At 40.8% G+C, this 288,358-nt stretch overlaps 3 protein-coding genes across 4 annotated transcripts; all 3 read right to left on the bottom strand.

The window, feature by feature from the left end:
• Positions 1-1,610: 1,610 nt before the first annotated feature.
• LOC118888961 (40S ribosomal protein S3-like) lies at positions 1,611-2,742 on the bottom strand. The gene is given in 3 exon segments (XM_036840486.1): positions 1,611-1,794; positions 1,797-2,486; positions 2,652-2,742. Coding segments are annotated over 3 exon segments (957 nt in total). The 3' UTR covers positions 1,611-1,618.
• A 69,001-nt stretch (positions 2,743-71,743) lies between these two features.
• On the bottom strand, positions 71,744-73,184 carry CBLL2 (Cbl proto-oncogene like 2). Its single transcript, XM_036840485.1, is given in 5 exon segments — positions 71,744-72,405; positions 72,408-72,601; positions 72,603-72,859; positions 72,862-73,061; positions 73,064-73,184. Coding segments are annotated over 5 exon segments (1,434 nt in total).
• An 18,051-nt stretch (positions 73,185-91,235) lies between these two features.
• On the bottom strand, positions 91,236-285,947 carry PHEX (phosphate regulating endopeptidase homolog X-linked). 2 transcript variants are annotated; one of them, XM_036841159.1, is made up of 23 exons: positions 285,862-285,947; positions 284,555-284,779; positions 279,342-279,410; positions 272,936-273,097; positions 247,299-247,385; positions 244,404-244,630; positions 236,963-237,031; positions 234,311-234,427; positions 231,053-231,136; positions 229,573-229,718; positions 222,006-222,099; positions 219,707-219,835; positions 198,943-199,044; positions 158,346-158,423; positions 149,191-149,294; positions 139,853-139,911; positions 119,670-119,724; positions 112,240-112,307; positions 109,937-110,067; positions 102,597-102,662; positions 101,476-101,580; positions 97,338-97,414; positions 91,236-94,530 (listed from the first exon to the last, which is right to left on the bottom strand). In XM_036841159.1, exons 2-23 carry the CDS (start codon positions 284,670-284,672, stop codon positions 94,428-94,430), a joined length of 2,250 nt encoding a protein of 749 aa, XP_036697054.1. In that variant the 5' UTR covers positions 284,673-284,779; positions 285,862-285,947; the 3' UTR covers positions 91,236-94,427. The 2 variants fall into 2 exon arrangements, with proteins under 2 accessions (XP_036697054.1, XP_036697055.1); XM_036841160.1 differs by lacking the exon at positions 285,862-285,947 and having other exon boundaries at positions 284,555-284,792.
• Positions 285,948-288,358: the final 2,411 nt, after the last annotated feature.

Below are 288,358 nucleotides of genomic sequence, written 5' to 3'. Positions count from 1 at the left end.
GTTTGTGCCTTGCCCAATCTTCTTTGCAAAAGTCTGGAGTCTCCTGGTGAATACTGAGATTCAAATATTGATTCAGGGACTTCCCTGGTGGTCCAGTGGGTAAGACTGTGCACTCCCAATGCAGGGGGCCCGGGTTCGATCCCTGGTCAAGGAACTAGATCCCACATGCCGCAACTAAGAGTCTGTGTGCCGCAACTAAAGATCCCACATGCCGCAATGAAGATCCTGCATGCCATACTAAGACCCAGCGCAGCCAAAATAAATAAATAAAATAAATAATAAATAAATAAATTTAAAATAAAAAATATTGATTCAGTAGGCAGAAATAGAGAGTTTCTCCTGTACCTACTTGATACAAAGGTTTCCACTAATGAAAGTGAAAGGATTTTTATTAGTTTTTTTTTCTTTTTCAAACATTTCCTAAGGTTTCTGGGAACGGCAGTTGGTAGTAAAGAGAAACCATCACCACAGGTTTAGAGGTAGGTCAGAGGTCCATCTTTTTTCAGACCCCTATAACTCCATGACTTCTCTCCTTACATGCATGTCCACTCTGGAGAAAATTTATATAAAAATAAGATAGTATTCGGGGCCTCATTTCTACATCCATTCACTCATTCACACATCCAGTATTGCTTGAGAGTCTGCTATGCCAGGCACTGTTGTAGGTGCTGAGGCTACAGCAGTGAACAAAAAAACAAGACCCTACCCTCATGGAATTTCCCTTTTGCTGGGCAGATGCACACACAAAAACCAAACAGCTACTCTGTATAAAATTCATCAGGGGTAGATGGCTGGTGTGGGGGGAAGTGAAGCAGGGAAAGGAGAAGAGGGAGCATCAAGGGTGGAAGTGAGTGTCCATTTTATAGTGGATGGTCAGGGAAGGCCTCCATGAACAGGAGACATTTAGGCAGACAGCAGAAGGAAGCAAGGGAACCAGGCTAGCCAAGTGGTTATCCGGATGAAGAGCATACATGGCAGTGGGAACAGCAAGTGCAAAGGCCCTGGGGTATATAAGAAACAGAGAACAAGTGACTATCTTATGTGTATGACTGGTTTCAAAACTTTGACATTTGTTTTAGGGGCTGCTGGGGAGTTTGTAAAACTAACTTGGGTACTGTGACTCCTTTTCTCCCCACTTGAAAATAAAAAAGTGACCATCAGTTAAGGTCAGATAATCATGCAGATTTTTTTTGGCACAAAACAGAAGGATGTGTGCTCTTCATCTCTTTCTGAAGGAAAACATAATAGGGTCCATGCTCAGGGAACCGCTGTGCTTCTGGGACATCGGAGCAGCAAGACAGCACGGCAGCATCCCCTCCGCAAAGGACTGCGGGTTTTCGAAAGAGAGAAAGGAGAGCTGAGTCCAAAGCTTCGTCCTGCAAAATGCAAGAGAATAAACAGAGACACCAACCCAGGACTTTTGCTAGTTGCACAGACGGAGTGTCACCACCCCTGGAAAATCCTTCATGCTTGGGCAGGAGCCAAAAACCAGTGAGCATTACTGTGAAAATGAGGACTGTGGCCACGGCCTGTATACTCTTTTTTTTTTTTCTTTTAAAAAGATTTTATTAAATGTCTTTATAGAGCAACATCCAGACTGCAGATCAAGGAGACCCTATTATGCTGTGGGTACCGGCTGGGGCATGGCAGGCGGCTCTGGCTTCCCACCCTTCTGCTCGGAGATGGAGGTGGTGGGCAGTATTTCATCTTTGGGTCCCACGATGCTCACGTGATCGGGCAGGGGCTTCTTAGGGCCAGTCTTACCAGTTGGGTCCCAAGGCAGCATGATCTTTGCCGTCTGAGCAGCACATGGCGCACGGCAGCATCGACACAGTCGTTAACAGGGCCCCCACTGTGGATCATCAGGCCATCCACAAACTTCATGGATTTAGCCCTCTGTCCTGGGAGTTTCCCAGACACCACGACCTCGCAGCCTTCGGCCCCACTCTCCATGATGAACCGCAGCACACCACAGCAGGCCCTCCGCACAGCAAGGCCTCCTAGGAGTTTGTAACGCAGAGACTCTGCCTGGGCAATGGCGCACAGACCTCTTGTGGCCACCTTTTCAGCATAAAGCTCTACACTGCCATCAGGGAAGCCAAATCTCTTCTGAGCCACAGCAGTCAATTCCCGGATCCGCCGGCCCTTGTCACCAAGAACATTGTGTGTCCTGGTGGCCAAGATAATGATTTCTGTCCTGGTTGGTGCAACTCGGACCTCAACTCCAGAGTACCCATCTTCAGCCAGCTCCCAAGTGAGAAACTCGTTCAGTTCAGCTTTGAATATGCCGTCAGCGACAAACTTCCTCTTCTTGGAAATCTGCACCGCCTTCTTGCCACCATGTGCCGCCGAAAGGAAAAGCCTGTACACTCTCTTAATTAGAACATATTGGTGCCTGTTCAAGGTGGATCGATGAGCAGGCACCTTGAGCACCCTTGGGGAGCTGGGTAAAAAGCAGCTCTCAAAGAAAGGGCTCTTGAAGAGGCCTTAAGAGGGAACCCAAGAGGTGCCAGGAGAGCAGAAGAAGGCCAGTGCCAGCCCTTTCAAAACTCGCAACAGGAGCAAAGCCTGATCCCTCCCTGGTATGTTGTACACATTCCCAGATGTGGCCCTTACATCTTCAAAGCTCCACGCAAACTCAGTCACCTTACGGCCATGAGATGTCACCAGGAAGAGACATGGTTTTGTTTGTTTTTCTTTGTCTTTTTTTAGCAGCATATTTTCTCTCTGACATTCAGACATTGTCTACAAGCTTCTGACTTTCTGAGATTGTTTGGGGAAAAAAAAAAAGCCTAATTATTCAAATGTCTGGGTCAGTGGTCCTTAAACTTCTGACTACAGAAGGATACCCTGGGAACTTGTTAAAAATTTCAGTGTGAGGCCCCATACCCCGGAGATGAAAAATGTAGGTCTAGGAATATTCATTTTTACATTCCCCCAAAGCCATTCTGAGGCTTGTAGGTCCAAGAACCCTACTTGGAAAAACACTGGCCCATCCCCTCTCCCTCCCACCAAAAGGTCCTTTTCCTCACTGATAAAATGTGGTTGTTTGGGGAGAGGTGAGGGAGGGAAGGAAGACACGGAAGTTACCCAAATTGCCTTGTAATTGTCTCAAACTGTGTTTCCTGACTGCAGAAAGTCTGTGTCTACGCTATTCTGTTCCCAGATTCAGGCACTGCTTGACTCAGTACGTAGTTGGCTACATGGCGCAGCATGAAGACAGCCTGCCCAAAGCTGTCGTCCCTAATGCCCTGCCCAGCACGGCACTGGACGTCGAGGCGTCCCCCCTACGAGAACAGGAAGGTGCTGGCAGGGACCCTTGCCCGAGCACGGGAGCATGCAACCCAGAAAAGCAAAGTGGGAAGTGCATCAATGAGCCCCATCCATCTGATTCCTGTCCTAGCCCAGGCAGTCAGCTGGTATTTCTTCTATTTGACCCAAAGCAGTGAGTGAGTAGAAAGAGAAGGGCGCTGGAAGTGGGGACCCCTGCTGGAGCCCCCAGAGTAGACCCTGAGTAGCTCTGTGACCTTAGCAAAGTCACTTCTTTTCCTCTGAAGAATCAGAAGGTGGGTGAAAGAAAAACTTTGGAAGGCCCTTCCTGCTCCCACCAACCAGGATTCCAAGAGCAAAGGAGTGTTCATGGTGAGCTTGCACCGTGGAGATTCAAACCAAGCATGGCGTGCTCTCCAGGCAGTGGGTAAACCCAGCAACTGGGGACATGGGACACAAGTGACAAGCTTAGGTTGTGAGGACCCAGAATATCAGGAGACAGGGCAGAGGAGGGCCTGGGGAAGAAGGGAGAAGAATGTCTAAGCCAAGGTTTCTCCCACTCGGCACTGTGGGTATTTTGGCCCCAGTGATTCTCTGTTGCGGAGCATCCTGTGCACGGTAGGTTATTTAGCACCTCCCAGGCCTCTACCCACTAGATGCCAGGAACATCCCTCCTCCCCCACCTCCAGTTGTGACAACTAAAAATGTCTCCAGACATTGCCAAATGTCCCCTTGGCAGCAAAACTGCCTCTGGTTGAGAATCACTGGTTTAAATGAAACAACACAGTATGGCTTTATCCAGCTTTATCCTCTTAATAATTATCCCACATGCTCAAAAGGAATATATGTAATTTCTACTAGCGTACCCTAAAACTATCACTGCTCGGCTATTTCACTTGTTCACAGTGTCGGTCTGAAAGGTAAAGACCACCGCTTCCCAATTCCAACCTCCAGCAAATTAAGATATACGGGAGGTTAGATTAAATTAAGATTAAATAAAGGGGAGTGCCAGGGGGTGAAGGGGTGAAACCCACCAAAGGAGCAGAAATGGAGGGTAAGAAAAGTCGGAAGTCAGGGCAGAAGCTGGGATTACAGATGGTCAGTCTGGGCTGAAAGAATGAGGAGACCCTTGAGGGTGAAGGGAGAGATGTGAGGGTAAGAGAGAAGGAAACTGGAACCTACAAAAGACTGAGGAAATTTGGAGAGCGGGAGAGTAGGCCATAAGGGTGTGTGTCTATGTGTGTCTCTGTGTGTGTCTCTGTGTGTGTGTCTGTTGGTGTCTGTGTGTCTATGTGTCTGTTTTTGTCTGTGTGTCTGTGTGTATGTCTCTGTGTGTCTATGTGTGTCTGTATCTGTCTGTGCCTGTGTGTATCTGTGTGTGTGTCTGTGTCTGTCTCTGTCTGTGTGTTTGTCTGTCTGTGTCTGTGTGTCTGTGTCTGTGTGTGTCTGTGTCTGTGTGTCTATCTGTGCATCTGTCCATGTGTGTGTCTGTGTGCCTGTGTCTCTGTGTGTCTATGTGTGTCTGTGTGTCTGTGTGTCTGTGTGTCTGTGTCTTCGTGTGTCTTTGTGTCTGTGTGTCTGTGTGTCTGTGTCTTTGTGTGTGTCTGTGTGTGTGTCTGTGTCTGTCTTTGTGTGTGTGTCTGTGTGTATGTCTCTGTGTGTCTGTGTGTGTGTCTGTATGTCTGTGTGTGTGTCTGGGTGTGTCTGTGTGTGTGTCTCTGGGTGTGTGTGTGTGTGTCTGTGTGTCTTTGTGTGTGTCTGTGGGTGTGTGTGTGTCTTTGTGTGTTTCTGTGTGTATCTGTGTGTGTGTGTCTGTGTGTGTCTTGGTGTGTGTCTGGGTGTGTGTCTGTGTGTCTTTGTGTGTTTCTGAGCGTATCTGTGTGTATGTGTCTGTGTGTGTCTGTGTGTGTATCTGGGTGTGTGTGTGTTTTCAGCAAGTTCCTCACAGTGGAGGCGGAGAAGTCTCTAGAGATGGAGGATCACCATATTCTGAGGAGAAAGAGACTGGATGGAAAGGAGGACTAACAGCTGAACACAGGAGACGAGACCCGCAGGCCGGAGCCGGCAGGAATGGCCGCCCCCGCGGGGTAACTGACACCCGGAACCCCCGCGAGGGGATGGCGGCGACGACGGCTCGGGAAATGCAAGCGGGCGGCCACCGCCAGCCCCACCGCCACTCACTGAACACCCACCGAGTAGACGTCGAGGGGCCACTAAGTGCCAGGCGCCGCGTTAGCTCCTGAAGGTCTAAAGAGAAAAAGCCCGGGCCCTACCCTCAGGAGATCGAGGTCTACAGGCCAAGCTTGGGAAGAGTCACGCCTTGCGTGACTGCGTCTCCGGAGGAAGCGCTCTGAGGCTCTGGGTTCCTGCTGCTTAGAGGGTGAAACGGCATAATCAGGAGAGAAAAGCTGCTCCCAGCACGCTCCCTACCATCTTCAGTTGGCTTGAAAACAGCGATGGGGATAAAAGACTTATATAAGGTTCCAGAAAACCTCTGGCCACCCCTCCCCTTGAAGAACGAAGCTCTGATTTACAGCCCTGAATTTTCAGTGAGACCCTCGTACTGTCAAGTCAGCTGAATTTCTGTGAATTTTAGATGCCCCAGGGTTGGGTTGCTGTTTTGAATTAGTTCCTCTTGCCAAGGGATATAAGCAAAGGCTCCCGAAGGAAGCCTGCAAAAACAGCTCATTACTGTGCAATCCATTCCCCCACCACCTCGCCGAAGATTCGAGCGGAAAAGCTTTGTTGCCACCGTCTGATAACAGAGGTGATGGCCTGAATACTAACCAGAAAGCCGCAGAGAAAGAAATGTTTTCTGAGAAAATGTGTCTCTTCTGCAGGTAGGAAAACAACAAGACACACACACACACACACACACACACACGCCTCTGTTCACAAACCTCAAGTGGGGAAAGCTGCGTCTTGGGAAGGACTGGGAAGGTGAGGTCTGGGGGTCTGGCTTGTAAAAGCCGATTTCAGTGCCTCCCTTTTGCTGCTCACATACAGGGCATTCGGTTTGCTCAAGTGAATGCAAACAAAGGAATAAATTTGTTTGAAAGGGCAGGCTTCATTATACTCTAATTAATGTAAATCTCACCCACAGAGAGGAACCAAAATAAATAGCTATAGTAATTAAAGTTTAGGGGTTTGGTTTGGTTTGGTTTAGAGGGGGGTTAGTTCGGGGTGTGTCTGAAAAGGATTCGGATTTGATGGAGTTTTAGGAATGGATTCTTGTATAATAATCTTGCAGAAGAACGAGCTACCTAAATCAGTCGGGTGGTTGTCCCTATTCCAGATCAGTAGAATCCTTCCTCTCTCGGAAGGAAAACACTATGTTCCCACAAGGGGTTTTGGAAAACAAAGAGACCAACGTTAAGTACCAGAGTTCCTAAAATATTAGCGAAAAAAGGCCTAAAACAATGCAGGGGAAGAAAATTAAATCATTAAAGCACTGTCACATTGAAATAACCAGACCAGCAGAGCTGAATGATCAAAGCTGAGTTTATTACTCACCAGGCAAGGGGAAACAGTGTCATATCAAAGCGAGTTCAGTGAGTCTCTGCAAATTTCCCCAAGCAGAAGGGCTGAATAGGGTCAAAAGAGGAATTTTTCTCAAATAAGGCAGGATTCTGAAAGGCATTATTTGATTGGTTAAGACTGCAATTATAAATTCTCTTTGGGGATTGATCATTGCTTGATTTAGGTCACAAAAGCACAGGCAAAGTTCTCAAAGTGGTCCAAGATCTGATGCATTGGGGTTCTGGCAGGTTCAGGATCAGGTAGTAGCCCCTGAATAATAAAATCGCCCCCAAAATAAAAATAAAATCCCAAGCAATGACTAGCAATTTCCAAGTTGTATGTTTCAAGTTGCCCTAATGATCTAACACAGGATATCAGGATATCAGCAAGGCAAGTCTAATGAAACACCCACATTTCTTTGACTTGCATGGCAATTAATGCCATGCTCGCTTCCATCTGTGACATATCCACACTGCCTGGTGAGGGAACCAAACATACAAAGATCTCTGATGAGGAGGAATCAGCAAGTACAAAGCCCTAGGAGCTGAAATGAGCCTAGTGTTTTTGATAAACAGCAAGAAGGCCAGTGTGGCCAGATCAAAGTGAGGGAGGAGGAGAGTGATAAGAAATAAATTAGGTGGGGTCCAGATCTACCCAGGACATGGACTTTTATTCCAAATGTGATGGAAATCCACTGAAGAATTCTGAGCAGGGAAGTGTCATAATCTGATTTACAACTTTTCAAAGGTTACCTTGTCTGATGCGTGAAGGAGATTCTCCAGGCAAGTAAACGTAGAAGCAGAGGTAAGCCATTCAGAGGCTTGTCGCGCTAGTCCAGGAGCTGATGGTGGCTTAGGCGGGGAATAATGGGGAATAATGGATAGAGGTCAGATTTGTGATCTGTTTTGAAAGTAGAGCTGACAAGAATGCGTGAGGAAGGTGGGATGGGAGGAAAAGAAGGAAATGAACACGATTTCTGGATTTTCAGCCAGAGCACCTTTTAGGAAGGGTGAACACTGGAAAAGTAAAGGCTTTAGGGGATCACTGGAAGTTCATATTTGAACATGGGAAGTTGGAGATGCGGGTGAGACATCCAAGTAAATATGTATACCAGCAGCTGGATATATTAATTTGAAGCTCAAGTGAAAGGTAGAGATATAAATTGGAATCCTTAGCATATAGGTGTCACATAAAGTCATGGGACTGCTTGAGGCCATTTAGAGAGTAAATATTGGTAGAGAAGGCAAAGAGAGGAGAGGAGGGGAGAGGAGGACAGAGAAGGGGGAAGGAGAGGAGAGGAAATAGCAGACGACTGAGCCATGACAATATGGACAGGTCACGTTGTGGTCGTTTGTTTAGATGGCAAATATCACAGCATGTTCCTATGCTGGTGGTAGAGAGGGGAGAATTCATGGTGTACAAGAAAAGGGAAGTGAAGTGAACGCACAAAGTCCTCAGGTAGCTGAAAAGGGGTGGAGGGGATGCACAGGGGACAGGCTGACCCTAGAGAGGAGCAGTGACAGACCAGTTGCGGCAGGAGGGAAGGGAAAATACAAGCTTATAGATGCCTACGAGCAAGCGAGTCGACTTAGTCAGTAGGAGGAGGCAGTCCTTTTCCAAGCGCTTCCATTCGATCAGTGAATTAAGAAACAAGATCATTAAGAAGAGGGGGATTTGACAGCAGGCAGTAGAAGGAGTTTTTGAGGAGAGAGGAGAAGGTCTGAAATAGTTGCCTCTGAGGATAGGAGAGCAGACGGGGCAGGGGAATATTCCACAATGGTCAAGGAAGTTGAAATTTACAGTCATCGATTTGAAGTGAGGCCAGTAAGCAGGGTTGTGTGTTTTTCTCCAGTGACACTCATCTCCTCAGAAGTAAAATGGGCAGAGTTTTGGGTTTAACCTGGGTCTGGAGGATCAAGTAACTTAGAGGCCAGAGGTTTGAGTAGAAGATCTCCTTGGATGGCAAAGCTGCAGGAGAGTCATTCCCCAGACTCGTAGTGGAGAGGGAGGGGAGGAAAGAGCCACGGGCTAAAATCTCCATCAGAAGTGAGGAGGTGACCAGGACGTCAGCAGATGTAACACAAGGTCAGTACTAATACACAAGGCTAGTAATATGGTGGCGTGTATGTCAAAGGAGCTTAGTGTTTGAGGAGGAGGGATGCAGCAAGAGCCGGGGCAATGCCCTCCCGCCACCTCCGGGGACATCTGGCAATGTCCAGAGACATTTTTAGTTGTCACAACTGCGGGGCAGAGAGAGTACTCGTGGCTTTTAGGGGAAAAGGCAGGGAGGCTGCTAAACATCCCACAGGGCACAGGACAGCCCCCAACAGCAAAGAATGATCCTGCCCAAAGTGTCAATGGTGCCCAGGTTGAGAAACCCTGAGTTAGATCTGGAAGGTAAAGGGAAAGTTCCTGTCAGGGGTTTCCCAGCGGGCAGAGTGGAAGGGCTTGGAGAGGGAAGAGGCTGCGGGAAGCTGAGCTGGTGGAGGAGACGAACAAAGCCCTGTGGCGAAAAGGCGTGGGCAGTCACAGGGACTTGGAAGACCGGCTGCTGGTGGTGACTGGGGGATGTAAGACATCATGGGCTTGGTCCTGAGGAGAAGGTGGAAAAGCGGTTCTGGTCACAGCCTTCTTCTTTGCAAAGTTGCGGGTGGAAGTGAGGAAGGCAGGATGGGAGGTGGAGGACAGACCCCTGGTCCCGCCCGCAGCCCCTGGCCAGCCAGGGGAGAGGCGGTCTTAACCTGAGCTTAACCTAAGTTTCAAATCTAGTGCATGAAAAGAACAGTTATAGTGTAGAGTATCAAGACAGATGTCTATAAATGGGCAAAAAACTCAAAGTCATAAAATTCGTTTTAATTGTCACATTTTGAAAATGATGGAAACCGAATATCTGTGGTGTGATAAAAAAAAAAACTGTAAAGTGTTACTGTGCCAGATGAATGTACCTTAAATGTGTCATTTACATTTTGACAGTTTCAAATGTTCCCTTTTTATTCCCTCCTTTGTGCTAGAACACTGCAAATTCAGGGGAATTTGTGGCTCTTGGTGTTAAAAGACATTCTCCTCTGTTTTCATAGAGTTATCAAGTTGAAGAAAAAGCTACAGATTTCTTAGAAATATTTTTTGCCCAGAAACAGATAAATAATTTCACTGAGATTTTTTAAATGAATATAATGTTAATGAATACCCACTCTGTGTCACGAATTGTGACCCAAAGGAATATAGTAGTTTAATTATAGCATTTCTAGTTATTTCATTAAAACTGATTTTTAATTCTCTCAGGCCAAATCAAGAGGCTCAAAAAGTTTAAGATGATTATTCAAATTAAATGGTAATGTTTTAAACTTTACGAGGATTTTAAAATTTGCCCATGAAGTACATTTCACATTTTAAAAAGTGCTGCTTCAAATTAAAAATATATCTGTGGTTTAAACCACTGAATAAGATTTCAGTATCAGGTATATTAAAATTTAGTCAATAGTCAAAACACTCTTTACAACCATGGATTATCTTATTTCAAGTACCAATTTATTAAACCATGTATTGTAAATCCAGATTATTCACAGAGCTTTTCATCATGAGCAAATGACCAAATGCTATCAATATAGCTGTTTGAGTGACTGAGTTAAAACTCCACACTAATATGTATAAAATAGATAACTAATAAGAACCTGCTGTATAAAAAAAAATAAAATTAAAAAAGATAAAACAGTTTAGCAAGAAAAAAAAACCAAAAAACTCCACACTAGTGATTTTTAAGCTGTCCTCTTAGCTTACTTCTTTGCCACCTTGTCAGGATGTAACCTTGCTCTCAAGGGGACCTGAGTTGCACGGTGTGGAGAGATCAACACAAATTCAGCAATACTACTGGGAAAACATCCTAACATTGGTAATGAGTGTAAGGAAAACAGGTGACATCTTGCTTTAAAAGAGTGTTTAAATGTCAGTAAGGTGTTTTGCTCTGTGTGAATGATAGCGTATCTGTAAAAAACAACAACAACAACAAACAAAGAGTTTCTGAATAACTCTGTTAGTGAGGATGATCATAAATTCTGGTGTAGGGGACCTCTTGCTAGGACTACCAAGCAAAGCACTCTCTGTAAGTGAAGCTGTGTCCAGCTCCACTGCTTCTACCCCACAAGTAAATCAGGATGGAAAGGGACTGAGGTAGGCAAGTGAAAAGGAATAAAGTCATTTATTCCTTTAGAGAGGGGAAAAGAAAAGGGTGTGGGAGGGAATGAGAAAATGATTCCATCCAGCTAAAACACCTTGTGTAAGGCTTTCTGCCTCTTCTTTTTATTTTTCTGCCTAGTGGAAAAGTAAACAAGAAAGAAGAAAGAGAGGGGAAAGGGGGGAGGGAGGAAGGGGGTAGAAAGAGAGAGGAGGAGGGAAGGTGGGAGGGGAGAGAGAGGGAGGCAGGAGGAATAGATGCTGGGAAAGGAGAGGAGAAGAGAGAAGATGCTGTGTCATCCCACCCCCCCCACCCCCCCACGGGACTCGTCCTCTGGCAGCTGATGGAGACTGAAGCTGAGAGAAACGCTGCAGTTCTGTTGTGAATGAAGAAGCTATGAGGACTTTAAATCAAAGCCAAGTTGCAGAGCAATAAAGCCAGGAGGAGCTCAGGGAGTTCAGCACCACAGCAAGCAGATGAGAAAAAGGAGCCAAAGGTCTCCCTTTCTAAAGACGTACAAGTTAAGAGAGAGAGGAAGGCCAGGCATTATCTTAGTTATCAAATGGTGAACAAAGGAAGTGTTTTAACTTAGGCCGGCTAACTTTACAAGCTGCAATTAAATAGTCTTTTTCAATGTTATGTCTTTTATAGTACAAGTTGACTAAAGAGATAGATGCACGTTTGATAATTATACCGTAGAAAATGCACAGTTATTCATCTTTCAGAGGGAATTTAGGCAGAAAATACTATCCAAGCTTCAGGAAAACTGTCATCACAGCCACACTGAAACATGAGCGAGGCACTGGCACTCAGTCGGCGTTCAATAAATGTTTCTTGAAAGAATGGGTAAAAGAATTGTTAAAAGATAAATTGAGGCGTATTAAAAATTTTAAGAGTTTATCGGAGCAAAAGTCAATTCGAATCAGACAGCATCCAATCTAGTGAAACCAAGCAGAACCCTGTGGGGCCCTCCCTGGTACAAATCCTTTCCGAGTCCCCTTTTCTTGTTTGCAGGAAAAGGGCTGCAGCCCCCTAGACCTTCCCTGAGTTCCAAAGGGCAGATTCAAACAGTTGCTAATCAGGGAAGTGAGGGAATGCAGAAACAAAGGAGGAGGAATAAGGAGACAACAGTGCAGCAGGGTCCTGCTTCCTCCTCAAGGGATACACATAGCCGTACATCTCTGAGTCCTTCTGCAGGAACTAAGGCCCCCACCCAGGTGGAGGATGGTAACTTCAGGCTGAGCACAGGATTCCTGGAGCACCGCCCTGTTACCTCACCACCAACCAATCAGAAGAAAATCACACACCCTGGAGCCCTCACCCCCAAATTTTGCCTTTAAAACTCTTCCCCAAAAACCACTGTAAGCAGATAGGGTAGGGGGTCCCAGAGAAAGAGAAACCATCTTTGGCCTAAGCATTTTGTGATCTAAGCCTGGCCACAGTGCTTGCCCTTGAACAGGTCTCAGTAATTAATGATCATAAGGGAAGTAAGGGAATACAGGAACAAAGGAAAATCAGTCAAGAAACAATGGTTCAGCCATAAAACAGAGTCCTAGTTCCCCCTCAATGGATATACATAACAATCTGATACATATCTTTGAGTTCTTCGGGAACTAAGGCCCCCACCCAGGTGGAGGATGGAATGAGGATGTTGACCTTTTCTGACCCTCAAAACTTCAATCAACTAAAGCTTGGACTCTGTTGACCTTTGCCCCAATTCTATACTGAATTCTCCTTTGCCCAAACCCCTCCACGAATATACATGTGCCCTTAGCTTAAAACTTCCCCAATTTTGCTGTTCCAGGAGACTCTGCTTTGGGAAAGATCCCCAGTGCTCTCCTTACTTGCTGCAAGTAATAAATCCTTCCTTCTCCTGCTCTTTGGCTTGGTTGTGTCTTTTGGCTCAACACCCACCAAGAGGTCAACCCAGTTTTTCAGGTAACACCATCAGGGAGTTCAGGTTTTTTTAAGTATGAGCCACCCGTTCTCCTTGCTTGGTCCTGCAATAAACCTTTCTCTGCTCCAAACTCCAGCGTTTCAGTTTGGCCTCATTTTGCGTAGGGCATATGAACTTGTATTCAGCAACAATTTCATTTCTGGGAGAGCCGAACCTGTAATTAAGTTAACTCTCAGTTTGGGGACAGGGGGCTTAGCATAAGCCACTCCACTTTGTGCCTGTCGTCTTGTTTTTAAAAGAATGAACGGATGCATGAATAAATGAATGAACGAATATAAGCACGCTGGTCACAGAATCCTTAAAATTTCAGAAAACGTGTGTTAAGATTGAAAAAGCAGGGACTTCCTGGTGGTCCAGTGGTTAAGACTCCACATTCCCAGTGCAGGGGACCTGGGTTTCAATCCCTGGTCAGGGAACTAGATCCCACATGCCGCAACTAAGAGTCCACAGGCCGCAACTAAGATCCCACATGGCGCAATGAAGAGCCCGCATGTCGCAACTAAAGATCCTGCATGCTGCAACTAAGAGTCCACATGCCGCAACTAAAAGATCCTGCATGCTGCAACGAAGATCCTGTGTGCCACAACTAAAAAAAAAAAAAAAAAAAAAAAGACTGAAAAAGCAAACTCTGGAAAAGAGAAAACCAAAGTTACAAACTAACAGAAAATGCCTCCTCCTTCTGTTGAGAGCATCACTCAGCTTTTAATGACAGAGTATATGCATATTTACATTGAACTAAACCCATGGACTTGACAGCTTAATTTACAGTGTTTTCTCCTCACCACTGTGTTTCTTCGGAAATCTGCTAAACAAGAACTAAATGCCCAAATGTATGCACTGTGGCATTTCCGATGTTGAATGACAATGAACAACCTCTGTGGCATAGTATGATAGGCATTTCCTCGCAGGAAAGCTTTCCAGGATGTAAAACTTGCATCCCATTTGTGGTGCTTGAGACAGAGTGATTTGCCCTCCATTAAACATGCTTTGCAGTTAATCCTCTCAAAAGTGCATTCGTAAACCAACCGAAGAGCTCTGTGCATTAAGAGATTTGGTCAATGACCATGTTTTAATGACCATCAGCTCACCAAGTAGTGGAGTTCTTTTACCTGCAAATTTCCCCTGATAGACCTTGCTTTAAATATGCAGGCCCGGGGAGATGAGCTGGGGAGCCAAGCCAAGAAGAGAGAGTGTGAATTATCAGCACATCAGAGCCTTGGAAATTGGCAAGCCTGCTTCATAAGTAGAAATATCCCTTAGCAGAGGCCATCTGTCTCATATTTCATGTTGAGCCTTTTACCTGTTCTTTTTAAGTAACAAAATATGGCACAGCAGGAACCTACCACCCAAAGGACACGTCTTGAAGAATAAATTAATGGCTCCATCTAAAAGCACTCCAAGTACTGGGTATAAGTCAGGAACAAGCAAGGCCAGCCTTACCACACCCTTCCAACCTGACTTAGCATTTCCCTCACCACATGTGCCCCCACCACTACGAAATACCCAGGCTCAAGGTCTCCTCTGGCATTATTTCTGTAATCTCTATTTAGTGTTGGTCAAATAGTCAAGTAGTCAAGATAGGTGACTTCTGGATTTGAACCCAACACCTTCACTTTCTGGCAATGTAATCCTGGAAGAAATAACTTGAACCTCTCTCTGTTTCTTCACCTGCAAAATGGGAAAAGAGTAGTACATCTTTCATGGGGTTGTTGTGAGACATGTTATAATGCAAATAAAATGTTTAGCAGAGTGGCATATAATACACACTCAATTTCACCAATAATAATAACAGCTATCTATTATTATAATTATAGCTATCCTATGGAATTGTTAAACCTTAAAGGTATTAGAGGTTTTAAGAGCATTAAAAATAATGGCTCCAGGGACTTCCCTGGTGGCACAGTGGTTAAGAATCTACCTGCCAATGCAGGGGACATGTGTTTGAGCCCTGCTCCAGGGAGATCCCACGTGCCACGGAACAACTAAGCCCACACACCACAACTACTGAGCCTGCGCTCTAGAGCCCATGAGCCACAACTACTGAAGCCCGCGTGCCTAGAGCCCGTGCTCCGCAACAAGAGAAGCCACCACAATGAGAAGCCCTCGCACCACAACAAAGAGTAGCTCCTGCTCGCCACTAGAGAAAGCCCACGCACAGCAACAAAGACCCAACGCAGCCAAATAAATAAATAAATAAATAAATAAATAAATAATTATTTAAATAAATAATGGCTCCCCATTAAAACTCCACTGTTGTTATTGTTTTATTTTGTTTTTAGTACTGATCCTCCAGGTCCCACCCCCGGAGATTGTGACTGAATTCATCTGGGTGGGGTCTGGGCATTGGGATGTTTATTAATCTCTCCCAGTGATCCCAATATATAGCCAGAGTTGAAAACTACTGACACAGCACAATCCCCCTCGTTTTACAGATGACGAGACTGAATCCCGAAAAGCTGAACTGACCTCCTCAGGGTCACATGGCTATCTGGTATTGTCAAAGAAGAAACAAGCTGGAGAGTAGTTAAATCAGTAAAAACAGAGTTGTTCGGGACTATTGCAATAGGGGAAAAAGAGACCTCAGTATAGAACCAGGCTCGATTCTGAATACAGCATGGGCAAGGGGGAATTTATAGCCAAGGAACAGGGAGGGAGTCAGTGGATGGAAAATTACTAAGAAAAACATTGGGGTAAGGCGGGGGGAGGGTTCTAGCTAAACCCACCTAAAAGGATACTTGCTGAAGACAGGGCAGGGTGGTCGGACATCACCCGGGGGATGACCAAAGATGAGGAACCTCATCAGATACGGAGGGTGATCAGGTATTGAGGGTGGGAGGAGATGGTTCTGGTTAAAATGACTTGGCAGGGTTCTTCCCCAAACTGGATTTTATGAGTAAGTGCGAGCTGGGCCTATGAGGAGGTTCAGGAGCCTGACTAAAGTTTGGTCAAGCAAAGAATCTTCATGAGTATGCCCAAGCTTCAAGTCCAATATTGGTACCCTGTCCCCTGATTACAACCCTAACGTGTCCCCTCAGTAAGGTTCTATCTGACAACACATTACTTATCTTCAAAGTAGGTATTTTTCACCTACAAGAAGGCTTTGGAAAAGAAGAAAGATGGCCAGTCCTTGGGTGGTAGGTAGCCCCCGAAGGGCAGCACAGTCCTTGGTCTAGGGAACCTAAGAGGAGTCTAGGACCCAAAGATGATTTTTTGGTCCTGGCCAGTGAAGCACAAGTGGCTTGGATGTTATCACCAGAAGCAAGTGTGACTGAGGCTTGTCCTGGTGCAGGCTTCCCTGCCTGGCTGTGAACACAATGGCCGTTAGAAAATGGACAAGAAAGTCATGTTTACTAGAGCCTGTTCAGCATCCAGGTCATGTCTCTGCCAACTTCTATTTCTCTTCATTCTGGATTATGGATGTTGAAGTCTGAAAGCTGAAACCTTAAACAACATAAATTCGGTGATGCAGCCTCCAGGTCTCTGATTACACTGCTCTACTTTCCAATAGCTCCCTCCCACCTCCTCCTCCTTTCTCTCTATGCAAAATTCTACCCATTCATCAAGGTCCTCCTTTGTCTTAACTAGCTCTACCTCGAAAAATTTCTCTTGTCTGTGATCACACTGAGTCAATATCACACAGTTCAATATTTAATCCAATTTAGAAACTCAATTATGAGCTCCTAAGGGTAGGGAATTGCAGGAACATTTTTCTGTATCTAATACAACACTAGAATATGGCTGAGCACATATCAGATCCTTGAAAAAGAGCTCGGGTTTGGTTTATTTTGGGTCTATTACTTCTCAAGGGGGAGGTAAAGGGTGGGATAGTGAAGGACAAAATATTAGGGATAAGCTAGGAATAAAAAACAACAGGTAGACAAACATGATAAGAATAGACTGAGGGGGCTTCCCTGGTGGCGCAGTGGTTGAGAATCTGCCTGCCAATGCAGGGGACATGGGTTCGAGCCCTGGTCTGGGAAGATCCCACATGCCGCGGAGCGGCTGGGCCCGTGAGCCACAATTACTGAGCCTGTGCGTCTGCAGCCTGTGCTCTGCAACAGGAGAGCCTGCGATAGTGAGAGGCCCATGCACCGCGATGAAGAGTGACCCCCACTTGCCACAACTAGAGAAAGCCCTCGCACAGAAACGAAGACCCAACACAGCCATAAAAAAAGAAATAAATAAACCCAAAATTTAAAAAAAAAAAAAAAAAAAAAATAAAAATAAAAAAAAAAAAAAAAAAAATAGACCGAGGAGGAACTAATATAACAAGGAGGAAATAAGCATGTAAAGAAACAAAACCTCTACTCCAGGGAGCAAAAGTGGGCCTCCCGGAGATGAGCGTGAAATGGAAAATCAGTCCTTAAAACCCTTGTTCTCAATTCACACAGAAAATTTACAAGGAGAGCAGAGGAAGTGCTTTCTTCCCTTTGAAATCCAGAGGGGTATTTCATGTACCTTCTGTAATAGTTTGGATTATTGTTCAACAAATACTCCTTCCCCTCCTCCTACCCCAGCCCACTGTGGATACCCTATACTTCCTTGCCCCCTTGATGTTGGACTTCGTCATGTCACTTGCTTTGAATGACATGTCAAAAGACGTAATGCAAGCAAAGCCTTATGTATAGGGAAAATGTGCTTGTATAATTGGGCTTGGCTTTTTCATTCCAAAATTCATCAATGGGAAGACTGTGCCACAATAGCCACCACTCCTTTAGCCTGGGCCCCATAAAGACACACCTGAACCCAACCCTCAACTTGGAGCCAAGTCCAGCCAACCCACAGCTTGAAGAACAGCCACCGGCCCTAACCAGCCAAACCACAATCAGTTTACAGACCTATGAACAGGAGAATAGGTCCTTGTTGTTATAAGCCACTGAGTTTGGAGGTTGTTTGTTATACAGCATTATTGTGACAGCAGCTGGTTAATACACCTTACATAATCTGAAGGGGAACATTGGGTTGAATGTGTTGAAAAGGAATAATGCAGATAAATTCATTATCTGAGTCTCACACACCTGGTTTTATAGCTTACATGACTCATGGCCCTCTAAGTGAGAGCCAGCTACAAACAAAGGTCTAGGAGAGAGAAAATATCTTCCTGTTCACATGAGCATTTTCTTCAATATTAGTCCCAAAACTTCTACATAAAAGGACCTTTAGAGAGGTAATAAGCAGGGGTGGGGGGGGGGGGGGGCTGCAGAGAGCCTAAATCTCTATTTGCACAACATTTTAATTGAGAAACGCAGCTCTCCTCCACGTCAAACATGGGAGGTGGCCAACGACAGTGAGGAGGGAGGTCTGGAAAAGCCCTGATGCTACCCGTTGGTGTCATGTGTTTCTTCCTCCATCTGAACCCACGGAGGGAGGGAAGGTAAGCACCCGCAGGTTTCAACAAGACTCATCTGACCCTAGAACAAGGTACTAAGCTAATAATATTCTGTTTTGGGGTTTGAAGAAGCTAAAAGTCATAGGGAAAACAAGAGGGAAAGAAAAATTGAAGGTGAAAATAAAAAGCTAAAGTATTCAGGACCTTAACATTGCTGCTCAATAATATACCACAGTACCTTTAAATTTTATATATATACATACACACACACATTTACACATATGCATATATATTTACTTTTTCAAAATGTAATACATTCATGATTGAACATTTCTATATTCATATATGTATTTACATATGTTTATGTATTTACATGTATATACAAAAGGAAAACTCTCCCTCCCACCCTGTCCCACATTAGTTTAGTTCCCCACCCCCTAAACCCCACAACTATTCACTTTTATTAATTTCTCAAATATATTTTTCCAGAATTTCTTTAGGCAAATGGAAATATGGCACTATAATTTTCTCATTTTTAACACAGACAATAGCGTACTATACCCACTGTTCTGTACCTTTTTTTTTTTTTTACTTTGTAATGTATCCTGGAGATGTTTCCATTTCAGGACATAGAGAACTTCCTCATCATTTTTTAATAGCCACATAATATTCCATTCCTTGATTGTTATTGTGGCCTTTTGAACTTCCAGTAACACTGTGTTATTGCTTGACTGATTCCAAGTTTTATATTTCTTAGAGATAAATGGTTTATCACTACATTTATTATAAACGGGATAATAATGATTCAAACTGAAAATGTGGTAATTACAGGATGAGTTTTATGGTGCCTGAAAACAATCTCTGAGATGTTGGGAACCTCAGTACAAAAAATTTCAAGAATCCCAAAGACTACTTGGCAGAAAATGTGAATTTAGGAGTAAGAAACTCCTCTGGGGGGACCATCATTACAAAACAGAAGAAGAGTGGACCCATAGTAATGAAATGCCCACAAGATGTGAGCTAAGAGATCCTGTCCTTAGGTGTTCATGTTTTAAATCTTTTCCTAGGGAGCAAACTAAATTGGGCAAAGCAAAGTCCTGCCTTTTGTTTTCTATTAGAATTCTGTGGATTTGACTACTGTTTCCACAGGTCTTTGGGGGTCATGTTTTCTCTTGTTCTATCCTCTCTCAGGGCTGGGATCTGGGTCTGGATTTGTCTGTTCAAACTCTCACTTTTATGATACAAATGAACTTATTTACAAAACAGAAACAGACTCACAGACTTAGAGAAGGAACTTATGGTTACCAGAGGGGAAGGGTTGGGGGAGGGATAGATTGCGAGTTTCGGATTGACATGTACATGCTGCTATATTTAAAATCGATAACCAACCAACAAGGACCTACTGTATAGCACAGGGAACTCTGCTCAATATTATGTAACAACCTAAATGGGAAAAGAACTTGAAAAAGAATAGATACGTGTATATGTATAACTGGATCACTCTGCTGTACACCTGAAACTAACACAACATTGTTAATCAACTATAGTCCAATATAAAATTTAAAAATTTTTTAAAACTCTCACTTTTAAAATAAAATCAGATTCCTTGCTTTTCAGATACTGTGAGGTTTTTAAAATCTTACATAGATAAAGTTCTTTTTCCTTTTGGTGATTCAATCTTAAGCTTACTATGGTCTTAAATAACTTATAGCCATCATTGGTGTTTTAGTTATCAATTGCTGTATAACAAATTTCCCCAAAATGTAGTGGCTCAAAACAAAGGTCTTATTTTCCTCATGATTTTGGAGGAATTCAGGAAAGGAGGGCAGTTCATCTCTGATCCACGTGGTATCAACAGAGGAAGAGGGCTGGAGGCTCCCCTTCCGAGATAACTTCTTTAGTCAGATATCTGGGGCTTCATGGTTTCTCTCTCTCTCTCTCCACATATCATCCTCCAAGGCTTCCCCTGTGGCATGTGCTTCTCGCAGCATGGCAATCTAAGGATGACCAGACTTCTTCTTGCACAGCTCTGGGCTCTAAGGATGTTCTAAGGGACAGGATGAGGCACTTGCCAGTCTCTTCTGGCCTCAGTCCAGAAACTACCATAGTGTCACTTCCATGATATTCTCGTGCTCAAATCAGTCACAGAACTTGCCCATATTCAAGGAGAGAGGACACAGAGCTCACCTTTTGATAGAAAAAATATCAAATAATTTGTAACCATAGTTAACCTGTGATAAACGGGATATAATACATTCCACTCCCTAAAAATTTGCCACCTTGTAAAGTTTCACTCAGAAACTGAAAGTCTTCCAAATACTGTACGATCTCACTTATATGTGGAATCTAAAAATGTCTAACCACAGAAGCAGAGAGTAGAATGGACATTGCCAGGGGCTGGGGTGTGGGAGAAATGGGGAGATGTTGCTCAAAGGGTACAAACTTCCAGTTATAAGACTAGTAAGTTCTGGAGATCTAATGTACAGCATGATGACTATAATTAATAATACTGTATTAGATATTTAAAATTTGCCTAAGAGAGTAGATCTTAAGTGTTCTCAACACACACGCACATAAAAGTTAACTATGTAAGGTGATGGATGTGTTAATTAGCTTGATGTGGTAATCATTTCACAATGTATAGGTATGTCAAATCATCACATTGTAGACCTTATATATAATTTTTATCTGTCAATTATAAAAAAGAAATAAAATATTTCCCTATGACTTTTAGCTTCTTCAAACCCCAAAACAGAATACTCATGTTTTCATGTACGTACTATGAAAAGCACAAACCAGCATAGTCTTGTGGAGGATGCAGCAGATAAGTCTCTATCCCATAGCACTGTGCCCCCCCACCTTTGGTGTCTCAAAATAAAATCTTCACAGAATGTTCCAATATCCCAGAGAGGGGAAAATTATAACTGTTTTGGAATATGAAACAATATGACACGTGAACTCACTTTAAGATGTTACGAAACCTAAGTTAACAGTTGTACTTCTACTGGGACAGTATGAGCGTGTGCTTAGAAACACAGGTTCTGCAGATGGGCAACCCAGGTTTGAATCCAAGTTCTGCCGTTTACTTGCTGTGTGACATTAGGAAAGCTGACAAAGCTCTCTATGTCTCGTGTCTTATCTATAAATGTAGGCATAGATATTCATGAATATACATATGATAGGGATGTGATGAGAACGAAAACAGTGCCTGTGAAAACGTAGTGTAGCACATTTTAAGTGCTTCATTTAGTAGAAATAACACTAGCTGCTGTTACAGATAAGCCCCAAAGTTTCACTGGCTTTACACAGGAGAGGTTAATTTCTCATTAATGAGAAGTCCAGTCGGAGGTTGAAGGTAGGAAAGGATGACACCCTGCTCCTGGTAGTCATTCAAGGTTCAAGCAGAAGAGAGGTGCTTCTGCCTTCTTCAACAAGTGGCTTCCAAGATCACCTTGGGTGTTGCCATGCAGCTATTAGATGGGAGAAGAGACAGAGTGGAGGAATTCTTGAGAAGCTTCTAAGGATTAGGTCTGGATATGGGATAGATCAATTCCATTTATGTTCAATTAGCCAGAACTCAATCACATGGCCCCTCTAGATGCAAAGGGGTCTGGGAAATGTAGTCTCTGGCTGGGCAGCTGATTTCCAGCAACATTATGACACTATGGAAGGAAAAGCACAAATATTTGGTGGACAGCTAATAATGTATTTACCTTGGTGCTCAATAAGTGTTGGCGTTTTTTTTTTTTTTTGGAGTATAGCTGATTTACAACGTTGTGTTAGTTTCAGGTGTACGGCAAAGTGATTCAGTTATACGTATACATATATATATTCTTTTTTCAGATTCTTTTCCCATATAGGTTATTACAGAATACTGAGTAGAGTTCCCTGTGCTATACAGTAGGTCCTTGTTGGTTATCTATTTTATATATAGTAGTATGTGTATGTTAATTATATTCATAATGGCAAAGACTGGGATTTTTCTTCCTTGCACCAGAAACTGAAAAAAATTAAGGAGAGGTTAAAACTCCATCTCACGAAGCAACCTACCTCCACTATGTCAGATTATTGCCAGGTATCCCTCCTGCCACCCCTCTCCCATGCCCCACGCCGCCATACACTGTGATCTTTGAATTCCTCATTTCAAATAATGCACTTAATTCTCAATAGTCTGTTAAGTATTTAGTAATGAAAGTAAACTCTTCCAGGCCACTTCAGAATGAATCAGTCATCTTTTGGGAGAAGGCCCAAGCTAGAGAGGAAGGGCAGGAGAATGACTTGAGGCTGTACAGGGCTTCCATGGCAGGTGATCTAGGGCAGGCCAAGAGTTTTCTTTGGCGAGAAAGACGTTTTCCCACCTGATAATGAAAGTAAAACTGTTGGAGGAGATTAGCACCTCCTGCTTGAGTGGAACACTATCTAGGGATTCAAAATCGAGATGTATGTACTCATTTGAGCAAGTGGAACAGACTACTTCATGATCCAAATTTAGTATTCATTAAGTCTTCCTAGGAAAAAAAAAGACTCTCTCCACACATTATTATTAACCTGGGACTTGTGGACCCTAGGATGTCCACAGATCGTCTTCAGGGGGTCTATACATTCCCTGAGCTAGTATGCAAATGCGTGTATGTGTATATATGCATGTATATACATACACACCCCTTCATGGTCACCAACTTTCATACAAGCTGCTGAAACCACTTCCTGAACCACTGTCAGTCATGGACCAGAGTGCAGCATGAATTCCACAATGTCACATGCTGTGAGTTAAGGAATAGGCTTTACTGGGGGAATAAAGGGAAATTTACAAGCCAGGGTCAGGAAAACGGGAATCCACAAGTCCCCATCCTCCTGTTATTCCACTGAGAGACATGTTGAGACTTGGACAGTCTGCCAGACATGCAGCATGGGTTTGTGTTCCCCTAGAGCAGGGGTTCTCAACCAGGAATGAATTGCAGCTCGGGGTCATTTGGTAGTGTCTAGAGACAGTTTTGATTGTTACAACTGGAAGGGGTGCTTTTAGCACCTAGTGGCTAAATGCCAGAGATGCTGTTAATCATCCTACAACAGACAGGTCTGCCCCCGGGTCTGTGTCAGTAGTGCTGATGCTGATAAACCCCGCACAAAAGGGACTCTGCCAATATGCTGGTCTCCCCTCCAAGTAGATTCAGAATTCCAAAAAATCTGCTCTGCTAATCTTGCATCCTACAGTAAGATAGGCACACTCCTACCTTCTGATTTTAGTTCTCCTCAAAAGCAGAACCTGAGAAAAGGCTCTCATGACATGGCTTGCATATAAATAGTTTATTTTAGAAAGTGATCCCAAGGAATAGAAATGAGGATACTGGGAAGAGTGAAATGGGGAGGATGGAAAGCCAATCTAAGGGCACATTACTAAGCTGTCATCACCGTGAGCAACTGGAGCTCAGTCTTTCTGGAGATTCCCCGAGGGGCCATGTAGAATGCACCTCAGGATCGTCTGCCCTAGGGACTAATATTCATCTACTGACTGCCATTCCATGCAGCGGTCAAGGATTTTCCCAGGGGAGTTAACTCCCTTAAGGTCTGCGCATACCCTCAGAACACAGAGGCTGCAGGGAAGCCTTGGGTCGGCTCACTGAGGCAAGACGTTGTCAGGTTCCATCTGCAGAGAGCTGCTCGCCACCTCGGGAAGGTATGTGGGCCAAGAGGATACGAGGCTGGGCACAAGATACGTCCAATACACTGAGTGCGGCAATGTATTTTGCAGTGGGGGCCCTGCCTACTGCCCACCATTCAGCTTTACAGAGGGACACAAGCCATCAGGCCTCTGGCAATGTTTCTAGCCCAGAGCGAGGCGCTAGCCTGGAGGGAGCCGGATCTCCTTCCTGGTAACCTTCCATTCCTATCTGTACTGCGCTTTTTCCCAAACACCTCCTCAGTAGTATGCTTAGGATGCCCAGCGAGTGCCCTGGGTGAGGCTTTTTTCTCCATCCTCCGTCCCTAGGGCTCAGGGTGTTCAGACTCTTGAGGGAGCAGGGGAGGCTGCTTCAGCCACCTGATGCCACCCTTCAGCACCCAGGATTCCGCTCTCACAGTGAGTCCACCCCTCCAGGATTTCCAAGTGGCCAGCTTCTACAAGTCCCCATCAACTTCGGATGGACACTGAAGCTACTGAAGCCCTGGCCATTCCCGGGCTGAGCAGCCTGGCCTGCCCTCTCGGGGGCTGTGGTGACTCAAGATGACCCTGGTCATCCAGTGGCCTTCCCTCATCCCAAATGACCCTGCTCGCCAGCCCTCCAAATACCCTGTCTGCACCCTCAGGAGGAGTATCTCCTTCTTCCGGGGTGGCCCACTGGACCCTTTCCTGCTGGAAAACAGAAATTCTCTTCACCTGATGTGCCACGTGGGTCCATTTGTGGTAATCATCTGTTGTGTTAAAAGACTGAGAATAACATAGAGAGGAAGTGGAAACTTACAAGGCCAGGGTCATAAGAGAAGAGAGGGCATAAGTGGAGAGGTATCCCAGGGACAGGACATGGGTTTGCATTCCAGGAAAGCGCCTCTGGCCCATTCACCCTCAATCTGAGAGCAAATATGAGAGAGAGAACACGAGCACACTCCTGGGCACCAAGCTGTCTCGATCTGGGTCCAATTATTTGCAGGAGTTGCCTGGAACCATCAACAGGCAGGTATCTGGAGCTTCTGGGGGCCCATGGGAAGCTACAGCCACCTTTGTCCAGGTATGGGAACCACTAGTTTCATGGGAAGCTGAGCTTGGCAGCAGCCAATCCCACTGGGAGAGAGCACTGACTAGGCTGAATCGAGTATTACAGTTAGAAATGTAATACTGTCAGAACTCTCTCTCCCCATTTCTGAGAAACATAATGACTCATTTCATATATTATACAGCGTGTTTCCACATTTATGTAAATCCTATTAATAAGAAACAGATAAGTTGCTTTTCATTTGGTTGCCACTTAATTATCTTCTTTATTTAGGGACTGTTATAGCCCATTTGCTTTTTAACAAATGAGACATGATCAGATTTATCTTTGAGAAAATAATTTCATGAGCAAAGCTAGAAAAAGGATTGTCAGTAACTACTGGGTACCCAGACACTCCTGCTGGGAGAAAGAGGGGCCCCAGTCCAGCCAGCTCATTGCCCAGGCCACCCAGAGTGAGCCACCTGGGTCACTGTTGCACAATCCAGCTCCTTGCAAAATACTTTGCAGAACCACCGCAAAATACTCATGTCTTAGCAATGTCTCAGTGAACTCTTTCAGCTGGCAGTTCTAATTTTATTGCTAGAAACGCCCTCACATTCGTGTGCACCATTCACTTCTTTTTCTTACATTTTCCTTACTCTGCACATATACACCAGCTAAAGACCTCAGCTACGTACACTGATTACAGAAAAGAATGTGACTCTAAGTAGACAGATTTCCTAGGCAACTAGCCATATGACCATCCAATCCCTTCAAAAATAACAAACAATCAAAAAGATAAATAAATAAATAAATGAGATTATCGTTGCACTAAAATTCCAAACTACGTATACTGCACTACTAAAACACAACCTAGAAGAATCGGAAGGCGCTAATGCTGACTTTCAACATCGGCTGGGAAACAATGGGGATAAACTGACAAGCAAAACGCTGCCTCTGTCCAGAGTCTCTCTCTAGCCACTGCTGCATCCATTCATTTTCTGCCCAGATGACAGCATGCCTCCTAATGCTTGCTTTGCCACTTTTATTTTTCCCAATCAGCTGCAGCAACCCCCTTGCAAAAGAAAGTAAAAACAAGTGCCTGGTAAGGAAAACACAAAACTTCATCGGTCTAGACAGACATGCGCCGTCATCAGCTCTGACAGCAGCTTTAGAAAGGAAGGAGCCAGAATGACTTCTTTCCATTCTTAGAGACAGAGAGAGAGAGAGGAAGGAAAGATAAAATTATAATGATAATGCATACTGGGGAAGTTTCCTCAAATAAAGGGGGCAGTAAAACATACTGCCATTGCGTTGGAACACAATTGATTTCCAGTGTGTTTATAGCATAGGAATAAAAAACAGGAGGAACTGCAAGTAAACAAAACTGCAAATGTCATTTGGTCCTGAGGGGTGCAGCGCCCAAAGAGCATGTGGAGAGAATCAGTAACCACGGTTTCCCGCAGCCGGTGGTTAACAAATCAGATCGCAGCCCAGGGCTCTCTAGGTATCACGGTGTGCTAAAAATAACTGCCTCGCCTCCTTATGTAACCCCGAGGCAATCTCATTCCGTTTCTAAATTTAGAGTCCTCCGGCAAAGGCCAGTCTGGTGGGGAAGTGGTGGGTGCTGCCAGTAACCAGAATGACTCGGAGAGCTCAGCTAACAGGAATTAAATTTTTCTCTCTCTGGAATAATCTATGAAGTGATACAGGTATGGGAAGCATTTCTAAGAGCCCCAAATAAGATAAAGTAAGCTCTCTTATTGCAATCAGGGAGGGAGAGGACGGCTGGAATTATCTTGTAATAGAAACGAAAATCATATGTTTATCCAGTAATCTTATGAAGAGGAATTCTGAAAGCATCAACTTGCAGCCTGTGCTTGCAGACGGCTTATACATGTGGGTCAGCAACTGGGTTCGTGTGACAATTTCTGAAACAAAAACAAGACTTACGGACTTTGAAGTTTTCCATTAAACAAACACATGCTTCCCTTCTCTGACCCTCTCCCGCCGTTCATCTCCTGTATCAGTTCTAACAGCAAGTTTACAACAGAGCCACACACACGCACATTACAGAAGCATTTCTCCCTCATAATATACTAGGCTGGTTAAGTAATAAAATCAGCTTTGTTTCTAGTCTCTCAGCACAGATTATTATTTAGCCTGGTAAAGCTTCCATTTATTCAGCCTGCACATCACCAGTAAAATTCTAATGGCCAGAACTGTTTCGCAGTAATGTTCCACAATAACAAAAGCTCACAATGGTGGTTGAAGTATTAACGTATCCTGAAGTAGCCTCTGAATTATGGTAGAAGGACAGTTTTCTGGTTTGAAGGGAATATATTAAGATTCTTTGAAAATTGTCTATCTGTAGATGAATTTTCCATGGGCTTCAGGGACTGAAAACCTGAGTTCAAGACCAGACCCGCCGGCAGTTCACTTCGAGATAATTCATTTAAACCTTCTGAGCTTCAAAAATCCTCACCTGTAAAATGGAGCTAATAACACTATCGTAGCAAAGTCTCATAAATCAAATGAAATAATATATGCAAGAGTACTTTGGAAATTCTAAACTCCATAAAATTGTTCAGTTTTGTTTTTCATGCTCTAAAGGCTACGTAGAATATAAAATTTATCAGCATAACCCTTTCAGTAACCATTCTAGAGAAATATAAATTTATTGTGCTTAATTTATGCATTTGTTCATAGCAAAATTGGATACATCCAGAAGAGAAGAAAACATTTGTCAAATTCATAACTTGCACTTTTACACATCCATTCCCAAAGCTAATTATTGATTTAAATTTGAGCATCTTCCTTAAGTAAAGCCTATAGGGAAATAAGAAGCTGGAAGAGAAGGAAACATGATAGTAACAACTAATACTTAATACTCTCCTTACATTATTCCAAGCTCCTGTTCTGCACTGTTCTAAGTACTTGATAAACAGCAATGCATTTAATCCTCCTAACAACCCTCTGAGTAGGTACTATTACCGTCTTCATCTTATAGATGGGGAAACTGAGGTGCTGAGAGGTTAAAAATAACTTTCCTGAGATCTCTCAGCATCTGAGTGACAGCTAAGAGTCCCAAACTCAGAGTTCAGCCCTTGAGTGTGGGTGTTTAACCACTACGCACATTGCCTGGACCTGGAATCCTCTTTCCCCCACAGCGAGGATGCAGCCTGCTAACGCTGAGTTTGATTCAAGATTCAGGAGAGTCCCAGATACTCATCAGTACTTCCTGTTAACGGTATACAGACGCTACCTGTGGAAGTTCTTCCTGAACTCTCACGTTAGCCGATTATAAAATACGTAGTCATAGCACAAAATGAAGCTCTCCCAAGCCAGCAAGACCAAACCTTATCTTAAGATCAAAAGTATCAAAGGATGCTCTGCTGAGGTCTCCTTTCTACCCCTGAAGCCCTCTCTCTTCTGTGAAGTTTCCCATCCTTGACTAAATAAATTAGGAATTCACACTGTGGTGAATGTGAGGCTTCCCACCATTCCAGAGCTGATGAGGAACTCATCACAATAAAGCCGGCCTTCACTCTGCAAGTGTGTTTCTGCCTCTGCAATACCTAAAGTTCACAAGGAAGAGCCAGTGTGACTAAAGTACTAAAAACACTAGATAACAAAACTAATCTGGGGACCCAGTTCTGTCACATCTCCATCACTACTAACTAGGGGTTACAACTTCATTGGATCATTAATCTCAGAGCTCCTGTGTCACCATCTATATAATGCTCATTGGAAAAGAACTCTGAAGCCTTTTATATAAAATTCCACTGCTCTAAAGACACAGGCTTGACTTAAGCAAACAAAGAAACTGAAAAGTAGAAATGTACACATAAGAGCAAGTACGGACTCTCCAGTTGGGTTTTAGGGCCATGTTTGCCTCCAGGCCTCAACCTTTTTGTGGGGAGTTCCTTGCCCAAGAGAAACCCCCAAAATTGCTTGGACCCTGAAGACAAACAGGGCCTGAAAACTCAACCAGAAAGTCCATTACATTCATCTCCTACCCTCAGGTGAGTCTGCCAGTAAGACAACGAACATCTGCAAAATGTTAGCCTAACTATTTACAATAGGCAAGACATGGAAGCAACCTAAATGTCCATCGACAGATGAATGAATAAAGAAGATGTGGTATATATACACAATGGAATACTACTCAGCCATAAAAAAGAATGAAATAATGCCATTTGCAGCAACATGGATGGACCTAGAGATGATCACACTCAGTGAAATAAGTCAGAAAGAGAAAGACAAACATCATATGGTATCCCTTATATGTGGAATCTAAAATATGACACAAATGAACTTATTTACAAAACAGAAACAGAAACAGATTCACAGACATAGAAAACAAACTTATGGTTACCAAAAGAGAAAGGGGGGAGGGATAAATTAGGAGTTTGGGATAACTAGCTACAAACTACCATATATAAAATAGATAAACAACTAGGTCCTATTGTATAGCACAGGGAACTATATTCAATATCCTGTAATAAACCATAATGGAAAAGAATATGTGTGTGTGTATATATATATATATATATATATATATATATATATATATATATATATATATAAAATTGAATCACTGTGCTGTACACCAGAAACTAACACAACATTGTAAATCAACTATACTTCAATTTTTAAAAAATGTTAGCCTATCCTACTATACAATACCCTGTCAGCTACACTCTCTAACATTCCAGTCAGAAGCATAGAAGCTACCCACTTAGTGAGCTAGACATGGAGGGCTTAGTGAGCATTAATGCTTGAGAGAGAGGGAAATGTAATCGAGAGCCAACAACTGGAGCACCAGGAAGAAATGCTGCTGCAGTCGCTAAATTCAAAGTAAATAATGTGTGAGGGAGGTACAAACACACACACACAAAGAATATTCTCTTATCTCTTTTAATCACCTATCTAGCTAATTCAACTACACAGAAATAGGAAATTACAAGGAAAGAAAAACCCTGAGCAATCAAAATAGATGGTGTCAAGTTCATGCGTAAAGCTCATACACTTTACTCATAGAAAAGAGCCTCATTCAGGTCCTCATTCAGAATTTGTGTATTCTAACTTGACATTGCTGTTCCCACAAACTTAGTTATCTGGGTGCCATATTAAAAAAAAAAAGAAGGAGGAGAAGGAGAAGGAGAAGAAGAAGAAGAAGAAGAAGAAGAATGGCTGCAAGTTTGAAGGGGAGACTGGTAGAAAGAGACACACTGACTGGGAGAGAAAAGACACAATAACTTAAAAAGGGAAACCCAAGGTAGCATTCAAAAGATACAGTAATGGCAGGCCATTTAAGGGATCAAAGACCCTTAATGACATTAGTAGGGCCTGAAGACTCAGCACCACCACGGCTAGTCATGGTGACCCTAACTCATCCAAAACATTTGGACCATGTTCAGAATTCTCAAGTGAAGGAATCAAAAAGGAGAGAAATACTTTATTAAAAATTTCCATCAAACAATTAACACAAATAAAATGCTGACATGCATACAATTTTCCTCTAAATGGAAAGTTTCTTTAACTGGACCATATCATTTCCTTATAATGTCAGCACATTTATTGGTGATTATCCTGAAGAATCTTTGCAATGCACCACAGTAAGAACTTGCATGTAAGGCAACAGCATGAAAATTAAGACAGTCAGAAAAGATACAGAGATAGGTTTTACAGTTTTCTCTCTAGGCAAGGTTAATGGAGAGGCTGAATGTGATTAAGAAGGTCATAAACGATGACTTTAGATACAAAAGCCCTGAAGTGATGAGAACATTATCAAAGCTCTGAAGTCATAATCAAAACCCTTATTATATATAAAGAGATGCTATCTCTAAAACTTAAATCCCTGGACCTGTTTGCTTATGATTTCTTGAGATTGCAGAACCAACACCTAGGTTCTCAAGGGAGGCTTGAAAGTCTCTGGAAGACAGCAATCTTCCACAAAATCCAGTTCCATGCTGTTTCAGTGTGAAGGAATCCCACGTGGGGTGCTTGCTGTTATACCAGCACCTTTAAAGGTAGGTGAGCAAATGAAACAGCCAGAAGAGTTCTGGGGTGCGGACTTGGCTGAACGAATCTTCTTACTTCACACTTCAAGCTGGCTGAGAAGCAGGAAGCAATATGGTGCTTGTTTTGTGCCACCAGGGCCAGGAAACTCAACAAATTCTAATATGTATACACACTTAGCTGAGTCCACAGTGTAAACGCTCTTTATTTCCTCCTAGAGGCGCAGAATATTGATTTGACTGCTATCCCTGGGCAGAGAGACAGAATTAAGATTTCATCTATTTGCCTTTGTACAGAAATCCTTTCCATGCAATGGGGCATGAAGGAATGACCTACACAAGCAGGGCCTGGTTGTGTTTATCTTTCCGTCTCAGATATTTGTATTTTCCCTATACACATATGTGTTCCCTAAACGCATATCCTATATATGTGTATATATATATCATAGCTTCCCTCATGACTACATTGAACTGAAAGAAGTTGGAATGAGGTGATGGAAGATCCCCTTACAGAAATCCCTACTGTCAACAGCATCTCTTACTGAGTCATATACTCCTCTAACTGCCTAGAAAATGGCCTCTTCCAGTGAACAAAATGGCATCTCAAGTTGCTTGAGAAATCTAATGCACCTCCTTCTACCAGGCAATTTGTTCTATTTTCATATGTAGCATTAGGCCTTATTATCCTTAATTCCACACCCACATGGGTTGTTACCTAGGCAACAATATTCCTGGATCACAGATCGGTCAAGCCAAAATTTCCATCCATCTCTGTGAATCAAACGGGTGCTTAATATGATCAAATATACCGAAAGTGGTTTTCAAACAGTTATAAAAGGAAGTTTGTAAAAACAGCTAGAATCTCAGTGGTCAAAAGCAAGGTTGATGTGCGTGGGGAAGTGTTTAGGCAGTTGCAAGGCATAAGGAGAAGGTCTCTACAGGTCAGCTTAGTCTCCCCAATTCAAGTAGCAACTGAGAAGGTGCTGGAGGTTGTCTGGGGACTTTGTTCTGTTCCTTAGAGGAAAATGCATGATGTTCTATCCATTTGGGATCTCCCAGAAGCAGATCCTGAGTCAAGGATTTGGGTATGAGTAGATTTTTTGGGAGAGGATTCCAGGTAGGCAGAAAAGGGAAAGGAGCCAACAATAGATTAATGAACCAGTTATTGCTATGGGAAACTGGGGCACAATCCCACTGGAAACCCTTTAGAAAGAGTACGGAACACAATTCAGAATCCCCTGAATGACGGCAAGGAAGCTGAGGTATTTATCCCCCAACCCCTTGCCGTCTTAGTTGAGGGTCGCTCCCATGCACGAACTCCCAGGCATTTTCAGGAATTTTCCTAACTTCTCTGTGCTTCAGTCTCCTCATCTGTAAAATATGGTTAATACTAATTCCTACACTGGGATTGTTGTGAGAGTTAAATGAGATGGTCTTTATAATGTGCTTAATATAATGCCTAGCGCACCCTAAGCAGTCACTAAATGGGGAGTTGGAGGAAGAGGAGGGCTTGAGTGGGTTTGTAGACTAAGGGTATGGAGACTGTGGAAAGTGAGATGCTTAATGATAAACTTGGAAAATGACATCCTCAAGGGAGAGAAAGGGGATGGAATCAGGAATCAATAGCATTATATTCACTAGGGAATTCTGTTTAAAACTAGTAATAATTTATCCTATTGTATTATAATTAGTTGTTTATAGGACTTCCCTGGTGGTCCAGTGGTTGGGACTCCGCTTCCACTTCAGGCGGCGCGGGTTCCATCCCTGGCCAGGGAACTAAGATCCCGCATGCCATGTGGTGTGGCAAAAAAACCCAAAAAAAACCCAGGTGTTTATGGGTCTAAATTTCCCCATGAGACTCAACTCCTCCATGAACCTATACTTGTTGAGTTCAACCTACATGTCAGACACTGCTCTAGGCACTAAAGTCGTGAACCAAGTGCCCTCACAGAGCTTATGGCGGAGTTGGGGGGAGACAGGCATAAATAAAGACATACATAAGAGGAAAGGCAGACATGAGAGCAGGAAACAAGAGGATGAGGGCACCAGAGTGGAGGATGACGATGATCGGGGAAGGCTTTGCTGATAATCTGACACTTGAGGAGAGACCTGATGAAAGTGGAGGAAGGGGTCATATGGATATCCTGGAAGGAGCACTCCAGACAGAGGAGATAGCGAAAATAAAAGCCTTGAGGCAGTAGGAGCATCACTGAAGAGTGTGAGGAAGAGAGTGGAGGCCAGTGGGGTGGCCAGTGGGGCTGGACTGGAAAGAGCAAGTGGGGAGCTGTCTGAGTTAAGGTCCGACAGGTAGCAGGATGGTGAGGTCATGTAACGCAGGGGTGGAGGGCGTGGGGGAGTGGGGTGGGAGGGGATCTCAAAGTCCAATGCACAATACAATCGCATGGGATGCTTTGAAAAATCCTGAATGCCAGCCTGCATCACAAACAAGTTTAATCCAAATCTGGGGGTGGAACCCAGGCATCAGATCCCCAGGTAACTGATGTGTGGCAAAATATGAGAACCACTGACCTAGGTCTTTGAAGGCCATTTTACAAACTCTGGCTTTTACTCTGAGAAGGAAAGCCATTGGAGGGTTTTGAGCAGAGAAAGGACATGATTTATATTTTAAAAGGCTCACTCTGGCTGCCTTATGTAGGGTAGACTAGAGGAGAGAGGTGAATGACACAGCTAGACCAGTTAGGAGGCAAAACACTGTCTTAATGATTTTTTTGTATCCCCAGTGCCTGAGACATTACGGACATAAAATTAATATCCCGAAGACATTCCCTCTGCCTGAAACCTCTTCCTCCAGATACGTACATGGTTTATCACCATAGTTCCTTCATAGGGTTGCCAGATAAAATTCAGGACGTCCAGTTACACTTTAATTATGGATAAACAATAAGTTGCAGTACTGCATGAGACATACTCATACTAAAAAATTATTGTTTATCTGATATTCGAATTTAACTGGACACCCTGTAATTGTATTTGTTAAATCTGGCAACCCTACCTTTAGGACTTACTCAGAGAAGGCTCTCCCTGGTTATCAAATATAAAAATGAAGCACCCTCCCTCCACAATTCTCTAGCTCCTTTACTCCATTTCATTTATTTTCAAAGTGTTGATCATTATCTGACATGATATACATTGACTTGTTTCTCACTTGTCTCCCCCACTAGAATGTGGGCTACAAGAGAGCAGGAATTCTGTCATATTCTCTGTGGCATCCACAGAAACTAGAACAGTGCCTGGCATATAGTAGATATTTAACAGATATTCGTGGAAGGGAGGAAAGAAAGGAGGACTTCCCTGGTGGCGCAGTGGTTAAGAATCCGCCTGCCAATTCAGGGGACATGGGTTCCAGCCCTGGTCCGGGAAGATCCCACGTGTCACGAAGCCACTAAGCCCGTGTGCCACAACTACTCAGCCTGCGCTCTAGAGCCTGCGAGCCACAACTACTGAGCCCACATGTCACAACTACCGAAGCCCGCACGCCTAGAGCCCATGCTCCGCAACAAGAGAAGCCACCACAATGACAAGCCCGTGCACCGCAACGAAGAGTAGCCCCCGCTCGTCACAACTAGAGAAAGCCCGCACGCAGCAACGAAGACCCAACGTAGCCAAAATAAATAAATAAATAATTTTTTTTAAAAAAAGGAAGGGAGGGAGCAAGAAAATGAATAAATACAGGAGAGAAGAAGAAGAAGAAATGGATGACACTACAGATAAGTTTTCTGGAGGAGGAAAAGGAGTTTAGAAAGTTCAGTTCTGACTTTTTCCCTTCAGGGCATAGATGCTCAGGTTATCTGCTAAAATGGTAGGTGGCAGAGTTGGGCTGAAAATTCAATGAGAGGAACAAATGTTTAGAAAGTCACAGTGGGGAAATGGGAAAGTGAGTACACAGAGGAAAACATAAAGAATGGTTAGAGTAAGAAGGACCTACCTGGGGTTGACAAGCATCATTTGCAATGAGGCTCACCTAGGTACACTCGCAATTACCTCCAATGGGGCCCAGGGGCCCAGAGGCCCAGGATTACAAAAAAATACACATAAAGCAGTTTGGGCAAAGGGTTGGGCTTTGAGAGGGCTGATGATCAAGGAACCCAGAAAACTGATTCATAACATAAGATAACCTAAGATCCAGGCTGGGTTAGGAGGTGAGAGGACCTTGGGGAAAGTAACTAGACTTATACCAGATGAAGGGGCTGAAAACAAAATCTTGGTGCTTGGGGTGTAAAGTTAGGATACTGCAGTCAGACAGAAGAATTTGATAGTAGGAATCATTGGAAGAGGTAAAGTGGTATCAGCAAGATTAACTGCTCGGCCTCTGAAGCTAGACTGTTGAAGTCTGAATCCCAACCCTTCCACTTATTAGCTATGTAACTTTGGACAATTTGTGTAATACTTCCGTGCCCAAGTTCCCTCAGCTATAAAATAGGGATAATAATCGTACTTACCTCATAAATTATGTTGTGGTGATTAACTGAGTTAATGTATGTGAAGTACTTAGAATAATTAATGGCAGGTAGTTTGTGTTAGCTATTATAACTATGGGTGTAGGTTGTTACCATTTAGTAGGAATGAAAGTGATTATAATACAGGAAGTTCCCAATGAGATAAATAAATCAAATGTGTCACATCAGTTCCATCTTAAGAAAAAGGCAAAAATAACTCCATGAAAAACTAAAGGAAAGAAAAAAGTTGAAATAAAGGAAACATATAGAAAACAAACTTGAAAATGTCATTATCAGAACTGATCCATTCAAGACTTACTTCTTGAATAACAAGTGTTGGTGAGGATGTGGACAAAAGGGAACCCTTGTGCTCTGTTGGTGGGAATGTAAATTGGTACAGGCACTATGGAAAACAGTATGAAGGTTCCTCAAAAAATTAAAAATATAACTAACATATGATCTAGCAATCTCACTTCTGGGGTACATATATGAAGGAAATGGAATCACTGTCTCAAAGAGGTATCTGCACCCCATGTTCGTCACAGCATTATTCACAATAAATAGCCAAGATATGGAAACAAGCTAAGTGTCCATCAAAAGAAGAATGGATAAAAAAAAATGTGGTGTATATATACAAATCCAAAGAAGAAAATCAGCCTTTTGTGACAACAAGTATGAACTCTGAGGGCATTACGCTAAGTGAAATAAGTCAGACAGAGAAAGACAAATACTGCATGATCTTACATATATGTGGAACCTTAAAAAAACCAAACTTATAGAAACAGAGAGTAGAATAGTGGTTTTCCAGGAGTTGGGGGGTTGGGGAAAATGGGGAGATATTGGTCAAACAATACAAACTTTCAGTTATAAGATGAATAGGGATCTAATGTACAGCAAGGTGATTATCGTTAACAATACTGTATTATAGGACTTCCCTGGTGGTGCAGTGGTTAAGAATCTGCCTGCCAATGCAGGGGACACAGGTTCGAGCCCTGATCCGGGAAGATCCCACATGCCGCGGAGCAACTAAGCCTGTGCACCACAACTACCGAGCCTGTGCTCTAGAGCCCGCAAGCCACAACTACTGAGCCAGCGTGCCACAACTACTGAAGCCCATGTGCCTAGAGCCTGTGCTCCGCAACAAGAGAAGCCACCACAATGAGAAGTCCACGCACCACAACGAAGACCCAGCACACAACGAAGACCCGCTCGCTGCAACTAGAGAAAACCCGCGCTCAGCAACGAAGACCCAGCACAGCCAAAAATAAATAAATTACAAAATAAATAAATAAAGGAAGGGTGTTTAAAAAAAAAGTGTATTATATACTTGAAAGTTGCTGAGAATAGATCTTAAATGTTCTCAGTACAAAAAAAGTTAATTAGGTAAGGTGATGGAAGTGTTAACTAACCTTTTTGTGGTAATCATTTCATAATATATACATGTATCAAATCATCACAGTTGTACACCTTAAACTTACACAGTGTTATATGTCAATTATATCTCAAAGCTGGAAGAAAAAGACTCAGTCTTTGGAACATTAGCAAATCTATTTCTTAAAGATAAAACAAAATAAAAAATAATGCAGGGCATAAAGTACAAGATATTCATATTTCAATAATTATAATCACAGATGAGCTACTAAGAGCAGAGATTTTATCTTTTTCATCTTTGTGTCTGTTGTGTATTATACTAGTGTCTTATCAAATATTTGTTGAATAATTAATAAATAAATAAGTTTATTTGAAAGAGGAAGAAATGAAAGGAAGGAAAGAGGAATGGAGGGAGGAAGGAAGGAAGGTCTGTTTGAAAGCATCAGAGATGCTAAGGCAAGCAAAACTCTAAAAAAGGGAAAGCTGCAGAAAACTGAGCTGCTTTTCCTGAGGGCAATTAGCAATTCTAGCCATAGGACAATAGGCTGAGAATACAGGCTCTTCCCACAGAAACGACTTCTACTAAAAGGCAGAGAAACAATCAGAGTTTTGATGGTCTAGGATCCCAGTGAGAAGGAAGGAACAGAGATCTGAGTTGTACACTTGACCAATTTTCCCCTCAAAATATCTGCTGAATTCTGAAGCTGCACAAGACAGGAGGCAAGAAGCTAAGCAGAAAGCCTCTAAAAAGCAAAGGCTTGTACTTAACAGTTTTTCTATGTGGAGGAGACTAAGAGCTTGGGATCAACAACAGTAGAGGCACCTCACAGAATACCTCAGGTTCTCAGTGAGAACCCTTGGGGGCTATACCTGAGGAGCATGAAGGAAACACCTGGTAGACACTTGAGAAAAAGCAACACAATCTTGAAGCCTCTTCTCTGATTAAATTAGGATAATCAGTCACCGCCCCCACCCCCATCTGCATTGAAGAGAAAAAGATAAAACCTCTCTGGGGAAAAATGACAACATCCAGCCCCTCTAAAACTTTTCATACAGTATCTGACATTTAATCAAATACTATCAGAAGAGGCCCAAAATCAAGAGGAAAATGGATAATATTCATTGACACCCACAGATTATCCAGATTTAAGAATTATCAAGCAATGGTGTCAGTCTATTTATGTCTTGTAAAAATAAAATACAGTGTGTGTGTGTGTGAATAAAAAAAAAAAAAAAAAAAAAAAAAAAAAAAGAATTATCAAGCAAGAACTTTAAAATACCTAAGATTAATAACTTCTAGAAAAATAGCAGAAAAGAGAGAGAATGGATGAAAAGATGGAAAATATCATCAGAGAAATGGCATCTATAAAAAGGAATCAAATGAAAATCCTAAAACTTAAAAATACAGTATTTGAAACTAAGAACTAAACAATTACATTTAGCAAGAGAAAAGACATAGCAAAAAAGAGGATTCATAGATCAGAGGACAGGTCAATAGAAAATATACAGACCGAAGCACAGAGAGAAGAAAAGAATGGAAAATACTAAAAGGAATATAAGACACATATGGGAAAAGTAAAATACCTAACACACAGTTGCAGAGAAAAGGAAAGACAGGGCTTCCCTGGTGGTGCAGTGGTTGAGAGTCTGCCTGCCAATGCAGGGGACACGGGTTCGAGCCCTGGTCTGGGAGGATCCCACATGCCATGGAGCAACTAGGCCCGTGAGCCACAGCTGCTGAGCCTGCGCGTCTGGAGCTTGTGCTCCGCAACGGGAGAGGCCGCGATAGTGAGGGGCCCGCGCACCGCGATGAAGATTGGCCCCCACTTGCCACAACTGGAGAAAGCCCTCGCACAGAAACGAAGACCCAACACAGCCATAAATATAAAAATAAATAAATAAATAAAATTAAAAAAAAAAAAAAAAGGAAAGACAGAATGGGGCAGAAGCAATATTTGAAAAGGTAATGTCTGAGACTCTTCCCAATCGATGAAAAGCACCAACCCACAGATTCAAGAAGCTTCATACACCCTAGACAAGATAAACACAAAGAAAACCAAAGCTAGGCACATAATAGTAAAACTTGTAAAAATCAAAGATAAAGACAAAACTTTAAAATCAGAGGTTAAGGTAAAACATTAAGATCTATAGCTGGCTTCTCTAAAGAAGTGATGGAACCCAGAAGGCAATGGAAGTGACACTTTTAAAGTACTGAAAGAAAATAACTGCCAACCTAGAATTCTATATGCAGTAAAATATTCCTCAAAAAATGTAAGTGAAATAAAGATGTTCTTACAGCAAACACTGAGAGAATTCATCACCAGCAGGCCTGCAGTACAAGAAATACTAAAACCAGTTTTTCTGGAAGGAAGAAAATCATCTCAGAGAGAAACATGGAAATACAGAAAGGAGTGAAGAACAAAAACAAGGTAAACATGAAGGTAAATAAATGAGTACTAAATACGTAAAATAATCAAAAGATTTTCTTGTGGAGTTTAAAATATATGTATAATTATGTTGCATGACAATAATATCACAAAAGGCAGAAAGGGAAGAAATAAAGTTCAACTCATCTAAGATCTAGCATTGTCAGGGAAGTGGAAAAAGTAAAAAGGTACATTAAACTAATAAATCAAAGCATGCCACAGTCTCTACAGAAACCATTAAATGAATAGCCAAAAGATGTGTAACTAACAAGACAATCAAGGGGGGGAAATTGAGTAATAAAAAAATATTGATTACCCAAAGGAAGGTAAGAAAGGAGAGAAAAAGGATCACAAGAACAGGTAGATCAATTAGAAAACATATAGTAATATGGGAGAATATAAACTCAAATATATCAGTAATTGCATTAAATGTAATTGGTCTTAGTGGATTAAAAACTCAAATGCCAAGTATATGATGCCTATAAGAGAAACATCTTGAATATAAGGACACATAAAGTTTAAAATTAAAATTACTTTAAAAAGATATACCATGCAAACAATAACCAAAAGAAAGTCAGTATTGCTATACTAATATCAGAAAAATAGATTTTAAGGCAAAAAGCAATATTTGAGATTAAGAAAGATATTTTCTAACAATAAAGGGTTTAATGACCAGGAAGATATCAAAAGTCTATAGCCATATGAACCCAATAACATAGCTTCAAAATATGGAAACTAAAAATTGACAGAACTAAAAGCAGAAGTAGATGGATCCATAATCATATTAAGAGAATTAAATTTAATTGGCCATTTATGCAGTATAAAAATGAGACCTTCAAAAGTAATATTTTACTTAAAACATTTTCCCAGTCTGTTCTTTTTCTTTGACTCTATATATGTATTACTTATATTCTACCCTTTTTAATAGCTGTATGCCAAATACTACTGCTTTAAACTGAAAAATTAAATAACAGAAATACATTTAAGTGTCATGATAAACACTAAGAAGTATGATGCAGTCAACTCAAATCAAGTGGTAGAATGGGGTGAGAAGGAAGTGTTCTAATTTTATCAATTCTCAAAATAAAAGATTAATAGATATTTTCTGAAAAAAGGGAGGCTTAAAAGCATTATGTGAAGTTATAATTATAAAGCTAGCCACCAAAACAAATATATGAACATTTCATTTCCAATTATCAGAATAGACTCACACGAAAAAAACAAGAAATAAAACTGACCAAACAATAAAGGATATTTTAAAGATATAAAGACAAGCAATTATGACCAAAAATAAGATGGATGGACTTCTGCTTCTGCTAATAACAGATTAGGTAATTTTTGGACACACTCTCCCACTAAGAACCACTAGAAAATTATAACAAAATATTTTTTTAATCTGCCCAAAGGCCTCACAATGTTAACAAGGTAGAGAAGTATTACCTGGACAGGATGCAGGGGAGAATGGATGCCTGGAGAAATGAACCCTGTGTGTAGAGTCTCTACTCCTGGGAATGTTTGATGGTCCTGGAGGGACAAGTGAGGGGCTGAGAGGTTAAGCAATAATTCAGTCAACCTGGTGGAGCTAAAGGAACAGACACTGGTGTCTGGGAGCCACCAAAAAAGTCTGGGGCAGGGGGAGGCATTGGTCATTCTTCCTTACTTTGGGTTGGATCTCCAAAGGTCTGTACCCTAAAATCAGTGTGACCAGAAAGTACATGGACTGCAGCGGGAACTGCAGGTCATCTTCTAATCCCTGCAATCCCTGAAATTGGACAGAGGTGATCAAAACTGCTAGTGCCTCTGGGTATCTGGCAGAAACAAATGGGAATCCTCTCTGGAGGAAAATAGCATCATCTTGGGCCTCAAACTATTTCTACAAACAATTTTTCAAATACAATGTCTAAAATGCAAACAAAAGCAGACAGGCTGGAGACAAGACAATGTGAATTAAGAGCAGCAGGAAAAAATAAATAAAAATAGAATAACAAGGGAGGATGTTAGAGTTACCAGACAAACACTTTAAATAAACATGCTCACCAAATTCAAAGAGATAAAAAGCAACTGCAGCAGAGAAATAGAAACTATACAAAAGAATCAAGGTCCTTCTCCCAGCATGAAAAATCTACATGTTAAATCCAAAAACAAGTGGACATTCTTTGTAGCATTGGTATATAAAATTTTTGATTCACTTATTTAACAGGCGTATATTGAGCTAGTTTTCTGTATAAGCCACCGTTAGATGCTGAGGGAGATAGGAAGATAAATAAAACACTGGTACCCTGCTATCAAACGACTTTATAGCTTATGGCTGGATTTATTTATCATACATGTTATTCTATTCAAAATAGCACTGACTGGCAATGCCTTGAGGCTCTATTTTGTTTTTCTAAAGGTAAAGAGAAAGGAATACGTTTTGATGTTTAAATGGTCTGGTCCTAAATATATTCTGTGGGGAAGTTTCTAAAGATGGATGGATGGGAGGCCATCGTTACCGTGGTGTGTACGAGGGCTGATCACCTGAATCCGGAATGGCGAGAGATGTGCCACAATCATTCATTCCCCACAGCACAATGGCTTCCGTCTATGTATTATGATCACAAAGGACTTCATGTCAGCACCATCCTTCAGCCCATATAAGAAGCACAAGAAACTTGGTCCCATCTATATTTGAAACTGTATTGATTTTGGGGCTGCTGAAAGCAATATATTTCTTTTCAATTTCTTTAAAACAGGAACCTGCCCGGGCCTCCTGGAGAAAAAACCTATTCTCAATGCCCAGAGGACACTTGAATTAAAGTGTAAGTTACTTAACTTCCATGATAAATATCCCTCATAGCAAATATGGCCTTGAAAAGTTTCCATTTGGAGCCTGGGAGGGAACAACGTCATTTCTTAAAAGTGTGAACTTCTCTAAGGCCCAGTCATGAACAAAGGGGATGAAAGCTGGTCTCTAAAAAGACAACACATCCTACAAATTCCCTTTATTAAAGGACTAAGGAATGTTGACTATCAGTGTCCTCCTATACTGCTCTCCTGATCTATGTTCCTGAATAACCGGGCGTCCCAAGGGTATAATTCAAGGTAACACCTCTTAGGTGGCCAGGTAGTTGTTGGGTGCGTTACTACAGATGCATTCCACTTCCAGAGTGAATCCATAACCATGGCTCCTAAATGTCTGCAATTATAATGGTCTGGGTGATTGTGTGTGGTTCTAACGATACATGCGAAGCCAAGCCAAAAGGTTATCCAAGATCATAACAAAACAACATATTGTCCTAAAATAAAACACACATGAGCAAAAAATTGGTGGTTTTATACTTAGATTGCCCAGGTAATTTCTCACAACTTCTCTTTCATTGGCTAAAGAATCACAATCCTTGCTACCGCCACCATACTTAAACTGAGGGAAATTTTGTTCTGGACGATTTCAATGGCTCAAGGTGCTGTTTCCCAGGTCTTTCCATTTTCATGTAAGGCGGTGACTAGAAATGTCAGGTGGGTCCTACCTAGTACACATTGTTCTCATAACAATATTGGGGGGGGTGGCTTTCAATTCAGGATTTGTAAAGATTTTAAAAATTAAGTACTGAATTCACAATACAGGATAAACTCAGCTTGGTTAACAGTTAATCGTATCCTATAAACAAGCAACTACAGCTATTGGGTGTGAATAGTCACAGAGAGGTTCAGAGGGATTCTGGTTTAACTACCAATCCTTTCTCACAAGGAAATGGATGAAAACACTTCCCATCTGCTTCTGCAATTCACTTCCTCTATCACCATGTTACTGGTGCATTGTCCACAAATACATTTCTGTACTGCCCAATGCTGGTCCAAACTGGTCCATGTCAGACTGGTCCCGCCCTTATGTCAGAGGTGATACATATTGCATTTGAATAGTATTCTCACTTTCCAAATAGTAACTTATCAAAGTTCAATATTTAAAATTCACAGCCTTCATCAAATACATTTCTACTGCTCCGTTTCCATCGTTATTTGCTAGTGCACAGATCTGTCCAAGTGAAAGACATGAAGGTTATAACTATTCTGCAGTATAAATGAGTTCTATAATACCCTCTGCCAAGTGCCTGCAAGACAAAGCATCCTACAATTGTGTCTGCAGGGGTTCTGTAGACCTATCTTCAGGCAGGAAAAGAAAAAGACTTGAAAGTTTGATCTAAAACCAGGTCTTGAGAAAAATTTTAAAAAGCATTTGCCAAACTAGGGCGCCTGCTGGCCGCTGGTGGGGAACTGTGACCCCCAAGGAGAAGGGAGGAACCCCAGAGTGAACCAGTAGGACGTAGGGGGACCGAGGGGGGAGGAGAAGTGGAGGCCACACAAGATTGGGGCCCCTGAGGCCGGGGAGATCAGGAGAGGCAGGTGGGAGGGACGCTCCAGGAAGAGCGGGAGAAGAGCAGAGGGCTATCACCTGGCCCACTCGGGCTGGGGAGCTCACTGAGCTCCCAAGCCGGTTCCCGAACCTCCAAAGCCCCAGGCCGCATGAGTCCTGGGGGTATAGGAGGGAGGCCGGGGAGATCAGGAGTGGCAGGTGGGAGGGGCCCTGCAGGAGGAGCAGTAGAGGAGCAGAGGGCGACTGCCCCATCCACTCAGGCACCGGGAGCCTGCTGAGCTCCCAGGCTGGTCCCCTGCCCTCCAAGGCCCCCCCTTCCCCCCCCCACCACCCGCATTGGTCTTGGAGGCATAGGCTGGAGGCCCAGATCAGGAGAGGCAGGCGGGAGTGGCTCTCCCAGACCCCAGACCGAGGAGCAGGAGAGGACAGGAGGGCATTTGCCCCGCCCATTCAAGCCCAGGAAGCCTGCTGGGCTCCCAGGTGAGGTCCCCTGCCCCTGAAACCAGGGGTGGGGGGCACACCTGGGCCCCTTCTGTTCCTTGAGCCTAAGCCCCACCCACCCAAAGCCCCAGGGCCTTTTCCAGCCCTGTGGGTCCTGAGCACTGGCCCCGCCCACCACCCAAACCTCACCCTTGCTTAGGCCCCGCTCTCCACAGCCAAGGCCTCCCCTCCCCCACCGCCCTTTTTTTTTTTCTTTTCCCTCCTCTTTTTTACTATTGTGGTACTGATGTACCTTCCGGTTGTTGATTCATCTATATTTTTATTTTTACATTCTTTCTAACATATCTGTTAGTTTCCTAGTCTAATTTTATTTTTTACTTTGTTATTGTCCTTTTTTTTTTGCTGCCCCACGCAGTTTGTGGGATCTTGATTAGTGAGCCCGGGGTCGGGCAGAAGCTCCTGTGGTGGGAGCTCCGAGTCCAAACCACTGGACTAACAGAGAACCTCAGACCCCAGGGAATATTCATCGGAGTGAAGTCTCACAGAGTTCCTCATCTCAGCACCAAGACCCAGCTTTACCCAAGAGCCTACAACAAACTCCAGTGTTGGAATCCTCAGGCCACACAACCAGTAAAACAGGAACACAATGCCACTAAAAAAAAAAAAAAAAGAGACATAAAAGAATTATGTCACAGATGAAGGAGCAAGGTAAAAACCTACAAGACCAAATAAATGAAGAGGAAATAGGCAATCTACCTGAAAATAAATTCAGAGTAATGATAGTAAAGATGATCCAGACTCTCAGAATGGAACCATGGATTGAGAAAATACAAGGAATGTTTAACAAACATCTAGAAGAACTAAAGAACAAACAAACAGAGATGAACAACACAATAACTGAAATGAAAAATATACTAGAACGAATCAATAACAGAATAACGGAGGCAGAAGAACGAATAAGTGAGCTGGAAGACAAAATGGTGGAAATAACTGCCAAAGAGCAGAATAAAGAAAAAAGAATGAAAAGAATTGAAGATAATCTCAGAGACCTCTGGGACAACACTAAACGCACCAACATTCGAATTATAGGGGTCCCAGAAGAAGAAGAGAAAAAGAAAGGGTCTGAAAAAATATTTGAAAAGATTATAGTGGAAAACTTCCCTAACATGGGAAAGGAAATAGTCACCCAAGTCCAGGAAGCACAGAGAGTCCCATACAGGATAAACCGTAGGAAAAACACACCAAGACACATATTAATCAAACTAACAAAAATTAAATTCAAAGAAAAATATTAAAAGCAGCAAGGGAAAAACAACAAATAACATACAAAGGAATCCCCATAAGGTTATCAGCTGATTTTTGAGTGTAAACTCTGCAGGCCAGAAAGGAGTGGCAGCATATACTTAAAATGATAAAAGAGAAAAACCTACAACCAAGATTACTCTACCCAGCAAGGATCTCATTCAGATTCAACGGATAAATTAAAATCTTTACAGACAAGCAAAAGTTAAGAGAATTCAGCACCACCGAACCAGCTTTACAACAAATGCTAAAGGAGCTTCTCTAGGCAGGAAACACAAGAGAAGGAAAAGAACTACAAAAACAAACCCAAAACAATTAAGATAATGGTAAGAGGAACATACATTTCAATAATAACCTTGAATGTAAATGGATTAAATGCCCCAACCAAAAGACACAGACTGGCTGAATGGATACAAAAACAAGACTCATGTATATGCTGTCTACAAGAAACCCACTTCAGACCTAGCAACACATACAGACTGAAAGTGAAGGGATGGAAAAAGATATTCCATGCATATGGAAATCAAAAGAAAGCTGGAGTAGCAATACTCATATCAGATAAAATAGACTTTAAAATAAAGCCTTTTATAAGAGATAAGGAGGGACACTACATAATGAACAAGGGATCAACCCAAGAAGAAGATATAACAATTATAAATATTTATGCACCCAACATAGGAGCACCTCAATACATAAGGCAAATGCTAACAACCATGAAAAGAGAAATCGACAGTAACACGATAATAATAAGGGACTTTAACACCCCACTTACAACAATGGACAGATCATCCGAACAGAAAATAAATAAGGAAACACAAGCATTAAATGACACAATAGACCAGATAGATCTACTTGATATTTATAGAACATTCCACCCAAAAGTGGCAGAATACACTTTCTTCTCAAGTGCACATGGAACATTCTCCAGGATAGATCACATCTTGGTTCACAAATCAAGCCTGAGAAAATTTAAGAAAATTAAAATCATATCAAGCATCTTTTCTGACCACAACGCTATGAGACTGGAAATCAATTATAGGAAAAAAACTGTAAAAAACACAAATACATGGAGGCTAAACAGTGTGCTGCTAAATAACCAAGAGATCACTGAAGAAATCAAAGAAGAAATTAAAAAATACATGGAAACAAATGACAACGAAAACACGATGACCCAAAACCTATGGGATGCAGCAAAAGCAGTTCTAAGAGGGAAGTTTATAGCAATTCAATCTCACCTCAAGAAACAAGAAAAATCTCAAATAAACAATCTAACCCTACACTTAAAAAAACTAGAGAAAGAAGAACAAAGAAAACCCAAAGTCAGTAGAAGGAAAGAAATCATAAAGATCAGAGCAGAATTAAATGAAATAAAACAAAGAAAACAATAGCAAAGATCAATGAAACTAAAAGCTGGTTCTTTGAGAAGATAAACAAAATTGACAAACCCTTAGCTAGACTCATCAAGAAAAATGGGAGAGGATGCAAATCAATAAAATTAGAAAGGAGAAATCACAACTGACACTGCAGAAATACAAAGGATTATAAGAGACTACTACAAACAACTATATGCCACTAAAATGGACAACCCCGAAAAAATGGACAAATTCTTGGAAAGGTACAATTTTCCAAGACTGAACCAGGAAGAATTAGAAAATATAAACAGACATATCATTAGTAATAAAATTGAAACCATAATTTAAAATCTTCCAACAAAGAAAACTCCAGGACCAGATGGCTTCACAAGCGAACTCTATCAAACACTTAGAGAAGAGCGAACGCCAATCCTTCTCAAACTCTTCCAAAAAATTGCAGAGGGAGAAACACTCCCAAATTCATTGTACGAAGCCATCATCACCCTGACACCAAAACCAGAAAAAGATATCACAGAAAAAGAAAATTATAAACCAATATCACTGATGAACATAGATGCAAAAATCCTGAATAAAATACTAGCAAACAGAATCCAACAGCACATTAAAAGGATCAAACACCATGATCAAGTGGGATTTATCCCAGGGATGCAATGATTCTTCAATATACGCAAATCAATCAATGTGATACACCACATTAACAAATTAAGGAATAAGAACCATATGATCATCTCAATAGATGCAGAAAAAGCTACTGACAAAACTCAACACCCATTTATGACAAAAACTCTCCAGAAAATGGGCACAGATGGAACCTACCTCAACATAATAAAGGCCATATATGACAAACCCACAGCAAGCATCATACTCAATGGTGAAAAACTGAAACCATTTCCACTAGGATCAGGAACAAGACAAGGATGTCCACTCTCGCCACTCTTATTCAACATAGCTTTGGAAGTCCTAGCCATGGCAATCAGAGAAGAAAAAGAAATAAAAGGAATCCAAAGCAGAGAAGAAGTAAAACTGTCATTATTTGCTGATGACATGATACTATACAGAGAAAATCCTAAAGATGCCACCAGAAAACTACTAGAACTAATCAATGAACTTGGTAAGGTTGCAGGATACAAAATTAATGCACAGAAATCTCTGGCATTCCTATACACCAACAACAAAAAATCAGAAGGAGAAATTAAGGAAACACTCCCATTTACCACTGCAACAAAAAGAATAAAATACCTAGGAATAAACCTGCCTAAGGAGGCAAAAGACTTGTACTCAGAAAACTATAAAACACTGATGAAGGAAATCAAAGATGACATAAACAGATGGAGAAATATACCATGTTCTTAGATAGGAAGAATCAATATTGTGAAAATGACTATACTACTTAAAGCAATCTACAGATTCAATGCAATCCTTATCAAACTACCAACGGCATTTTTCACAGAACTAGAACAAAAAAATCTTAAAATTTGTATGGAAACACAAAAGACCCTGAACAGCCAAAGCAATCCTGAGAAAGAAAAATGGAGCTGGAGGAATCAGGCTCCCCAACTTCAAACTATACCACAAAGCTACAGTAATCAAGACAGTATGGTACTGGCACAAAAACAGAAATATAGATCAATGGTACAGGACAGAATGCCTAGAGATAAACCCACACACATATGGGCACCTAATTTACGACAAAGGAGGCAAGAACATGCAATGGAGAAAAGACAGCCTCCTAAATAAGTGGTGCTGGGAAAACTGGATAGCTACATGTAAAAGAATGAAATTAGAACACTCCCTAACACCATACACAAAAATAAACTCCAAATGGATTAAAGACCTAAATGTAAGACCAGACACTATAAAACTTTTAGAGGAAAACATAGGAAAAACACTCTTTGAGATAAACCACAGCAAGATCTTTTTTGACGCAACTCCTAGAGTAACGGAAATAAAAACAAAAATAAACAAATGGGACTTAATTAAACTTAAAAGCTTTTGCACAGCAAAGGAAACTATAGACAAGACAAAAGACAACACTCAGAATGGGAGAAAATATTTGCAAATGAAACAACAGGCAAAGGATTAATCTCCAAAATATACAAAAAGCTCATGCAGCTCAATATCAAGAAAACAAACAACCCAATCCAAAAATGGGCAGAAGACCAAAATAGACATTTCTCCAAAGAAGATATACAGATGGCCAACAGACACATGAAAGGATGCTCAACATCACTAGTCATTAGAGAAATGCAAATCAAAACTACAAGGAGATATCACCTCACACCAGTCAGAATGGCCATCATCAAAAAATCTACAAACAATAAATGCTGGAGAGGGTGTGGAGAAAAGGGCCCTCTTGCACTGTTGGTGGGAATGTAAATTGATACAGCCGCTATGGAGAACAGTATGGAGGTTCCTTAAAAAACTAAAAATAGAACTACCATATGACCCAGCAATCCCACTACTGGGCATATACCCTGAGAAAACCATAATTCAAAAAGAGACATGCACCACAATGTTCAATGCAGCACTATTTACAGTAGCCAGGACATGGAAGCAACCTAGTGTCCATCAAAAGATGAATGGATAAAGAAGATGTGGCACATATACACAATGGAATATTACTCAGCCGTAAAAAGAAACGAAATTGAGTTATTTGTAGTGAAGTGGATGGACCTAGAGTCTGTCATACAGAGTGAAGTCAGAAAGAGAAAAACAAATACAGTATGCTAACACATATATATGGAATCTAAAAAAGAAAAAAAATGGTACTGATGAACCTAGTTGCAGGGCAGGAATAAAGAGGTAGACATAGAGAATGGACTTGATGACATGGGGTGGGAGGGCAAAGCTGGGGTGAAGTGAGAGTAGCATCGACGTATATACACTACCGAACGTAAAATAGTTAGCTAGTGGGAAGCAGCAGCATAGCACAGGGAGATCACCTCGGTGCTTTGCGATGACCTAGAGGGGTGGGATAGGGAGCGTGGGAGGGAGGCTCAAGAGGGAAGGGATATGGGGACATGTGTATGCCTATGGCTGATTTGCTTTGTTGTGCAACAGAAACTAACATCATATTGTGAAGCAATTATACTCCAATAAAGATGTATTTAAAAAAAAAAAGCATTTGCCTGCCCCTTCTCCAAAGATATATTATTTTATAACACATTATTCCTCTTTTTAAAATATTTGAATCTGATTTATTTTTAACATATTGACACACTTATTTTCATAGATCTCACAGTCTCTAATTGCCACCTGGGACATGTTTTCCTGGTTAACCTTGAGTTAAGTTCATAGTTTACGTTTACAACTATAAATCATGGGGAGAGGGGTCTCTTTTCAATAAAATGTTCTAAATCATCAAAGAATGTTCAAACCACTTTCTTCACAAGAAATGACAATGAAAAAAGGAAATCCTAGATTTCTCCAAAGAGCCCGTGCATTAAGGTAAAAGGCAATATTAATCTTATTTAAATCTCCAGAAGCCAAGAACAAATGTCATGGTAGGCAGAATAACGCCTCCACCCCCAAAATGTCCAGGTCCTAATCCCTAGAATCTCTGAATATGTTATGTTACTTAGCAAGATGGAATTAAGGTGGCTAATCAGCTGACCTTAAAATAAGATCAGCTTGGATTATCCAGGTGAACCCAATATAATCACACAGGTCCTTAAGTGGGAAAGAGGAAGGCAGAAGATCAGAAGCAGAGAGATGGCATCATGAGAAAGATTCAATCAGCCATTGCTAGCTTTGAAGATGGAGGAAGAGGTCGCAAGCCAAGGAATGCAGGTAGCTTCAAAATCTAGAAAATATGAGGAAATGGATTCTCCCCTAGAGCCTCCAGAAGGAACTCAGCCCTGCCAATACCCTGATTTTAGCCAAGTGAGACCCATTTCAGACTTCTGGCCTTCCAAACTGTAAGATAATAAGTCTTTGTTGTTGTTGTTTAATTAATTTATTTTATTTATTTATTTTTGGCTGCATTGGGTCTTCGTTGCTGCACGGGCTTTCTCTAGTCGCAGCGAGGGGGGGCTACTCTTCATTGCGGTGCACGGGCTTCTCATTGCGGTGGCTTCTCTTGTTGCAGAGCACAGGCTCTAGTCGCGCGGGCTTCAGTAGTTGTAGCACACAGGCTCAGTAGTTGTGGCTCCCGGGCTCTAGAGCACAGGCTCAGTAGTTGTGGCACACAGGCTTAGTTGCTCTGCGGCATGTGGGATCTTCCCGGACCAGGACTCAAACCTGTGTCCCCTGCATTGGCAGGCGGATTCTTAACCACTGCATCACCAGGAAAGCCCAGCCTTTGTTGTTTTAAGCTGCTAAATTTGTGGTAATCTGTTACAGCAGCAAATTAATATAAGTGTTGAGATGCTTTGGGGCATGCTGGACTTCCTTGATGTTGCCACTTTTAAGAAAAGCTGGCATGGAGGACAGTATTTGTCAGTATTCATGCATCTTCTCAATAATTGCCATGTTTCTTAGCATGCTGCTATGGCCAGCCAGTCTTCCCCTATCATAAGACAGTAAATGATTTGCCCCCAACACAAGTTGCTGGGCTCCACCCCCAGAGTTTCTGATCTGGAGTGAGGCCTGAAAATTTGCATTTCTAACAAACTCCCAGGCAAAGCTGATGCTGTTGGTCAGGGGACCACACTTTGAGACCCACTAGTCTAGTGGAATAGAAAGGCATGTAAACAAACAATTAAAATACAGTGTGCTAACTGACATGATGTAATCATACAAATGGTACAGTAATCACAGTGCAGAAGCATCAAAATCATGGACTTGGTTGGAGAAAGGTTTTAGAAAGAAGTGATAGTTTTGCTGAGGCTTGAAGAATGTAATTTTAAAAAAACAGAAAAGACAAGGACAAGTGGATGGGGGAAAAACAAGGAATGAAATATCTGGCAGAGGGAAATGTATATGGGAAGACATGGGGGGAAACTACTTTTTTTTTAGGAAGACACTGAAAATATACAACTGGACAAAAGGATGTCCACAGGCAAGTGGTGGGAAATAAGGCCAGAGAGGGAGACAGGCCAGATATGAAGGCCTTTCTGTGCTAAGCAAAGGAATCTGACTTTATCCCAAATTCTAGAGCTGTATGTTAGTGTCCATAAACAGACTTACATGTTAGAGGTCTTCCTTAGCAGCTGTTGGGTGAGTGAGGCTGATGGTGAGACCAGAAGGAGGAGAAGCGATAAGAAGGCACTTCCAGCAGTTCCCAGAGAAGCGACACATGCGTGCGCTACGGTAAAGGCGATGGCTCTGACGGCATAGCTGTGAGAGAAGCACAAAAGTAGAATCTACAGACCTTGGTTACCAATGAAATATGAGGAAGTGAGGGAGGAGTGTGGAGGACTAAAGGATGAGCGCTAGCATTCTGGACTGTACGTTTAGTTGGCTAAGGGAACCATTCATCCAGAGAGGAAACACTCCACGAGGAGTCTGCTGGCCGGAGGTGATGATGTATTCGTGGGGATTGAGGTGCCTGGATTATATCCAAGGGAAGTTGGCCAGATAATAGTTGTGAACAGCTATGAGTTGCTAGTATATCAAAGCACAAAATGAAACAATGTTCAAATTAAATAAAGCTGTTTACTTTTAGACTTTTTAAAAATAACAAAAGTAGTTTTAGTTTCATCAGCTACTTTTCGTAGAACAGTGCATGGCATCCTCCCACTCCTCCCTGGCCTAACGATGTGTGGCCAGCCCCTTTCAGAGTCAACGGCAACGGAAAAGAAAAAGGAGAATAGGAAGGGACACTAAGTTAACATTATTTGTGATAGGGACTTCCCTGGAGGTCCAGTAGTTAAGAATCCACCTTCCAATGCAGGGGACGCAGGTTCGATCCCTGGTGGGGGACCTAAGATCCCACGTGCCGTGGGCTACAGAGCCCGCTCGCCACAATTAGAGAGCCCGCAGGCTGCAACTACTGAGCCCGTGTGCCACAACTAGAGAGAAGCCCGCGCACCACAACTAAGACCCAATGCAGCCAAATAAATAAATAAATAAATAAATAAATAAATAAAATTATTTGTGATAAAATACACCTAATGATAATTATACTGACTGAGGTAGGTGCTCTTTCTCAAAGCACCTGTTTTAGAGTTGGCTACTACTTTGCTCCTTCTCCTCTACAAATATACATGGACTTGTGGATATGTTCTATCTTTACCCTCAAGAGAGAACCAGGTTTGTGACTGCAGTGAAACATAGGCAAAGTGTGGAGTAAACCAGAGTTAATGTTTTCAATTTTAAGCAACCACACAGGTATATTACATTAAGAACCTAAGTAATTTATCTATATTGAGCACTAACTAAAACATATCAAATGCTATTATATGTTAAAGTGCAAATAAGTCATGTGGGTTTTAAAAGATAAAAACAAAGTTGACTCTAGCAAATTTAATTTAAATGATTAAGTAATAAAAGAGAGAGATTATAGAAAAGGTAGAAACTTGAAAACTATTTTTTTACAGAGTACCATATAAATGCACATGAAATATACCAAAAAAATCAGCTATAGAATTACAGATTTTTACTTTTATTTATCCTTTCCTATATTGTATAACTATTAAATAATGAGCATGTATTGCTTTTTTAAACTAAAGCGTTAAAAATGTTAAGGCTACTTTCCCGAATAAAAAATAAAAGCATTTTAAAGTACATTTTTAAGTATATTCTGAACTGAAAACCTAAGATTGTGCAGACATCTGTCCCCAAAACAGATGTTTGCCCAACTGCCTCCTCGCTGTCTAAAATGCAGCCAAGTGGCATCCAAAGTGATGTCGGTCTTGGTGACAAACATTGGACTTATGCAGAGCTGGGGGGCTAACAGCTTGCTCATATGTGACTGCAATATAACAGAGAGAGATGGGAAATCTGGCCTAAACAGGGAGAAGAAAGTTTTAGGACATCAATTTTAAAAAGCCATTTCAGATTGTTCGGAACCATGAAAGGATGGGGTTAAAAGGAGGAGTTTTCTCCAAGGTAGCCCATGCTAACTTCAGCCTCCTGAGATGCAAAGATAAAGAATATGCACCAGGGTGACTATGGCTCTATATACTCCCTGAATACAGATCTGTCGGCCATAGAGCAGAGAGAAATCATCAAGATAAGAGCAGGCCACCATAGCTCAGCTATTGCACAAATGGCTCCCACGACTTAGGAGAGCCCAAGATACCAATTCAGAAGAGAAAATCTGGAATAAGGATTTATGCCAATAAGCACAAGACTTCACATATAGTCCTCAGTAATTTGATCACCAAGACTCTAGGAAACACCAGCTGCATATGTAATATCTGCTTAAGCTAAATCCTCCACAATGTGTCCAATGTTACTACACAGTTTACTGAAGGCTAATCATCCTTATAACTTGGATATTAATGAGAAAACTAGAAATGAATATGTGAAGATGATAAAACCTGAAATATTTAGTATATTAAACCCTTTCAAAGGTGAACTCTCCCCATGTCTTAACATCAGATATTTGTAATTCATGTTTTTAAAAATACCTTACATTAGAGCAAATTTTACTTGTAAAACTGGACAGTGTGGAATTCTCTGACCACAGAGGGAAAGTGAGGGCAAAAATGGCCAGTGTGAGTTAGCAATCACCGTGCAACAAAGCATCCCAAAACTCAGTGACTTAAAACAATAAGCATTTCTATTATCGCTCACAAAACTACAGGTAATCTGGGTGGTTCCTCTGGCCTCAGATGAGCTCCTGCGTGGTTCTGCAGTCAGGTGTGGGTTGGGGTGGTAGCTCTGCTGGTTTTGGCTACACACTCCCACATGTTTTGAGGTTGGCTGACTTTAGGCTGGTCTAGTATGGCTTTGAATGGGAAAAATGAGCTCTCCTCAGTGTGTTCTCTCATCTTCTAGCAAGGTTGGCCAAGTTTGTTCTCATGGTGACAGAGCTCTGAGAGAGAATAGAAAGGACATAAGGTCTCTAGGCTCAGAACTGGCACATCGACACTTGTACCATATTCTATTGGCCAAAGTAAACACAAGCCCAGCCCATATTCAAGGGGGTGAGAAAATAGACTCCATCCCTTGGTAAGAAGAACTGTGAAGACTACAGGAAGGGGTGAAGAATTGATGCCAATTTTGCAATCAGTCTATGACACGCATAAACCAAAAAGATAATCCAAGTCAAATATTAGGGAAAAAGTTAAAACACAGCAAGTGATGGTCAATGAAGTAAGCAATCCATCTCTTTCCTAATGCATGATGACCTGATAAAAAAAAAAAAACACCACCAGTTTCATTCATCAGAGGAAAAAGGGTTCTGTATCTCCACTTTATCCCAGCCAAATAGGAACTCCATTTATATCACATTTTTACTAGGTCTGACCTTGAAAGATGCTTAAAATATAATTGAGTTCTTCCTATTGGAAATGAAATATATCTATTGACTATTTTTTTAAAGAAAAAATGTATTATTTTATTCAACATAACGTTGTTGGAATATGAGATGTGCCAAATACTGACACTTTGCAGAATGACTCAGATAAAACTTTGCCAGGAAAATTCCAATACCTGAGGCATTTTTCCCTAAATTATCCAATTAATTACCTACTTCTTCCCCTTCCGTAGTTTTAGAGACACAATCCAAGCAGGCTGCATTTTCCCATCTGTGGTTCCTGAGCCATTTGAAAATCAAGAATAGCTGGATCCAGAGTAATAATTTAAAAAAAAAATTAACAAACAGTATAGCCTGGGCACTGACCAATCAGAACATAGGCTGGCACAGGCTTTTGCTCTGCTGTGAGTCCCACCCCCTCCTCTCTGCTTGCAAGAAGGGATGAAAGATGCCTCCTACTTCACCTCCCAGGAGAGAGACACTTTAATGAGACCCTTGCAATGGCGACATATGTGTTCTCTGGAGCATTAGGGACACTCTAGACTGTTGTCTGGGAAATCTAAGTTGCAGGAGACAAGCTGACTAACTTCTCTGACAGCTGAGGAAGAGGGAGCTGACAAGTTTGGGACTGGCCAGCACTGCCAGAGTTTATTAGGGAAAAGAATGTACTTCTCATGGGCCAGACACTGCCCCTCGCTAGAGGGAGCTACTGCGGAGGTCCTCTTATGCCCTGTTCCAGAGGAGCACCTGGAGGGATGAATACAACTCAGTGGAGGGAAGCTGTAGGAACTGCCAGATTCTCAGGGGCTGAAGAAGAAATAAGAAACTAACTGGAAAAGAGATGCATTCATCTTCATCAAAGGAACTACAGGGAGAGATCCAGAGCAATGAGAGCAATTCTTATCAACTACAAAAGTGCCTGTGAAAGAAAGAATCAATTCTTAAAACCTGTAGTCAGGCCCAGAAAGCACTAACCCAGTTTCATATAGTACCAATCAAGTAAGACCCTTCCTACTTCCCTCACCTCCCCTCCCCCAATCCCTTGCACTCCAACTCTGGAGGACCAAGACCTCTACTTAGTGAACTAGGGGAAAAGAAGTAAAAGCAAATGTGAGTAAAAAGTTGACCACAACGTTCTCCCCCAACTGCTAGTTTTCCACCAGCCACAGCTGGGGAAGTGGGGAAAGGCCTCGTTCATAAGTCAGTTCCAAAGTTTGACCATCACATTGGACTGGACATTTTAATTACTGACCACAGAGCTTTCTACCATTTAGGAGTATAGACAAAAGTCATGAGAGGGCCCCAATTTTCACCTGGGACAAAATAAAATGCAAAAAGCAGGAGGGAATTCCCTGGTGGTCCAGTAGTGAAGACTCCACGCTTTCATTGCCAAGGGCATGAGTTCGATCCCTAGTGGGGGAACTAAGATCCCATGAGCCATGCTGTGCGGCCAAAAAATAAGAAAATTAAAAATTAAAATGAAAAAATAAGCAGGAAACAAAAATTAAATTGTTTTATAATTATGCATCACTCTTTGTCTTTCTCTGATGGACCAGTACAAAGAGCTACCTCTTTTTTTTTTATTATTAATCAGTCATCAGTTTTATACACGTCAGTGTATACATGTCAATCCCAATCGCCCAATTCAGCACACCACCATCCCCACCCCACCCCAGTTTTCCCCCCTTGGTGTCCATACGTTTGTTCTCTTCATCTGTGTCTCAACTTCTGCCCTGCAAACTGGTTCATCTGTACCATTTTTCTAGGTTCCATATACATGCGTTAATATACGATATTTGTTTTTCTCTTTCTGACTTACTTCACTCTGTATGACAGTCTCTAGATCCATCCACGTCTCAACAAATGACTCAATTTCGTTCCTTTTTATGGCTGAGTAATATTCCATTGTATATATGTACCACATCTTCTTTATCCATTCGTCTGTTGATGGGCATTTAGGTTGCTTCCATGACCTGGCTATTGTAAATAGAGCTGCAGTGAACATTCGGGTGCATGTGTCTTTTTGAATTATGGTTTTCTCAGGGTATATGCCCAGTAGTGGGATTGCTGGGTCATATGGTAATTCTATTTTTAGTTTTTTAAGGAACCTCCATATTGTTCTCCATAGTGGCTGTATCAATTTACATTCCCACCAACAGTGCAAGAGGGTTCCCTTTTCTCCACACCCTCTCCAGCATTTATTGTTTCTAGATTTTTTGATGATGGCCATTCTGACCAGTGTGAGATGATATCTCATTGTAGTTTTGATTTGCATTTCTCCAATAATTAGTGATGTTGAGCATCTTTTCATGTGCTTCTTGGCCATCTGTATGTCTTCTTTGGAGAAATGTCTATTTAGGTCTTCTGCCCATTTTTGGATTGGGTTGTTTCTTTAATATGGAGCTGAATGAGCTGTTTATATATTTTGGAGACTAATCCTTTGTCTGTTGATTCGTTTGCAAATATTTTCTCCCATTCTGAGGGTTGTCTTTTCGTCTTGTTTATGGTTTCCTTTGCTGTGCAAAAGCTGTCAAGTTTCATTAGGTCCCATTTGTTTAGTTTTGTTTTTATTTCCATTACTCTAGGAGGTGGATCAAAAAAGATCTTGCTGTGATTTATGTCAAAGAGTGTTCTTCCTGTGTTTTCCTCTAAGAGTTTGATAGTGTCCAGTCTTACATTTAGGTCTCGATCCATTTTGAGTTTATTTTTGTGTATGGTGTTAGGGAGTATTCTAATTTCATTCTTTTACATGTAGCTGTCCAGTTTTCCCAGCACCACTTACTGAAGAGGCTGTCTTTTCTCCACTGTATATCTTTGCCTCCTTTGTCATAGATTAGTTGACCATAGGTGCGTGGGTTTATCTCTGGGCTTTCTATCTTGTTCCATTGATCTATGTTTCTGTTTTTGTGCCAGTACCATATTGTCTTGATTACTGTAGCTTTGTAGTATAGTCTGAAGTCAGGGAGTCTGATTCCTCCAGCTCCGTTTTTTTCCCTCAAGACTGCTTTGGCTATTCGGGGTCTTTTGTGTCTCCATACAAATTTTGATATGATTTGTTCTAGTTCCGTAAAACATGCCATTGGTAATTTGATAGGGATTGCATTGAATCTGTAGATTGCTTTGGGTAGTATAGTCATTTTCACAATATTGATTCTTCCAATCCAAGAACATGGTATATCTCTCCATCTGCTGGTATCACCTTTAATTTCTTTCATCAGTGTCTTATAGTTTTCTGTATACAGGTCTTTTGTCTCCCTAGGTAGGTTTATTCCTAGGTATTTTATTCTCTTTGTTGCAGTGGTAAATGGGAGTGTTCCCTTAAATTCTCTTTCTGATTTTTCATCATAAGTGTATAGGAATGCAAGAGATTTCTGTGCATTAATTTTGTATCCTGCAACTTTACCAAATTCATTGATTAGCTCTAGTAGTTTTCTGGTGGCATCTTTAGGATTCTCTATGTATAGTATCATGTCATCTGCAAACAGTGACAGCTTTACTTCTTCTTTTCCAATTTGTATTCCTTTTATTTCTTTTTCTTCCCTGATTGCCGTGGCTAGGACTTCCAAAACTATATTGAATAATAGTGATGAGAGTGGACATCCTTGTCTCATTCCTGATCTTAGAGGAAATGCTTTCAGTTTTTCACCATTGAGAATGATGTTTGCTGTGGGTTTGTCGTATATGGCCTTTATTATGTTGAGGTAGGTTCCCTCTATGCCCACTTTCTGGAGAATTTTTATCATAAATGGGTGTTGAATTTTGTCAAAAGCTTTTTCTGCACCTATTAAGATGATCATATGGTTTTTATTCTTCAATTTGTTAATATGGTGTATCATATTGATTGATTTGCGTATATTGAAGAATCCTTGCATCCCTGGGATAAATCCCACTTGATCGTGGTGTATGATCCTTTTAATGTGTTGTTGGATTCTGTTTGCTAGTATTTTGTTGAGGATTTTTGCATCTATATTCATCAATATTGGTCTGTAATTTTCTTTTTTTGTAGTATCTTTGTCTGGTTTTGGTATCAGGGTGATGGTGGCCTCATAGAATGAGTTTGGGAGTGTTCCTTCCTCTGCAATTTTTTGGAAGAGTTTCAGAAAGATGGGTGTTAGCTCTTCTCTAAATGTTTGATAGACTTCACCTGTGAAGCCATCTGGTCCTGGACTTTTGTTTGTTGGAAGATTTTTAATCACAGTTTCAATTTCATTACTTGTGATTGGTCTGTTCATATTTTCTGTTTCTTCCTGGTTCAGTCTTGGAAGGTTATACCTTTCTAAGAATTTGTCCATTTCTTCCAGGTTGTCCACTTTATTGGCATAGAGTTGCTTGTAGTAGTCTCTTAGGATGCTTTGTATTTCTGCGGTGTCTGTTGTAACTTCTCCTTTTTCGTTTCTAATTTTATTGATTTGAGTCCTCTCCCTCTTTTTCTTGATGAGTCTGGCTAATGGCTTATCAATTTTATCTTCTCAAAGCACCAGCTTTCAGTTTTATTGATCTTTGCTATTGTTTTCTTTGTTTCTATTTTATTTATTTCTGCTCTGATCTTTATGATTTCTTTCCTTCTGCTAACTTTGGGTTTTGTTTGTTCTTCTTTCTCTAGTTCCTTTAGGTGTAAGGTTAGGTTGTTTATTTGAAATGTTTGTTGTTTCTTGAGGTAGGATTGTGTTGCTATAAACTTCCGTCTTAGAACTGCTTTTGCTGTATCCCATAGGTTTTGGATCATCGTGTTTTCATTGTCATTTGTCTCTAGGTATTTTTTGATTTCCTCTTTGATTTCTTCAGTGATCTCTTGCTTATTTAGTAACGTATTGTTTAGCCTCCATGTGTTTGTGTTTTTTACGTTTTTTTCCCCTGTAATTCATTTCTAATCTCATAGCGTTGTGGTCAGAAAAGATGCTTGATATGATTTCAATTTTCTTAAATTTACTGAGGCTTGATTTGTGACCCAAGGTGTGATCTATCCTGGAGAATGTTCCGTGCGCACTTGAGAAGAAAGTGTAATCTGCTGTTTTTGGATGGAATGTCCTATAAATATCAATTAAATCTATCTGGTCTATTGTGTCATTTAAAGCTTCTGTTTCCTTATCTATTTTCATTTTGGATGATCTGTCCATTGGTGTAAGTGATGTGTTAAAGTCCCCCACTATTATTGTGTTACCGTCGATTTCCTCTTTTATAGCTGTTAGCAGTTGCCTTATGTATTGAGGTGCTCCTATGTTGGGTGCATATATATTTATAATTGTTATATCTTCTTCTTGCATTGATCCCTTGATCATTATGTAGTGTCCTTCCTTGTCTCTTGTAACATTCTTTATTTTAAAGTCTATTTTATCTGATATGAGTATTGCTACTCCAGCTTTCTTTTGATTTCCATTTGCATGGAATATCTTTTTCCATCCCCTCACTTTCAGTCTGTATGTGTCCCTAGGTCTGAAGTGGGTCTCTTGTAGACAGCATATATATGGGTCTTGTTTTTGTATCCATTCAGCAAGCCTGTGTCTTTTGGCTGGAGCATTTAATCCATTCATGTTTAAGGTAATGATCGATATGTATGTTCCTGGGCCCCTTTTCTTAATTGTTTTGGGTTTGTTTTTGTAGGTCCTTTTCTCCTCTTGTGTTTCCCACTTAGAGAAGTTCCTTTAGCATTTGTTGTAGAGCTGGTTTGGTGGTGCTGAATTCTCTTAGCTTTTGCTTGTCTGTAAAGCTTTTGATTTCTCCATCAAATCTGAATGACATCCTTGCCGGGTAGAGTAATCTTGGTTGTAGGTTCTTCCCTTTCTTCACTTTAAGTATATCATGCCACTCCCTTCTGAAGAGCCACCTCTCTTAAGTGACATCCTCATGGAGGGAACAAAAATAAGAAAGCAGTTAGTTAAATAATTATTAGTGACAGTGCCATGAAGAAAAATAGAGCAGGGTGAGGAGATACGAAGAGATATTTGGGAGGCGGGGTGCTGTTTTCCACAGAGTAGCAAGGAAGGCATCTGAACAGAACATGAGTGAGAAAGCCAGCCATATGAAGATCTGTGGGAAGATGGCCCTGGCAGAAAAAACAGTAAGTGCAAACTGCGGAAGCAGGAATGAGCTTGGTGGTCTGAGGATCAAAGAAAAGCCTGTGTGGCTAGAATAGAGGGAATGAGGCAAGAATGGTAGGTCATGAGTTTGGGAAATCCACCAGCAGTCTAATTGTATGCTGTCATGAAGAAGGAATTGGCCCTGAAGTGCAATGCGAAACCATCTGAGGGCCGAGTTCCATCCTCCAATGGTTACCCTTGTTGCTGTGTGCAGAAAGGATGGTAGGATGCCGAGAGAATGGAGACTAGTTGAGAGAATGGAGACTAGTGACCAGTGACTAAATTTGTCACGCAGCAACTTCCAAATCATCTAGCATATTTACTGAAAGGACATATTACTAAGCCCCATCCATTCCCCGAACATACTGAACCAGAATCTTGTGGGAATAAGGTAAAGGCTGCTATTTTTAGTGGATCCTCCAAGAGATTCTCTCCTGCTGTCAGAATCAGGAATCACTACCCTACATTATGCAGTGGCCATTTTATGAAAACCCACAAAAGAACTTTTGCTCGGTGTCTGGCTTAGGCTCTCTGAAATGTACATGTTTTGATCTTGCCTCTTTGCTTTAAACACATTTCATCCATCATTAACAACTGTGCAGCATTTTCTGGTTCAGTTTTTTTTGGTTCCAACTTTAACTTGGGCTTGATTTTACTATTTATTCTACCTTCATTTCCCCTTTCCCTGATACTTACTTTTATTTTTTATAAATACTGATTTTTAGTATTTATGTATCCATTTTATTGTTTTTAAGAATTAAACTGCCATTTCAGCAATCTTCAGAGTACTATAATGAATTGTGCATACAGGTAATTTAGACTTGTGCCTATTCCAGCTTCAAAGCCTTCTCTGATACAAAGTGCAATTCACATCATTTTTTTCCTTAGAGAAGGAAACATTAATTTTGTTATCTTTCTACCCACCACAGTCTCTCAAACAATAACTGGATGAGTTCACACCTGATGCCATTTAAAATTTTTGTCTGCTACAACACATTCATCTGATCTGCTTTGCTGCATAACATATATTTCCTAAACCTAACTAAAAATAAATCATTTTTAAGTCTATCTCTTTTAACATGCGGGCATTTTATCATGATACTCTTTTTTTTTTGTCCAATATATTATTCAAGTGGTTTCATACTACATTCAACCGTAGTGAATTTCAATAAAAGCAGGAGAGCTCATCATAGATAGTTGAGAAGACTTTAGTGAATTTGACTATTTTCTTATTACAGGAAACAAAGAATGGTATTGTATCTTAAGAGAAATATTTTAACAGCTCCTAAAGTCGGGCAAAAAAGGGAATCAAGATTGGACCAGTCCAAGTACCTACAATAATATGATAGAAGCATTCACCACCACCATCTCACACTACCTCAGTCTGTACTTCTAATAGCAAAGCTTTCTCACTAGAAGTATTAGCACTGGACTCTCAAATTGCCAGGTGTGAAAATCACTTACTTTTGTGTTTTTTTAAGTGCTAATTATTTTAGGCTGGTCAAGGTTAAAATGGCCTCTTATATTATTTCTAATTTCAGCTCTAAGCTCAGAGATGTGTTTGCAGCTGATCAGCCAAAAAGAATTTGTTCTCCTTGTATCCAACAGAATAAAGTGATAAATTAGCAATAAGTTTGTCCTTTACCAAAAAGAAATATGTTCTAAATTTATATATTATAAACTATATAATAAATCATATCCACATAATACACATTTCATATTTACATTATGCACCATTTACTGGAAGAAAAACTTCATGAGGGTTTATTCAAATGACATATTGTAATACACCAAGAATGTCAATTTATATGTATGAATTCTGTATAAAGTGTAAGTGGTCACCATAGCAGAAACATAACAAGTCCCTATAATGCAAAAATTAATTCTAAACACATTTTATAAAGTGATGAAATTCATAAAACTTAGTCATATTCATTCATATAATTTACTTTTCTCTTCTCTAATACAAAGTCATCTGGTAGTCTTCATTTAACTTCATGCTAAAACGTTCCAAGTTTAGAACCTTTACCAATAAAATAAACTGGCAAGAAATAATAGTTTTTTTAAAATTTCAGGTTAGAGGGAAAACACTTATCACACAATAATAAAACCCAAACAAATGGCGAGTTGGTGACTATACGAATGCCTATCATTAAGATATTATTCAAATTCCTCCATGGCACTTAAACTGTAGTTTAAAACCCAATAAACAAGAAACCATAAGAATAGGACCAAACTCTACTATGAAATGAGGAATTATAATAAACTAAATATTTAGGGCTGAACAGACTTTAAGACAATGAACAGAGTAGCACACACTTCATCTAAATGACACCATTTAAACAGTGCTATAATATAATGTCACTTAAGACTAACCAGTGTGGTGCATTATGTGATTCCAAGCATTCTGAAAAAAACGTAGTAACAAGTAACAGCATCCCCACCAGCTTGGAGCCTACAGAATCAATTACTTTGGCCATATCTTTCCAAATGATTTAGTAATGCCTTTTAACATTACAAACATAAATCTATCACAGTACTGGAATTCTGATGTATTTTGGTGCTTCTAGGGCTGCCTAAAAATGAGAAGGTATCCAAGCGAAATTCATTATACAGTTATTATACAATACCACAAAATCTCAGTGCCTAAAAATGTGAAATAATTCTCTACCATTTAGCTGTCTGCCTTACACTATATTCTAGATTTTTACTTCCAGGATTTTTATTGCACTTTGGGAAATCAGAGGTAAAACATGGTTTTAAAAAAACAGTATGTCGTTTTTTCTAGGCAAGATGGCGGAAGAGTAAGACGTGGAGATCACTTTCCTTCCCACAGATACATTAGAAATACATCTACACGTGGAACTGCTCCTACAGAACACCCACTGAACGCTGGCAGAAGACGTCAGACCTCCTAAAAGGAGAGGGGATTCAGAGCGCCGCCTAAATGAGCTCCAGAGATGGGCGCGAGCCGCGGCTATCAGTCCGGACCCCTGAGACAGGCATGAGACGCTAAGGCTGCTGCTGCCGCCACCAAGAAGCCTGTGTGCGAGCACAGGTCACTATCCACACCACCCCTACCGGGAGCCCGTGCAGCCCGCCACTGCCAGGGTCCCGTGATCCAGGGACAACTTCCCCGGGAGAACACACGGCGCGCCTCAGGCTGCTGCAACGTCACGACGCCTCTGACGCCGCAGGCTCGCCCCGCATCCGTACCCCTCCCTCCCCCCAGCCTGAGTGAGCCAGAGCCCCCAAAGCAGCTGCTCCTTTAACCCCGTCCAGTGTGAGCGAAGAACAGACGCCCTCAGTTGACCTACACGCAGAGGCGGGTCCAAATCCAAAGCTGAACCCCGGGAGCTGTACGAACAAAGAAGAGAAAGGGAAATCTCTCCCAGCAGCCTCAGAAGCAGCGGATTAAAGCTCGACGAACAACTTGATGTACCTGCATCTGTTGAATACCTGAATAGACAACAAATCATCCCAAATTCAGGAGGTGGACTTTGGGAGCAGGATATATTAATTTTTCCCCTTTTCCTTTTTTTGTGAGTGTATATTTGTATGCTTTTGGGTGACATTTTGTCTGTATAGCTTTGCTTTCAACATTTGTCCTAGGGTTTGGTCCGTCTGTTTTTTTTGTTTGTTTGTTTGTTTTGTTTGTTTTCTGGGTTTTTTTTACTTAAAAAAATTTTTTTTCTTAATAAATTTTTTCTTAATAATTTTTTTCTTATTTTTTATTATAAAAAATTAATAAATTTATTTTAAAAAAATAAAAAAATTTTTTTCTTAATAAATTTTTTCTTAATAATTTTTTTTCTTATTTTTTATTATAATAGCTTTATTTCATTTTATTTTATTTTATCCTCTTTCTTTCTCTCTTTCTATTTTTTCTCCCTTTTATTCTGAGCTGTGTGGATGAAAGGCTCTTGGTGCTCCAGCCAGGCATCAGGGCTGTGCCTCTGAGGTGGGAGAGCCAACTTCAGGACACTGGTCCACAAGAGACCTCCCAGCTCCACGTAATACCAAACAGCGAAAATCTCTCAGAGATGTCCATCTCAACATCAAGGCCCAGCTTCACTCAATGAACAGCAAGCTACAGTGCTGGACACCCTATGCCAAACAACTAGCAAGACAGGAACACAGCCCCATCCATTAGCAGAGAGGCTGCCTAAAATCATAATAAGGCCACAGACACCCCAAAACACACCACCAGACGTGGATGTGCCCACCAGAAAGACAAGATCCAGCCTCATCCACCAGAACACAGGCACTAGTCCCCTCCACCAGGAAGCCTACACAACCCACTGAACCAACCTTAGCCACTGGGGACAGATACCAAAAACAACGGGAACTACGAACCTGCAGCCTGTGAAAAGGAGACCCCAAACACAGTAAGATAAGCAAAATGAGAAGACAGAAAAACACACAGCAGATGAAGGAGCAGGGTCAAAACACACCAGACCTAACAAATGAAGAGGAAATAGGCAGTCTACCTGAAAAAGAATTCAGAATAATGATAGTAAAGATGATCCAAAATCTTGGAAATAGAATAGACAAAATGCAAGAAACATTTAACAAGGACGTAGAAGAACTAAAGAGGAACAAAGCAATGATGAAAAACACAATAAATGAAATTAAAAATACTCTAGAAGGGATCAATAGCAGAATACCTGAGGCAGAAGAAAGGGTAAGTGACCTGGAAGATAAAATAGTGGAAATAACTACTGCAGAGCAGAATAAAGAAAAAAGAATGAAAAGAACCGAGGACAGTCTCAGAGACTTCTGGGACAACATTAAATGCACCAACATTCGAATTATAGGGGTCCCAGAAGAAGAAGAGAAAAAGAAAGGGACTGAGAAAATATTTTCAGAGATTACAGTTGAAAACTTCCCTAATATGGGAAAGGAAATAGTTAATCAAGTCCTGGAAGCGCAGAGAGTCCCAAACAGGATAAATCCAAGGAGAAACACGCCAAGACACATATTAATCAAACTATCAAAAATTAAATATAAAGAAAACATATTAAAAGCAGCAAGGGAAAAACAACAAATAACACACAAGGGAATCCCCATAAGGTTAACAGCTGATCTTTCAGCAGAAACTCTGCAAGCCAGAAGGGAGTGGCAGGATATACTTAAAGTGATGAAGGAGAAAAACCTATAACCAAGATTACTCTACCCAGCAAGGATCTCATTCAGATTTGATGGAGAAATTAAAACCTTTACAGACAAGCAAAAGCTGAGAGAGTTCAGTACCACCAAACCAGCTTTACAGCAAAGGCTAAAGGAACTTCTCTAGACAAGAAACACAAGAGAAGGAAAACACCTGCAATAACAAACCCAAAACATTTAAGAAAATGGGAATAGGAACATACATATCGATAATTACCTTAAATGTAAATGGATTAAATGCTCCCACCAAAAGACACAGACTGGCTGAATGGATACATAAACAAGACCCATATATATGCTGTCTACAAGAGAACCACTTCAGACCTAGAGACACATACAGACTGAAAGTGAGGGGATGGAAAAAGATATTCCATGCAAATGGAAATCAAAAGAAAGCTGGAGTAGCAATTCTCATATCAGACAAAATAGACTTTAAAATAAAGACTGTTACAAGAGACAAAGAAGGACACTACATAATGATCAAGGGATCGATCCATGAGGAAGGTATAACAATTGTAAATATTTATGCACCCAACACAGGAGCACCTCAATACATAAGGTAAATACTAACAGCCATAAAAGGGGAAATCGACAGTAACACAATCATAGTAGGGGACTTTAACACCCCACTTTCACCAATGGACAAATCATCCAAAATGAAAATAAATAAGGAAACACAAGCTTTAAATGTTACATTAAACAAGATGGACTTAATTGATATTTATAGGACATTCCACCCAAAAACAACAGAATACACATTTTTCTCAAGTGTTCATGGAACATTCTCCAAGATAGATCATATCTTGGGTCACAAATCAAGCCTTGGTAAATTTAAGAAAATTGAAATCGTATCAAGTATCTTTTCTGACCACAACGCTATGAGACTAGATATCAATTACAGGAAAAGATCTGTAAAAAATACAAACACATGGAGGCTACACAATACACTACTTAATAACGAAGTGATCACTGAAGAAATCAAAGGGGAAATCAAAAAATACCTAGAAACAAATGACAATGGAGACACGACGACCCAAAACCTATGGGATGCAGCAAAAGCAGCTCTAAGAGGGAAGTTTATAGCAATACAAGTCTACATCAAGAAACAGGAAACATCTCGAATAAACAACCTAACCTTGCACCTAAAGCAATTAGAGAAAGAAGAACAAAAAAACCTCAAAGCTAGCAGAAGGAAAGAAATCATAAAGATCAGATCAGAAATAAATGAAAAAGAAATGAAGGAGACAATAGCAAAGATCAATAAAACTAAAAGCTGGTTCTTTGAGAAGATAAACAAAATTGATAAACCATTGGCCAGACTCATCAAGAGAAAAAGGGAGAAGACTCAAATCAATAGAATTAGAAATGAAAAAGCAGAAGTAACCACTGACACTGCAGAAATACAAAGGATCATGAGAGATTACTACAAGCAACTCTATGCCAATAAAATGGACAACCTGGAAGAAATGGACAGATTCTTAGAAATGCACAACCTGCCGAGACTGAACCAGGAAGAAATAGAAAATATGAACAGACGAATCACAAGCACTGAAATTGAAACTGTGATTAAAAATCTTCCAACAAACAAAAGCCCAGGACCAGATGGCTTCACAGGCGAATTCTATCAAACATTTAGAGAAGAGCTAACACCTATCCTTCTCAAACTCTTCCAAAATATTGCAGAGGGAGGAACACTCCCAAACTCATTCTATGAGGCCACCATCACCCTGATACCAAAACCAGACAAAGATGTCACAAAGAAAGAAAACTACAGGCCAATATCACTGATGAACATAGATGCAAAAATCCTCAACAAAATACTAGCAAACAGAATCCAACAGCACATTAAAAGGATCATACACCATGATCAAGTGGGGTTTATTCCAGGAATGCAAGGATTCTTCAATATACGCAAATCAATCAATGTGATACATCATATTAACAAATTGAAGGAGAAAAACCATATGATCATCTCAATAGATGCAGAGAAAGCTTTCGACAAAATTCAACACCCATTTATGATAAAAGCCCTGCAGAAAGTAGGCATAGAGGGAACTTTCCTCAACATAATAAAGGCCATATATGACAAACCCACAGCCAACACTGTCCTCAATGGTGAAAAACTGAAACCATTTCCACTAAGATCAGGAACAAGACAAGGTTGCCCACTCTCACCACTATTATTCAACATAGTTTTGGAAGTGTTAGCCATAGCAATCAGAGAAGAAAAAGAAATAAAAGGAATCCAAATCGGAAAAGAAGAAGTAAAGCTGTCACTGTTTGCAGATGACATGATACTATACATAGAGAATCCTAAAGATGCTACCAGAAAACTACTAGAACTAATCAATGAATTTGGTAAAGTAGCAGGATACAAAATTAATGCACAGAAATCTCTTGCATTCCTATACACTAGTGATGAAAAATCTGAAAGTGAAATTAAGAAAACACTCCCATTTACCATTGCAACAAAAAGAATAAAATATCTAGGAATAAACCTACCTAAGGAGACAAAAGACCTGTATGCAGAAAATTATAAGACACTGATGAAAGAAATTAAAGATGATACAAATAGATGGAGAGATATACCATGTTCTTGGATTGGGAGGATCAACATTGTGAAAATGACTCTACTACCCAAAGCAATCTACAGATTCAATGCAATCCCTATCAAACTACCGATAGCATTTTTCACAGAACTACAACAAAAAATTTCACAATTTGTATGGAAACACAAAAGACCCCGAATAGCCAAAGCAATCTTGAGAACGAAAAATGGAGCTGGAGGAATCAGGCTCCCTGACTTCAGACTACATTACAAAGCTACAGTAATCAAGACAGTTTGGTACTGGCACAAAAACAGAAATATAGATCAATGGGACAGGACAGAAAGCCCAGAGATAAACCCACGCACATATGGTTACCTTATCTTTGATAAAGGAGGCAAGCATATACAGTGGAGAAAAGACGGCCTCTTCAATAAGTGGTGCTGGGAAAACTGGACAGGTACATGTAAAAGTATGAAGTTAGAACACTCCCTAACACCATACACAAAAATAAACTCAAAATGGATTAAAGACCTAAATGTAAGGCCAGACACTATCAAACTCTTAGAGGAAAACATAGGCAGAACACTCTATGACATAAATCACAGCAAGATCCTTTTTGACCCAACTCCTAGAGAAATGGAAATAAAAACACAAATAAACAAATGGGACGTAATGGAACTTCAAAGCTTTTGCACAGCAAAGGAAACCATAAACAAGACCAAAAGACAATCCTCAGAATGGGAGAAAATACTTGTAAATGAAGAAACTGACAAAGGATTAATCTCCAAGATTTACAAGCAGCTCATGCAGCTCAATAACAAAACAACAAACAACCCAATCCAAAAATGGGCAGAAGACCTAAATAGACATTTCTCCAAAGAAGACATACAGATGGCCAAGAAGCACATGAAAAGATGCTCAGCATCACTAATTATTGGAGAAATGCAAATCAAAACTACAATGAGATATCATCTCACACCGGTCAGAATGGCCATCATCAAAAAATCTAGAAACAATAAATGCTGGAGAGGGTGTGGAGAAAAGGGAACCCTCTTGCACTGTTGGTGGGAATGTAAATTGATACAGCCACTATGGAGAACAATATGGAGGTTCCTTAAAAAACTAAAAATAGAATTACCATATGACCCAGCAATCCCACTACTGGGCATATATCCAGAGAAAACCGTAATTCAAAAAGACACATGCACCCGAATGTTCATTGCAGCACTATTTACAATAGCCAGGTCATGGAAGCAACCTAAATGCCCATCAACAGACGAATGGATAAAGAAGATGTGGTACATATATACAATGGAATATTACTCAGCCATAAAAAGGAACGAAATTGAGTCATTTGTTGAGACGTGGATGGATCTAGAGACTGTCATACAGAGTGAAGTAAGTCAGAAAGGGAAAAACAAATATCATATATTAAGGCATGTATGTGGAACCTAGAAAAATGGTACAGATGAACCGGGTTGCAGGGCAGAATTTGAGACACAGATGTAGAGAACAAACGTATGGACACCAAGGGGGGAAAACTGCGGTGGGGCGGGGATGGTGGTGTGCTGAATTGGGCGATTGGGATTGACATGTATAAAGTGATGTGTATAAAATTGATGACTGATAAAAATAAATAAATAAATAAATAAATAAATAACAACCAAAAAAAAACTAAAAATAGAACTACCATACGACCCAGCAATCCCACTACTGGGCATATACCCTGAGAAAACCATAATTCAAAAAGAGTCATGTACCAAAATGTTCATTGCAGCTCTATTTACAATAGCCAGGACATGGAAGCAAGCTAAGTGTCCATCATCGGATGAATGGATAAAGAAGATGTGGCACATATATACAATGGAATATTACTCAGCCATAAAAAGAAATGAAATGGAGGTATTTGTAATGAGGTGGATGGAGTTAGAGTCTGTCATACAGAGTGAAGTAAGTCAGAAAGAGAAAAACAAATACAGTATGCTAACACATATATATGGAATCTAAGGAAAAAAAAAAAGGTCATGAAGAACCTAGTGGCAAGACGAGAATAAAGACACAGACCTACTAGAGAATGGACTTGAGGATATGGGGAGGGGGAGGGGTAAGATGTGACAGGGTGAGAGAGTGACATGGACATATATACACTACGAAATGTAAAATAGATAGCTAGTGGGAAGCAGCCGCATAGCACAGGGAGATCAGCTCGGTGCTTTGTGACCACCTAGAGGGGTGGGATAGGGAGGGTGGGAGGGAGGGAGACGTAAGAGGGAAGAGATATGGGGACATATGTATATGTATAACTGATTCACTTTGTTATAAAGCAGAAACTAACACACCATTGTAAAGCAATTATACTCCAATAAAGATGTTAAAAAAAAAACAGTATGTCAAATCATTACACTGTACACCTTAAATTTATACAGTGCTATATGTCAATTATATCTCAATAAAACTGGAAGGAAAAAAACTGTGTGACTGTGCTTAAATTCAAATAAAAATAGCATTTTTACAACCATACTGAAATTTAATCCTTTTACACAGGTTAAAGAAACATGTCACAGAAAAAACCTAAACAAAAACAAAACTTTTGCAAGGGGAACAATGCAAATTTATTTCAGGAACTCAAATTATAAAAGGTCACCTCTGAGTCAATTTACCACACTAAAGGAACAAAGTTGCTAAAATACAGATATGCTCCACTGAGCCATTTATCCACTCTGTAGCATAAAACTTGAAATAAATCCTAAAGCCAAGGTTTAAAATCATTTTAAGAGTCAAGATCCTAAGTGTTTTACTATCTCTGTAAGAGGTGCTTTTCCTTCCCAAAACACAGTTTAATTGAAAAGTTGGCTACATTTAAGGTTTTTTTTCTCATCAGCTCTTCAGTTCAAAACACTACTGTCAATGTGAATATGGTCTATATCTTGTCTGATCTGAGCAATGAGATCCAGAAAGTGGGGTTGGGGAAGGTGGACCTTGCGCTGGTGAAAGAGGTGAAAGTCCTTTCGACAGAGGTCACATACCAGGATTTGTTCCATACCGTTGTATAAACGGAGGGCTCAGAGTTTCTTGTTCTTCAGTGAACTGGGGTAAAGAGTTAGGATTCTGATGGTCAGAAGGGAATTCACTTACAGGTGGACCACCATTATGAGATAGAGGAGATCCTGGCGGAGAAGGATTCATATAAGGTGGCACCAGGGCAATAATACATCCAGGGGAAGAAGTTACTGGTGATGGACCAGAAGTCATGAGTGGAGGTGGCACTTGACTACAGACCAGCTGAGGAGCACCTGAATCCGGGAGAGAATATGACACTGGATGGCTTACTGGTGGTGGAGTAGATGGGGGTAGTGCATGTTCCTCTGGAGGCATAATATAAGGGGGCAATACCACTGGTTGACTTTGATATTCAGGATGATGGTGAGCCGGTGCTGGGGCAGGAGGTGATAGTTCTTTGGCATCAGAAGTTGAGTCAGCCTGAATAGGGGTGATTATTAAATTGCTGTATTCTCTTGTTGAAATACTAACGATTTCCTGATGGAGCAAAGGAGGTGGGGTGGCAATAATTCTGCTGGAGGAGCATAAAGATCCTCGCGTGGCTGGATACTGCGCTTGTGTGATACACGCTGCACAGGAGATGGGGGCATAATGCTGGGCAACTCTGGGGGAATATGGCTCATATGGTCCTGGTCTAGCAGCATTTCAGGGATTTCAGTTGTTGGTGAAGCAATACGAGGGTGAACTTTTTTAAGTGGAGCACACAAGTTTTTTAGCTGTCTTATGGCGGTAGCTGATATGAGCTTCTAACTCTCTCTGAGACAAATAAGTTTTCCTGCACTCTTGGCCAGCGCTACACATGAAGACAGAACCTCGTGTATGCTCCTCAATTCGCAGCACAGGAATACTACAGCCTGGTCATATCTTATCTCCTTTTCTTTCATATAAATTAGCACAGTCATAGCAAAAAGCATACTTGAACAGAATTATACGCCCATAGATTTTAATAGGCAAATCACACATTTGTCACAGAAATGAACTGGTAAATCAAACTTTGCACCTATGATGTTTATCTTAAAGTCCTCCCAAATGCATTCAGGAAATGTTTTCTTTCTTCCCAATAGCTCACCCCCTTTACAATCATACCACCCTCCTCCATTACGTTCAAATTCTTTCTCACCAGCAGGCGACCCACTCATAGTCCTAGGAATATGAGACACAGACTGCTTTTATTCACCTGCTTAGAAATGAGCTTTAAAGGAATTCGTCTTCGACCCTCAAGGCCACCGGACAATCCAGAACTCTGAGCGCGTGGTGGCCCACAGTCAGCGTCAGCGGGATTCATGTTCGGCTATTCGGCTAGGAAGGCACCTGGGCGCGGAAATCAGAGTCCGCATGCGCAGCACGAGCTTCCCCGAGCTTCCCCGAGCTTCCCCGAGCTTCCCCGAGCTTCGCCGAGCCCAGGAGGCGAGAGTTAGATCAGATTAGATCAGATCCCAACCCCCTCTCTGTAGCTTTGACTTCCGAGGGGTTTCTTCTCCTTTTCCCTACCCGATCTCACTACTTGGGTGAGGGAGTCAGATATAGTTTGGACAAGGGGGAAAGAGCTTCACTGTTGAGGTTGCTAAGGCTGCTCTTCATGTGCCATGAAAGTGGCCTTTAACTGTGGAAAAAGAGACTGATGGGAATGGGGAAGGGGAGCGCAGCAGCAGCCAAAAGAATACGTTCCCAGCTTATTAGAGCGCTGCCTTCTGGGGCAGCTTTATTTTTATCCCACTGCATTTTTGTAACCTGCCTTAAATTGCTCATGGTGTGTGTGTGTGTGTGTGTGTGTGTGTGTGTGTGTGTGTACATATATGTATGTAGTCAGGCATACACACACCTCTAAGATTTTGTCATGATATAATGAATGTAAAATCACCTTTGGAGGAAGGCAGCACTGTATGTATCTTATCAAGGAAAAATCATGTAAAAAGTAGTGAACATGGTAATTTGACAGTGCTAGACATTTGCTGTTCATGCTTAAAGAATGATTATGGGTATTTAAGCCAAATTTCCCCAGGTCTCACCTTCCCGCAAGTAGAAACTGGACCACAAAAATAGCAACAAACGGTATTTACTTGGCTCCACCCCACCCATAATTGTGGCTCCTCTGCACCTTGGGGGGGGGGGGGTCTCTCCTGAATGTGTAGACCTTCACCCTTTTGGCTATGTTGACTGTCAAGTCTCCCCAAAAAACACTAAACAAAAAACATTGATCAATCGAAGTTTTTTAGACTTAGTGCAACATAGGAGAATATTACCTTAACAGAGTCTAAATGGTGTCTCAGAAGAGGGATGGCAGGATAGGATATTAGGGGCTGGGCTGGGTGACTTTAGGGCAGGTCTTGCAAAGAGAATTGCGCAGATTTTATAACATGACACCTAAAGATTGGCAGGCACAGGGAATTGAGAATATTGACATGAGTATTAATGGGCAATATGTTATTCTTGTTAAGTGAACTCTTTTGGCTGGCTCACAATTTTATCTTTCAGGAAAAAGTACTTCCTGGAACAAGTAGGTAAGTTTGCTTATTCCCAGAAGTTCTTAACATAACAGAAAACTATCCCCAGTCCAATTATCATTTTACATGGTGACAGGGAATTATGTTGGTTTCCTTTTCCCTGGCTTGTTGGGGTGTTGCTTCTTGGCTACACCAATGGTGAAAACACAACAATGCCCAGATACCCACCAAAGGTACCAGTGCTCACTAATGCCCAAAGTCACTGCTGCGCCAGCAAGGGAACAAGGAAACATTGAAGGTGCTGTGTAGTCTAAGAAGATAAATGGGCTTCCTTGCCCTCCTTTCTTTCACTCTATTACATGGGCTACAAAGCACTTCAGATTAACACTTGCCAATGTGTTAAAGAGATTTTCCTGAAATTGCTCTGTTAGTTTTTACTTGCTCTTAATTATTACTCCCCTAGGGCTTCCCTGGTGGCGCAGTGGTTGAGAATCTGCCTGCCAATGCAGGGGACACGGGTTCGAGCCCTGGTCTGGGAAGATCCCATATGCCGCGGAGCGACTGGGCCCGTGAGCCACAATTACTGGGCCTGCGCGTCTGGAGCCTGTGCTCCGTAACAAGAGAGGCTGCGATAGTGAGAGGCCCGCGCACCGCGATGAAGAGTGACCCCCGCTCGCCGCAACTAGAGAAAGCCCTCGCACAGAAACGAAGACCCAACACAGCCATAAATAATAAATAAATAAATAAATAAAATTTAATTATTACTCCCCTAGTAAGGACTGAGGCAGTGCTAGCTCATGGTAGCTGGTTTAAATTTGAATATACAATGCCACTCACCTCTGACACTCTCCCCTAGTTCTGGAAACGTTTCAGTATTCCAGCAATGCTATCTTCTCTTAGGATTCATTCACTCCCAGGAGGCAACTTCATTCCTCATGCAAATAAATTTCTTATGGGCCCATCTCCTGGAGTCTCCTAACCTGCCTAAACTCTAAAGACAACACGCTTTATTCTCTCAAACCAAGCCTCCTATTACATGTTGATTTAAATTTTAGGTAATTTGAAATTTTGTTGGCTTTTAAAAAAAGCAGTACATTTTAATAAGTCAAAGTGGTTCTTATTTACTAAGCCATGGATGTTCTGCCCCTATTGTAAGCAATAAACCAAAATTCTAAGTAAAACCTAAAATTTAGAGCATGAAGGCATATGCAAATGTTCCTGTTTTACAATTACAATGACTTGTTTGCAGGCTCTTTAAGAAGGTTGTATGGCGAGGTGTGGGTTAGTGGTATGCATATAATTCAAAAACAATGAATATAAAGGGGAAAAAGCCTGTCAAATAAAATATCCCAAACTTATTTTCTCTTCTTCCCTGGAACTAGTGTTCTTCTGTCTGAACTGTGACATTCTCATATGACAGAATGCTGTCCTTACACATAACCCTGGGTGAAAAAAAGCCAGCTCTCTTTCCTAGTTGGCTAAGTTTACTTTTGTTGCTCATTAGGTCAACTTCAAAGTGGTGAACCAAAGCAGCTCCTGGGTGCAGGCTGTCTAGAAGTTAACAGGACTCAAAAGCGGAGCTCAGAATTTATCTCTAAAATAATTTGAAGTTGACCTAATGAGCAACAACCCTCAGAAGTGGGTTCCGACAGCTCTGCTAGGAGTATTTGCTTGTTTATAGCTGAGAAGCCTGACCTGAAAGCCCTTAATAAATATTTTTTGGTGAAATTGTTGATAAGATAAAGGGTATTGACCCTCCATTTATCCACATCAGATTTGAGAAGCTAACTTTGCCACACTAGAAAAGCTGCCTTTAAAAACTGATCCTTAGTTTAGTGCCTTTAAACAAAAAGTTAAATGGGCTTCCATTCAGCCACCTCCTTCAGGGCATAGAGACTCTGTCCTTCAATCTCACTGCTCTTAAAAGTTGCTAGACTTAAATTCGATGGCAAAAGAGAGATTCGGTGTCTGTCTGCCTGTAACAATGATTGGATATAAAAAGGTTTGAGTTTGGAGATTTAAGAGAAATTGGACCTGTTGAAATTGCTTGGATTCATGGAGGCCTGTTAGAATTCGGCTGCCTCAAAAAAAATCTAAGTGAGGGTGACGATGAAGAATTATGGACTGCACAATGAAGAAGTATCAACGTGGACAATTAATGCTAGTAAACAGGTTGAGACATCTCCGCTTAAGCCACATGCCATCTGGCCCAGAAGCAGTCATTCTACCAGAATGATACCAAAGGTCGGCAGGAGCAGGAGCCTTAAGTCCCGCTGCCAGGCTCCTGGATTTTATTTCTCATTTAAGGGAATCTGATCTGTCATTCCCCTGGCTCCTGCGGGCTTTAAATTCACATAATCAACATATCACTGCCAGAGACTTAGTAAGAGCTGAGGCAGTTTAAAGGTGAGTGGAGGATAATCATGTTCCCAAGCCAGATGCCTTCAGTTCTGCAAACAAATAAAAAGTCCATCTCAGGTTCCAAAAAGTAAGGCAAACTGCCCTGTGTGAAAAAGACTTCAGCTCTCCTCCCACGTGTGCCGGTAGCTATATTTTACATCCTGGGAGGGCCAGCCATTTGCAAAAGTTTAGAGCAGTGTTTCTCAAAATGTGGTCCACAAACCCCTAGGGATTCCCAAGGCCCTTTCTGAGGGTCCTGGAGGTCAAAACTATTTCCATAATAATACTAAGATGTTATTTGCTTTTCCACCATTTGACATTTGTCATGAAAAGCAATGGGGGATAAAACTGCTGGCTTCTTAGCACAAAGCAAGGCAGTGGTATCAAACTATCCTAGTAGTCACTGTATTTTTTACTGCCACACAGTAAAGAGAAAATGCTAGTTTCATTTAAGAATGTACGTGATGAAGCTCTAAAAAATATTAATTTTATTAAATCTCAACCCTTGAGTACACATCTTTTTCATATTTTGTGTGACAAAACGGAAAGAAAGTACACCGAAGTACTTTGGGGGCATACCAAAGTATAGTGGCTATCTCAAGGAAAAGCATTTATGTCATCATCTGACTTGGAAGGTAAACTATCTGCTTTTTTGTGTGGAACATTATTTTCATTTGAAAGAACAACTGACAAACTATGACTATTCAAACTTGGGTATGTGGCAGACATCTTCTCAAAACTGAACAGAGTTAGCCTGTCACTTCAAGAAAAACAACTGACAGTATTTGTTGCCAATTATAAAATTCAAGCTTTTGAATGAAAATTAAAATTTTGAAAATCTTGTATCTGCCACGATCCTGGCAGCTTCCCAGTACTAAAGACTTATCTGATGAGATCAGTGGTAATTAATAATGAATGTAATTTTTTGAAACTGTATAATGAAATGTGTCAACACTTGGGAGTTCTGCATAACTCAGTGAACCAATATTTTCCAAATGACCAATGGTTGATGTTACAAAATCATACATAATTAAAAGACGCATTTAAAATCAAGACAGAAGTAGATGTTAGTGTTAACAGTGTATGAAAACTTCATTGCTGTTTCAGATTCCATATTGCAACTAACCTTTAAGAAACTACCATTTGTAGGGACTTCCCTGGTGGCACAGTAGTTAAGAATCTGCCTGCCAATGCAGGGGACACGGGTTCGAGCCCTGGTCCGGGAAGATCCCACATGCTGTGGAGCAACTAAGCTCGTGCGCCACAACTACTGAGCCTGCGCTCTAGAGCCCGCGAACCACAACTACTGAAGCCCGCACACCTAGAGCCCGTGCTCCACAACGAGAGAAGCCACTGCAATGAGAAGCCCGCGCACCACAATGAAGAGTAGCCCCCGCTCGCCGCAACTAGAGAAAGCCCGCACAGCAACTAAGACCCAATGCAACCAAGATAAATAAATAAATAAATTTATTAAAAAAAAAAAAAAGAAACTACCATTTGTTGAGTTTGGTTTCATTTCAAAGAATATTCACAATTATCTGAAAGGCTATTCTAATACTCCTCCCTTTTCCAACAATACATCTGTATGAACCTAGATTTTCTTCCTTAATTTCACCAAAACCAATATCACACAAATTGAACTCAGAAGCAGGTGTAAGAATACAGCTGCCTTCTATTAACCTAGATCTTAAAGAGATTTGTAAAAATTTAAAACAATGCCACTCTTCTCACTGACTTCTTTTTCTTTTGGAAAATATATTTTTCATAAGAATGTGTAATTTATATTAGTGTGTAATGGCTTATTATTTTTAAATGAAATAATAAATATTTTAAGTTTCTCGATATTCCACATAAACAAAGGCTCTTTGCGGTCCTCAATAATATTTAAGAGGGGAAGGGAGTCCTGAGAGTAAAATGTTTAAGAACTGCTCCTCTAGGTGATCTTTAATGCTCTTTCACCTTTCCTCTGAGAGACACTGCCTTCCCCACATTCACTCCCCCAAACTCAGTCCCATCCAAATCAAATTTCCCAGAAGGTCCCAGAACTTCCTCACCTTCAAAATTAGCTGATGGTGACAAGGAGAAGGGAAAGAAAGGTCGGGATCACTTAAACATGAAGCATCGTGCCATGCACCTGATACATGGTATCTCGTCTAATCCTCACAGCAGCCCTGCGAGATAATGATAGTGATGACGTGACCAAATAACGGGACAGCAGGACACAAGGGGAGCCGCTCTTATTGCTAGGGTCAGCAAAACCACGTGCTCACTAAGAATTATCTATAGACCAAATAAATAAAAACATCTTACAAATACCACACTACTTATTTTCAAATACATGTGGGTGTTGCTATACCCAAAATTCCATTGTAAAGCATCATCAAATGCACAAAAGCTTTGATCATTATTTTTTTAAAAATTTCAATCAATGAATCAGGACGTAAATGTGGGAGATAAAAATTTTTTGGACAATGAGAAGGGAACAAAGTGACCCTCGCCTTTGAAAAATATTGAGAATCACTGCATTGTAGCACTGTAACTACACTGAATCCACAGCAAAAGCACAACCTTCAGGACAACGCTAAGCTGTTTAGAGTGATATCCTTACCACCAAAAGCCCACTTTTGCCATCAAAGTATTTAAAACTCTAGACAGGGAAGTCAATACACACATGTGAAAGGCCAGCTAACAGCCTGGTACCGTACAGGGTTGGATGAGGGAAACGGACATGAAGTGCTATACGAATTCTGGGGACGTAGAGAACTTCTGGCCAAGATGCTCTTGGATGAACTAAGACTAGATCTGCATCCTTAAAGATAGAATTTAAATGGGCATAGGAGACAGGGACTAGGGAACCACATGGACAAAGACAGATGCGGAAAGCAGATTGTTCAAGGGCAATATGCTTGACTCAATCGAGGGCTCACATACGGAAGAGATGGGAGATACAGTTGGGAAAGGGAGTTTAGGACTAAATGTTGAAGGGTCTGGATGGAATAATGAGGAGTATAAACTTATCCCTCTAGGCAATTCAAAATCATCAAATAAAGATTTAGAAGAAAGGGAACAGAGCATAGTGTAGATTGGCAAACTGGGACAGGAATCAGACAGTCCTATGAGGAAGCAATTCACAGTTCAGGACTGAGGTTGTTCAGGTCTGAGTGGGAAATAGAGACCAAAGGAAACGAACATGTGGGAGACGCCGAAAGGCCAGAGTTCGGCGACTAACTTAATGGGACTAACTGGCAATGGAGAGGAGGGAGAGGGAAATGACTCCAACTTTTCAAGCCCAAAAGACTATCACATGATCCAATTAGGAAGGAACCATTTGGCATGGACCACATCTGCTTCGTCAACATCCTCATAAGTTTGGCCCTGGTCCACCAGAGGGTCTGAGGCCTATGTTTAGTGACGTGGAGGAATTCTGTCTTGGTCTGAAAAGGTAATCAGAACAGTATCCTGACCTCACTACTGATCAATTCTTCAACCGTTTGGGAGATACCCGCCCCTCCCCACCCCATGACAGTTAAGACTTGAATTTTAAGGCTGCCGCTACCCACTCACTACCCCAGCCCACGTCCAGGCTGCTCCCCTCACTGAGCAATTCTGCTGGATTTTCCCTGGGTTTTTGGATCAGCAATACCTTTGGACTTGGCTTTGTTTTTTGAGGATGCTACCTCGGATTGGGGGCCTTGATTTTGTACTGACATCTGGGCTTTCTGATCCATGTCTCAATTGTACTCCACAGCTGCGGGCAAGAGGCACCTGCCTTGACTTTCTCTGTTGCTCCCCCAGACCCTGTTTAACTCTATCTTTTCCCCACCGATTGGAGAGCAAGGTCAACTGGGCTTTTTGCATAGCAGGAGGTCCAGTTCTGAAAAGTGCTTGGCAATAGTGAAAAGGAAAGGGATCGTAGAAATACCAAGAAGGAGAAAGACAAGAAAAAGCTAAAGATGAACACTTTCAGTCTGGAGAAGGGGAAGGAGAGTGGCCTGATGATGAGCTAATTGTCTTCGGGTACAGGAAGGGCTCTGTTGGAGAAAGGAAGCCTGGCTGCCCTCCCACCCAGCCAAGGGCAGACCAAGGGCTTAGTTACAGCACCGGGGATTTACAGAAGACACAAACATTTCTTGGACAAATACGGAAATGGGTTTCAGAGGGGTTTTGTGTAATTACCTTCGCAGGAGATGGCTAAGAATAGCATAGCTCCTCTGGCAGCCGGAAGGTGAAGAGGTGTTATGTGGCCAAGCAGAAGGTGAACTTGGGGCTTTTCTTGCCACATAACTCTCCCTCTTCTTTTACTGCAGGAATAGAAATTTCTGCACTCTGTCAGGCACCCTTGGAAGAGCTCTGAACCTTTCTCCAGAGCAAAAGCACTTGGCCAATGCCTGATATTTTTAGAATAAAATCAGCAAGTAAAGCTGTTGCCCCAGTGGTCACCAGAGCACTGTAGTGGTGATAATTCCAAAAGCCATACAGGCAATTTCTGACTAAATGATATCAAAGGCAGACTAAAAATTGTTTCTTTAACTGAAGGGTTGCATGACTGGCTTTTAATTAGAATGGATTAATATAGTGTTCCCATTTATAAAAACCAAAATTGAAAGGAAGGAATTGCAATGAGGTAATTAAAGTAAGGAAAATATCCTCCAGATCCTCTCCCACCCAAATATTATGCTTAAAAAGACAGAGGGCTTCCCTGGTGGCGCAGTGGTTGAGAATCTGCCTGCCAATGCAGGGGACACGGGTTCGAGCCCTGGTCTGGGAAGATCCCACATGCCGCGGAGCAGCTGGGCCTGTGAGCCACGACAACTGAGCCTGAGCGTCTGGAGCCTGTGCTCCGCAACAAGAGAGGCTGCGATAGTGAGAGGCCCGCGCACCGCGATGAAGAGTGGCCCCCACTCGCCGCAACTGGAGAAAGCCCTCACAGAAACAAAGACCCAACACAGCCAAAAATAAAAATAATAAATAAATAATAAATTAAAAAATTAAAAAAATAAAAAAAGAGAAAATTAAATAAAACTTTGTTATTCTTTATATACCTAGATAATCTCTGTATCTAATATCTCAAGAGTATTACATAGTTGTATAAATTCCTAGTGTGCATATGTTTGTGTGTATATATATACATATGGGTATGTTTATTCATATGTGTATACATATTTTTGTACCTATATAGTCATATAAATACATGCACAAATTGTTTTTTGTTTACAATAGTATATGACAATGTATATAGGTACCACTTTTTTTCTATTTCCAGAAGGGCATTAACGCAGGGCTCCTCAGATAAATTACCATTTCCCTCTTGACTGGCTTATTTGGCAAAATCAAGAAGTTTGTGTGCTAGTGCACAAGATGACCTACCTGATTCTCCACTGAAAAAATATGAAATGTTTCATTGAATCTTCATTCTAAGAAGCAATGGTAAGTAGCTGGTAAGCTTTCTCTTCCTTGTCACGGCAACATCCTTTGACCTATGTAACTGTAGGAAGGTGTTAAAGGGGGAAAAAAAGACAGGAAGAAGGCTGTATGTGTTTCACCATTTATTGAATGAAAGGTTTTACCTTTTTATGTATGTAGCACCATGCCTACATATCAACTCCAAACCCATCAATTTACCAAGTCCCGTCAGAACAATTCTGTCTCCTCAAGAGCTCTCATATCTATCCCTACGTCTCCATCCCATGCCACCAGCATGTCATATCTCCCTTCGATTACTGCAGTGGCCTCTTAACTGGTCCCCCAGGCTTCAGTCTTACCCCTCTCCGAGTGTTCTCCACACCATCACCAGCTTACTCTTCATTAATCAGAAATCTATTTGTGCCAATGATTTGATTTAAATTGTTCAGTGGCTCCCAGATGCCTACAGGATCAAGTCCAGACTCAGCAGCCTAGTCCTTCAAGGCCTTTCTCCATCTGGTCTCTGCCAAACTATCTTGCCTAACGCTAACCCCTCCTCAGCCACTCTTCAAGCTCCAGCTCTAATAAGCCATTTCCAGTCCCTCCCAACAGGTTTTTTCTCCCTCATCTTGTTTTCCAGCAGCCTGGCCTTTCTGCCTGGAACTCTCTGCTCTCTGCTTGCTCCCCTGGCTGTCTCCAATGGATGCTACAAAACTCAGGTCCAGCTTCATCTCTTCCAAGAGACCCCACACCCAGTCTCGTCTCTTACGTACATTCCTATGACAACTGCAGGATTGCCCAAGAGTGCCAGCAAAGCAAGAGTTCAAAAAACAAGCAGAGAAAAGATTTTTGAAAACATCTGATATTCATTATTTCCCTCAAAAAGCATCAAAGTAGTTATCATGGGGAAAAAAATCAGAACTTACATGGACTTCCTTGTATTTATTTTACTGTTATTTTAAAAACTTTATAGTGAAATATACATATATAAAAGTGTACAAATTGTTAATGTAAATAGCTTCCAGATCAAGAAACCTAATATTACCAGTAGCTCAAAAGCCCCCTTGTGGGACCTTCCAGTCACTAACACTCAAAGGGCAACCATTCCCCCTGACTTCTAATAGCATAGATTAGTTTTGCATACTTTTGTTTCATATAAATAGAATCATAAAATTCAGCTTCTTTCATTCAATATCATGCTTGTGATAAACATATGTATGTAGCTGTAGTTTCTTCATTGTTATTGTAGACTAATATTCAAGTATTTACTTACTCTACTGTTGATGGGCATCTGGGTAGTTTCCAGTTTTGAACTATTACAAATATTAGTGCTTCTGTGAACATCTTCTACAATGTCTTCTGGTTAACATATGCGTGCATTTCTGTTGGGTAAACATTAGGTTGAACAATATGAAATTGCCAATATTCAACCATTTTCGACCTACTAAGATGGCAACTTATTACTACCTAGAAGTGGAATTGCTGGGTCATCGGTTACACGCATATTTACATTTAGAAAATACTGGCCTAATAGTTTTCTACAGTGGCCATACCAATTTATAATCTCATCAGTATTATATGAGAGTTCTGTTTGTCTAAATCCATTTTTATTTTAGCCATTCTGCAGGGAGGGGTATACAAATGAGTCACATTATGGTTTCAATGATTAGTGAAGTTTAAGCACTTTTTCATATATTTGTTGGTAATTCAGATATCCTCTTTTGTGTACAAGTTCAAGTCATATGCCCAATTTCCTATTGAGTTGTCTGCCTTATTAATTTATTATTATTTAGATTTCACAGCTGAGGACATTGTAATTCTTTCATTGCTTAGCTCTAGAAATGTTTTTATCCAGTCCTATGCCCAAAGAACCCTGCGTTCAACTCTGTTCTATGATATACTACACTGCTGAAATTGTTATTTACATATCTACTTTTCCTTATGAATTGTTAAGTAATTTTTAAATCACTAAATAATTAGGAGTTAGAGCTCTTATTCATCATTGTATTCCCAGCCCTAGAATAATATCTAGCAAGTGGTTCAATAAATATTTGTTCAGTTAACTGATATGCATTTAACATAGTATTCTTCCTAAATTTGTATTAAGTATCTTTATACTCCTTTGTCTAAAGCTTATCCCAACAAGGCAAACCGTGTGAAGCAGAGCACTCTGCCCTTTCTCCACTACTTGACAAAAGAACACTATTGCTGTATGCCTGAAACACAACACTGTAAATCAACTATACTCCAATAAAAATTTTTTTAAATAAAATTTTTAAAAAGTTTCTAGCACTGAAAAAAAGAATACTAGTTGCAAAAGTACAAAACAATGATCAGAGCATAGCAATAGAACTTTTCTGTTTCAATTAATGACTAAAAATAATAAGCAATAAAAATCTCATATAATTGAAAAGAAAAAAACAAGATCTTAATAGCTTAAAGGGCAAAAGGCATTGATGTGCAGGTAATTTACATCAAGAGAAGTAAAAACCAAAAAGCTAATTACTAAAATTAAACAACCAGTCACACTTTTATATATTTAATAGATGCAAAGTATTAGTAAAGTTGAAATTAATAACACCTAGAACTTACCAGGTTTTACTAAATGTGGCACCTTCTTATACTGTTCTTCATTATGCTTGTTATTACAGTTTTTGGCTTACACATCTACTTCCTCCAGTATACCATAACTTTCTTATGGATAGGACCCTTTCCTGCTCCAGTTCTGTTGTAAAATGAAGTATGTACCCTCATATATACAACCGTGCTAAAAAGCAATTTGTCACTATATTTCAAAAGCTTAAACATGCTCCCTTTGGTCAAGTAAATTCACTCTCAAGTATTTATTCTAAAGGAAACAATCAAGAGGAAAGGAAAAAACTCTACACATTAAGATATTTATCTCTGTATTATTTACAATAGTTACAAATGAAATCAATAATAAACTTCTAACAATAAAGAAATGGTTGAATAAAATGTCACTGAAACTCTAAAGAATATTATTATGCTGCCATTAAAATGGAAGATTATTAAATACCATGGATGCATGCCAATACTATTAAATGAAAAAAAATCATGCAAAATCATATAATGCTCTAAGATTATACCATAAAATCGTGCATGGATCCAGGGAGCAACATGGAAAATGACAAATGAAAAAGAAATACTTGGAAAGTTTAAGGTTCCGGACTATAAAAGAGTTTCTTTTTTAAATGTTGTTACTGTGCATTCGTTCATTACCTCCCCAGCTACTCTCCTAGACACAGCCACTATGATCTCTCACCCGGATGAGTGCCACAGCCTCTAACTGGTCTTCCTACCTCTTCCCTTGTTCACCCACAGTCTAGTCTCAACACAGCCAGAACCATCCTGGAAATCAGCAGGCAGATCTTGTCACTTTCCCGCTCAAAAGTCTCCAGCGGCTTCCCATCTCACACAGAGTGAAAACAAGAATCCTTACAATGGTCTACATGACCATCAACTATCGGAATGCCACTTTGCATTCGGACATGACCTTGTCCCGCACTCTTCCTTGCCTCACTAGCCTCCTTGCTCTTCCTCAACATCCTAGGGACACTCCTACCTGAATACTGGAAAGTTTTATTTTATGCAGAAGCCAATCCTAGTTTTTTTTTCGTTATCTTAATAAAACAAGCATGCATGAGCATTTGGTATTTTCCATTTCTCCTAAAGCCATATAACTTAGTCTTGGACAATTCAGTTGAAAGGAATGTATCTCTGTGTCCCTTCCAGAGCTGCCTGTGAATGCGTCTAGGAGAATGCTAGGGTGGATTTGTCATGAATGCTCCGGAAGAAATTTTTACTTATCAACAGGGGCCAAAAAAGATGAGGAGGGGAGGGAAAAGAACACTGGTAACTGTGGTTAGATCTAGGGAGGTGTAAGCTAGGTGAGCGGACGGACTCTAAAGTAAAGGGCCCTAACTTCAACAGGCTTATATGAAAGACGCGCAAAACTATTTCAGGCAAAGCTGTAAAGTCTCTGAGACTAAGAAGAGAGGAAAAAGCTTAGTAAATTGGAGAAACAAAAAGAAGACCAGTGTAACTAGGAAAAAATGCAATGGAGACATGGCAATGGAAAAGTGGAGAGCCAGGTTATGCAGGGCCTTTAGGTCAGGGTAAGTTGTTGGGATTTATTGTAACTGCAATGGAAAGATCACTGAAGGGTTTTAAAACACTGGAATGACAATTCTGTTATTATAATATTGCTTGTGAACTCTGGGGTTAAAGTCACCAAAGTCCTGGATTAATCAAAATCCAGTATGACAGCTAGCACTCTGCCTCATGTATTGTAGGCAGATCTTAAATGACAGTCGAATTTTCTTCTTATTCTATAACAAATATTACTTCGTACATATCACCAACATACCTAGGTGAGGGAGTACCTTCATTATTACTCGTGTTTGTAGTTTTAACATGCTGAATGCTTTAAGATGGTTTTTATTCAATGCTTACAATAAAATTGAGGCACTCAGCTGTCAGTTCCTAAAGAACCATTTATGCTTAAAAAGGCTTTTGATTGATTTCCTCCCAACAAGCTATGTGCACTAACTCAAACTCAATCTGCGCCGGAGCCTGTTGTGTGTGTGCAAATGAGAGTTGAAATGTGAATCTCCAAGGACTGTGCTTGGCCCTTGTTGATAAGTAAAAATTTCCTCTGGAGCTTTCGTAACAAATCCACCCTAGCATTCTCCTAGACACATTCCCAGGCAACTCTGGAAGGTGGACAGAGATACATTCCTTTCACCTCAAACGAATTCTCCAAAGACTGAGTTATATGGCTTTAGGAGAAATGGAAAATACCAAATGCTCATGCATGCTTGTTTTATTAAAATAACTAAGAAAAAATAGGATTGGCTTCTGCGTAAAATGAAACCTCCAAATATTCAGCAGTTTAAAGGAAGCTTTAGACTCTTTAGTTACAGATATTGCTGGGTGAAGGCAATAATTCAGCAGAACTGTATCTATAGCAGCATTTCTTTCAAAATAAATTTTTGGTGCATTTTCCCTTTAGAAAACAAAACATAGACTTCCAGTTACTCAGATATGGATCTACTTTCCCTCTCACAAAAAGGATACTAAAAATATAAAAAAGGCCACATGGGCAAAAATAATAGACCCTCTATTAGAAGCAAGCTGAAGTGCCCTGCAGACTACCAGAAGGCCTCAGGCCTTGGAAGCTGTAGGTAACAGTGAATGTCAGTATGCATGATGGGGTTATGAACAAGGTGATTGCTTGGAAGTCTTTAACTTTCACAGGCTCTCAGCTACCCACAGGCAGAGTCACAAAGGTTTTCTCTGGAGAAAGTGACCTGGAGACAATCTGGTTTCAGAAGACCGAACACAGAGGGCACAGGCAATCACAGGGCTGAACACAGGTAAACTGAGGGGGAGTCTACCAACTAAACTGGGACATCCCGGCCCAGAAATCTAGGACTTGGGGTCCCCACAGCTATATGTTTGCCTAAGGGACCACATGGATAAAAATGGATTCAAATCTGGCCCTGTTGCTTGCTAGCTAAATAATCATGGGCAAGTTATTCATCTCTCCAAGCCTTTGTTCCCTTACCTATAAGTGGGGATAACAATAGGTGTCTGAGTTATCCTAATGATTAAATTAGATAATATACATAAAACATCTAGTGGATGTCGGGCAGATGGTCCATGCTCACTAAATGGTAGCTAGCATTATCAGTGAAGAGCAGCTTCTGGAGAGCTTTCTGAAGGACTCAAGATGGAACTATCATCAGGTACAAACACCTGTAAACTGACTCCTTCACGTTTTTCTAACAGATGACTACAGAACACAGCCTGAAATCTTCAGTAACTCACAGGTCAAAAGCAGGTTTGGAACGTTGTTCCAATTGCCCAGTAGAGCATTAGAGAATGGGCTTTGAAATCAGACAAAAATGACTTTATTCCTGGCTCCTCCAATTACTAATGTGGTCTTGGCAAGTCACACAAGTATTGCACAGCTGTGAAGTGGAAACAGTAACAAGTATCTGCAAGGTTGTTGTGAGGACTGGCTATAAGGCATGCAAGACCCTAGTTGAGTGCCTACGACATGGTAGGTGTCAAGAAATGTTCGCTGTTTTCATCATGATCATTTTTTAGGCAAAAAAACAATCATTTATAAATGCCCGAACAATCTTGGAATAAATTTTCTCTGGGTTATTTTCTTCATTCGTCAAATGTCACTGGGGTTGGAGAGTCATGTGACCGTTACCAGCGTACAGATTCCACTGACTTCTCTTCTAAATCAGTTTGGAAATTGATGGAGTTCAGTTCTAAATGGTAAACTATACTGCTCTTTTTGCTCAGGACATATGCAGACATTTCAGCCTAACTGGCAGCATAAGTGATACCTAATATTTTAGGTAGCTTTTACATTGGGGATTTTAACTTAATCACTTAGTGCTTCTTCCTCTGTAAAGTGGCATCTCAAGCCAGAATTAATTCGAACAGTACTTTTGTGGCTTGCACATGGACACTCATCTTTGTTTCTTGGACTCTGAGCCTCGATTTTTCTTTTAAGTGGAGAAAGCATAAAACATGAATATAGGGCTTCCCTGGTGGCGCAGTGGTTAAGAATCCGCCTGCCAAGGCAGGGGACACGGGTTCAAGCCCTGGTCCGGGAAGATCCCACATGCCGCGGAGCAACTAAGCCCGTGCGCCACAACTACTGAGCCTGTGCTCTAGAGCCCACGTGCCACAACTACTGAAGCCTGTGCGCCTAGAGCCCGTGCTCCACAACAAGAGAAGCCACCGCAATAAGAAGCCCGCGCACCGCAACGAAGAGTAGCCCCCACTCACCACAACTAGAGAAAGCCCGCACACAGCAACAAAGACCCAACGCAGCCTAAAATAAATAAATTTAAAAAATTTTTTTAAATTAAAAAAAACATGAATATAAAGAATAGCATTTCTCAGCTCTAATCAATGGAGAAGTAAAAATAATTTTCTTCTTTTTTAAAGGTCTTTTTTTTTTTTTTTTGGCTGCCCCGCATGGCTTGTGGGATCTTAGTTCCCCGACCAGGGATTGAACCCAGGCCCTCAGCAGTGAGAGTGCAGAGTCCTAACCACTGGACTGCCAGGGAATTCCCATAATTTTCATATAAATCCTCTAAAAATCCTAGAAGACATAGCACATGTTATTTCATAAAAAATATTTTATTTCCCCTCTCAGTGGGATATATTTTAAAAGCTTAGAACATATTGTAAATCCATGGCATAGCCACATAATCTTATATTCAGTTACCTTCCTAATTGAGACAAGTAACAAAACAAAATATACATTCAAATGAAACATGTAGCTAAACCATTTATAAATAATTAAAATTATAGATCAGGTTTTCTTTCACTGATCACAAATTACGGTAATGCTTTTGTGGTGCTCATTTCCGGGCTCACTTTGGTGTGTTTATTAAAGCACAGTATTGTCAGATCACAGGGACTATCTCATTTTCATTTTCATATTTCCAATTCTAAAGGGGATTAAATTATCCAATTAAACTGTTAATTAAAAAGACTCCTACAGAATAAACTCCAGGCTACCAGTGGCATTTAAAATTTTCATTGTGCTGTGCTCAAAAACAATTTCCTAAATTCAGACGAGCTCCAAGATACTGGCCGGTATTTTACTTTAGAAGGTGTGGCTGGTATCGCTAGGTAATAGCCAAACCCATTTCCTCTTCTTTCTGGGCACACAGCTAGACTACATGTCACAGCCTCCCCTGCAGTTAGGTTTGGCCATATGACTGAGCTCTAGCCAATGGAATATGAGCAAAAGTGACGTAGATAACTCCTTGGACTAGACCAAACCTTCCACTCAATACCTTCCATAGCCTCTTCCCCTCCACCAGCTGCTTATTTCAAGGATCAGCTCAGAAACTAGAGTAGACTCTCTTAGAGGGGCACTAACAGGCCATACTCAGACACTTACTGCCTACCAGCTCCACAGTCTGTCTGATGTCTGTCACCTGTACATGGACACTATGGCACACCTACTACAAACGAGTACTTTTCCACATCTCAGAACATATCAGTGTCAGAAAGATGTTTAAAATAATCAACAGGGGACTCTACTTGCGCTGCCAAACTAATCCCAAAATGCCCCCCAGAGAACTCAGTATGAATTCTATGATATGCCTCTGGATTTGTCTAGACCCAGGCAAAGCAGTCAGGCTTTCATTGTCCTGCACCACTCACTCGTTGTCCGAAGGTCGCCAGGAAATATAAACTCCAGGCACGTCCAGTTCTCTGGAAGTACATGGGGCACAGAGGCTCCAGTAGTATGAGGGCAGCCATCCTAGAGATCTACAGCCAATGAGGAAGCAAAGCACACAGAAGGTGAGGTTAGGTGCCTGGTAAAAGGACTGGGATCTCGGCAGAGAGAACTCCGACAGCATCCACCAGAGGAGAATTGAATAATTCCTTCTCTGTGCACCAAACCACAACCTGATGTCCTTGCATTTCATCACACTTGTCATGAAATAGGGTGACTGTAGCAGTTTACATATCTGTTTCCCATGTTAGACCAGACTGTTCACTGAGGCCCTGAAACTGCATATGGTCTGCCTAAATACAGCTAGTTCAGTGATTTAAATATAATGGTGGTCAGTTACTATGTACTGAATAAGTGACCATAAATCGACTCGATTGTTAAAGAAAGGGGATAGCACATAGAGATTCTTTGGTTCGACAGTAACTGTAATGTTCATTGTCACTTTTGCAAGACCAGCTGTACTGTGGTTGATAATTTCCTCAGAAACCTCTCTTTTCCTCAATAGGAATATTATTACATAAGCAATAAACCACATCTGCTTATATTCTGGAAGAAAATACAATGACCACCTCGCAAATCTCTCATTGTCTACAGAGAAAGTTACTGCATTCAAATCCCACTTTCCTAAACCAAGAAACCTAGTCCTCTACAGTGCTTTGTGTACTTTTTAGGCAAATATGGTCTAAAACAGAACTGAATATGTTAATCAATGTAACAGATTTTAATATTATTTTTAAAAAGAGAGGAAACAATATCTTCAACTTTTTATTGTCCTTAAAATGATTGCTCACGTTGTTTCACAAGTAGGGGAAGAAAGTACAATGACCATTTAGATAAGAAATGCATAATCCAAGAACACCTTTCTTCAAACCAGTGGGGCACTGCCACTGGCAATGAGAATGTTGTTGCTTGAAATAATCATATATTCTTCCATAATTTAACATGCAACTGAGACATTATGTTAAAAATATCAAGGAAGAAGCCTATCAAATGCTAAGTGATTACAGAAATACTGATGGAATAAATGTATTCAGAAATAGGGTAATCTACGGGATGAAGATTAATGCAAAGGTCAGCAGCCCAAAGAACAAAGGCCCTGCCTTTCCTGACTCTGGGATACTTGAGAAGCAATTTCAAACCTCTCCACTGCTCTGGCACAAGCATAACCTGTGCGGCAAGCCATAGTTCCTAGTTGCTTCTTAGTGATGCTCCAAGGCTAAATGAGATAAAATTTATGTGCTGTGCTTTCAGCTCCATTGAGGAAAGGCACTGAATAAACTCAAGGATAATTTATGAATCCTGAGCTTGCAGTAGTCACTTCCAAGTCCATCTCATAAAAGGAAAAAAAATGGAAATAGGAGGCCAATGCTGTGTGGTTGGTTAAAAAACTCAGGAAACTTTGGGCAACGATGATAAGCCCAAACAAGATCATTTTATATACATAAGACCCTTGACTAATCCAGGAGAATCTCCAAAAAAAAACCTAATTCCTTCCATTGCCCAGACAATAGTTCACTGGCAGAACATCTGGTATATGAATCAGAGAAGTTTGTTCTGGCAGTCCTAGTCTGAGATCCAATATCTAATTTCCTTTTAATTTAGCATAATTATTTTTGTAAAACTTTATGGCTCTACTCCAGTGGATGTGCTTGGCAAGGACTGCCAAAATCCTGTGCTCTCTTCAGAGTCACATTCTTAGGCCAGCTTCTCCCTACTTTTTCTCCCTCCCTTCCAGTTGCATTTTACCTTCCTCCCTCTACCACTTAATCAGTGTCTGATTCTTTTATACTAATCTGTCTTGAAGAGAAGGGACAATAAGAATGTACTCTGAAAATTTAAATATGAGCATGTATTTGGAAATTCAATCTACTAGAATATTGTTCCAGCTAGTAGTGATGATTTGGGCTGCTCTGAGTTTGTTTTAATAACAGCCATCCTATCTACAGCTTTCAGTGTAGTTGAGTTACATCAGGTAAAGTTAGTCAGGACAAAGTAGCCACATCATTCAGAAACTGTGAGGGCCCCAACTGTTCCCCAACCAGTTTTCCTAAACCATTAAGTGACTGAACGAGTCCCATTTCCAAACTCATAATTCTATGCTTTTATCAAACACTTTCTCTGACCTGCAGGAATGTGTTTATTTGGAATTTAAAAAGAGAAATCTAGAAGGAAAATGCTATTCATATAGGCCTTAAAAATCTCAGCTGATTTTAAATGTCCAGATACAGGAAAAAAACAAGGAGAATCTTCTAAGTCTAAACCAAATCAGAATGATTCCTCTGGAGAAAAGACACAGTAACTGCTTGTTTTCAAAATACAAACTAAGGTCACATTAAGCCATGGTTAAGGAGGAAAAGGTAGCTGCTCTTCAGGAGTCTATCTATTCAGAGAGGAGGAAGTCAAGGGGAAAATCACTCTCCTCTGACTGACGCAGTGTAATTGTTTTCCTCATGACGGTGCCCCTGCAGTTTTCTCCCTTCTTAAGTTCCCATGGTTACAAAAGGACATGGCACACACTTTTATATATATACATATATATATATATTTTTTTTTAAATGACAAATCCCAGGGATGTAAAATGGCTTCCTGTGGTTAGCCTGAATTTGTCATTTTGCTTCCGAGATTTTCCTATTGGCCTACTTAACCTAGAACCACATGTACAAGGAATAATGTGAAGGGGGGATGGCTATTTTAAGAAACCGAAAATGCCAGGTAACCACTTGAAGGCCGTTACAATTTTATCCTCCACACACGCTCTCTAATGAGAGACGGAGCAGTTCACTCGAAAGGACAGAGCTCTGACGATCACAAACGTAACGCTGCTCTTTCTTACAGACTCTTCAGAAGAAGACTTGAAGAGTAAAAATTATGTTTCTTTGGACTATGAAGGGAGTTTTCAATTCAATCAACAGATTCTAAAATGTCTTTAATCAAGAAATTTTTCAAAAAGGTTTTTTAAAAGAGAGGTAACTTGAACTGAGCCACTTCGCGCACTCCTCAATGTGGGGTTTGTCCCTTTGCACTAAAGGGGAAGGAAAGCCATACATTCCTAATGGGGAATTAGAAAATCATTTTCTCGATGCCTACTCATTTCAGAAACAGGAGAATGCACATATATGAGGATAACAAGACCACCAGGAATTGGACTGAAGAGAAGTATCCAGCAGACGACATAATCGCCAAGGTGTGGGCAGACTAGATCAAATTTTGGAGATGTCATTTCTTAGTGTCCCCGCTGTTGCGTGACTAGGCGTTTTGGCTTCTTCTGGGACTTACAGATACAACCTTGTCTTTCTATTTGATGAACTCAAACCTTTACCAAGCAGCCTTTCTGCCAGCTTTGCTCATGCTGACTTGAACAGGGCAATAAGCTACACCAGATACAAGCCGTGAGGCATGTTTCCATGCCAAGAGACTCCAAAGCTGAAGGCAAGAACTTCATCAAATATTGTAAAATGAGGATTCAACATATTTCTAATCTACCTTAGAGTTAATCAATGCTACGTAATGACGATGTGTGAAATCTCACAGTGCGCTCCACAGTGCAGAAAGACCTCCCGGGTATCCTCGCACATGTCCACATCACTGAGGGTTGCAAGTGTAATAGGCTGAATTTTCTTCTGGATACGTTCTACTTAGGGCCCCTGCAAAGCTGTAGATTAAAATGATATGTACCACTTAGCTGTGGCTTACACACTAAAATGGACAACAGCAACAATTCAGCAGACAGCATTTTAACAAAAGCAGCCTAGGGACTTATTTTTGTTGGTTTGGTTTTCTAAAGAAACATACTTGATTCGATTTTTTATATTCCATTTTTTTAAGCCTTACAACTCTGAATAGATACTGTTTAGATCTAAGCAATACCCAAGTAATGAAGATGCGTCAAAAGTAAACATCCTCAGGGGAACACAGGCCTAAAGCAGTAGGTGATGAGCACGGCACAACTCTCTCAGGATGGCATAAACCAACAGTCCAGCTACCAGAGTCGGCAGGAGTCCGTGCCTCTGTTCATCGTGGAATTGGATGGACAGTTAAAAGCCTTCTGGAATTCTTCAAAGTTGCTAACTGCACCATTGACCCTGAAAAAGATATGTCAAAGTCCATGTCATTTAATTCTTACAAATCAACAGGTTCTGGATAAAACTGTATCAATATATTGCTTGATATGATGTTGCATTCATTTAATCTGTTTACAGGGAGATAACTGAAGCCCAAAACGGTTAAGTAAATTTCCAAAGAAATTAACAGAGCCGAGACTAGAACCAGACAAATGCTATTAATCTTCAAAATATCTTCAAATTTCTATAAACTGTAGGATCTACAATTCCTATAAATTGTATATAGGGTCGTATATTCCTATAAATTTACAAATTCCTACAAACTATAAGATTTACCAATACTTAGCTTTTCAAACTATTTTTTAATTTAACTTTTTAAGGAAGATATAACTGATAGAGAGTATACGCATTTAAAATGTAAAGCTCATTGAGTTCACATGTATACACCCATGTTACTACCACCCAGATCAAGACATGGGATATTTCCAGCACCTAGAAGGCTCCCTTGTGTGCCCTAACAGTAGCACCTCCAAGCATAACTACTAGTCTGACCACAGATTAGTTCTGCCTGTTTTTTAACTTCACATGAGTGGATCACATAGTATGCACTCTTTTGCCTCTGACTTCTTTCATTCAGTATTATGTCTGCTAAGATTCATCCATGTTGTTGCTATCTTTAAATTACCTTTTTTTAAAAAAAACATTTTTTTAATTTATTTATTTGGCTGCTCAGGGTCTTAGTTACAGCACACGGGATCTTCACTGCCGCGTGCAGGATCTTCAGTTGCGGCATGCGGGATCTTTAGTTGTCGCATGCGAACTCTTAGCTGCGGCATGTGGGAGCTAGTTCCCTGACCAGGGATCAAACCCGGGCCCCCTGCATTGGGAGCACGGAGTCTTAGCCACTGGACCACCAGGGAAGTCCCTAAATTATCTTTAAAGAACTCTTTCAATCTACAAAAACACTTTCTATAAACTCCTATTATGTTTGAAGGCTCATATTTACCTAGAATTTGGTTTATGCAACTGTAAACTAATGAATGGTGTCTAGCTGTTATTGATGAGTAATGCTTTACTGGAGTTAGCTCCAAAATCTGGTGTTCTTGCAAGTTCCCTGACTGCAGTAAAGACTGCGGATTCCTACTCAGCACTTTGATTCTAACTGCCTTTTGGAAGTGGTATTTCCATTGTGTGATTTCTGCTGCACTCAAAATCTACAGTTACCGCAGAGATCACTAACAAGCCAGGAAAAAACCTCCCCCCTCATCTATTTCTTACCCGACTGCATGTTCAAAAGGCTGACTAAGAGACAGCATTCTCGGCCACTGACTGTTTCTTCCCTAATGACTTTGTTCCCTATGGGCATTTGAATGAATATAATGGCCTGTATCCCCAAATTCCCATAACCTCTTGTGTTTTAGCTGGGATGTATGGGGGAGGGATGCAGGTTTCATAGTATGATTCACCCTGGGCAAGTGTTAAGGATAGAACTTAGCTGACAATCAGTAAGTATACCCTGCAAATTATCAGCTAAAATCCAACATTACAGGCAACTAGTTAGTAAAAGGAAATTAGTTTTTAAAAACTTATCTGTTGAGTAATTAATCCACTGTGTGGTTTCATCTGCACCATTTGTCAGTGGAATCAAATTTTAGTCCATTAGAGACTGTCAGCATTCTTGACAGTTTAGCCCAGTGGGGGAGAATTTCTAACACAATGATTAGATTTTTATGCTATTGGGTAATTTATAGTCAATTTCTGAAGCATTTCTAAGGCAAGGCTTTGGGAATAAGACTTTAAAACATAGGAGAAATTTTAGAAGACTTTCCTGCAATATGCTAATGGATTCATTTAAACATTAAATATAAAGATATCCAGATGTAATATTTTCTAAGCAAAGAACAAATAAATACAAATTATTACAGTTTCTTGCATTTACTATTATAACTCTGTCCCCTACTATAGAAAATTTCCCTCAAACTATGCTAGAAACCTAGCATGGGTTAAGTAATATTAACCTTAATTTTATTTTTACTTAATATTTTATACATTCTGACAATTAAATAAGATTGTAATTCATAATTCTTTTCCCTTCATATATAAACAATTGTTTCAAAATATGACTCAAACTAAAAGCCAAAATGTAGAGCTTTTGCCTCTAGATATGAATTACAATAGCTAAATATCACCATATATCCTCCTTTGTGTTCAGAGCTATTCAGAAAGTGGGCACTCATTCATGTCTGTTGGTTGGCTGCATGAAAGAACGAGAGGCATTAAATAGGATATTCTACAACACAGATTAAACCAGAGCTCTAGGTGTTTTAAGCCACAGTGCATAAGATCTCATCCTTATCTAAGAAAAGAGACTTTTTTGGCTCATGTTTCTAAAAAGTAGGCAGTTGGATAAATCAAACATGCCAGTTTACTGAGCACCTGTGGTGTGCTCATGGCACCCATGGATTGCTGCCTTTCAAAAATTGGAAGATAATAAATGGGAATTAATACTAAAGCTATGATTTGGATTCTAAATTACCTTTGGAGTCTTGTACAATCTCATAGATCTCTTGATACTAGAGGTGTGTACAAAAGCCTACTACAGAAATTTAGGTGAGAGAATGCTGACTAAACCAGCTTCCTACTAATTAAAGAAAAGATGCTTAGTTTCTGTTTGGCCAGATTTTTGTTTTGGTCTGTGAAATGGAGCTATCACTGTTCACAATGCAGGCTTTGGTCAGATCACCTATTTTAGAGCCCTGGGATGGCTGGGTAGGGGAGGAGATGGAGATGCACAGTTAAAAACTAGTGTCACCCATGTGCCTGTTTACCTAAACTGAGGGGGGCTGTGAGCACCAACTTGGATTTGTTCTCGGGCAGCTTCTGGTCTGTAGGAATTGCACCTCACCTAGAAGAGAAAACATCCCGATAATTATGTTTCCATTTCAATTACACATTTTCTACTGCCTTAACTGCTCCAAAGTATACTGAAGAGTAATTTTAGACTCAACGGATGACGAGCAGTTTTAGTAGATCAGATAAAACCTTCATCAGTAGTAACATCTATTATTCCAATCCCCAGAGTAGAAAGTTTTATCACTGTGAATACTTCCAGAATTTGAGTAAATTAAGAGAGGTTTGCAAACAAATGCTTTAAATCAAGAGAATAGCATATGTGTCCAGGAATCAACCAATGTGCTCATTCAGTTAACATAATGCTTGGAATAGCCCTTATCAAATTTAACCACATTCGTTTGAATCAATAAAATGAATCAATCATCCATTACTGAATATGGTCATGAGAAGTAAGTATTTTGCACCCTGGGTGCTTTGTCTGTTTCATCCTGGTTCAGGCCTCGGATAGGAGGACACTGCTGCATCTCCTTTGAAGTTAGGCATGGCTATATGACTTGCTCTGACCAATGAAACGTGAGCAGAAGTGATATATGTCACTTCCTGGCAGAAGCTTTAAAAATCTGGCAGAAGTTTTAAGAGTATTAAGAATAATTTAAGATGCTACAATTAAGGGCCAGTGCACATTTCCTCATATTTCTTCCCTATTCCTGTTGTGACCACGGAAGCACATGTGGAGATAAAGACCCCCAAACTCAGGTCCTTGAGTAGTAACTATGAGCAGAGCCCCACTGCTGACCCATGTTGGACATGGAGCATGAACAAGAAAAAAAACTTTTCCTTGCACTGTCTGTTCGTGTACCCTAACCTACTTAGTCCTGATTTGAACTGTCTTGAAATATGATATAGCTTGAAGTATGAATAGAATTAGGAAACATGAATATGATGGGGGGAATTCCAAGTGGAGGAGAAAATGGAAACAAAGACATATCTGAGAGAAGAAAAAGCAAGACAGTCAGCTTGGCTGGACCGTGTGGTGCCTGTGGGCAGCAAGGGGAGACCAGGGGAGGGTGAGGATAGGGCCAGATATCCGAAGTCCTGAGCAAGAGGCTACAGTGTTTAGACTATATTTAAACATTGGTTTTGAGCACAAAGGTGATAAAAAAATATATTTTTAAAAGATTTATCTGGCAGGGGTATAGTAGTAGGAGGAAATGAGAGAGTAGTTTGAAGATTATTTATGGGCCCCAGGAAGGTTCCCCATGAATGTCTACTAAATAAGTAGCAATGAGAAGAGAGAGAAGAAGGATAAGAAGAATATCTGAGGAAAAACTGACAGGTCACAGAAACTACAGGGATACAGGAAGCAGCAAAGGTGATACAATGCTATTGCTTTATTGCTTTTGATGAAGATAAACCATCCGTCACTGTGGTTCTGAATTTGACTTTGAAGATGTTTTTATAATGGGAGCACTTAACTTCCTCAGAAGCTAGCTAAGGTGAAGTTGTTTCTCACAATTTTACCTCACTTTTTCGTATGTTATTTCCTCTTACATTCTTACATTATTATATAGTATTGCCTTTGCTTCATATATCATTTATGAGATTTCTAAAAACACATTTTTGTTCTTACTGTTTTCCTAGTATCTTCTCAGGAGAGAAAATAATTTTACTCCTTATAAGCAGACTTATTTCAATGTACAAAAGGTTGAAAATCTCCTCAATCCGCCAGTAGGAAAAGCTCCAAGATAAGTTTCTCATTAGTAATATAAAATATCTTGTCATTTTTTTCTTAATCTCTTTAAAGTAAGTCATATATAGTTTGAAATTTTATTTGGAGATATTTCAAAACTATGACTGTAACGTTGATATCAGTTAATTTACTTCATCTACTAAGATGGACCTTAAGTTAGTAAGTAAGAACCTAAATAAGAACTGACAGACCTTGTACTTTGTCCTCTAGAGTAGAGGACAGCAAACATTTTCTGTAAGGGACAGATAATAAATATTTTAGGCTTTGCAGATCATAAGTCTCTGTTTTAACTACTCAACTCTGCCACTGTAGCACAAAAACAGCCATAGACAATGTGTAAAGTATAGAGCATGGCTGTTTTCCAATAAAACATTATTTACAAAAATAGACAGCAGGCAACATATGGCTCACGGGTTCTAGTTTGCGAATCCCTGCTCTAGAAAGTTCTAACTATATCTGTGTGCTTATTTTAGATATCTGACCCAGTACTGACCCAAAAGAAAGTCTCCTTAATTGAACTGTGTTAATCTCAGCCTTTTCAAGCAATTTATCTAAAAATGTCAAGTGTCTTCAATATACCCAGCCTCTTTGCTGGATGCTACGGAGATAAGTAAGAAGTGTATGAAGATACACTAGCTATGAAGATAAAAGTCTTTTACATTTTGATAACAATTAAGTATTCAACTGCATGGTAATGAAAATAAGTGCAAAGGAGTTGGAGATTTCTTTTTAACGAGAACTGGAGTCCTTGGGGAAGTTTGTGGAAGATGTGGAGGAGGTGGAACTTGACATGGATCCTGAAAGGTAAAGATGGAATTGAATAATCTGAGAGGGAGGAGTACGAAGGGGGTCGTCACTCTGTAGAAGGAAAATCAAAAGCAAAACCACAGGGACAATAATGAGCATGACATTGCGCGGTGGAAATGAGGACACCTGCCGGCTAAGTGTGAGTCTGGTGGAGCTATGGGAATTTAGAGCTGGTTGGGTAGAGTTGGATAAGACCGAGGAGAACTTTGAAAGGTGTTCGGTCTCAATGTGGTGGGCACTTGGGAGCCACTGCAGTTCCTTCGGCAGGTCAGTAATGAAATAAAAATGCTATTTCAGTGGCATGTAAGACAGACAGTGGTAGAAAGATGCCGAAGTCAGGAAAACATGCCATAAGGCTGTTGGGATAATCCAGAGTAGACGAGATCGAGGCCGACAGTCTATAGATGACGAAATAGGGTAATGGGGAGAAAGGGAGGCTGAATCTGAAGAGCAGTTAAAAGGATGAAACATCAGCTTTTGGGACACATGTCACAAAAATGAGGATAGGTAAATCAAATAAGACCTAAGAATCCAGGTTTCCTAACCAGGAAGACCCAAAGACTGAGGGTGAGGGTGTGCTGATAGAAGTGAGAAAACTAAAAAGGAAAGTCACTTTGTTGTTGACTCCACTTTTGCTGATGTCAGGTTGATAAATGATCATTTATTTAGTGTTGTCATGTCAGCTTTAAGAAATAAAGACCCCAGACAGATGAGAATTCTTTAGCCAGAGTCAACCGAAGAAGACATGGAAATGAATGAGCTTACTGAGGAGTGAACGAAAAGAGGAACAGGAAGTTGTACTGATGAAAACTTTTGCCTAGTTTTGAGCATACAGATACAGATTTGCCCACTGTGAGGCCACGCATCAGAACCGTCATCAACCCATCCCAGACTTGTTTGAAAATGAGGCCTACATATTGTGACATAAACCAGTGCAATAACCGAATAACAAAGAACAACTGGCACTTGCCTCATTGGCCAGATACTCAAACTCAGAATTGTGCCTTATTTAGGGCACATCTTTCAATTTCTGCTCAGAGAGCCCATTAAACTCACAAAAGGGTGACATGACTCTCCTTGCCTTTGTTGTTGTTGTTTTCAGCTCTAGTAGTCTTCACATGTTCATTTGGCAGTTGGGAACATAGCCTTGAGGGTCCCCCACAGGTTGAGAGTGGTGGGGTAAAGTCAGCAAATGAGGTAAAGGAGGAGAAATGCAGGAAACCACAGGGCCAAGAAAGCCAAAGAATGAGTCACTAGAAATGGTTACAAATAGTATCAAATACATTAAGAAGTCAGGGTATACTAAAAATCAAGTGAGTTACCACAAGGCTGGTAACCCACTTGATAAAAAATACCAATAAATCTTGATTCAATCAGTTAATTAATTATGTCTCACAGAACATGAAGGTGAAATTTGTCCAGAAAATAAGCAGCAAGATAAGATTTCAGCTGAAATCAAAGTTATGCCGTTAAACTTTTGTTCCAAACCTTTGATCTAGGGAGCAAGCCAAAGTCCCACATTTCATCTTTGATGCCCCTTCCTTGGTCTTACTCACTTGAGCATAACTCAGGAAGAAAAGCTGGTTGTTCGTGAATTCAATGCCGGGTAGGAGAGGCTCCTCAACCCCCTGCCTCTGGTCATTTATCCATTTCCTGTAAGCCTGGGGAGAGAAGTAGAAGAGATGATCTGCTGCAATAATGGCTTTTCTCTTTTCTCAGCCAGTGCAGAGATATTAAATATATCCTCCACCATGTGCAAAATGTATCCTATCAAGTTTTCCTTTAAGAAAACAAACACCTGGAAATGCAAGTCAACCTTGTATTGCTTAACAGTGAAGCAGGTTCACCTGCAAAAAGACCTTTCACTCAATAGATACCAAAGCAGGCACATGTTAAATAACGCCCCCTTCCCCCAAAAAGCTTTTCTTTCTATTCCTACCAGGGAACAAACAAATCTAACACAATGGCAAGCCGTATGGAAATAAATTTTGGGGCCAATCTATGGGCAATCTTTTTTAATTTTGCCAGGTAAGAGGGAAAACTATAATCTTCAGTCATCATCATTTTATAAAATAAAGTATATTTTCACTAGAATAGAGGAAAGATATAACCTCAAAATAACAGTTTGGTCTTTACACTGAATGCATTTAGCTTTATGAATGTCTTTCTACATCATCCTCATGTGTCTTGTTTAACCATGGACCAGTGGATGATAAAAACATTATTATGGACTCTTACCTGGCCCACTATATGAGAACCCCTAGCCTCTGACCGTAATTTAGAAGTTTGGTATTTTAAGAGAAAATTATAAGGAGGGCTACAGAGACTGTACTCAAGAAAACACCTACGAACCTAGCCCTGAGATTTCTGTAGCATGTTTTAATATTACACTGAATGTACCTTCTGAAAACTATCCTTTAAATACATGATTCTTAATAACAAATATTACTTTTAGGGTGACTTTACTCCCCAAAAAGGAAAAAGAAAGAAATGCAGCTCTATTCATATAATAGAATATAATAGAGTCAATGGGGAAATATAATTCAATTTACAGAAATTCGCAGAATTTACAGAACTCTAACTCCTCAAGAAAATGTCTGTGGTGTAAATTGAGGTGCACCCGTATGGTATTTTATAGTTTAATTTTTAAAATCACAGCAAATGTTGCAGTGCGTACCCTAAAAGCTTGTCGCAGACCTCCATTATCAGCAATATTTTCTCCCAGGGTCCTCTTCCCCTTCACCTAACAAAAAGAAAAAGAAAAGGAAAAAAAGAGTGTTTGACAGCCAACTGTCATTCAGCAAGAGGCATAAATATGATAGCAAGAGAAAGTGCCATATTTTAAAGAGAAAATTGCATTCAATAAATCAGAGGTAGTCATAACATATTGTGAGATGGCAAACTAACCCCAGCAAGGTGCTCCTGAACATAATTTCTGTTTTATTATGCTACACATTTCTTTCTCACCCACCTCTCTATTCTCACCAATTTAGCCAGCTCTAATAAAATGTTAACATGTTCTGAGTGACTCTGGTTAAATGGGGAAAAAATAGAAATATCAACATACAGATTACTTTCTCTGATTAACTCACCTAATTTGAGTATTCTTTTCAGTGGGCTTTATGTTTCCAAAAATCTACCATCCACACAGGAGCAAGGTTTTAAGACCAACCATTACCATTTTACCTTCAGCAAATTCCATGAAAAATTAAAAAGAGGATAGTTCTCATGGGGAACAAAAATCCAATAGAAGTAGTGCAGACCACAAGGTCAAGGCTTGCAATATGTATGACAACCAGCCAAGCACAGCGAAGAAATTCTTCCAAACATTTGAAGATTGTTTCTAAAACCCTTAAATAGGCTAGGACAAAAAAATATTCTAAACCAAGATGGCCCACAAGCCAAAATCCAACCTCCTGCTTGTTTTTCTACAGGCTGCAAGGTAAGCCTGGATTTAACATTTTTCAACAACTGGGGAGAAAATAGAAAGAAGGATAATATCTTGTGGCATGTGAAAATTATACAAAGTTCAAATTTCAGTGTCCATAATTCAAGTTTTATTGGAACACAGGCACATTCATTCAAGTATGTATTGTCTGTGGCTGTTTCCTTCCTACAGTGGCAGAGTTGAGTAGTTGCAACAGAGACCTTACAAGTCACAAAGCCTAAATTATTTACTACCTGGCCCTTTACAGAAAAAGTTTGCCAATCCCTGCATCAGAGACAAAATAATGCCCTATAATAATAAAGATGTCTATGTCATAAAAAAAAATTACTGTGAAAATATTACTTTATGTGGCAAAAGGGACATTTAAAATATGATTAAATTAAGGATCCTGAGCTGGAGACATTAGCCTACATTATCCAGGTGAGTTCAATGTAATTACAAGGGTCTGTACAAGTAGAGGAAAAGGAAGTTAGGAGAGTTAGTGTGTCAGAGTGATGCAACGTGAGGAGACTTGACCAATCATTGCTGGCTTTGAAAAAGAAAGGGGCCAGGAGTCAAGGAATGTGGGCAGCCTCTAAAAGCTAGAAAAGGCAAGGAAAGAGATTCTCTCCTACAGCAGCTAGAAAGGAAAGCGGCCCTGGTGACACCTTGACTCTAGCTCACTGAGACCTGAGTCAGAAATACAGAACTGTAAAATAATAAATTTGTGTTGTTTCAAGTCACTAAGTTTGTGGTGATTTGTTATAGCAGCAACAGGAAACTAATACACATTGTTCTAAACTTTCAAGCCACAGATGCTACCAACTCTTTATTTTTAAGCCAGCCCAATCCCCCAGGTATCAAGCAATACCAATGAATAAAAACAAATCTTGAGAAAATATTAATCTCTGTAATCACCCAGGATCCTCCTAGCTTCAGTCTCCAAAAGTTACCACTCCTGCTTTACATACCTTCTTTCTTTTATTACAGTCCTACGAGGTAAGTGCTATTATCACCATCCTTGCTTAACAAATGAGGAATCTAAAGCTGAGAGTGTGTCGCAGATGTCATTGGTGCTGCACCAGATCCCCTTTTCTACCGGGACTGTGAACCCAGTCCTGCAACTGCTAGTGGCTCAGGAAGATTAAGCTTAGCTTAGGGGAATCCCCTCACCTGGAGCTTGCTGGGAGGTGATACCCCCACCTCTCAGTAACTGACTGATGTGCAGTTAGAATAGCCCAGCCCCCTATCCCAGGCTGAACAATTTCTGTGATGCAATTCATGCTCCAGAATCCTCTATGGGATCAGACTGAGGCTAAACTTCTGAAACCAACAGGTCTTCCTCGCCACCTTACAGGTTTCTCCTGAAACTACTTCTGCAATGAACCTTTTTATCTAAGAAACCCCTATCTTGGGCTCTGCTTCTAATGGACCCGACCTAAGAGTGATTAACTGAACTGCCCATATTTCACAAGGATTCGAACCCAAGCAGTCTCTGTCCAGAGCCTTTGCTCCATAATATGTTACCTTCTCAAGTCTTAACTCCTCTTGACTCTAGTGCTTCCATTTATAACCACTCATGTTCAAATTTAATCTCCTTCCTTGTTCCCCTAAGCTTTTCTTTTAGAGGTGTGAGGACTAGCTTCACCCCTCAGGCCCCTCCCACTCTGGACCACCTCAGTAGACCATATGGCCCTAGATCTTTTTATTTCAGTATTTTTCCTTTATCATCAGTATTTTTTTTTAAAGTTGAGAATTATGTTTCTGTTTTTTTTAATTTATTTATTTAATTTATTTTATTTTTGGCTGCGTTGGGTCTTCATTGCTGTGCGCAGGCTCTTTCTCTGGTTGCAGCGAGCGGGGGCTACTCTTCGTTGCGGTGCGTGGGCTTCTTATTGCAGTGGCTTCTCTTGTTGCGGAGCACGGGCTCTAGGCGCGCGGGCTTCAATAGTTGTGGCACACAGGCTCAGTAGTTGTGGCTCGCGGGCTCTAGAGCACAGGCTCAGTAGTTGTGGCGCACGGGCTTAGTTGCTCTGCGGCATGTGGGATCTTCCCGGACCAGGGCTGGAACCCGTGTCCCCTGCATTGGCAGGCAGATTCTTAACCACTGTGCCACCAGGGAAGCCCCATGGCCCTAGGTTTGCCTCTCAGGACTCAACAGCTGCTAACAGCCCGTTTCTCTGATGTTCCATTGGAGCTCCCCCCAGTCCAACGCAAAGAATGATTCAGGTACAGAGGACTGGCCTCCACAAATGGAGCCAGAAAAATAAAGCATGGCCTTTTATATCCACAAAGGAAGCCACCCCTTCTCCTTGGGGAATAAGACTGAAGCTGTTTTCTGATGGTTGAATGGATTTATGCTGAGACAGGCATGCCCTTTCTATCGTCCTTGTTGCAAAGGTACACATTTGTCAGAATTCAGTTTCAGTATCTGACACTTTGGACAAAATGGATGTTGTAGAATAGTCTCCACCCAATACATCACCCAGGTTTAAAATGAACTTAAAATAAGAGAACACGAGCATGATATGGAGGGAAGAGTAGTGATGTTGGAGTCATACCAATCTAAGCTCTAATGTAGATTCTACCATGGGTTTTAATCTCTCTGAGCCTCAGTTTCCTCATATGTAAAACAGGCTAGTAATATGCACACCTCTCAGAACCAGTATGAGGATTAAATATGTTTCAATTAAGTGTAACGTCTAACTCCCATGCCTGCATATAATAATCACCAGGAAATATGCATTCCCCTTCCTCCAAGAAAACTGCTCTTCTATTGTTTTTTGGTTTTTTAGCCCCTATTGTATTGTTCTCTCCTGGGATGGCATACTTATGAGTATGTCACAAAGTATTAGGGATATTAACTACAATTTATTGAGCACTTATTGCATAGCAGGCATCATGCCGGTGCTTTACATTATCTCAGTCATTTAATTCTTAAGACAAACTAACGAGTTCAAAAATAGCTGCCCATTTCACAGATGAAGACTCTGAGACACAGGAATGTTAAATAACTCGCCCAAGTTCAAAAAAAACTTACAACCTGCAACTGGTTGAACCAAAATTTGGAGCTGTGTCTGACTCTAGAATCCCTCCCCTATGTTTTTTTTTTTTTATTTAGAGATACTTTGCTAGTTTCTGTAATCAAACCCATGCAGATAAGACCTTACAAACTTAATACAGTGTGCTACCCCTGTCCAAATGGAAAAATTATGTTTAATGCTTCTAGACCAATATGGCTGCTAATTTCTATACAATGCCAACCCAACACGGTACAACTGGGATACTTTCTCCAAAGTTGACAGCACAGCTAAAGTTTCCAAATATTCAAATTATATATATGTGTGTATATATAGAGAGAGGTATACAGACAGATAGATAGATTTATAGAAAAGACCAATAGTAGTATGTTATGCATCAGTAGCAGCAACAGCTTATCCAGGTTCTGCAGTCATCTGAACAAAATTATAGAGACATCTAGCACATGCTATTAAAAAAAAAAAAAAAAAAAGGTAAAAAACAAAACCCCAGAAAACAGCAATGTTCTGTTACTGTTGTGGTACCTGGCACCATTTTTTTTATTAGCTTCTCAATCATCATCTGGGAAGAACCCTATGCTTTTCTTGAAGCAACATATATTCTAGATGGATTTTCACAATGTGATAACCCCTGAATTGAAAACAGATACACAGAAGCGCCCTTTTTAGGTCTTCCCATGACACAGTTGTAGATATTTTAAAAATATATGGGCAGAGAAATGGCTTTCCAGGACACTGACCAAGGAGCTAGAGATACTATTCAAGGATACAGAGTCTGGTTTCTCCTCCTGGATAAGGGATGGTCTCCCTGTGCTGCATACGCTTTAAGAACCAGGAGAACCAACTCAGTGTTCATAAATGTTCCCTTTAAAAGTGCACGGACTTTTACCTAAATTCTTCTGGAATGGTGAAATAAACCCCAGTATAACAGACTTGAGGCATAGTGAGGTTTCAGGTGCTTTTCCAGCCCAAGTTGTCAGGATGGAGCACATGCCTGACTAACAGACCAAGAGACTCTGGGGAAACTACGTGTAAATACACTGACCTACTCCAGTTCTGTGTGGTCCCCTGCTTCTCTTAGGTGTTGTGCCCTTGACTAGATGAATTAGGAGGACACAGTTTGCATGTGTGTTTTAGAGGAAGATCTTCATGCAGATCCATACCTACCAACAATTCTTCATTATTGGTCTCATTGTCAAATACAGTGAGAGAAATCTGTGTCTTGTAACTATGAAAGCAGGGACAGAAAATACAATGGAAAACTACAAGAAAAAACTAACAGTGGGGGAAGGGAATGAAAGCTAACCTGATCAAACCAGCAAAATAAGAAAAGAAAAAAGAAGTAAAAACAATGTACAGGAGATAAACTATACAGAGAAAACTATAAAGTCGTATTTGAAAACCTAAAACAAATACCAAACAGATGGGAAGGCATACCACGTTCTTGAACAAGAAGACTATGACAAAAATGTCAATTCCATACATTTAATGTGATTTAACTTAGAATCTCAATGGGATTCTCTTGGGGAGTGGGTGGAGAATGGGTAAAATGATCTTGGAGTGTATACAGAAGTATATTTGCCTGAGAATGGCCAAGTATATAAAAGAAGAACAGTGAGGGAGAGCTTGTATTGGCAGATACCAGAAAAATCCACATAGCCATAGTAATAACGCATTGGTATATAAATCAACAAATAGATCAGTGGAATAGAATATATAATCCAGAAATTTATCTCAGTATATATGAGATTCTAATATTTGACAAACATTCAATTAAGTAAGAAAAAAATGTCTTTTAGTCACTGATGCTGGATCAATTGACTATCCTCTTGGAAGAAGATAAAAGTGAACTCTCGTATTAAACTCCACAGCAAAATAAGTTTCACACGCTTCAATATTTAAATGTAAAATAACAAAACAATAAAAACCTTCCCAGAAAAGCTGGGAGACTACACATATGATATAGAATGGAAATGCAGAAACAATTTTTTAAGAGAGATAGGTATCTTTGACTATATGGAAATATTTAAATTTTGTTTGTCAAAAGATACCATATACAAAGTACAATGGATGAGAAATATATTGAGGAGAAAGTAGTATAAGATGAATGACAAATAAAATTTTTAACATCTATAATATTTTTTAAGGTCTCATAAATTGACAAGTAAATAACTCAATACATAAATTCTCCTCCATCCATCACTGGTGGGAATATGAAATATTATAACTTCTTAGTAACAGTAGGAATCTATCCTCTATGGAAAAAAAGAATATATACCTAATAAGAGTATTTAGTGCAGCAGCATTTACTGTGGAGAAATAATTGGAGACACAGTGTAACCCTCAACAAGACATTAGTCAGCTGTGTTAGAGTACATTCACACCGTGGACTTCCAGGCAGCCACTGAAAACAGTGAAGTAAAAGCACGTGTGTGCATACACACGTGCGTGTGTATGTATGTGTGTAACTCTACGTGAGCATGGGAAAAAGTATATCAGGGTTATTGAGATGGATTACAGGTGGAGAAGATAAAAGTGATGAGAGGGAAAGGGGAAGGAGGTAGAGGTGAAGACAAAACAGGAAAGGAACAACATTCCACACAGAAAAAGCATGTATAAAATTACATTCGTGGGGCTTCCCTGGTGGCACAGTGGTTGAGAGTCTGCTTGCTAGTGCAGGGGATACGGGTTCGAGCCCTGGTCTGGGAAGATCCCACATGCCGCAGAGCAGCTGGGCCCGTGGGCCACAATTACTGAGCCTGCGCGTCTGGAGCCTGTGCTCCGCAACAAGAGAGGCCGCGATAGTGAGAGGCCCGCGCACCGCGATGAAGAGTGGCCCCCGCTTGCCGCAACTAGAGAAAGCCCTCGCAGAGAAACGAAGACCCAACACAGCCATAAATAAATAAATAAATAAATAAATAAAAATTAAAAAACAAAAAACAAACAAACAAAAACTACTAAAATTACATTCGTGCCTTTATAGGAATGTATATATGTATATATAATAGAGAATCAGCATTTTAAAAGTCATTTCTTTTGTTCAAAATTCTTTATCTAAGAACTCTTAACCAATTCAGAGTCATTAATTCAAATGAGTGACGTTTTATTTCAATGAATTAAACCTAACCAGTAGTTTGGAAGGAAATCTTTTTAATGATATAGAGTGTAGATTTGTGAGAATTTTATTGTTTATCTTTGCTACAGAGTTTTCTGTACTAATCTGAATCTAGGAGAACAGACTAATGTTTAGGCCTGTGATTTTCAAACTTTAGCTTATATCAGAATCACCTGAGGGCTGATGAAAAGACAGACTGCCAGACTGCCAGACCCCACGCTCCCACCCACCGCCGCTCCCCACTCCCCACCCCCGAGATTCTCAGTCAGTAGGTCTGGATTAAGACTAAAGAATTTACATCCCTGACAAGTTCCCCAGGGAGGCTGATGCTGTTGGCCTGGGAACCGCACTTTGAGAACCGATGGTCTAAAGCAAGCTAGTGTCTACGTGAGGAAGAAGGACTCACAAGATGCCCCCTTCGCCGCAGCTGTACTCACATTTAAGCCAGCTTTCTTCCAATAATAGTTGCTATACTGGCTAATCATGCACTTTGTTTTTTCCTTAAACTTTTCTTCTGAGTCAACAGACCACCAAGGATCCAGGTTTCCATTTTTATCATATTTTCTACCTGGCAAAAAGGAAAGTTAAAAGATACTCGTATTATTTATGGAAACAAATTCATTTCTTCATCTTCCCTTTCCCTCACTTCAACAAGCCTTGAAAAGACAGTTCCAGCAGCAGGGACCACTCCTGGAAGCAGTTCCTGCCTTCTCTCCAGTGTCACAGGTTAATTGTAAAAAGCAAGGAAAGGAGAAAGAGGTCTGAGGAAGTTCTTTCCTTCTAAGCAACAAAGAATACTTTAAGATTTATCAACTTATGGCATGTACCGTTCTGGACCAATCTTAGATTCTTTGTTTTCACCTGCTCTGACCCAAAATATTCTCTAAATTTTGAAATGAAATGGCTTTCAGAAAGCCCATGGAAGGAGTCAAAGCGCCACTACCAGTGAAATTCCAAGCAATCCATAGGAACAGCCTCGGTGAGTCACTCACACCCTGCGACCACAGCCCCTGACTCAGCGCTAAAGGATCGTGTTTCCTCCAAGTTGCCAGGAGCCAAGAGACACATAAAACCTCTGTTATGAATCATTCCACAGCCATCAGTGTAGATGGAAGGCCCATCTGTCCTGCTTTGACAGGGAAGGTTGCTCTAAAAAGAGAACTTGGAACAAGAATGGAAATCTCCAAAACATAACAGAAAAAAAGATTAGTTATACATGCTTTTTTGCTACAGGCTCACTCTTCATTTTCTCTACATCCCTCAAAAAAAAGTCTGGGTGTATCTGGACTATCTTTTACACTCAAGGTTACTATTGGTTTAAATTTAATTATGCAGAGAACTCTTCACTGGGCTTACGAGAAAGTCCCCTAAGCAAAGCTGTTAACTGAAACAATCCAAAGCTCTTCAGCAAGGCTGGGTGCCACTGCCACCAACCCCTGGCAGAGCAGAGAGGCACTGTCCCCACCCACGAGCCAAGCGATCATGAAACAGTTACTGTGCAATGCACTGTTCTAAGTATTGGTTACAGAGTGAAATGCCATCTTTAGATTCTGTCCTTTGAGAGAGAATCCAAAAGGCTTCCAGAAGATTCTGAGGGAGAACTACACTTAAGTTTCCCATGAAGAAAGGCCCAGAACCAAGAGACCACTACTGGCTTTTGTTTCTTAGCTAAGACTCTCCTCTCAGATAACCCAAACATGCAATTCAGAAAGTGTAGCTCTGGGGATTCAGATGACTACAAGGCAGCTACATTTGAACAGGGAGGGGAGGCCAGGGGGGCAAAAAACTTAGGTGATTAAGGAAAGGCTGGTGGGAGTACAAGAAGAATTATCCAGAAGGAGAGGAATCAAAAGGGTCTCTGGCCCTGGGGTAGGCATCCAGGAAAGGATGTTGGAGACATCACAGACATGGAAGAAAGAGGTCCCTCTATACAGTGTGGCCTTGGGCCAGGCAGTTCTTGAGTCTGCCCTGTAAATCACTGTGTGGATGTGGATGTGATCGCGATTTGCTGCTAATTCCTAAGTTTCGGAGATTTCATGTGTCTTTCCAATAAAACTCCAAAGTTAAAGGAGAAAGGAGTTCTCATTAAAAATGATGACTCTCAAAGGGCAATCATTTCTTTAGTTTATGCCATATTCTGCTCTTTCCTTTTGCTTAAATGTCATCAGGATACATAGCATACTCTATATTATTCATTATTAGGAAAGCATAGCCTTTCTAAAAAAATTCTGAATATATGACAGCATAGAGAAAAACAGACATTAAGCATTGCATAATCCTTGAAATAGTATAAAGGAACTAGTCAGCCAAGCTTCAGAGTCCTAACTCGCTGAGTCCTAACTTGGCAGCATGTATAATCATCTTCAGAGCAGAGCTCACACCTCCAGGGAGAGCATCTCAAAACGGTGAATAAAGAAATGAAAGGAAGAGAAGCTATAACGTAATTCCTGTAACTACTGCGGCAGCTACAGCAATCCAGATCTAAATGCAAAGCTAATTTCCTTGAAATTACAAGGTCTTTTTTTTTTCATTCTACCCCATCTCCAATGGGAACAATTATTTATTTATTGCAAGCTATCACAGCAAGACACGGGGGAAAGTTTTCAATCAGCAATCATACTGCTTTGGATAATCTTCAATCTATGATGATACCACTATGCAAAGATAATAGCAACAATTAACATCCATATGGTCAACATGACCATAAAAGCATCAGCTTATACACTGAACCAGTACTTACCATTATTATCAAATCCATGTGTAAATTCATGTCCAACAATTACTCCTATAGCGCCATAACTCAGAGATCTACAGCATAAATGTATAATTGGGAGAAAATTATAAGCATGAACGTCAGAGCATAATCCTTCAATATTTTCTCAACAAAAAGCCAAGATAATCTGTTTACTAACCACACTCACAAAATTGTTAAAAAAAAAAAAAAAAGTAAACACATCCTTCTCATTGAAATAGACAAAGAAAATATAATTTCTAACATTGTCATTATGAGCATTTATGGGCCTTAGTTCCTACCCTGTGAAATTAGGGATGTGACAGAGATGGTTTTTGAAGTCCCTTCCAGCCCTAAGGCTTCTATGGTTCTATATCCGCTCTAGCTGTAGTTTATATTTATAAACACCCAAAGCAGCAGCAGGGTTTGTAAAGATCCTGTCAGTAAACATACTGTTTATTTTTTATCTGAGAACCTGTTGAAAAATCACTATAGACTTAGAAGTTAAATTGTTTTCCAAACGGAGTCATGAAACAGGAATAGAGCAGAGATTAAAAGGGATCACTCTGCTTTCAAAGGTAGTCACGTTCCTCTGCTTCTGTGACAGACAAATTCACAACTGAACAGCAAAGATTGTGAAGCCGGAACCAGATCTGGAAAAGGCGTTATATTATTTCTCTTCACCTCTAAAGAACCATGTGGTAGATCACCTACAAAGGTGACCACCGACAATGCCACCCACCCTGAATGCATGTGCTCCTCCTCCCACCAAGAGGAAAGCTATTTCCTCCCCCCTTGAATCTGGATGAGCCTTGGGACTTGTTGTGGCCAACAGAATGCAGCGGAAGGGGCCGGGTGTGACTTCTGGGCTGAGGCCTTATAACTTCCATTTTTGTGCCCCCTTGGAAGTCAGCTGCAGTGTAAAGAAGTTGGGGTAATGAGCTGGAGAAAGAGAAGCCAAGTGAAGCAAGTGAGAGATGCCAAACGTCGAGAGACCTCTAAAGAAAGAGAGAGGCCCAGCCAGGCCCCAGCCATTAGAGCCAGCCCAACTGAGGCACCAGACATGTGAGCAAAATCATCTTAGATCCTATGGCCCCCGTCGAGCTGTCCCAGCCAATATTACACAGAGCAGAAACAAGCTGTCTCGGCTGAGTCCCGCCCAAATTGCAGAATCATGAGCCAACAGTGGTGGCGCTTTGTTACGGAGCAATAGGTAACTGAAAGAGAACATATAAATCATATATCAGGAAATCAATAGGGGGGCTTCCCTATATGTGTGTCTGGGATCTTCTCTCTCAACTAAAAGTTCCCTGAAAGCCAAACCCTTATCTACTTGATTGCTGCTAAATTCTCCGTACCTAGTACACAGTAAGAAAGTAATAATGATTTAACTAATTGATTAATTAACTTTACCATTTCTTGCAAGTGACAGATCAATATGTAACTTATTTTAGTCATTTAACATGTGCATGAGGATTACAGACAACTTAAAATCCTTGTTATAAGGATTCTTCCTAAGATTTGTAATTATACTAAAAATATTTCACAGTTGGTTCCTGATGCAACATCAAAGTCACCCAGCAAATAGATAGGACCTATGAGTGGAAGGAACAAAAATTTTTGAAGCAACATGTTATTACAGGACATAATGATCCTTAACATGTTAATTGTTTGTCTCAACTATACCCAAGGAAGTGCTGTAAGATTTAATTTTTCCCTTTGGTGGCAGTTCCTTCCTTTGTTATTTCTTTCCTGCAAGGTAATTTGCATTTGAAAAAATGCTTTCCTACTGTTTTTCCATCATTGCAAACCTTCATTAAAGAAGTAAGAGTAAAATTATGCATTTCAATCATAGACCTATCAGAGCAGTGTGGGACAAACTTGTAATTTTACATAGTGCTAATTTTTGCAGCAGTAGCTATCACTATGCAGGCTGTAACATTTCATTTTTTCCAGGACTCTCAGCTGAGAATAGTACTTGGTCCTCTACAAGCCTCGGTCAATGCTGTTGACTGGATGAATTTAAGGGATGAACAATGGAAGCTTATAGCAACCGCTGTGCAATAAATGTCCCTTAAGAGGGACTGCTCCAACGAGCTTCCTATTTGCAAAGGGTAATAGAGAATTCAGAAAATGATTGAATCATTGCAAGTTCCAATTCTCAGTTACATAATCACAATCTTTTGGACAAGAGCCAAAGAAAAAGTAATTTTAGATGACTAAGCCTGACAATGATAATGTTTCTTAATACTAAATTCACATCTTCGTTTTATCAATGGACGTTATTTAAATTAGCATGTCATAAAAATAAATAAATAAACTTGTATGCCTTTTAAAGTGTGACTTGCTGGCCAGAAACAAGAAGACTCCTGCAGAGAAAATCTAGCCTTCCAAAAATAAAATGGGGAAGATGACACTTTTTCCACCTACTCAGTTTCTCTTTTGTTCTTTCTACCCGAGGGGTTTAACATAAGCACAGGATTTGCTGTCAACAACAAAACCACCATACTGCTGTCTGGAGCAACCATGAGCCCATGCTGTCATCAGGTAGAGGCTATTCTATGCCTGAAGTGGAAATGCATAAAAATCTCAGAGTTACAGGCAGCTTTAAGGTCACTTAGTTCAATTCCTTAGCAGAGGTCTACAAAAACCCATTCAAATGGTCCTAAGACTTCTCCCCTTAGGCATGTTCAATAACCAGGAGCTCATCCCCTTCTGAGGTGGCCCATTCCCTCTTTGAGTAGTTCTAAACAAAACGGTGCTCCTAATGTTGATCTAGAATCTCTCTTCTCTCTATTGGTCTAGTGTAGTGGTCTAAGGTATTCTAAACACCCCTCTGACCTCCCCAAATTTAGTAAATGATTCTGCTACCTTAACTTTCCTTCAAAAATGTGAAAACAGTTACGAGTTTATCCCTCAAGTGTTCTCTTCTCAAGTTCTTTCAACTCTTTTCTCTTCAGTCATAAATTCTAGACCAGCAGTTCCCAAAACACAGGAAGAAGGGGAGTTTAGGGACTTCTGGCAGGACTTCTTGGGAATTTTTATGCTGCTAAGTACTGTGAGTCTCCAAAACAAAGGGGAGGGGAGGACAACTCACCTCTATTACTACTTCACGGAACACACACTTTGGGATATTTTGTCTTAGGCCATTTAAATCCTGATTCTTTCCTCTGGAAATAATTCAGCTTGTTGATGTCGCCACAATTAGACCCAACACTCATGGGAGGGCTAAGGTGACCAGTGTGAGCAGAAAGAATACCCACTCGTTGGTTCTGGAGGAAATCCATCTAGAACAGATGGATGTACGGGAACCCATCTCACCAGACTGTGATTTCCATCTCTCCAGCATCTCCACATTTCCAATGTTGAGTGCCCAAACGATGCTTAATAATTATTCATTGAATGGGTATGTTAATAGAGGATGAATGGCTTCAATGCAAACATAGAACACGTAGGAAAAAAATAAAAATCTCTCTCCCACTCAGCATAAGGTTGAACACTAACATTTCCTAAGTTTCTATGATTTTGACTTCTATATCAGAAAATCATCTCGTGGACCCAATAAACAAATACATTGATCAATAAATTCAAAACCCAACCAGACTATGTCCAAGCGTCCAGGTATATAACCACAGAAGATCAGTTAAATCGCTGATGATAAGCAGGATCAAAGGCTTCTAGGACTTTTTTAGTTGGAAGCAAGCTTAGCAAATATTTAGCCTAAACCTTTAATTTTATGGAAATATATATAAATTTCTAAACTTAACAATAGAGAAAATTGATTCCAAATACCTGAACACTGATGAAACTATGCAGCTGAGACCTGGGATGATATTAATGGATTTGGTCAATACACACGGATAATTTTCATTTATGCTAATGATAGTGCTTCCCTATAGCAGGCTTTACCGACGCCTGCTGCTGTCCCTGGGCACTCACCATTTTCAAGCACACCAATCTGACAGCTTCCAACTGCCAGCACCTGAAACTAGTCGCCCCAGGGCTTTCTCTGGCCACCAGAGCCCTCTAGGCCTATGCTGGGCAACGCCGGGGAGTTAACACACCTGGTGGCAGTCCTCAATCAATGATGGAAAGTGAGTTGGATGACAAATACCCCAGCTCTTTTGCTCCTGAGATGGAATCATGCTGAAGCATATTCTACAGTTCCCCAGCAAAACGAGCCCCAGTTGCCCACAGTAATAACTGGCTTTAAAAAAAAAAAAAAAAGTGGAGGAGAAGGCAGAAGAGGAGAGTCAGAAGGAGATGTGACTCAAGTAATGAAATTGAAACTGTGATTAAAAATCTTCCAACAAACAAAAGTCCACGACCAGATGGCTTCACAGGTGAACTCTATCAAACATTTAGAGAAGAGCTAACACCCATCCTTCTCAAACTCTTCCAAAATATAGCAGAGGGAGGAACACTCCCAAACTCATTCTATGAGGCTACCATCACCCTGATACCAAAACCAGACAAAGATACTACAAAAAAAGAAAATTACAGACCAATATCACTGATGAATATAGATGCAAAAATCCTCAACAAACTACTAGCAAACAGAATCCAACAACACATTAAAAGGATCATACACCATGATCAAGTGGGATTTATCCCAGGAATGCAAGGATTCTTCAATATACGCAAATCAATGTGATACACCATATTAACAAATTGAAGAATAAAAACCATGTGATCATCTCAATAGATGCAGAAAAAGCTTTTGACAAAATTCAACACCCATTTCTGATAAAAATTCTCCAGAAAGTGGGCATAGAGGGAACCTACCTCAACATAATAAAGGCCATATACGACAAACCCACAGCAAACATCATTCTCAATGGTGAAAAACTGAAAGCATTTCCTCTAAGATCAGGAACAAGACAAGGATGTCCACTCTCACCACTATTATTCAACATAGTATTGGAAGTTTTAGCCACAGCACTCAGAGAAGAAAAAGAAATAAAAGGAATACAAATTGGAAAAGAAGAAGTAAAACTGTCACTGTTTGCGGATGACATGATACTATACATAGAGAATCCTAAAGATGCCACCAGAAAACTACTAGAGCTAATCAATGAATTTGGTAAAGCTGCAGGATACAAAATTAATGCACAGAAATCTCTTGCATTCCTATACACTAATGATGAAAAACCTGGAAGAGAAATTAAGGAAACACTCCCATTTACCACTGCAACAAAAAGAATAAAATACCTAGGAATAAACCTACCTAGGGAGACAAAAGATCTGTATGCTGAAAACTATGACACTGAAGAAGGAAATTGAAGATGATACAAACAGATGGAGAGAAATACCATGTTCTTGGATTGGAAGAATCAATGTTGTGAAAATGACTATACTACTCGAAGCAATCTACATATTCAATGCAATCCCTCTCAAATTACCAATGGCATTTTTTCCAGAACTAGAACAAAAAAATCTTAAAATTTGTATGGAGACACAAAAAACCTGGAAGAGCCGAAGCAGTTTGAGGGAAAAAAACAGAGCTGGAGGAACCAGACTGCCCGACTTCAGACTGTACTACAAAGCTACAGTAATCAACACAGGATGGGACTGGCACAAAAACAGAAATATAGATCAATGCAACAGGATAGAAATCCCAGAGATAAAGCCACGCACCCATGGTCAACTAATCTATGACAAAGGAAGCAAAGATATACAATGGAGAAAAGACAGTCTCTTCAATAAGTGGTGCTGGGAAAACTGGACAGCTACATGTAAAAGAATGAAATTAGAACACTCCCTAACACCATATACAAAAATAAACTCAAAATGGATTAGAGACCTAAATCTAAAACCGGACACTATAAATCTTTTAGAGGAAAACATAGGAAGAACACTCTTTTGACATAAATCACAGCAAGACCTTTTTTGATCCACCTCCTAGAGGAATGGGAATAAAAACAAAAAATAAACAAATGGGACCTAATGAAACTTCCAAGCTTTTGCACAGCAAAGGAAACCATAAACAAGACGAAAAGACAACCCTCAGAATGGGAGAAAATATTTGCAAATGCATCAACGGACAAAGGATTAATCTCCAAAATATATAAACAGCTCATGCAGCTGAATATTAAAAAAACAAACAACCCAATCCAAAAATGGGCAGAAGACCTAAATAGACATTTCTCCAAAGAAGACATACAGATGGCCAAGAAGCACATGAAAAGCTGCTCAACATCACTAATTATTAGAGAAATGCAAATCAAAACTACAATGAGGTATCACCTCACACCAGTTAGAATGGGCAGCATCAGAAAATCTACAAACAACAAATGCTGGAGAGGGTGTGGAGAAAAGGGAACCCTCTTCCACTGCTGGTGGGAATGTAAATTGATACAGCCACTATGGAGAACAGTATGGAGGTTCCTTAAAAAACTAAAAATAGAATTACCATATGACCCAGCAATCCCACTACTGGGCACATACCCAGAGAAAACCATAATTCAAAAAGACACATGCACCCCAATGTTCATTGCAGCACTATTTACAATAGCCAGGTCATGGAAGCAACCTAAATGCCCATCGACAGACGAATGGATAAAGAAGATGTGGTACATATATACAATGGAATATTACTCAGCCATAAAAAGGAACGAAACTGGGTCATTTGTAGAGACATGGATGGATCTAGAGACTGTTATACAGAGTGAAGTCAGAAAGAGAAAAACAAATATCGTATATTAACGCATATATGTGGAACCTAGAAAAATGGTACAGATGAACCGGTTTGCAGGGCAGAAATAGAGACACAGATGTAGAGAACAAACGTATGGACACCAAGGGGGGAAAGTGGCCAGGGGGTGGTGGTGGTGTGATGAACTGGGAGATTGGGATTGACATATATACACTAATATGTATAAAATGGATAACTAATAAGAACCTGCTGTATAAAAAAATAAATAAAATAAAATTCAAAAAAAAAAAAAAAAGGAGGAGATGTGACTATGGATGAATGGTCAAAAAAATGCGACTTTGCTCGTTTGGAAGATGGAGGAATCACACTTGGACCAGCCAAACCAGACTCTTTGCTATTTGAAAAGCAATTTTCTTTCCTTTTCTCACATTGTTTCTTCCATCTGGAATTGTATTGGACCCATGACCATCAATTCGAATCCTAACAATCCTTCAAGGTCCACATTTTTCTAGTATGAGTCAATGCATAAGTGAACAAATGCATAAAAAATGAAAGCTACCTGTGTATAGGTTGGCTTTCCTACCCAGTCATACACTCTGGAAACAAGAATCAGTAAACAAATACCTAACATGGCGAGAGTAGGGCCGACCCATGCCAGGTTCCATGCCTTCCTTTTGCTGAACAACCACTGGCTTTGTTTCTTTGACTTTATATTCTATGCTCTGCCAAAACATCACGTTCTTCGTTACTTGTCAGTAACTGGTTTCTTTATTAGTTTACTTACCGAGGATATTCTGTTCCCCAAAAGAAAGGCTTCTGGAGCTCTCCTGCTGGAAATCCTGGGAGAAAGACAAACAAACAAAATTGTAAGGGATGTAGGGATTGATTTAATGATGAGTATCTGGTTCTAGCTTTGGCACTGAAGTTCCAAAGGCCCATCTTAAAGGTACTCCTCATGGAGCTGGGACCCCTCTAAGAGATCCAACTATCTCTAAGATGATATTAATTCAACTGAGTTTGCAATCAGTGCATTCCATCAGTTTCAAGGAAACTTATTTTGCATGGATACACTATTGGCAGTGTCCAAGCTGCTGTGAACTGGGTTCCTTCATAAACAGCACATGCAAGAGGCTTCCAGCTTTCTTGTGGCTTCCCCTGATACAGAAAGGGCCAGCTTCATGGGCACACAACCAATGCAGTCACACAGGGCCGCCGTGCAGAAGGACCCTGCAATGGAATTAATGCTCTGCTGTCACTGTATGAAATGCTTAATAAATTTATGTTTGAATGTGATTTTGGAAGTGGAGACCAAGGGGACAAGAAAGCATGCATGTGAGCAAAGCAGCCATGCAAAATATTCCTGTCCACGGTTCCTTTTATGCTCCATTTGCACGCAGCATCCAAGATGCTCCCTGGGAGCGCAGAACTCCAGTAGACCCACAATATGTGCGAATTCAGCAAGACTCAAAACGAGTACAAGGTAAGCATGTTACATCTAGGGCTGAGTATGTGGGAGCTCTGACAGCCCTCTTGGGGCTCTTTCTGTTGGAAGCAGAATTTGCTTTGATCACCAAAGGGCAGCAGTGGCATTCTAAGAAACATGAATGGCCAAGGAACTCTGTCATACTCTTTCTTACTCCTGTATCGGTCAACCACATATACCGAAATGATGACGTAGAAGGAAAGGGAAAGACAGGACGACCCATAGTTTCTTTTCCTTTCAGTCCTTTCTTACTCATCAGTAAGCCAAAGGTAGAGAGTGTTGGTAGAATGTACATGTATATAAGAAATGAAGTAAAACCAACTGAGTTAGTTTTATGCAGTGTTTCCACTGTTCTGGCAAGAAGAAAATACATACCCATGTACAAGCTAGAAAATACAAACTACAATTTCGTCAATTCCACATCTCAGTTAAAAGTTCTTATATCTGGGGACTCCCCTGGTGGCACAGTGGATAAGACTCCACGCTCCCAATGCAGGGGGCCTGGGTTCGATCCCTGGTCAGGGAACTAGATCCCACATGCATGCTGCAACTAAGAGTTCGCATGCCTCAACTAAGGAGGCTGCGTGCCACAACTAAGGAGCCCACATGCTGCAACTAACGAGGTGGCGAGCCACAATTAAGGAGCCCTCGAGCTGCAACTAAGAAGCCTGCGAGCCGCAACTAAGGAGCCCGCCTGCCACAACTAAGGCACCCACGTGCTGCAACTAAGGAGCTGGCGAGCCACAACTAAGGAGCCCTCGAGCCACAACTAAGGAGCCCACCTGACGCAACTAAGACCCAGAGCAACCAAATAAATAAATATTGTTTTAAAAAAAGTTCTTATATCTGTATTTGTTTTGGCATTGCACAATATAAAGATGAATGGTAAAATTACGCTGATGATTTAAATTTTTAATTTTTCTTACAACTTACAATGGTATTAAATAGCAAATAAAAACTACTGTGACAAGTCTAGAGAAAGAGAGGCTGTAGAAGACAGGACAAGGCTATATATTTTAGCCCCTTTACAGCACTTTTTCCTGCTTTCTGAAAAAGAGGTCCCCATATTTTCATTTTGTACTAAGCCCCACAAACTATGTAGCTGGCCCTGGGTACAGATGAGTGGGAGAAATGCCTTGCTTTGCTTTGCCTTTCCAACTCGCCACTAAATTTTGTACCCTGGGGTTGATCCTAGGAGCTGCACTTACAAGCCATCACAACTGGGAATGCAAAGAATAGTAACAAAAAAAATGAGAGAGAGAGAGAGATACCTTCTGCAACATCCTTGCCTGCTCCAGAGCCACTGCTCAAAGCCCCTGGAGACTAAAAGCTCTTTTATGAGTTCAAATGTTTTCTCTTCCCTCTCTCCCTCTCAACAATCTGTCTACCTCTCCTCCAAGACAGGACACTACGAGAAGTGACGGTAGGAAAGCACATTCTTAATTTAGAAGTGAAATATTAATTCTATGTAATTCATATACATATACTATTTATATTTTTTAAATAATATCATAGTTTGAGATTTCAGGGTGCAAAAACCTAATTGTAAAACAGAGCTGGATCCAGCTAGTAGTCCTCTCTCTTCCTGCTGCTTTCACATAAAGGAAAATGCATCTGACTCTGGAGGAGCAATGTCATATTAATCTTCATAATTTCCACATTTTCTTAAATATCTCTGGCATCTTTACATCCATATTCCATCATCTTTTTGGTGATTACTTTCAGTAAGTCATTCTGACTTGAATATATATATGCAAATATATATTACATATATATGCAAATCACAGTGTTTATATGAAAATTCTGTCTCACATAATATATCATCAAAAAGCAATGATATTTCCTAATAAGAACAATGATCATAGACCAATGTGACTTAATTATTAAATCATTATGGCTTTCCTGCTTGGTAATGTGCCCAGCTGGAAGCATTTATGCCCATTGCCAACCCCTTTACAGGAAAACATCTGACACCTGCATGAGCCTCCTTTCTGCCGCTGTTGCTGTTAGAGGCCCCAGACTCGCAGACCGCAGCCATCACACTCCCCTGATCAGCTGTATCTTCGCAGCTTGTCAGGGCCATGGAACCCAACACTGATCAACAGAAGAATCTGATGCCCTTAGGACCATTTTGCTGAAGTGAATGGATTAACTGTTTAAGCTGCATTTTTGGAGATGTCAACTGGCGAGAGTGACAGATCAAATCCCAACAGGGCCAACTCAATATCTTATCTCATAAAGCGAATGAGTTCTATTTAGCAAAGGTAGAAGCGAAAAATAATTAAATAAATGGAAACTGAATTCTCTTTCTTTTCCTCTCCCTTTTTAATAGGCTTTCCTTATCTTTTCTTGCATATCCATTTTATCTCCTCTTCTTCCCATTTCAGCACTGCCTCACCACCTATTTCACACTTTTCAAGCTCCTTTTTCTATCAGTATATTATGGGAGACATTCCTCACAATGTAAGTGTGTGTGTGTATATATGTACGCATACATATGAACATGAGAGATAGGAGAGAGGGAAGGAGAGGGAGGAAAGAGAAATTTAACTATCGGACTGGCAAAAATTCATAAATTTAATAATACGTCATACTGGCCAGGGTGTAGGAAGCATGTTGGTGGGAATATAAATTCTTGCAAGCATTTTGGAAAGCAATTTAGTCATCTCTTAATGCTTTAAATGCCATTTTAAAAAACGAGTAACTGCATGCTGATAAGGAAAAGGCTCTAAGAGATGTTATTAAGCAAAAAAAAATTAAGTGTAAATACAGCATTCTGTCATGTATGAGTCCTTTTATGTGTACTACATGTGTAAATGTATGCACAGGTATATAGAGTCAGGTCTGCTATAACGCTTGTATTGAAAAGGTAAATTTGTTCCAACATGATTGAAATATCAGGGAAAAGACTGGAACATAACTCCAATTTCACATTTTCTTATGCGCAATTTTGTCCATGAGAAATGCTAGATGAAAGCAGAAAATTGCACCCAAATGAACTGAGCTGCTTAAGAGTACACAAAATGCACACATCCCAACATGGACCAGCTACCTCTGTCCCCCATGTGTTAGAAGCCCTACCCATCCACATCTGGTGTTAAAACTTTTCAGATAAACCTCCTTCCACCACTACACAGTAACTCACAAGCTGTAAGCCCTCCAATGCCAACTTCCCCAAGCAAACTTCAGGTCTTTTTTTTAAGGGAAAGCACCATATTTACTGTAGCATTTATGTATTTACCCATTTAACATGTGTAAAACTGTGCTGTCGTTTTTATTAGGCTCCTAGCTTTTGTTTTCACATGTCACTGATAGTTTTTGATTGTTGTGCCCCAACGCCATTTGTCCCATAAGCCTCGTGGCTTTTATTGCACAGTTTTGCATAGTGCAGTGATATTTAGGACCACATGTCGCATTATAGCAGAACTGACTACGTATGTACACATCTATGTGTATATGTACACATATATATTCCCACCAGCGGTTCTCAAATTTTGTCATGCATCAGAATCACCTGGAGGACTTACTGAAATACAGATTGCTGGGCCTCACCCTCAGAGTTTCTGAGTCAGTAGGTCCAGAGAGGTGGCTAGGAATTTGCATCCCTAACAAGTTCCCCTGTGATGTGATGCTGATGGTTTGGGAACCACACTTCAAGAACCACTGCCCAATCACTGGCTCGCATGCACTGTGGTGTCATGGCTAAATATCTTTATTGCTGCATTGCTGTAACTGAGAAAAGTGTGCAACAACCTAGATGTTCAACAGGAGGGGAATGAGTTAATGATGGTATAACCATATTATGGACTGCTGTGCAGCAAATGAAAAGAAAGAGGCAGGTCTCCATATTCTAGCATGGGAAACTCTCTAAGAAATGCTGTTGGAATAAAGCAAGGCATAGATATAGATATATAAATGCCATTTATATATTTAAAATAACTATCCTATCAGTTTGAGTATATGTATGAAAATTCACAGAAAAGGTCTGTAAAATACACATCAAAGTGGTCATAGTGGTTACTTACCTCTTGGAGATAAATGGGATTTGGGGTGGTGGGTGGTTAAAGGGGCTTTGGACATAAATGTAGTGTTTTAAATATTAATTAATCAAAGGTAATCAACTTGTATAATTAAAATGAACTCTTTTAGGGACTTCCCTGGTGGTCCAGTGGTTAAGAATCCACCTTCCAATGCAGGGGACGCGGGTCTGATCCCTGGTCGGGAAACTAAGATCCCACATGCCGCGGGGCAACTAAGCCCGCGCGCCACAACTACTGAGCCTGTGCGCTCTGGAGGCTGTGCACCACAAGTAGAGAGAAGCCCGTGCACCGCAACAAAGAAAGATCCCACATGCCGCAAATAAGACCCCAACACAGCCAAAAATAAATAAATAAATAAATAAATATTTTTAAAAATAAAATGAACTCTTTTAGAGATAAACAGGTGTGTGTATTACAGAAATTTCTCCTAAAGGTTATCCCAAAACAGTTTATAGTTAACTAAGCTTACATAGTAGTTTTTTGCTCATACATTTGTCAACACAAGCAAATTCCTATTTCAAGCAAAAATACAGACTGTGGTTAAATAATTCCAAACACTAAAATTCTGACAAAAGAAAATATTGGTATCTATATGTTGTAACAACCTCACTATTTGGTAGCAAAAAATTCTCTTTCTCAAATCTGCATGTAGGAAAATCACAAGGCCTGCTTTAGGCTTTCTACTTGGGTCAGCCTTTTGTTTTTACTGGCGTTTCTCATAACTCTATCAATGAATATTGACTAACCTAGTTGGAATCTTCGCAAAATGGTGACCATAGAGTGCTTTTGTTTAGGACACAACTACGAAACAACTGATCACATTCAGTGGGCCAGGTTCAACTAGTTGGCCTTTAAAGTCATAAAGTTATATCCTAACTGTAGGTGTATCTTTCCAGGAAAAGTTAAATGCTTCAGTGTGTCTGGGTTTCAGTGTCCATTTTACTAGTGTAAAATCACATTAATTAGGGTTTTTAGCAAAGGCAAATATAGAGAAAAAAAAACAAAATTAGCCCATTGTCCCACAGCTCAGACCTAAGAAAACAAACGTATATCCTCAGGGATAGAGTTCAAACTGTATGGAGAGATGGGAAAAAAATTAATAATTTCCCTTTTTTCCCACCCCTCTCCCCCCAGCCCAGAACTTCCCACTACTATGTACAAAACTAGCTTCAGATATTTACTCAAATGTCACCTCCTTCTCATTAAGGCCTTCCCTAGTGCTTTTTAAAGGAGGAAAGTATTATTCTACCCCCCTTTCTTGCTTTATATCTCATCATAATACCACCATCTATGATACTCTAAATTTTACTTATCCTTTATAAAGTATCGTCTGTCTTTCCCCAACTGGAATGCAAGCTCCCTAACAAAAGGGCTTTCATTTTTACGTTCTCTCACTGCAATATCTCCAGAACAATGCCTGGCACGTGGTAAGCACTCAATAAATATTTGCTGAGTGAATGGAATCTGCACTTTGTGAAACTCTAAACGGTGACTGGGGTTAAACATTACCTATAACTATGAGTGCGTGTTAGCCAGAGTCTAAAACATTACACGACACTATTAGTACTACCAATGCGCTACTTCTTGAAGTTTCCATATTCAATACCAGAATAGGGCTATGTTCCATTATTCAAGTTCCGGTTTTCCTTTACCTTCTAGATTAGGTACTCTGTTGGTGTCATTCCCTTACAATCATGGCCGAGCTAGTGCGGTTTTGAAGTTTGCACATTTTTTTCAATAAACTCTTAATCAGAATGCAAATATTAACAAGATGAAAAGCTCTGCCCAGCTCCATGCAAATTCCATCACCCTATGTCCTCTTAGCCCTCCATACCACCAAGGAATAAAAGTAGGATATTTTCCCTTTTATGGTTTTATGGCATATGCTACAAAGAGAAAATCACACAAAATACTGATTTAGATCAGAGTCCTTTGGTCCTAACAATACTGAATGCAGATAATCTCTTTTCCCTACATTCTTTGTATGCTTTCACATAATTGCCACATTAATTTTTTTTTAATTATTTATTTATGGCTGTGTTGGGTCTTCGTTTCTGTGCGAGGGCTTTCTCTAGTTGTGGCAAGCGGGGGCCACTCTTCATCGCGGTGCACGGGCCTCTCACTGTCGCGGCCTCTCTTGTTGCGGAGCACAGGCTCCAGACGCGCAGGCTCAGTAATTGTGGCGCACGGGCCTAGTTGCTCCGCGGCATGTGGGATCTTCCCAGACCAGGGCTCGAACCCGTGTGCCCTGCATTGGCAGGCAGATTCTCAACCACTGCGCCACCAGGGAAGCCCTGCCACATCAATTTTAAGTTCCATATCCATAAGTGTATGGTTCAAGAAAGTTATCATGTGGCAAGTATTTTGAAAGCATTTTCTTCCAACGTTTTGTCATTTGTAAGTTTTGGGTTTTGTTTTTTATATATTGACACTTACAAATGGTGATTATCTTAAGACAACTGTAGTCAGACTGGAAACATGTTGTTTCTGTGTTTGGTCAGATTTAACAAGATGGGAGGCCTCCAACTTTCAATACCAGTCTTCAAAACCCAGAGCACCTGCTTCTTCCCTTTCTCTCCATCAAACTTTTGAAAACTTACTAACACCCTCCATATCCAAGGGTGGAATTCAATCCTCGGTTGGTTGAACCTTAGGATGAAACCTGTAGATATGGAGGGCCAACTGTATGGTGCAAGGCAACTCGAACTCCATCTAAATTTGGGAGCAGTTCACTCTTAAATTCAGTCTTTCTTTTGACTCCTTTGAAGGAAGTGGCATTATTTGAATTTGTTCAGTTAGGATCTCTCCAGCGGCCTCGGGGGCAGAATTGGCACAGCCAGGGGCCAATGACAAAGTAAGTTCAGTCCAAAAGAAGTTGACAGGGGTGAGGTTCTAAAGGAGAATCCAATGGGCTTGAGAATGTGTAGGCCAATGTGCACACTCAACTGTTTAATTAAATCTGTTTCCATATTTGCTGTAGGTGCTTTCCCCAGAGAGGTACTTGGGTTTTCCATTAAGTGTGTATCACTATGGGTGTTTGTGATACTTTTATTGAGGGGCTGACTGTATCAATACATTGTATTATATTATTAGTCTTGTCAAATAACAGAATGCTTGGTCTTTTTGCATGGATTTATTGGTGTATTAATGTGACTTTATTCTAGTACATGTCATGACAGTTATTTTCAAAAGCCTTAAGTATATGCTTATATTACTGAACTAATCCATGTATCAATCTACATTCCAAGGCTTACTGCTGATGTACCATCTTAGCAACATTATTATACTTCTTGGTGAGATTCACTTGTAGTTAATTCTGCTGACTTGTTTATTTTACTTATCCTGCCTAATAGCTCCAAGTTCTATAGTTCACTACGTGAATATAGTTTATGACCCTAATTTTGGAGATGTTAATATATTTAAATACCATCATAAAAACTACTGGGAGAAGTTTGGCTTGGTTATGATGATGCAACTTCCATAAATAACCAGTGACCACTAACATTTACTGAGCACCTATGATGTTCCAAGCCACACAGGTAAGTTTTGAACATACAAATGTCCTCAAAGAACCTACAATCCAGTGAGGGGGAAAGGACGTAACTAGAAAAAAATTTCATTTTGCAAAATCTAAACAGGAAGGTGAACTGATACCAAAGCTCTCTAAAAGTGTATTTTTAATTGAAATGTCTTTTAAAGTCAGTAAAGAAAGACTGGATACATGGGAGTAGATGCATAGGCGTGTTTTGGGAAAGGGGTTAGCTGTACACATGTGTACGCTAATGGGTAAAAAAATCGTAAGATCAGTAGGGTCCAGAGTTTTCAACAGGCCCCCAGTTACTTTGGTGCATCCTAGTTGAGACCCACTGGCTTAGATCAGAATAAGGATTCTCAACCCCAACTGTACATTAGAATCCCTTGGGGAGGTTTTTAAAAATATACCCATGTCCAAGCCCCTGTCCCAGACCTATCAAGTCACAATGTCTGGGATGGAGCCCCGAGCAGCAGTATGTTTTAAAAGTTCCCCAGATGATTCTAATATGCAAACAAGTTCAGAAATCTTGGTTTAGGAAAAATAACTGATGTATATACATCAGCCCTCCTGTCTCATTCTCCTCTCTTCACTGCTCCTCAACACTGTGCTTGTAACGTATGATATTTTTATTATAATTTTGCAGACTATTCTTTCAAAACTGAAATTTTACACGGCTTATAAATTATGATTGTACAAAAGGACAAAAATAGTTTTAATTGCAACTGCTTTGGAAAATCCAGGATGAATCCTCACTCTAAGAGAGAACGAGTGTTACATCTTATTCAGGATTAGTTCTTATAATCAGATAAGCCGGATACCATTCTTCTAGAATCTAGGGGGCCATCAGTAGGGACATGGAAATTGCTGCAATTACAAAGCACTTTTGGTTATGTTTTTTGCTGTAAAGGGATTTCATTGTCATCTCGCTGCTAAGATTAATAGTGGCTTTTTTTTCAATTTGGCATCTTGCAGTAATTTGGTGAATGCCAACCCTCCCCTTTCCAGAAAATATCAAGTTCTAACAGCTGTGACTCATGTCAAGGGATCCAGCAAGATGCCCTAGCCATCTGCCGGCTTCCTGCAGGTAACCTCCTGCCACCATATCTATCAGCCTAGAACTGACAAGCTGAAAGCAGCTTCTAAAATCTGCCCTCCATCTTGAAATCTTCTCTTCTGGCTCTTCTATTCTTTTCCTGTCAGAATTACCTCCAGGCTGCAACAAAGAGAACCTCTTCTTTACCAGCGTAACCAACCATCCCTGTCTGCCCAGGCCTGAAGGGCTCCTGGGATGTGGAGCTTTCAGTGCTAAAATTGGGACAGTCCCAGGCAAACCAGGACAAGTTAGCCTCCTTACCTTTACCCAACCAAGTTTGACCTCTTTTGCATTTGAACTGCAATTTTATAGCTCAGCAGTTCTCGAATTTCAGCATCTAGTGGAGGTTTGATGGTTAAAATCTTCTTAAAACATCAATTGCTGGGCGCACCCCCGGAGTTTCTGATTTGGTAGGCCAGGGGTGGGACCAGGTAAAGCCCATTTATCACAGGGGATGCTGCTGATCCGGGGGCCACACTCTGGGAACCACTGTGCAGCTCAGTATCTCATATTCTACTCGCGTACCAGCAAGTCCTTTCATGCACACAATTGCTGTCCCAGGTGTTCAAAACTGACACTAGAGGAAGTGATGTTCAGTCCAGGCCTGGGAAAACAGCAGATGCTCAACAAATGCCTGTGTGGGGTCACTGAGCCATATCTGGGGTGAGATAATGGTGGTCTCAAGAATGAAAATGTGACTAACATTTTCCCCTTATCAATTAGACCAAAAAACAAAAAGAAAAAAAAACTGAGTCTCTTTATTCATCTCCTCCAACAGTATCTTTACGATGCCCAACAGAATCTTTTACGATGGTAAAAGAAAACCATCTCATCTGTTGTTAGTGAAAATATAAATTGGTACCACTTTTCTCAAGAGAAGTGGCATAATATGTATTTTTAAATCTCTTAAATTGAGCATACCATTTGACTCAGCAATCCCCTCCACATCTAGGAATCTACCCTAAAGGATAGTCTCAGATTTGCACAAAGACTTAGCCGCAAAACTCATCACAGAGTTTTGGGGGTTTTTTAACAATAGTGGAACAGCCTTAATGTCTTTCGGTAGGAAATTAAAGAAATTAAGGTGCTTTTATTTGGTGGAATACTCTGCATGGTAACTTAGAAGAATATGTAACAAATGAAAAAAATACTTGTTACAACTTTCAGTGGGAAAAAACAGTTTAACTGGACGAGTCCATAGTTAATTTCAATTTTAAGTATGTAGATAAACATAAGTTTGAGAGAGATTCAACAAAATTATTAACTGTAGCTATTTTTATAAATTATGATTAACTTTAAAAATATTTTTAGCTTATCTAAAATTTTCTAGATTTTCCACAATAAATATGAACTACTTTTGTAATAAGGGTTAAAGACAATTGATTTTTTTCAAGGGAGGACAAGTGAGACTGTGACCTTCAAGACAAATCAGTGAGATTGTTCCCTGACTCCCTGGCCGCGGCTCTTTTCCAGCTTCCTGATGCTCTCCTCACTCGGGCTCACATCCAGGTCGCTCCCAGTGTGTGTCCCACTCACACCCCACCTCTTGAATCAAACTGACCCTGAAAACCATTCTGTGCTTTCTGCTACCAGCCCTGCAGCGAACCTGCCCAGTCCTCTGTCTGGAAACAGCAGGCGTCCTGCCCCACGAGAGTGTTTTCACAAGCGCACAGCAGGTGGTAAATGCGTCCCTCCAGGCATCGGTCCTGGGACTCACCAGTTACAGGAATGCCATGAGATTGCAGGGCTTCCCACTTAAAGGCAGCTTGTCTCTCGGTGGCACTACCCAGAATGTCATTCTCAGCCGCCTCCTTGCTCAGGCCTCAGAGACATGGGGCTGTATTAGGACGTCCAGAGTCCTTGACTAGACCAGGACAAGAACATCTGAAAATAGTTGTAGCAGGTGTCCCACAACCTTGCTAAGTGCATCATGTGGCAATTCTGCAAACTATGTGAACTTTGCTCATGACTTAACTTCAACTCACTTAACAAAATTTTTTTAAATTTCAGAGTAAATTTTGTGAAGGAAAACGTTTTGGGAGAGTAGCTCAAAATATTCTTGTTAAGGTAGCTTATGAAATCTCTCAAATAACATCCCCACCCCATCGGAATCCAAGGATGGAAGAAGATCATGGGCCTAGCCAAAGGGCTTGCAGAGAACAGCACTCTTAGAGACGGCAATAATCAACTGCTGCTTGATGCGACAGCCCTCTAAGACGTGAAATCAGCACAACCTGGAGACCACCTGACCTTCTGATCCTCATCCCCGGCTGTCCCCACATCCTATAATATCTTGTTTCCACACCAAACAAACAATCCCCCACCACATGGGTGAGGGCAGAATATAATGATTACTCTAACATACAATTATACCATGCTTTCAACTTTTTCACAGTGTGTTCACATGTGTCATTTCATGTAATTCTCGCATTTCTTATCTGGCATTGAACAGTGTAGGCTGAAGACTAAGAGCACGTCATCAGAGAAGCTGGGTTACACTCCCATCTCCGCAACTTACTAGTTGTGTGCTCTTTCGCACGTTACTTGGCCTCCCTGAGCTTCAGTTTCCTCTTCTGTAAAATGGCCCACAATACCAAGCTTAGAGACCTACTGTGAAGATTAGAGATAATATATGTTAAAGTATCCAGCACAATGCTTGGCACATTAATGGTTCTCAGTGAAGAAGAGCTGCACAGAACAATTATACTCTCCATTTTATGGGAGTCCTTCAAAGCATCAGCGGAAAAGTTGGGAAACTACCTGTATCGTCACTACACAATTATTTGAGAACAATCTTTTGGGATTTAACTTACCCACTCCCTATTTCCCCTCACCACTGCCATTGCCTAGGTTTAGACCCTCCCCATCCTTCTCTTGAACCACCTGCCAAACTCCTAGCTGGCGTAGGGGGCCTCAATCTTTCCCCTCTCCAAGCCATGATCTGTAAGACTAAGACCAAGGAACCAAAAATGAAGTTTCTTGCCTCTCAAAGAAAACTATACCAGTTCCCTATGGCCTGTTCCTCAATATGGCTTACAAGGTCCTCGTCTACTTCTTCTACATTTCATCTCCCATCATGCCTTCTCGCCCCATCCCCCGTCTACCACATGCAGTCTGTGCCCCAGCAATTGTGACCATCTCACCGCCCGTTCCTGCTCCACGCTCCGCGTGTGTTGCCTTTGCACCAGCCAGTACTTCTGCATGTCCCAACCTACCTACTTTGCCTACAGAATTTTCCTCCTTTCAAAGCCCACTCAAATGCCATTTTCACTGTGAAGCCAACCTTCATTCCCCTAGATAATTAACACTGCTCTGTGGCTCCCAGGGTGAACTGCACAGCCTTCTGTTGCACACTCACCATGATGTCTTATAAATGACTGGTAACAAGTCTGTCTCTCCCCACTTCTCAAAAGCAAGGAATCCTAACAGCTAAGATTTATTGACTACCTACTATAAACCAGTTTCTCTTCCAAGCATTTTGTATATATTATCACCTTTAATCTTCACGACAACCCTATAGGATAGTCACTACTATTATCTCCATTTTATAGATAATTAAACTGAGGCTTAAAGAAGTTAACTAACGTGCCCAAGGTTGCAAGTTATCAGTGGCCAAGCCAGGATTCAAAATCAAAGCCCACACTCTTAACCACTACACCATACCATATTAAAAACCTAGCACTGAACTCAGTACCTGGGAAGTTGTAACGTCTGTATTACTTATTTCTTGCTATATAACAAAGTATCCCAAAACATAGTGGCTCAAAACAATAAACATTTACTATCTCACAGTTCCTCTGGGTCAAGAATTCGGAAACAGCTTATTTGTGTGGTCTGTCTCAGGGTCTCTCAAGCGGTTGCTGTCAAGATGTCAGCGTGGGCTGCAATCATCTGAAGGCTTGGCCGGACTGGAGGATACGCTTCCAAGATGGCATGCGCACACGGTGCTGGGCATGGGCAGGAGGCCTCGGGTCCTTCACACGTGGCCCTCTCCACCAGCTTCCTGAGGGCCCTCATGACATGGTTGCTGGCTTCCCCCAGAGCGATCAATCCAAGAGAGCAAGGCAGAAGCCAGATGTCTTTTATGACCTAGCCTCAGAAGTCACACCCTGTCATTTCCACAGTATCCTATTAGTTACAGACGTCAGCCCTATTCAGTGTTGGAGAGACTACACAGGGGTGTGAATACACAGGAAGTGAGAATCACTGGGGGCTCTATAAATATTAAGTGAACAAGGCGAAAAAATTACTAAGAATTGCTCTGTCAGGACCTCTTCTAGATAATGAGAAGTCTGAATTAGGTGGCCACTTAAGTTTCCTTCCTTGTAGCTCCAAAACTACGGGAGATTATTTTCCAATTCTCCCCAAATAGATTGTCAAGTGGATTCCGGGATTTAATTTCATTAAAGTCCAGTAGAGGCCACAGGTTGAGTATTTGCTAACTTGGCTTCTACTTTATGGTTTTAGGCAGAGTCAGCAAAGTATGAGAAATTCTACCAGTCTGAAACACAGTTATTTCCTTAACAGCAAAACAAATCTATGTTTGATTTCAGGATTAATTCTATAGTTTGATGCCAGCGTTAGCCCAGCCTCTGCACAAAGGCTTATCTTCTTTCGCAGAGTATCTGTGATTAAACTGAGGCAACTAAATCCCTTGTGTATAAGAGCAAAGATAATAAAAAATCATTGGTTTTAGCCCTTAGGCCTTGCTTGTTTTCAAGCCAAGGTTTTGTTTGCTTAAAATAATTCCTTAATATGATTTGAGACCTACGAAGATAAAAAACTAATATTGAAATAAGGCACTATGCAGATACACATTGATACTGAATACATGAAATGAATTTTATTCTAAAGACCAGTCTATATTAGCGGAAATGAGAACCAAATGTAAGCGGCTGCCCCCTCAGGCTCACCCTCCCGCCTCCCGTATGACCACCTGATTAGATCCAAAGTACTTTGGAAGCTGGGTCAGCAACACGCCACGAGGCTCCCTAGATCCCATCCTCTCACAGTGCTCTACACCACGGATTGGCAAACTACAGCCATGTAAACAGTTTCACTGGAGCACAGCCGCGCTCATTTGTTTATGAATTATCTATGGCTGCAGTGGCAAAGGTGAGAATCTGCAACAGAGACCATATGGCTTGCAAAGCCAAAAATATTTACTATCTGGCCTTTTATAGAAAACATTTGCCGATCCCTCGTCTACACCTCTGGCAGCTTGGCCTGAGGTGAACTGTCATAAGCCCAAATGTCTATGCATGCTACACGCTATTCTAAAAATTTTTAAGGGAGAATGGGGGTATTACTGTTTACGTTGAGGTGTTACATACACACAGTAGAGGAAGAAATTTTCATGGTAGGACACAGTGAGTTTTTTACACAAGTATCGCCTGTGCAACCACCTCCCAGATCAAGGTAATGTCTCCTATGCCCCCTCTCAGTCAATACCCCCCGAAACAAAGGTAGCCATTAGTTTAACTTTTATCACTGAGACCACAGATTTGTTTGCCTGTTCCTGAGCTTCATACGAACGGGACCGTGCAGTGTCTCACTCACCATTAAGTCAGCAGCATTCTTACACACTGCAGCATGGAGCACTTTGTTCTTTTCCCGTGCTGTGCAATATTCAATGGTATGAATACAGCACAATTTTATTTACCTACTCTTCTGCTGATGGAAATTAGGTTCTTTCCAGATTTTTGCTATTATGAATAAAGCTGCTATGAACATTTGTGTACATGTCTCTCGGTGGGCATCAGGATCCATTCATCTTATCAAGAGTGGAATTTCTGGGTGATAGGAGACATCAACAAATACTTTTCCAAATGAGTTGCAATTGTTTAATGTACAAAAATATTGTTTTAATGTATAAAACCTTCTGAGAACAAGAGTTCAAAACACGCCCCTCCCACAATCTTCATATTACGCTGTGTATCCTGTGACGGACTGGCTATCCCAGGCATTAGTGGCGGGCGTGCCAGTTTCTGATACACAAAACCCTGACCTTGACAATATGCTGGCACTTTTCAAATTGATCTTGTTAAACCCTACCAAAAACTCTGTGGACTAGGTAACCTCAACATGTGACAGATGAGGACAAGAGGGGTCAGGAAGGAGAAACACCTTGACCAAGGTCGTGCAACTAAATCAGCGGCACTCAAGGTCTCCCATCGAGCTTCTGTCTTCCTACTAAAAGCAGGAAGACCTGGGACTTCCCTGGAGGTCCAGCAGTTACGACTCCGCGCTTCCACTGCAAGGGGCACGGGCTCGATCCCTGGTCGGGGAACTAAGATCCTGCATGCCACGCAGCAAGGCCAAAAAAAAATAAAATAAAATAAAATAAAAGCAGGAGGACCAGCTTTGCATTTATCACAGAGTTAGGGAAGCACAAGCTTAGGCACCAATAACCTCAGCTCCTTGTTTTCCTGTTTAACTACCTTATCAGCTCAAATATAATTAAATTCTGCAACAGCTCCTGAGTATAACTCCCCGTACAGCAGACTTAAATCATCATTATTTCACACTACACTCTGTGCCTTAAGACGTTGCTATCCAGCTTGACAAGGGTAGAAAAATAAGAAGCTATAACCACCCTGCAAAAATCTAACATTGAAAGATCACCACGAATCATAGGGTTTCACATATAGGCATGGATTTGCAAAAACAAACAAATAAACAAACAAATAAACAAACAAAAACCCTACAGGTTTTTCTATTTTCTACTCAAGTCTCTACTGCATGCTGAAGCTGACTTAAATGGCATAAATCAGAAAATGATAATGCGAACTGAATGAAATTCTCATAAATCACGTTACTAAGTATAGTTACATCTTAGATGTGAAACCCAATTAAACAGATGGCCACATGCTGTCAGAATCAGCCCCTAATCAATAAAGATGTTCATTTTAGAAAATCACCTCCATTTTTCACTTCTTCAGTGAAGCAAAAAGGTGGTACTTGGGGGCTGGGGGGAGTCCCAGGAAACCCAGTGGGGAAATGTATAAGGAACTCCACCTGTCTTAATTTATAGTCCGGAAAATCAGAAAGGAGGGAGAAAAAAAAGTCACCCACAGGATTCCTTGTCATCTTGCCTGGGAATGTAATTTACAATGAGAGCAAGCACTGGTCATTAGGAAAACAGAAACAGCTTGAATCTCTTAATTAAAATACTGCTTCAAATTGTTCATTCCAAACCCCCTCTGCTCATGAGCTTTCGAGAAACCACTGGGTTACCCTGAAATGGTTGCTTCCTCAGTAAACCTCTGATAAGATCACCTCTTCCCAGAAAGAAACAGGCTGAGCAGGGGTGAATCCTGGAGGCAGGATTTAAACCCCCCAAGAGCAGTGAGTATTCACTGACATTGGAAAGCCAGTGTGGAAGCACTGCTGAAGAGTCTACATCAGTGCCTTGCCTAGCATAAGAACTGATCTATTACATTCACCACATTGGTGAAAATTTTGTCTACCAATGCCAAGAAGCGATGAAAATGAGAGCTGGTGAAAACACTTCTGTACTTCGGAACACTCACTCTGGAAAACATTTGGTGTCATCTGAAAGTTGAATATTTGCATACTCTACAAGCCAGTAATTCCACTCCTAGTATATACCCCAAACACTTGTTTCAGGGGACATGTATGAGAATATTCAGAGCAACATAGTTCATAATAGCAAAAACCGGGGGAAAGGGGAACACTTAGGTCTGTAGAACAGATAAGTAATCTGGGGTACAGTCACACATGGAATGTTACACAGCAGTGAAAATGAAAAACCTACTGCAACATGCTACCTGGATGAATCTTAAAAACACGTTGAATGAAAGCACAATTGCTTAAGATTGCATGCAATATAATACCATTTTTATTATGCTAAAAATAAGTAAAAATAAACAATATATTGCTTAGGGATACATATGGTTTAAAATTTATTTTTTAAAAAAACAAGAAAATAATAAACACAAAAATCAGAATAGTTGGGCTTCCTTGGTGGCGCAGTGGTTGAGAGTCTGCCTGCCAATGCAGGGGACACGGGTTCGAGCCCTGGTCTGGGAGGATCCCACATGCCGCGGAGCGACTAGGCCCGTGAGCCACAACTACTGAGCCTGCGCATCTGGAGCCTGTGCTCCGCAACAAGAGAGGCCGCGATAGTGAGAGGCCCACGCACCGCAATGAAGAGTGGCCCCCACTTGCCGCAACTGGAGAAAGCCCTCGCACAGAAATGAAGACCCAGCACAGCCATAAATAAATAAATAAATTAAATAAATAAATAAATAAATAAATAAATAAATAAACCCAAAGTTAAAAAAAAAAAATCAGAATAGTGGTTACCTCAATGGTGAGGAAGAGGAAAAGGATGAGGAGGAGCACAGACAGATGCAATGACATCAGGAATGTTCCAGTTCTTGGATGGGTGGTGGGTTCATGAACGTATATTTATTTTATCATATGTTTTCTTATATACTTTGTAACTTTATGTGTTCTAGCATGTTATATATAATCTTTCGCATGTACAAAGTAAACCATTTTCTTTTAAAATAGATAATTTAAAGAATTTTCTATCACCCAGCAAGTTATTGCAATTGATATCAGTATAATTCGTGTTATATAAATATAACCTATATTATTATAAATAGTATTTATAAGTAATATCTAAAATATCATAATTTCCCATGTAACACATGCAGCTTACTTCTGAACTCAGAGCTATAGCAAAGCATCATGTTGTATATTTTAAATATATAAAATTTTTATTTGCCAATTATACCTCAATAAAGCTGGGGGTGGGTGGAGAAAGCAATGGTATTTTTATGACAATAATGCACTGCCAGCTAACTGCTTTCCTGTTCACTACTCTCCCAGACCAGTCTGGCAGAGACTGCCATTCTCCAAGGTGGCCACACGAGGGCGACTCTAAGAAGGTGTGCCTGCTGGGAGTGGGCTGTCCCCTCTGGCCAGGGAGTCCTGTCAGGATGAGGGCCAGCACAGAGGACCTACCACAAGTGGGTAGACAGGAAGCCTCACTGAGAAGGTGGCATTCAGGCAAAGATTTGAAGGAAGTGGGAGCGCGAACCACGCAGATCACTTGGAGAAGTTTTCCAAGGCAAAGAGAACCCTGAGTACAAACGCCTGGAAGGAAGAGTGTCTCGTGCTCTAGGAACAGGAAGGAGGCGAGCATGGCTGGAAGAGAGGGGAGATAAAGGCAGCATCATAAGAGGCCTCGGGGCCATTTCAAGTAATTTGGCTTTTATTCTGTGTGAGATGGGACGCTGATAACGGGTTCTGAGCAAAGGAGGGACATGAGATGACTGTAAGACATCTTAAAATGGCTGCAATATTATATTTAGAATAGACCAAAGGGGGATAAGTTCAGAAGCAGGGAGGCAAGTGAGGAGGCTATAACAGGGATTCGGCGGGAGATGGTGAGGGCACAATCAAGGGTAGCAACTCCTTATAAATTCCATCCCCCGCGCTCAACAAACAGCTTAGAGACATGCTTAAGACCATGAGATCAGAGGTGCTCACCATGCGAGGGGGTGGGGGTGGGGACCAGAAGACGTGCAGCCCGCCCTTCCACAACAGGTCACTGCCAGCCTGCACTCGGGGTCTGTCATTCTCGTCAACGTCTTCAGGCTTTTACTACATATGGATGTACCTCTAGACAATATATAGAACTGTTCTGCATGCTTTTGAACTCTATTTATATGATATCATACTCCACATATTTTTCCAAGTTGTTTTTTTTCACACACACAACCTATTATTTGTGAACTTCATCCACGTTAATACATGTCACTCTGGTCACTCATTGTTCGCCACTGTCTGGCATGCCCTTGTGTGAACATGACACATTTTGACTCATCCTCCTTTGGAGGGCCACATAGGTTATTCCCCTTTTGCTGCTATTATAAACAACACTGCTATAAGCATTCTCACGCGGGCCTCCTCATGTGCGACTTCTCTAGGGCACTGCTTCCCCAACTGTGTTAGACTCGCCTGGAGGGCTTAATAAAACAGATTTCTGAGCCCCAAGTCCAGGGTTTGTGAACAACAGGTCTAAGGCGAGGCCCAAGATTTTGCATTTCTAACAAGTTCCCCTGGGACTCTGTTGCTAATAATCACGGGACCACACATTGAGTAACAGCACTAGTGCACATGTCGAGCGCTCAAGTGACATTCACAGACACGCATGCCCATCTTTGGCTTTTCTAGGTGTTGCCCAATTGTGCAGCAAAGTGGGTGAACCGATGTACATTTCCACCAGCAGTATGTGTCCCTGTCGCCAACATCTGGTGCTGTTAGATTTTTAATTTGTGCCAATCTGACCTTTAATAATTTTTTAACTTATCATGGTAGTTATAATTATGTACCTAATACATGTAAATAAAAGAAACTCAAGACTTTACATCCCAGGATTAATTAGAGCATTTCAAAGCTTTTCTAACAGCTTCTAAATTCTCCCCAGCTACCTGCTCGTTTTTCCCATCAATCCTAGTAATAAATAAAACAAAAATCAGTAAGACCGTTATGAAAGAAAAGTGGAAGCTTGTTCCTTTTCATGGCCAACATCACTGCAGTTTTATTTACTGTAGTTGTTTTTTTTTAACTTAATGGTTATATGAAGCTTTTTTTAAAAAACTTATAAGGTAAAGAGAATGAGGAAAATTGGACATATGGGTAGGGAAACAAACTTCCTTCACCAACATACCTGGTCACTTCTGGGAGGAAATAAAGAATGCCCTACTCTTAAGTCAGAGTCATGGAAAAGTTCCCTCCATTTTGTAGCACATTAACAAGGAGACAAGGAGCCGCTACTCACGGATCTGGTTGGTGGATGCACTGTAAAAGGCATTGACAGTCGTTGGATTCGTAAACCACCTGTAGAAAGAGAAACAACCACCACCAAGTGATTATCATTATCCAGGCAGGAGGGCAGTGAAACACATACAATGTGGCGGGATTTATTAGCAAATAACCAGGGAACAATGGGGAAGCGCCACACGCAGGGAAATTATCACCTCAGTTTAGGGTTATTGCTCTGCTCAATGAACAATCTCATCCTAAACTGAACATGCCTGGTTATTCACTGTTACTAACGTAATGTAAAAAAGCACCAGGGCTTCTGAAACAGCTTTAATGAAAAATTCTAGAATCTAAAGGGATCTCCCCACAGATGGAAACACAGCAACAAGCTGATGTTTGCCAGGCCCTGTTCAGTGGGTCCATGGGACAGCTGAGTTTTCTATGCTGCATCACCTCTGACCTGTCCATTAAAGGTTTTAGATTGGTGGCAACATAGAAGTCCATGTAAAGAGAGATAATAAAGCACAACCACGGTACCTAGAGGGTCTGCCTGCTCCAGTAGAAAGTTTACTGATTTAAGCCCCAAAAGACCTAATGGCTCATCCTGCCTCTATCACTAACTAGCCGGGTTGTGGTGGGAAAGTGGCCTATCTTCAGTTTCAGCTATAAAACTAAGGTATTGCATTAAGATATCTTGGGAGTACCTTCCAGCTATGAAGAGTCTACACTGCATTTTAAATGCACAGGAAGTTACTTAGATCAGACTCAGCAAATTTTTTCTGTAAACAGATGGTAAACATTTAGTCATTTCATGGGCCAAGAGGAAAAATCAAGGACATTATATAGGTACTTCTATAGTGAGAGAAGCTTTTCTATAAAATTTTATTGATGAAAGTCAAAATATAATAATCTAGTACAGGGCTTCCCTGGTGGCGCAGTGGTTAAGAATCCGCCTGACAATGCAGGGGACACGGGTTCGAGCCCTGGTCCGGGAAGATCCCACATGCCGCGGAGCAACTAAACCCATGTGCCACAACTACTGAGCCTGTGCTCTAGAGCCTGCGAACCACAACTACTGAGCCCGCGCGCCTAGAGCCCGTGCTCCGCAACAAGAGAAGCCACAGCAATGAGAAGCCCGCACACCACAGCGAAGAGTAGCCCCCGCTCGCTGCAACTTGAGAAAGCCCGTGCGCAACAACAAAGACCCAACGCAGCCAAAAATAAATAAATAAATAAAAATAAAGTTCCCTTTAAAAAAAAAATAATCGAGTACAATTTTTGGTAATACAGGCCTATTAATGAGAAGAATGAAATTCCTTAGGGGCAGGAGAACATTATGCTTTGAGGTTCAAAGTTAGTGCTTCCTACCATCAAATCAACCACAGACATTTATCTCTAAAGATCACTCTTAGCTCATGGGCTGTACAAAACCAGGCAGCAGGCAAGATTTAGCCCTCAAGTCATAGTTTGCTGACCCCTGACTGAGATGCCTGTTGAGTTTCAGGCACTGCCCTTTATGATTAAAACCAAACATTTGTCTTAAGCTAAACTGCTCAAAATAAACTTCTATAAATCCCTTTTCAGAACAATCATTTTACCAATTTATGTCTAATAGAATAATTATGTCAGACTAATAATTTATGTCAGACTAACATGAAACTGGTAGGAAATCCAAGTGTGGATTCTAGTTGGTCCACCCATACCTTCTCCCCTTATAAAGAAGTCCATGACTGTCACCCTATTATTATTATCACTAGTAGTAGTAGCAGCAGCAGCTGACATTCACGGAGCACTTACCACGTCCTACGCACTTTCTAGTCATAGGTTTTCCTCATAGAAACTACAGGAATTATTAGCCTATCTCACAGGAAAGGACAATGAGACTTACAAGCATTATATACTCACACAAGGTCTAGTCTGTCTGACTTCAAACCAGTTCTCTTAAGCATTATATTATACTAGAGACATCACTGGAAATCAAAAAAGAGTGCCTCCTCTTGTCAAAGCTGAAACCTGTACTCACTTCCATAAAATGTATATTCTTTTCCTTCAAATTTAGGATGAGTATTTCAATAAACCCTAATGTTTGACACACATTTACTGGCTGGCTTACTTTTCTGAGGAGAAAAGTACACGGAAAGCACTTCTATTGCCCTAATGTCACTACGTGTAGTAGGTAATATTATGCCCCCCCCCCAAAAAAATGTCCATGACCTAATCCCTGGATCCTGTGAATATGTTACATTACATGGCAAAAAGGACTTTGCAGATGTAATTAAGGTCAAGGAGCTTAAAATAGAGCGATTATTCTAGATTATCCCAGGTTGGCCCAATCTAATCACATGAGTCCTTAAAAGTGGGGATCCTTCTCTGGCTGGAATCCTAGGGATGCAACAGGGGAGAAAGTCAGAAGAGATGCTGCAGAACGGGAAGTCAGAGAGATTCCAAGGGTGACAAGGATTTGACACGCTGTGGCATGCAGCAGCCACGTGCAAGGAGTGGGGACAGAGTCCTCTAGGAGCTGAGAGTGGCTCCCAGCTGACAGCCAGCAGAGAAGTAGGAACCTCAGTTCTACAGTGAGAATCGAAGAGGATTCTTCCCAGAGGCTCCTGCTAAGAGCCCAGCCAAGCCATCCCACATTTCTGACCTACAGAACCGTGAGGGAATACATTCGTGCTGCTCTGAGCTGCCGATAAGGCTGTGGTGATTCATTACAGCAGTAACAGAAAACTAACACACAAAGAACCCAGCATTTGTTATGTCTGCTCTCTGGGTCAAGAGGGGAGAATCCAGGTGCCTCTCAACATGGCTTCTAAATGACATTGGACTGAACCACAATATGTACCAAGGATGATGTGTATTCCTAGAGCTCATCTCTTCTCTTCCCATCCCTCCCAACTCCCCTCCGTTTAGCAAAGAATAAACTTGCAAAACATTAGGTAAGAGCCATGTAGGAACAATGTTTCTAACTTCTGATGGACAAAGGCAGACAAAACAAAGAAATCAAACAACCAGATGGAGCCTGATGGGGCCTCTGAAGCTTCAGCAAGAATTCCTAAAACATCTTATACAAGATGCATGATCTCACCTTTCCTGACTTCCCAGAGCTCCTGCTGGCTCTAGGACATGTTTGGAGCCCTGATTATGCCCAGAGCTGATACTAAGTAGCTGCACTAACAGAGCCTACCAGTTGTGGATGCTATTATTTCTTCTGATTGGCCAGTTCCCACACCAAGCCAGCCGTTAAATATTTTGTACATCTCCCTGATTATATCTGAGTTTATTATATATTTAGTTTTACTATTCTCTAACGTAAGCCCACCTGTGCTGGTTCTAATACGTGCTTATAATTTTTTTTACACTCCTCCCATTAAGAAGTGGACTCTAAATTCCTCTCCCCTTGATTATGGGCTAGTCTTGGTGACTCACTTCTAAAGCATAAAATGCAGTGGAAATGACACCACATGACTTCCAATGCTAGGCAATTAAAGGCAATACAAGCTCCCCCTGGTGAACACATGTACGCCCTCCCTGCTTCTTTTTCAGGAGACTTGCTCTTCAAAGTTTCTGGCTCAACCAGCACGCCACAAGGAAGCCCAGGACACACGGAGAGGCCACAGCACGCCTTCCGGGCGGCAGCCAGCACCCACCACTAGACCAGGCGAGGAGGCCTCCCGTGTGACTCCAGGCGCAGCCACTACCTGACTGCAACCACATGCAACACCATGAGCAAGAACCACCCAGCTGGGCCTAGTGACCACCAGAACCACGAGAGAAAAATGAATAATTATTGTTGCTTTAATCCTCTAACTTTGGGGGTGGTTCATTTTACAGCAAGAGATAACTGAAAAGCTGGCTGTCCACAGATTAAGTCCTACCCAATGGGTTGAATTTTCCCAGGAAAATGTTTTATCTGCCCAACACAATGGCTTTTAAAAGTACCGAATTGGAATTCCTTTAAATGAGGCGTGCAATCACTAGTTCTCCATGGTCTCCACCACTCCCTATCATTTACACTCGTCTAGGTCAACATCTGTTACCTGATTGGGCCGTGAAGGCATGAGTTTGCACAACTTACCTCCCAACAAGATTTTAAGTTCCTTATGGGCTAAGACTATTGCCCAAGTGCTATATGCTGAGCAAAAATTCATTAAATCTGTTTAAATGAATGTATTGCTATGTATACATCTACTTAGATAAACAAAGAGTATCATTCAAGTGCTTTAAATTCTTTTTATTATGTCTTTAGGGTGTTCCTGCAGTCTGTGTTCGGGGAAGGATTTAGTAGATAAGGTAGGAAGAGGTCTCGTATAAATTTCAAAAATATATGGAGATGAAATTATACTGGACAATGGATACGTAAAAAGAGTGTGATGATGAAATGCAATAATCTAAAGCAAAAGACACTGATACCCTGATTTCTTTGGACCATATAAAATAGATATACATCAGGCTAAAGTTTTACATTTTACCTATTAACTCTTAAAGATAGTCTAGGGAATATGGAATGGAAAAACCATAGAGTATTTATTGCTTTATTTCACATATCCTGTAGATTGTATCCATCCCATTCCATGCTGTAGATAATTCTGGGCAGGACCATAATTTGTATAGACATTTGATGTATTTTTACATATTTTTCAGAAGATAGAGAAAAAAATCCAGACATGTTTGGTCACAGTAGAATGAGAGTGAGTTAGTAGGGAGGCTGGCTTAAAATCATTTCTGTCAAAGAAAGAGGATCCTGAGGGAAAGAAATTACTTTTGACTCAAGCTGAGCAGTGAAGTAAATCCTCTATTTTTAAGCAAGCTGATGAAGTGACAATTCTGAGAACCAACCCCTAAATATGTACCTTCAGGGATGACCACCCAATTAATTTCATTCTTGCTGACATTTCCCATCGTGTTAGAAACTTCTTAATGCACATTTGTGCAGCTAAAATGGATTCCATGAGAATGAAACATAAAGGGTGTTTATCTCCTATACCCACAAAGAAGCAAAATGTTATTTCAGGGCTTTATGGAAATATAACCAGGATGTGCGGTTCAAAGTGAACTAGTGTAGTGGAGCTGCTCCAGAATCATCCTCATTCGATTAACTCATGAATTTTCAGACCTAAAAGATGTCAATTAAAGTCGATGGGTAACATAAAGCTAAAATTCCCCACAGTGCCTGAAAAAGGACCCACCTGAAATTTCTTCTAAAAAAATGACTTATCACATCACTTTACCATGCAAAGAGAATCTTAAATTCCCTAACATTGCTTTCCCTGATATAGACATATGGTCTGAGGAATTACTAGCACTGCACTGATTCTCATTCCAGGAGAACTTTTCCAGAAATATTAACCAATTTAATGTCCTTGTGAAAGAGGTATTTGTTTTCATTGACAGAGAAGAAAAAGACACAAGTCACACAGTTTGCTTAAGCCCACAGTCAGCCAGCACTTTTCCAAGGCATAAATATTAGAAGTAGTCAAGGTCATTAGAATCTTACAGCCCATCAGTATTTTAGGATGATGTTAAAAATGACACATTTAGGAGTTTTTCAATTAGCAACCCAGGCCTTGCTATACACCCAAATGAATAATGACATTCTGAAATTAAAGAATTAACTTGGCAGCGTCTCCAATATAGAAGAATCCCTGAGAGCACCCTGAAAGTTCACAAAAATACTGGTGCAAAGTTTGAATTTTTCACAAGTTGCAAAGACAAGAGTTTGAACTTACCTGAAGTAGACCTGAAAGGGTAGGATGATTTACACATTACATGTAGATGCTCACTGAAATACTGGAAACTATTTGAAGTCGTGAGATTTGAGAAGCTAGTTTTAGAACCCTAAATCTAAAATTTCTATTGAGTAATTTAGGCTGGGAATGAAACAGGCGAGATGGACTGAGAGATACTGTGACGAGAGGAGAAAATCAAGGACAATGGAGCAGATGACTTCACATCAGCTCTCTGTCATTTCCAAAGAAGTTCTAAAGCCTTCTGCTTTCTTCCTTTGTGCTTTTGAGGGGAGTCACGGATAGGTAAGGGGAATGGTTCAGCTTTAGGCCTACTCCTTAAAGTCAAACACTTTTAACTTACTCTGTAGGCGCATACTGTAAGAAGATTTGAAGGGCAGAGGGCAGGATGGCTAGATGGGACCCATGGCTAAGAGGGAGAGGCGGTAATCACAGCTTAAGCCAAGGGAGGGTAAAGGGCCTAGAGTTTTTCTAGAGGCCAGAACAGAGGAGGGAGTTGGAAGAGGGAGTAACGAGAGACCCATAGAGCATAAAAAGAGCCAGCCAAAGATCTGGAGACCAGAATATCAGACAAGGTTAAAACGTGGACCGTGAAAAAAAAAAAATGGGCCATGGAAGTCAGGCTTCCAGCTATGACACTATGAAAAGGTCAACAAATCCTTTCCACAAAAGCCAAGTATACCTTTCCCCTGGCTGGCAGCTTGGAGGCCGCACGATGCCTGGAGTTACGGTAAAAGACGTGAACCAGCGGGAGTTCGTCAGAGCTCTGGCAGCCTTCCTCAAAAAGTCTGGGAAGCTGCAAGTCCCTGCATGGGTGGACACTGTCAAGCCGCCCAAGCACAAAGAGCTCGCTCCCTATGATGAGAACTGGTTCTACACACGAGCTGCCTGCCCAGCACGGCACCTGTACCTCCGGGGCGGCGCTGGGGTTGGTTCCATGACCAAGATCTATGGGGGGCGTCAGAGATATGGTGTCACGCCCAGCCACTTCAGCAGAGGCTCCAAGAGCGTGGCCCGTCGGGTCCTCCAAGCCCTGGAGGGGCTGAAAATGGTGGAAAAGGACCAAGATGGGGGCCAGAAACTAACACCTCAGGGACAGAGAGATGTGGACAGAATCGCTGGACAGGTGGCAGCTGCCAACAAGAAGCATTATAACAAAAGATGCTGGGTTAATAAACTGCCTCATTCGTTAAAAAAAAAAGTATAAAAATGGACAAAACTGTCAACAAACAATCATCTTAGGGCCCTGGGAATTGATCAAAGGCAAACAACACATTGAAAAATGTTTAATTTTGAAAAACTGCTACAACTTAAGAGGAAGTAGAACAGGAGTCTGTGGCCTTCTTGCCTGGGACTACCAGCATCCCTCCCAGCTCAATCAGCAAGAACTTATTTTATTAGGATAGGGCTGGCTGGAAAACCAGCAGCTTTGCTGCCACAGGGGGTGAACTCACTTGGGGTGGGGGTAAAAACCTGCAACTATGCCAGCTGAAAGTGATAAACCTGGTAGAAAACAAACGAGGAAAACCCACAGCTTTGTGAGCCTGAAGTTACAGTTCCCATTGGGGAAAGTGACAGATCAGCCAGAAATTTAAAAGGGAGACAGTGGAACTGGAAGAGTCATAGAAGGGTGAGATCAGCTCTCCACACATCCCTGGCTGACTGGGAAACTAGGCATGTGTACAGGGGAGACCCAAGAGAGCCCAGTAGAAAGTAAACTCCAAGGGTGACTGGGAAGGGCTGGTGACTTTGAATGCACACCCAAGCCCCACGCAGATCAACTGGCAGAGGGCAGAAGCCCTACAGGTTCAAAGTGTCTGAGCACAAGCTCTGCCCTGATCCCTGGCTGACGACTAAGCTATGCAGACTCAGGGACAACCTCCATGAAGTGAGGCTAAAAAATAAAAATGAGAATTTAAAAAATGAGTAGAGACATCCATGGCCACATACTGTAGCAGAGACAGATTCTACAGTGTTAGTCCAGGAAAGTTACTTTTAAAAAAGCCTCAGAAAAATAAACCAGAATCCACAGTTGCTACAATACATTATCCTAAATGTCATTTTCAACAACGACAAAAAATGATGCTGGAAGAAAAAGTGTAAAGAAAAGCAATCAATAAAAACTGACTCTGAGTGAGCCCATATGTGGGATTTAACAGACAAAGACTTGAAAGCAGCAACTGTAAATTAGTTCAAAGAATTAAAATAAACTGTATTCAAACAATTAATGGAGAATATGATGACAACAAAGAGTCGTAACAAAGAAATAGAAACTATTACAAAAAAACAAATGGAACTTCAGGAGTTGAAAAGGGCAATAATCAAAATGAAAATTGTATTGATGAGTCACCAGCAAATCTGAGAATACAGAAGAAAGAACTGGTGAATTTGAAGATGGATCAATAGAAATAATCCAATCCGGAGAAGAGAGAGAAAACAACCCTGGAGAATTGGGTCATAGCAGAACAGAGTAATACCAGCAGGCAGAACACAAAGTAATCTAAACCTGAGCTGAAGAATTTCTCAGTTGTAAGCCTCTTGTTCATTTTGTAAAACGGGGATAATAAATAGTACCTATACCTCACAGAACTGACTAGAGGATAAAATGAATTAAAATATGTAAGTCACTTCCTGGAACATTATAAACACATAATAATTTTTAGTTGCTATCATCATCATCATTCACACTTTGCTAGGGAAGAAAATCATGAGTGGCCCTGACCCCAATAGTTCCTAGTGAAACTTCCCTACCTGTAGGAAAAGTTCTTACTGCTTGCTGAGAAGAGGGATATAAATCATAACTGCTACTGAAGGAAAATAATAGAGCTATCAGTTCTTTGACACGCATTACCTCAACAAAGATCCTATAGTTACTTCATAATCACAGGCATACCTCGGAGATTGTAGGTTCAGTTCCAGACCACCATAATAAAGCAAATATCACAAATTTTTTGGTTTCCCAGGCATATAAAAGTTATGTTTATACTATATGGTAGTCTGTTAAGTGTGCAATGGCATTATAGCTAAAAAAATGTATATACCTTAATTTTAAAATACTTTATCTCTAAAAAATGCTAACCATCATCTGACAACACAGTGTTGCCACAAACCTTCAATTTGTAAAAAACGCACTGTCTGCAAAGTTCAATACAGCCAAGTGCAATAAAATGAGGTATGCCTGTATACAATTACTTCTACATTTGTAATCATATTTTACTTTTTAAATATTTGGTTTTTAAGATATTCAAAAGTTTCTGCCTGAGTGTGAAATTCTAGAGAAATTTGCTTATATATATATACATTCATAACAAGATCTAGAAATGATTTGAGCATTTGCATCTTAATAAGCCTTCTTTTTATATGTGTTGATGCTAGGAGTAGGGTAGTCATAATTAGATTGAACAACTGATTCATATAATATCAGAAATAAGAGTTGCCAAAACATAACACAAATTTTGCCAAACAAAAATAACTGGCGAGCCAGCTACTCTGACTTGAGGGGAATTACAAAGTTTGCTCTAAAGAAACTCCACTTCCCACCAACATATTTATCTATTTCACTTTTTTTTTTCTTTCTTTCTTTCTTTTTTTTATTTTTCTTACTCACTCTGTTTTTGGAACAGCTTTTCTCAGCCAGAAGAAATCAGTCTGTGCTAAATACTTGCGGGTTTGCAGGACGTTGCCGAAGTAGTCAGATTCTGAAAACTTGATCTGAATAAAACAAACCACAACCATCACTGTTCTAAGTGCAGATAAAAGATGGCTCTGAAAAAAAAGACTTCAGCGCACAAATGAGCGAGCAGCAGAGACGCTGCACTCCTCACATCATCTCTCAGCCATCACCGGTTAACCCAGTCTTCACAAAGCCATGAAATTTAATCTCAGTGATTTTCTTGTAAAATAAAAAGCTCAAAAATCAATATGGTCATTTCTGGATGACAGTAAAAAACGAGAAGTTGCAGTAATTTACAATGCATTTCATTTGCTTTATAACTGAAAAATCTACTTTAGCCTTTACAGAACATATTATCTTAGGTTTGAAATTTCTTCGCCCACATGAGTCCTTGATTTTTTTCTAAAAATGTGTACTTTATTTATTTGTCACATAGGTTCTTCTAATAGTTCAGAATAGTTCTTTCAGAATAGAAAGAACTAGTTCTTTCTAGAACTGAACAGAACTAGTTCTATTCAGAATAGTTCTTCTAATAGTTCTAATAGTTCAGAAAGTTCAGAATATAAACTTTCAGTTTATTCAGCTGAAACCTCGTTTAGTTCACAGATGATGATTTAGTCAAATGTTAAAATCTAATTTACTGTAATCAGTATTTGTTCATGAAGGGAAAAAAAATGAAAGTGATTCAGACTTATTTTCTACCCTAAGCACAATGGAGTCACTAGAATAGTTTGATTATTAATTGAAATTATCTATCAACCCTCAAAAAAATGCTCTGGTCACTAAAGATTCATGAAATTACAGAGGCAAATCATAGATTATAGCTCGCATGGAAAAAAAGGAAGTTGATGGCTCACAACAATGTTGTCTATTAAAATAGGGAGAAAGACATAATTGATTCTTGAGTTCCTTTTCTTTTTTTTGGAAGGAGAATGGCAGACAGTTTTAATTCTACAGGCACTCTATCTACAAAAGTAGCAGTACTTAACCTAAATATTGTAAATAATATCCATGTAACAGTAAAAGCAGTGGTTTGTAGTGATCCCTAATGCTTTGGTTTTAAAATATATTACTGTGGCAAATAAAATAAGAAAAATACACATTTGAATAAGCAAGTAACCAAGAGTAATCATATTCTTATTAGCTGTAATATTTTTGTAAATTTAAGCCATGATACTCTTTTAAAAGCAAAAATTAAAATACGGCAAATGAAGGTTTATGAGACCCACAGGCATCACATTACAGATATGAATGAATATACACAACTTGACAGTTACAGACTTGACAGCAGCCTATTTGTTGGCCAGTGTCTGGCTCAGGTTTATCTCTTCCCTAACATATCATGGGTACTCATTTTGTCTGCAGAGTAACTTCTGTTAATGACTCATCTTAGCAATCTTTCCAGGGGACCAGGCCAAAATATAAAGAAAAGAATAAAATAATTAATGGCACAGAGAGAAAGGCAGGAATGAAAGTATCAATTCCTGGCATGTTTGGTGTTCTACTTGGCCAACAAGTTACAGAGATAAGACTTCAAACTGTCCCTCCCTCAATCCTCTTAGGGGAGGTGGCTGATGAATAAATCGTGGTATAATCACATAATGGAAAACCACACAGAAGTCTAAACAAATGGTCTGTATGTGTGAACATGAAATAATCTCAAAAGCAATGCTGAGTAAATAAGACAAGTTGTATGTATTAGAGAATTTAAAATTTTAAAACTTATAAAACAATACTACATGCTGTTTATGGGCACATACCTATGTAGCAGAAGCATAAAGAAATGCATGGGAATGAGAAACACTGAATTCAAGAGAGCGTATCTAGGGAAAGAGATAGGCAGGGAAGAAGGACATTAGGTCAAGGAGGACTACACAAAGAATTTCCAATGTATCTGCTTTATTCATTTAAAATGTGTGTGTACATGTATACAGCTAATATGGCAATATGTTTAATATTTGTTAAAGCTAGAGGTGTTCAAAATAGGATTTTACATACTTTTCCGATGTCTGAGACGCTTCATAATGAAAAGAAATCTTACAATCGATTGTATTTTAGATAGATGTTTATACTCAGCCTCAGAAGAAACAGAGTAAGCTCCTTGTTTTAAGAAGCAACCCTAACTAGCAATTCTAATGCGTTCCCGGATCACACAGTTTAAAGATGTGTCCAGTGTTCAACCTTTTTTCAGCTTTTGTTCCGAAGACAGCTCTGCCAGAACTTTCAGAATATGATTGTAACTGACAGAAAATTCAGATACGTTCTTGGGTTCAGAGCGTGCTCCGGAAAATTCTCCCAAAGGAATTTCCTTCAAAAATATTAACTTTTTTTAGACGCAGACGTAGAGAATGGACTTGACACGGGGAGGGGGAAGGGTAAGCTGGGACGAAATGAGAGAGTGGCATGGACATATATACACTACCAAATGTAAAATAGATAGCTAGTGGGAAGCAGCTGCATAGCACAGGGAGATCAGCTCGGTGCTTTGTGACCACCTAGAGGGGTGGGATAGGGAGGGTGGGAGGGAGATGCAAGAGGGAGGGGATATGGGGATATATGTATATGTATAGCTGATTCGCTTTGTTATACAGCAGAAACTAACACACCATTGTAAAGCAATTATACTCCAATAAAGATGTTAAAAAAAATATTAACTTTTTTTGTACTATCAATGGGGTCAGTTGTTACTTTTAGAAGAGTCTGCTAATAGTGTTACTTTCCTGTTCCATTCGAAAACAAAAACTTGACATTCAGGTTGTTCTACAGACATTACATGGAAAACTACCCAAAAATTTCCTAAAGAAGAAGAGTTCCAAGTCTAAAAATACTTTACATAAATATGGTCCTACCATAGCCATGAAAATGACTGTGGGCAGCAAAACTCAGAGGCAAGTGATTACAAATTTGCCAACATCTTACCTATATTTAGAAGGATAAATTTTAAATTGTTTTAATTATTAAACTGAGCATATTTTCTATTTCTTAGCCTGGTTCAGTTAATCTATTCCACTTATTTAATGGACATCACAGGTAATAGGGGACAACTTTTACTTTTTCCTGTAAGACAGGTTAAGTGTTTGGGAGTAAGGAACGGCCAGCCGCTGTTACTCCCATATGACAGATGGGAAACAACGATGGAGAGATTACGGAACCTGGCCAAGTCACACAGTCCAAATCATTAGGCTCCCACTTCAGTGTTATATACATTGGTCCTAATAAGAAAACTGGTGATTCAACAGAGAGAGTACAAGGAAGGAGGAGGAGAAGGTAAGAATTACAAGTGGGAGGAGAAGCAGTGATTAAATAAATCAGGGCACAGTTTACTTAATATCAGACAGCTGTTAAAATAATGGTAATGAAGGCTATGGAAGACAAGGACAAAACAATATGTTAACTGTAAAGGTCAGTATACAAAATTATATATAAGCATCAATTACAGCTATACAAAAATAGAAAGATAAAATAATACACTAAAACAAAAGTACATACTATTATGTTCAAGTACCAATATTCAGGGACTTTTTCATTCCTTTTCTCTATTTTTCAAATTTTCCACCATGTGATAATACTTTGATAATTTCAAATATTTCAATAGGGCCTTGAGTGAGAAAAAACTATGAAACCTAGCAACCACTGGGAAAGTTCTGCTTGTTGTAGAGATAGCAACAAGAATGAATGTGCATGAATATTTTAGAACCACTTGTAATCTTCAAAAAAAAAAAATGTTTAAACTCTGAAAGCGACAATAATTGGCTCAAAAGTCTCTTGTCCTTTCAGTTACTGGTGAAAATCTAGGTCAAGTTGATAATGACTTTCAATCAATTCCACCTCCTGACTTTTCAATTGAGTGACCTTTGGGGAATTAATTGGGGCTCCCGTGTCATTTCCTAAGAATAGCTGTCCAGATCATAAAATTTAGGGGAATCTGACTTTCTCTTTGCGGAAATCCTATCCTAGATGCCTAGCACAAATGCAACAGACTAAATGGAAGAATAAAGCTATTACCCTCCCCAAAGGTGAGGAACACATAATAAGGGCAGAACAAGGAAATGTGTTCAGCTTCTCTGTAGGACCAGTAAATACAAGCTGATAAGATACTACATAAGCCAATAGGAAGTATAGATTCTAGAACACTTTTTAAGTTAAATCCATTTAAACATACTCAGCAATATATCCAAATACCTCTAAGAAAGATTTTATTTTAGGCACCCAAAGAACTCTGAATACTCAATGTAATCCAGATTTTAGAATTATGTTTTCCCTTATTTAAATAGCAAAGTCGGACTTCCCTGGTGGCTCAGTGGCTGGGAGTCTGCCTGCCAGTGCGGTGGGGTGGGGGGGGGGCGGGGCGCGGGGGGGGGGGGGGGGGTTAGGGCCTGGTCCAGGAGGATCTCACGTGCCACGGAGGGGCTGAGCCCGTGCGCCACAACTACTGAGCCTGCGCTCTAGTGCCCATGAGCCACAGCTACTGAGGGCCACTCGCCTGGAGCTCGTGCTCCGCAACAAGTGACGCTGCCACGGCGAGAGGCCCGCGCACCTCAACGAACAGTGCTGGCTGCAACTGGAGGGGGCCCGTGCGCAGCGGCGAAGACCCAACGCAGCCAAAAATTAAAAAAAAAAAAAAAAGTATTTAAATAAAATAAATATATAAATAGCAAAGTAATACGCAAGATTGCTGTGTTTAGATGGCTTCGCTGTAAGCAGTATGTATGTATACATATATACACACCTACACACGGGGTGGTGCTCAAAATGTTTAACAACCTAAGTATACAGAACACTGTGGAAAATACAGTTCCCACAGGCATTCACATAAGGGTGACTCTGAGGGAGCACCAACTAGCACACCAACCAGGAACCAGATGCCCCGCTGCCACCACGGGGGGTAAGGGGAGGTCTTGGTCTGCTGCGGCCAGGGGAACACGAAGATGGGACTCCCCGTGTGCAGGAGTTACGGAGGACCGGCTAGAAGGCCGGTGGGCATCAGTGCACCTCGCTCCAGTGCCCACTCTTGCCTCTCCATGGTCATGGGGGGGTCAGAGATCACTTAAGAGAGCTGGCGGCATTGTTTCATTTTGGTTTTTTACCAAGTAGTACAGAATTATTTCAATATTTTAACAACCTGTTTTTCTGGAGCATTCCACCTAAATATCACCTCACTCTTGCATAGTGGCAGCAGCACTCTCTGTCATTATGCACACAAAAATCATATACACACATAAACACACAAGTGTTCCACTAGCAAGAGCAGACCAAGACCCACCCCAAAGAATATTATGTGGGTTCACATATTATCTACGTATCTCCACGTGCATATTTATGTTGATGTATGTATCACTCACCAGAAACATTGATCTTCTCTGAAAAATTACCCACATCCAGTTCTCCTAAGTAAATGGAGGCCAGCTGTGATTCTGACTTTAGCTCCTACTGCAATTTTCCATTGGTTTTCACAATGAGTGACGTGCTGAATGGGGTCAAGTATTTACCTACTGTCTCTCAGATACGTGCCCACCCTTTTACTCCGTTCTCTAATATAATGCTAGGCTGTGAATCTGAAAACCACGTTTCCCAGGCTCCACTGCAGTCGGCTTCCTGCCAATAGGAGGCACTGGTGGAAATCAGCAGGTGGCAGGAGGGGAAAGGATGCTGTGTTTTTTCTCTTTCATTCCCTCTCTCTCCTCTTTCTTCTTCCGACAATGACTCTGGAAGAATCTTCAGTCCCTCTTCCACAGCCCCAGCTCTGCTCTGGAGTGGCAGTTCCTCATCTGCTCTCGAAAGCAATGGTACCACCACCTCCTCCCTTTTGTGTCCCTAGACACAGGGGTGGTAACTGCTTCCTAAAAAAGTTATTAATCTCTGGTTTACCTCGCCTTCCTGATTTTTGCATTCCAACCTATTTCCTCTATTATATCTCCTCTCTTTGAAATACCTGATGTGGTTTGGCTTTCCTGGCTGATACAGAAATCTTCCCAAAATTGGTATCAACTCACTCTTGCATCTGTCTCCATCAAAGAGCAGTACAGGTACACCTTATAAGGTTTATCTGAACGTGGACTGATGCCTATCTTTTTAGGCTAACTAGTAGGCTTTCCTGCATGCTACTGGGGGCTCACATAAAGGGCACATCCTTTTTCTTGTCCTTTTCAAAGACTACAGAAAGACTGTTGTTCAGCAATATTTTGCTGCGTATCTCAGTTTACCCTGTCATTCTCAGAAGAGAAAAAAACATTTTTTTTCTAATTCTTTATATCTGCCTCTAAGTTCTTTTCCATTTGCTCTTATCTCCATATGAGCCCAACTTGAGTTTTCAGCCTTTCCCTTGACCTTCATCTAATCCATTCCCCAATCTCTATCCTCTTTCCTTTTGTGTTTGTACCTGATGAATCACCTTCACTTGCATCAAATAAAGTAAGCTGTTTTTCATTTGCAACAGCCTGTCATGTTCAGAGCTTGTATTACCAGAAATTTCTCATAAGCCCAACAGTAGTCCTTATCTACATATTCCTCAAAACTGAAAACACAGTCCCACTGTGTATCAGCAATACTTTAGTCCTTTTGCTATTAACCTCGGTGACACTATTACTATCACATCAAGCATCCTTTACCTATTTTCCAGTTGGGTTTTATTCGTTTCCTCTATCAGTTTCTGATCATGAATGTATTTTTACTTCATGTATTTGGATTTTTTCACCGTCTTTTTTAAACTGTTAGAAACTCTTGGGTGTAATTGTGTCTGCTTCGGCAATGAGTTGGGTGAAAGCCATTTCTTCACAAAAGTACTTAAAAATTTTGGTATATAATGGCTTCAGTTCAGGCCCTGGAGACATGAGGAAATACACCTAACACTGCATCCTGTTTGGCGTCTGGTTTCTTTTCACAAAAGATACTACATTTATTGAATCCTTAAATTTGGGGCATTCACTTTAAACAGCAGCAGACTGCCAACAAAACCTGATCAACTAAACACCGTGAGTGAGCCCTGAATGCTATCTTATTTGATTAAGGCCTGAGACTGTTCCATCTGTAGAGCCTCTTAAATCAATTTCAGGCACATGGATACTGCATGTGTTAATTCGTAATGACCTTTCCAAACCAAAATAATTTACTATCATAAGTGAAAAACTGAAGAAGCCATAACTAACACTTAACAGTGTGCTTACTCTGTGCCAGGGTCAATTCTACATACTTTAAATATGTTAACTTATCTGATCCTCATAGCAGCCCTATAAGGGAGGGATTATTACTATCTCCATTTTGATATGAAGAAACTGAGGCACAGAGAGGTGGCATAACCCACCCTAGGTTGCACAGCTAGGAAATGGCAGAATGGGGATTTAATTCCAGACACTTTGATTCCAGGCTCCATGTTCATAACCACTACACCAAACTGCCTCTCAAATTCTCGCCTGCATTCTTCAAGTATCTGCCAATCACATGTAATTATCCAGGTTCTACTGCTGAGGTACTTTGTGCCCTGGTGATGCCCTTCTTAGCAGCAATAGTTCTCATACTGATAAACAAAGTTATAGCTATCATTTATGGGGAGACGACTTATGTGCCACACATTATGCTAGGTGCTTTTACATTTACATAATCTCATTTAATCTTCTCAAAAATACTAAGACTTGGTTATTATTATCTCCAGTATCCAGATAATCAAAGGCATGCTAACTGAAGTAAAATAACCTGCACAAGATCAAACAACTAGCAAGTGGAAGAGGAAGAATCACTTCTTCGTCACTTAACAGTATGACCTCCCTTCTCTTCACTCATCCCATCCCAACCAGCTCTGGGAAAGCAGTTCCCACCCACTCTTCGACTCACTCCTCTGTTCCTCCAGCAGAGCTGCCTGACAAGAACCCTGCAAAACCCCTTCTCTGATTACAAGTAGAGCTTCCTGGGCCCAGATTTCAGTCCTGGCTCTGACGCTTGGCATGGCACTGAGGAAATCACCTAACTTCTTTGAGTCTCTATGTCCTTTTCTGCGAGATGGGGATAAACACCATCTATTTCACAGGATCAGTGTGGGGCTTAAAAGATAATGTACGTGAACGTGGCAAATGTGTCAGTATCTTTAATTATCATGCTAATAGTGAGACTTTTCAGGATCAAAACAATGTATAATAAGATGGGCTGTCTGAGCTTTGGGATACTGTGAAGCACAATTATTTTCCTCCACAGCAACTGGATCAATACTTTGGAAGGCTATATCTTGGAGCCCAACTGAGAAACTTTCTAATTAATGCTTTCACTCACTTTTGAATAATCTTATAAAATTCCAGTGTTCATCTATAAAGCTAGGATTGCTTACAGATATGCAACTTATTAAATCACAGTTTCAGGAAAGAGCTATACCTCAGAACCACTGTTATTTAATGAATTCCAAAAAACTACTTTTTCAAGAAAATCTAGTGAATGATAAAAACAGGGGTTTTTGTGAGGAAGAAAAGTTCTTTACCAGAACTATCTGTAGGAAGGAAAATAACAGTGGTTATGATTAGAAAGGCCTGGAATGAATGTATCTACTGGAAAATATATGTCCCAAAATACTGGAATAAAAAAGAATTACTATTCCTCCATCAGTAACTTACTGCAAATATACAATCCAACTCACAATACATTATAGAGTCATATGTATATGCACTTAGTTTGCCAAAACACTCATAAAGTTTAATGAAGTTAACTTCCAACAGGGAAGATTTATTACTAGTCATTTAATATGAATGAAGCACATAAAGACTGTTTAACAACAAACATCATACATTCACCGTTAGAACATGCTCACTAATTGTAAAATACTCAATTTGCTTAATTCTTTCCTTTATGATCAAAGTAGACCAAATCCAAGTCCATTTGCTTTATGGTACCCACTCAGCTACACATTCTTTCTGACACTTCCTTTATTTTGAATCTGCTCTAAATCTTGTGATATGCCTGGCATAACGAGGCTGATATCTAGCCAAGGAATGAATCAAAAGTTGGTGCTTTTTGGCACCACCAGATTTAACTGCCTGGACTTGGGTTAGCTGAAAGGCCGAGGCCAGTAAAACTTGCCCGAAAAAAAATACAGTAAATTTAGCACTTACTGCCTTGAGGTCTTCATTAACATGAGTATCATTCATTATAAATTCAGGATAGCCAACTTTTGCCAAAACAGCTCTTGCCTATAAAAAAGAAAAAGAAAAATGATGTCAGAGTTTCAGCACTTAAGTCATTAATAATCAAAGGACACAGGAATGCAGCCTTCATCTGAAAACTCTGTTTACTGAATATCTACTATATGTAACTGACTGTGAAGGGCAAAAAAGAAAAAAAAAAATCTAAGTTAGTCCCTGCCCTCAGCACACTAAAAGCATAGTGAATGTAGCAAATAACTATATAATACAAGATAAATAAAGGTTTAGATATAGACAATATTGTCTATAAATAATTTTATTTATAGACAATATTGTTATCAAAGTCCATAGCAGAGATTATTTCCTCATGGGGAAAATGCTTAATGGAGAAGGTGACCAAACTGAGTCTTAGAGAATGGATGGGATTTCAAAATGCAGAGCTGAGAGGAAGGACATTCCAGGAGAGCAAACAGCAGGGGCAAAGTCAGGGAGACGAAAAACAAAGAGCACGTCAGAGAGATGGTGAGTAGTTTCCTGTAGCTGGAGAAGAAAGCACGAGGGGTGGACACAGAAAACCATGCAAGAAAGCCAGCTTTGGCCAGATCACAGGGATTCCTGAATGCCATGCTAAGAGTCTATATTTTGTTTTACAGACAAGAGAGAACTAAATATTTTTAGCAGGAATAAAATGAGATGAGTCACCCTCCAGCGAAATTATCTGTGCAACTCCGTGAATGATGGCCAGGATGCCAGAAAAATTGGAGGCCGAGAGTCCAGACTAATTTAAGATGCATCACAACCATCCTTTTGATAGACATACTACTTATTCCCTGTTTTACAGTTTATAGGGAATGGATAAAGGAAAAATAGGCACATACAAGGAGCCTCCACAGCAGTGACTGGCAAACTATGGCCTATGGGCCAAAGCTACTCTCTGCCCCGGCTCCCCACCCCAAATCTGTTTCTATAAATAAAGTTTCATTGGAACACACCCACGCCCACTCATTTACATGTAATCTATGGCTGCTTTTGCACTGCAACGGCAGAGTTAAATAGTTGGGACAGAAACCCTTTGGCTCACAAAACCTCAAATATTTACTCTTTAGCATTTTAAAGAAAAGGTTTGCCAACCCTTGCTCTCAAGAAATTTTGTCTCTCTCCTCTCCCCAGATTCAGGGTTTCACAAAAACAAAAGAACAGCTTACTCAAAGAGTAAGTACCCTGTCAAGCCTCTGCCCAGATCCCCTGGGATCCCTTTTATCACCTCAGCATATCCCTCCCCAGCTTCTATGTTCTTTTTCCTTTCTAACGGCCAGCACCTGAGACTGAAGGCCTGCCCTAGGGCTACTAGGACACCTTGCCTGCACTCAAAACAGTTTCCTCCTGGGAGTTTATCTACCTTGGGCCCCCATCTCCACTGCCATCCCAGCAGCCCTTAGCCAATGACAGCCTGTAGCAGGAATATGAAAGTCCAGCTCCTTTGCTTCAATTCAGGACACAGGGTGAGGTATAATTTGCCCTCTGGAGTTCCCCACAGGATCAGGCTATCTGAGACTTCCCCTGAAACGGCACCCTGGTCCATCTCTCACCCTTCCCAGTCTGGCTTCCCTCATTCCCTTGCTGGTTTCTCCTGGGAGCACTTGCTGAATAAATCATAAATCACTTGCACACGAATCCTCATCTCCAGCTCTGCCTCAAGAAGACCCAACATAAGACACCAGGCAACCCCCAACACATCGGTTTTATTCCAGCAAAGCCAAAACCAGTGACCTTTGCACACTGCTCTTAGTAATGAGTTTTTTCCTTCAGTCCCTTTCAATTTTCTTCACTCAAGAAATAAATAGAATAAGATAGTATGTTTTCCTTATCTGCCTTGAGATAATTCAAATATTAAATATCAGCAGAAACTTGAAACTCAAGACTCAGAGAGGATTTTACAAGTGCCGCAGGACACAGTCATAATGGGTTTTGCTGTTCCAGAGACTCAAATATAGCACAGATCAAATTTTGCCTTCAAAACCCTGTGAGTTACACTGAAAGCCTGATATGACCCAGAGAGCAGATAACCAGAGGTTACAACTCGCCCCCAACATGAAACAATACATCATATGTCTACAGGTTACCTTGTTCCGAGATTGTTCTGGTACTTCCCTCGTATTTAATTCCTCACTACACTTTATCAGCTCACCACAAGTCATATACATAACCATAACAAATAAAGAGCTCCAGATAGTCTCAAAAAAAATAAAGAAATATACAAGCTGAGTCATCCACAATTGTTTTCTGAACACTGGTCTTTCCAGAGCATGCTGGTGAATTATGGATTGTTTTTCAAACCTCACGCTCTGGGACCCCCCACTGCACTATAGAGCTGCACAGAGTGTATTACCTTCTGCACTGTATATGCAGGTCACTGAATCCTTTATTATTTATTTAGCAACACCATGACTTGAAGAGAGCCAGAATGGTGATACAAAGAATCTCTATTCATCTAAGAACACAAAGATAAATAATACTAGTAGCAACACTGCCAACATCTGGAAAGAATACTCTTCTTCCCCAAAATGTGCTGTGTTGTTATGCCTCTATTCAAACCCAAATGCTCCTTCTGCCAGACAGTCTGTTGTCACTTCCACATCATCCCACCCAACCCCGTTCTACATTCTTCCCTGAGAAGCCTCAGAACTACATCTCCCAAAACCCCATGGGACATGACTGCAGGTTAGACTCTGTGAATGAGAAGCACTCACAGGAGACTGGAAAAGTAGAGGAGGAGACACTATTTATTCACTCGCTGCTGGTAGCTATGGGCAGGCACACGGGCATCTGCAGACAGCAGATAAAGCGCTTTGCCAGCAGCTTCCAAGCATTCTCCTGAGAAGAGCCCTTTCGTGTGCAGGCAGCAGAGACCATTGGCAGGCTCTGCCCTTCACTCCCCAGCCCTCCTGATGATTGCATAAGCCTCCAAATCCCCATATTAAACATCTTTCCGCTTGACACGCTTAGAAGGGCACCCATTTTCCTGAATAAACTCTGATATACCCTTTAAAGCAAATAATGATCACATCACTTTTTAATTTTTTCAGAATGGAAGAAATGAAGCACCAATAGCTTGATGGCTTGTGAAGGGAAAAGCATTAGTGAAGCAGGTCTGAAATCAATTACTCCATGGGTTATAAGGACAAGAAGGAAAGGCAAGTTCCACTGCAAACACTGAGAGAACAGTGGGATAAATAAAAAACAGACTGCATGCTATATCCTGCAAGAAATATTTCCCAGTCTGCTTATGGCTGATCAAAAACTCCAGAGCTTTCCATAACCAGTACATGCATTTCTTTCCCTTATTCACAAAGACCTCCAGAAAGGGCTGCACATGACAGCTGGACCTTCTTCCTCAATAAAGGAGGCTCAAATGATCTTCACTACCTGTGTGACCCTGAGCAAAGTACTTAACTTTTCTGAAGCAAATACTGCCTATATTATATATCCAATATCCACATTCCTTTCCCTTCCTTACTATCAGACCCCAGTTCTTCTCAGGATGACACTGGACCCAACAAAAAATAGCTGCATCACCCAACTTCGTTTGCAGTTACAGTTGGCTACGGGATGAGATTTTGGCCAATGACATATAACCAAAAGTCCTTGTTGCACTCCCAGGAATCTGTTTTAGAAGACGAAGACTCCGCTGGCATGTGCCCTCTGCCTGCAGTCCACGGTTTCTCAACCTTAGCAATATTGACATTTGGGGCCAGGTAATTCCTACTGTGGGAGCTGTCCTGTAGCCTGTAGGATGTTTAGAAGCATCTTTGGTTTCTACATACTAGATGCCACTAGCAACACCACCTCACAACTCGTGACAACCAAAAATGTCTTCAGACATTGCCAAATGTCCCCTAGGGGCAAAATTGCCTGCTGGGTAAGAACCACTACTTTAGTCTTTCCTCTTCCTCCTTCCTGCAATGCTGATGCAATGGCAGAGATAGGGCAGCCATCTTGTAATCACAGGGTAACAAACAAGAGGAAGAAATCGACATGCTAAAGAGGGTGGAATGAAGAGTTGGTGCCATCTGGAGCCCACCATATCAGGCATGAACTGCCTCCCTTCCCCCTCTATGACATGAGGAAAATAAATCCCTATTTGTCTGAGGCATTATATATAATGTTTTCTACTAGCTGTAGCTGAATGTAATCCTAACATGATCTCCTTTTCATCAGATATAGCCTGAGGGGAAAAAAAAATAGTACCTATACTTCACTGGGTTGTCTGCAAGGATTCACGATGACATTGCACACAAAGCACTTTTTTATGCCTTGGTCCAGAGTACATGATGAATAAATGTTGGCTGTAGATTATACAGAGAAAGTAGAAATATGACTTCTTCCAAGGATCTGGAGTAACACTGTTCTGTACCTATTTGGAGGGTCTCTTAGGGGAACCCAGGCCAGATTACATCCTTAACCAAATAACTGAACTCCCCTGGGGAATAATGTCACTCTTTTTAGTCACAGGTCAAGTTTCAGGGGGCCACACAACGTAGTGAGAGAGGAAGGCTGTTGAAGCAACCCTGTGATCAGTGGGGAGACAGATGTGCCCATGAGATGCTTGGAGCACGGTGGAAGATTTCCTGAGCAAAGCCAGACTCAAAGCATGAGCCAAGAGAACCCAGGCTATTCATTTCCCCCCAAAAGTCTGAGGACTCTTCTGAGGGCCGCTGTTTGCACACCTCAGAAAATGGACACAAGAAACACTATGAAAGCTGATTTTAGCAAAGATCAAAGAAAAGGTTGCCTTTAGCATTCACCATCTTGGTTTCTGCTTTCCCTTCCTTTCTCTTGCCTGTATCCGTTCCTCCCAGTACCTAGCAGGCCCTGTGTGTTCATACCACTTGCTCTCTGATCATACCCAAAATTGGCCTTTCCTTGGCAATACACTGTGCCCCAAAGTCATCTCCCCCTTCCCTCCTCATCCATCAAAACTGCTATCCCCTCACGGCAGCTAACCTATTAGCTGGCATTGGGGCCTCAAACTAATTTATAAGATGTGAGTGACTAATAGCGATCTAATGTATTAACTCTGGAGAAATATCTGTATTTAAAAGAGTAGTTCATTAACCAAAGGGATAAATCAAATTATAAGGGAGGTTTCTGTAGCTGTCAGAACCTTCTTTCTGATACTACTCAAATCAAGCTAATGGCCTATTCCACTTAATCCCCATTGTGTTCCCCACATGGAATACAGTGCCGGGCACATAGCAAGTGATCAATGCTCAATAAATATTGATTCATGTAATGAGTAATTTACTTGATAGACCCATTCTGATCAATGTCAAGAATAGTATCAGAAAATATAAAAGGTTATAGTCTAACACATGACCAAGAACATCATTCAATGCTGCTCCCGTCAAGGCACATTTCCATACAAACTGATCTTACCAAAAGAGATAACATGAGGGAAAAAAGAGAGAGACTTTCTGAGAACCTAGGGAACTTTCTGGAGAATGGAGCAATGTTTAAAATCCAGTGGGACTGGGACTTCCCTGGCGGTCCAGTGGTTAAGAATCCACGTTCCAATGCAGGGGACACAGGTTGGATCCCTGGTCAGGGAACTAAGATCCCACATGCTACGAGGCAACTAAGCCTGACAGCCACAACTACCGAGCCCGCACACTAGAGAGCAACTAGAGAGCCCACGGGCCTCAACTACAGAGGCAAAGCACTCTGGAGCCCGCAGGCCACAACTAGAGAGAAGCCCACGCACCGCAACAAAAAGATCCCACAGGCCACAACTAAGATTCGACACAGCCAAAAATAATAAATAAATAAATAAATAAATAAAATCTGTTTAAAAAATCCATTGGGACTGACTTTTTTTTTTCTTTGTTGTGTTGAGTCTTCATTGCTGCGCACGGGCTTTCTCTAGTTGCTGCGAGCGGGGGCTACTCTTCGTTGTGGTGCGCGGGCTTCTCATTGCAGTGGCTTCTCTTGCTGTAGAGCACAGGCCCTAGGCGCCCGGGCTTCAGTAGTTGCAGCACGTGGGCTCAGTAGTTGTGGCACATGGGCCCTAGAGCACATGGGTTTCAGCAGTTGTGGCGCGCAGGCTCAGTAGTCGTGGCTCGCAGGCTCTAGAGTGCAGGCTCAGTAGTTGTGACACACAGGCTTCATTGCTCCACAGCATGTGGGATCTTCCCAGACCAGGTAGCAAACCCATGTCCCCTGCATTGGCAGGCAGATTCTTAACCACTGCACCGCCAGGGAAGTCCCGGGACTGACTCTTGACAGCAACCAAAACTGTATTTTTTAATATAAGCTATTTCAATCAAACAACAAATACTTATTGAGAATGACCTTGAGGCTCAGGACTCTCCTCAGTGCTAAAGAAATATAAAAATATATAAGACGATCCATGGCCTCACTGTATTTATATTAAAAGACTGAAGAAAAACATTCTAGGACAACTTGCCATAATCGCTACTACAAAGTATGAGCAGTATCCTAATTATCTGAACCTCTCTGTTCCTCAGTTTCCTCATCTGTAAAATGTGGATAAAATTACTTCTAATACCAATGCAGTGAAATAGAGAGCTGAAAGAAGTATTTGGATAACAAAGGAATTGGGAAAGGATAACTTGGATTACCTAGATCAGGGGTTAATAACCTTTTTCTGTAAAGGGCCAGATGGTAAATATTTTCAGCTCTGCAGGCCATATGGTCTCTGTCACAACTATTCAACTCTGCATTGTACCTGGGAGAGCAGCCGTGGACACCACGTAAATGAATGGCTGTGGCTGTATGCCAATAAAACTTTATTTACAGACACTACTGAGATTTGAATCTCATATCACTTTTATGTAACATGATATATTCCTCTTCTTTTGACTTTTTAAAACAATTTTAAGATGTAAAATCCTTGCTTAGCTTGGAGGCCATACAAAAACAGGCAGCATGCTAAATATGGCTCAAGAGCCACAGTTTCCTGGGCTGACACATAATTCACTGAGGGTAGGTTGTTCATTGAGTTGCCTCAATTAATGGCACAGGGTCTAGCACACAGTAAGTGCTCAACAGCGCTTGCTAAAGTGATCCACGCTGAACAGGCTGGGGTGTGTGCGTGTGTGTGCATGGCTTAGCTATTAAGTTTTATATTTGTTTTTATTTCGCTCTTTGCTATTACTAACATGTACATGCAACAAATCTTAGTCACTTGGGGGTTTATTCCTTGCCCTAAAGTCTTAGGGCTAGAATTTTAAAAATCACAATTTCTGTGGAGACAACAGACAGTTCATGAAGTAAAGATTATTACTTTGAGAGAGAGAGAAAAACTATCACAAATGAACTAGAAAAACAAGGAACACTGAAAACTTAAAACACAACATGATTTAAACTCTCAAGTCACCCCTCCTTCCCAGAATTTTCCACAAGGTACACTACAACTTGATAGTGCTGGTGGGAAGAACAGAACCAAACATAATTCTGCTTTATTTGGCTGTGAGCGCTGAAACAACATGTAATTTTTACACAGATGACCAAACTGATTTAAAGATTGGTTAGCTTGACTGCTTTATCCTAAATTTTCAAAGCCACTTAATATTAAGCTGATCGGCAGAAATCAAGACAGAAAGCTCATTTGTTTTAATCCCCACTGACCTGGCTATTTAGGAGAGTCAGGAAAATTCTCAAATGTCTTACATGTACTACATCAAAGGCATCACTTTAAACACTTAATTAAACAGCTTTGTGTTTCCTCTACATAGTTAAGTCACTTAGCATATTTTTTCTCTTTTATTAATTTAACTAACTTAAGAAAAAAATGGAACAATTGATGATCAACTGCCCTTTTACAAACAATTTATAGCACAACTTTCTTAACGCTTGCAACAGCTGTGAAAGCGTCAGTCAGGCTTAACCACGCCAAGGTCTCGTTTTCTCTCATGAGTTCTACAATAACTATTAAACATCAATCAAAATTCTGAGCTTTAAGCATTGGAAGTTCAGGAGACTGTACATGAATTACACTATCCTTCAAAACAGTAGCAATTTCCATAATGCCAAACAAATGATTGACTAGTGTAGATGTCCTGGCTGAAGATATTATCCTAAGCAGAACTAATGGTATTAATGAAAATTAGGCTGGAGAACAGGCTTTAATATCCTTTGGGGCTTTCTGAATTCCACAAATAATAACAATGCAGTTATCTGACAAATCAAATTTCACCTTCTTGATAAGAATGGCAATGATTTATCATGAGTCTTCAAAAACTTTAATTCTGCAAATTGCTTTCGGGTGTGGTTCACAGGCTCATGCATCATGCTGGGGGGAGAATAGATAAGCGCCCCCCATGAATCACAGGGCTTTTTAAGTGCAAGTCATAGTTCTGATTTTGCGAAAGCTGGAAGACAGGAATGCTCAGATTTCAGGTCTTCCACCCTTAACCCTGCCTGAATAATGTCCCAGTGTAGCAGACAATCCCCATTTCTCTCCGATATGGATAACATTCTAAGAAGGTATGTTCCAAATTATAAAGCAGCTCCATCCATCCATCGCCTCCCTTGAAAATACCTACGCCAGGACTTCCCCGGTGGCGCAGTGGTTGGGAATCCGCCTGCCAATGCAGGGAACACGGGTTCGAGCCCTGGTCCGGGAGGATCCCACATGCTGTGGAGCAACTAAGCCCGTGTGCCACAACTACTGAGCCTGCGCGTCTGGAGCCCACGAGCCACAACTACTGAAGCCCGCGTGCCTAGAGCCCGTGCGCTGCAACAAGAGAAGCCACCACAATGAGAAGCCCGCGCACCGCAATGAAGAGGAGCCCCTGCTCGCCACAACTAGAGAAAGCCCGCACACAGCAACGAAGACCCAATGCAGTCAAAAAATTAATTAATTAATTTTTTTAAAAAAAGAAAATACCTACTCCATGTATCTTGAAGGTGGGCAGTTTTTCCAGTCCAAAAAAGGAAAGTACTCTGGTACAGGTAAATCATAATTTGGCCACACCGGCACTAAACAGTTTCCTGGTATCGTTGTGATAGTCCTCTCACTTGGGTGAGCCCTGCACCCAACAGAGTTTTTAAAAAAAGAACATTTGGGTTTTCTTTGAACATAGATGGAGCAGGGAGTAACAACAGAGTTAAGAACCCAAAACCATCCTATGATTAATCCATAAAACAACACATCTCCCTGATGGTAGGGGCAACTTTACCTTAAAAACAGTGGCAACTCTCACATATCCCCTTTGAAGCTGAATAGGAGAGTGTCAACGTCTTTTTATTACCTTCAATTACATGTGGTAAACTGCTCACAAAGTTTTCTCAAATAGAACAGCTGCTAGACCTGATTAAATGAATATCCTAAGCTTCAATTAACCAAATCCATTTGTCCAGACATAGCCAAGATGATAAAAGCCCGAGAGCCAGAACAATCCTATATTATAGTCAGGCTTTTAGATGAGCCAAAGTAAGTGGTATTTTTCTCTGCCCCACACGCAGGGCTCTACGTCACGGGTCAGCAAACAAAAGCCAACAGGCCAAAACAAGCCTACCACCTATTTTTGTAAAAAACACTGTGTTTTGGAACATGGTGAAGGGGTCCAAAATATGTCACTGCAGCATAAGAATTATTTTGAGCTGAAGGCATTTGAGAATCAACAGATACAGGAAGAGGCCTTCTCTGCACTCCCCTTATCTGCCTAAAAGCAGGCCTCCCAAAAGAATTCTACTGTCATAAATCCCTGTTAAGGGAGGCTTCTCATACCAGGGGGAAAGAGTGACTCCTACCACCAGAAATGAGGAGTCAGCGCCAGGATGAGAAATTGCATACACAGACCTTACTAAATCAAACCTTACCTTCCATTAGTTTCCCCCACGTATTTCTCAGTCATATCCCACCATTTATTGTTCCTTGAAATCTGTGTATAAAATAAATAACTTACAAGGATATACTGCACAGCACAAGGAATATAGCTAATATTTTATAATAACTATAAATGGAGTATACTCTTTAAAATTTGTGAACCACTATGTTGTACACCTGAAACTTATATAATACTGTGAATCAACTGTACCTCAATAAAAAAATAATAAAGTGTTTTTTTAAAAAAAGATGGCATATGAGGCCCAAATTCTCACTGCTTCTTTGAGCTACATTTTCTGTGAGCTCCCACCTACCTAAGGGAATAAACTTTGTCTTTTCTCCTGCTAATCCACCTTCTGTCAGTTTAATTTGCAGACCCCCAAACACTGAACCTCAAAGGGTAGTAGAAGTTTTTCCTCTCCAACAATAGCCATGTTCATTTGTTTATGGATTGTCTATGGCCACTTTCACACTACAGCTGCAGAGTTGAGTAGTTGCAAGAGAGACCATAGGGCCCCCAAAGCCTAAAATATTTACGATCTGTTTACTATCTGGCTCTTTGCATAAAAATTATGCCAACACCTCTTCTACATAAGAAGGTCCCAAATTTTTCAAAACTAATAGTAAAGATGGCAAGGGAAAAATAGGGACAAAGGTTAATCTTTTTGGACAGGTTCATCAGATATGAACATGTGATTAAACTTATAATAATGCTTCATGTTTTGTTGAGGTAAATACCTGAATTTTAAAACAGAGCCAGCATACAAATATTAACCAGAAATGGGAATACCATGGAAAAATCAATGCACTTTTTGAGGAAAAGAAAAAATGTATACAAATTACTAAAAACCATTTTCAAATGTCAAGATTCAAATGGCTTAGAAATGCACATTGAACACCTAGTCCTTAACACCTAACATTTTCTCAGATAAATTTTATCAGCCACTTAATCCTCCTCCCAGTTGTTAAATTACTTACTTAAACAGGAGGCAAGCTGGAGATTAACTTCAATAACATATCCTGTTCTCTCATCAACAGTCCACCTAAACCGGAATTGTCCTCATTTATTCCATTGAGGTTTACCTCTGACGTGAACGATTCTTTACCAGCCTGAAAAAACTTCAAACTACCTCCCTCATAACACAGGGGAGAGACCAAATAAGATAGCTGCTGAATTATTAAATTAGGTAAATGTAAACTGTCACACGGTTTTCCTAAAAGAAGGATGCCATGGGGCCAATGCCCATATATAATGCTTGTTCCTTTGACACTGGACTCTTCTAGTTCAGGGCTTCTCAAACCTCTATCCTTGAACCAACAGCATCAGCGTCACTTGGGAGCTCGTTAAAATGCAAATTTGTGGATCCATCTTGGACCTACTAAGTCAAATGTCTCCGGGTTGCAACCTAGGAATCTGCATTGTAACAAACCTTACCTTAAGGCAGAGTTTCTCAACCTTGGTACTACTGACATTTAGGCCAAATTATTCTCATTTGTGGGGGTCTGTCCTGTGCATTGTGGGATGTTTAGCAGCATCCTTGACCTCTACCCACTAGATGCCAGTCAACTCTCCCCCGTTCCCAGTTGTGACCAAAAATGTCTCCAGACCTTGCCAAATGTCCCCTGGGGGTACAATATCACCCTGGGTTAAGAACCACTGCTGTAGGGGATTCTCATGCATGCTCAGGTGTGAGACACAATCTGACCTAGACTGTGGTACTTGTCAAGGCATCTGGACCCACTTGGGAGAACCCCTGACATTGTATCAATATTACCCATTCCTAAGAAGGGGGCTCGGCCAGACCTTCAATATTCCTTAGGCATTTCATTAATGGTCACCACTACTATGCCATTAGCAGTGTTTTATGGAGAAAACACCATGATCTTCTCTCCCATCAATTTTTTAATGTGCCTCAGGCAATTGCAGTTCAATTTAATTTCTGGTCAATGCCACCTAAATCCCAGGATGATAGAGGCAAAGAATTAACAACTGGAAAGTGCTTTGCAACTATAAGTCATGATAGAAATATACCCCAAGATCTCAGAGATATTTACATTAAAAGTTCTAATAACTTTTCTCTGAGTAGCTTGGTAAAATCTATTTTTAAGTACTTTGAGGCATCTAAAAAGCCACGTTAATACAATTACAGTTCACTGAAAAATTAGCAATTTCAAAGTGCAATCCACTTTGAAAGCTAAAATCAGTCATAGCAGGGTAATATTCTATTTAATTATAAAGATTAATTCAACCTTCATTTATTTGTGCATGTGTTTGGTCTTTTCATTTTTCACACAACACCCGAGATTCAAATACCATCTGGTAGAATTGCCAAACAAGTTTCAGTAGCATCTATTAGAGTTGCAGATTTCATTTCAAAGTGGAATTGATAAAAGTATAAGGGGAGAGGGGGAAAAACGGAGGTAGAAGCAGTAGAGACTCAATTTAATCTCCAAAATATACAGGCAGCTCATGCAGCTCAATATCAAAAAAACAAACAACCCAATCCAAAAATGGGCAGAAGACCTAAATAGACATTTCTCCAAAGAAGATATACAGATTGCCAACAAACACATGAAAGGATGCTCAACATCACTAATCATTAGAGAAGTGCAAATCAATCTACAATGAGGTATCACCTCACACCAGTTAGAATGGGCATCATCAGAAAATCTACAAACAACAAATGCTGGAGAGGGTGTGGAGAAAAGGGAACCCTCTTGCACTGTTGGTGGGAATGTAAATGGATACGGCCACTATGGAGAACAGTATGGAGGTTCCTTAAAAAACTAAAAATAGAAGTACCATATGACCCAGCAATCCCACTACAGGGCATATACCCTGAGAAAACCATAATTCCAAAAGACACATGCACCCCAGTGTTCACTGCAGCACTATTTACAATAGCCAGGACATGGAAGCAACCTAAGTGTCCATCGACAGATGAATGGATAAAGAAGATGTGGCACATTTATACAATGGAATATTACTCAGCCATAAAAAGAAACAAAATTGAGTCATTTGTAGTGAGGTGGATGGACCTAGAGACTATCATACAGAGTGAAGTAAGTCAGAAAGAGAAAAACAAATATAGTATGCTAACACATATATATGGAATCTAAGGAAAAAATAAAAAATAAAAAAAGGTCATGAAGAACCTAGTGGCAAGACGGGAATAAAGACACAGACCTACTAGAGAATGGACTTGAGGATATGGGGAGGGGGAGGGGGGAGATGTGACAGGGTGAGAGAGTGTCATGGACATATATACACTACCAAATGTAAAATAGATAGCTAGTGGGAAGCAGCCGCATAGCACAGGGAGATCAGCTCGGTGCTTCGTGACCACCTAGAGGGGTGGGATAAGGAGGGTGGGAGGGAGACGCAAGAGGGAGGAGATATGGGGATATATGTTTATGTATAGCTGATTCACTTTGTCATACAGCAGAAACTAACACACCATTGTAAAGCAATTACACTCCAATAAAGACTTAAAAAAAATAAAATAAAATGAAAAAAAAATAAAACAAAAATGAGGTTTTCCACCAATCTGATGGAACTGTATCCCTCTCTCTACGTCGTTCCCTACCATGCCACCTGCACAAACAGTCCTAAATAACAAGTCCTGTCATCCCCATTTACAGTATTTTCTGAAACAGCCAGGTGAAGATTTAAGCAGTGTTGTGTATAATAGTGTAAACTCTGATTATGAACTATGTCCACCATGTTTTTCAAATGTATCTTACATCTTCCTTAAAATGTGGCTTTAGTCACGTGGTGATTAAGTTGACCACTTTCTTCATCACAATATCTGTTCAATATTCAATCTTTTACTGAATGATTACTAACTGCCAAACAAGCACCACAGACTTCAACATATCTTCTTAAATTTCTTTGAGTTGTAACATACACAAAGTACACAAATAATAAGTGTACAAATCAAAGATTTGTTTTTAAACACACACACACACATACACACAAACCTGTGCTAGCAACTCTGAGACAAGATTTAAAATATTTCTAGTACACAGAAGGCTCCCTTGGGTGCCTTTCCAGTTAATAAGCCGTCCACCCTCAAGATAACCACTATTCTGACCTCTATCTCCATAGCTTAGTTTTGCCTGCTCTTGAACTTCAAAAAAAAGTGTGTACTGTTTTGTGTCTGGCTTCTTTCATCTCAACATTACATGTGAGAAATTCATCTGTGTTTTGTGTGTAGCAAGAGTTGAGATACATAGTTTAATACACTGCACTCCTGTCCTCAAGGAGTTCACAGTCAGACACGTGGAGAATGGGAGGCAAAAACAAGACGTAGAGAACAAACGTGTGGACACCAAGGGGGAAAGCGGGGGGAGGGGGGGGATGAACTAGGAGATTGGGATTGACATATATACGCTAATATGTATAAAATAGATAACTAATAAAAACCTGCTGTACAAAAAATAAATAAGTAAAATAAAATTTAAAAAAACAAAACAGGGGCTTCCCTGGTGGCGCAGTGGTTGAGAATCTGCCTGCCAATGCAGGGGACACAGGTTCGAGCCCTGGTCTGGGAAGATCCCACATGCCGCGGAGCAACTAAGCCCGTGAGCCACAACTGCTGAGCCTGCGCGTCTGGAGCCTGTGTTCCGCAACAAGAGAGGCCACGATAGTGAGAGGCCCGCGCACCGCAATGAAGAGTGGCCCCCGCTTGCCGCAGCTGGAGGAAGCCCTCGCACAGAAACGAAGACCCAACACAGCCAAATAAATAAATAAATAAATAAATAAATAAATAAACGTGCTAATAATTAAAAAAAAAAAAGGCAATATTTATTTAAAAAAAAACAAAAAAAACAAACAAAAAAAAACAAAACAAAACAAACAAAAAAAACCCAGAAGAATGTAGAGGATAGGTTGGGATGGGATGGGATGGGTTCAGATGGGATGGAAAAAAAGGGAAGGACCCTGTGAAAAGGTCATCTTCAAAGAGGAGATCTCAGTGCTAAACACAATCATCAGCAACAATAGAAATAACATTTTTAATAATAACAAATGTAATGTTCTTTGTTGAACTTTAACTATGGATCAGGTACTGGGCTAAGTGCTTCACTTCCTCATCAGATCCAAATTTATTTTACCTCAACGCTATCAGGTGAGTACAGATTATCCCCATTTCACAGCTGATGGATCTGAGCCTCAGAAAGGGGAAATAACTCTCCCCAAGTCCTACAGGCAATAAGGGCCAAAACCAGCTTTTTAACCCGGATTAATTTAGCCCTAATCTGACTTCAAAACGCCCATGTTTTTCCAACATACACCATCTTTTGAGAGATGAAAAGTAATATCCTATTATATAAATTATAAATCCAAATGAACCGATTAATGTGTAAAGACCACCTCTGCATCAGTAACCATATTCAACATGCTAAAAAAAATAATATTTTTAGCTGTAAGAACACTTTTAAGAAGTTCTCCATCCTTCCCTAAAAATCATACCATCGAGCTTTTAGTTCTGGACACCAGTGGGACTAAACTTTGAGAGCCCATAGCAGACCAAGGCTTAGCCAAGAGAGGAGATCAAAATGGAAAAGGAGAGACAAGAAAGTATTTCTATTCTGGAAATATCAGAACATCTATTTTTCAGAGCAGTCAAGGTAATGAAGTAAATGAGACTTCACCAATAGGAGGAAAGTTCCAGGGAATGGGGCTCCATGAAGAGAAGGTTATCAACCTCATGGAGAAGATCCACTGGCAACTATCCTGAGAAATGTGTCTAGCCTGAGCATCCCTGGTCCAAGGATTTCTGGCCCTCACCCGCCCACTTTGAAAGAGGAATAAGGTCTCTCCCTCAGGGATCTTAGCACAGTCATAAAGACAAATGAGAGCCAGTTTGAATCAATTAAGCTTAATCTGACTGGTTTTGAGGTTGGAAACGCAGGAACATAGCAAAAGCAGCAGACCGGGAACCTTGTACCTTACCCCAGAAGCCCATGAGATGGAATATGGGCCTTATGAACGATGAGTTTTTGGTTCCAACTTTGGGTTCCCCAAAACTCTGGCAACTTGGTCGTGCATTATCTGCTTGTAAGAATATATCACCAGTAACATGTAACTTTCTGCTACCATAACAGCCATACATATGGTATGGCATATGTCAACGTTCATGGGTCCAGGTACCTTGCTGCTCTCTACCTCTCTGCCAGAGTACCAGCCTCCACCCGTTCAGACTAAACTCCAGAGGGTGAGTGGTGAGAGACAGATAAAGGAAATGCAACCCAAAGCCACCTTCTGCCCTCACAGTTCAGACCTGGTTATTTATTCTGGGATGCCCATGGGCTACATTTTGGAACAAATCTTAGCTTTTTTTTTTTGCTGTACTTCTGAAAAGGCAATCTAGGGAAGGAAATCAGAAAGGCCACCTATACTCAAGACAAAGCAATGAGCCATAGCCAAGGGACAATGTGCGCTGTTGGTAAACAGCAGCCTAAATGTCATCATCAATTATTCATCATTCAACAAAGCCAATGAGTAACCTCTATATAAAACCACTTAATTCTTACTCAAACTTTAGCCCAACAAGAGAGAAAAGCAGCAAGGTGTTGGTCAAAAACTTGAGACTAGGAAAGTGCTATACCATGTTGGCAAGCCATGGCCTGCAAGCCAAATTCCAGCTGCTGCCTGATTTTGTAAATAAAGTTTTACTGACACACAGTCATGCACATCTGTTCACATAATGTCTATGGCTGCATTCATGGGACAACAGTAGGTTTGAATAGCTGCGGCAGAGACCACATGGCCTGCAAAGCGCAAAATACTTACTATCTTGTCCTCTGAGTGAGAAATGTGCCAACTCCTGCTCCACACTCTCACTACTCAATGTGTGGTCCATGGTCCAGGTGCATCCATCTCACCTGGGGGCTTGCTAGAAATGCAGAATCTCAGGCTCTACTTCAAACTTAATAAGAATCTGCATTTTAACAAGGTCCCTGGGAGAGTGGTGTGCACATTCAAGTCTGAGCAGCCGTGCTCTAATAGGGCTCTGCTTCTCAAACTTGGCTGCTGACTGGAATTGCCGGAGGAGTTTTATTTCGTTTTGTTTTGTTTTGAATACTGACAGCCTGGGTCTGAGGTAACTCCAGTCTGAAAAGTTTGCAAGAGCTTCCAGCTCCTCCTCACATAGCTCTCATTCTCATTAGATGTTGACAGAGGACACTCAAACAAGCATCCAACAATTAGGGAGGGTTTGGGAAGTGGGAAGAGCAGAGCAGAAGGAAAGGATTTGCTCCTCTTCTACTCTGTCAAGTTTTCTCATTTTAAAATTGCTCTCGGGCTTCCCTGGTGGCACAGTGGTTGAGAATCTGCCTAATTCAGGGGACACGGGTTCGAGCCCTGGTCTGGGAAGATCCCACATGCCGCGGAGCAACTAGGCCCGTGAGCCACAACTACTGAGCCTGCGTGTCTGGAGCCTGTGCTCCGCAACAAGAGAGGCCGTGATAGTGAGAGGCCCGCGCACCGCGGTGAAGAGTGGCTCCCGCTTGCTGCAACTAGAGAAGGCCCTAGCACAGAAACGAAGGCCCAACATAGCAATCAGTCAATCAATCAATCAATCTTTAAAAAAAAAAAAAGGGGTACCGCATCTTTAAAATAATGAGTCATGGGGATTAACTTTAAAAAAAAAAAAATTGCTCTCTCCAACAAGCTCCTTTTTTGTGAATAATTGTTAATGGAAATCAGAAATTACTTAGGACAATTCATAGGGCCTCTTTAGAACACGACTTCATACAGATCTATACAAATCACTTTGCCAAACCTTAACTTTCATTTTCAAAAGCCTGGAAGAACAAGGCAAATTATTCCATACACCTGTAAATTCATTTTATAACTTAATATGAGAATTAAACAAAGGCTCTCTTCTGCAGCCCTAAAGGACACAACCTCAGTGCTGTCCTTGACTCTGCTCCGCTTTGGGACAGGTCCATTCAGCTCATTAGTTTAATGCTTACAAACCCCTGCAAGGAGGCTCTTGTTAGCCTGCACAGTGACTTCAGCACTGGCAACACCAGCATATACCAAAGGCAGCAGATTTGTCCCCTTTACCTTAGGTCAGCAAGCATGGCCCTTTCCAATGCCAAGAGTCTTTGGCTATAAAGTACAGGAAATCAGAACCTCATGTACATCAATGAAGTTAAAACACTCCCTCACACCTTATATAAAAATAAACTCAAAATGGTTTAAAGACCTAAATACATGACATGACACCATAAAACTCGTAGAAGAGAACATAGGCAAAACATTCTCTAATATAAATCACGGAAGTGTTTTCCTAGGTCAGTCTCCCAAGGCAAAAGAAATAAAAGCAAAAATACACAATTGGGACCTAATCAAACTTAAAAGCTTTTGCACAGGAAACTATCAACAAAACAAAAAGACAATCTACGAATGGGGGAAAATATCTGCAAACAATGCAACTGACAAGGGGCTAATATCCAAAATATACAAACAATTCATACAACTCAATATCAAAAAAAACAAGCGACCGAATCAAAAAATGGGCAGAAGACCTAAATAGACATTTCTCCAAAGAAGACATAAAGATGGCCAACAGGCACATGAAAAGATGCTCAACATCGCTAATTATCAGAGAAATGCAAATCGAAACTACAATGAGGTATCACCTATCACGAGTCAAAATGGCTATCATCAAAAAGTCTACAAATGATAAATCCTGGAGAGGGTGTGGAGAAAAGGGAACCCTCCTACACTGTTGGGAATGTAAACTGGTACAGCCACTATGGAGAACAGTGTGGTGGTTCCTTCAAAAACTAAAAAATAGAACTACCATATGATCCAGCAATCCCACTCCTGGGCATATATCCAAAGAAAACTATAATTCAAAAAGATACATGCACCCCAATGTTCATAGCAGCACTATTTACAATAGCCAGGTCATGGAAGCAACCTAAATGTCCATCGACAGATGAATGGATAAAGAAGATGTGGTCTATATATACAATGGAATATTACTCAGCCATAAAAAAGAATGAAATAATGCCATCTGCAGCAACATGGATAAACTTAGAGATTATCATACTAAGTGAAGTAAGTCAGAGAAAGACAAATACCATATGATATCACTTATATGTGGAATCTAAAAAAATGATACAAATGAACTTACTTACAAAACAGAAATAAACTCATAGACATAGCAAAAAAACTTATGATTATAAAGGGGGAAAGGGAAGGGGAATAAATTAGGAGTTTGGGGTTAACAGATACACACTATTATATATAAAATAGATAAACAACAAGGATCTACTGTATAGCACAGGGAACTATATTCAATACCTTGTAATAACCTATAATGGAAAAGAATCTGAAAAGGAATATATATATATGTGTATATATATATACTGTATACTATATATATATCTGAATCACTTCGCTGTATATCAGAAACATAACACTGTAAATCAACTATACTTCAATTAAAAAAACCCACAATGATATATGTATATGTATAGCTGATACATTTTGCTGTACAGTAGAAACTAACACAACGTTGTAAAGCAACTATACTCTAATAAAAATTAAAATAAATAAATTTAAAAAACAAAATAAATTTACTTACATAATAAAAAAAATGAGATATTACTACACACCTATCAGAACGGCTGAAATAAAAAACAGTGATAATACCAAATACTGGTGAGGATGCAGAAAAAGTGCTTCATCAGACATTGCTGGTGGGAATGTAAAATGGTACAGCCACCCTGGTAAGCAGTTTGGTAGTTTTTTTATAAAACAAAACATGCAAGTACCATCCGACCCAGCAATTACACTCTTGGGCATTTACTCTAAAGAAATGAAAATTTATATTCATACAAAAACCTCTACCTACATGAATGTTCTAACAGCTTTACTGTAACAGTCCCAAACTGGAAACTGCTCAGATGTCCTTCAACAGCTGAATGGTTTAAACAAACTGGCATGCATCCATTTCATGGGATACCACGCAACAATAAAAAGGAACAAATTACTAATACACACCACAACCTGGGGATGCATCTCCTGAAAACTCTACCGAGAAAAAAAAGCTAATCCCAAAAGGATAAAGACAGTGTGATTCCTTTATGTAATATTTTGAAATAATAAACTTTAGAAATGGAGAACAGCTTAGTGATTCAGGGGTGGGGATGGGAGGTGGGTATAAAAGGGTAGCATAAGGTGCCGGAACTGTTTAGTGTCTTGACTATGGTGGTGGGTACATAAACCTACACGTGATAAAACTGTAAAATGTACACAGAGTAAAACTGGGGAAATGTGAAGATCTGTGGATTATATTAATGTCAATTTCCCAGTTATGACTTACATGGTAGTTTTTCAAAATGTTACCATTGGAGGAAACTGGGTAAAATGTACATGGGATCTGTGTTATTTCTTACAACTGCTTGTGAATCTAAAATTATCTCAATAAAAAATTCAGATAAAAAAAGATGTGGTATACATATACAATGGAACATTACTCAGCCATAAAAAAAAGAATGAAATATTGCCATTTGCAGCAATATAGATGGACCTAGAGAATATCATACTAAGTGAAGTAAGACAGAGAAAGACAAATATATCACTTACATGTGGAACCTAAAAATTAATACAAATGAATTTATTTACAAAACAGAAATAGACTCACAGCCATAGAAAACAAACTTATGGTTACCAAAAGGGAAAGGGGAAGGGGAAAGGATAAATTAGGAGTATGAGATTAACAGATACACACTACTATATATAAAATAGATAACAAGGATTTACTGCATAGCACAGGGAATGATAATCAGTATCTTATAATAACCTATAATGGAAAAGAATCTGGAAAGAAAAAAAATATGTATAACAATCACTTTGCTGTACACCTGAAACTAACACAATATTGTAAATCGACTACACTTCAATTTTTAAAAAAAGTACAGGAAGTCAGTGTCAGGGGTGTCTATACTGAAAATTAAGTTTATTTACTAAGGAACTCAAATGTATGTAAAACTGGAAAAAAATGATTTGCCTACTAGGATGGGGTTGGGCCCCTTTTGACTTAGTCCAGTTCTGGGCCCTAACACGCAGTAGGTATTTCTTATACCTATGCAGGAAGGTCTCACAGACTGAGGCTGAGTCCTTTCCCCATCACAGTTCAACAGTAATTAGGTTTACTCAAATAGTTCTCTAAGTCGATGTATATACTGGTTTTGAGCTAAGAAAAAAAACTAAGTCAATAATATAAAACAACTTAACCAGTCTAACGGGAAAATGGGGAAAATTTAATGATACTCGGTGGTCAGGTGTTAAAGAGGGGGTAAAAATAGTTCAAAATTCTCAATTGTAAATAATGAAAAACTGAACACAGGTGAGAGAGGCAAAGGATACAGACTGTAGGTAGGTAGTTTCCAAAGATGGCTGCCAACAATGCCTTCCCTCCCTGTGCGCTCACACTCTTCTTCACATCAAGAGATGGAGTCTTTCTCCTGCCCTCAAATATGGACTGGCCTTGTCCCTGGCTTTGACCAAAAGAATGTAACACACGAAACATTCTGGGTCTTCTAAGCCCAGACCTTAAGAAGGCTGGCAGCTTCTGCTTCCTCCCTCTTGGAGCCCTTAGCTCCCCTGTAAGAGTACCACGTTACCCTTCTGGAGAAAGAAGCCACATAAGGAACACTGAGGTGTCAGACACAAGTAAAGAGGCCACCTCAGGTGTTCAGCCATAGCTGCCATCTGACTGCAAATGCCTGAGACACTCCAGACGAGACCAGCAGAAGAGTCACCCATCTGAGCCCCAACCAACCCAGAGAATCATGAGAAATAATAAAATACTTGCTGCCTTAAGGCAGCAGGTTTTGGGGTGGTTTGTTACACAGCAATAGATAACCCAAATACAGACCACTGCAGTAGGTGAGTCATTCTCCCTGCACGAAGAAAATTAAAACCTGCTCTCTTCCCTCTGGCAATTGACAGATCCAGAACCAAAACAACACAAAACCCCAAAATTCTCTATAAGGAATCAATCCTTCCATAAAATCCGTTTTGTTTTTTTTTTTTAAGGAATTTTGTTCATTTGAAATGCCAAGAATGATACTATTTAAAATCAAAATGAGGGAATTCCCTGGCGGTCCAGTGGTTAGGACTCCGGGCTTTCACTGCGGAGGGCCGAGGTTCAATCCCTGGTCAGGAAACTAAGATCCTGCAAACTGTGTGGCACAGCCAAAAAAAAAATTTTTTTAAATAATAAATTAGTAAATTAAAATGTTTTAAAAAATCAAAATGAAATTTATTTTGCAAAGCTGTCAGCACCTCTATCAGAATACTTTGGTCGTGCCATTTCTTCCTAGCACTGCTTCCTCCAACTTTTCCAATTACCTTTACCTTTTCCCAGTTTCTTTCACTCTTTCTTCTCTAGGTATCAGGTTGTTTCTCCAGCTCATAAGTGAGATTCTGTCAGAAGTGGATTTGCTATCACGCCCTCAAGCCTGCCTTTACCCAGCTATGCTAGGGTCTAGAAAATGACAACTCAGAACACCAGGTTAAATACAATTTCTCTCTCTTCACCCATTTTCCACTATCTGCCTGTCCAGCCCTTGGGTTATTAATGGAACTGACATTCCCATACAACTGACTGAGCAGGCCCAGCAGCCAGATAAGAAGGGAGCCGCTGACAGCAGCAGACACAACCCCAGAGAGAGCAGATAAGCAGACACGTCGTGGCTATTAGTTTCATCCTGGGCCAAAGAGAAGAAGCATCACAAAATATACACAGAGAACTCAAACATCCCTAATGGACTCTTTTCCCATGAAATTAAAAATCAACATATCAAAGCTGATTCTTCTTATCAAACCAAACTAAACATGTATTTGTAAGTGAATTCCTAACATACTCAATTTGGATTTGGACCAAAAAAGAATAAAGACAGGCATTAAACCTCTCCCCCCAATCCCATGAATAAAAGTAATAAAGAGTCTTCACAATGTTTAAAAAGCAGCTCTCTCCCCTGGGCCTCTGGAATTTCACTCTGAGGCTATCATAGCATTTCCCAATTTCTTTCAAAGTCCTACAACCAACAAATCCCACAAGCCAAAATAATCCTTAATAAGCACTTAAACATTAAACACTTTCACAGTACCATGTTTAAACTATTACTGCTTGTTGATGTTGTTAAATTTTTTGAATATTTACTATTGCAAGTTTCATCTGTTAACATAGTTCCATTGTTCCACATTGTTCAAATTAGTTCTACTTCTTGATACTAGCATTAATTTTTTTAATGTATGGCATGGTCATACACTAGTTATATACTTCTTTATATTCTTGATGAGAATACAACACTGCAAAAATTTTCAAAAACCATAGAATATATTACATGTATGTCCACTGACATGAGCTAGTGCCCCTTACAAATGATAATTCACATAAACCTCTCACTCAAACTTCTGCAAATTTGCTTATTACTAAAACTCTGTATTTCAAGTTGGTCATGAGTCTCTCTCCTCTCCCCCTCCCACAACAACAACAACAACAAAAATCAATATATTGCTCATTGGTAGAAGAACTAATTAAGGCAATGATTTATAAACTCTTCAAAACAGTCTGTGATTCAATCGAAGTCAAACATTAAAGAGGATATCTTGTTGTGTCAGGGAGCAAAGATGCTGTCAGAGACAACTAGAGTCATGTCAAAATTCCCTAACGGAAGAGCCTCAGGTTGGCCAATATGGGACAATTTGAGCTAAAAAATAATGATGATTGTAATGAATCTAAACAAATCAAATACATAAAATTCCCTGAGTTTATCATGATATTTAAAAACCAAACTGCTTTGGTACCTTTGGAAGTACTAGGGCACCAACTCATTGTGAAAATCAATAAATAAAAAGACATTTATGCTGCCTTTCAGCAGTTTATATCAGTATAAGCTGTATGTCAGCGTAATCAAGTGGTTTATGAGAGAAGATACTTTTTTATAGAAATATTCCAACTAATATACGCAGAAAGAATGATAGAACTAGAAAATCACCCGTTGCAATCCCTAATGACCTCATGTATCTATGCAATATATTATCAATGACTGCTTAAACGATTAAAAGAGTAGTTTTCAACCCTGGCTGCATATTTCTATCTCCTGGGGAACTTTAAATACTGATGCCTGGGTCTCATCCCCAGAAAGTCTGATGTCATTGGTCTGGGGTGTGGCCGGAGCATTTGGATGTTTTAAGCTCCCCGGGGGTGATATGAAGGCACAGTCAAGAAAGAGGACCACGGCCTATGGTGAAAGGTTGATGGGTAAGTTAAAAGGGAAGGATCAGTCTGAGAACACCTGAACCCACTAATCAACATTTTCAGTGGAAGTGGGACAACACAGCACCATGTGCCTCTTGGAGGGCTGCACAGGAAGCACACAGCACTGCCCATGACATCTTTATGCCAAAAGAAAATTGAACCTGAATCTAATCAAACCTCTAGGCTGAACTACCAATATACGGAAAATGTGAGGGACAGAAGAACATGTTAAAAGACAACAATAGTATATCATCAGCCAAATCAGCAGTGCTGAAAATTCTACCAGACAAATGGCACAATTTCTTGAACAAATAAATTTCATGGATAAAAGGGGAGGGGTGCTCTTAAAACTTTTAAAGCCTTAAAAGACAGACCTATTAACTGCAATATGTACACCTTGTTTGGATACCAATTTGAACCAACTGTCTAAAAAAAATAAACAAACATTTTTCAGATAATTACAGAAAGCAGACAGAATACAGGTATTGCTGTTAATATTGATGGGTATGTTAAGGGTACTGTGGTTAGTTGGTTTTTTTTTTTTAATCCTTAACTGTTGAAGATACATAATGAAATGTTTATAGTAAAATGATATCTGACGGGACTTCCCTGGTGGCGCAGTGGTTAAGAATCCACCTGCCAATGCAGGGGACACGGGTTAGAGCCCTGGTCCGGGAAGATCCCACATGCCGTGGAGCAATGAAGCCCATGCGCCACAACTACTGAGCCTGCGCCCTAGAGCCCGCGAGCCACAACTACTGAGCCCGCGTGCCACAACTACTGAAGCCCGCGCGCCTAGAGCCCATGCTCCACGAAAAGAGAAGCCACCGCAAGAAGAAGCCTGCGCACCGCAACGAACAGTAGCCCCCGCTCACTGCAACTAGAGAAAGCCCACATGCAGCAACGAAGACCCAATGCAGCCAAAAATAAACAAAATAAAATAAATTTATTAAAAAAAAATGATATCTGACATGAGCTTGAGAATTCTCCAGCATAAAAGCAGGTGGGGTGGGGAAAAGATGAAATCAAAACAGCAAAGATTGCTCACTGGTGAGGCTGGGTAATAAGAACTTGTGGGTTTGTTACGTACACTTTTGTGTACATTTAAAAATTTCCATAACAACATGTTTTAAAATATTGAACAGAATGGCCATCATCAAAAAATCTACAAACAATAAATGCTGGAGAGGGTGTGGAGAAAAGGGAACCCTCTTGCACTGTTGGTGGGAATGTAAATTGATACAGCCGCTATGGAGAACAGCATGGAGGTTCCTTAAAAAACTAAAAATAGAACTACCATACGACCCAGCAATCCCACTACTGGGCATATACACTGAGGAAACCATAATTCAAAAAGAGTCATGTACCACAATGTTCATGGCAGCTCTATTTACAATAGCCAGGACATGGAAGCAACCTAAGTGTCCATCGACAGATGAATGGATAAAGAAGATGTGGCACATATATACAATGGAATATTACTCAGCCATAAAAAGAAACGAAACTGAGTTATTTGTAGTGAGGTGGATGGACATAGAGTCTGTCATACAGAGTGAATTAAGTCAGAAAGAGGAAAACAAATACCATACGCTAACACATATATATGGAATCTAAAAAAAAAAATGGTCATGAAGAACCTAGGGACAGGACGGGAATAAAGACGCAGACCTACTAGAGAATGGACTTGCGGACACGGGGAGGGGGAAGGGTAAGCTGGGACGAAGTGAGAGAGTGGCATGGACATATATACACTGCCAAATGTAAAACAGATAGCTAGTGGGAAGCAGCTGCATAGCACAGGGAGATCAGCTCAGTGCTTTGTGACCACCTAGAGGGGTGGGATGGGGAGGGTGGGAGGGAGACGCAAGAGGGAAGAGATATGGGGATATATGTATATGTATAGCTGATTCACTTTGTTATACAGCAGAAACTAACACACCATTGTAAAGCAATTATACTCCAATAAAGATGTTAAAAAAAAAAATTGAACAAAGTGAACGTTAACAAAAGTCCATTTTGTACCTCCACCCCAAAGAAACTAATGTAATTGGCATCAGCTTTTCTCTCCCAATTTTAGGAGACTTTCATGAAGCATTATGTCATTTGGTGAGGAGAAATAAGAGGAAACTTGGGGAAAATGAACATGTCATCTTACTAATACTGAGCATTTGCTCTTTGCTAGTCACTGGACATACATTACTTGTTTAAATCCTCCCAAACACTCTGTGAAAACAGTAGTATATTTGTTCTCATTTCATGGGTAAGGAAACTGAGGCCCCCAAAATATGCATCTTGCCTATGTGCTTGGTGGAGCCGTGATTCTTACTAAGGTCTGCCCAGTGGCCAAAGAAGGGAAGCCATGTTGGATTCTGAGCACACAAGAGTGAACCAGCGACCACAGTTCTTCCCTTACAGGGGTCAGTTCAATGCAGTAATCTGTATTTTGGGGGTACAGTTTTTTAGTTATAAATAAACACTATGATGCTATTTCAAAAGTTCAGAGAAGACAGGAAAGACCTCACTATCAGAAATTCTAAAATGGTTTGTTTTTCTCTTTCCAAGACTATAAGTGGAGAAATGGACTAAAAAGAATGAGAGGATGTACGTTACAACATGGATGAATCTAGAAGACATCATGCCAAGTGAAAGAAGCCAGACACAAAAGGTCACACTGTCTATGATTGCATTTATATGAAACAGCCAGAATAGGTGAATTCACAGACAGAAGGCAGGTTGGTGGTTGCCTGAAGCTGGGGGAAGGAAGGAAGGAATGAGGGGTGATGCTTAATGGGTATGAAGCTTCCTTTAGGATGATGACAGTGCTCTGGGACTGGACAAAGGTGGCGGCTGCACAACACTGTAGAAGTAGGCAGCGCCGCTGAACTGTACATTTTAAACTGCTTCATTTTATGTTATGTGAATTCTACCTCAATAAAAAAAGGAAAAAAGGAGGAGAAGCTAGGGGAGGAAAGAACTATGAAACAGAAATGGTAAAGATTTGAAAGCTTTTTGGAAGAAAGACTCAACAGGATTCGAGTGCTTCCAGTTGGCTGGGAAGTAAAATTGAGATCTCTGGTTTGGGAGTCTGAATAGCTGGCTATAACCCATGGAATAATGTAATCTCCAGTGAGGATAACACAGGACCTTAGAAAGAATGGGAACCCAAGGAATGTTCAATTCCCTCAAGTTCCCACTTTTTAAATAGAACAATAAATTAGAAAATCAAGGAACACCCTAAATATAGTGTAACTGGATCATATCAAGGCACTGCTAAATGTCTAATGATCTCCTTGCAGGCAAAATGGATAAATCAGATTACAGTTCCATGAAGTTGTTCAAAGTAGAATAACTGGACTAAAAATCCACTGGTTAGTGAATTGCTAGGCATCTAACAAAAGACCTGTCACAGGGCAGGTTCTCCATGAATCTGCTCAATAGATAAATCTGGAAGGAATCTCCAAAGGATGAGCCAATAGGGAGATTCCAGTTCTACTGTGTGAGCATGCTCATTAATAACCCAGAAAAACAATCAAACCAAACAGTGGATTTATCTGGGACTTCCCTGGGAAGTCCAGTGGTTAGGACTCAGTGCTTTCACTGCCATGGCCCCAGGTTCAATTCCTGGTTGGGGAACTAAGATCCTGCAAGCTGTGCGGCATGGACAAAAAAAAAAAGTGGACTCATCAAATTACGAATGATATAAAGGTGGAGACACTGAATGACAGACTTGAGATTTTTAAAGGTCTTTTGAGATGCCATTCTATGGAATTAGTCCTAAATTTGGGGGGGAAGCACTATGCACAAGATGTTTATCATAGTAATATCAATAATAGCACAACCTAAATACCCAACTATGGAGAAATGATTAAGTAATCTCCTGTATAATCACGGGAAGACTACGCAATAACAGTGAAAATTCTTTTATAAAGACTATGTAGTAGGGACTTCCCTGGTGGCGCAGTGGTTAAGAATCCGCCTGCCAATGCAGGGGACACGGGTACGAGCCCTGGTCTGGGAAGATCCCAAATGCCGCGGTGCAACTAAGCCCGTGCGCCACAACTACTGAGCCTGCGCTCTAGAGCCCGCAAGCCACAACTACTGAGCCTGAGTGCCACAATTACTGAGCCCGCATGCCTAGAGCTGGTGCTCCACAACAAGAGAAGCCACCACAATGAGAAGCCTGCGCACCGCAATGAAGAGTAGCCCCCACTCGCCGCAACTAGAGAAAGCCCGCGCGCAGCAACGAAGACCTAATGCAGCCAAAAGTAAAAAAATAAATAAATTTATTTAAAAAAAAAAAAGATTATGTAGTAAGAGGAGAAATGTTTAAAATATAAAAGAGAAAAAAGAAGGAATCAAGTTTATATATACAGGATTATTCAAGCCTACGTATAGGGGAAAAAACAAAGTAATACATCGAAATGTTAGCAGTGGTTATGTTTGGGTGATGGGACTAGTAATGATTTTTTTTCTTTCTACTTTTATACTCTACCTTGGAGATTTTCTTTAATGAGCATAGATTTTTGTAGCGAAACTAATAAACACACAGGAGATCCAGAAACATATACTTTTTTAAAATCAGAGCCATGACCAAAGCTAGATGGATTTTTATTAAGAATTAATGTGAAGTTCTGGGATGGGGGTTTAAATGAAATGCCAAGTTTACGACTGGAGCAACAGGGCTTACTGACAGTTCCTGTGGGATTAAAAAAAAGACCTAGAAATTAACTGACTGTAAATTCGTTATGAGCCAACAGTGACATGGCTGAGGAGAAAAGATAGCCATAATATAAACTTCGGATTTCTAAAATAATTTGTATGCAAAACAAAGGCAGTAATAATATTCCCATTGTGCTGTGTGAGTTGGACTATGTCTAGAATACTGTGTTCAGCTTTGAACTTGAGCTTTAAAAAAAGATGTTGAAAACCTGGAGAGCAGCCAGCAGGATGAGGCAACAGAACCGCAGCAGGAAAGCAGTGATTCCCACACTTTGGCGGCATCAGAGTCACCCAGAGGGCTTATTAAAATGCAGATTCTTGGGTCTCCTCCCAGAGTTTCTAATTCTATAGATCTGGGATGGGGCCAAGAAGCTGCACTTTTAGCTAGTTCCTAGGTGATGCCGATGCTGCTGGTCTGAGGGCCACACTTAAGAGACCCACTGGCACTGCGGATGAAAGCACAGACTCTGAAACCAGACTGCCAGGGATTAAGTCCCAGCTCTTCCGCCTACTGACTGTGTGACCTTGAGCAAGCCTGCTTGCCCTCTCTGTGCTACAGTTTTCTCATCTGCCAAATGAAACGATTTGACCAACCTCACACAGATATCATGGCATTGATGTAGTTAATATTTGTAAAGCATTTAGAACATCTAGCCTGGCATATAATGCCTGTTAATTTAATGAGGAACATTAGAGATGTTTTGTCTGAAATAGAAAAACATTTAAACATCTTCAAATACTGGAAGGACTTTTATGTGGAAGATATATTCTGCATAGTTCCTGGGGACAGACATGGAGTCAAGGGGTGGAAGTGACCAAGAAGGAGCCTTTGGATCTGTAACAAGAAGGGCTTTTTAGCAGCTGGAGCAACAATGGTGGGTGGCCTGGTTGGGTTGTGGGCGTCCCAGCAGTCACTCAGGGCACTCCCCCGTGAGAGATGGTGAACAGGGGCTCCTGTAAGGAATTCCTGTAAGGGGTAAGGGAAGTAGTCACTTAATAAACATCAGCTAGTTCAAGCAATACAACCTTGGTGTAAGGGAGCTTTCACCGCTAATAACCCGGAGCTCTCAAAGTGTTGGCCTCAGACCAACAGCATCGCCAAGAACTTGTCAGATATGTAAATTCCCAGGCCCCACCTCAGAGCTACTGACTCAGAAGCTCTGGGGGGTGAGGCCTGGCAATCTATGTTTTAACAAGCCCTCCAGATGGTGCCAATGCACCTCGAGTATGAGAACCAATGACCTATAACACTGCCCCAAACAACATTTCCTTGAGGCTCTATGTAGAACACCGAAACTTGATTAAAGTAACCTCACTCCAACAAGGTATCAGGTATAATATGCCTCTGATAACTATGTGCAGCAAACTGCTACTTACACCAAATATTTGCTTTTGTATTTAAAAGGTATATCACAAAGATAACACTGAATTGGCTTAAAACAAGAAAATCCAAACTCCACAGAGAAAAGCAAGGTACCCCCCCTCCCATCACCCTCTCAGGAGGGGCTGCCCTGCAGGGGTGGGGCGGGGGTGATATATAAGGAGAAGGACAGTGTTCTGACAAAAAGCATCAAAGCACCTAAAGGCTAAGAGGGACCTCAGAGACTGTGGTCTTATGTCATCTACCTTCCTAGCCCAGAGGAAAACACAATGACCCAGACACACAGAACCTCACTTAGCATCTCTCACCAGTCAGTGCGGCCAAAGTCTCCCCTCCTGCACAGGACAACAGTTTGGAAGAAACAGCTGAACACACTTGGAGAGGCTTTCTCACGCTCCAGGCGCTCTTCTAAATACCTGAAGTATATAACTCCTCATAAAAAATCTCTGAGGTACATACTAATCTCACCATTTTACAGATGTGAAAACTGAGGGTCAGAAAGGTGAAGTAATTTCCAAAGGGTCATACAGCTAATAAGTGGTAGACACTGGCTCTGAGCCCAGGCAGTCTTTCTCCAGAGTCTGTAAGCTTCTGTACTGTACTTCCTGTTGGGGTCAGTGAGGGAGAGGAGATACAAGTGTGAAGGCCACTACCTTGGCCTGTCTGTGCGTGTGAGAGAGACGGGGAGACACGGAGCCAGAGAGTGCCAGCAAGCTCAAGATGGCGGCAAGTGTGAGCCGGAGATCCAGAGGGAGCGGCGGGGAGCCTGAAAGATGGTTCACAGGCTATTTTGTCAGTCCCTGTGTGTTCCTAGGTGAGCGCTGGAGTGGATGCAGGAACTGGGGTGACTGCACTCTTAAGCACCTACACAAACAGGCTTGAATCTGTCACAGGCAAGGGCAGGACACAGTTTGACACAAGCCCTTCCCTTTCTTTTCTTCTACAAAGCAATTTAAAAGCAATACGTGAGATGAAGCAGAAGTGAAGGTACCAAGGGAAAGTGACAGCTGGATGCAAAGTTGTTGGGATTAATAAGTAAGGAAGAGCAAGAAGCCATGCTCACAGGCTGCAGGGACAAGGGCTCTGACAAGGAAGAGGTGGCAGAGTGGGCACCCCAAGTCGGGTGCCCTCACACAGGGTGTCTGGGCTCCTTACAGGCTTCCTCCTCTAGAACCCCAGGACCAGTCTGTGTCTCCATCACATTAAGACTTCCCCTCATCTTCTCAGAATCCGTATCACCGCTGTGCTCTCCTAGCAGTGTGAAAACCCCTGTAGAAAAGGGACTGCAACTGATCATCTCTGAACATGCAGCTCCTAGCCCAGTACCTGGCACGCTGTTGGTTCTGGAAAAGTCTGTGGAATTGAATTTGCTGAAGCGGTGCTAGCATCCAGATGCAGTGAAATGCATTGTCACCTTAAGGAGAGGAAGGATGGGAAAAGTCACACCCCAGAGGCTGTGTCCTAGTTGGGGAGCCCCCAGGTACAGATCCGAGACAAGGACTGGAGTGCAAGCAGTTCATCTGGGACGTGAACGAGACACCAAACACTGGGAGGGGGCTGGGGAGGTGAGCAGAGAAAGACAGGCAGTCAGCAAAGGGTATCTTATGGAGCCAGCTGTCAGCGTGAGCGACTAGAGCTTACCCCACTGGGGAAACTCCGGGAGCCTGGGCAGAACACACTCGAGGGAGGAGGGGGCTAGGGCAATCACTGGGTTGTGCTCACTTCCCGGACCTTTGGGCCCTCTGTGTGAGTGGCCTAGCACGCGCCAGTGGGAACAGAAAGCTGTTGGGGAAAATGCGGGTGCTGGCAGCTGAAGTCAGACAGGTGTGCAGTGAAATGGTGATGGCAAGGGCAGTTAGTGCCCCCCCACTCCGCTCACCGGGTCGGGGTGGTCCTGAAAATCTGCATCTCTAATGAGTCCCCAGGGAGGCTGCTGCTGCTGGTCTAGAAGCACACCCCGAGAACCACTGGGCTCAGACGTGGGCAGGACACCAACATGGTTGGTCCATGCTGGATACCTGGGGCAAATCCAACACCTAGGGCTGGGCAGAGCTTAAAGATAAAGGAAACCAGAATTACACCCCAAAATATGCCTCTCTGACATAAATATTATTTTGAGCTGAAGGCAATTGAGAAGCAGTGGATACAAGAAAAGCTCCTGCTCTCCCCCAATTTGCCTAAAAGGACATAAATTTTCAAAGTTGTCCCTCCTCCCCTCTCTGTGAGGGAGGACAAAAGTGAATCACTGAGACAACTTTAGACCTTATACGCCTGGAGACAGCAGCAGAGAAATCTACATAACAACTAACTAGCCTCTATCTACCACTAGTTTCCCATATATTTACATTCCCACCATCTGCCACTTTTGGAAGTCTAAAACTACTTTCCCTTTTTCTTCTTCTTTCTCTACAAATTTATTGTCCTTTGGTTTAGATGACATATAAGCCGGAGTTCTAAGCCACTTCTCTGAGTTACTCATTTCTCTGAGTTTCTCTCACATGTGTATGAGATATACATGTTAATGAACTTGTTTGCTTTTCTCTTGTTAATCTATCTTTTTTTACATGGACCCAAGTTAAGAACTTAGAAGGATGGAAGGAAAGGTTATTTTCCCTGCCCAACAGAGACAAAGCCAAAGAGGTGAGCTAAATTTCTGTTTGGCCCTCTGTAGGAAAACTCTTCCCACCTCGCCCAAAGCATGTGCCTGGGAGTCACATGCTCATGTTGATGGGACCATGAGACAGACTTCTTGGGAACCCTCTGTACCTGCTATGGCTAAGGTTAAGGCACTCACAGCATCCTGAGGACACTGCCTTCCTAGGAGTTCCATCAGGGTCTTTTTCTCTAGGGGTGGCCTGGCAAACAAAGGTCACGGGGCAAAGAGCACAAACAAATATTTTAGAAACAATCCAGCTTTTGGCTACAGAATCGAATCCAGCTGGGCACCAGTCAAGTTCCTCCTGATCTGACACAGAGCTCACCAGCATAAGCCTGGTTCCCACCACCAGGGCAGCCAAAGGCAGTGCTGCATCCCTTCCTGCCAGGACTCACAATCATTACGTAGTGTAGTGACCTTGAGACCCTCCTACCCTGTTCTGGAAAAGGCAAATCTTCTAGAAGATACCCCCCAAAATAGTTTGTATCACCTTACACTCATTCAACAGCTACGATAGCCAGAAAAAATTAACAGGCCTCCTGTCCTTTGCTGCTTGTTTATAATAAGAGCATATGCTTGCAGGGAACATAGAATCCTAAACAAAAATTGGTGCTTATTTGACCATACTAAATTTCCAGTACGAAACCTACACTGTTGGTTTCACAACACAAAACTACTCATGACCTCCTGAGAAATGAGAGGGGAAAGGCAGGGAGATAGAGATAACAAATCTACCCTTCATTCACGGAAGCAGAGGCATCCTTGTTTATCTTTTACAGTAATCGCCCTTAGCAAAGAGCACGACAAGGCCACAGCCCCACGCTTCCATTCTGAGACTGGAGTAACCACCACAAAAGCCAGGGTGTTAGGCCTCAGCCCACTGCACGCGTCTGGACCCTCCCTGTTCAGGAGGCAGGTCACTAGGAAATGCTGAGGTCAATACCCCTTAGGAGGCACTGTAATTAGCTGCAGACCAGAGCCTGACTGTGAGAGAAAGGAAAGCTTCTCCCCCTCACAAATTGCAACATTTTTCCAGCTTTCCCAATGGGTTGCCAAGTGACTCAGCGCTGGCCCAGTGTGGGCACTATTACTGATGAGAAATCTTCCGCCTGGGTGATATACTGCACACAACACGTGCCCTAAGAACAGCGCCAAGTCACACCAGAAGAGCAGGCAAATCATTCACCTCCACTGAAAATGCAGGCAAATCCTGTCTTAACGCAGGGGCTACTCAGTATGAGAAAGACAAAGCCCTAAGATAGTCAGAGATTTCCATCTAAGATTCAAGAAATTATTAGGCAGAGCCTCTCCTTTCTTGTTGACTATTAAAAGGCAATCAAATCAAGGACAGCCTAGAAAAAGGGCAAGAAAAAAAATAATTTTTCAAAAACAGCCCCATAGCAGAAAGCTGCATAAGAGCCTCCAGCTCTCTAAATGTCTTTGTGAGTGCTATGAGCTCCACCCAGAGGTCATTTCCAGATCTCCATGTTCATTTTTTTTTGATATGTAAATTATATGCATTGCAAATATTTTCCCAGTCTGTACTTTGTCTTTTGATTATCTTACCCTATATGTTCCATGTTCATTTAATTTGTAAAAAGAAAACCCACATCTTCTGGGGTCCAGAGCCCGACTTGCCTTGGAGAACTGCCGGAAATTCTTAGACAACACTCCCTCTTTCTCACCTCTCATTAAAGGAACTGCTCTAAACGAAGCCACTGACAAAGGATTAATCTCCAAAATATACAAGTTGCTCATGCAGCTCAACATCAAAAAAACAAACAACCCAATCCAAAACTGGGCAGAAGACCTCAACAGACATTTCTCCAAAGAAGATATACAGATTGCCAACAAACACATGAAAGGATGCTCAACATCACTAATCATTAGAGAAATGCAAATCAAAACTACAATGGGGGACTTCCCTGGTGGCGCAGTGGTTAAGAATCCGCCTCCCAATGCAGGGGACACGGGTTCGAGCCCTGGTGCAGGAAGATCCCACATGCCGCAGAACAACTAAGCCCGTGTGCCACAACTACTGAGCCTGAGACCTAGAGCCTGCGTGCCACAACTACTGAAGCCCGCGTGCCTAGAGCCCGTGCTCTGGAACGAGAGAAGCCACCGCAATGAGAAGCCCGCGCACTGCAACAAAGAGTAGCCCCCGCTCGTCGCAACCAGAGAAAACCCACGCACAGCAACGAAGACCCAACACAGCCAAAAATAAATTAATTAATTTTAAAAAAGAAAAAAAAGCTACAATGAGGTATCACCTCACACCAGTCAGAATGGCCATCACCAAAAAATCTACAAGCAACAAATGCTGGAGATGGTGTGGAGAAAAGGGAACCCTCCAACACTGTTGGTGGGAATGTAAGTTGATACAGCCACTATGGAGAACAGTATGGAGGTTCCTTAAAAAACTAAAAATAGAACTACCATATGACCCAGCAATCCCACTACTGGGCATATACCCTGAGAAAACCATAATTCAAAAAGAGTCATGTACCACAATGTTCATGGCAGCTCTATTTACAATAGCCAGGACGTGGAAGCAACCTAAGTATCCATCGACAGATGAATGGATAAAGAAGATGTGGCACATATATACAATGGAACATTACTCAGCCATAAAAAGAAACGAAATTGAGTTATTTGTAGTGAGATGGATGGACCTAGAGCCTGTCATACAGAGTGAAGTAAGTCAGAAAGAGAAAATCAAATACCATATGCTAACACATATATATGGAATCTTAAAAAAAAAAATGGCTCTGAAGAACCTAGGGGCAGGACAGGAATAAAGACGCAGACCTACTAGAGAATGGACTTGCGGACACGTGGAGGGGGAAGGGTAAGCTGGGACAAAGTGAGAGAGTGGCATGGACATATATACACTACCAAATGTAAAATAGATAGCTAGTGGGAAGCAGCAGCATAGCACAGGGAGATCAGCTCGGTGCTTTGTGACCACCTAGAGGGGTGGGATAGGGAGGGTGGGAGGGAGGGAGATGCAAGAGGGAAGAGATATGGGGACATATGTATATGTATAACTGATTCACTTTGTTATAAAGCAGAAACTAACACACCATTGTAAAGCAATTATCCTCCAATAAAGATGTTAAAAAAAATTAAATTTAAAAAAAAAAAAAAGGAACTGCTCTGAAGTCTGAAATTCAAGATATACTCAGGGAACCTGGTGACATCCAGCAGGACAACTACCTTTGATATTTGCACCTGTCGAGGAACTAGTTTGAGTTCCTGGCAGGTTGAACTCAGCTCAAAGACAGTGGAGCGTTCAAAGAGTACTTTTAGAAGAAAAAGTGAGGGCTCTCCTTGAAAAAATTTATAAGACTGGAGAGCAACTCAGGGGGCAAACAAGAATGTGTCTAATATTAGAAGGACTGGGAATAATCCTCCTTCAGGAAGGACCCATGGCTACTTGCCTAGAAGGCCCAACTGAAAAGCACCCACTCCCTTATGCAACCCAGAAGATCCCCCTAAGGTAATCACCAGCCATAATTTTTAAAAAAATGACTAGGGTCCCCAGAGCATTCCCCTGGTATCCATCCATTCATAACACGCACACACCACTCACCACTCCACCCCACCGTCCACACCGGTGGCCCTCAGTCCACAAGGGGTCAGGCTAGGATCAAGAGCCCCCAGTGTGCTGGGCTCTCAACTGCCCAGTGCAAGACATGCTCTGTTCCGGATATCATAAGCTAGCCCAGCAAATAAATGAAGCATTCAAACGACAACAACAGTATGTTGATGCACAAAGTTTCACCTACCATCTGGAGAGCTTCTCATCACAGCCCGCATGCTCCTGCCTTCAACAGCTTGTGCCTTACATGACTTAAGACAGCTCTGACAGGTTCTCAAAGGGGGAAAAAAATCAAACTTACCCTCTGTCTTCCTCCAACACCACCCCCCCCACCCCCGCCACTGCCACCCAAGTTCTTTCCTCACTGTGAAACACTGAACAGTCTTTTCGTGTCTACTGATAAAAATATCGAGGGCAATGCTTATCCATCTCGGGAGTATTAAAGCTCTAGAAAATATCTGTGCTAAACCTCTGCACATTCTCCATTAAACAAGGCTAAGCATTGCCAGAATGTTGACCTCTTTTCTTCTTTAATAGACTTTTTTAGAGCAGTTTTAGGGTCACAGCAAAATTGAGCAGAAAGTACAGAGTTCCTATAGAATCCCGGCCCCCACTCATACACAACCTCCCCCATTATCAACATCCCCCACCAGAGTGGGACATTTGTTACAATCGATGAAACTGCATTGACACATCATTATCACCCAGAGTCCATAGTTTACATTATGGTTCACTCTCAGTGCTGCACGTTCTACAGGTTTGGACAAATGTATAATGATATGTATCCACAATTATGGTATCATACAGAGTAGTTTCCCTGCTCTGAAAACCCTCTCCCTCTTTGTTCCTTGACCATAATGCAAAAAATTTTGTGCTCAGCATGACTCAGTATGACTCTAAGCAGAGGTCCCGAAGCCTGCCGAAGGATAAGAATCACCAAGGAGACTGGTTAAAATCACAGATGTTCAGACTGCACCCTCAATCCACTAAATCAGACCTTGCTAGGGAGGAGCCCAGAAAGCTAGACACAGTCCAGGCACCCCAGGTGACTGCTATCATCAGTAAGTTTCAAAAATGCCTCTCTAAAGAAGAAATGCTCCTAAGTTCAGTCTCCCAGCTGAAGAGCAGCATCCATTAAGAATGTAGCAGGCCACAGCAATCAGAGAAGAAAAAGAAATAAAAGAAATCCAAATCGGAAAAGAAGAAGTAAAACTGTCACTGTTTGCAGATGATATGATACTATACAAAGAGAATCCTAAAGATGCCACCAGAAAACTACTAGAGCTAATCAAGGAATTTGGTAAAGTAGCAGGATATAAAATTAAGGCACATAAATCTCTTGTATTCCTATACACTAATGATGAAAATCTGGAAGAGAAATTAAGGAAACACTCCCATTTACCACTGCAACAAAAAGAATAAAATACCTAGGAATAAACCTACCTAGGGAGACAAAAGACCTGTATGCAGAAAACTATAAGACACTGATGAAAGAAATTAAAGAGGATACAAACAGATGGAGAGATATACCATGTTCTTGGATTGGAAGAATCAACACTGTGAAAATGACTATACTACCGAAAGCAATCTACAGATTCAATGCAATCCCTATCAAACTACCAATGGCATTTTTCACAGAACAAGAACAAAAAATTTCACAATTTGTATTGAAACACAAAAGACCCTGAATAGCCAAAGCAATCTTGAGAAAGAAAAAGGGAGCTGGAGGAATCAGGCTCCCTGACTTAAGACTATACTACAAAGCTACAGTAATCAAGACAGTATGGTACTGGCACAATAACAGAAATATTGATCAATGGAACAGGATAGAAAGCCCAGAAATAAAGCCACACACATATGGTCGCCTTATCTTTGAAAAACGAGGCAAGAATATACAATGGAGAAAAGACAGTCTCTTCAATAAGTGGTGCTGGGAAAACCGGACAGCTACATGTAAAAGAATGAAATTAGAACACTCCCTGACTCCATACACAAAAATAAACTCAAAATGGATTAAAGACCTAAATGTAAGGCCAGACACTATCAAACTCTTAGAGGAAAACATAGGCAGAACACTCTACGACATTCATCACAGGAAGATCCTTTTTGACCCACCTCCTAGAGAAATGGAAATAAAAACAAAAAATAACAAATAGACTGAATGAAACTTAAAAGCTTTTGCACAGCAAAGAAAAACATAAACAAGACCAAAAGACAACCCTCAGAATGGGAGAAAATATTTGCAAACAAAGCAACTGACAAAGGATTAATCTCCAAAATATACAGGCAGCTCATGCAGCTCAATATCAAAAAAAAAAAACCAACCCAATCCAAAAATGGGCAGAAGACCTAAATAGACATTTCTCCAAAGAAGATATACAGATTGCCAACAAACACATGAAAGAATGCTCAACATCACTAATCGTTAGAGAAATGCAAATCAAAACTACAATGAGGTATCACCTCACACCAGTCAGAATGGCCATCATCAAAAAATCTACAAACAATAAATGGTGGAGAGGGTGTGGAGAAAAGGGAACCCTCTCTTGCACTGTTGGTGGGAATATAAATTGATACAGCCACTATGGAGAACAGTATGGAGGTTCCTTAAAAAACTAAAAATAGAACTACCATACGACCCAGCAATCCCACTACTGGGCATATACCCTGAGAAAACCATAATTCAGAAAGAGTCATGTACCAAAATGTTCATTGCAGCTCTATTTACAATAGCCAGGACATGGAAGCAACCTAAGTGTCCACTGACAGACGAATGGATAAAGAAGATGTGGCACATATATACAATGGAATATCACTCAGCCATAAAAAGAAACGAAATTGAGTTATTTGTAGTGAGGTGGATGGACCTAGAGTCCGTCATACAGAGTGAAGTAAGTCAGAAAGAGAAAAACAAATACCGTATACTAACACATATATATAGAATCTTAAAAAAAAAAAAAAGGTTCTGAAGAACCTAGGGGCAGGACAGGAATAAAGACGCAGACGTAGAAAATGGATTTGAGGACACGGGGAGGGGGGAGGGGGAAGGGTGAGCCGGGAGGAAGTGAGAGAGTGGCATGGACATATATACACTACCAAATGTAAAATAGATAGCTAGTGGGAAGCAGCTGCATAGCACAGGGAGATCAGCTCGGTGCTTTGTGACCACCTAGAGGGGTGGGATAGGGAGGGTGGGAGAGAGATGCAAGAGAGAGGAGATATGGGGATATATGTTTATGTATAGCTGATTCACTTCGTTATACAGCCGAAACTAACACACCATTGTAAAGCAATTATACTCCAATAAAGATGTTAAAAAAAAAAAAAGAATGTAGCAGGCGTTTCCCACCCATGCAAGCTCCAGCTCCATCAGAATACCTAGAATTCAAGATGGGTCCCATTCTTTATTTCTAAACAGCAAGGCTGCTAATACTTTTCTCACTTATCCCCTTATCTTGTTGCCAGAAAGTTTTACAAGGCCTAGCAAGTGTCCGCTTCTATTAGGAAATGTTTTTGTATTCCTACGCAATGGTCTACTATTGGTCTACAGTTTATAAGCATGCTATTTGGATCATTTGTACAAAATGATGGGTTAGGAAGTAGATCTGCTTGGTTACAGTAGAGGATTTGCCTGAGGACATTAGCACACATCGTGCATGGAGCAGGACACACAGCTAATATGGGTTTTTCTTCTTTGTGCCTTGAGGGCTCTTCTGCCAGCTGCTCCCCCTGGCTCCCCACTGCTCTGCATTCTGCCATAGCCAATGATGGTTTAATGGCAAAATTCGCTGGGCAGCAAGCCATGTGGCTCTTACAGACGGCAATTAGGAGAGAAGGAAAGGCTGAATTACAAGGTGTTTGAAAACGCAGTTTGAAGAAGTCAGATCTTATTTTCTCTTACCTCCTGGTAATAAAATCTCTGTATTCATCCCAAAACAGACACCTAACTCTGGGGTCATTTGAAGTCAACAGCTCAGTCAATATAAAAATCCACTACACAGTCAATGGGGAGCATGAAAATCCATTAAACCGGAAGTCATTTTTTTTCATCAAAAGGAATCCTTACCTTTTCTTTGGCTTTCCTTTTTGTCCCTGCATCCATCCACTCATTTTCTTTCTCCAGCATGTCAATAAAGGCCCATCGAACACCCTCAATCAATTCCTCCATCTATAAGGAAATACCCAAAGAAGCAGGTCAAAACCAAGAAGCTTCAGACAAGCTTCTCTGGGCCACGATAAATAGTCCAATGCTAAACACAGTGGGGAAGAGGCTCCTTTAAGCTTGACTCCATGCTCTGGCAGCATTTCTTTTCCCAGGAAAAAGCCTTTTCCCCCCATTGCTAGAAGAAAACTAACCATTTCTTTCCTTGAGAACAATGTGATGGCCCAGTTGTAAAAGGATTACAGGAGGAAAGGAATTCGCCATAGGCTATGACTAATAACTTACCCGTAGCTACTGAATTAGTGCACCCATATCAGGGTTGCAGCAACTAATTTCAATAGGTTAATAAGGACTTGAGAGAAAAAAGCAAAGGCATGGGCTGTGTACTTCAGACAGGTATTGCAGAAGAAAGTGAGTGAACGGTTGAAAAAGATACTGTTAACAGAGAAACAGGCAGGGAGAGCCAGCACCCTAGACACTTCTCAATATGAATCACTTATGTCAAGACCCCAGTTGTCTCCAAATTAGCGCCAGTGGTTAAACCAAATGCGTGGCTGTTCTCTGTCATCTTCCTACTCCCCTCTCTCCCCTCTGACAGCTCAGAAAAGTCTTATGCTATTTCGAGTCTAAAATGGTTAGGTCTCAAGGGGACTGCTACAGAAACACTGTCTTCTGAAAGCCCTGTTTCAAAGTGTTCCAAGAGTAAGACCACACCTACAGTGATGATGTGTTTGCCCTGGCTTTTCTTCCAGCATCTGTGGGTCAGCAGAGAGGACTGGGGGAGAGAGATGCTAACACTTAACTTCAGCAGCCCACGTGGAGCAGTCTGGGGAGGCTCTGCTTGTCTATGGGTGCAAACCAATCGAAATTCCATTCTCCTACACAGATGCTTCATTTTTCCTAATAGGACACTCAAGAAAGAATATAATACTAGGCTTGGCACCAGAATGAAAATTTTCATTTGAAATTATGGAGTTGTAAATCCATTTTTAGCATTAATTCTAGAAGGAAAGAAATTTAGATGTTTCCTTGGTTCTATAATGAATTGTCAGCACAAAGCTCAAAATAGATTTTTTTCTGTTTAATAAGTTTTCAGCTATGTTTTCAGTTCAATAACAGTTGTAAGGGAATAATGGCTGGAAATCAGTGGGCTGGGTTCCATTGTATGTAAATAAGAACAAACAGCAGATGGAGGCCGGGGTACTTCACAGCTATTTCTTCCTAACTTAGTAAAAACATTAAGAGAAAAGAAATCTCAACTTGAGATTGGGGCATGATAAAGGCATGAAATGACAGAAGAGCAAAGGTCCTTTAAAATCATTAAGTCACTGGTTCTCTCAACCTTGTCTGTACACTGGGGTCTCTGGTTGGGGGGTGGCGGGAGGAGCTTTAAACAATGCTGATGTCATTGTGGCAGAGTGAGGCCTGAGCACTGGGAGGTTTCAAAGCCCCTCCAGGTGATTCTAATGTGCAGCCAGGATGAAGACTCACTGGTGTAGGGAAGCCACTTATTTTACACATAAGGAAATTAGGAGTCAAGAGAGTCCATGATCAGGACTTTCCTGGTGATCCAGTGGCTAAGACTCTGCACTCCCAATGCAGGGGGCCTGGGTTCGATCCCTGGTCAGGGAACTAGATCCCACATGCCGCAACTAAGATTTCGCATGCCGCAACTCAGAGTTTGCATGCCGCAACTAAAGATTCCTCATGCTGCAACTAAAAGATCCCAAATGCCACAACTAAAGATCCTGCATACCGCAACGAAGATCCCACACGCCGCAACAAAGATCCCACGTGCCACAACTAAGACCTGGCGCAGCCAAATAAATAAATAAATATTTTTGAAAAGAGAGAGAGAGAGAAATAGAGAGTCCATGATCTCTTCCAGCTCTTTCAGCTGGGAAGGGTCAGAGCCAGGACCTGACCTCAGAGGTAAATGACAGTTGTGAGGTCAGAATTTCCAGGAGCAACAGAGGTGTCCCTCAGAAATCAGAGGAAAATGCCAGGAAAGTGGAAGAAAACAGAGAGAGATGCAGCAGTGACCATTTCAAACAGAAAACCCACAGAAGGAGGGTGCTAAAACAACAAGGAAATCTTCAGGGCCTAGATCTTTTGCCTCTGCAGTCACCAGCACCCCTAAGTCTTTATGACATCACTGTAGGGGAGCAAAATTTGCCACCCTAAAATATGTCTCTTTGGCATATCAATTGTTTTAAGCTGGTTATCTTCAGAGAACAGCAGGCATAGGAAGGGATCTGAAAAGCAAATAGCAGTTGCCCTTTTGTAAGAAATATCTCCATTTGTAAGGTAAATCTCCATTTGAAGGGTGTCTCCCTCTCCGTACCTGGAAGAGGAGGATGACTAAATCTCCAGAAACTCCTATCAATGGAGAAGTCATCGACTTAAATCTTCATCACAATCACCGTCCTTTACTGCACTTTTCCTAGTATTGCCCCATAACTGACTCTCTTCACCCCCAACATCTTCTTTTGTCTTTAGCTGAAGATGGTATATAAAGTGAGGGCTTTGGCCATTTTGGCAAGTTGCTTAGTTTTCCGCGGTCTCTCCCATGTATATATGTTACTTAACTTTGTTTGATTTTCTGCTGTCACCCTCTATCACATCAATTAAATTCTTAGATCAGCCAGAAGAATTTAGAAGGGGAGAGGAATATTTCTTCCTCCCCAACATCATCATGCAGCAACACACATCAGCCAGCCTGTCACCTTCACATAAAAAGAGAAACAGTATCTTCCCAAACTAGGGAGGGGCAATAGGGATGGAAAGAAATGGGTGCATTAATTTGCGAGAGATTCAGTGACTGAATCAATGGAACCAGGTGATTAATTTTATGTGGGGAGGTGAGGAAAGGGTGGGAACAGTCGGATTAATTCCCAGGCTTCAGGCACAGGCAACCAGATGGATACTGCCACCATTTTCTTTTTTTTTTTTTTTTTTTGCATGTTTAAAAATTGAGTTATAATTGACATATATTAGTTTCAGGTACACAACATAATGATTTGATATTTGTATATATTATGAAATGATCACCATAATAAGTCTAGTTAATACCCATCACCATGTTACCAAACAGAAGTTCATGTGCCCAACACACAGTGAGGCCAAACAATCTGAAACATCGGAGTCTAGAGCAGAGAAAGGTTTACTGCAGGGCCGAGCAAGGAGAACGAGTGGCTCATGCTCAAAAAACCCCGAACTCCCCAACAGTTTTCAGGGAGAAGTATTTATAGGCAAAATTTGGGGTGAGGGCTCCAGGGTGTATGGCTTTCTTCTGATTGGTTGGTGGTGAGGTAACAGGGCGGTGCTCCAGGAATCCTGTGCTCAGCCTGGAGTTACCATCCTCCACCTGGGTGGGGGCCTTAGTTCCTGCAGAAGAACTCAAAGATGTATTGTTATGTATATTCCTTGAGGAGGAACCAGGACCCTGCTGCACTGCTGTCTCCTTATTCCTCCTCCTTTGTTTCCGCATTCCCTCCCTTCCCTGCTTAGCAACTGTTTGAAGCTGCCCTTGGGAACTCAGGGAAGGTCAAGGAGGCTGAAGCCTTTTTCCTGCGAATAAGAAACGCGGGACACGGAAAAGATTTATACCGGGGAGGGCCCCGTAGAGTCTTGCTCCGTTTCAACCAAACATTGAGTATTTTTTTTCCCTTGAGATGAGAACTTTTAAGATCTACTCTCTTAGCAACTTTCAAATATACAATAGAGTATTACAAACTATAGTCACCATTTTCTAAGACTTAGAATGTTGGAAGAGGAAGACAGGTGAAGACAAAGGCCAGACCTCACTGGGAAGTGGACACATCAAGTCTGCACGACCCAGTCGAGGAGTCTGTCTATGAAAGAGAGAAAGCAAAGACAGGGTACAAGTGGATACAGGGTTAAGAGAGGGTTCTGAGGGTTCTGAGTTTGGGTTGTGTGCATTTGTTTGTTGCTGCTGCTGTTGTGGTAGTTGCCCATGTGAGAGATTTACCTGTGTTTATGTACTGACGGACATTCAACAAGAAGAAAACGAAAAACCTGATTAAAAAATGAGCCAAAGACCTTAACAGACATCTCACTAAAGAAGACATACAGATGGCAAAGAAACATAAGAAAAGATGTTTCACATCACATGTCATGAGGGAAATGCAAACTAAAACAATGAGATAGCACTACACACCTATTAGAATTGCCCAAATCCACAACACTGACAATACCAAGTGCTGGAGAGGATGTGGAGCAACAGGGGCTCTCACTCATTGCTGGTGGGAAGGAAAAATAGGAGAGCCATTGTGGAAGACAGTTTGGTAGCTTTTTTACAAAACTAAACATACTTTCACCATACAATCCAGCAATCACATTCCCTGGTATTTACCCAAAGGAGATGGAAACTTATGTCCACCCAAAAGCCTGCACCCAGATGTTTATAGCGACTTTATTGATACTTGCCAAATCTTGGAAGCAACTATGGTGTCCTTCAGTAGGTGACCGGCTAAACAAGCTGTGGTACATCCAGACAATGGAATATTACTCAGTGCTAAAAAGAAATGAGCTATCAAGCCATGAGAAGACATGGAGAAACCTGAAGTGCATATTACTAACTGAAAGAAACCAATCTGAAAAGGCTACATGCTGTATGATTCCAATGATACCACATCCAGAAAAGGCAAAACTATGTAGGCAATAAAAAGATCAGTGGTTGTGGGGTGGGGGTGGGGAGAGAGAAGCAGGCAGAGCACAGAGAATTTTCAGGGCAGTGAAAATACTCTGTATGATATTATAATGATAGATTCATGTCATCATACATTTGTTCAAACCCACAGAATGTACAAGAGTGAACTCTAAGGTAAACTATATACTTTGGGTGATAATGATGTGTCAATGTAGGTTCACCTTCAGTTTAAAAAAAAAAAAGTGAGTGATGTTAATGAGAGAAACTATGCATGTGTCAGGGGCAGGAGTGTTAGGTAGCTAGTCAGACATGAGAGGGTCCTGCCCCATCCTGGACGGTTCGTCTTTCCCTCCCCTACCTGGACACCGGTGGTTGGAGCATGCCCAGAGATCCTCCCTCTCGTGGTCAAGGACCACTGCTAGGTTTCCAGCCATACCAGGACCAAGCAAGACAAAACCGCCAGCACAGGTTGACGCAGGCGCACCAAGACCTAAAAGGTGACTCAAGGTAACCCAGGGTTCATTATGCCTCATTTGTAATAACTTAGCATTGCAGCTTTTGCTTCCCCGCCCCACCCCATGGGTTCTGCTCGGGTGCTTATGGGTAAGTGCCTGCATACTAGCAGGAAAGTTACATAACCTAAAGCTGTCAATCGATTTGTCAGTCAAATAACACAGGACACAGGGAGGGACCACCACTCTACAAAACACGGCCCTACCCCATTGCGGGGCTGCCTCTGGTTTCCAGACAGCCCGCTCTCCTGCTTTCTCGGGAGTGTACTTTTGCTCTGCTTAACTGAACTCTTGCTACTTAAAACTGCTCTATGCCTCCTGACTGAATTCTTTCCCTTGAGAAGGGCAAGAACCGAGGAAATCGCCATTCCACGAAATCTCTATACCTTCCTCTCAATTTTGTTGTTGAAGGAGAGAATATGCCATCCCAAAACATGTCTCTTTGGCTTAAGGATTATCTCGAACTGACTATTTTTAAGAAACAGCACACAAAATAAGCGCTAAAAACCAAGAGGTTACCCTCTTGGAAGAAACATTTGCATTTATAAGGGAAACCTCCGCATCTCCCTTTCTGTATCAGGAAGAGCAAGTTGACTAAATCTCTAGAAACTCTTATTGATGGAGAAGGCATTAACTTAAGTCTGCATAACAGCCAGACCTTTGTTTACTGTGCTTTTCCCAATAACCTCCCTCAACTGTCCCCCCAGCCCCCACCCCACTCCCCAACATCTTCTTTTGTCTTCAGCTGGAGATGGTATTTAAGGCAATGGTTTGGGCCATTTTGGAAAGTTACTCAGTTTCCCTGGCTTGCTCTCATGTATGCAGGAGGTATACATGTTATTAAACTTCTGTTTTTCTCCTGTTACTCTGTCCTTTTATGATAGGGAGGGCTCAGCCAATAACCTAGAAGGACAGAGGAAAGATTTTTTTTCCTCCCCATGTTATAAACTTAAAACTGCTGTAAAAAGAAAAATTAAGTCCATTTTAAAGGACTTAATGTGTGTAGGTTATATGCAAATACTACACCATTTTATATAAGGCAATCGAGCATCCGCGGATTTTGGTTATCTGCAGGGAGTCCTGGAACCAATCGCCCGCCGATACCGAGAGATGACTGTAATCATTTTCCTCATTTCTTTCCCTGTGATCCTCAGCTGGTCTCTGCCCTAGTCCTCTGAGACCACCATTCCCCTCCCAGGCCTCATCACAGGTTCTCAATTCTTTCTTTTTGACCACTCTACAAATTTAATATATAACAGTTTTTGTGAAATGATGCTGAACTACCCCAGCAGACTTTAAGAACAAGGGAAATCTTTGAAGGTGATTAATGTCATTGGTTGGCATGTCAATGCAAATAAGAGAAATAATGATTTTAGTATGCTGGAACTAGGAAGATAAATCACTGAACACTTCTGATTTTTATCTTTAGACTACTCTACAGCATCACATAATAACAATGCCTTCAGTCAAGTCATGCTCCCTGAGGCAGCAAAAGCCTGATGTGATTTTTAAATAAGAAGACAGAAATATTATTTCTTCACCAAACCTTGACCTAATGCCCCAACCAGCCAGCATATAACATTAATAGAAATCACTTAAAGTTGAAGTCATAAGGTGAAGTTATCCATAGAAAATATTTATTTAGAGTTAAAAATCAAAATATGACATATAAAAATTAACTCAAATGTTATTATGGTAAAATCTGCCACAGTCAGAATAAGAGCCCTCCAAGTAAAGCAGCATTTTGTTAAGCATCTACTTATCTCAGATTTTATGGACCCACACTGAGAAAATACAGTTTATTTGGTCAGTATATGGGCAGTTTTTAGTTCTTTCCCTCAACCAATGCTATTTAAAAGTGGGCTCCCCATTTCATTCTTTGCACTCCAGGGTTTTGCCCACAGCATTCTACATCAGACATCAGACACTGGTGAGTCACATACACATATGCATACACCAGGTCCCCTTCCAGGAAAGGTTTTCTTAAATGAGATTCTCCTATCTTAGTGCATTAAAATTACCTCACCTGCTCTTCTTTTGACCTCTCCTTATCCTCCCTCCCCTCACACGGACATAGGAACTTTGTGTTCTATATATATGGGTCAAGATGGTCCTATTAATGCATTTAAAGGGACATATGCTAATACTGCTTTGAGAAGATGTGAAACCAAGCAGGACCCTGCATGGCCTTCCTGGTGACAGACCCCCTCCGTGTCCCCCACTTCTTGTTTGGAAAAAAAGCTTTAGTCTTGCTGGCCTTCCCCTGAGTTCCAAAGAGCAAATTTAAGCAGTTAATAATTAGAAAAGTGAGGGAATGCAGAAACAAAGTCAAAGCAATCAAGCAAAAAGTTACGATAGCTTACACAATATTCCAGCCATAAAACAGAGTCAAAGGACTCCTAGTTCCTCCTCAAGGGATACAGATAACAATCTGACACATATCTTTGAGTTGGTTTACAGAAACCAGAACCCCACCAGATGGAAACTGCTGACCACAAGCATGCAGACCTCAGATTGGATGGAACCAGAAGACTTATGCTTAAGATTCTCAAAACATCACCCTGTTACCTCACCAACAACCAATCAGAAGAATGTCCACAGCGCCCTCACCCCTAATGTTGCATTTAAAAACCCTTGCCCAACCCTACTGTGAACTGCATACGCGAGGGATCTAGGCTGTGCGCTCCTTGTGAGAATCTAATGCCTGATGATCTGAAGTGGAGCTGAGGCAGTGATGCTAGTGCTGGGGAGCGGCTGCAAATACAGATGATCAGTAGCAGAGAGGTTTGACTGCACAGAGACCATAATAAATCAACTGCTTGCAGACTCGTATCAAAACCCTATCAGTGAGTGGCAAGTGACGGTTAAGCTGCATCTTACGGAGTAGACTGGACAGAAGCAACACACTTTGGGTGTCACTGTCTCCCATCACTCCCAGATGGGACCATCTAGTTGCAGGAGAACAAGCTCAGGGCTCCCACCAATTCTGCATTATGGTGAGTTGTAAAATTATTTCATTATATATTACAATGTAATAATAACAGAAATAAAGTGCACAATAAATGTAAATAAATAAATAAATAAATTAGTAAAATAAAAACCCTTGCCCAAAAGCCATCAAGGAGTACAGGTCTTTTGAGCATTAGCTGCCCATTCTCCCTGCAAATAAATGCTGCACTTCCCTTCACCACAACTCAGTGTCTGTAGACTGACTTTACTGCACATCGAGTTCGGCTTGCTAACAAAAGGGGTCAGTTCACCCCACTGTCAGTTGTAGTTTCCTTCAAAGCTTTGTCTCTGGTGACAAAGAAATCCTACAGGGCCAACTCAGATCCTACCTCATACCAATGAATCCAAAACACTTAAACCCACACTTTCAGTCCCTTCTCTGAGTTCCTATTAGGCTTATATTCAGAACAATATAGGTGTGTGTTTAATTGCCATTTATATTTATTTGATCTCCCCAAGAAATCCATAAGCTTCGAAGACAGGAATCATGATTTAGATCGAATGAGATCATGGATATGTAAGGCAACTAAAAAGTGTTGAAGGGGAGCAGAATTTGCCACCCCAAAACATACCTCTTTGGCATGAGGATTATTTTATATTTTAGGCTGATTATTTTTAAGGAACAGCAGATTAGAAAAAGCTCAGAAAACAGAGAAGTTACCCTTTTGTAAGAGACATTTACATTTACAAGGGAAACCTCCATTTGAAAGGGTGTCTCCCTCTCTGTACCAGGAAGATGTCATGACTAAATCTCTAGAAACTTACCAGTGGAGAAGTCAAAACTTAAATCTGTATAACAACCTTACCCTTGTTTACCGTGCTTTGGTAACCTCCCATAACTGGCTTCCCTCCCCCGACAACAACATCTTTTGACTTTAGCTGGAGATGGTATTTAAGGTGATGACTTGGGCCATTTTGGGGAGTTACTCAGTTTTCCTGGGTCTCTCTCATGTATACAGGAGGTATACATGTTATTAAACTTCCCTCTTTCTCCTGTTAATCTGTCTTTTTATTACAGAGGGATCTTAGCCAAGAACCTAGGAGGTTAAAGGGAAAAATAATTTTTCTTCCCCTACGGTGTTCTGCAAATTTAAAGTTGTTAGTTTTATGATTTCATATCTCACCACTGTTAGTTTTATGATTCCACATCTTACATGATATGATTTTTCACATGGTATGATTTCATATCTCATACGATACATGTAGCAGATGTTCAATAAATAGAAGTTGATTTATGTTTTCAAAACCTCCAGTTGGTATCTAGCAAAGAAATGAAATTTAATCAAATATCTTTTATACATGCTAATGTATAACAGTTATTCCAGCAGTTATTCCAAATATAAACTTCAGTGGAACTCAAATGACTCAGTAAGTTAGCCCAGTCCATTCTGAGGTTGATGATGCCAACGTGGTACAGAACAGATGGCTAAGAATGGTTTAAAAATATATATATGTATATACATATATATTATATATCTGATAGAAATAGCTATAGGCTGATAGAGTTCTTAAAGAAGAAAAACAATCTTCAAGGTTATTATATGCATTAATCTTAAAGTAATTTTAATGAAATTCTTAAATAAAAGCATAATGTTGAAGAGATTTTCCTCTTTAATATATTCAGAAATTATAAGTAATATCTTAATAAAACATAAGATTAAAAAGTCTCCAGTCTCCTCATTGGTCTAGAGCAAGACATGGTTCCTTAAATTATAACCACTTGACGAGTGAATGTGAAAAACAAAAATTATTATCAAAAATTCATGTGGTTAACCTGGAAGAAATAGGCTGAAACCTAAGGGAAGTTCCTAAAACTTTTCTTTCTGGCAACTGTCACTTCACTAGAAACACAGACATTAAATAAATCAATGCACTAATAAATGTTAACTATCCACTGACTCATTATTTATACTGTATTTATGAAAACAACTTTGAATTGGCTCCTGATAAAAATATAATAATGAAAAAAAAAATATATATATATATAATAATGGCATTGAAATAAGAAGTAAAGAAGAGACCCATGTTAAGGTGGGAGAGGTGGTAAAGCCAGAAAAACTAAGGATAGTTAGAAAACCCTCAGTTTCTGGCAGCCAAGCAAGCTGGTATGATAAAACAAATCATACCAGTTTGTCAGGATTAACAAACTTGCATAGCTATTTAAAATGTTGGCGAAAGAAAAAAATGTCAAGTTATTTGGGCCCCAGACATGCTATAAAGCATGTTAGTCTGTTGGGGCAGGAGTTTAGCATGTCCTCTTATCAAAACGCATAAGGCTGGGGGGGAGGTAATAAGAGTAAAATCCTATTTACTGGATATGAACAGACAGACTGTCTCTGATTTTCTAACTCATCTTTTTCTGTTTCCCACTTTCCTACTCTTCGAGGGAACGGATCAGAAACCAGAATAATATTTAGAAGTTAACCAGTCTCATAATGGTCTAGCTTTTGGCTGTGGGTAAACTCCCTCCAGCAAGGAATTCTCCCTGGTCACATCCAAAACTCTGCTCTGTTGGAGGGCCTAAGTGCTTTCTTTCAGCCAATGAATTTCCAGGACAGGGTGCCCGCAGCCCACAGGCCTGATCAGATCTACTTGACAAGACTGGCCGATAATAAGTGGCAAAGGCAACAGTGTCCAATGTTATCCAGAGATAGAGACAACAAACAAGAAAGGCGGGCCAAATGTGTCATCATCGTGGCAGCACACTCAAGGACAAGGGCAAGAGTAGTGTCCACACTTATTTCAAAAGAATTCCCAATGACCTTTCTGAATTACTTGTTTTGCTGGATGTCATTTTACCAAAGGTTGCTTAAAAAGAGCTGTCAGGATTGGGGTCTTAACGACATTTGCTGTAATAAGATTTAGCCCGTAGAGAGTTGTGAAACCTGGATCTGTTATAGAAATTATATTTGGCTCCTTGAATAGTTGCATGAGACTCTCTTATGAGCCAGATTTAGCATTAAATGATAGGGCAGGTTCTGGAATGTGGCTAGGGCACTAGCCGTAAAAGGATCTTTATCCCAACTGAAAGCTACTACACTGGGCATATATGCAGGACTAGGAACAGCAAAACACCCAGGTACCTCCCTCACGCTCACTCTTTTGAAGAAAAATCAGAAAGAAGAGATCTCAATGCAGGAGAGTTGCCACAGTTCTTTGATAGTATGCATTCTCTCTTCATGATTAATCTTAGGCATGGCACACAGTAATAACAGTAGCTGACATTCACTGGGCACTCACTATGCACCAGGCATGTGCTAAGCCTTCTACGTGGATTGTCTCACTCAGTCCTCATCACAAAACAGCGAAGTAGGTACTGTTTGTATCCCTATCTATGATTCACTGTAACGATGGCTTTTAACTCTATACCCCCATTCCTCTATCCATGCCCTTTGCTGTGGGACCTTTCACTAAAAAGGCAGAGTCTATTTCCCCGCTCTGTCATTCTGGACTGGCCTTGTGGCTTGCTTTGGTGAACAGAATGCAGACATGACACTATGCCAGTCCTGAGCCTGGGCCTCAGGAAGCCTCACGTGTCTCCGCCTGCTCACTTGCACCTCTGCCATCGCTATGAGAACATGCCCAGGCTAGCCGGCTGAAGGAAGTAAAATACTTGGAGTAGAGCCAAGTCATCCTGGCCACCTCTGCTGAAGCCAGCCTAGACCAGCCAACCCCCAGACATTAGACAAACCAAGCCAAAATAAGCAGAGCTGCCCAGGGGAACCACCAACCAACTCCAGGTGCATCAACATTAACTGTTAATTGGTGAAGGCCACTGACATTTTGTGGCTGAGTGTTACACAGCATTACTATAGCAGCAAAACCTTGTGTACCATTCATAAACAGGAAGGTAGAGAAACAAAGAGGTTAATTTGCCCAAGATGATAAGAACAGAGCTGGGCTATGAGATGCTAATGCAAGTTTTCAGAAAATCAGATGTAACTTCTTAATAAGGTCAATATTTTATAACTGTATTTTAAAAGCCCTTTAAAACTCAAATCAGTTTGTTTTGCCTTAATTCAAACGGATCTTCTGCAAAGACCCAGAGAAACTGATTGATATAATAGCTGACACCATTGCCTAGGCAAACGGAAACAGGGACACTTGATAGCCAGATAGAATATCCTTTACTTTGCATGACTTGTGTTGAAGGGAGCTTTATCTTTATCAGTACAATGGCTATACTGAGAGCAACTCTTGTAACAGCATCTGTAAGGAACCAAGAACCCCTCGGTATAAAGGCATTGCTATGATGCATGACACTGACTTTCAAGTGACTTCTGCCACTAACGTTAGAGTTACATCTCATTTATTCAACCACTGAGAAAAACGGTGAGCAAGGGAATTGGAGAACTTGAATATTAATGGCAGTACATCAATTCAATTATCTTGGCTAACTAATGAGGTGAACTCCTAGTGCATGGAGGTTGCAAGTTCAAACTCCACCACTGCAATTGGACCCATGTGGGTACTTAAGTCTTCAGCACCAGCTGCAGCAGTATGGGATGGGAGGAGAAACCCGTTCTTGGGATAGGAATTACTACCAGAATTGCTCATGCAGAGCACTCAGAAAATTAGAAGATACTCTAGGTCATCCATGGCATTACTTGGGGACATGAACGATGTCCTTACCATAAAGAGAAAAAGGAATCAGCTACTAGAGTACAGGAGAAATCAGTGAATTGTTTTACACAGTAAATAAAGCTTTAATTCTTCACTTAATAAAATCTCAATCTAAAGTATAATAAAAGACTTGTTCCTCTTTAACTAAATTAACCTTCTGCATACAGAATGTTTTAATGTATAATAGGAGACCAGTGACTTTATCTTTGATTTGAATGTTGACAAAAACTCTCTCGCTGACCAACCTTTAGTCAGGTTCCTCTAAGCCCTGTGCCAGGCTTGCACAGCCCAGTTTTAGCAAGAATCCCGGTAAGTCAGTTTAGAGAGAACCCCCTCCACACTTGATATCTGAGCACCCTCCATATCTGTCAGATTCCTTATCCCCCACCCTTGATATCTGTGCACCCTGGCCTGCCTTCAGAAAAAGTCCCCTGACCTTTGAACATTTCCTCTTAAGTCATTTTCCATCCACTGCCTCCTTCACCCTGCTCCTTGGCCAACCCCCAGCTGTCTCTGCCATGTTCACAGTTGAGCCTGATCTCTCTCTCCTACTTTGAAAGTCTTGACACCCTTTGCAATAGTCCTGAATAAAGGCTTCCTTATCATTTTAACAAGTATCAGAATATTTTTTTCTTTAATAGGGTTCACCCTACAACAAAAACAGATAATTTGAGAGAACAGCAATAAAATGCCTATTGGCAGAGCTGAGATATATGAATAAGGATAAGTAATTTGGGGACAGAGTATCTATAATGAAATAAAATTATGTGGTTTAATAACTCAGCTCAGCCAAAGTGTTCAAATGGGAATTCGAATTTCCTTGAATTTTCTAGAAACTACAATTCAAAGCATAAAGCAGAAAGGTCTTTTTCTCCTTTGCATCAACACGATAGAGAATTGTTCTTTGACGTGTATGTTTACGTTTCTGCCTTAGTAACCCCAAAAAAACGGTAAACATTTTAAAGACTGTTTTGATGAAGAAATCTTACAGAGCCTTAGGTCATCATTCCAAGCATCAGGGATCACTCCTCAGAATGATATATGTAGAAAATACTGGAAATTGAGCTCAGTGTGTGGACTGAGCCAAAGATGAACCTCAAATGTTGTTCTTAGATGAAATCTCTGATAATCAGCTTGTTTCTTACTGTTTCCCTGTTTCTTCTGAAAATTCTATGAACACAAAAAAATGCAATGTCACCTGGTTAGACTTGAACTGATTAAGCTTTCACTCTATTTGTCTTTAAAATATTAGAATGCTACTAGAAGCAAAACCTATTCCAACTGTTCCCTACCTCTAAAATGCTAAGAAATAGGAAATATGTGCCTTTTATTTGTGTAAGATCTTAATACATGAATAAGTAATTTCCTGATAAGGGTGAATCAGTCATAGGACAAGCCACTAAGAAGTCTCTTCATTATGACTGGTCTCCTCATGCCAGTCATAAAAATGGTGAAGATTCAAGTGTTTTTCAGAGAGAAGCAAGGGAACAGAACACTGACTTAAAGCTAGACTGTCTGGACTTGAACCCCACCTAAAGCATTTTCAGGCTGTGTGACCTTGGGGAATTTACTTAAACTCTTTGAGCCTCAGTGTCCTCATCTGGAAACATGAGGGCAGTAATAGCAATTACAGGGCCACCGTGAGGACTAAATGAGTTAACGCATCGAAAGCTCTTATAGAATGCGTACCAGACATCCAACTAAAACTCAGTAAAAGATAGCTACCTTATTATCATCATCAGATTTTTAAAACATTATATAGCCATCGTTGGGATCTTCATGTGCCCACCGTGGACACTGATATCTATCTGGGGCATTTACTCATACGTTACAGATATAAATTATCATTAATAATTTAAAAATGGAAGAGAAAAACAAGTAACAACTTTAGACATCCCTCGCCACATACACACATACCCTTAAATCTCTCTCCTGTCATTTAGGTCATGAGCCTACAGATCAGGGTTTGTCACAGTAGGATGACAGCATCATCTCTATTTACAGTGACAATACACCATGGATTCTCTGAGAGAGTTCTACTTTCATACCCTTCATATAACTTTCCACAAAAGCAACTTGTTAAATGTTTAGCTAATATGCTGTATTTTAAACTATGCATGATCTTCTAAATAAGATTACAAAACTTAAAAAGTTCTCTGACAGACACGGTCATGACTTTGGGTCTGAAAACTGGAGAGAAAATGTTAGTGTAAAAGGCACAAAATGGTATTCCAAGGACATATTCAGTTTGGCCTCCAAAGTATTGACCAAGATTTAAAATGTAGGATATTTCACATACAAGTCCATATTTCTGACTTCTCTCAAAAAACCAAAAACCAGGGGACTTCCCTCGTGGCGCAGTGGTTAAGAATCTGCCTGCCAATGCAGGGGACACGGGTTCGAGCCCTGGTCCGGGAAGATCCCACATGCCGTGGAGCAACTAAGCCCGTGTGCCACAACTACTGAGCCTGCGCTCTAGAGCCCACGAGCCACAACTACTGAAGCCCACGCACCTAGAGCCCGTGCTCCGCAACAAGAGAAGCCACCGCAAGGAGAAGCCCGTGCACCACAACGAAGAGTAGCGCCCGCTCGCTGCAACTAGAGAAAGCCTGCACACAGCAACGAAGACCCGACGCAGCCCAAAAAAATAAATTTATTTTAAAAAAAAGAGGCTGTAAAAACAGAAATACTGAGAAGCATAAAGTCTCTTAGAGGAACCCAGGTACCAGTGTTCAAAGGAAAACTAAATAGCTCAGAGGAAAAAAACAACAACAAAAAGCAGAACTAAAAAGTAGCCTGAAGGCCCTCACACGGGGTTTGGCACAGTCCACTTAAAGCAATTTGAATCAGGGAAATTTTCTATGATCTGAAAATTGAAGCGATTACTTGCACTAATGCAACAGGCGTTAGTAAACGATGTACTGCTGCCCTGAGTCAAATGCCTGCCCTGCTCACGTGAATTGCCAGAGCTGTTTTTTGGTGGTAACTGCAAACAAATGAATGGTGCAAAGGCCTTGCTACTCCAAGTGTGGTCCCTAGACCAGCAGTGTCAGCACTGCTTGGGAGCTTGTTATGCAAATTCTTGGGTCCTACCCCAGACCCAGTTAAAAGGCAATGAGATTTTGCATTTTAACCACCAGATCCTTCAGTGATTCCTGTACACATTAAAGTTTGAGAAGTACCTGAAGTTTAACCTTCTGACTGCATTCATTTGCTTAACAACTGTTTTTGAAAATAAAACAATGGCAGCCACCCCTCTGAGTTAGTGTCTCTGGAATTTGTCCCATTGGGGATATTTTTGTTTTTCTCTTTGGATTGTAGCTAATAATAAAGAATGTTTTTCAAGTAAATCAGTGGTTCCAGGTGGTTCTTGGATGAGAGCCCTGTAACACAGCTATAAAAAGCCAGATATTACTCTTATAAGTTTCCAACTTAAGTATTCCCTGAGGCAAATAGCTTCTGCTTAAGGGAGGCAAATAATTTTATGTAAAATAAATGAGTATCTGTGTAACTATCACACTACCTTCACGCCCCATGTACATCAAAATAAGGGGGGAAGTGCCAAAATCAACTTTACTTGTCACATCCTGACACATGAAAAAGGGACTTTCACACCAAAACTGAGACAAACAAATTAATCCACATACCTTTCGTATTACTTAAAATTCTTCTACTGCCAAAAAAAAAAAATCCTGCTATATAAAAACACCTCCATTATCCCTTAATTGTTTTTATATCCTTCCCAGGGCTTATAATGTTACCACTGTGATTATCTGATAAATTCTCAATCCATTTACTCCGACCAAGGAGTGAAAGAAAACACAATGGGAATATTCAGTTTTTTGAAATAAGACATTAATTCTTCAGTGGAATTATTTACAAGAAGAGTACTTTCAGGTTCAACTATAAAGTCTCGAACTTGGCATACAATTCTCCAAAGTATCAAAAGACAGAAAAAAAATCCAAGTAAATGTGCTTAGATGTATGGCATTCCAAAGCAAACCTCAGCACATAATACATAGTTGTAATACATATCAACACATAATACCAACCAGTGGAATTATCATGGCTTAACAGACTTTTTTATTTCTTTGCCTTTAAATTCAATGTTTAATGACCACCTGCATCCAAGGTGCTTACATATTCATATCTGACTGACTACGATGGATTGTTATTAGTGAAGGGAAGCAAAATATACCATCCCAAAATATGCCCCTTTGGCATATCGATTATTTGGGGCTGATTATTTTTGAGAGGCTGCAGCCACAGAAATTGTCCTGAAAACAGTAGAAATCACCCGTTTGTGAGAGAAATTAACATTTATAAGGGTAATCTCCATTGTAAGGGTGTCTCCCTCTCTGTACCAAGAGGAGGATGACTAAATCTCTAGAAACTCTTATCAATGGAGAAGGCAAGGACTTAAATCTTCATAACAGCCATACCCTTATTTACTGCATTTTGTCTGGTGTCCATAACTGGCTTCTCCCAGTGCTCAACGTCTTATTTCGTCTTTAGCTGGACTTGGAATTTAAGGTGGTAGCTTGGGCCATTTCTGGGAGTTACTCAGTTTTCCTGAGTAGAAGAGGTACACATGTTATTAAACTTGTTTGTTTTTCTCCTATTGATCTTTTATTACAGGACGGTCTCAGACAAGGACCTAGAAGAGTAGAGAAAAAATTATTTTTCCTCCCCTCCGTTAGTTAATCATACCTAGATATTCTGCTTCATGCCATTTGTAAAATATAATTCTTCACAAAGAAAATGCACATCAAAAAAAACCAAAAACCTAGCTAAATTGAAATTTCTATTTTAAAATAGACCCTCTCCTCCAGTGTAGCTGAAACACATGGAGAAGAACACAGCCAAAATGAGGAGACTTTTTAAAATTCATGACCTCCAACTTCACCTAGAGCAGCCATACTACATTTCCTCAGTTTACTCAGTCTCCCACTCCCCTGGACAACCGTTTCACTCCTCCTCCCTCCTCCAACCTTCAACCCCAACCTCTGTCCTAAACTCAAGACTCACATACCCTACTGCCTCCATGACATCTCCACCTGAAGTCTGATAACATCTCAAATTCAACATGGCCAAAACGGAACTCCTGATCTTCCCTTCCAAACCTGATCCTCCCCACAGTATTCCTCTTCTCAGTTAATAGCACCTCCGTATTTCCATTTAATCAGACTCAGAACTCTTACTCTCAGATCCCTCAACAAATCTGTCAGCAAACTGCGCCGGTTCTATCCTTCAGAATGTATTCAGAATACAACCCCTTCTCACAACGTCCACTGCTACCATCTGGTCCAAGCCACCAACATCTCTGGCCTGGTCCCTCTGATAGTCTCCTAATTGGCCTCCCTGCTTCTATTCTTGACCTGATACAATCTCTTCTCAACACAGCAGCCAGGGCGATCCTCTCAACATAAGTCAAGTCACATCAGGCCTCTGCTAAAAAGCCTGCATTAGCTCCCCACTTCACTCAGCGTAAAAGCCAACATTCTTACAACGTTCTACAAGTCTTATAAAACGCCACACCATCCCTGCTATTGCTCTGACCTCAGTGCCTACTTCTCTCACCCTCATTCACCCTGCTCCAGCCACGTGGACCTCCCTGCTCTTCCCTGACCTGTCCAGGCACATCCCTGCCTCAGGGATTTTGCACTAACTGTTCCATCTGCTTAGAACACTCTTCCCCCAGATAGATGCCATATCTAATTCTCTCACCGCCTTCAAATCTTTGCCAAATGTCATCTTCACAATGAGGCTTTCCTTGATCATCCTATTTAACCCTACAATCCACCCCACATATTCATACCTTCCAGCGCTCCCGATTTGTCTTTACCCTGATCTCATTCTTCTCTCTTCCAGAGTCCTTTTCATCTTCTAATACACTTGTTAATGTATGCATTGTATTGATTTTTTTTGTCTACCCTCACCAATAGAATGTCTTCTCAATGAGGTCAGGGATCTTTGTTCTCTGCTGTATCCCAAGTGCCTAGAACAGTGCTTGGTATATAACAGATGTTCAACAAATATTTGTTGAGTAAATGAATGAAATTAAACCTCACCTTTTATTAGTGGATTTATCTGGTTGGGCCATTAACACCACTACGACAATTACGAATAGCCACAGATCATGGGTGTAATCAACATGGAAGCTGATTACAATGCTCTTTCCATATATGTTTAGAAATTTACAAAATAAAAGGATTTCTTTTTAAGCTTATGAAAAAAATTGACAGTGCTTTCTGTGAAATAAATGTCACATCTCTAGTTTTTAGAAGACAGCATAAGGAAAGGGGGAAAAAATCCCTGCATTTTGTTTCTGTTTCTAAGCTACTTAATAGTTGTTAAATATGAGAGGGTGTGGAGAAAAGGGAACCCTCCTACACTGTTGGTGGGAATGTAAATTAGTGCAGCCACTATGGAGAACAGTATGGAGGTTCCTTAAAAAACTAAAAATAGAACTACCATATGATCCAGCAATCCCACTCCTGGGCATATATCCAGAGAAAACTCTAATTTGAAAAGATACATGCAACCCAATGTTCATAATAGCACTATTTACAATAGTCGAGATATGGAAGCAACCCTAGTGTCCATCGACGGATGAATGAATAAAGAAGATGTGGTGTACACACACACATACACACACACACATATACACACGATGGAATACTCTCAGCCATAAAAAAGAATGAAATAATGCCATTTGCAGCAACATGGATGGACCTAGAGATTATCATACTAAGTGAAGTAAGTGAAGACAGAAGAAAGACAAATACCATATGATATCACTTATATGTGGACTCCAAAAAAATGATACAAATCAACTTATTTACAAAACAGAAATAGACTCACAGACATAGAAAACAAACTTATGTTTACCAAAGGGGAAAGGAGAGAGGGATAAATTAGGAGTTTGGGATTAACAGATACACACTAATATATATATAAAATAGGTAAACAACAAGGTCCTACTGCATAGCACAGGGAATTATACTCAATATCTCGTAATAACCTATGATGGAAAAGAATCTGAAAAAGAATAGATATATATGTATGTATAACTGAATCACTTTGCTGTATACCCAAAACTAATACACTGTAAATCAACTATACTTCAATAAAAAAATTGTTTGTTTTCAACCCAACCAAAAAATGGGCAGAAGACGTAAATTGACATTTCTCCACAGATGGCCAATAGGCACATGAAAAGATGCTCAACATCACTAATTATTACATTATACTATATATATTATATATATAACTATTATACACATAACTGTATCACTTTGCTGTACACCAGAAACTAACACAACGTTGTAAATCAACTATACTTCAATTTTTTAAAAAGTTGCTTATTTTGAAGAACAAAAAATAAATAAATAAAATTGGCAAAAAAAGAAAAGTTGTTAAATATATTACAAATCACTTCATCACTGGGTCTCCAGCTTCCTCATCTGTAAAACAAAGAAATCTGACTACAAAATCTCTACCTTTTGTAATTACAATAGTTCAAATATCCAATCCTAAAATTATTTAGGTCCTCTTTTTTCCTAAGCATTGACCTAACACATTTAATCTCTACAGGAGAAATTCTGACTCTTTAAGGCATGATTTCATGCTGTTTTCTCATTTCTAAATTTTCTTAATTTTCATGATAACATTCTACATTTGAGTTTGAGCTTTCAATTAATATGGTACTGCAGGAATTCCTCTTTGAAGCAAAACTGTGATCTAGATTCGTCACTTGAAGAGCTAGAAGGCTGATGTTGGCCTGCTGACCATATCCATGTCAGATCTGGTTAACCGCCCTTGTTTTTACCAGCTGGGGAGCAGCACTTACCACCTCCTTCTTGTCTTCCTGGAAGTGTACATCCACAAACATTTTTCCAACAACATAAGGGAGGGTACTTTCAATAAAGTTGACACATTTGTCCCACTGAGGCAACAAAGTTGTGGTACCCTGGATTACCTGTGGGAGATAATCGATCCAGATTGAGCTTCACTTGGATAAAACCAACAACTGAAAAAAAGTTCGAACAACCTGAAGGAAACAGTCTACAAAACACTGCAGGCCCCAACCCATATACATGTGTCAGATAGTAAACCAAAGGTAAAATCGGACGAAGAAAAATATTCTGCTTGTCCCATTATATTTAAAACTAAGTGAAAATATTTTAAGAGTGGATAATAATGTATTCCTCCTTTCCTTCCAATTTTCCCCATTAAACAAAGGATTTGGACAATAGCATAGCTTTTCTGCAGTTAACAGGGATGTGAGGGGATGCTGTCCAAGTGTCCAGATGGTAGTTAATATCTACTGAGAACTAAAGTTCCACCAAGAAAGGTCTAACATCAGTAGGTGATCAAGCTCCTACACAGTGAGGGTTTCCTTGCTCTGGGAAGTACACTCACAAGACAGACCAGGAAAATATGCCCACCATGAACAACCCAGGAAGCATATTTACATTGTGTCATAACAGAACACACTGGTGACCAAGTAAAAAATAGATGTCAATGTTTTTCTCATCTGTCCCAATTAAACCATTTCAAGAAAACACTTACAAACAAGTAAGGAAGTTCCAAAGCAGGACTTGGAAGGCTCAAAGGTTTACTCTTGGGGGATGAAAGCAAAGAAATAAATATCGTTTAAGTTGCCCTTGCAGGTTGGGAGTTTGGAGCACTCAAAATGCAAAGTGAAGGCAGACAGCAAGGGAGGGAGGCTCTGAGAATGGTGGCTGGAGGCATCCCTTGAACGATGTTAGACCCAGGTTGTTGGTTCAGAGCAAATGGGATTAACAGTGAAGTTCATCTATTCTTCCTCTACTTTCTGATAACACAACCACTCTCAGAGGTAAGGAATGAATGAATCTATTTTTAAAACTTCTAGAGAAAGAGATCCTACAATCTTCTTTGGCGATTCAGTATTATATTTAGCACTTTATGCTCAAGAAACATCCCTTCATACCTAACCTCAAATTTTCACACACTACTTCTTACACCTCTCTATTCTCTTCACAGTGGGGGTGGAAAGCAGCTGAGTACCATCTTTTATGTGATCCATGGGAGTTAAAAATACACACAGACACATATATATAATCTACCTTTTTTGTAGCTTAACCCTTTGATATGACCTCAACATATATAGTTGTTTTATGATGTTCTCTATAAAGCTCAATACTCTAGTGACTTTAAGGGCCAAAATGTATCCAAAATAATTGTGCTACTACTCAAGAGTAATGACCCACTAAGAACTTCTCTACTTATCACTTTCTCTAGTAACTAAAATGTCTGTTAAATGAAATTATAGCTTACAAAATTTGCCATTACTTAACTCCAAATTGAGATAAAATTAACTTAAAATATTGTTTAAAGTCACAAAATTCTTAAATGTAAAAAAAAAAGCCACAAAATCCTTAAGTCCTGTATTAGTAAGAGAATTACTCAGACAAAAGCCTCTGAAACAAAGAGTAACACCTATGTAAGTTAAGAGGAGAACAAGAGTGGGAGAGGAGCAAAGATCACAGAGCTAGGTGAGGAGGGGGAGAAGAAAAGTGTTTCAGGCAGTTGAGCCACATCTCAGAGGAGACTAAATTTAGGCCTCTTTGGCCTAGCAGAATTAGGAAAAACTAAAAGACTGAAGATCAAGGTAGAGTTAAAGACAAACCTCTACCCCTAAATTAAAGATGAAACTTTACCATCTAATACTTATATCACGCATATTTTGAATATTCAGAATACTGAAAATGAAAGACAGTTACAAATATATCACTAAGAAATATTAAAATTATAATTACAGTGACCCACTTAAAAACACTGGGGGAAAGGGGAATAAACTGATAAGAAGGGGAGAGCGAAAACAACATGGTGGTCCCAAGTATTGCCCTCAATATCTCTATATAGCCTCATCAAAGAAGAGCTTGAGTGTACCTTACTGTATGTAAGGTTTACCTCAATAAAAAGAAATAAAGCCAAAAAAAAAAAAAAAATAGAGTTCGAGCTGCAAAACTCCCTCTGTTTAAACAATTGGATTGTTTCATCCAATCCCTGAAGATGATTTTTATTGGATTAGTTAATATACAGACTGTTCCGGCATGTGAAGTTATCCAGTGATGTAACACTGCAATCTTCTTAAAACGTACCCGTGAGAATTCCAGCCACCTATACTGAAAGCGCCTGCTTAGGTTTGGAATTCTGGAATAAACCATCCTCCACACCAAATAGTTGGCAACTGTCCTGTTAACAGAAAGAGAAGCACATTTGTTGTGTTGAATTTGATATCTGATGCTCTGCAGAGCACCCTGGGAAAATCTGTTGGCAAAGCTCCATGGAGGGACCTCTTGCTCATACAAAACTGCAGAACTTTCACTTGAGTAATGACATAAGATGATACAGTGTCAATAAGCTCAACCAAAATTGGCTTGCTTTTCACCACCTAATACAGATAGATGATATGAAAATTCCAGCCCCAGGCCTTAGTGTGAACATTTTGCTTTCCCACTCAGGATATGGAGTCCACTGTTACCCAGCCTTTCATGTCTAGAAATTGTCAAGAACTTCCAATTATTAGGTGACTTGATAAAATGCAGATGAATTCTTACCTTTTGGAAACAAAATGCAATATATTGGCTAATACCAATTATGTAGATATGCACCCTGGCTGCAAACCTACTAGATGTGGGAGTTTGGGCAAGTCACTTAAGCTCGTTGATTTTATCTCTGTCATACAATGAGAATGATCCCTACCTTACAGGGCTATTGTGAAGTTAAAATAAGTAACAAAATGTTTGACAGAGTAAATTCCAGTTTTCATTACTGTTCACTTCCAAATATATGAACAACCCCATATGCTCATGTAATGTCCATAATACATATTTTTAAAAATCCGTTATATTTTCTTAAGTGTTGCCTTTTTTCTATAAGCAAAACATGCCCTGACCTTAGAAGGATGTGTGATCTGAGTTAATTTCTAACTCAATAGTGATGATGAATTTTTAATGACCCATCCCCTCCCAGCTGTGCCATTACCATGGTGACTAATAACAACACACATTCCTGAGATGGCTCTCGGTCAGCCAGCCATGTGAGAGCAGTGTGACATGATGATGGCAACTGGCCCATCAAGAACAACCCACACTCTCATTTGCGTGGCATCCTAACCCAGTGGATATGCACTCTTAGCAATTAAATGTATTTCAGCATACACACCCAAGATATGTAGAGTCATTTTAATTTATATAGAGATATACTAAAGGACTAACACATCAGGAACGTTTTTCACAAATATAGAAATAGACATTTTGAAAGATAAAATGAAATAAAGATATTTTCCAAACTCCTTAGTTAATCCTTCAAACACTTTTAATTCTTCAAGACACATTATCCATATAGGATTAGGTTAATACAATGACAGTCAATGTAAATCAACATCTCATATGGTTGTCTTGACTATTTCAAAATATTTTGACCATATCCTTCCCAGATCTGGTTAGAACACCATTGTTTTTACCTTGTCATCTGGCCAACCAAGATGGCGTAACTAGAGTGGGCGAAGGGCCACTTCTGCCATTTTTTTCCCATTCACTTTGTGCTTATACAATTAGTAATAGCTTCAATTCCTGTTTCTCTACAAGAATTTTTTAAATCACTTGTCCATTTTGTGAGGATTAAACCAATAATAAAATTCATAAATCTACAGGTATATGTAAATGACTTGAGATTATTTTTAATATATGGAATAAAGACTAACCAGTGAAGGTAACACTGTCTTGCCTCATATGTGCCATGCAGATCAAATGAAGGGTCCATGGCCATCTATATAGCAAAACTCAATATAGCCTAGTTATTTTTTCAATGGAAAGAATAAAGAGATATAGAAGTTCTAAAAGTTTCTTCTCAGACCCAGTGGATCTTGTTGAGGTATGCACACTTCCCCTCGGAGACCATCACTCTCATCAGCAAAATCTAGCCCTTGTCCATGCTCTTTTGAGGCACTATAATAAACATGTAGTTTTAGGTCATTCCTTTGGACCTTTTGAGTTCACATCCCTAATCCTGAGAAAGACAAGAAGTGCTCACTGAGCACCTACTGTTGGCCAAGTATCGTCCCAGATGCCATGAGGAATGTAAAGAAATAGGAACTCAGCACCTACATTCAGAGAACTTAGAGTGTAGCTGGGGGACACGGAACTTCAGATTTCAGCTTGTTCGTGAAAAATGGGGTTTTTAATTGAATGGGATACACGGTAAGTACATAAGGAACCCTTCTTTCATTCACTCATTCAGCACATCCTGAGCACCCGATATGTACTAGTAGTTCTAGGTGCTGGGGAGATGGACAGGGGAGAAAGCTATACCCCTGATCTCCTGGGTCTTTTAGCCAAGCAGGGAACCAGGCAAGCACAGAAATAATGATCTGGAGACCCCAGCACCCAAAAGTGCATGCCAGACCCTGGGCTGGGGAGAGTGCACACCTCAACCTGAGGAGTGAGAGTAGGCCTCGGGAGAGGGACGGGGCTTGGGCTACGAAGGCTTCAGGGTGTGAAGCAGGAACATGAACTGTGGACAGGCTGACTAATGCAGGAATAGCTTCTGTGTTGGAGGGGATGCTGAGCAGGGCCATCACTCAGAGCTATAGGCAGAAAGGCCAGCTACAGCAGGGAACACACAGGCTGCAATTAGGCTCCAAAATCTAGAATGTTAAAGGGGCAGAGCCCAACCCTAACACAAGGTCTGTATGTTCTTCAACCTTAAAATACTGCTTTTGGGCTGTGAGAGCTGTGCTGGCTCCGTAAGTAGAGATTCAAAGGAGGTCCGTGGCCAGCAGGTACGCTTACGTGAATTCAGAAGCGATTCCCTCAAGGGGTCTGTGATGAGCCAGATCAACTGGGGAAGTTGTGAGGATGTGGCCTGATGCTGGCGGTAGAAGAGGCAGCATGATGCAAGTATGTTGGGGTTTTAGATTTTTCGGCGTTTCCTGCTCCCTTAAAATCACACCGCTTAAGGCATCCCATATTATCTATAACTCCCACAGCATTGCTATAGGAGAGATGTTATTGTACGCATTTTACATAAAAGGAAACTTGACGCCTACAACCATTAAGTAACGCCTCATGATCCCATAATCAGTCGGTCTCCAACTTAGTAGAATCACCTGGGGAGTTTTAAAAGTCCAGATGCCCAGGCCACTCCAGACCAATTAAATCAGTATCTCTAGGGTGAGACCCACGATAAATATTGTTTTTAAATCCCCCCCAGCTAAGTCCAATGTGCAACCAAGTTGGAGAACAGGTGTAATAAGCAGTGGAGGCTAGACCAGACCAACGTGTGTCTGACTCTTAAAGCCTCTGCGCTTTTCCCCATGCCACACAGTGAGGGATTAACACCTCTAGTTCCACAAAGATTTCCTGTCCAGTCACAGAGACCCCAAAACACTCCGACAACCACACTTCACAGAAATCTGTGGGTATGAAGAAAAAACAGTGTGTGAGGCCTTCATAAGCAAGGCATGACCGAGACGATAGCACACAAGGACCTCTGAGAGCTGGAAGACGGAACCGGGGAAGCTGGCACAGTGAGGCAACGGCACTGATGTGCTGCCCCAGCGTGCTGTAAGTACACCGACAGAACGCTGGGGAGCACAGCTTGGGGGTGCTAATATTACCACGCCAGGAACAGATCTGACCGTAATGACTGAATTACTGCCACTTAAGGCTCAGATGTTATCAAAAAACAAAAATAAGACTCGGCAACAGTCCTTGAAAAATAACACATCTTTTTTTTCAAAAAGCATTTTTAGCAGTATGGTAATTTCCCCAAATGGCAATAAATAAAGTAGAGGAAAGCAAAGCATCTCAGGAGAGAATCCACCACTAAGAGAGCAGCATGAAATCATTTCCCAAAGCCTCTGACTAGGAAGATTTTTTTTTTTAAGAAGATTTTCCTGCCCCTTGTTTTCAATTAGTGACAGCTTACATTTGTATTGCATTTAAGAGATCATAAAGACCTTTTTTGATCCTCATGACGATGCTATGGGGTGGTTATTATTATTATTCCAATTTTCAGATAAATAAAACAAAGGTCAGAGGTCAAAGGACTTATAAGTATGGGTCAATTCCAGGACTAACATTTGGGTCTTCAGATTCCACAGCTTGCATTTGCTCCTCTGAGTCAAACCACCTGAGGTAAGCCAAGCAGGTACCTCTCGAAGGTTCTCAAAGCCAAAGAGACCTTCCTAAATCCTAGAGGCGGCCCAGAGGTATGCAGCTTCACCATCACCTGAGAACTTGTTAGAAAATTCCTGGGCCTCCCCCAAGATCTACTGAATCAGAAACTGTTGCCTCTTTTTTTTTTTTTTTCTTTTTTTGGATGCACTGCACAGCATGTGGGATCTTAGTTCCCCGACCAGGGATCGAACCCATGCCCGCTGCAGTGGATGTGCGGAGTTTTAACCACTGGACCGCCAGGGAAGTCCGGAAACTGTTGCCTTGAAGGCAACATCCAAGTTAATGCTAGTCCCATCACCCAACATGCTCAACATCCCCCTTTTCCACTCTCCCCTATCTGGAAAATTCCTCCTTATCCTTTGGGGTTCTGCTCCTATGTCACCTCCTGCACAGTGGGCATTGGGCCATCAGTTAACTTTTAGAAATTTTTAGGAAGTATCTTCTATGTGAGAAGTACCATGCTAGGCCTTGAAGTTACAAAAGCAATTACAGGAGTGCCCACCATCAGATGTTCACTGAATCGTGGAGATGAGGGAGAGGAGCAAACCAGAAAATTAGGTAAGTTCTTTGATATTTTGCTCCTGGGCACGAAGCTAGACTATATTGCCCAGCTTCTCTTGCAGTTAAATGGGTCATGTGGCTGAGTTCTGGTCAATGGAATATGGGTTGAAGTGACACATTCCACTTCTAGGCCTTCCCACAAAACCTCCTTGCAATCCTCCACTCTCTCTCTTTCCCCATCCACTGGCTGAATGGAGAGGATTCCAAAAAGCCAGAGGAAGGCAGAACCACAAGATGGAAGGAGCCTGGGTTCCCGAGTCCCTACTTGGAGGAAAGCTGCCTTACAGGGACACCCATGTTGGACATTCCAGGAGCAGAGAGTACAATTTTCATTGTACAAGCCAATAAGAGTTTAGAGGTGCTTATTACAGTGATTGGTATGTCCTGACTAATATAGTAACTAGGGAACCCAAGGGCACATTTCCTTGACCACTCTTGTGCCACAACACAAGTGAGGATCAAAGATGATTAGCAGTCTAAAAACCGTACTGTGCCATGCAAATAAAGTGTTATCAAAATTCTCAAGAAGCATATAGTGTTTTGAAATCTCATAAACATACACAGAATACAAGTTGTTTTTGAGGAATTGGTTGCTGAAGAGTAAACTATGTGACAGAGATTTGGTTTTTGTCTTTATTTAAAACTGAAGCTTCATAACATCTGCAGGTCATTTATGTTATGTACATAATATCTGCAGTTAATTTTTCTATCTATATTTTCTTACACTATAGTTCACTATGTTTACATCTGTCTAAGTTATCATTTTGTCAAGAACCAGATTAAAGTCTTCCTCCAATCATGGTCTTTCTTGGTCCCTTTGTCATGACAGGTCCTGCAATTCTAAAGTGTAATCACCATCAAAGAGATTATCTAATACAGTACACCAAGGCCCAATCTATCCCCTGATTGTAAATTATGCTTTTGTGGAAATAAAATTAATACAATTTCCAAAAGTACCTACTAATTTACAACTGAAGATAACACAGACACTAGAAGAAACCAACTCACTAGGTGCTGAAGGATGCATATACAGCATGGCAAATTCCATCTTTCAACAGAAATTACCACCACCATTTAAAATGTGCTGAAGTAACTCAATGGCATAGGAGTACAAAATCATTTGGGTCATATTTTATAGTATTTCAGAGCTAGGAAGTACATATGAAAAAGTTTTCTAAAGCAGTGAGTCTCCCAAAAAACTAATCATAAGATTCCTGGGGTGCTTGTTAAAATACAGATTTCTGGGCCTCACCCCAGATCTACTGCATCAGCCTCTAAGGAGGAGGGCCCTTGGAATCTGTATTTTTACCAAGGGCCCAAGGTGATGCTGCTGGCATTACTGGTCCACAGACCACACTTGGAATAGCAAGGCTCTACCTCACAAAGAATCTGAAGTGAATTTATTATTTCTACTCTCGCTTTTCTGCATGTTTACTTTTCTGTATGTCTTCTTCAATGAACACATACTGTTTTTACCATAAGAAAATAGCATCTTAAAATGAACAGCTCTTCAAAAGTGTCTAAGTGTTTTCATAGGTGGGGATGGATGCTAAATTTTATTCCTAGGACTTCTGCAGGTGCCTTTTTTCCAACACAATTCCTGGTAACATAGCCTTGTCTAAGTCCAAATAAGAAAGTATGATTTTTAATCATGGCCCGGCAATTAGCCTATTAAGCTGTCTTTGTGAACTATTTGACCTTCCTGTGCTTCATTTTCTGTAGTCAAATGTGAATGGCTTCATGAGGATGTAAAATTCTCTTTCCTGATCTAAAATATGACACAAGTCAACCCATCTATGAAACAGAGTCACGGACGTGGAGAACAGACTGGTGGCTGCCAAGGGGGAGGGGGTTGGGGGAGGGCTGGAGTGGGGGGTTGGGGTGAGCAGACATGAGCTTTTATACATGGAATGCATAAACAATAAGGGCTTACCGTAGAGCACAGAGAACTATATTCAGTATCCTATGATAAACCATAATGGGAAAGAATATAAAAAAAAGAATGTATATGTATGTATAACTGAACCACTTTGCTGTACAGGAGTAATTAACACAACACTGTAAATCAACTCTACTTCAATAAAAAAAAAATTCTCTTTCTTGGACATTTTTAGCATTTCCTTGTTTTGTAGTGCTAAAGGAACAAAGCAACAAATTCTAAACATTCTTTAAGAAAAACCTGACAAGGCCTTCCCTGGTGGCGCAGTGGTTAAGAATCCACCTGCCAATGCAGGGGACACGGGTTCAAGCCCTGGTCTGGGAAGCTGCCACATGCCATAGAGCAACTAAGCCCGTGTGCCACAACTACTGAAGCCTGCGCGCCTAAAGCCTATGCCCCGCAACAAGAGAAACCACTGCAATGAGAAGCCTGCACACTGCAACAAAGACGCAACACAGCCAAAAATAAATAAATAAATAAAAGAAAAACCTGACAGTTCCTGAAGTTGTTTCATCAGTCCAATTTTTCTACAGTTCTCAGAGTGATCTTATGTCGTTTCAATACTGGTACTTTGGTTTATTGCCACAAAGTTACTTAATGGCTTAAAAGAAACCAGAAAAAAACAGCAAAGGACCAAGAATGAACTGGGGGAAAACAAAGATGTTCATATAGAAAGTTCAGAAAATAACATCATTATATGACTAGTTCCCAAAACTAATAAACAATTTAGGCTTTTAGAGAGAAAATATGGAGAAAGACTAGAAATAACGGGCAAAAACACTGCGTATTTGTTGTCATCATAGCAAATAAATTACCCCAGATGATGGTTTCGGCCTATTTGTCACAAAGGGCACCACGACTTTCCCTAAGACTCTTTTGATGTAACTTTCTTTAAAAACAGTTTTCAAAGGACATGAGACGGAAGACCTTATAATTTAAAAGGAAAAATAAAAGTCACAGTAAAATGCACAAGAAAGCTCTTACTTCTTCCTCTCAGAGCCTAATATCCTAAACAAATCCTTGAAGTACTGAGGGACACGGACCACCACATTCTCTGAGGGGCCAATGTCTTTCAGTTCGGGGTAGAGTCTGACATCGATGACCTTCTTGATGAAGTCCAGCCAGTCAAACTGAGGAGAGAGAGAAAAGAAACATAGTGAGAAAACCTCTGGGGGGCAACAATCAAGGAGAAAGGCAAATAGAGTCAGCTGAACGTAATCCACTGCTTGTGACTTCAGACCAAATAATTAAACATTCAACTGCTCAAATCTAGAAAATAAATTCCTGATCACTGCCACCCAGACCAGACCTACTGCCTGAATCGTAAATGGAATATGTGCTCTGTACCGTCTGCGTATGCACCACACATGCGCACACACACTCCCCCGGTAACGTGCACACTCGCTCCCCTGGCCCCTCCAGCACTCCCCCTGCCTCCTCTACTCTCCCCCTCCCTCTCTTCCTTCCTCTCCCTTCTCTCCTGAGCTCTCCCTCCTTCCTTCTTGCACTCTCCCTCCCTCCTGCGCTGGCCCTCACCTCCCTTCTCCCTGCACTCTCCCTCCCTCCTGCGCTAGCCCTCACCTCCCTTCTCCCTGCACTCTCCCTCCCTCCTGCGCTAGCGCTCACCTCCCTTCTCCCTGCACTCTCCCCTACTCCCTACTCATTCACTCTCCTGTCCACACAGACACAGATGCCCCATTACACTTCTGCTCTTCCCTCTGGCATAGCCTTTCTTACACAGAGGGCAAGCAGCAACAAAAAGTAACATGTTTCCCCTCTTCATAGCATCACTATCTTGGCGTTCTTACCTGGCTACCCCAAAAGTCATCCCCAGTCTTTTTCTCTTCTTTTCCTCCCTTGCCTGCCTCCACTATTGAAAAGGAAAAACAGTCACTCACTTGCCCAGCCTAGCCTGTAGGTAGGGATGGCCACGTGCCCCAATCCTACTTGATAAGAAATAAAGGGAAGACACCTAGAAAGGCTTTGGTTTTTCCTGGTAGAAGAGGTAGACATGGCCCATACTGGTGCTTCCAACTTCTTCCTGCCCTGATGGCAGATGTGACATATGCAGCTGTGGCAGCCACCTTACAACCTTGAGTCATCAAACGTGAAGTCAAAAAGCCAACACACTAAGAAGAGTGGAATGGAAAGAAAGAACTTGGATCTTTGACAACATTGTGCAACAGCTAAACCAACACCAACAGCCACCTATGTCTAGACTTCTGTCATATTAGAAAACGGGCTTGAAGTTTTTAAGCCACTCTTGGAAAAGTTTTCTATTCCCTATAGCAGAAAGCATCCTGATGCACAGACAAGGGATATTTTATGTGATGACTGACAAAGATGATGATGAGCAAGAAGACCAATGGTAGGTTTTACGAGCCAAAATTTTACACACAGGTGAAACAGAATCGCTTGTCAAATGATCAGTTAAGATACAATTTCCTGGATCATTTTCACCAACCTGGGGAATCATAGCACTCAGTTGGGAAATGTTCATTTTGTTGTACATGGCCTCACTGGTTCGGTTTTCATGTGGAATCATTATCTGTTGGAAAGAGACTTTGGTTATTTTTTTCAAATGAACCATTTCTTACTGCATGACTACTTTCTACATGTGCCAAAACATCTGCATAGTATCATAAACTTTTTCAAGATTTTGGTGTGGTGCCGAACCTGGGAGAGAGGAAAAAAAGCTATCACTTCAGGCAAGATTAAGAAAATAGAAAGAAACTTTGCTGTCCCGCTCAGTGTGAAACATTGTCCTAGGTACAAAAATAACTACTCGAATCCCTCCCATTCCTATAATGCGGATGGGCAAAATCTGTTACTGGCTCGGGCTTCACAGCCAAACTAACGTTGAGCAATTGAGACAAACATCCCACCTTCACCTGTGGGGTCCAGGTAATGACCTCCATAGTTCATGGACTACAGACCACCCCTTCATCCCTAAGGGAACATTCTCACTGAAGAGCACTAGACTATCTGGACACCACTGCCACCTGTGACCATTCTGTCAACAGCTCATTCCCTCACTTCCTCTCTTCCCTCTGGTTTCTCTGGCCTTGAGATTCCCCTGGCCCCAGTGCTAGGGGTATGGGTTCAGTTACCACCCAGACATATTGCCAAGTCTGCATCTACAGCCCTGACTCTTCACACTCCTCCATTCCCAATACTTATGCTCTTGGCCATTTTGGCAACACCAAATCTAAGCTTCTAGCCTCTGCCATGTTTAGTCTGAGAAGAGCAACAACAATCATCTTCCTCAAGGGCCATCTTAATCACTTCCGTGGACAGGCAGTAGCTCCCCATGCCCCTGAGAACATCATGATTTTGCCTTAAGACCATCCATCATCTGACTCCCTTGCATTAAACTTGCCACCTTCCAACTCACACAGGACTCCCCTACCCATCAACACCACCCTCATGGTTTGAACCGTAATTCAACACTTTGCCTATGATTCGTTGTCTTTTTCAAGTCTTTCCAATTAAACTCCACTTGGGGGCTTCCCCAGTGGTGCAGTAGTTAAGAATGCCAATTCAGGGGACACGGGTTCGAGTCCTGGTCCGGGAAGATCCCACATGCTGCGGAGCAACTAAGCCCGTGTGCCACAACTACTGAGCCTGCACTCTAGAGCCCGTGAGCCACAACTACTGAGCCTGCGAGCCACAACTACTGAAGCCCACATGCCTAGAGCCCATCCTCTGCAACAAGAGAAGCCACCACAATGAGAAGCTCGCACACCACAACAAAGAGTAGCCCCCGCTCGCCGCAACTAGAGAAAGCCTGCGCGCAGCAACGAAGACCCAACACAGCCAAAAATAAATAAATAAAATAAATAAATTTTAAAAAAACAAAAAGCAAAAAAACTCCACTTGGCTCTAATCCCAAGGGCCACGCCATCAACAAGACCTCCCCTTATGCACACATCCCTAGCTGGGAATGGCTGAATGCACACTTCCATGGCTGTGTTTACAAGAAATTTTGGGGGGGGGTTGACTATGCTGTCCTGTCTCCCCAGCTTTAGAAGTTTCCCTAGGATGATGTGCCCCACTAATTCTGAAGGTCCCTAGTGACCTGGGATGTAAGAGACACATATAAGCATTACCGGCTGGCCAAAAACCCACACACCATGGATTTGTCAAGACAAAATCACAGAAGGTTGAGTGGCAGACATCTACCCCCTCTTTTCTAAATGCTTCAGTGTCCTCAGCTTCTCCCTCCTCACCCTCCACAGGAGAGACTTCCTATAACTCACAAGCAGTCTCCTGGCTTGATTTGTTAATAAGTCATTCCTCAGAGCACGTTCACTCTCCTCCTCCCTCTACTCAGCCTTGCAGGCCCAGGCTGGAGCCCTCTGACCTCAGAGCTGTTTTCAGCTCTCTGCCAGCTACTCCCCCACCCCATGGATTTGTCACTTCATTTAACCTCTTGATAATTCCCAGTCTTGCCTCAGCCCAGCTGTTTTTAGTTCCCTTTTTGGTCCAGATCCCTGGCTCAAGGCAAGGCCTTTCCCGCTGTATCAGAGCTTCGGTCCAAATTAGATTGCTGTGTCTCCTATTTGCCTGGGAAGGGAATCCAGATGGCCTCTAGACCGGTTTAGAGGCACAGTCTTTGACTCCAGAACATCTGCAGCAGTCTCTGCAGTCTTCAAAGGTGACATGCAGGGATGAACTTTTTGCTCTGCAACTAGGGGTCTAGAGAAAGATACACATGTACACCACGGCAGCCAAGAGGCCAATTCCTCCTGACCCTATCAGCCTACTCCTCACTTCAACACCCCACCGCACTGCGCCAAACACAAAACCAAGCAACACTTGGACTCCCATGCGCTTCAGGACTTTTACCAACTTCTGTTATAGAAGACTACCAACCTACATGCAACCACTCCTTGACAAAAGTATCCTTTTTCTCACTACAATGTATCTCCACAAGCAAATTTCACCATATTTGTTCCCTCCAGTCCTGGGAATGTATAGAGATTTTATTCTTTGTTCTCCTAGAAAAGTTATTCTTTGAACAAAGCTAACCATTTAGGATTTCTGATTATTCTCCCTCAAGTTTGTTCTTGTATCTTTTTGCCTCCACCATGAGCCTGAAAAAATTTAAAAGGTGACTTACACAGAACACAGCATATGACACAATGACATTCATTAGAGTGGGGCAAGAAAAGAATGAAAACCAGGGGTAGGTACAAAGTAGCACTAGAAAGGAAGCTAATAAATGCTTACCAGCCTGCCCTATACACTTTCTACATCAAATTATGTGTCCAGTATGGGTGGATAGACTTCCCAAAGCCCGTATCTTAGATCAGATTGACTGCTGAGTAGGAATGGTGTAAAGAGTAGACTAGACTAAAAATAAGCTTCCACTCAAGCCAAATCAATAACGATTTATCAAATACATATTCTTCAGTTGAGGCCAAACAGGAGTTCCTCTAGGAAAACATAGAGTCTCTCCCTGCTGCTATTCTTTGGCCACAGCTGAGCAGCATGTGGACACTGAATGGGCTTCAAGCAGAGAGGTAGAAGGAATGAAGAGCTCTTCTTTCTGTCATGGTTTTTCTTCCTGTTACTTCCCAGAGGGGGATGCTATAAGTTCTACCTTGAACCCAAAGAACAATGCCACAGAATGATTTTTTTAATATATATTTTCATTCAAGATATATTGCCTTTAAAATAAAGAGAAGAAAAAAAAAACAGATTTTAGATTAAGATTTACCTCAGCTATCTTAATTTCCAACCTAAGCACCGACTTCATGTCATGCTCTGCTCGGGAGCTATTAGCTCCCAAAAGCACGGCAGTATCCACCATGAACTTGTAAAGGGCATCCCGATACTGTAAGAGATAAAGAAGCAAGTGACCATGACATCAGCCTACTAGGAAGTATGTTTCAGGGACACGGAAGAGCAGAAACAGCAAGTGGAAATAAATGCCCTTCATTTTCACTCTGTACTCGACGTATGGTACAGGCATCATGCAATACCAACCACCCACCTACCACTTTGGGACAAAGAAGAATGATGGCTACTTGGGTACTGTTTCCATGAGAGACAGAAATGTCTGGCCACCAAGGATCAAGAGAATTAGTTTTCTGGCAACTAGCGATATTATGGATACATGAAACATCTACAAATGAGCCCAGAATAGATAGTTAAAGGTCAGACTCCTCTTTCCGGGCAAGTGACACTTTAATAAAATAATGGGAAAGAACTGTCGCTAAAAGCAGGAGGCATGATCCATGAAGACTAACGGGAACTGTGATTTACTCTCTTCCAGCTCAATTTACCCACCTCCACACTAAAAACAAAAGACCAGTGATCGAGGCCCTATGTCTTTTCAGTTTTGTGTGGTTGTTACAGAGTTCTCCTCACTAGCTCAGGGAAAAAAGAAGGGAAAGAAGAGAAGAATGATGAAGAGAAACCTAGCAAATATAGAATTTCCTCCCTGCATGTTCATAAACCCATTTTCAGGCTATTCACATACTACTGGAGAGGGGGACCTTACTTTGTGGGAGCTGAGGAATCTTGTTGGGGGTCACCTCTCCTTTCAGATATACTTGTGAGAACTCAATACACCAGGTATTAAACTGTTTCATAGTCATGCTATGGGAATAAGATTTCCTAACGTAACCTTGATTTTGCATAGCTATTCTTATGATGTTTATGACCTCGAGACCTGCATTGTGCTTGGCATATAGCAGGCCCTTAATAATTATTTGTTGAATCAGTAAGCAAGCTTCACAAATAGTCTTAGTTAGAAATGTTTTGCAATTCCCAGTTCAATTCCAAAAATATTTATTCAATCAATACATATGCACGATGTCTTGCTAGGCCTTCTGTGCACATGGGAGGTACAGACGAAAAACTAAATAATACTTGAGTCTGGTTCTCATTGTGACCCTGTGAGGGAGATAAACACGTCATTACTAACTGTAACACTAGCAAGACCAAAATGAGGTCCTTAAAAAAGCTGCTGAGTGCTTAGAAACTCAAGAACTGGAAAATTCCAGCCTCAAGAAACCGGGGACATAGCAGTTAAAGGAGACTGGTCCAGAAGCGGTGAGGAGTCCTCCTGTGAGGTGTGCAAGCTGCTTTGTTGGGGGAAGAATAAAAATAGGTGAGACAGCAAAGGTGGTTTGGGACCAGGTCATGAAGAGGCCTTGAACTCCCTCCCTCTAAGGAATTTGGAGCCTAGCTTGTGAGCAAAAGCACTCTGGGAGCTGTACTTTGACAAGAGAACTTGTCAAGAGGTGGTGCTAAGGAGGCAATGGAATGAGGGGGGGAGGGAACAGCTAAAAGGAGACTTAACAGGGATCTGCCCGAGGGCAGTAAGGACAGAAAGGAGGGACGAGGTGGAAGAGATACTTTGAAGGCAGAGTTTACAGGACTGATTGGTTACAGGACAGGGACAAGATTTCAAGCACGGCTGCTTGTAGGGTGGTGACCCCAGCAGAAACAGAGGTGCCCCAGATTGGCAAAAGTTCATTCTGTCCACTTTCAAGAAGGAAAACTCGCCAACCTTCTTCCATGAGTGTCCTCAGCCAGAAAGTTGCCTAGGATCTTGGCTAGCTTCCTGCCCTCCAGAGCCTTCTAGATATAGGCTTTCCTATCAGCAAAGGAGCAGGGACTTCCACTGAGAGCCAGCACTTCCCTGCCGAAGTTCCTGCATTCTCAGGCTAGGCCAGAAACCCGAGCACTCCCTGGTCAAGGTTCCCCTGGGTCTGAGGCTCCTTTGGAAGTTCAACAGAGGTTCCAAAATGAATTGAAAGTGTTAGGAATGAACCAGCTCTAATCCAACCTCCAGGAAACTACTAGGTTTCCAAGCCAACCCAAGAAGTCTGACCAGATTGATCCCATCTGGTTCTCATTAACCTTAAATTAACCTGGGGCACCAGTTAAAAAAAGATGCCTGGGCCTCACTTCAAGTCTACTAAATCCGACTTTCCATTGCTGAGGCCCAAGAATCGACATTTAATAGAAGCTTCCCAGGTGATTCTTAAGCAGCACAATTTGGGAACCACTGGTCAACTGGGTGTCCATGCCCATGCTTCTGCAATATACTGTGAGCTCTCTGCACTTCTGAGGAATGGCTGCAAGCTCATTCTTTGGTTACTCAATTTGGGTGTGCTGTCTTCCCAGCTTGGTCATGAGGGCACTGAGCACAGGAACTCATACAGCCTTCATTTTCAGACTTCCAGAAAACAGGGAGTGTCATTTATCTGCCGAAATGAAAGGCCTTTGCTTCCTACATTGGGAATATGGTCATCAAACACCCACACTGCTCAATTCTAGTAAAGAGTTGGGAATTTGAGAACAACTTATGAACCCAACAATGCCTGACAAGGTACAGAGTTCAATGAGTAAAACTTACAGACTTGGCTTCTGTGCTATTATCAAGGTAGTCTTCCCTCACGGCTAGGGAGAGCGCTGCTTGGTCCAGCTGTTGAAACAAAAAACAAAGCATTTGCTTGCACTGTAAATTCTTAAGTACCATGTTATTAACAAGAGTCATGAGATCTGCATACCAGCCATATTTAGAGCATGTGTTACCATTACAAAAACAATTCAATGCAATCAGAGCTACATGCAAGTAGGCACTTCAGCAATGACCGTTATAAAGTATCAGAGACCTGCCCCTCCTCCCCTGATTCATGGTTTCTAACCCTTTTGAGTTTCTAACAGTACTGAATAGCATCAAAGCTATAATATTTGAGTTGGAATAGGTCTTAGAGATTATCTTATTTTCCCCCTTATTTGGTGGGTGGAGAAACGAAATCCAAAGAAGTCATGTGACTTCCCCAAGGTAACACAGTTGGGCAGAGCTCAGAGGAGAATCATTGTCTTCCATCACCAGATCCACATAAAGCTGATTAACCACACTGTCCACCTCCCTCTCCCTAAAATACTGTATTGCACCATTTTTTTTGGAAAGGAATCAATAATGATTTTGTTTTGAGAAATCTTTGCAAACTTTAGAACCCTCTCTGAAAAGTTTAAGATAGGTGATAAAAATACAAACAATAATCAGACAACTAAATATCTAGAATTATTATTATAGAAAAGTATAGCATAATTTCTTGAATTAAAACTTTCAGCAGTGGGACTTTGCTGGTGGTCCAGTGGTAAAGAATTCGCCTTCCAATGCAGGGGATGTGGGTTCGATCCCTGGTCACGGGACTAAGATCCCACATGCTGTGGGGCAGCTATGCCTATGAGCCACAACTACTGAGCTCGCACGCCTCAACGAGAGCGCCCGCGTGCTGCAAACTACAGAGCCCAAGTGCCCTGGAGCCTGAGCACCACAACTAGAGAGAGAAAACCCACATGCCACAACAAGAGAAGCCCTCACCACAACAAAAGGTCCCGCATGCCACAACGAAGATCCTGCGTGCCACAACTAAGACCTGATGCAGCCAAAAAATTAAAGAAAATAAATATTTTTTAAAATTAAAAAAAAAAACTTTCAGCACCTTAAAGGCGATCAAAGGGAAGAATAGTCTTTTCAGAAAATGAGCTACAACAATCAGACATCCATCTGCCAAAAAAAAAAAAATGAATCTCAACCCACACCTCACAACTTGTACAAAAATTAATTCAAAATGGATCATAGACCTACATGTAAAACCTAACACTATAAAACTTCTAGGAGAAAACATAGGGGAAAATCTTTGACCTGGGGTTAGACAAAGAGTTCTTAGACACCAAAATCAGATCCATAAAAGAAAAAATAAATTGGAGTTCATCATCATTAAATATTTTTGCTCTGTGAAAGACACTGTTAAGAGAATGAAAAAGACAAGCTACAGACAGGGAGAAAAAATTTGAAAATCACATATATGACAAAGGACTTGTATCCAGCATATATAAAGAGTCCTCACAACTCAATAAGAAAACAAACAACCCAATTTAAAACTGGACAAAAGATCTGAACAAACACTTCACCAAAAAAAATACTCAAATGGAAAATAAATTCATGAAAAGATGCTGAACATCACTAGTCATTAGCAAAATGTAAACTAAACCCACAATGGAACACCACTATACATGTACTAGGATGGCCAAAAAAAACAAAAACAAAAAACTTACAATGCCAAGTGCTGGTGAGGATGTAGAAAAACTAGATCATTCACACACTGTTGTTGGGAATGCAACATGACAGCCACTTTGGAAATTGGTTTGACGGTTTCTTGTAAAATTGAACATACACCTACATGTGACCCAGCAATCTCACTTCCTAGCTATTTACCCAAGAGAAATGAAACTTATGCTCATGCAAAAACCTGCATGTAACTTTATTCATTATTGCCCCAAACTAGAAACAATCCAAATGTTCTTCAACTGGCAAATGGATAAACTGTGATACACAATGGACTACTACTCACTCATAAAAAGGAATGAACTACTGATACATGCAACAGCGTGGGCAAATTTTAATCACGTTCCAAAAGAGGCAAAACTGTAGGGATGGAGAACAGGGTTTGGGGATGGGGAGAGTGGATGACTACAAAGGGGCAACACGAGGTAAATTTTGAGGGAGTGATGGGACTATTCTCTTTCTTATGGTGGTGATTACATGACTCCATGCATTTGTAAAAACTTACAGACTTGTGCTTCACAAAAAGTGAATTTTTAAAAAAGTGAATTTAACTGTATATAAATTTTTAAATAAAAAATTTTTAAGTTCCAGAACCTTCTCTAAATCTACAGTTGTTCTTTCTGTTTTCTTGAGTATCAGCAACTGCCCAAAGACTGAATAAAACTGAACGCAACAGCAGATTTTCTACCTTAAATCTTATTCACACATTTAAAAAGTTAAGTAAATTGGGGGAAAAAGATGTTTTCATAACATCCATCTTGCCTGGGTGTATTGCTAAAAACCTCAAATTATTGTGTTCAATCTTCTTCGCTAACTGGCCCCAAACAACCAAATCACAAGCCAGCCTGGCTTCATCCTATTCCAATTCCCAATATACCACCATTTCTTCCAAAAATTAAGTAAGCCAGGAACATGAAACATAATATGATTAAGACGCTTTGGGTTTCAATTAGATTTAGATCACTTGGAGAATTTTTTGAGCTTCAGTCTCAAAGGGAAGGAAACTGTGTAGACAATATCAAGAAAGCCAAAGCTTCCCTCTGATGAAATGAAGTTAAATCCACTTATTGTAAAAGTTTAGATGATTCAAGTGAAGTTACCGGACCTGTTTTAAACCTTCAGATTGCTACAGTTTCTAGGGAACATCTTAAATACACCAAACAGATTGAATAAGGTCAGTCAACTAAATCTCATTAGAACCAGATAAACTCTTGAGGCAAAAGACTTTCTCTCAAGAGGCCAATATTAGGACACTATGTTGTCTGAGGTTTTTCAATCCTTGCATTTATAACTGATCTTAATATTGCAAGTAGAAAGTATAATATATATTTAGGAACTCTGATACATTGAAAGGAAATACGAATTTTTTCTCTGACTGCAATACACCACAGGTTAGGAAACAAAACAGTAATACAAAAAGAAACATCTCACACAGTATGATGCAGGAAAAGGACAAAAAAGTTAGAAACAACTTCATTTCCAAGACCGTCTCTCCTTATCATCCTTACGGATTTTGCTAAGAGTCACACAAATGCAGGCACTGGGTGATGATCACTTCAGGTCACTGTTCTGGTAACACATACTGAGACAACCCTGGCCTTCCGAACACTCTTTCAGGACCAGGTATATTCAAAAGTCTTTTATTGTCCTTTAAATTCTCATTCTTGATATCTCCTTACACAAAATAAACCCAAACACATGTAGTGAGATATGATCGGAGGCATTAATCTGTCGTTTCCTGTATTTGTTTCCTTTCTCCCATTTAAGTCTGTGGCAAATCCTGTGCCATCTTGCCACAGGGGAACTTCACAGAGGACCACTGTGTGGGTTTGAGCAACCCCTGCTTGCCACCTGCCCGTTGGAAAGGCACCCAAAGGCACCACCTGCTCACCCAGCAGTACGCTCACAGTGCCGTGCCTTCCCAAAGGAGTCCCTTTTCTTATCCCCACAGGTTTGTGGGATTAGAAAACTCAAGAACATTGAGGAGAATAGAATGTGATGGAAAAGGAAGTCTAAATACATTGAGGGAGAAGAGTTTGGGGGTAAGAGAGAGTTCTCCCAGAGCAGAAAGAGGATCTTCTAGGCAGCCAAAGAAGTCAAAGTTTCTCATGAGCAGGACCCATCAATGCCCCTAGAAATGGCAGGATTGAGAGGGAGTTGGGAGGCCCAGGGCTCCAGCAGCAGAGAGGAACACCTGAAGTGGCTACATGGGCTGGGATGGCAGGTTTCTTTTCAGAAACACATAACTGATGATCAGAGGGTCTCCCAATACCCTAGGAGAAGGCTGAGAAATGGAGTAGCCGGGAAGTGGGGAAGGGCCCAGACTGGTTCAGTTTCCAACTAAAAGGTGGGGGTGGGAGCTCAGAGTCAGAGATGAGACTGACTGACTAAAGAAAATGCCTATTTCTCACACATCTGAACTTGAGATCTGAGACACATGTTTGGCACAGAAATTGAAGAGAAACATTCCCCAAATGGTTCTGACCAGTTGCCTGGTCATGCTTTAAGAGAAAGGTACCTTTTGTCATGTGCTACTGTGTACCAGCATCTATCCTGTAAATTGTCACCAAATTCATCCTATTTAAATCTCACAGCAACAGTGAAAAGTAAATTCTAATTCACCCTTCATTCCACATGGGGACAATGAAACTGGGAGAAGTGAAACAATCTGCACACACGTTCAGTGAGTAAGTCACAAAGCCAAACCACAAACCTCAATCTCTTTAACACCAAAGCATACTTTTTTCTCCACTATGGCCGTGGTTTTCAAACTATGTTCCACAAAACTAAAAAGGTGCTTCAGGGGCTCCAAATATTCAATTAGATTTTTTATAGTTTTAACTATTTCTAACAAAAGCAACACCCACAAATTCTACAACATTGGCAGCCACAGATACACTAGTTTTTGTTATCAGGTTCACTGGGTTTTATGCAGATCTCAGAAGAAAGCTTTTCCTACCAGTATCTAGACACATGCTTGAACTTCTAGCAGCTCTGTCATGATTAGAAAGACTGTAGCTCTATTTTGTTAATTCAGGTGTGTGAATATCCACTCATATAAAATGGTACAAACAGGGACATAACTAAAGCAAATGCACACTGCACTCAAATGCCAGGCCATGCTCAAACACATCAGTTTGGAGGAAGCTGCCATCTTGGCAGAAGAGACCGGTAGTAAGCACATGAGTGGCTCCTTACATTTGGAAAGTGTTCTGTTATTGACAGTTCAGTGTTTCTAGGATCAGTTTAATTGAATATTAAGTGTGCAAGGCAAGCTGTTAAAAATTGATTGCCGTGATCCTCTATTCCCCGTGTTTCCTGTAAGCTGGTGTTAAAAACTACGGGCTTGATTAGATCCAAGTTCATTTTTTTTTCCTTTTCTTTTGGCATCATTGGTGATAGCATATGTTTCCCACTGCATGGTATCAGGAGGCACACAAAATCTGGTTTTCCAACTTCTAGCAATGCTACCATTAATATCTGGGTTCATTTGATGTCAGTCTGGTCTCTCTATCCTGAATTTCTCCATCAACCATTCATCTAATAGCTTTAGCAGCTACTGGTGATAGTTGCCTTAATTCTTTTTTTCATTAGGGATTTTAAAAAATGCTAACTTTTAAATTCTATTATTTCTCCTGCATTTTTAAAGCTGTGATTCTCCTATAAACAAGAATTTTCTCTCATTAGCTATTAGGTTACCCTGAAATCAGTCAAATCTAGTATGCAATAGATTAAAATAGATGTGTCAACCAAATGCGCATGTGATTCTTATTTGGAACCTGAATCAAAGACCAACTGTTTAATTTTTTTAAAGGACATGTTTGAGACAATCAGGAAAACTGAAAATTCGCCAGGTATTAGATGTTAACTATGGAATTACAATTACTTTTTTGGTTGTTGTAATAGTCCTTTCCATTAGATAAACACTGATGTATTTATCAGTGCAATGATATTATACCTTGGATTTGCTACACAATGTTCCAGCCTCCTCTCCAAAAGGAGGTATATCAGATGAAACAAGAACAGCCAAAAGTTGCTGGCTGTTGAAGGTGGGTTGATGAGTACACGGGATTTTGTAGTACTATTCTTTTTACTTTTATTTGTATTATTTTCCATAATAAAATGTTTAAATGAATTCAGTTCTTACACTAGATCCAGAAATTGGTGAAAACTGAAATGGTTACCATTTGCAATTAATTAACCTGTGTGGAAATCAAGATCTATCATGCAATAGAGTACATAAACTTAAGTTTGAAAGACAGTCTCCAACTTACTTCAAAACACCATTTAAAGTGTTTGGAAGGGATACCATAATAGTTCTGAAATTAAGAATGAGAGTTTTAAAACCTGGTTTGTTTGTTTGTTTTTAAGCGAGTAATCTATCACCATGGGACAGAGGTCAACTGGACCATCACCATGATTGTAGAGCACTGAAGAGCATGTCTTATCCTGAGAGCATTAGAATACATCTCAGTGTCATGTTGTTGTTCCATCACCCAGCACAAAAATACAGCTGTCTCTGTAACTAAGAATTTCCTCTTGAGGAGATGGGAATTCTTTCAGTGACTAAAGATTTTTTTATTGAGACTGCCATTGTCTAAGCTAGAGAGGGACAAACTCCAGCCTGCAGGCCAGCACGCCATACAGCCACACCCATTTATGTACATATTGCCTACAGCTGCTTTACCAGGTATAACAGCAGAGTTGAGTAGTTGAGACAGAGATAATATGGCCCACACAGCCTAAAATATTTCCTATCTGGTCCTTTACAGAAAAAAATTTGCCAGCCCCTCGGTATAAATCAAAAAATAAACTCCAGGGTATAGATTTTTAAAAGTTGACTTATATCAGGAGAGGATAATACACTCTAAAGGTTTTAAATTTCTATGATTTAAACATCAATATATCATTAATATTTTCTGGTTTAACAAAGAACAGAATTGGGGGAAAAAATCAGCGGTTCAACAAAATTTTCATTACTAAAGTAACCACAGAAGCAAAAAAAAAAAAAAAATAGACTCAAAAGACAAAACAATTTGAAAAGTGCTATTTGCATTCTTGCCAAGTTCTGTGACTGATGAATCTTCCACTGTTGGCAGTTTTCTGACAGTCTCCTGATTTTACCAATGTAATACTCCACCTCAGGGTATGTCCTCATGGCCCATTCCTTTATGGAAGAGATGTTTACTCTCCCAACAGAAAATGCAACCAAGCACTTAGAACAAGTTTTGCCTTATCTTTTGAAAGGAAGGACAAGAGATTCAAGACAACTTGACAATGAAATATTAGGCATGTACACAAGATGTTAGTGAAGGAAAACAATGAACTATAGCACGTGTTCCCTCCTTGGTCAGGGGAATGAGGGGGGGAGGAAGAGCAGAGTTCAGAAAGTCTTTGCTCATCTCTCCCCACCAGAATTAAGGGGCCCTACACATGCTCAGGGTAGATATTCGAGAGCCAGGTCACAGATCACTTGAAACTCACTCACCGGTTTCTTGAAAGGCTGACAAAAACAGTGTGTTCATGATTTACAATCTGCAAATCTGGTGGGGTGGGGAGGTGGGGGGTGGGCAGGGAACAGTCTAGATCCTAACGTTTAACAGAATTTTTAACCTTATCATTTCACTAAGGTGGTATGAGTCTCTTTCCTTGAGAAGGCAACCCAAAAAGGCTAACCTTGGACTAAACAAGCATGATGAACGAGTCCTCACTATACCTTCAAGACGTGTTCGTTGGACACCTTGTCATCAGAGGACACATACAAACGAATGAACACAGAATTGCTGTACTGGCCACGAAACGTCGCAAGTGTCTGAAGAAGGCTGAACTTTCTCTCTGACCAAACCCCTTCAGGACCGATATTAGATTCGAGCACAGGCCAGCGGAAAGGTGAGTGCCGCAGGATATGTAACAATGGCTTGGCATCCGCTTTTTCGATTGCTTCTGAAAGGGAGCAAATATGAAGAGAGTTAGAATTGCAAACTGGATTACCAAACTAGAAAGCAAGTGTATCTTCTCAAGAGAAAATTCCAGTAAGGTCCCAACCTAACTTTTTAGGGAGAGGTGCAGTGGACTGAGCATAACCACAGAAACAGACCTACCTATGACTCATACTTCAGTGTGACTGTCTAAACCTGATGTTCTTGCCAGGAGAGCTGACTAGGGAACCTGCCCAATATTCCCAACAATAAAAGGTGGGTTCACTATACTGACCCAAGCCAATGAGCAATGTTAAGCTGAGAACACTCTGCAAAACTAAGGAACAATCTTAACTAAAGGAAACTGCTCAATAAAACTAATCACTCCCCAACAAAAATGAATTACTGCTTCAGATTCTTTCATCATCTTTTAGTGCCCTCTTCTAGCTCACCAAATAATACCCCAAAACCTAAACAAGTTAACACACTTCCCAGAGGCACTGGCTTCTTCCTGCAATAGCCTTGAGAAAGTGTACCAGGTAAAATGTCAGGTGTCTCTTTTAACTCCAATCAGACCCAAGATGCTGAGAGGGGCCTAAAGTGCTCAACAAAGATGCCTGTTAGGCTGATGGAGAAGCAGAAGGAGCCTGGCCCGCCTGGGAATCTGGATTACTCTAGGCCCCAGGAGGTTCCAAAGGACATAGGTCTGGTTTGAGAAGGAGTGTTACTATGTCCTTCTCAAACCAGACCTAGCCTCCAGATTCTGGTTTCTGTACCACATGCAATATGGTTTGCCCTTCTGACCCTACCCAAGTTTCCCATGGAGTAACTGATACCTAAAGAATCCAACCCAACCACTGAAATAAAATTTTCTTAGTTTCTCCATCAATCAACAACACATTAAGATAGAAGTAGTCAATCAAGAAAATATGGTACTGGCACAAAAACAGAAATATAGATCAATGGAAGAGGATAGAAAGCCCAGAGATAAACCCACGCACCTATGGTCAACTAATCTATGACAAAGGAGGTGAGGATATACAATGGAGAAAAGACAGTCTCTTCAATAAGTGGTGCTGGGAAAACTGGACAGCTACATGTAAAAGAATGAAATTAGAACACTCCCTAACACCATACACAAAAATAAACTCAAAATGGATTTCAGACCGGACACTATAAAACTCTTAGAGGAAAACATAGGAAGAACACTCTTTGACATAAATACAGCAAGATCTTTTTTGACCCACCTCCTAGAATAATGGAAATAAAACCAAAAATAAACAAATGGGACCTAATGAAACTTTAAAACCTTTGCACAGCAAAGGAAACTATAAACAAGACAAAAAGACAACCCTCAGAATGGGAGAAAATATTTGCAAACAAATCAATGGACAAAGGGTTAATCTCCAAAATATATAAACAGCTCATGCAGCTCAATATTAAAAAAAAAAAAAAAAAAAAAAAACACAATCAAAAAATGGGCAGAAGACCTAAATAGACATTTCTCCAAAGAAGACATACAGATGGCCAAGAGGCACACGAAAAGCTGCTCAACATCACTATTAGAGAAATACAAATCAAAACTACAATGAGGTATCACCTCACACTGGTCAGAATAGCCATCATCAGAAAATCTACAAACAACAAATGCTGGAGAGGGTGTGGAGAAGAGGGAACCCTCTTGCACTGCTGGTAGGAATGTAAATTGATACAGCCACTATGGAGAACAGTATGGAGGTTCCTTAAAAAACTGAAAACAGAATTACCATATGACCCAGCAATCCCACTACTGGGCATATACCCTGAGAAAACCATAATTCAAAAAGACACATACACCCCAATGTTCGTTGCAGCACTATTTACAATAGCCAGGTCATGGAAGCAACCTAAATGCCCATCGACAGACGAACGGATAAAGAAGATGTGGTACATATATCCAATGGAATATTACTCAGCCATAAAAAGGAACGAAATTGGGTCATTTGTAGAGACATGGATGGACCTAGAGACTATCATACAGAGTGAGGTAGTTATCTATTTTATACATATATATGTCAATCCCAATCTCCCAATTCATCTCACCATCTCATATTATACTAATATGTATAAAATAGATAACTAATAAGAACCTGCTGTATTAAAAATAAAATAAAATTCCAAAAAAAAAAAGACAGGGGTAGTCAGGGACTTCCCTGGTGGTGCAGTGGTTAAGAATCCGCCTGCCAATGCAGGGGACACGGGTTCGAGCCCTGGTCCGGGAAGATCCCACATGCCGTAGAGCAACTAAGCCCATGCGCCACAACTACTGAGCCTGTGCTCTATAGTCCACGAGCCACAACTGCTGAAGCCTGTGTGCCTAGAGCCCGTGCTCCACAACAAGAGAAGCCACCACAATGAGAGGCCCGCGCACCGCAACGAAGAGTAGCCCCCGCTCACCGCAACTAGAGAAAGCCTGCACACAGCAACAAAGACCCAGCGCAGCCAAAATTTAATTAATTAATGAATTTTTTTTAAAAAGGCAGGGGTAGTCAAAATCCAGTCTTGGAAAATAGCTCCTTTCTTTAAGCAACACCTTTAAATATTAGTAGAATTCTTAGTAGTTCTCTTTTTCCTTAAACAATATCTTTAAGCATTAATAGAACTCTGAAAAATAAGGGTGGTAAATTATTTTATTTATTTTCTTTATTACTCACTCTCATTCATGCAAGATGAATAAAGGATTTTGGCTTTCTGTATGGCTTCGGTGTCCCGCCTTCTACTGATTGATTTCTCCAAAAGTGCTAGGAAGGTTAAAAAAGGATTCATTAGTATCCAGCCACAGGTGATGCTGAGTTGGAGGTCATTTGATAATCAGTCCCAGCCTCCAGAAAATTACATGTAGAGACAGACAACCCTGGAAAAGATACATCTATAAAAGTTATGCAGACAGCAGAGCCGATTCCAAGTTGCTTGAGGTTCAAATAAAAAATATTTTAACATCCTCTTCTCCAAGGTTCTCCTAATTCAAAGAAACCAAAAGTTCAATTTCCAACTGAGACTGGACCTTCTGCCGGGGTTAATGTTTTCTGCCACCTACACACAAAAAAACCCAGAATTCATTTTTTCAAGAACCAAAAATAACTGAATTCTATTCCTTGTTTCTGCACTGAGTAATATTCTCAACGGAGGCAATTTCATCAGGGTCGGGTTTCTTAAGATTTCTTCACAGCCCAGCCTCTCAGGGAGGTCACCTGTAAGAAATTTCCCATTAGAAGTTTTATTCAATGTTGCATAAACATGCTGTGGACACGGAAGACGTTGTTTAGACAGGAAATGGAGAAGCAAGAATGTAAAGCCTACCCAAACTGCCTGAAAACTTGCCCATTTACACATTCAAAGTCCTAGCCATTCAAAATGAGGCCATGTATATAAAATGGTTGCCAGCAATGGACACAAGCCCACCTGGAAAATGATTTTCTGTTTATAAAATCACTGATGCTACTGTTTGAAGGTAGAAAATGAGAGCTGTCACTATTTCATTAAATAAGGAACTAGGAAAGCCAAGACTCAACAAAAACTACCCTCCCCACAAAATAACACCTTGGATGTACCTGAGAATATCAATTTACCAACATGAAGCCAAGACTAAGAATTTCCACACAGCACCATGGCACTGCCTACATCGAGCTATGTCAAACTGCAGTTGTCAAGGCATTTGGTATTTATTTCTGAAACAACCTACCAGCCTCCCAATGATGGTACAACAGATGCTCCTACAGTACTTTGAATAGCTTCAAGATACAATGTACAGTGCTAATCAAATTAATAAATAATTACATAGTCCCTAAAGCAGAATCTACTCCTAAACGAGAAGTTCTACATTTCAAAAAAAAAGGAACCCAGAGCTTCTGTCCAATTTTCTATAAGCATCTGTACATCAAACAAGTACATATAACTAAGATAAACTAAATAAGTTGAGCTCGATGTGGGCATTTTCAATTATTTCAACTTGTTTCTTTCTTGTGTATTATCACAGCAATAAAAGTGGGATAACTAGCCCCAAGGATAAAAGAAGATTTCTTTTTTTAATAAACAGAAATCTCTAAAATCATACCCACATATATTTCTATTCAAATCAGATAATGTGCCTTTCCACCATATTGCTTCCACAGTCATTGGATTGCTGGGGAGACACATTTGAAAGTAAGTAATCCAAATTTCATTTGGGGATGCAATGTTATTGTGATGCTATAAACACTCCACAGGCTGCAAACATGAACATCCTGGGGAACAAAAATAAGCCATGGAACAAAAGAACTCAAAATACTAAATATGTACCTGAGTGTGTACCCAAGGTGCTCTGTGTATCACGAGAAGGGGAAAAAAGGACATGTATATGCTAAGTAGGGCAATCCCCAAACCCTAACGGTGCACAAATATCAATAATTTTTATGTGTCAAAATTCTGGCTTCTGTACCAGAATTTGGCTTTTGAAACAAATTCAGCTAACACAGGTTCCTTATCATACCCTTTCCCTTCTCCTCTCCTTCTCTTCAAACCCAAGCAGGCAGGAGAACGTTGATATGCAGACAGTGTTGTGACAATCAGTTGGCTGCATCCATTTTATGTATCTCTGTATTTCAATTAGTGGTAAGAAGTATAAAATCTAACCTGGAGAGTCATTAATGAGCAGAAAACAAAGCCTATCAAAGGCAATTACTCAGGTTATTACAATGTCCCTAAAGCACTGAGAAGGGCTCATGGGTCACCCATATAAGTGTATTCCCATGATAATCTGTATTGTTTCTTGGAAGATTTCTCAGTCTCCTCTCACCCCCATCCAGGTGTTCCTAACCATGTTACAACAGAAAAGGAAAACTCCAGTTCATAACCTATAGTACAACAAACCTCAGACTTGATCAGCTTCAAAGTGCCCATGGATCATCAAAATTTGATATATGTGTGTGTGTGTATACAGGGTAATTATTTTTTCTTCTCACTATGCTCAAATAAAACTGGTTTTGCCCCCCAAAAAGGCAAAATAATACACAGAGTCAAGGGGGTGAGCTTTCAATCACAAAGATGTGGGTTCCAGTTGCAGCCTGCTGCTACTTTCTAGCTGGAACTTAAGCAAGTTACTTACTCTCCCTAAGCCCCAGTTTCTTCATTTGTAAATCTAGACAAATAATAGCACCTACCTTCCAGGGTTGTGGTGAGGATCAAATATTTTAATGCACAGAAAGTCCCTATCTCAATGCCGCAATACATGGTAAGTGATCAATCAGTGGTGGCTTAAATAGGCTTCCAGGCTGAGTTAGCTCTACACGAAATTGTAATCAAGCTTGTTTCTAGTGCTTTCTCCATAAATGTTTTTTCCTCCTCCCTTCTCAGGATATTGGTAGCCAAAGGCCTTCTGCTAACCCAAGACACTGGCACTCCTTGTGTAGGACTCTTACACAAACTGGACCTGCCCTAACAACCAAGCAAAAGCCCATGCTCTCAACATTTCCTCTGCTTCCATAGTAGAGGCAATGCTCCAACAAGAGATAACGTCTGAAAATACTTTGCCACATTCCTCATCCTAGACCACAAGGCCTTTTCTTTATGTACACTTTCTCAATGAAATTATAACATACCTACAGAAAAGTGCACCGATCATAATTTGAAGGATTTTCACAGAGTAAAACCACATAACCACCCACATAACCAACATAACCAACATTATGACCAGAACCCCTGGAGCCCCTTGTGCTCCCTTCCAGTCACTATCTCCAATCAAGACAACCAACATCCGCTTTTGTGAAGTGCTTACTCAACTCTATTTCCCACATTTCTATTGGTAATCTACCTTTCTTCTTATTAATTTATAGAAGTTCTTTATATATTCTACACACAAATCATTTGTTGAATATTTGTATTGCAAAGTCTTCTTCCATTCCCCAGACTTCACTTTCTTAATGGTATCATGTAATGAACTGAAATTATTTTAATGTAGTCTAATGTGACACTTTTTCCATCTTTGGTAAGCATATTTTGTGTGCTATTTAAGAAATCTTTGCCTACCCTGAGGTCATGAAGATAGTGTCTAATGTTCTCCTCTAGAATCTTTACTGTTTCACATTTGGATCTACAGTCCACATAGAAATTGGTTTTGCCCATGCCTTTGTAACACAGGCTTGGCCTCACAGGGGACGAATCATGTGAGAATTTTAATAAAGAAGGTATTTTTGGTCATTGGGCCTCAAATATTATCACCAAAAAATACTTTTAGTGCATAAAATCGGCATTAACAATGGCTATTCTCCATTAGATTAAGTGCTCTCTGGGTCAGGGACTGAGTCACATCCATCTTTGAACACCCAGGGCTTAGCGCTTGGCATGGTTGGTATTCAATGTTTGCCGAGTTGAATTTCTGTCAAGGAAAGTCTGAGAGAGTTTTTCGCCCAAATGAAATGTGAGAAACTGGACTTATTTTGTTATTTCTTTTTATAATCAGCAATGTCCTGATTATACTAACATCCATAATCTCCTTTTCTCACATTGCAGTCCGCATATCATACAATGAGATCCAAGATTTCATCTGTTTTTGTGAATACCGGTTTTTAAGCTACCTAAGTCTCGTTTCACCAATGGTATCGGGTTGACCATCCACTTCCACTTCCCTGCTCTTCTATGGCGGGGGGGGGAGGAGGGAGGGGATACTTACTGGCATTCAACCTCCTTTAACCGCAGAAGCCAGACAGGACTATCAATTCTACTCACTCAGTCCACGTTCTCCTGCTCAGACAGGGCCTTTACTGAGAGCTCTGGAATAAGAAGAGGGAATTCCAAACAAAGAAACACGATACTCCTAAGGACGTGGCAGTCCCCTGGTAAGTCAAGAGCTCACGACAGTCACACACAGCTCAGGCCAGTCATCTGGAGTTTCTGCAATATTTAGGACTTTCCCAACTAATACTGTTTTCAAAAACTCCACACGCACAAAGTTTTAGGCCTGTGAGCAAACACCTACCAAGAACCTCGGTGTTAAGGTGACGCCATTTAAACAAGATGGCTCCCAGAGCATAAGGATTATTTCAAAACACGCTCCTTTGTGTTCTTCCTCCGGACCCTGTAATCCTTTTATGTGACTATTCTAAAGGCGATCCTCTGGCTACTTGCTAAGAGCTCGCTGGAGCTCTTTGCCTGATTTGCTTAATATTTAGAAACAGCAACTGCATTCTAAAGCCTTCAGTCAAATGTCATCAAGGTGAATTCTCAATTTCATGTAGATTATGCCAGCATTTCCCTTAGAAATCAGTGGGAGTGTCCTCTTAATTCTAGCGAGAGAAAAAACATGAAAAATCAAAACTTTGGAAAACCAAATCTACATTTTAAGGGAAGGTGTGCCCTTCCACACCTACATAAGAAACAGAATGTTCTCTAGACACATATTTTTTTAAATCTATCATATAATGGCCTGGTTTCTTCTTTGGTGGTACACGAAAACCACCTTTGGCTGGTCCATGGTTGAATGTCGCCTCTAATCTTACTATTTTTAGTCTCCGTTGATTTTCCAGGCTACAGACTTCAATCTGGTTTCCAGCCTCCTCAGTTTATTTACCGTACTGAAAAATTTCATTTTTCTAACTCACACTTCATGGGTATTAAGTTCTAATGCAGTTAGATGTGCAGACTCTAAATCAGCTTGCAAAGCTCATTGTTATTCTCATTAAAAAATAAATAAAATTCAAGTTAACGAAGTCATGGTCTGTGGATCCCATAACCCTCATGTTTCCACACGAATTGTGTGACACTCGACTTTGCAGTTCCTCAGCCCCATAGCCGGTCAAGCATGGGATTAACTGAGTCTGTTTGACATACTGAAAAGACAATAAGAGCTGATACTTCTCATTCTTCTGGAAAACTCCCACCCAAACATAGGTAGAGAAGCTGTCAGAATGCTTTTCTCTGTTCATTTTTTATGAGCATCTCATAAGTGATAATTGTTGGTTGGCATTAGCTTAAGAAAAAGGGGCAGAGATTATTTTAGGGGCATTAAAAACCTCTAACTCATCAATCTAAATCATGGGTTACCAAATAACATAAAAATATTCCCCTTTTAACACAAAAGACCTCTTTGTCCATAATGAAATCAATTTTATACAACTGCCAGACACTACAAAAGTCTCACAGAAGCTAACTCTTTTATTATGTGCACTTATAAGTGAATTTTTAAGGATTACACTTACCAGGGTCACACTTCAAAATAATTTAAATTTTAACATCACTCTTTGATAGCATAGCATTACAATGAATCTGCCAATATAATATTTTAACTCATAAAAATAGCTTTCCTATTTAGATAATTTGAATCTTAGCAGGTAATTCAATGTAAGGTCTGTGCTGAACTTAGAGTCATTAGAATTCATCTTCAGTTTTTTTTTCCTATAGTACATATCTTAATTACATTTTTCCTGCCTATTTCTACCATCTTAACATTACAAGAAAAGGCCATGTATGGTTACATACCCCCCGCAGTGGTCCTTCCTGAGCAGTCCTGAGACATCCAAGGACCCTGGTGACAGCATTCATTTATTAAGCACCTGCTCTGTGCCAGGTATATTGTACATGACCTCAATTAATCCCCCACCAACCCTAAGCAGCATGTATCATTAACCCTAGTCTACAGGCAAGAACTGTCATAACTTGTCCAAGGAAACTCAGCTAGTAAAAGTTAGAGCTTGGATTTGGACCCAGGTCCCTGACTCCTGCTCATCTGACCGTCAGGTACCCAGTAAAATTCTGCAAGTCACTTTCCTATGTGAGAACAAGGCCCCCAGGTGGCTAAACCAGAGGCAGTCCTCATGGACTTTCTTGACAGAGCTCTCCATCATAACTGGAAGAAATGCCTTCTCTGGTTATATCAAGACTGGTTTTTGCAGTGGTGGAGTGACCCTGTGCTGAGCCATCTACCCCCTTTGCCCTGTAACCAGCTTTGTGACCAGTGACACACACTCCTGATGCTCCTAGTCATAGGTAGGAGGCCTGGTGAGGTTAGATCAAAACAAAATTAGCTGGTCCCTAAAGCTTGACTTCACATTATGTCCTAGTCTAAACCAGTGGTTTCCAAACTTGAGCATGCATCAGTATCATCAGAGGGGCTTGTTTTCGCTTTTGTTTTAATTGAGGTATAGTTGATTTACAATGTTCTGTTAGTTTCTGGTGTACAGCAAAGTGATTCAGTTATTCACATATATATTCTCTTTCATATTCTTTTCCATTATGGCTTATTACAGGATATTGAATATAGTTCCCTGTGCTATACAGTTGGACCTAGTTGTTTATCTATTTTATATATGGTAGTTTGTTTCTGCTAATCCTAAACTAATTTATCCCTGCCCCCCCACCCCTTTCCCCTTTGGTAACCATAAGTTTGTTTTCTAGGTCTGTGAGTCTGTTTCTGTTTCATAAATAAGTTCATTTGTGTCATATTTTAGATTCCACACATAAGTGATATTATATGGTATTTCTCTTTCTCTTTCTGACTTACTTCACTTGGTATAACCTCTAGGTCCATCCATGTTGCTGTAAATGGCATTTTTTCATCCTTTTTTATGGCTGAGTAGTATTCCATTGTGTATATATACCACATCTTCTTTATTCATTCATCTGTCAATGGACATTTGTTTCCATGTCTTGGCTATTGTAAACAGTGCTAAGAACGTTGGGTGCATGTACCTTTTTCAAGTTAGAGTTTTCTCCAGATATAGGCCCAGGAGTGGGATTGCTGGATCATATGGCAACTCTATTTTAGTTTTTGAAGGAGTCTCCACACTGTTTTCCATAGTGCCTGCACCAATTTACATTCCCATCAACAGTGTAGGAGGGTTCCCTTTCCTCCACACCCACTCCAGCATTTGTTATTTGTAGGCTTTTTAATGATGGCTATTCTGACTGGTGTGAGGTGGTACCTCATTATAGTTTTGACTTGCATTTCTCTAATAATTAGTGATGTTGAGCATCTTTTCATCTGCCTGTTGGCCATGTGTATGTCTTCTTTGGAGAAATGTCTATTTAGGTCTTCTGCCCATTTTTTTGATTGGGTTTTTTTTTGTTATTGAGTTGTATGAGCTGTTTGTATATTTTGGAAATTAAGCCCTTGTCGGTCACATCATTTGCAAATATTTTCGCCCAGCAGGTTGTCTTTTTGTTTTTGGTTTCCTTTGCTGTGCAAAAGCTTATAAGTTTGATTAGGTCCCATTTGTTTACTTCTGTTTTTACTTCTATTGCCTTGGGAGACTGACCTAAGAAACACTGGTACGTTTATGTCAGAGAATGTTCTGCCTATATTCTCTTCTAGAAGTTCTATGGTGTCATGTCTTATATTTAAGTCTTTAAGCCATTTTGAATTTATTTTTGTGTATGGTGAGAGGGTGTTCTAACTTCACCTTTCCAGCTTTCCCAACACCACTTGCTGAAAAGACTGTCTTTTCTCCATTGTTTATTCTTGTCTCCTTTGTCAAAGATTGACTGTAGGTGTGTGGGTTTATTTCTGGGCTCTCTATTCTGTTTCATTGATCCATATGTCTGTTTTTGTGCCAATACCACGCTGTTTTAATTACCGTAGCTTTGTAGTATTGTTTGAAGTCCGGAAGGGTTATGCCTCCAGCTTTGTTCTTTTTCCTCAGGATTGCTTTGGCAAATCTGGGTCTTTTAAGGTTCCATATACATTTTAGGATTATTTGTTCTAGTTCTGTGAAAAACGTCATGGGTAATTTGATAGGGATCACATTAAATGTGTACATTGCTTTGAGTAGTGTGGCCATTTTAATAATATTAATTATTCCAACCCAAGAGCATGGGATAGCTTTCCATTTCTTTGAATCATCTTTAATTTCCTTTATCAATGCTTTATAGTCCGCAGCATAAGTATTCCACCTCCTTGGTCAGGTTTATTCCTAAGTATTTTTTTATGCGATTTTAAAAGGGATTTTTTTTTTAACTTTCCCTTTCTGATATTTCAATGTTAGTGTAAAGAAATGTAACAGAAATGTAACAAATGTCAATCTTGTATCCTTCTACAAGATTGCTGAATTCATTTATCAGTTCTAGTAGTTTTGGTGTGGAGTCTTTAGGGTTTTCTATATATAATATGTCATCTGCATATGTTGACAATTTTACCTCTTCTCTTCCAATTTGGATACCTTTTATTCCTTTTTCTTCTATGATTGCTGTGGCTAGGACTTCCAATACTATGTTGAATAGAAGTGGTGAGAGTGGGCATACTCGGTTGAATAGAAGTGGTAAGAGTGGGCATTCTTGTCTTGTTCCAGATTTTAGCGAGAAGGCTTTCAGCTTTTCACCATTGAGTATTATGTTGGCTGTGGGTTTGTCAGAGGGGCTTGTTAAAACACAGAGTGTTGGGTCCTTCTGCCAGAGTGTCTGATTCAATAGCTCTGGGGTGGGGGCCAGGAGTTTGCATTTCAAACAAATTCCCAGGTAATGCTTATACTGCAGGTGGAGAAACGTACTTTGAGAACCACTACTTTCAACCAACAGCACTCACCAGCCCTCCTTCCCCCACAGCTTTACTAAGGTATACTTGACAGTTATCAGCAGTCCTTCTTGATGCCTGTGACCCCAGGACATCACCAGCCCAGATTTCCTCCTCTCCCATTCCCCGCCTGACCCAATGTCAGATCAGAAGCTTTACCCTTTCTTTGCTGGTTTCCTCACTCTGTAGCTCCATTTTAATTCAACGTCAACATTCTTCAAGGAGAACGTTACTTTGTTTTGTCCTGGAAACACTCTCCTTGCATTGGCCCATTTAGGTCTTAGTCCTCAGTTCTGAAAAACCCGGCTTTGAAAAGTTCCTTTCTTAAAGATGAAATGCAATATGTGTTTGAGGTGAGAGTCGATTCACTGGTTTAAGAAAAAAAAAATCAGCACTATGCCAGAAAGACTTCCAAATGAGAAAAACAACACAGGACAGCTATTTTCAACTCCTGCTTATACCACACCCTACGGAGAGGAAGAGTGGGATAAATATTGCATCCCTGAAATCCTAAAAAATCTGAGCTCCAGACTTCATGATTCCTCTCTCATCTATGACAGCGGCATCAAAACACTGTAAACATAGGTTTAAAAAGCCACTTCCCAACTAAGCCCTGTTTTCACTCCCACCTTCCATGAGGAGGTGAGAGCAGCAGAGGTTCTATTCTTGGCTATTCAAACCACAGTGTGTGGTCAAGGGCAGCTGCCCCTCTAAAACTGGGTTTCTGACAGTGAGGGTTTCAGAGCTGGGCTCTCTTTTCTTTCTCTGTCCAGAATCCTCTCCTGCAAAAAAAAAAGGAAGCAGTAGCATCCTTGGCACAAGCAGAGGACCCAAAAGGGCAAGAGGGCTGGTGGGACAAAAGTTAACTTCCGCACCCACTGGCTGTGGCTGCAGCTCCCCTAGCTGATTCTTCCAGGTGTCTGGGAGTGTTTCAAAAAAAAGGGGGGCTACAGAGAAGACACAATGACCCTTCATGCTGAAAGGAGAAGAAAGGAGAGAAAAGGGTACCCAATAATGCTTGAGGTTTTCTGTAACAAGGAAGACAAACTCTACCTTCATCTGGATCCCAAGCTAGAAAACAGAACAGCATGCTGGGGCCTTCAGAACTGATCTCCGTACATCAACTTCCTCCTCCGAGCCATGCAGCCAGTGCGCTCTGGCAAAATGCATCGCTCATCGGCACCCCCTGACATGACACTTACAAATGGCTTCCCACTGCCCGAGGACAGAAGCTAAAATCTTTAAACAGCCTACAAGGCCTATGTGCTCTGGTCCCTCCTCTCTCTTCAGTTTTGTCTCGTGTCCCCATTCCCTTCCAACTCTGAGCTCCAGTCACACTGGGCTTCTTGGGTTTCCTCAAAGGCACCAGCTGGACAGAGCCTCTGCTCATGCAGCTCTTTCCGCCTGGGTTAAATTTGGAGACATTTGAAATGCTAGACCCATAATCTGTGGGGGACAAATTATATGGCTGGATTGGTTTGGGCAACTCACATAATTTTCCTGACCTTCGCTTCCTCAGATGTAGGGCAAAGACAGAAATAAACAATGATGGCAACATCACAGAATTAGAATGAGGAACCATAGAGAAAACAAATGATTTGCTAAAGGAATAAAATTAGTAACAAGAAACGCTTGGGCCTTGGGGAAGTGAATTTATGAATTCAGAATAGACAGCAGGTAGGAGAAGCAGTTCAATTTGGAACTCAATCTAAAAGGTCACTACAGGAAGTCTGGTTAGTGACACAGGCAAACTTGTGAGTGTACTAGCACATATTTGTGTGAGTGTGTCATAAATATAAGCTCCCATACCTATCTTAACTGTTGTTGAAAATAAAATTCCCCTCTCATTTTATAAATTAAAAGGTCCATGCATGTTTTAAAAAGTATCTCTCACTGTGCAAATATCAACACCGATAAGGCTTTCCAAACAAACATAACTTGTTTGTGACAAGTTATTATCCAACCAGCCTATAATTAATTTTCCTGTTATGGGTAGTGCCTTTTTACACGGAATGTTCTCTTGACACTTTAAAGCAAATAGTCCGTCATTACTAATTCATTAAGTATTCACACAGATGCTATTAATCACAATGAACTAATGTGGTATTAATGGGTAGGTTATTAATCTGCAATTACATGCAGATTTCCTAATAAATTCAAGTTGCCCAAGTTTTTTGAGGAGAAAGGCAAGGGAAAACCAAATGAACAAATCTCTCAGAAAACAAATTAAGGGGAAGAAATACCTCTCCCTGTACCATAAAAGAGGACATATAAAATTCCTGTTTTCTTTTCATCCTAAGAAATCTTCGTTCTTACCCAATACAATGACATTTGCATTATACAGGTTTTCAACAAAATAAGAATATAAATGAAGGAAAAACAAACCACCCACGCACCCTGGAGAGGTGCTGCATTTCTTTAATGACACACCATGTCCTTAGATGCAGCAAAGCCTGGCTGCTCAACATGCGGTCCCTGGAACAGCAGTGTGGGCCTCACCTAAGAACTTGCCAGAAATGCAGACTCTCATGTCCCTTCTCAGACCTACTGAAGCAGAATCTGCACTTTAACAAGATTCCCAGGTGATCCATGTACACATTCAAGGCTGAGAAGAATGGTATCAAAGTACAGCTTTGTACTTTGTACTCCAGCTGCAAAGTGGAGTAGAAGGAAGTGGGGGAGTTTGGCTTATACACCATTGCACATTAAAGCCTAGGTGTGCTGAGGAGGGAACAGCAGGCAAATCTCATTGAAATTGTTCAAAAGTACATAAACAAGGTGGATGTGACAAGCAGCTGGGGAATCTGGATTATTAGGAATACAATTTACATACCATGTTTCATGAAATCTAAGAAGCACGTTTTTTTTTTACATCTTAACATCTCTGAAATTGGAATTCATCTTAAAACTGTCAGCCAGGCACAGTCACAATGTAGATGCCATTGCCTGCCCATGTGTGACCTTGATCTAGCAGTTCTTATTGTCAGCACTTCAAATGAGTTGGTTGCCTGGCTAGGAAATTATCGCTTAACTCATCTTCAGAAAGATTTCACTACAGTTTGGCTAGGAAATTAAAACTTTCTGTATATCCAAAAAGGCAGTCTTGGAGGAAAATGCCTGAGATGACTGGGAACACATTTTAAAGAAATGCTGAATCACTGCCGTTATTGATGGAAAGAGGACAGTGTTTTGTGAGAAAACAAAAGTACTGATGGTTTGAAATCAAAAATACTGTGAGGAAGTTTTAGGAATACCTTAACCCATCTCTTCTGCTTGCGTTTTCCTTTTTAATTAATGCAAAAGACTAACATGTGATAAAAATTAATGTCTAAGTGTAAAAAACTTTCAACGAACATAAAATAAAAATCCAACTGCTAAGAAACCACTGTGTAATAGCTTAGTCTTACTTAGCATACATGAAATAGTGGTGCACCTTGCAGTTGACAGTCTTTTTGATTCAATGAAATATGGTACTAATTTAGTTGAGGCTATGAAAGACAGCAGTGTTTGTGTGTTCTCCTGCTTAATTTTAAGTCAAATAAATATAACCAACAAAACTGCATGTCACTATAGCATCACCACCACAGAAGACCCAGTATTTTTCCTCCTGGGAAATAATAAACGTGTCCAGAATATTCAAGCTGTGTTTCAATTTAAATAAAAGAAGGCAAGAGAAAAATTATTCCAAATGACTGCAAAAGCATTTTAAGGACAACTGAACCTCCGGTGAGATGAGACATTTCAGTTCCTGAATGCTGGGCCTCACATCCAGGTCTCAGGGGCAAGAATGCCAGTCTGGCTGAGCGGGGAGGCAGGCGTGAGACCTCTGGCAAGGGCAGCTTCGTGGGCGTCCTACCACAGCGTGGGCTGTGCAGCCTTCAGACCTCAGCCGGAGCCGCAACGGCCTCCTTTCCTCACCCAGCACTTCCCACACGGTCTCCACCAGACATGTTTCATTCTGGCAACGACCTGCAGCTTTCAAACCCCAAATTCCTCTTCTCCACAGCTCAGAGATTCCAGACTGACACGAACACCTTTGACCTCAATTAAAATAACTGAATTTGTATGTCTTAATTTATTCTCACTGTTGTGTATCCAGAGCAGTGCGTAGTCAAGGGGGGGAAAAAGAAATCTCTTTCCTTACATTATTCCAGGACTTGGTCAAAATGTTGGGAAATGTAAATTGAGAGAAATTAATAAATTAGGGCATTGCCCAACAGTCTTTAATGTGCACTAGCAAAGCATACTGCCGGAGTGGTTATTTTGAATGGTTCTCGTTTCAGAAAACGCACAGAACCTTCTCCAGTAGACAGTGGCTACAGTTCTCTATTTGGTTAGTTAGACTGGACATCACACTTGAGTAGGTTCTCAAACTTGGCCGCACATTAGAACCACCTGCAGGGGAAGGGTGGTTAAAAAACCGGAAGCCAGGCTGTACCACCCCAGGCCAATTACATCAAAACCTCTGAGGATGGGACCCAGGCATCTGTGTCTTTCAAGCTCCCCTGTGATTTCAGTGTGCAGCTGGGGTTGAGAAGCACTGGTCTAGAACTGCCCTGTCCAATTCAGAAACGGGTAGTCGCAAGGGGCTGTTGAGCACCTGAAATATGACTGGTCCACAAGGACACATGTTGCAAGTGTAAGATGCGTACTGGATTTCAAGGACTTAGTAGGCAAGAAAAAATGTAAAATGTCTCACAAATAAGTTTTTTTATATTGATTCCATGAAGTGACAATATTTTGGATATGCTGGGTTAGATAAAATACATAATTTCACCTGTTTCCTTTTTACTTTAATGTAGTTATTAGAAAATGTAAAATTACATGTGAGTTGCATTTGTGACTCATTACATTTCTTTTGGACATCACTGCTCTGGAAGATGACTTTATAGGTCACTAGCTGTGTGAATATGAATGAATTACTTAACCTCTCCAAGCTGCAATTTTCACAACTGTAAAATGGGATAATACCACCTTCCTAGTTTTCAGGGGTTTTACCAGGTGCTAAGGGTCAAAATAATCTGAATTCTAATCCTAGCTCCATCGCCTATTAGCCGTGTGATCTTGGGCTGGTTATTGATTGTATTGCTCGGCTACTTCTATTTCCTCATTCCCAAAATGTAGATAAACCTTCCATCTTACAGGCTTGTTGGGAGTTCAGTTTAGAGAGTTCAACAAATGGTAACAAGGGTATTATTAAATAAGGTCGCCTCTATTAAGTGCCTAGACTGTTAGGGCCTGCTCTGTGTGATGTACTCTTACGAATTTTGCGGGGGGGGATCTGTCAAAGGCTCACTTCACAGTAATGAGTAGAAATACCCCCATTATTAGTAAATCAGGGGAGAAATGGGGATTTTTCCACATTGTAAAGATGCTCAACCCATCCACACCTTCAAGTTGCAGTTGAAAAGTTCTCAGAATTGAGGATGAGGGCACAGCTGAAATCATCTCATCAGGCAGTTTGGAAATGCGAGAATGAAATTTTCAACTCCGTTTGGCCATGCATTTGTGTGCCATCAACTTTTTAATTTTTCTGGTGCCTGAGTTTTGCCACTGACCAACTAGGAGTATAGTAAAGGTAAGCGACTGTCCCATTTCTCTAAGACACAGGTTTCAAGGCCCAGGAAATCTGAGTCACCTGCTTCTGCTGTGAAATCTGGATGACCCTTGGAAGTTCCTGCAAAAATCCCGTATTCTCAGCTCCGTTATTATCCCGGCTTCTGGCAACCAAAAGCAGGAACACGTGGGGCCGTGTAGGAGCTTCAGGAATCGCTACCACAAAGCTCACGTGGGTACGCCTCCGAACTGTTACCACCAAAGCCAGCTAGGATTTTTCTTCCCTTCCCAGTCATCCTCTTTCAGGAAGTGGCTTTTCAAAAATATGCAACTCTTTTGAACAACTACAAAGTAAAATACATTACACACACCAACCATGCAAAATAGGGCCTGGGTGTGGGCAGGTTGAGAAGTGTCACTGTAGGTATATATATGTCTTTCTCAGGATGCAAATATCCTGTGTCATTAGTCATGCCAAAAAACTTATATTTAGTCAAAAGATCCCAAATTTAGCTGACAATCTTCTAAAGTAAAATGTTTCTATCTTCCTACAACATTCAAGCTAACTAGCAGGAAACTTTTCATAATGTATTGCAATATTTATACTACAAACATGCCCCCTCATCTGTTTTTCCACTCTTTTTTTTTCAGTCTAGAGTCCCATGCATAGCATTTCCAGGCTGTCGCTCCACCTTTCAGAAACCTCAGCTTCCTTGCCCCAAGTCAAAAATCTCACAAATGGATTCTGACATCCTTCATCCGCCCATCTCACTCTTGTCATCTCTCACCAACAGCCCTGCTCATTCCTTCCTTCCAACAGAGCCGAGTTATACTGACTCGCTCTTCTCCTTGGAACCTCACTCCAGCACCTCCAGATTCACAGCCCCCCTCCACCTCCACCTGCTGCCATTCCAAGTTCAAGCAAGAGTCCCTGTCTTCAAGATCAGACAACAAGCGAGCTCTTTCATACACCACATAATATGTACTTATGAATGAAGACACTACTTTGTATATTACTACTTTCAATCATTTGCACTGTTTATAAATATTTTTAACTACACTATGACAAAGGCTGTATCATCTCTAGTTGGGCACTGACCTTTAACTCTCTGCTTTCATAATAGGTATGTGGTAATAGATAATAATTTCATCTATAAATATATTTGTTCTGTGGCATAGGTAATCCCATAAAGCTTGCACTTAATCAGTTCAAGGCTTGGCACTGGCACAAATCTCCAAACACCTATCTCCGGTTTCATCTAATATCATTATAAACACCTATTAACTGTTGGTAATGTGCTCATTACCCAGGGATTCTAGACAGTGGACTGTTCAAATATTTGGGTATGAGTGGACCAGTGGGTCCATACAATAGCTGTCTCCACTCAAAACACCTGAATTAGGATGCATTGAAAGGCTGAAGTGAAATAAAACTATACCTCTCGAGGCGTGCCCCAGCAATCTTTACATAGGCAGGGGTTCTTACTCTTTTTTGTGCCATACATCTATGGGCTGTTCTCAACCTATGGGCTACTCTCAAAATATTATCTATAAGAACATAAGATAAGAAACATAGGTTTACAATGGAAACCGGTTATTTCAAAACACAGTTAACAAAACAGATGTTTTGCTGTTTGACATCATGATATATGCACTACTTCATTAACTCATTAAATAAGATCTAGCATCGAGTCTAGCCACTACTATGATTTTGAAGTGGTGATGTATGTACATAATATTTCAAGATACCTGCAACATCTGTATTAAGATTTTTAAAAATGATGATTCCCATTGGTAACAAAGTCACAGCTACTAATACCAGAGTTTGTAGCCTACAGTCAGAATTAAAGAAAATGCTAAAGTTCCATCAAAGGTTAGTGAAAATAAAGATGCATTTTTTTTTTCCTATTCAAGTCCCTGAATTCTATCGACAGGTCTCTTGAGGGGACATGGGTCTAAGTTAAAGATCCCCTAGGGATGAGGAAAAGAAAAGAGAGACGGGAAATTGGTATAAACAACAAGAACAACAACAACAAAAAATAGTGGTATCTAAAGAAGATCTAGAGCAGCCTAAGATGACACTTCTTATTTTCACCAATTCCCCTTTCCTCTTCTCTCTTTCCCTACAGGAGAGATTTAAAACTCACATACACCAATGAGTGTTTTGTCTGACAAGTTAGATTAGCAAGACCTTCCAGGGTTTCAGGTCATGACCAAGATCCGGCAATAAAAGTTGGGAATACACAAATATCCTAACCTATTGTTTTCACCCCTAGGTTTGTTTCTTTCAGGACCAGCTGCCTCGTTTACAGGAATGATGAGACTTTTGGGAAAAACTAGATCACAATATTTTACTTTAATAATACTGTTAAATTTTCTTATCAAAGTTCTACTTTTTATTTGATTAGGAAACTAGCATTTCTTAAGCGTCTACTATGGGCCAAGTGTTTTTAAAATGTTCATTTAATCCTCATGAAATTAGCAGTAATAACAGATGTCACTTATCAAACCCTGTTAGAAGACTTTCGATGCATCTCACTGAATTAATCCAACAGTGTTGCCAGATAAGAAACTGAGACTCAGAAGGAAGTGGTTTGCCTATGGTCATATAGCCAATAAGTGGCAGAGTCACAGTTTCTTTTCAGAGCCCAAACTTGACCGCCATCCTGTGAGTTCTTATTTTCCTCGTTGTAACTTACACAAGATCACACCGCCAGGGAGTCTTGGAGGCCCAAGAAGGGCTCTAGCCTGCTGCACTGTCCACTCCCCTGTCCTGCCTTCCTGAAACCTAGAACACAAATGAAGAACTGACAATACCCTTCCTCTCCTGTCAGGGGCAAGCTCTGGGTGCAACTCACGGCTCTTCTGGGACAGCATGCAGGGCCCCAGGCTCAGAAGGGGGGAGAAAGAGGAGAAGACAAAGCCACCCCACCCCAGCCAGCCAGCCAGCCATGCCCACCCTGCATCCAGCCACATACAGAGGGCACGATCCTTTTCTTCAATAAGTATTTTCTGAGCAACAACTGTATGCCAGGCACTATGCTGGGTGCTGGGTTACAGTGAAGCCCAAAATGGACAAGATTCTGGCTCTCAGAAAATTTACCATGGGGGGAGAGGGGGAAGGGAGAGGAGCAAGCATAATGAGAAAAATAAGTAAGCAAGTATACAAATGAGATAATTTCAGATGGTTTTAAGTACCACAGAGGACACTAATAGGGTAACAGGATAGAGGGGGACTGGAGATGGGAGTAGAGAACTATTTTTTTTTTTTGGGGGGGAGTAGAGAACTATTTTTAATAAAGGTGTTCTCAGGCTTCCCTGGTGGCGCAGTAGTTAATAATCCGCCTCCCAATGCAGGGGACACGGGTTCGAGCCCTGGTCCGGGAAGATTCCACATGCCACGGAGCAACTGAGCCCGTGCTCCACAACTACTGAGCCTGTGCTCTAGAGCCCACGCACCACAACTACTGAAGCCTGTGTGCCTAGAGCCTGTGCTCCACAACAACAGAAGCCACCCCAATGAGAAGCCCGCGCGCTGCAACGAAGAGTAGCCCCCACTCGCCGCAACTAGAGAAAGCCCGCGCGCAGCAACGAAGACCCAACACAGCCAAAAATAAATAAATAAAAATAAATAAATAATTTTTAAAATTATTAAATAAAGGTGTTCTCTGATCCTTCTCTATCAGTGAAATAAATTTGAATTTATTCACAGATAGCTCACCTTTCTAATGGCCTATTCAGGCCTCTAGAGCAGCACTGTCTGATAGAAATATTATCTGAGCCAAATACATAATTGTTAATTTCCTTGTAGCTATATTTGAATAAGTAAAATAAAACAGGTGAGATTATGTTTAATAATATATTTTATTTAACCCAATGTACCTTAAAAATATCATTTCCATATGTAATTGATGAAATAAATCATCAGTTTATTAGTGAGATATTTTACATGTTTTCTAAATGAAGTCTCTGAAATTTGGTGTGTATTTTACACTTACAGCACATCTCAATTCCAGCTAGCCATATTTCAAGTGCTCGAAAGCCACATGTGGCTAGTGGCTACGGTATTGAACAGTGTAGCTCTAGAGTCTTTTATTTATTTTTTTTTGGCTGCACCTCGTGGCTTGTGGGATCTTAGTTCCCAGACCAGGGATCGAACCCAGTGCCAAGTCCTGACCACTGGACCACCAGAGAATTCCCTCTAGAGTCTTGATTACAGTACCTATTGAAATATTTTGTGATGTGCAGATTTTTAATTTCCACATGGTAGTCTTGGGAGCCTCATTAACTTCTGCATCCTCCTATGCCTAGCACAATACCTCTTGCTGGATGTGAATGAGGAAGTCTAAATTCTGATTGCTATTGGCAACAACCTTATGACCAAGCAGACTTAGAAAGCATGAGACAGTGGATGTCAGAGTAGAGACAAAGAAAGAAATGTAATCTTTAATGGGATGGTTCAGCTGCTAGATCAACCCTTACCTGAAGTCCACATGATTACTAGATATTTTGGTTACACGAGCCAACAAATCTTCTTTATTGTTTGGGTCAGTCTGAGTTGATGTTTCTGTTACTTGTGACTAAAAGCAATTGGTGCCAGGAAAAATGTAAAAGCTCAGAAAATAGTCCTGTGTTCACAGACTAATACAATCAAAATGCTGTGTATTTCAATCTATTTGAAGCGAGCACATTTCCCCCAAATTAAAGAGCATACAACTCAGAATGAATGTAATGAAAAGATCTGGTTCTTATCAAGTGTACCCAACTTATGTCTAGTATTAACCACTACAAAAGTTTTAAAAGCTACATTAAAGCCACAGGGGAAAAGATCGGATCATAAAATAAAAAGATTGGAACAGGTAGGAGTCAAAAAGTAAGACAAGGACATGCACTGGGGGTAGAAATGGATACACAAGAAGAAAATCTAAAACGCTGACTGTCGGAACTACCAGAACACAAGCTTTTACACATGGTGGCCATTCTCACGGCCTCTTTACTTCCTTAAGCTATTTAGAAAGAGGTCTTGTCCTAAAGCTAAATGCACATTTTTCACAGAGCCTTCAGGAAGAAATTCATTTCCGTATTTGAAGTGAATGTCTCCTAACAGGAAATTACTAAACTTTTTAAAATGTGACTTCTTTCCTCTTCCTCACATTTCACGCACCCACACTCCCATCCTACCCATGCTCAAATGGGGTACTGCAATTAGGAAAAATGGGAACAACAACAACAAAACTTTTCAGGTAAAATCATTTCATTTCACATTCTAAAAGTCTGCGATACAGGCCCAAGTCTTTACACAGCACCCCTCTATGCACACAGGACCGATAACGATGTATGTATAAACTGGCAATTTGTTGCGTCCTGTATGGCCACGTGAAAAAGAGCCAGCATGGTCAGAAAAACAGGAATCTGCTCTGAGTGGGCGCACTCAGTCTATATAGCAGATTCAATGAGACTTACAGGGGCTGAGTTTTCACCAGGAATAAAAAGCACACCACAGTGGCTGGCTGCTCCTTAGCGCTTCCTCACCACATCCCTGGTTTATTTTTTCTAGTCTGACATCATTTGTTTCAAAGAGCTTAATGATGTCAGGGCTCAATCTGGTACATCATTATACCATGTTCATTGTATGAGGAAAATGACACAATTCACTATGTCTTCAACGATCTGAACTTTCTAATTATCAAATGACTTTACAGGAGCTGAACTGAAGTTTTCAGCTTTTTAATATCTGTAAAAGATGATTTGGCTAGGATCACTAATAGGAAAAACAAGATTATAGGGGGGTTATTTAATTAGGAGAATCATTTAAATCTCAGCCAGCAGGTATTTACAAATAAATAACCAATCTATGAATCACGATCATCTTTCTCTGCCCATTAATGCACAGACCCTACTTCATCTTACTGTTCTGCTGGTGCTGTCTGTGCTTAAACATAATAATATACTGCGTTTCTTTATAAACTATTGGCAAAGATCGCTATTCCATAATAGAGATGAGCTGGCCCTACCCTGAGTCATCTGTCTTCTGTTTGACACAAGTGTTCTCTCTCACTCATTGCCTCATGTTTCATAAGTGCTCATTTGCAAAATTTTCGTCTGTTCGTTCATAAGCAGTGCATGCTGTGTCATCTTCATGGTCACATGAAAACAAATTTGGGAGGTTTTGTAGGAGGGAAATTTTAAGACATTCAAACACATGACTACATTTAGCCTTTTTTAAAAAAACAAATCCTAATTCTTAGAGAGAACAAGAAATAATTTTATTTGCCAAGTAGAAATCTGAGTCTTATATGCCATTTAAAGAAAAAATTCATGAAGCCAGGTTGCTGACTTCAGTAGAGGGCAATTTTTCATCAGCCAGGTCTGTCAAATCCATTTTATTTCACAAATTGGACAGCCGTTTCTGTGTGTTCTCTATCAGCCATAAGAAAATGGTATTCTTTTGATTGGTAGTATTGCGTTTTATTTTTGGATGTTCTCTCTTTTTTATCAAGGGTGAGGAAAAATATCTAGACTGTATTCAATACTTTTGAAAGCACATGATATTTACAGAGGATAAGACCAGAATAAAATGTAAAGCATCTGACAGACACTACTTCATGAGCCTTAGAACTGTCTTTGAGACAAAATGGAGGAGCAAAGGACAAATATTAATTGAGGGCCTGCTATATGCCAGGAACTAGACTGGGTAATTTATATAGGTCATGTCCTTTAGTCCTCACAAATCCTATGAAATGGGTATTCTTATCTCCATTTGAAAGATAAAAAAGCTGAGCTAGGTAAGCTAAGTAATTGACCAAAAGTGACACAGAGGAGAAATGAAAGGGAACCAGGATTCAAATCCAACTCTGTGGCATCAAAACTCAGGCTCTGAGTGGCTTACAATGAGGAAAAAATTTGGAAACCACCTAAATGGCAACACATGAATTGATGAAACAAACTGTAGTATATCCATACAAAGTAGTCATGGCAAATGATGGTATAGATCTATTTTATTGACCTGAAAACATGTTAACGTGTCAAGTAAAAATAACAGATTATAAAAATAGAATATATGATCCCTTTTGAGATATACATATAATTTTATATTTATATTTGCATTTAAAAAGTTATCACCAGGTATTGGGATCTGAAGTATGTTTCTCCTCGTTAGTCATTTATAGCTGATCTACAATGAGCTTGTATCACCTGGATGGTTAGATAGATAAGCAGACAGACTGAGAGATACACAGATACATAGATAGATATAGAATAAAGACATATAGATAGAATTTAAAGACTAGTGTTTAATTCTTGGATTCACTTTTCCTCCCTTCCATCTTTCACTCTTCCCAGTCCCCCAACTCTATTTCCTGGGATCACTTCCCAAAATAAACAACTTGCATGCTAAATAAATAAATAAATGTCTAGTGTTTAAAAAATAAGATTGCCAGCACCTCTGATATTTGAAAAGCTCTATTTATACACTTTAAGAATACCTAATTATGTGCAACATACTTGCAGAGTTCAGAAAGATATGTATCTATAAATTTGTGTATCAGTATCATCTATATATTTACATATTTCTAATCTATACATTTATAGATAGAGAGAATGAAAGAATAGTATGATAAAGCCAATACAGTACAGCAAAACAGTAACAATCAGGAAATCTGGGTAAAGGGTATATGGGAGTTCTTTGTGCTATTCCGTCAACTTTTAAGTCTGAATTACCTCAAAATTTAAAAGTTTAAAGAATACATATTTTATATTTCAAGCACATGCATCTGGAACAAGATGATACTAATTTAAAAAGAGACCCTACTCCACCATTTGCTCTCCTTCTTGGCACTTGTAGCAAGAGCCCTATGACTGATATTTTAATTCATCCTTTACAGGGCTTGTCACAAAATAACTTGAGATTTATTTTTCTGTGTCTTTCCCAGAGCATAGAAATATATGGGGAGCCTCCCATTTTGTTTCACAAGGCCAGCACAATCTTGATAACAGAATTTGACAAACCTAGCACACAAAAATCCATGGACCAATATGAATCATAAATACAGACACAAATATAACAAAATACTAGCTTATTCAATTCTTAAGCAATGTCTTAAAATAATAAACCATTCATAGGCAGGATTTATTTCAAGATTATAAGGTTAATTTAGCATGAGAAAATCTAGAGAAGTTAAAAGAGATACTCCATGTGAGTCTCCTGATAAACAGTGAAGAGATTTTTCTTGAGCAATACCTTTTTGCAAACTAGGAATAACAGAACACAATAAAAAATGTTAGAAACAAAGAAAAAATATATTGGGGGGAATGCTAGAGGCATTACCACCCAAGTTAGGAATAAGAAAATTATACCCAGCTTCCCTGGTGGCACAGTGGTTAAGAGTCCACCTGCCAATGCAGGGGACATGGGTTCGAGCCCCAGTCCGGGAAGATCTCACATGCTGCGGAGCAACTAAGCCCGTGTGCCACAACTACCGAGCCTGCGCTCTAGAATCTGTGAGCCACAACTACTGAGCCCACGTGCCACAGCTACTGAAGCTTGTGCGCCTAGAGCCCATGCTCCGCAACAAGAGAAGCCACTGAAATGAGAAGCCCGCGCACCGAAACAAAGAGTAGCCCCCGCTCACTGCAACTAGAGAAAGCCCGCACACAGCAATGAAGACCCAATGCAGCCAAAAATAAATAAATAAAATAAATTTACTAAAAGAAAAAAAGAAAATTATACCCATTATCATTGCTATAATTCAACATTATTCTGAGACTCCAGTCAATATAGTAAAAGGGAGAGACAAAAATTATAATTATTTAATTTTATGATTACCTATCAAAGAATCCCAAAAACCCACCAAATAGCTATCAATTAATAAAATAGTTCTACCTAGATCCAATATAGATATATCAAAGCTTTACAACAGGCATCAGGAGTTGGCATACTTTTTCCATTAAGGTCAGAGAGTAAATATTTTAGGCTTTGCAGGTTATATGGGCTTTATGGGTCATATGGTCTCTCTATGCAACTACTCAACTCTGCCTTTGTGGTGCAAAAGCAGCCACTGATAATGCATAAATGAATGGATGTGGCTGTCTTTCAAAAAAAACTTTTATTTACAAAAACAGGCAGTGGGCTGGATTTGGCCCACGGGCCACAGTTTGCTGACCCCTACTTTATACCACAAAAAGAAACAGGTGATTGAGAAAAGTAACCATTTAAAACAGCAAGAAAATATATGAAGACCTAAAAATAACTTTCTAAAGGGCGATTCTGCTATATGCAACAAAAATGAAAGGTGAATACTCTTTCAACACAACAATTTCATATCTGGGAATTTATCCTAAGGATACATTTAGATAAGGCCATAAAGATGTGTAAACTTAGGTATTATTATAGTGTTACTTATAATAAGGAAAGATATCTACTGACATAACCCATGTCTATGAGGAATACATTATGTGTTACAGCAGGTGACAGAGCAGCATGCATAAAATCAGCTATTTTTTATTTTTTAACGTATATGGCTGTGCATATGATTATGCATATGTACCCACACATGGAAAAAACACCTGGAGAGATATATACCCAATTGCTTTATGAGCAGTTATTTCTAGGGGTGGATTTATGCGTGACTTTCTTTTTACTTTTTGCATGTTATTTTTGCTCCGTTTTACTTTCACGACCGAGCTTGGAAATAAAATTTTTTCATTTTTCAAAGTAGGAAAAAAAAAACTTGTGCTGCTCTGAACAATTTACTCTTACTTCTATGAATTTTAGCCCATATACCATGTCCTCCTCAAACAAAGCCCATCGATACTGATTTTAGTTTTTACAATAAGACATTCCCAGAAATCCTTTAACTTATTATAACTGCTTCATGCCCTGAAGATAGAAATCTTTGGGCTATAACTAATATAAAAGGATCATCTATCTGGAGATACTGACTTTTTCTTATCCTTCATTGATATTTCTCCAATTGTGTGTGTGTACGTGTGCACACACACACACATCTCTCTGTCTAGGAAGAAAAGAAGCCAGAGAAGAGAAACAGGAAACAGGCAAGAATGGTAGGTAAAGGACCGACACGAGTTAATATCCTACAGGGAAATAAGTCTCAGTAAATTCATTCTTCAAGGTCCTATTTACAGTTCCACAGAACAGGAATCTCACCTGTTGGGTTATGGGAAAACTCTGACATTCTTGCAAATTCTCATTTATAACTTATGAAGACTAAGTTTCAGCCTTCTAGTAGAAAATGTAAGTCCATATGATTTATACCTAGTTGTGAAATTTAAGCACATTTTTCCTTACAGTGACAATAGGTATCTATTTTGCCAATGGTTTCAGATGTTATAACATATATATAAGTTGATACGTATTTAATTTTCATTAAAATTAATGAACTTAATTCTTAAAATCTTGGGGAAAAGGATATGGAGAAGATAGAAAAATGATGATTCTCAAAAATTTTCAGAAATTCTTTTAGGTGTGTTACTGAATGCAAGTTATATGGCATAGCTCAGTTATAAGAAAGTGAAAAAAATATATACTATTTTTGCCTTCTCAAAACACTCACCTTACCTGGCCTTGAAATCTCCCTACTTGCGTTCTGAAGTGGTTTTCTCCAATAACTCAGCATAAAAATTAGACCAATTGTGAGCAGAAGATCCCCCAGCAAAAGATACTTCCAACTTTTGAAGAGTATGTGTGCATGCACGCATATGTGAGTATGTGTGTGTGAGCTTGTCATTGCTTGAGAGGCCATGGGGGAAGGATAGTCTCCCCAGAGCCAACTTCGAAGTTAACAGGAACAACATGACAAACACAAGGTCATCCAGAGTTCTCAAAAGTGATGTCAAAAGACAATGAAGTGTTAAGTACATTTTGTAAACCATGAAAATCCAGGACACAGTGAGCAAGTGATGAAGTTTGTTCTGAATATAACAGATGAATAAGTATACCAATATAACGCGATTTTCATTAACTATTCCTTTGCTCCCAACCTCAATCAAATGCTATTTATCCTTTAGCAGCAGAACTTACTATTATCAAATGTGAACATAATGAGCTACACTAGGCTTGCACTGAGATCTGAAAGATTAAAATTCCACAACTTTCCTTTCAATCTTCCACTTTAAAAAATCTTGGAAGTGAATTTAGTATAGTTAAAGAGTGAGCAGTCATGCATCAAATCCAAAACTATGTTTTTCTTGTCAAATACTGCTCTCTGTAAAGCGCATCACCAAACCCAAGTAGAAACTTACCCTTCAACTTGAGGTCGACATTACGTCTCAGCCAAGGATAAATCCCATAGCTTGGCATATCTTCAGGAATTGGATTACTGTTTATCCAGCCATCACAAGCAAACCGGAAGAAATTATCACAAGGGTCCACAGACAGATTTACTTTACTCAAGATGGAAGCAGCTATTTAAAAAGAAAATCATAGGATTAATGACAAGCACTGAACATTGTGTACTGGTCTCTTCCAAATTAAACAATGATTTCATATCAACCGGTTCCCAAGCCTTGGCTTTTACATTTCCCCTCAAATGACGCCCTGAATCAACTTCACTATATTAAACTATTACATTCAGAGTGAGTGGATAAACGTTTAGTCATATTATTGTTACTGGTTTTTGCAGGAGCACCCCTAACATCTGTGGGACCTGGAACAGGAATACAAATGGAGTATCAGGTAAATTGTTTGCCGGGACGCGTGTGACATTTCCTTCCATTCCTTTCATCCTTCTGCAAGGTGACTTTCCCACTCTTGCCACCAGGATCTATTTCCCCTGCCATGAATCTGGGCTGGCCTTGTGACTTGCTTTGACCAACAGAAAGTGGCAGAGTAACTTTTCATGAGTTTCAAAACTAGGCCTTAGGAGGCCTTTCACCTTCCACATTAAATCCCTTTGGAGCCCTGAGACTGCCCTTTGAAGAATCTCCTGGAGGAGGTAAGGCCATGTGAAGAAGAACCAAGCCACCACCAACCGCCAGACGTGTGACTGAAACTATCATGGACCTTCCAGGCCAGGCGACCCTCCAACTGAATGCAGCTGTATGAATGAGCCTAGGCAGTCTCAGCAGAGGAACCCCACCAAACCCAAGGCATCAGAAGAAATATTAAATCACTCTTGTTTCAGGCCTTTAAGGTTTGGGGGGGTTTGTTCCACAACAAAGGCTAACTGAAACAGAAGCCCACATGTAATACCTAAATGTTGACAATATCTATTTACAATATACCTTTATAAAGACCTGGAGGGCCAGGTATGGATCCTTGAGCCCCTTGACATTCAGGGCAGCTCTCAGAGGAATGAAGCCCTGGAAGAGACCCAAACAGGCCCTAAAAGGAGGCTTGGGGCCATCTTGCAGGGAATTCTGGGTTGAGGAGGGGAGAGGCATGGCCAGAGCAAAGTGTAACATTCTAAATGAGGGGCCCAGGGCAGGGGCCCCTCTTGCCCAAGTCTAGGGGCAGAACTGGGTATTTGTATGAGTTAACAGAAAGACACGATAGACTGATCTGCCATCTTTTCCTCTTTCTTAAGGCCACACTCGATTATATATGGAAGATAGTCAATCGGTAGGAAGTTTGTTCATACTTAAATATGTATCCATGAGCTTTAAAAAAAAGTCTTTCCAAAAAAAAAAAAAAGTCTTTCATTACAAAATGAGAAGGTCCCAAAATTCCTAATATTGAACTCCAACTCCCTTCCAACTGCTGGCTACCACTCTAGCATAAAGATATGCACCAAATGATTTTTTTTTTAAAAAGGCGGCCAATATTTTAATGACCTTGGAAAGATGACATCCTGGGTGATATTCATAATTAATTAATGCCAGAATACACTTATGTTTGAAGTAATGAAAACTCAATGAGTTATCAGCTAAACTTGAATGACTTGCCAAAAAAATATAATCTGCATAAATTTAGATGCACATATTACAGTTTGGTTATGTTTGTGGTTCCTCCAGGTTTAAAAGTAAGGCTACATATTTCTCTAGCCTAGACTTTCTATGAAAATTTCAAACAGCTTTTTGTCTTTGAGGAAGCTAATAATATACAAACAACCTAATGTCTATAGAACTTCAAAATCCCCATCATGCTCAATCCTTCCACATCCAAAAAGAAAAAAATTGGTTTAGAATCTAAGGTTGATAAGTTTTAAATTAACTTAATATTTTCATCTTTCAGAATTAATTAGGTTGTCTCCAATTACAATTTTACTTACTGCTACTAGTTTATCATTAATATTTAATATGCAAATTTGCTAGGACACATAAAATCTTCATTTTAGTTTGTATCTGTGGTTATTCTGGTTGTGCAGCCACAGAATGAATCTGCTGCGGGACACCTCAGGAACACGGGTCACACAAGTGTCAGTCCCACACAACATTTACAGTCACATAGAGGAACCCCCACACACATTTTTATTCACATAAGCACGTTGTTTTCTGGCCACCTTCCCAAGCCTCCCCCTGCCCCCAACCCTCAAATGTATCCCATCTCCTCAGTATTCTTGCAGGTACCTAAACTGCAAGATCAGCTCTGACCTCAGCCCTGGTATAAAGTGGGGGAATACATCGCTCACACTGAATTTGGAACTGAGCCCACTAAGTGGAAAAACTCCAGCTTCAGCCTCTCAATTCAGCATTCACAATTCACAGCTGGGCACAGGGCTGCACTTTCTGCAAGGGAACTGTGACTTCAAATTGCAAGGGACCATAGCTGTCAAGACACCAAAACTCCTCTCCCCCTACTCAGCTCCATGGAGAAAAACCACAGAGTCTTGTTTTAATAAAAGAAATATGATAATGAAGGAAATCTGTGAAAGGCCAAGCTATGTATTCCCTCAAGTCAATGCATATAAGGTAAATTGTTATTCAGTCTCCAGCTAGTGTTTATCTAGTAGAAGTGGAGACACCACTCATACCAGCCTGACTTTTTAAGTTTAATCAGGGCTGGGGGGGAGGGGGTAACAATAAAATCACTAATATTGAGCGTTTCTTCTGTGCCAGGAACTATGCTATTCTCTTAAGTGGGATGAACAAAGTCTAAAACAGCCTCACATGAGTTAAGATCCAGTTTTGCCATCACAGGAACTGAGCTCGGGTCCAGTCTTGCCAACTGAGCATTACAACGCTCTCTGGGTACAGGGTAAAGGATATGGCATTGTGGACCTGGATTACTAGTACTACCACCAACATTATTTTCTTCTAGTCTCACAACCAGTATGATAAATAAAAGCTCTTATTCCCATTTTACAGATGGTGAAACTGAGCTTAGGATGGTTTATATATTTAGCCCAGATCACATGGCCTGTACTTGGCCAGATAGATCATGTCTCACACTCGTCAACTTCTCTGGCCTTATCCACTATCATTAGCACGCCCTTTCCTTGTTTCCTCGTTTCTTTGTATTCTTCCTCCACCCCTTATTCTGAAAGAGGGATTAGGATAGATGGAAATAGAGAAGAGGAGAAAAGGAAAGTCAAGGAGAGAAGCCATCTCGGAAAAGATTGGCACCTGCTCGCAAAAAGTCCCGAACGTCGCTCTCCCGAACTTCATCCTGTCAGCACGCAGCGCACAGCGGCGCCCACGCAGCACTCACGAGGCGCCCACGCAACACTCACGCGGCGCACAGCGGCGCCCACGCAGCAATCACGCGGCGCCGACGCGGCGCACAGCGGCGCCCACGCAGCAATCACGCGGCGCCGACGCGGCGCACAGCGGCGCCCACGTTACAGTGAAGAGGACTGTAGCCCTCGCAGAAACAGCAGAAGTATCTTTTTCAATATTAGAAAGCCAGTCGCCAAGGTGAAAACTAAAAAGAGGGCAGCAAGGGAAAACACTAGCTGGCAGGAGGCGACATAATCAATGTCATTCTTCAAGCTTTACTTTTGCAGTATTATGATTCGTAATAAAGAGACAAAACTCATGAAATACGTGGCACTCCGTACGAAAAGTTGACTTAGGGTTTCAATTTGAGTTTGAGTTCAAAATGTTTAATTTCACACATCTGCAAAAACTGTTCCACAGACGAAGCACAAGGTGACGTCAAGTCTAAAACCTGTCCTCTGATAGTCCCACCTGGTGCCCCACCCGACGCCAGGTCCCCCTTGCTCCACTGGAGAAATCCCTAGGTCAGCTGCTCCGCTGGGAGCAGGAAAGGACCTGGGGATTCCCACATCTTTCTCATCCTTTCTGCGACGAGATCAAAAAGCTGAAACAGTTGTCTAGTCCCTAGACTCTAGTAGGTCTAATGTTATGAAAAAAGAGCAAGACAGGACCAGGGTCCAAGAGAGTTTCCTGGCATGGCCTCTGGCACACAGGCACAGATGGAGAGGAGTCACACATGAACTTGAAGCCCAGCCCTGCTGCTAACTCAGGATGTGACCCGGAGCAAGTTATTTAGCTCCTAGAAGCCTACATTCCCTCATGTGCAATTGGGCCGGGTGATAGCACCAACTTCATGCGGTTCTTATGAAGATTTTTATGAGATGGCACATGTAAGTCACTTAACATAGTGCCCGGTTTAAAAAAAAAAAAAATATATATATATATATATATATATATGTTGATCACTTAAGAATGGGACAAGGGACTTGCCTGGTGGCGCAGTGGTTAAGATTCCACGCTCCCAATGCAGGGGGCCCAGGTTCGATCCCTGGTCAGGGAACTAGATCCCACATGCATGCCGCAACTAAGGAGCCCACCTGCTGCAACTAAAGACCCAGCACAACCAAATAAATAAATAAATAAATATTTTTTAAAAAAGAACTCTATTAGAATAGACTGGTGGTTGCCAACGGGGAGGAGGGTGGGAGAGGGTAGGAATGCAAGTTTGGGATTAGCAGATGCAAACTGGTGCATATAGAATGGATGGACAACGAGGTCCTACTGTACAGCACAGGGAACTATATTCAATATTCTGTGATAAACCATAATAGAAAAGACTATGAAAAAGAATATATATATATATGTATAATTGAGTCACTTTGCTGTACAGCAGTAACTAACACATTGTAATTCAACTATACTTCAATAAAAAAATAAATTTTAAAAAAAGAACTCTAATAACACAACTGTCTAAGCTAGTACCTTTGTATAAGGCCTCAGAGTCTAAAAGCCCTTTCACCTAAGTCTTTTCCATCTCAATAAATGCCACCACCCAAGCACCACCAAAAATCTAAGTATCACTTTGATTCTCTGAATTTTCTTGCAGCCCACATCCAATCCTTTAGCAAGCTCTCTATCTCCTAAACCCTCTTGTCTCCCTTCCCATATCTTGAATTCAAGACAGCATCTTGACAGCACTTCTCACCTGGCTTGCCGAAATAACCACCTGCCTGAGCGACCTTCTTCCATTCTTGCTCCCTGTAGTCTCTCCTCCACCCCAAAAGACTCCCCAGCGTCGAGCTCTCCACAGAGAGATCTTTTTGAAGGCTAATAAGATCTTGTGTCTCTCTTAAATCCCTCCAGAGGCTTCTGAGCACACTTAGGAAAACCTCAAACTTGCTGGCGCCTGGGTTCCCTACTGACCCTGATCACCTGCATCCTGCCCCTTACCCAGAGGCTCTTCCCATTCCTCAAGTCCCCCAAGCTCTTTCCTCTACAGGACCTTTGCCCCAGCTGTTCCCCCCACCTGGAAAGCCCTTTCCTCCATCTTCACACAGCACTCCCTTCTCATTATTCAAAGGGCCCCTTCAATGTCATTTCCTCAGACTTTGCAATCTGGCCATCCTGTCACTTGCCACCACATTATTCTATTTTTTTTAATTTTCTGCATAACATGTACCACCAGCTGATATTTTTCTTGTCCATTAATTCCCTTGGGTGTTTGTCTTTCTTCCCTTACCTGGTCATTCGGCCTCACTGCTATATTCCTAGAACCTAACTCAGTGCCTGGAGTGCAACAAATATTTGGTGCAATAATTCATTAATATCTTCTCTTAAGGCCAAGAGGAAAGTGAAAGGACCATGTGCTTAACTTATCCCATCACTTTCCCCTTGGAAAACACACACTCGTGTCCCTGGCCACTTAAAAATGGGAGTGGGGCTGGGATCCAGGTCCTGCAACTCTAGGCCCTAACACTGGTTTATGGAGGGCAAAACTGATAGATGTTGCAAAACTGAGGCAACTTTAACCGCTCATCTTCACTTTGGGGTACCCACTGATACACAGCCTGTCACCTCAAGAAAAATTTGACTTGTAACGTGAAATAGAAGGACCCAAAGAGATTCCAGGTGACAGTGGAAGTATCGGTTTACAGAGGGTCCCTGCTTAGACGCAGACAGGCCAGACCCACTGACCAGAAGATACAGAAAGACTACTTGAGATAAATGGGAATCTATATCCAGCTAAGGAGATACGAAGGCCAAGGTCTCCAGGTCTTAAGAGAGGCCATTCAGCCTTCCACACCCCTTCCTGATTTCCTTATAATGATTTGGAATACCGCACAGCTGTTTCATTGCAAGGAAAAAGAAAACAGGAAACCTACGTTCCACAACTTCACACCAAGTCTGAAAGAAAATTTAAAATTTCATCAGAATTGCATTTCATACCTGGTAAACCTCAAGCAAACAAAATACTAAAAATACCGCCTGTTTTCTCTTCCACTCACCAAGGTACCATAATCATAACTTGACACAGGATGGAAAACTGACTTACCAGCTTCGATGCATTCTGGCTTCAGGCAGTACTCCGGCTTAGCTTGGAGGCTTAAGAAACCTTGACTCACTGAAAAAACAGACCAAAATAAAGAGATGACTGGCTTGCAGCAGACCACCACCAAGTAACCCACCGTCAGGCACATATGCGAGACATTTGCTGTCAGTTCATCCTTCCCTGTGTTGACACCGAATTCAAAAATCCACTTGGCTCAGAGTCACAGAACCAGACTCTGGTCACTAGCTAAGTAACCTTGGTGAGACTCTTGGTTGCTCTCAAACTTGGTTCTCTTGAACATAAGACACAACTAGACCAGTGCTTCTTAGAGTGGGGTCCCCAGGGCAGGGGCAGCACAGCAACATCACCTGGGAGCTACTTAGAAATGCAAATGAACGAGCCCCACCCAGACCTTCTGACTCAGAAACTCTGTGGGCGGGGCCCAGCCATCTGCGTTTTAACAAGGCCTCCCGGTGATTCTGATGCAGGCTCAAGTTTGAGAACCACTGGGTTAAACGATCTCTGAAGTCTCTTCTATCGCTGATTATCTGTGGTTTAAGTCTCATAATTTCACTTTTTGTTTACAACTACATTCTCATTTTAGTGATGGGAAAATTGAAACTTATAGACTGTGTCATTTGGACCAAATCCAGAGTGGAAGGAAAAAGCTAGCATAGGTGGCATTTAAAGTTCTGCGTCTTATCTAAACCACCCATACAGATACGGCCCATAAAAGGGGGAAGAGTAAAAATATATCGTATATAACTCAGTCATCTATCAAGAGAGTCATTATCTGCCTGCCCCCTACCCCACACACCCTCCTCCCACCAGGCCCAGCCAGACAGATGCATCTACCAGACAGATGCAGCTTGGTGGACCAAGCTTCCAACTACTTCCACCAAAACAAAACCCAACAAAAACCCTGTAAGACAGAAGTAGCTTTTCATCAATGGCTTAATTTCCCCCATCTGGCTGGTAACGTCATCTAAATGGATTTCTGCAGAAGTATAGAAGGGTGTCCTATTTGTAAACTTCAGGTAGCACCTGGGCATTAGCAGATGTGAGTTTAGACTTCGAAAATATTTCTGGTAGCCAAGGAAATTGTGGAGAATTCATTATTGCTGTACTCTGTGAGCAGAAATAAGGAATCATTTGGAAATGTGGCCATGGGGAGATGGATGGTGGCGGGTAAAGGGGGGACAAGGCCTTTCATAGCACCCTCAATAGAGAAACAGGATCAGAAAGTATGGCGGTATCTATATTTCTGCTAGAGATGGAAGACCTGTACATCACTTACCAGTGTGGCAACTTGAGTTATTTATTAACCCACATTCATCCTCCAAACAGTCTTTTTACCTGTGTTACATTAGAGATTCAAGAAAACTGTCTATGGAACAAACATCTCAGGCCTATTTTTAAGAAAAGAAGTATCTTGTCGTAAAGTTATATTTTGATTCCTTTAGAAAGCAAAAAAAAGGTAAAAATATATATGTGGAACATAAAGATTAGTATGGAATATTTCAATATGCCTTGGTGGTAGAACCATGGAGTAAATTTTCCCTTCAGTCTACTTCTATATGGTTACCAAATGTTCTTTAAGGAGCATGTGTCTTTTTTTACAGTGGAAAAACAAACTTTATTGTAAATAATAATATTTTATGATTCTGGACAATACCTTCTTGATACTAGCCTTATTTTATTTTAGAAAAAAAGATAATAAAATAGTTAAAGACATTCCTTTCAAGATACAAACTTCCAGTTCTAAAATAAATAGGTCATGGGGATGTAACATACAGCCTGGTGACTATGGTTAGTAATACTCCGTTGTATATTTCGAAGTTGATAAGAGAGTAGATCTTAAAAGTTCTCATCACAAGAAAAAAAATACGTAACTGTGAGGTGATAGATGTTAACTAGACTTATCATGGTGATCATTTTGCAATATATACAACTATTGAATCATTATGTTGTACACCTGAAACCAATATAATAATGTTATATGTAAATTATATCTCATTTTTTAAAGTTTTAAGGAGTTATTTCTTTCATGGAAAATAATTATTGACCGAAAACCTCTAAGGTAGCAAAACTAAAATCAAATATCTTTACCTGATGATGAGTAAAAGAAAAGTTTAAGTTAAATTAATTAGGACGCAGACAAACCCAGTCTCTGAAGGAAGAGCATCATTTCCATGGGGGGGTTATCTTAAGACCCTGTAAATAAAGAAGGGTCAACAAGCCCAGACAATGTGAAGGTTTAAGTGAATAAAACAGAGACAACAAAAAAATATTTCTACTATAAAAAATGAAAATGTTACTTTTTGCTGGTTAGGAGCTTTTTAAAAAACTTAAAGAGCACTTTGGTTTCTCATTTTAGATTAGTCTATAAGCAGCAGAAATGACTTCAGAATGCAGTGACATCATCCACACGAGCATGAGAATGACCATAAAGTGGGGGTCAGCAAACTATGACCTGTGGGCCAAGTCCAGTCCACTGCCTCTTTCTGAATGGTCTGTGAGCTAAGAATGTTTTTTACATTTTTTAATGGTTGGAAAAAATCATAAGAAGAATATTTCATGGCATGTGAAAATGATCCGAAATTTAAACTGCAATGTCCAGAAACCGAGTTGTACGGAAATACAGCCATGCCCATTTGTGTACATATTGTTTATGGTTGCTTTTGTGCTACAACATAGTCGGGTAGCCACAACAGAGACAGCATGGCCCAGAAAGCTGAAAGTATTGTACACATCAAATTTATATAATGTTATAAACCAATGTTACCTGAATAAAAAATAAATCTAAAAGAAAAAATGAAATACAATAAAATAAACTGGGTATAGGCATATAAGGTCTTAAATCCTAGGGCTCTAAGTTCTCTGAAACCACCCCAAGGCCAGTGGCTATCACTCTTACTGTATAAGGACTAAGGTTTTAAAAAAGAGATTACCCCAGAGCCTAAAATACAAATAAGAGAGAAGGAGGAATGCCAGAAATTGCAGACATGTGACTGAACTTATACAGGCAGAAAAATATACCACAAAGTTTACCCGGAAGTGCCTTGAAGAGAAGAGGCCCTTAACCAGAATACTGTCATAAAGAGCACTGGCTGGCGGGTCCCAGGAGATTTTGAGACAAGGACTTTGCTAGGTGCAGGGTGGAGGCGGGTGGCAGAGCCTGTGGAACTAGGCAGTGAAAAGGAGAGGAGGGAAGGAAGGGAGTCAGAAATAGTGCAGAGACATTTGACAAAAATATCATTTATTTTTTCATTTGAGAGTGTGCATTTATTTAAAAGCAAATGTCTCTGAATGTAGTCATCCAAAAGGACATGGTCACCTGAAGCAATACTTCTCAAACTTTAATTTGCAAATGAATCACCTGGGGATCTTGTGAAAATGCAGATTCTGAATCAGTAGGTCTGGGGTGGAGTTCAGGCTCCCAAGTGATGCTAAGGCTGCTGGTCCGCAGACCACACTTTGAGTAGCGAAGGCTGAGGGAGGCCACACCCTTATTCTCTGACACCATTACAGCTTCTGTAAAGATTCTAAGTGAGAGACAGCCAAGTTATTGGGCACACTGGAAAGTTATTTTTCCTATCTTAGGCAGGCCTCCTTACCCATAATAGCATCGCCTGGCTTGATGAATTTTACTGTGCTCTAAAAACTTCAGAGCTGATCCCAAAGAATCATCTTCTCTCAAGGAACAAAGATTTGGAATTCCCCAGTGGCTTAGTGGTTAGGACTCCACACTTTCACAGCAGAGGGCCTGGGTTCGATCCTTGGTCAGGGAACTAAGATCAGTGTGGCCCAAAAAAAAAAAAAAAGATTTGCTGCCATCAAGAACATTCTGATAATATGCTACAGCCTCAGAATGTAATCATAAGAGAGGAATTTCAAAAAAGCTTCAAGCAGCAGTAACGTCATTAAAAAGAGCACATATTTTTACATAAACAATAATCATTTGGATTTTTAAGTTTGGGAGTGTTTGCAAAACACAAACAGTCTAACTTTGTAGTCACTTCCCACATAGTACATACTCCCTTGACATGCCCATATCATTTTTCCTCCAGTTTTGAATTTCAGGATAGGACACTTGCCTAAACCCCAAGTGCCAAGAAATCTCACACCAGTTTTCGAGAGCCTCAATTTCAGTTGCAGGAGTAGGAGGTTTAGCTGTACCAGAAAGCAATAAACCCATCTAATTCCCTAAATCTTCAGCCACAGAAAACATGGAAAGGTGGTTTGCTCGTTTTAGCAGAGTTTTCAACCACCCAACCCTAACTCTTTTAAAGTTTAATTACTGGTTTTCCCCTGCCAAGATAAACATGGCCTCCTGCATCCTGCCTATGCCAAGGTATGTTCCCAGGCTTGCTACATTTCAAACTGCACCTAGACTCTCCTAAATATAGGGCTTGGTCCTACATGACTTTCAAGCTAATGAAACAGTATGGGCCGTATGAGAAAAATACAAAGGCGAAGAGTCAAAGATTCAAAATGCCTAAAATTTTAGAACATTCCTCTCCCCTTTCTATTTCGTTCTGTCTCATAAGAATATGCTTTTAACATCATATATACTCTCTGGGTACATCATTCTCACCAAAAGTCATTAAAATCAAAGAATCACAATACCTTTCAAATCCTAGGAGGAAAACCTCTGTTTTCCTTCATATTAGTTTTTAAATCTAAGAGAAAGGCAGAGTTAAATTTTGTATTCCACCAGAGGCACTGGATTAGAAAGGAATTGAAGAATATCATTAACGGTGCATTTTTAAAGACTGATTTGTATTTTGTGAGTTAAATTTCATGATTCATTCAGGCAAACACTGACAAAAATCAAATGGAAAGAAATTCCAGCATGGTTTGATCACAATGTAAAGTCTTTCCTCACAAAATAAATCAAAGTATCTGACTATGAATTCATAAACACTCATTTTGCTAAATGTAATGCATAAAAAATGTTTGCCCGATGCAACCAAATCCTCTAGCCACTCGAATCCACTTTATACCCACTTCACATTCTGGACTATGCATTTGGTACTTGGGAGTTTTTATTTATTTACTCTCCTAAAGAAAAAGCTTCCTTTCATTTGCATATTTAATAGAAACTAAGGATGCACCACCTGCTAACCCAAGCAAACAGCCCTCCACCTGCATCCTGACCAGGTTTGCCAGAATACAGCACAAGGAAACCACTGCACTAGCCCAGTTCCACTTACCTAGAAAGAGGACCGTGCCCAGCACCAGGGTGCCACCAACGAACACGGCCAGGGCGATTCGAGTGCCTCTGTTGGCCGTCTTCCCACTCTCCACGCTGCTCCCTGTCTCTGCATCCATTGGGAGAGATGTAAGGGCCAGGCAAGAAGAAAGTCGCTTTTTGTGGTTTGGTGGCTGGTCTCAAGAGTCTGTTAGGCGTTGACATCCAAGGTTCTCATGCTCTTCTACTAATGGACAGGTTAAAAAAAAGCCCGTCAGGATATGTCCTCTCGCCACCCTTTCTCAAATACTTCTTCACAAATGAAATAAAAGAAACCCAAAAATATTGGTTGCCTTGGCTTTCCCCCTGACCAGACAAAACAAACAGTGGTTGCTTTATCTTGGTGCTCTCCCCCCAGCAACACGGCGCTCCCCCTCTCAACCGATTGTTCGGCAGGCTCTTCTCTCAGGCGTTCCGAGTGTACATGTTTTACTATGTTACTGAACAGATGTTTTAGCTATTTAAATGTATAGTCACTTGGGGAGGAAAAAACGATTGTCTTTATCAAAACTGGATTCTTGTCAAACTCCCCCAAACCATGATAAGTTAGGTGGCAAGGATTCTTCCGACCCACTTCAAGATCTCAAAGAATCACATAATTCTTTGGCAATAATCATTCTGCTCGCCTGAACTGTCTTCATCAAAGATAGTCTTTCAGTGTGCGAGTCCCTTTTTAAAGCCTTCTAAGAGTTCCTGGGATATCCTGGAGCATTTTATTTTAGGAAGTTTGTGTATGACAGCATGTGCCAAAAATCAGAGTCATAGCCCAGCGCAGTGCAAAGTAGCAATTAAGACAACCTACAGAGGCTGATGGTTTGGACTGGAACTTTTTTTAAGGAAGAAGGAAAAGCACTTCCTTCCCGTGGTGCTAAGAATTGTACAAAAGGCTAGTAAGTGTTCAAATTAAGCTTATTAGCCAGCACAAAAGATATGGCAAAAGGGTTTTTCCCTGCATGTTTTGATGAAAAGTGCACCTGTGTATTGTGTCCTCCAGCCCCACCATTGGTTAGTACGTTTTTGTGTTTTCATCAAGCTCCGGTCTCAGCAGATTCCCCAGGATGAATTCAGAGGTGATCCGTCTCACTGGAAAGACTGATTAATGACTGGGTCTTTGATTTCTTGGATTATATTGATACTAACAATTTAAATTATAAAAATCTGCTTTCTTCACGGGGCAGGGCAACTGATATTTCAGTGTTATTAAAATGATATCGATTTTATGATCCAATGATATAGATATCATTAATTCACAGCACAGTTACCACCCACCTGTTTTTGTTTTGCTGGAGGTCACAGGACAGTGGGAGTGGAGCTGGAGAATTCAGCTACATCGAGAAACCAGGAGAGCACTTCTCTCATGCAAAACTTCTGCCTTTGGCCTGGGAGGCATCACACCAGGGCTCAGCAGACACTGAGGAGTCCAGTATAACATGGGCTCACGCTCACAGCCTGTAACACATCCTACCTTACCTTCTGCTCATTTCATGTTGCCCCCAAACCAGAAAGAATAAGCCTTTGTCCAAATTATGACATCACGGTATTTTGTAGACATTATGTGCTCATTAGCTGTGGACGTTGTTATTGTTGTTCCAGTAACACATCCTAGCAGGCCTTTGGCTTCTAGGATGGGATCCTCCCAAGAGTTTTTGGACTTGACTCCATACTACTTCTTAGACTGTGAGCTCCATGAGGTCAGGAATCACATCCATCAAGTTCAGTGCTGCAGCCCATCAGCCACAGTTCATGGTCCGCAACAGTGAAGGGAGAAATAGGAGCAATGAAAATTACACAAGTTAGCCTCAGCCACTTACTCTTAAAAAGCAACTTCAGGAACCTCAGATGCTAGTGTCTGGGGGTCTTTCAGCCTCCTAATTTCTTCTAAATGCTCAGATGATAATGACACTTCACACAGGTATAGCACTTTCATATCCCATTTTAACCTCATGGTAAACCTATATACTTGCTAGCAAAGGTATTTTTATCTCTGTTTTGCCCCTAAGAAAACTGAGGCCCAAGGACTGGCCTCAGGTGACACAGGAAAAGCAGGAAATGGAAAGATAGCGAGGGGGATCACTGCCATACCCTGTGCACAGGGGAGAGGACATCCACATAAGCATGACACCAGGACCCACTTCTTCCCTCTTTCCTTCCTTCTTCAAATCTCCTCACACCTTTCCAGGTCCAGACTGACATGCAGCGGTGATCGTGGGTTGCCGGCTGGAAACCTTGGACTGGCAGTTTCCCCAGAGACGAGGGCAATTGGGACTTACCCTGAAGCACAACTATCCATCACTTAACCTCGTGAATTCATTCCTGAACACTCAACTGCTAAGTGAAAAGCCATTAAACCAAAAAATACCTCCATTAGTTGTAACAGGAAAATTAGGATGCATTCCATCCCAAATGAAGATATGCAAATGCAGACAGAAAAATGTATTAATTGAACAATGAAAATAAGTCTATTTCAAAATGTCAAAAATAAATACAGTATGTTCACCTAATGTAATGAAGGTTTGTTTTACTCACCAAAGGACTGAGGAGGACTTGAGAGTGGGTGGGGATTGGTAGAAGAAAGGGTACAGGTGAATCATTCACCATCAAGTGCATTCCTCATTCTGTGCCATTTTCTGCATTAATTTTTCAGCCTTTTCAGAGATGACGATTATTTTGCGCTCAAACTGCACTTAAAAATAAAGTTGCGGCACAGAAAAAACCCTTTAGAGCAAAATAGAGAAGTTCAAAGCACAGAGAATTAATGAGTGCTCACAAGAGACAAAAGCAGGGATCTGCAAACTAGGGCACGTGGCCCACTGCCTGTTTTTGTAAGTAAAGTTTTATTGGAACAAAGTCATGCCCATTTGTTAATGTATCTATCTATGATTGCTTTCATGCTACAAAGTCAAAGTTGAGTAGGTCTGTGACACAGATATTATGTGAAGCTTAGAATATTTACTCTCCGGCCCTTTCCAGAAAAGTTTACCAATCCCTGGACTAAGGAGCAACAAAAGATGCTGCCTCTTCAGACCACCCACACGGCACACATACACAAAGCAAAATGGTCATCCACACTTGACCTGCTTCTCAAAATTGTTCCATTTGATATTCTCTAAATACAAGCTGTTGCGTCAAGGAAATTGGTCGACGTGTCTTTGCCTGAAACTGCTTCTGAAACTACAGCATATTACTTAGTGTGTTTTGAAGTGAAAAGTCATTGTTCTGGTATAAAAAGGGGTGGGCATTGTCAAAAAACTTTTATAATTTCTCAATAGCTGTAAAAATGAGTTAAATGAAAAGTCACTATGCAGGTAAGTCTGTTAATAGTCTGGTCTGCACCCACCCAACTGTTTCAATTAAGAAGCTCCAGGACTCTCAGGAGCCTTAACTGAAATCAATGAATGAATCAACAGAAGTTTCTCGAGCTTTTCTCAGGCACGTGGTCCTGTGCAAGGCCCGTGAGGGAAGATGAAGAAGCCATGCCAGAGATTCCAGACTGGGAAACTGGGCTTGGGCAGGAAAACATGCAAAAGCCTTGGCAACTTAGTTACAGAACACTAAAGGTCAGTAAATGTCCAAAGAAATAGAAATATCTGGGTGGTAGACTTGTTGGGAAGACTTCCAGAAGGAGGACCAACAAGAATGGACAGCTTGAGGAATAAAAGGAACGCTTCCAGGTAGGCCAAACCCCACCCCAAGAGGGGACTTGCCTGGGCATTTACGTCTCTTCCTGCAGGACTCACAGTGAGATTATTTATCCAGAGATAAGTGA

The sequence above is a fragment of the Balaenoptera musculus genome, chromosome X, assembly GCF_009873245.2.
Source record: "Balaenoptera musculus isolate JJ_BM4_2016_0621 chromosome X, mBalMus1.pri.v3, whole genome shotgun sequence".
Lineage (NCBI taxonomy): Eukaryota > Metazoa > Chordata > Mammalia > Artiodactyla > Balaenopteridae > Balaenoptera > Balaenoptera musculus.
This window is presented reverse-complemented; position numbering and strand designations above follow the sequence as displayed.

Bases quoted from the DNA above. Each gene is read 5' to 3' on its own strand.
- PHEX (XM_036841159.1), bottom strand. From the start codon at position 284,672: ATGGATGCAGAGACAGGGAGCAGCGTGGAGAGTGGGAAGACGGCCAAC. The intron at 247,386-272,935 runs GTAAGTTTCTAC...TAACCTTCCTAG, and splicing joins TGTCGACCTCAAGTTGAAGG to CACTTTTGGAGAAATCAATC. The intron at 139,912-149,190 runs GTGAGTAAGAAA...CTCTTTCTACAG, and splicing joins AAAGCTGTTCCAAAAACAGA to GTGGTTTACGAATCCAACGA.